Source organism: Artemia franciscana, chromosome 6, assembly GCF_032884065.1.
Source record: "Artemia franciscana chromosome 6, ASM3288406v1, whole genome shotgun sequence".
Classification (NCBI taxonomy): domain Eukaryota; kingdom Metazoa; phylum Arthropoda; class Branchiopoda; order Anostraca; family Artemiidae; genus Artemia; species Artemia franciscana.
In genome coordinates, this window is record NC_088868.1 from 7,482,349 (window position 1) to 7,770,706 (window position 288,358).

Consider the following 288,358-nt stretch of genomic DNA (forward strand, 5'->3'; position numbering starts at 1 on the left):
CCGGTAGTCCGTTTCCTAGCCCTTCAGCCAGGAAGTAAAATAGGGGACTGGGGGCCATCCATCCTACGCTTTCGCACACCCTTCCTGTTTACCTTCCCTTGATTTCTCCAGGTACCCATTTAGAGCTAAGTCGACTCTGGTTGAGCTTACAGAGTCATGCCACTGACCCCCGTCCCAAACTAAATGATTGGGTATACGAGGATTCGAACCCTCGCTCTCTTGGATATAGGATATTGTAGCAATACCAATTTCGGGGGGAAGGGCACAGAACCCGAGATATAACTTTGATGATTTGGGTCAAACAGGAATGGAAACTGTACTTTGGATACGATACTTCATAACCGTTTACTATTAAATGGATTAAATACGGAATGAAATAATTTTATTATATTGCAATTTTCCTTGGAAAGTTTTCAACCGTCATACGTATATGCGCTTGAGCATACATTGAAATACAATCAGACACTAGATTGTGATTGCAACAACAGCCACAGCTGTGTACTAATATACGGTACTAGTAGTTTAGTAAGTACCAAGGGCCAATTTTGGAGGGATGGGTCCTCAACTCGAGATATAACTTGGAGGGTTTGGGTCAAACGGGAAAAGAGAGTACGCCGTACATACATTAATCCATATTTATTTCCTACTATAAGGATTAAACGCTGGATGAAATAAATTCCCTTGCTTGTAATTTGCCCTGATAAGATTCCCAACATGCATATTTGTCTTTGAATATACCTTAAAATGGAATAGAAGATTAGATTGTGATAAGAATAACAGCCGTATTTGTGTACTGATATGCGGTGCCACCGATTTAGTAGTAAATATTGGGGGGACTACCCAACACGAGGCAGTGCTTTGGATGGCCGAGCTTGCTACTCCAAAATCTTTGAACTTGTTTTATAAGATGTTATATAGACCACAGGTATTAACCAAGGCTATGTCAGGAGGATGGTACCCAGTTTGAAACCCCTACCCCCCTAAAGATTGCTCCCAACCCCTAAAAAGGAAACAAACATACATAAAACAAAAAATGTGGCGTTTAGTAAAGTTTCTCCGTAGCCCCTCCCCCGTCCCGACCAAAATCCTGGATACAGCCTTGGCGCCAACTATTTTCTGAGCAAAGGACCCACTCATTCACACGATGGTGTTTGAGGTAGCTCAGAATCCCTTCTAAGACAACATGAATGCCTTGTAGAGCCCTAATTTTTCTGGTAACCGGCGTTTACCCCGCTTTGGGAAATACCCCCTATCCCTACAAAAATACACTTTTTATAGTATATTAGGATCTAAAAGGACACGTTTTTAATAATTAAATGACCTAGCATACCAGAATCTGATTAAATTCTTAGCAATGTGCCGAGCCCAGAGGGTTCGATTTGGTGGGGGATACACATCGATATAGTCCTCCCAGTGTCTTGAAATGTATTTATATTTCAATTATCAATCAAAAATCCCATAGATCTGACAAACCGACCCATGTAATGCAAAAGGGGATTGTATACACCTTCGATAACAGGTTCTTTTGAGAATTTGCTTGCCCACTTAACTAAAGCATCTATTTACTGTTTTTATATTTTTATTTAAGCGGGGCGCAAATTGAAATGAGATATTAGGGGTAAGGGCAGTTGCCTTTCCATGCAAAGTTTCAAATATGATTTTTGTTTTCTACTCAGTTTGGCTTAATTCTGGTTTTATTGGATTTTTGATAGTTTACATCACTTTAGGTCAATGGTTAGAAATGAGTTCGTTGTTTTTTTGTTTTTTTTTTTTTTAACGCCAATACTTATGAAAAATATAGGAATTAACTTTTCAAAACAAACCGCTTTTTAAAACCGCTTTCTAGTCATAACTGACCATGAAAAGTCAGGTTTTGCAACAACGAGAAGTGATAGTAATGAACTAAGGGTATGAACTCCAAACTAATCTAGTGTCAGCTTCGATCATGGTTGGAACGATAGATGCAATCTAGTAAAGAGCAAACCATGGCCCATATTAAAGAGAAGTTAAATAAGACTTTTTGAAAAAAATACCTAGTGACGAAAAGTCGCCATTTAACTGAAATGGTAGCTTTTATTTTCATTATTCCTAGCATTAAAAATTAAATGTGAAAACAAATTTATGGGAATTTTGGAAAAGAGCCTGAAACTCCCCAAACGTGGTGTCAGATTGAAATGAAAATTGGAGACCTACCATTAGAATCATCATAGTCAAGAACCCTGTAATAAGAATTACAGTACTCGTCCTTAACAATAAGGCTAATCACTTTTTTGCATAGGAAACACTAATGTCTCCGTTATTTTCTCTTCTTTTTCCTCAGGCGTGATCGTATTGAAACGGTGGTCGTAGAATTTCAGAAGAGGGCTCGTTTGAATGAAAATTACTACCTCTAATGATCTTTTTAAGTAACGGAAGAGATTGTATCATTGTAAATCGGGTATTTACTGCCTATTTTTAGCCACATAACATCAGTTTTTGCGAAGATAAGATAAAATGATCAAAATAGAAATTTTAAGATATCCAACCAATTCGTCATGGATTGAGCCATCCTCTCCAAAGACCACAGCAAAGTGGTCTTTTCTTGGATTTTGTGCCACAAAACATAAATCTTTGCCAAATCTGTCGTGGCCTAAAACCCGCAATATGTGGTTTCGGTAAATGTCTACTTTCGTTCCAAGTGCTCTAAAGTGCGTATTACTGCATATAGCAGGATTCTGATGATCGCATATTGTTTCTTTGTCATTATTAGAGAAGCGCAACCATTTCTGGTTAACACTCCTCTTTCGTGGGACAAACTAAAATTGCTGAAAGTGGGCTTGCTTACAGGTAATATTACCTATAGAGCGAAGCGTATTAGTTCATGAGCCCCACGGGCAGCAGATGAGATCTGTATTCTATGTTTATTGAATGAACCTCGTTTGAGGTTTTTTTTTTTAATTTTATCACTCTTTGTTGAACGAATGCAGTAACACGAACTCAATGCATATGAATGCGAATGCAGTAATAGTTAGAGCACTTGAAACGAAAGTAAACATTTACCGTGGTTTCGAGCCCCACCTGGAGAGATGAGCCTGAAGTGGTGACCGGTGTTTAACCCCCCCTGAAAACACCCTCCAGAAAATACACACTCGGAAAATATCCCCCCCCCCCGTGGAAATAAAAGGTTTTCCAAATTTGAGAATTTTATTTGAGCTTCTTTTTTCTAATTTCAGTAAGGGGAACAAATTTTGATACTTGTATACTATGCACCACTCACTCAAGTTTACGCTGTGTAACACTCGAGGATAAAACGATTTCTTTGTTTGTTTCTTTCAGGTTAGCGCGAGACAAGACAAAGACAAGTGACAGTATATAGGAAATATATAATTTGGGTTATATATTTGTACATAAGTGGGAGTAGAGTATTTGGACAGTTTTAAGTAATAAAGCAATTTTTACTTCATAAAATGCAGAATAATTGTACCTAACACATTTTGCATGCAGACCCGCTATACTTTAAAACCCCTCCCCCCTAATGTGCAAATCTATAGCCCAAATTTGCTTATAAAGTAAAGAAAAAACTAACGAAATTCCTAGGGATGAGGGTTTGCATTCTTTCCTGACTATTTCCTAGTGGCAGCCATTATCTTAGTCAACCAAAGCTGGGCATAGAAGATAGAAATTATATAGATTTGTTTTCCGTCAATTTTCAATACAAAAGAGAACTCAAAAGAAGAATAAACCTTAGTTCAAATTGCTTGATCAAAGAGAAATGATTCATGATAAAAAAAAGACACTGTCAGCTAGCTGCTGCTCTTTATACCGCTGCTACTGCCAGAAAAAATTCACAGTTCAAAATTTAGTTACAGTTGTAGAAGTTGCAGCACTAGTTCTTCCCAGAGTCGTATTTGTAGTAGCAGTAGTAATTCCTAGGGCTGAAGTGTAAAAACTTTATTTCAGATTGCTTGATCAGAGAGAAAAGGTTGATGATCAAAAAAAGACACTGTCAGCTAGCTGCTGCTGGTTATGCCACTGCTACTGCTAGAAAAGTCCACAGTTCAAAATTTTTAGTTACAGTAGCAGATGTTGCTGCACTAGTTCTTCTCAGAGTCGCAGTAGTAATTCCTAGGGCTGAAGGGTAAAAACTTTATTTCAGATTGCTTGATCAAAGAGAAAAGGTTGATGATCAAAAAAAGACACTGTCAGCTAGCTGCTGCTGGTTATGCCACTGCTACTGCTAGAAAAGTCCACAGTTCAAAATTTTTAGTTACAGTAGCAGATGTTGCCGCACTAGTTCTTCTCAGAGTCGCAGTAGTAATTCCTAGGGCTGAAGTGTAAAAATGTTATTTCAGATTGCTTGATCAAAGAGAAAAGGTTGATGATCAAAAAAAGACACTGTCAGCTAGCTGCTGCTGGTTGTGCCACTGCTACTGCTAGAAAAGTCCACAGTTCAAAATTTTTAGTTACAGTAGCAGATGTTGCTGCACTAGTTCTTCTCAGAGTCGCAGTAGTAATTCCTAGGGCTGAAGGGTAAAAACTTTATTTCAGATTGCTTGATCAAAGAGAAAAGGTTGATGATCAAAAAAAGACACTGTCAGCTAGCTGCTGCTGGTTATGCCACTGCTACTGCTAGAAAAGTCCACAGTTCAAAATTTTTAGTTACAGTAGCAGATGTTGCTGCACTAGTTCTTCTCAGAGTCGCAGTAGTAATTCCTAGGGCTGAAGGGTAAAAACTTTATTTCAGATTGCTTGATCAAAGAGAAAAGGTTGATGATCAAAAAAAGACACTGTCAGCTAGCTGCTGCTGGTTATGCCACTGCTACTGCTAGAAAAGTCCACAGTTCAAAATTTTTAGTTACAGTAGCAGATGTTGCTGCACTAGTTCTTCTCAGAGTCGCAGTAGTAATTCCTAGGGCTGAAGGGTAAAAACTTTATTTCAGATTGCTTGATCAAAGAGAAAAGGTTGATGATCAAAAAAAGACACTGTCAGCTAGCTGCTGCTGGTTATGCCACTGCTACTGCTAGAAAAGTCCACAGTTCAAAATTTTTAGTTACAGTAGCAGATGTTGCTGCACTAGTTCTTCTCAGAGTCGCAGTAGTAATTCCTAGGGCTGAAGGGTAAAAACTTTATTTCAGATTGCTTGATCAAAGAGAAAAGGTTGATGATCAAAAAAAGACACTGTCAGCTAGCTGCTGCTGGTTGTGCCACTGCTACTGCTAGAAAAGTCCACAATTCAAAATTGTTAGTTACAGTAGCAGAAGTTGCTGCACTAGTTCTTCTCAGAGTCGCAGTAGTAATTCCTAGGGCTGAAGGGTAAAAACTTTATTTCAGATTGCTTGATCTAAGAGAAAAGGTTGATGATCAAAAGAAAAAAATACACTGCAGACAGCTGCTGCCAGTTATGCCTCTGCTAATACCAGAAAAGACACTGCCAGTCATTGATTTTGCCTAACTGGTAATGGTTACATAGCGCCAAAGCCACGGTACAATTGTGCTTGTTTTTAAAAAAGTCAAGATTAGTGAGTGAACCAGGTTCAGTGTCTGCTTTAACGACGCCCTTGTACTACGCAACAGGAACCTCCGTATACTGTACCTCTGTATGCTTTGTCAGATTCGTTACTTTGGGAAAACTACCATTCCAATCCTCCATCCAATCTAGAATAGAAGATGAAATGCTCAAGTTTCCACTTCTAATAGGTCAATCACGGAAGTTATGCTCGAAACTTGAACATTGGTCATCTCACCAAATTATTTTTGTAGTTATACACAGGTATATGAATGAAGAAACTATGGGGGACTGCTTCTTGACAACAAAGTGGCATTAGGGAAAAAACAAACGATGCATGGAAGTTACATGGCTCTTCCAAGTCACATATCATGATCACATTATATACAGTTTTATATTTCTTTGATTTTAAAGCAATTTGTAAGAATTGTTTCACCTTGAATGAGGTGACCTTAAATTCAAGTGATAGTTCAAAAATAGGAAAACTGAGACTAGCAAGATTAAAAAACAGCACCCCAAAAGCGTACACGACAATGTTTCTACTGAGGCGGAGTCTTTGGATTATTGGCCTTGCAAAGCTTCCTTACTAACTAAAAAATATAATTAAAAAAAATCTTTTCCATAATAAACTAAAAATTGGATAATTTTATTTTTGTCGAAAATTTATGAATTTAAGTGAAAACAAGGGACGCAAAACTGATAAACCTTTGCAGAACATAGATCTAAAATGGATCTAAGTTATATGTGCATGAATGAAAAAAGTATGTGAATTCAAGGAAACGAGTTAAAGAGATCAAGATATGTGAAGCCCAGCCCATTTTGTGCTCCTGGTTTTCATTTTCATAGATTCTAACAAAAAATTACTCTCTACTTTTTAGTCCATTTTGAAAACGAATTTATCTTTATTTTTTATATATTTATTTTCGAATTTTAGTCTTCTCTAAGACTAAAATAGTCTTAATTTTTCTCTAAGAAAAAGTCAAAACTAGTAGCCGCGACCAAAGGCAAATGATCTTACCGTTCCGCTATCAAATCATATATAACAACTTTCGTTTATATTTTTGCTGCGCCCTATGACATAGCTGTGCCCTATTCCCCATAGACAGGTCCTGTCTATTTAGTTTTGTTTACACATGGGAGTATACAAGAGAAGGGAATTGCTACGCCACCAGAGGTACATGTACTGATGGAACTTAGAAGTATCAATACATTCAGAAGTGATCGCAAAATGGTTCACAAGTTTCACAAATTTATTTGAATAAATAAATGACTAACTAATTGACTAATTTAATTGACTAGCTAATTAATAATTTAATTAGCTGTGGACCAGCTGTTCATGGCGTTCTAAAGCTGGTGGACTTTTTCCTCTCATTTAGATCCATCTTCGTTCATGAAAGTGCCAATATGACTTGCCAAAGTTGCCAATATGAAAGTGCCAAAAGTGCCAACTAAACAACAGGGTTGGATACTAGTTCCAAAGAGCCCCAAGATCCTTGAACAGCGACGTGTTCGCAGCTAACGTGACCTGATTTACTCTGCATTCGGATGAAAGATTTAAAATCAAGTATTCACGAATATTTTCATGTTATTCCAGAGGCTAGTTTCGAAAAAAAAAATGCTTTTTTGCAGTTGGAGTCGTTCGATTTATTCCGTTTTCAAAGCCTTTTCCTGCAGTTTTCTTTTTCATAAAATAGCTAAATGGACCTCCATAATAAATACGTTTCATATTATTATTGGCTATCTAGTATTATTGCATACTAGTTTTACAGGTTCAGACACATGAAAGCCCCTTAACAGCTACCTGTTTGTGAAATATAAATTAATTCAAAACTTTTTTCAAAAAACAGGTTTTTCAAAGAACTAATAAGGAAGAATATCATGGTTGCAGCGGTAGCTGCAACTTAATAAAGAGCGAATCACAACCCATAATAACCAAAAGCTAAAAAAAAAAACGTTTAGAAAAAAACTACCTAGTGGAAAAAATTGTCATATGACATTGATTCAGGAGTGGTAACTATTATTTCGGTGTGTCTTAAAAGTAAAACGTTAGTACGAAAAGAAATTTACGGTGATTAAAAAAAAACGTCTGAAACACATCAAAAATGGCGTCAGATCAGAATGAAAAGTCCACAATTGGAGTCATCATGATCAAAAACCTATAATGGGAAATTATAGCCCCCCTCCTTGACCAAGAAGGAAAATCACTTTTTTCATGTGTAACACTGATCTGTCTCCTGTTTTTCGTTCTCCTGTTCAGGAATAGTGGGTGACCAGAAAATCATAGAGAAATGTGTAATAGCTAATTCGAATGGAAATTAAATTTGCTAGTGCACTTTTTAAGTGTCTGAAAAGAATGGAGGGCAATTATCCCCCTCCTCCCTGAAGGCCCCCTCTCCCAAAGTCATCCAATCAAAAGTTTGATAGCCATTTTGCTTAGGATAGTTCAAAAGTTTAATATATTTGGTTTTGGTCATGATATGACCCTCTATAGTCCCTGGGGAAAGGGCTGCACACTGTACCAGTATCGGACGTATCAATATCAGACGTATCGGTATGGGCGTATCAATATCAGACGTATCGGCATGGGCGTATTGTTATTGCGCGTTATGGTACCGCAGGTATCTAAGACAAATTTTTAATAGCTCATATAAAAGATATTGCTCCTACCTACGTCCTTCCTATAAATTCCATCATCAGCAAGTTCCAAATGGCACTAAAAATGGCATTTTTAGTGCCATGTTTCAAGTGGAAAATATTGAGCTAGCGGGCTACCAGAAATTTTTACAGTGACGTTTAACGGCTGACGCTGAATGGCGTTAATGGCGTGATGTCCATCAATTCTACCATCCGTAACTGTGAAATAGCACTAAAAAGAACGCTTTTGATAACAATTTCTTAAGCAGAAGTATAAAACAAAAGTATAAAGCGATATCATCATTACGTCAAACATGGTCTAAAACCCTTAACTGGAGGTTTGTAAGAACACATCCCGTATGTTCCTCCTCTAAGCCCCCTTAATAAGCTACGAAACTAAAGTACAGACACCGATATATCAAATTAGATTATTAGAAGCATGGTTCTGTTAGTACAGCGTTCGAGTTCATTTTAGAGTATCTTGCGTTTGGTTCCTGCTTTTATTTCAATCATGGTTTTGTCTCTTCTATGCGATCGTTTTCAGATAATTTGCTTGTTTTTGTTAATGTGATGCACTCGTTTTTAAAGCATGTCCCAGGAAGGTATTTGGTCATGTATTTTGATTCAAAAGGGAATATAGGTCATCAGGTTCATGGTTTGCAACAACATCTTGAGTATATCACTAAATCCATACCCCAGCGAATGGCGTAGTTTTGTTAAAATCCTGCGTGGAGGGGAGTCAAAGTTGGGACCAGTTTTCCCAAATCAAGTGAAAATAACAGAGAAAACTGAAAAACGTAATAAAAAAAGATAAAGATGTGCTAAAGAAAACTGACCTGTTTCAATGGATGCTGGACATATGCAGGCATATTTTAGTTTTGACAATATTATTGGAGAAACTAAATTTCAGCTCCAGGGCAAAATAGAGTCTGGGGGATAACCGAGGTCTGGGAGGGGAATTTGCCCCCTCTGCCCCTTGGCAAATTACGCCCCTGATCCCAACACCTTGCCACTTGGCGGTTGGAGAAGTGTTGGCATTTGGCTCTGGGGCCACTCAAAGTTGTATCAAACAGGTGGTAACGAACTGTAGTAAGAAGCGACCCAGCTCAATAGTAAACGAAACTCTAAACAAGAGCTAAGAGCTCATATGGCACTTGTGACGAGGTCGGAAGAGCCGAGAGCTCATATGGTACGAGGTCGGAAGAGCCAAGAGCTCATTTGGACGAGGTCGGAAGAGCCAAGAGCTCATTTGGCACTTGTGAGAAGGTCAGAACCTAAAGTTAAACTTTATAGCACAAGATCCTTCTAAATATCAAATTTCATTAAGATCTGGTCACCCTTTCGTAAGTTACAAATACCTCAATTTTCAAAATTACCTCCCCCCTCCCAATTCCACCAAAGAGAGCAGATCCGGTCCAGTTATGTCAGTCACGTATCTTAGACAGGTTTCTATTCTTCCCATCCAGTTTCATCCTGATCTCACCGCTTTAAGTATTTTCTAAGATTTCCGGTCCCCCCAACTGTCCCCCCCCCAATTACGTTTGATCCGGTTGAGATTTAAAATAAGATATCAGAGTTACGAGGTCCTTCTAAATATGAAGTTTCATGAAGATCCGATCACTCCTTCGTAAGTTAAAAATACGTTATTTTTCTTATTTTTCAGAATTACCCCCCCCCCCCCCGCAATTGAGCGGATCCGTTCCAATTATGTAAATTACGTATGCAAGACTTTTGCTTATTTTTCCAACCAAGTTTCATCCCAATCCTTCCAATCTAAGGGTTTCCCATCATTTTAGGTCTCCCCACCCCAAACTTCCCCCAATGTCACCAGATCCGGTCAGGATTTAAAATAAGAGCTTTGAGCCACGATATCCTTCTAAAAATCAAATTTCATGGAGATCCAATCACCCATTCGTAAGTTAAAAATACCTCATTTTTTCTAATTTTTCAGAATTAACCCCCCCCCCCCAACTACCCAAAAGAGAGCGGATCCGTTCCGTTTATGTCAATCATCTATCTAGGACTTGTGTTTATTTTTCCCACCATGTTTCATCCCGATCCCTCCACTCTAAGTGTTTTCCAAGTTTTAGGTTTCCCCCTCCCAACTCCCCGCCCCCATCACCAGATCCGGTCGGGATTTAAAATAAGAGCTCTAAGACACGATATCCTTCTAAACATCAAATTTCATTGAGATCCGATCACCCGTTCGTAAGTTGAAAATACCTCATTTTTCTAATTTTTAAGACTTACTCCCCCCCCTCCCAACTACCCCAAAGAGAGCAAATAAGTTCCGATTATGTCAATCATGTATCTGGGACTTGCGCTTATTTTTCCCATCAAGTTTCATCCCGATCCCTCTACTCTAAGTGTTTTCCAAGATTTTAGGTTTCCCCCCTCCAACTCCCCCCAATGTCATCAGACCCAGTCGGGATTTAAAATAAGAGCTCTGAGACACAATATCATTCCAAACATCAAATTTCATTAAGATCCAATCACCCGCTCATAAGTTAAAAATACTTCATTTTTTCTATTTTTCCGAATTAACCGGCCCCTTCTCCCCCCCCCAGATGGTCAAATCGGGAAAACGACTATTTCTAATTTAATCTGGTCCGGTCCCTGATACGCTTGCCAAATTTCATCGTCCTAGCTTACCTGGAAGTGCCTAAAGTAGCAAAACCGGGACTTTAGGTTTTCCCCCTCCAACTCCCCCCAATGTCATCAGATCCGGTCGGGATTAAAAATAAGAGCTCTAAGACACAATATCATTCCAAACATCAAATTTCATTAAGATCCAAATACCCGCTGATAAGTTAAAAATACTTCATTTTTTCTATTTTTTGCGAATTAACCGGGCCCCCACTCCCCCCCAGATGGTCAAATCGGGAAAACGACTATTTCTAATTTAATCTGGTCCGGTCCCTGATACGCTTGCCAAATTTCATCGTCCTAGCTTACCTGGAAGTGCCTAAAGTAGCAAAACCGGGACCGACAGACAGACCGACAGACAGACCGACAGACAGACCGACAGACAGACCGACAGACCGACAGAATTGGCGACTGCTATATGTCACTTGGTTAATACCAAGTGCCATAAAAACGGAATTTTGATACTAATAGATACACAAGAAGAATCAATTTAGTCTTACTCATCAAAAGTTACGAGCCTGGGAAAATTTCCCTTGTTTTGGAAAATAGGGAATCCTACTGTAGAAGTTTCAAGCTCCTATCTACAAAAATGTGGAACTTATTATTTTTTGCCAGAAGACCGATCACGGGTGCGTGTTTATTTGTTTGTTTGTTTTTTCCCCAGGGGTGATCGTATCGACCAACGGGCCCTAGAATGTCGTGTGAGGGCTCATTCTAACTCAAATTGAAAGTTCTAGTGCCCTTTTCAAGTGACCAAAAAATTGGAGGGCACCCAGGCCCCCTCCCACGCTCATTTTTCCCCCAAAGTCAACGGATTAAAATTTTGAGATAGCCATTTTGTTCAGCATAGTCGAAAAACATAATAACTATGTCTTTGGGGCTGAACTACTCCCCCATAGTCCCCGGGGAAGGGGCTGCAAGTTGCAAACTGACCAGCGTTTACATACAGTAATGGTTATTTGGAAGTTTACAGACCTTTTCAGGGGGATTCTTTGGTTGGGAGGGGGGTTGAGGGGAGGGGGCTACGCAGGAGGATCTTCCCTTGGAGGAATTCGTCATGGGAGAAGAGAAATTCCATGAAAGGGGTACAGGATTTTCTAGCATTATTTAAAAAAACAATGACAAAATAAATATAAAAAAGTTTTTTCCAATGAAAGAAAAGCATTAAAACATGAAAAAAACATAGATTATTACGTATATGGGGGGCTCATCTCTTCCTAAATACCTCGCTCTTTACGCTAAAGTATTTTTAGTAATTTTAACTATTTATTCTACAGCCTTTGTGATTCAGGAGTCAATCTTAAAGAATTGGGACAAAATTAAAGATTTAGTGCAAAGAGCGAGATATTAACGAGGGGGCAAATCCCCTCATATACATAATAAAAATATACGAATATAGAAGTTCGTTACGTAAGTTAATTTGTAAGTTACGTATATTTTTTACTAATAAAAACGTTCGCTAAAAATTAAAAATTCTAGTTGTCTTTTTAAGTAACCGAAAAATTGGAGGACAACTAGGCATCCTCCCCCACCCTTTTTCTTAAAATCGTCTGATCAAAACTAAGAGAAAGTCATTTAGCAAAAAAAAAAAAAAATAATACGCAAATTTCGCTTTAATTATTCATTTGTGGAGAACCAAAATAAGCATCCATTAATTCAAAAACGTTCAGAAATTAAATAAAAAAAAACAAGTTTGTTAACTGAAAGTAAGGAGCGACATTAAAACTTAAAACGAACAGAAATTACTCCATGTATGAAAGGGGGTGTTCCCTCCTCAACGTCCCACTCTTTACGCTAAAGATATTTACTGTTTTATAAAGTAGAATTGAGAGAAAGAGTCAAACTTTAGCGTAAAGAGCGGCGCGTTGAGGAGGGAACAGCCCCTTTCATACACGGAGTAATTTCTGTTTGTTTTAAGTTTTAATGTTGCTCCTTACTTTCAGTTAAAAAACTTGTTTTTTTTTTAATTTAATACTAAAAGAAGGATTGCTTATTGTTATGCTTAATTATTCAAATTATTTACTTGATAATTCCGCCGTAATATATTCTCCCTACGTAAGATTGTGTATCCAAAGAGGAAGAAAGACAAATGAAAACAGTTCTGCAGGAGAATTCAGGTAATTCTTCCCAAAATTATTAAAATGAAAACAAACTTATTTTATAATACCATTTATCGTACCTACACAAGAAAAGATCTTATTTTGAAATTTCCATTCTTTTCTGAGTAACGAGTGGCTTTTTATTTAGAAACAGGTCAAAAATCCCTAAGCCTAAAGGTACATTTCTGTTGAGCTAGCAAAATTCCCGCAAGCATGTCCATGTACAAACCTGTCCGCTTTGTTACACTTTTGTGTCGAAGCTACTCACCTTGAGCTACTTTCTTAAGTGCTACTAAATTTAATTTTTTTAAACAAAGAATTGAAGATCTAGTTATTCTTATTATTTATTTTTATTACAAATAGAAACAACTTCTCGACTTCTTAATACGACTTCTAAAGTACGACTTATTAGCTCAACTCCATATTAAAGGTTGTGGTGTGTTATCTTACCTAGATTGGAGGTGATTAGAAACTACATATAAAAAAAAAAGTTTTCAACTGAAACTAAGGACCAACATTAAAACGTAAAACGAACAGAAATTATTTCGTATAAATAAAAAAGGACATGGCATAGGTTTTTCCTAATTTAAATTTTAATAAAAAACGAGTAAAGATCAATTAAAAAAGAAAAAAATTCAGAGGGAAGTAAAAACGAACAAAATTAGTAAAACAAACAAAAACTATTACTTCATAGCCTGTCTTATATATATATTAAATAAAAAAAACAAGTTTTTTTAAATGAAAGTAAGGAGCGACATTAAAACTTAAAACGAACAGAAATTACTCCGTATATGAAAGGGGCTTTTCCTCCTCGACACCCCGTTCCTTGCGCTAAAGTTTGATTCTTTCTCGCAACTCTACTTTTTAAAACAATAAAAAACTTCAGCGTAAGGAGCGGGGTGTCGAGGAGGAAAAGCCCCTTTCATATACGGAGTAATTTCTGTTCGTTTTAAGTTTTAATGTCGCTCCTTACTTTCATTTAAAAAACTTGTTTTTTTATTTAATTTCTGAAAGTTTTTGAATTAATGCATGTCTGATTTTGGCTCTCCGTTCATAAATTATAAAAATGAAATTTGCATATTAATTCTTTTTTTGGCTAAATGGCTTTCTCTTAGTTTTGATCAGACGATTTTGAGAAATAAGGGGTGGGGAAGGAGGTCTAGTTGCCCTCCAATTTTTCGGTTACTTAAAAAGGCAACTAGATCTTTTATTTTTAACGGACGTTTTTATTAGTAAAAAAAGATACGTAACTTAAGAATTAACTTACGTAACAAACTTTTATATTCTTATATTTTTGATTATATATATGAGGGGGTTGGTCCCCTCGTTAATACCTCGCTCTTCACACTAAATCTTGTTTTATCCCAATTCTTTAAGAATGACCCCTGAATCAGAAAGGCCGTAGAATAAATAGTTGAAATTATTAAAAAAAATTTTAGCATAAAGAGCGAAGTATTTATCTCCTCCTAAATACCTCTCTCTTTATGCTAAAGTATTTTTAGAACCCTTCATATGCGTAATAATCTCTGTTCGTTTTAAGTTTTAATACTTCTCCTTACTTTCAATTGAAAAAACTTTTTCATGTTTATATTTTCATTGTTTTTTTATAGTAATGCTAGAAAGTCCTGCGCCCTTTTCATTGCATTTCTCATCCCCCATGAAATACTCCTCCAAGGAAAGATCCTCCCATATAGCCCCCTCCCCTGAACCCCACACCCAATCGTAACTTTTGATGACAAAGACTAAATTTGATGAAACTTATGTATTTAAAATCAGCATAAAAATCCAATTCTTTTGATATATCTTTTAGTATCGAAATTCCGTTTTTTAGAGTTTCGTTTACTATTGAGCCGGGTCGCTCCTTACTACAGTTCGTTACCACGAACTGTTTGATATATATATATATATATATATATATATATATATATATATATATATATATATATATATATATATATATATATATATATATATATATATATATATGTACATATACATATATATATATATATATATATATATATATATATATATATATATATATATATATATATATATATATATATATGTACATATACATATATATATATATATATATATATATATATATATATATATATATATATATATATATATATATATATATATATATATATATATATATATATATATATATATATATATCAATAAAACTAGTGCAAATAAATAAACTGGTGATATTTCCCTATGTTTTTAGGATTACAGAAAACTAGCGATTTACTGAAAACACAAAAGCAAAGCATAAAAAACAAAAATATTGATTTAGGAGGCAAAAGTAGATACGTAGCCTCCTAAAAACAAACGGATCTATAGCACTTTTCATAGTCCTACAGGAGCTGTGATATCAGTAACTTTCAGTATACAATTATTTTTTTAAACGTAGACATAAATAATAAGTTTAAAAATAAGTTTAAAATGCCGTGAAATTTTTATACTTTGATCAACTTTAATTGTATAAATCTAGGCCAATTGAAATATTTTTAATGATAAACTAGCCAAAGAGCCAATCGGATAACAGGCTCAAAAAAGACCCCTCAAAAAGGTCAAGAAAACCTTTTAAAACTAGTGCTTCATGAAATTCTACAAAGCATATAATAATGTGGAACTTATTAATTACTAAGGACTAAGCTAGCTATTTAGCTATATTACAAAAAGAGCTCTGGAAACAGTCAGTTATTCATTATTAGTAATTTCTGTTCGTTTTAAGTTTGAATGGCTATATAATAATATTTCTGTGTGTCTTTGGAAAATACATCTTTTTAGGAAAAACTTTTTTTTAGTTAATTTTTCGTATTAATGGACATTTTTTATTGGTTAATAAAAGCAATATGTGTAGGGTTTTTTTTTTTACTTCGGAATTAAGATTTTGGCTTTCTATTTGTATTCAATGTGTGACAAATTCTAATAATAGTTTTACTTTTTTTTTTTTTTTTTTTTTTTTTTTTTTTTTTTTTTTTAACGGAGAACAGGTATATTATTCAATTGGATTGTAAACCTTAATGATTTTTGGCGTACCTGACAATCTGCATAATCCAAAAATATGAAATTTAAGTACAAAGTATTTGTCTTTTAGAGACAACACTGCGGCTTGGATTAAGTAAAGAGCCACACGGCTTCTCTGCATTATTTTTTTTCCTTGAAACCACTTCGTTTGGAAGAATTGGTTTTAGAAACTTAGTTTCTGGATCCTTCGACTTGAAAATGAAATCCCTACTGTCCTCATTGAAAATGAAATCCCTAGTGTCCTCATTATGTGTTGAGCGATTTTTAGCACTAACCGCCTCTGTGTCGTTTTTTATTAGACGGCCCCCTGATAGTCCCCCATGATATCGGATCAAAATTGTTAGAAATCTATTTTCTTCAAAAAGTCTAAAGGTATAATAACTGGTTGAAATGTGTGTTTTTCTTCCGTCTCTAGTTAGCTCAAAATTTTCAGGGATATTTCCCAGGGCGAAAAACATTTTGCTGTGGAAGTGAAGGGGGATAGGAATCATGAAAATCCACAACTTTTTGTGGAAACAGGTCCCCCAACAGTGGAACCGAAACGACAACTTTTTTTGATTGGCTGGACACTTATATCAGTAAGTCCTCAGGCTAAGAGAACCTAAGTGCAGAAGGAAATACAGAAGAAAATATTGGTTCCCTCTATGACGGGGCCAGATAAAAGGCCAAAACAGGCCGAAAAAATAATTTTTTTAAACGGCATGAAGATTACACTCGTAAATTTCTAGGTCAAGGGGACCGTTATGCACAATAAAAACCGGAAATAATAGTGGTTTGTCTAAAAACAGAGCCTGAGAACATGCTAAAAAAACCTCTTTCTCCAAATGATTTGAAACTTGCACCTTTAAGTTACTCGGCCAAGGGAACTTTCAATTCCACAAAAAGATTTAGGTTGGAGGCAGGCAACCCTGAAAATGAACATAATCTTGGTCGTCTTTGGCTTCGGGATTTTGTGAGGAATTCCCAATGCACAGTTGGATATAAAACTGGAGAGCTCAAAATTTGACAATGTAGAAAACGATTGGAATTACCTTGGAAAAGAGTGTGCAAAATAGCAGAAGGTGTCTTTCCAAGGAATACTAAAAACGTAGCTGGGAATAGCAGCGAAAGTGGTTTAAGCTTGGTGAAAGAGAGAAGGGGTTTAAAAAAGAAATTCCTCGAGTGAGAAGAAAGGAAGAAATATAGAGAAGGCATAAAGGTAGGAATTAAGGGAATGTGAACTGGAGGCTATGGATAAAATCATTGAGGATCTGGAATATGGAGCCAAAGGGGGCATTAGATCGATATTGTCTTAGCATGTTAAGGAATTGAGAGAAAGCAGTTAATCTGGACTCAACCCAGGTAAACGCAGCAAGGGGGTCTCACTTAGTGCTAAGGAAAACACTAAAGAGAGACAGGCAAATCACATTGAGAATGCGCTATAGCTGTGACAAAATTGTAGGAAGGGGTATAGTAGCGACTGAAAAGATTTTTGACAATTTGGAAATGTGCGAAGAATTATTTGGCAAGTAAGGCTTACCGACAGCACTAAAAGGTTTGAAAAATAATAAGACCTTAGGTGATAATAGCGCTGCATATGAGTATATGAGTGAAATGTATGAAGTTCCAAATGAGGATCCAAATTAAAGATAAGTTACTGAAGATCATAAATATAGGTCTCGAAAAAAAAATTAACTTAGAAAATTTTAAGACATCTTTAATCCGATCCCTATGCAAGAAGTATGATAAGACTGATTTTGATAATTATAGAAATTAATTAATTTGGTAATTAGTTTGGTATCTGCAAGAAGAAATTTTGCTAGCATGAAAGTAGTTATTAGACTAAGAGATGCTGTAGATAGAGTTTTAAAAGAAGAATAATAAAGTTTTAAAGAGGATAGGATTCCTCGATCACATTTTCCCTCTTAGGTCTGAGACATCAGACTTACTTTTTGAGTCATCAGATTTCTTTAGTCCTAAGAATTATAGATTTTGAACATGCGCTTGATTCAGCTGATAAAAATCTTTATTGAAGTTTCTGTCCTTGTATGCTATTTTTTGTTACTATGGGCCGCTGTTTGTTCTTCACTATGTCGCCCCTATTGGGGCAACAACGGTATTAAATAAGTCCATTTAAATAATTAGTGCTATGTATGAGGATAATATTGCTGCGTCTAACGTAGGAAATGAGATTATTGAATAGTATGGAAGCGGGGACTCGACATGGAACCAGGGGGTCAAGCAGAGCTGTGCCTTATCCAGGTTTATACGAATTATTTTGATTTAATTTATCCTGAGGAAGGCGCCAAAGGCTGTGTTAGAACACGGCACCGAATGGGAAGGTAAAACTCTCCCGGACTTTGATTATCTGATGATTTCAGTCCTGTAGATACAATTGTTTGCAAAATTAATAAATTTGGAAATTTCGAGAGCTCCAAGTGTAAAAATAAGTTCTCAACTAATGCTAAGAGGACTTAATCGCCTAGACTAGGCATACGCTAGGATGCAGAAGTAATGTTATGTAACAAAAAATCTTTACCTGGGTATTGTTATTAGCATAGATGGTGGTTGCAGTGCAGACTCAGAAAGTAGAATAGCCAAGGAGCAAATTGATTCTTTTTCAAACTGGAAGAAGAATCGGAAGATAAGCATGCGGACAAAGATTAGAATCTTGGAAGTAACGGCAATGACAGTGGTCAACAGTATTTTCATTCTAGGGAATTTCCCCCTTTAAGAGGGATTTGTGAGGTCTGTTAGGGACAAACTTTTTCATTGAGGGATTTTGGGATTTTTAGGGACTTTTGGAAGCCATAAGGATTTTTTTAAGAGATTTCTAGGCTTTTTTCTAAATCTAGTGATTTTTCACGATATAGTGCATAGATTTATTATTCAATCGAATAAATCATACAGGAAGCTAACAATTAAAAAAAAGAAAAAAATATTGGTTCAGTACACCAGCCAATATGCGACAATTAGCATTTATGCAAATATACCGCCTTAGAAACTTCTGATTTCGTACTATATCAGATATAGACCTCAGAGCATTATCACCAAGAGGAGAGGCGATCCTAGTTAATCGCAAAATTGTATTATGTTCTATACTTCCCATTTCACAACATTTGCTCAAGTCAATTTTTCTTGTCATTTAAGGTTTTTTACTCTCTATAAATCTATCAGTTCCAAATTAGATTTTCTTCTGTTACAACCTTTGAGAGAGGATTGAATATGAATACACCTTCTACAGCTGTAAATAGATTTAAATCGAATGTAGTTTGATGACTGAAGTCAGTATGGAGTAAAGAGGGTGGGGGTATCTCCTCTGGGAATTGTATGATGGTTTTAGTTTTTACTTCTAGTGTCTAATAGATACTCCAATAATTCTCCGAGTACTCTTTTGGTAACTGAAATGCATAATTAGCACGAAAAACGTCTTATTCTATAAAGATTTCAAGCTCTTATCTGCAAAAAAAATGCTGAATTATGTATTTTTTGCCAGAAAAAATCACAGATGTATGTTTTTCCCCAGGGATGATCGTATCGAATCAATAGTCATAGAACATCAAGAGAGGGCTCATTTGAACGAAAATTAAAATTCTAGTACCGTTTTTTATGTGACCAAGAGAATCTGAGGGCAACCAGCCCCCCTCAAACGTCCTTTTTTCTCAAAACTTGTTCGATCAAAATTTTAAGATAACCATTTGTTCAGCATAGTTGAAACGTTCCAAACCATACGCGCATAGAAGCAGTATTAACCTATACTTTTTTCTATGGTTACCAGTTTTAATAAGGAGTACTAGTATTAAAAGACCAACCTTTTTCTTGTGAGAGGAATTTAAGACAAAAAATGACATTCAGTGTACCCCGCTCCCTCCAGGATAAACTTTTCCAACCAAAAAATGGTGTAACAACCCTAAAGTACAATGTAAATACTGTGACAGCAGCAACAATTTTGAAAACGATCTTTTTTATGTTTTCATAGAAAAAAGAGAGGAATTTCTGACATAAAATGACATTCAGTGTACCCCGCTCCCTCCAGGATAAACTTTTCCAACCAAAAAATGGTGTAACAACCCTAAAGTACAATGTAAATACTGTGACAGCAGCAAAAATTTTGAAAATGATCTTTTTTATGTTTTCATAGAAAAAAGAGAGGAATTTCAGACATAAAATGACATTCAGTGTACCCCGCACCCTCCAGGATAAATTTTTCCAGGAGAAACTTTTCCAACCAAAAAAATGGTTTAACTACCCTAAAGTAGGCTACTATGTAATTACTGTGACAGCAGCAACAATTTTGAAAATAATCTTTTTTATGTTTTCATAGAAAAAATTTCTCCCAGCCTACACAATTGATAAGCATTGGTCTTTTTGTTTCTTTAATAAAAAAAGGATCCAAAGAAAATATTTTCTCCCAATTTATTTCCGTTTATTACTGACAATTATCTCAAAAACTATTTGCACAAAATAAGTCTTCCAAGGAAAAGTAATCAATCAATCCATCTATTCAACCAATAAATCCAAAACAAAAACGCTTCGACAAAGACTCCCCCGTAAGGCTCTATGGCCAGGAAAAAAAAAACAAAAAAAAAGAGTATTTTCAACATAATGTATTTAGACCATTCAAAGATTCAACAAAAAAAAGAGAGAAAAATCCCCTGAATTAGAGAAAACAAGTAGAAATGTTGAACTCAAGTCAAATAAAGCCTTTACAATAAACATTTCTAATCCAGGTTTGGGTCACGCATACCCCCCCCCCCCCCCCAAAAAAAAAAATATTGTAAACATAAAATATCAGGACATTAAAAAAAATAAATTCTTTTGAAACTACCAAAGGAGTGATAATTTTGAGCTGAATCAGGTAGGTTGTTCCAAACGATTTGATAAGCAGTTAATGGATTAAAGTCAGACCTCACCGACAGAGTAAGCAAAATATTAATGTTACTTAAATTGCGAAGGTAATGCGTAGACCTATCAGTGACGAAAGAAGGGTAGTTTGTAAGGGTATGGGAACATCACCATGAAGCTGATGAAAAGTGAATAACGCCCAAGAAAGAATGTAGAGCAAGGAAGAACTCCATTAAACCAAAAATGAGCAAAAATAGAATCAAATAATCTACCAAGCGTAGAACAACCAAAAATCTATATAAATAAATAACTGAAACCCGAACCGGACAGAAATTACAATAAATAACCGAGTCAAACTCAAAACGAGCAGAAAACAGCATGATTAGGGCTCATAATCCCTACGCCTACTCAAGGCCAGAACATAATTTGCGCTATACTTAAATAAAATTAAATTTTTCCACTTTAATAATTTTAATAAATAAAAATTATTAGGTTTTTAAGGAATAAATATGAGCATATTAAACTGACAATGCACATTCACTTGTATTTTTGCAGTTGAGTGCAAGTTATGTTTGAGAAGGCATAAGGGTTGTGAGTCCTAATCATGTTATTTTCTGCTCGTTTTGGATTTGACTCGGTCATTCATTGTAATTTCTGTTCGTTTTGGGTTTGATTTATTTATTGATACGGATTTGTGGTTGTTCTACGCTTGGTATATTATTTGATTTTATTTTTGCTCATTATTAATTTAATGGAGCTCTTTACTTTTCTCGAAAATCTTATTTGGTGGAAAAGTTTTTTTTAATTAATTGTCAGTAATAAACGGAAATATATTGGGAAAAAAACATTTTCTTTTGATATTTTTTATTAAAGAAACGATAAGACAGATACTTGTTAAAATTTGTGAAGGGCGGGACAACTTTTTTCCACAAAAATATAAAAAAGGTCATTTTCAAAATTGTTGCTGTTGTCCAGTAATTACACTCGCTCAACTAAAATAAAAAAAAACTTCCCATATTGGTTGGGGGAAAACTTGGGGTTTTGAATGGATAACGAAAAAAAAGGTAAGTGTTTCGATTCGATCACCGATAACCAATTTTCACCGATCAGTATTTTGTTCTATTCTCTGCATAAAGATGCGAATAGGCATTTTTCACAATTTCAAGGGTAATTTTCACTTGAGGAAAAGCAAAACACCAATGTAACGGTGTTTTTCCACATCTAGAAGGGTAATTTTACACTTTTCCCATTCGTGCGCCTGTATAAAACATGGTAAAGAAGTAAAATAGCTATTCATTACACTGATAAATAGTATTATAATTCTAGTGATTTTTTGGTTGATCTAGTAATTTTCTTCAATAATCTAGTGAATTATGTGTGGATTCAGTGAATTTTTCAAGAATCTAGTGATTTTTTTTACCGCATGGCAACCCCGAAAGAGCCTTCTAAGAGACGGTTCTATTCGTTTACCCCCACCCCCTAGAAAATAGGGTTTTGTAAATTTGAGAAAAAACTTTCAGACGTTCATATTAGCATAAACACAACTCAATATAAAAAAAGGTGAAAACAAAATCAAGACTTGAAAAAGCGACCGGTTGAATATTATTCATGCCAATCCTTCGTACCAATTCAAATAAAAAAGAGGGTGTTGCAAAAACAGTAATTGAGAAGGAAAAAATAATGGCAAAGAAAAAAATAAACAAAACATGTTCATATGGTCCGGAATCTGATATCTGTCACCTCAATCCATGAATCAAAAAAATTAAATACAAAAACAAGTTTTTTTTAACTGTAAGTAAGGAAAGACATTAAAACTTAAAAACGAACAGAAATTACTCCGTATATGAACGAGGTTGTCCCCTCCGCAATGCCTTGCTCTTTACGCTAAAGTTTGACTCTCTAACAACTCTACTTTTCTAAAACAATAAAAAAAATAGCGTAAAGAGCGAGGCGTCATGGAGGGGATTTTCTCAGGCTCGTAACTTTTGATGCGTAAAACTTGATGAAACTTATATATTCAAAATCAGTATTAAAATATGATTCTTTGATGTGACTATTGGTATCAAAATTCCGTTTTTAGAGTTTCGCTTACTATTGAGCCGGGTCGCTCCTTACTACAGTTCGTTACCACGAACTGTTTGATTAAGCTAGTCGATAAATACAAAGCCTTGTTTTAGAAGTCAAAAGAAGATATTTTGGTTAAAGTAAAAGGTCTTGACTTGCAAAATAAGTCGTCTTGAACAAATGCTATTAAAAGCAAGGGCACCGGTCAAAAATTTCCCAGAAGGAGGGCGAAACGCCAAAATATCAGTGGTGGTTGGGTGACAGGAAATATATTTTAGGAAATTTTCTGGTAGGAATAAGTTTTAAACGACAAGGATTCCTGGTAAAGAGATCAGTTTATTTCATCAATAATATATTTAATTATTATGCATTTAATCTTAAAAGAAAATCAAACTCAAACCAAAATTACAGAAAGATTTATTACTTTCGCAGATTATAAGAGACATAGACTTGTCCTTACGTAATTTTCTACGCCTCGGAATAGTTTACGGAAGGAGTAGAGATACTCGCTAATCATCCTGACGGCATAGATACCACGTTTTGATTTTATAACGGTCGTGTAAAACGTACCTCGAACTTAAATTCCTTATATATTCAGACATTAAAAAATAGAATGGCGAAAGAAAAACAAAATTTAAACTTACTACCCAGCCGTCAAATTAGCCCTCTTTGTGGTTATTGTCCTATTCAACTAAATACCATGAACAGGTTCAGAAAAAAAAATTGTCATAAGAGAATCTTATCAAATAGTTTGTGATAGAAAAGAAAACTGGAACTAAAAAGTGACCTTGACTAGTATTCATCAAAACTAAAAACGGAATTCTCATGACAATTGCTACATCGGCGGTATTAGCTTTTTATATGCTGATTCTAAATAGATACAATTCTTTCAGTTTATTGTTATTCACACAAAACCAAAAATCTGAGAAAATTTGCCTGATTCTTGAAAAAAGGACCCTCCCCCAAAAAAAAAAACGCAAGCGACCTCACTGTAAATCCTTTTATTAGATACTTCATATCATAGAATCCTAAAAATTCCAAGAGGTTTCAAGCTCCTATCTTCAAAGTGTGGAATTACGCATTTTCTTCAGAAGAAACATCGACGATGCAAGTTTATTTGTTTGTTTTTTTTTCTAGGAGTGATTGTATCAAATCAAACGTCCAATATAATTGGGAGGAAGCTCATTCAAACTTAAATTTAAAGCTCTTTTTTAAGTGACCATACAGATTAGGTCAGAGGATGAATTTACAATCAATTTAAAATTCTGAAAAGGAAATTGATTTAAAAGCATCAATAACTCTATTTTAGGCTAACCTGTTGCAAAAGAAGTAACGCCACACGGTGGCAGTATGGAATCAACCAAGTTGATTCGCTTTATTTGTAATTAAATTAGGCTATGTTTGGTAATCTGTAACTTCGTATTAGCTATAATGAGGGGGGGGGGGCGGTGAGTTATTGTTTAGGTAGGCTCGGGCATACTCCTAAAAAGAAATTTTTAATGGACAAACCACTTACTCTTCATGAGGTTTCAGATAAATGTTGAAAGAGGTAGGGCGGGAGTAGAAATGAATTAATTTGTTTCTTTATACCGCTAAAATGTTATATTCCCATATCTACCAGCAAAGAGGTGGAAAAGGTGAGGCAGGTCATCATCAGCCCCACCAGGAAATTTTCAGCAATTTTAAAAGGTGTCTTAAAATTTAAAAGGAAAGTTTTCAGCAATTTTAAAAGGTGTCATTTTCTTTTTCTATGTGTATGAAGTACTTTAATGTCCCTTGTAGAGGCTGTGATGGCTTCAGTTATGTAGAAGATCAAAAGTCTCACAGAATTTCCGTCCATACTAACAATATAATACCTTTTCATCCAACTGAAATTCTTTAGTAGTAATATTAATAAGGAATTTTTACCAAAATCACTATTCACGCCAATTTTTTAAGTATATTCAAATTTTATCCAAAATTGATATTGCAAATTTAAACTTAGGACGGTTCTAATCAACGTACAATTACTGATTTGCACATTTTAAAAGCAATTGATCAGGGATTTAAGGGATTGGTATCTCAAATTATATCTTGGTTAGGCCTGGGTATGATTTGGAAAACAATCAGAAATTAAATAAAAACAGCTTTTCAAATGAAAGTAAGGAACAGGTTTGAAACATTTGAACAGATTTTCCTTTACAGGAAGCGGGCTGGCTCCTCCTTAGCTCCTAACTCTTTACTCTGAAGTTTGGATTTTTTCAATTAAAAAAAAAAATTGCAATTGGAAAGATAAGATTTTTCAAAGCACTAAAAAACTTTTGTTTAATGAGGAATTTGTTGAGAAGGGGGTAGTCCCCCTTATATACAGGGTAATTTATATTTGTTCTAAGTTCTAACAACGAACTGTAAGGAGCGACCCGGCTCAATAGTAAACGAAACTTCAAAAAAATTTTATACCAATTATTATATAAAAAAAATGGCTTAATATGCTGATTCCAAATATATAAGTTTCATTAAGTTTAGTCGTACCCATCAAAAGCTACGAGCCTGAGAAAACTCGTCTAATCTTCGAAAATAGGGGGAGAGACCCCCTCGAAATCATAGAATTTCAATGAAAATCGCACCATCTTGTGTATTAATAACTGCACTAATTACTAATAAACAAATAGATATTTAGGATCATCATAAAAAGCTGATTCTTTGATTGAATGTTATCAATAGCTAAGCTCTTAAACTTTCGTTATTGAAAAGGATTGTTATTTACTTACCACTCATTACTATGAAAATTTGATTTTTTTTTGCTCCAACCAAATCACGTAGACAAAATGTTTGTGGAAAACTTGAAAGGAGTCACTCAGTCACAAATTAGAACTTAATTTCCAGGGGGACCATGGATTCCCTGCCGTAACCCATGATTAAAAGTCAGCATAATAAGGCTTTACTTGTGACTTGGAAAGAAGTCAGAAAATGGGGAAACTTCTGGGGATTTAGGTATTGAAAATAGGAATTTTCTAGGGATTTTCCACCAGCCTTTTAGGGGTTTGAAAAAAACTGAACTGGAAACACTGGTGGTCAAGAATGGCTCTGAATCTTGAGTGCTTTGAATTAAAAAGGATTTGTTGAATGTTTTAAAAAGTTTCCTAGTAACAGCGTTAATGATTCGTAGGGATAGTCTTATATGCTGATTTGACGGACTGTATATAAACAATAAGTTATAGGAAAAATAGGGCTATATCGGCCATAAACATTCTATGTCCAAAAAAGCCAGAAAAGTAGGAAGAAGTCATGGGAAAGGATTTGAAAAAATACAAACTTCATGGGAAGGGGATAAAAAGTGAAACCTTGAGTTAGATAACTTCGAAGACCACACTGCCTTTCCATGATGAGAATATAACGGTTCAAAATAGGGATGAAACCTTTTAATTGACAATAAAACAAATACAAATTTTGTCTTACAAAATACAATTTTGTTTACAACTAATTACATATAGTTTATTGCTCTAATTTTTTTCAATGCATCAGCGGAAGCAAATCTCCTTGACCCTTTCGGTTCCAGTTCATTGGATTTATCTGACATATCAGGTGGACTTAGATTAGGTGAAATATCTTCGATATATCAGACACATCTTAGGTGAAATGAGATTTACTTTATTTGACCTCAGTAATGTACCATTACCTGATATGTCAGATAAATCTAATGAACCGCAACTGAAAAGGTCAAGGAGATTTGCCTCAGATGTTGCATTGAAAAAAAAAGAGCGATAAACTATATGTAATTAGTTTATTGGGTATAAATTTTGTTTGTTTTTATTAGTGTTTTTAGTTTTACTGCTGATGATGGACACTGCATATGTGTTCGTAATATCCAGTTAAAAAAATTTATATTTGTTTCATTGTCAATTAAAAGATTTCATCCCTATTTTAAACTGTTATATTTTCAAAACCTTGAGTAAACAGGGATGGTATAGGTGATTGCCCCAGGTGACTCGCTTCAATGAGTTTTTAGCAATATCAAATTAGCATATCCTTAGCATCTTTTAAACGTTTTCGGGAATCACGTTATTCCTTTCAGGAAGTGTTTGGGACTTCAAAGATTGAAAGCAGAAAACGGATAGGAGCGAGAAAAATTTTCGTCACCTAAATATTGGTTTGTCCAGAAAGAAGTTGAATTTTTTTCTGAGAAGCCTGAAACTTATAACCTGCTAGCTTTTGCGTGAAAGGGTAACTTATATACAGAAAAAATCCCGTTTGTCCCAAAATGGGCTAAATAGTTCTTTCCGATCAGCTTGGACTCGTAATATTTTCGTTCGGCAAAATTACTTTGCTTTGAACGCTTTTGTTCATTCCAGACATTGGGACGCCCAAACACGAAACCTACATTTCGTCTTTACAGTCAGTTTGGAAGTGAAATTTCCAGAAGTTTTTTTGGCCAATTAGAATGGAGAAAAATCCTAGAGCAAGTTTAGGGTACATCGGCTTATGATGAACAAAAATGGGTCCAAAATTCCTTTCGTCTCGCATGGGTTTTCAACTTACAGTAGATCCTGGGCTAACTCCTCCCGGGGAACCCCCTCCCAGTTGGAGTGTTCCCACCCAAACTCTTGAAGAAAATATCCCTAAAAATTCCCAACTTCAAGCGATTATCCAATGGAAATTTCCCCTACTAGCAAAATTGAGCAGCTAAAATAAAAGTATGACAAATCAAACGAATGAAGAAAAGAAGGTATTCTGGAATATTCCAGGATATATGGTGTAGATTGCCCTGTAGTATTTATTTTTGTTTCTTTCAATTTCTCTTATGTGTTTTTTTTTTTTGGGGGGGGGGCTGAGTCATCAGAACAGTGTAAAATAAAGGTTAAAGAAAATAATTTTAAAATATCAAAATATTGGTAGCTTTAGAAGAATTGCTCTAAGATGGAAGCGCACAAAGATACAGACTGGGACTAGAATGAATGAATAACTAATTCTTATGGAATCAGTCTGGTACTGATATCTATAGTATACAGTACAAGTTCACCCCCTAGCGATAAAAATGTGTATATCAGATTATTTCCCCGTCTGAATTACCTCAAGGGACATTTTTTATATGTTCCAGGATCCCTTCTTTTCTTCATTCTTTTTATTTATCTTTTATTTCCCTTTTGGCTGCTTAATCTTACAAGTGGGGAGAATTTTCCAAGGGATTTTTTGGGATATTTTTTGTCAGGGGGGCGAGAATATTCCGTACAAAATTTTCCGCATAGAGATTGTTTTGGGTGAGGGGGAGTTTCCTGGTTGGAATAAGCTGGACACTCTTGCAGAACATGTAGACTGGGTCAGGTACACTTCAATGAAAATAAAATATCAAATATAGAACTATCAATACAATGTAACTTTTACCTTGCTTTTCCATATCTTTTGTCTTTATTATAGTCCCCTTTGTTAAATTTCCTTACGTTATCACGAACTGTTGGCTCAATCACTGTATTTTTGCTCGTCTTAAGTTTTAATATGGCTTTCTACTTCCCATTGAGAAACTTCCTTTTGGAAAACATAATAAAAACTGAAAGAAAACAAAAAAAAAGGTAATAATACATAGTGAAAGTAGAATTATAATAGAATAGACAATATAAGACTGGGAAGTGCAATTTATTTCATTTATAGTTGTTATAAAATTTTACTTAAACTAGAGATACAAATTGACGAGGCTATTCCATAAAAGTTTTGAAAAAGCACTTATGATCTTGAATGAAAGAAAAATTGTTTCAACAATACTTCATCCAATTTTTTAGGCCTGATCAAAAGAAATACAGAACTGCATTCGTATTTATAATATTGTATTATAATTTAGTATGTACTCGATTATAATCAGCTTAGTGCGAGAGAGTGTATATAAACTACAATGTAGGTATATCTTAATTGCAAATAATGTAAAAAATGTAGAGTAGGCCCACCATTTAGGGCTGGAATGAGAAAAAATTGCGGTCGTTACGCCAACTTTCACCCTTGGGGCCAAACAACAGCTGGGATGCCCTTAAATATGGTTGGAAAAGGTCACAAGAAAGAATAAAAGGAAACAAGTACTTCACGAGACGGGGGTAAATAGTGTAGTTCCGAGCAGATTGGTACCCTTAGACCCTTGTCACTTTGGTGCTACGATGAGTTGTCAGTAGTCGCAGCAATAGTAATTGTAGTAATGAGGAACGCCTAAGAGTTGTGTCTAATTTGGGATAGCATTGGGGGGATTGGACGTGCCAAATATGAAGAAGCTATTGCACCACATTGGATTCGTTAGGCGTCCATATTTTTGACATTTGAAAATAAAGTAGTTTTCATTTTTCATTAAATGATCGATGCATTGCTATTTTATGATCATCTGAATGTAACCTGGGAAAGCTTCTGGGGGATTGAAGGTGCTGAACATTAAAAAGCTACTGCACCAGATTGGATTCGTTAGGCGTCCATATTTTTGACATTTGAAAATAAAGTAGTTTTCATTTTTCATTAAATGATCGATGCATTGCTATTTTACGATCATCTGAGTCAAATCTGGGATAGCTTTTGGGGATCGAAGGAGCGGAACATAAGCTACTGCACCTGATTAGATTCGTTAGACGGCCATATTTTTGGCAGTTGGGGATAAAGTGGTTTTCATTTTTCACATTCAATGTATTGCGATCTTATGATCATAAGAACGATCTTATGATCATAAGAACGATCTTATGATCAATTTTATGCCAGTTGTGGATAGCATAGTTTTATATTCAGTTCGTTACTGCCTTCATAATGAAGTTCCTGAATTCAAAAGCATCATTCCCTTTCCCCCTTTTGACTAACCAATGAAGCTAGACCACGCTGTAAGATAAATTTCCGTCCAGCCACAACCACACAGAAAAGCCTTTCATTTTGCAAGGTTTTTTACTATACACGATAATTTGAAAGCTTGTTTTGTATTTGGAACTAGTAAGTAAGTAAGAATAATAATAGTAAGTAATAAATATAGTAAGTAATAGTAATAGTAAGTAATAAATATAGTAAGTAATAGTAATAGTAAGTAATAAATATAGTAAGTAATAAATATAGTAAGTAATGGTAATAGTAAGTAATAAATATAGTAAGTAGTAGTAATAGTAAGTAATAGTAATAGTAAGTAATAAATATAGTAAGTAGTAGTAATAGTAAGTAATAGTAATAGTAAGTAATAGTAATAGCAAGTAATAAATATAGTAAGTAGTAGTAATAGTAAGTAATAAATATAGTAAGTAATAGTAATAGTAAGTAATAAATATAGTAAGTAATAGTAATAGTACGCAATAAATATAGTAAGTAATAGTAATAGTAAGTAATAAATATAGTAAGTAATAGTAATAGTAAGTAATAAATATAGTAAGTAGTAGTAATAGTAAGTAATAAATATAGTAAGAAGTAGTAATAGTAAGTAATAAATATAGTAAGTAATAGTAATAGTAAGTAATAAATATAGTAAGTAACAGTAATAGTAAGTAATAAATATAGTAAGTAATAGTAATAGTAAGTAATAAATATACTAAGTAATAGTAATAGTAAGTAATAAATATAGTAAGTAGTAGTAATAGTAAGGAATAAATATAGTAAGTAACAGTAATAGTAAGTAATAAATATAGTAAGTAATAGTAATAGTAAGTAATAAATATACTAAGTAATAGTAATAGTAAGTAATAAATATAGTAAGTAGTAGTAATAGTAAGGAATAAATATAGTAATTAATAGTAATAGTAAGTAATAAATACAGTAAGTAATAGTAATAATAAAATAGTAAGTAATAGTTAATTGTAAGTAAGTAAGTAAGAATAGTAGTAAGAATGCCTTACTCTAACTTTGTACGGTACAAAGTAACAAATTACGGTATGTTTATAAAATGTAATCAAACTAGTCCTAAAACATACCGCTGTTGCGCAACAAGTTTTAAATTTAGCTTTTTTCTCAAAACCTGGATACCACACATAACAAAAAGAATGTAAAATAAACCTGGCTCCCTCCTTAACCCTTGCCTCACCAGACTGCCATTTTTTCTGCTTTTTCCTCTGTTTTCCGAATAAAAATATCTTTTATTTTTTCAAATCAGTTAGGAGGACTTAAATTTCTTCTAATCTAGCTTCTAAACAGATTTCTTCTAAAATAGATTTTACGCACAGGAAATTGATAAGCTGCTAAGAGAAGGAGAGTTCATTTACATGGTTTCGTGGGGTTACCAACTCTCCTCCACCTGGAATATGCCTAGGAACACCTGCAATGTATTGTTCTTAGTCACCAAACCGCAACTCTTAGCAAAACGAATGTTGAATTTTGCACCAAGCGTGGCACGCGGCACAGGGTGACAATCCACAAAATGTAGGAGGCAAGGCTTTTTTTTTCTTTATGAACCCACATATTAGTTAGTTGGTCTAAAATTTCTTCTAATCCAGCAAAACAGATTTCACGAACAGGAAATCGATAAGCTGCTAAGAGAAGGAGAGTTCATTTACGTGATATCGTGGGGTTGCCAACTCTCCTCCACCTGGAATACGCCTAGGAACACTTGCCACGCGCTGCTCTCAGTCACCAAACCGCACCTCTTAGCAACACGCGTGTTGAATTTCGCACTAAGCGTGGCACACGGCAAAAGGGTGACAATCGACAAAAATGTAGGGGGTAAAGCTTTTTTTAATTTTTCTTTATGAGCACACATACTCTTATGTATAATTCCTATTTCTAAAATCTAGGGGGAGGGGCTATTCTTGTCTTTTTGTTACTTTTTAACGTTAATACTCAGGTAAAGGTGTTTTCAATATATAGGGTTGGGGAAGTTCCACTACAATTGCAGCCCCTGATACTGCCACTAAATGTCTTGCACGCCATCTGTAGGACATGATTTTGAAAGTTGTCAGCCCCTTTCCAGTACTACTTGTTCACTAAAAGACAGTAAAATAAATGTCTGATAAAAGACCGGAAATGGAAATAGTTCTATATTTACCGGAGTTGTGAAGAAAATTTCGGAGTAAAGACGAAAATGGGTTTCGTTATTTTGCAAACTTAATTTTTCCACGAAATGTGCACTAAACTCTTATGGCGAACTTTAGAGAGTTTAATAAACATGACATGTACATTAATTACAATTTAACTTTTAATGCGGAGGACAGCAGAATTTTCTGCGGAGCGGAGGATGTTTGACGTTTCAAACAGTGTATTTTATTCATCGAAATTTCCATTTTTTTTTACGAGGTCTTTCAGGCAATTTTGATTAGAAGCGTGACTTTATTTGTATATCATTATTAATTAACAAGATCATTTGGTTGTTAAAGAGCGGGGAATACTCATTCGCTTTGGATTTTTTTTACCACTATTACAATAGCCTTAAACCCCTTTTCTTGTAAGGAGAGGAGGGGCTAAAACAAAAACAAAAATCTCATGATATATTTAACAATTTTTTCCTATAATTGTTGCTAATTTCTATATGACTTGAAAATTCACTTCGAATGAACAGGAATAAAAAAAGATCATATAGTCAGTTAAAAAAGAAAGAGAAAGTTTTCTGTTGTAGACAAGGGGTCACACTCTCTCAGAAACGATATACACTAGGTGGCGCGTGCCAAGCGTGGCAGAACTGTCCCAAACGTCTTGGGGACTTTGCAAAACTTAGCGGAGCTGTGCTAACTATAAAGAAACTGTGAAGTATACGTGGCCTTCGGATATGTACACCAGGGGGTGATAAGTTAGCACCTCCTTGGTCGTATATAGGTAGACCCATGTACGAAGGAAGTCGTCATCCATTCAACCTCAAACAGTAATTCATTGTCACCAAATGTTTATGGGTTTTCCAGAATTAAAATTTCACTCCCTGAAATATCCTCGAAAGTTAACTTTCGTAAATGCAAAAACTTCAACATAAAATACAATTGTAAATTTTCGGTAGCATTATTTCTCGAAAAACCCTTTTTTTCCGAGAATGTTCCCACTTTCCCCCATCTGGAGTACACTTCAGACCACCATATGTACCAAACTAGGCACAGTTTCGGCCATGGTTAGTATAGTTTCTGTCACAGTTTCACATCCCTGGCACATATCCATCACGTATGGAACGTATCACTTGGTGTACACGATTTCTGGAAAAGGGCACCCCCTTTTAATAATTGTTTGGGAAATTTGAAAACCCAACAAAATAATTAGGGGTAGTAAATGCACTAACCTTAGCTCTATATGATAAGGTTTAACTTTCGGTATGATAAAATATATTAGAACATAGTAGGCTAAGGTCACTTGGTGAATCCAAAAGTTTTTATTTACCTAAAAAAGACATTCGCCCGCTTGTTAATAACAGTGTTGCCAACGCTTCGGAAGAAAAAGTACCGCAAAACGCTCTAAAATTGTACCACTGATTAAAAAATTGTACCATATCTATTTTTTTGCGTGTTGTGCTACGGGCAAGACGAAAAAATCTTTTGCGCTACGCACAACATGTGAACAATCAGAAAATTACATTAGAATAAAGAGAACAAAGTATCAGATATCTTATTTCAAAGATATTTGGGGGACCTCCTTTCCCCTGCAGAGATCATTTTGGTGTCACTCCTCCAAATGCTGATCTATTTTATATTTACCATAGAGATGGCTGTGCTGGTTCACGCTATATTTATGACCGCAAGAGGCCAGCAACAGGCACTTAAATAAGTGTGTAAAGGAAAACTTAAAACTCTAGAAGAGAAAAATACAATTCCTTCCACTCGCTGCGTCCTGATGCCCAGTCAAATCTTATTGTACCATGTTGTACCACATTTTATAAAATGTACCAGGAAATTTATCATTGTACCAGAATGTTCCTTTAGAGGTTAAATGTACCAAAATGGTATAATCGAACCACTGTTGGCAACCCCGGTCAATAAGCAAAAGAAAAGAAGCAAACATACACCTATAAAAATTTGTATAACACTAAATAATTTGTAACTTTAATTTGTACTGTTTTTTAATTTCCTTGCTTGTTTGTTATTTATTTATATTTTTGTGTGTATATGTCCCTTGGACTTTTGAAATACACTTATCTATCTATCTATCTATTGTAACTTTGCTACTAGTTTTGATACTTTGATGAAAGTTTGATGTTGAAAAGAATTTGATTTTGGAGTAAGGAATGTTGTAGAAAATTGAAACTTTTTGCAATCAAAGACGAACAAACAAAAATTAAAAAAAAAACTTTCCGAAAAAGAATTTTTGCAAAGAAAAGTAGAGGTAATATTAACCTTAAAATCAGCAGATACAAATACCCGTTAAAATTCAAACTCAAAATGACCAGAAATTATTATTAAAGAACAAATGAAACCCAAAACGAACAGAGGTTAAATAAGCAATCATAGCAGGATAAAAACATACAAGTACTAATATAAATGAATAAATAAATATTAAAACGATTAATGCTTAAATTGAATATGCAAATAAAGCTTAAAATTATTGAATATGAAAAAAAATATTTCGCTATTGGAGCATAAATGAAACCCAAAACGAACAGAAATTAAATAAACAATCAATGCAAACGGACATACAATAGATACTAATAAAAACTAGATTTACGTTGCATGGGCAACGTAAGGTGTTGCGGCAACCTTTGCTCGGCTTCGCCGAGTAAAGTGTTGCGAGAGCAACACTTTGGTTTTGTTTCCTCGCTGCGACTAAACGCTGAAGTTGTTAATCTGTAAGGATGCTAAAATACATACTAGGTACACCAACTCGCAAAAGTTGCAAACTCCTCATTGCTAAAGATGATTGTAGCCTTACAGCCGATTATTACTTACAAGTCCCCTACATGTCTTACCACTGGAACCAAATTGGTCTTACCATCAAATACAACGAAAAAAAAATAGGTACACCAACTAGTAAGAGTTGCGAACCCCTCATTGCCGAGGATGATTATGAGCTAACAGCCGACTGTTGCTTACAACTCCCCTATATGTCTCACAATTGGTATCGGCCTATTTTTGGTTTCAGTGTGTACCTTTCTACTGAAGTTGTCAACCCCTTTAAACTTTCAAACTGGTATATCTCATGAAGGAATTTTTGTACAAAAAAATGGATGACATATACTTTGATCAGCTCATCAAAAGCTATCGACTGCCGTCGAAAAAAAAAAATCTATCTGTCTTAGTTCAAAAGTTGACTTTTTTGCCGTAGGTCAACTTTCTAACGTCATCACTTAGAAAGGAGCAAAGGATAAACTCTAATTTCTTTAGCAATGAGAGAACTTTTAAAGTTTAAGAGGCACATCTGATACCATTTCTCTACCGCAATCCCAAGTGCGAAAAACCGAATGATAAACTCAGCTGAAATCACGAACAGAAATGGGTAGAAACAATAGATGGCAGCACTTTCGGACCCGTGGGAAAATGCCGCTTTTTGCTTCTCTAAATTTTTCTATTTATCACTCAAAGAAGATATATTGGCTGTGGGGCAGGGTAACTGTCGCATATATTTAACACTTATAGATTTTAGTCCATCTTCAATTTGAAACTGGTGCCTGCCTGCTTGCCTGCTAGAACGGAGCTTTCCACTCGAAAGCAGAAACATGGTTTGATGAAACGAAAGCTTGGCTGCATAACTTCAGATAGTCCTCTCTGACATAGGCTATACAACTCCTCTTCACTTCACACACTATAGGCTCTGGCTCAAGGACAAGCAAAAACCATCCTTTTTTGCCCCAGGCAAGAGTTCTACGAAGCTTTCCAAAATGTAATGTCATATTCATCAATCCGGCCTAAGGTCCACACTTTCCGTAAAAACCGCAAAGGTTAGACCCTTACCACTTTCTAGGAATAAGCTGAAATCGGGGTGCTAGGAACAAAAAAAAAAAACCACGACAAAACCAAAGTGTTGCTCTCGCAACACAATTAATAAGTAAATCTTAAAAAGAGTGGAGCTTAAACTGAATATGCAAATCAAGATTGGAACGAACAAAAATCACTACAAACAAGAATTTCGATATTGCCTCCTGTTTTCACTGTAAAAGGCTAAAACCTACTGCTTTCGGAAAGTTTGTTTAATTGACTTCATAAAAACCTTATATGGTAACAATTTTCAACTTGTAAAACTTACAGACCTTGCCCCCGGGCTCTACAGTTCTTTTTTCAACCTTGGAGGCATAGTTATTTGAACTTTAGACTATATTGAACAAAATGAATGTCTCAAAATTTTGATTGGATACATTTTGGGAAAAGAGGGTAAAGGCAAAGGGGGGGGGGACTAGTTGTTTTACGGTCAAATTAGAATCTTAAAAAGGGCACTAGAACTCCGGCTTCCAATCGAATGAGCCCTCTCCAAAGTTTGTGCAAACACCCCTTCCATATTAAGTGACTCCGGGAAAAGAAAAAGAAACTTTGAGGCTTTTATGACTCTTAACGCTACGATGTTTCCACTGATAGGGTTTACACGATTGCGTAGAAGATATGATACATGTAAAAACGACCAAAAACATTTACATTAATTTTTGGTTTTTAACTTCCCTTTCTCTGGCTCTAGGTTTCAAAACAGAATTCTTGTGGCCTCAACATGGTCTTAAGCCACAACAGGGCTCTTTTTCAAACTCAAGAAACATTTTTACAAAGCTTTAAAACCTATTAAATCAGGATTGAGTAAAGGTATGAGGCTTGAAACACTTTTTGCCCTTTTTGACACAAAGATAACCAATGGTAATCAAAAATCGGTACCCTTTGAAAGGGTGTAGTTTAGAGGTAAGTACTCAAGCGGGGCATTTTTGAGGTTCTAGATTTTTTTTCTGAAAGTTTTATTCACCTAACTCAGTTATCTTCTAAGATGGCCAAAAGCCCCTCATCTAGAATTCCACCTTAATTTTTTTCCAAAATCCTTTTTGGAAATTTAAGTCGATTCCTTTCAAATTTACAGGAAAAATAGAAACAATAGTTAAATGCAACTATGAATTTAAGCTATATATTAACCTATCATCTGTCTCTCTTTGCATTTCCTGGATGAATGGCCTGAAGCTCAAGATCAGCTTCGCCGGTACGGACTGAAAAGTCCAGTTTCACATTCTTTACCTTTAAGGACCCTTCATATTGAAAACTGTAAAACTCCATGTTACATTTAATGCTAAGGCTCTTACATTTCATGTTACAGATCTTACGGTCCTTCAAATTCGAACTATATTTCGTCCTAACGTAAGCTCAACCTCACCATAGACAATGATCACAGTCGTCGTTCGTAAGAGCTTCGACTTTGCAAAACATGGCACCAATAAATAGTTCCACTGGAGGTGATATGATTCTCGACACTGCAGCTACCCTCAAAGAGAGGTATGCATTTAACCCCCCCCCCCCACAAAAATATCCCCGACAAAAAAATCCCCCAAAAACGCGTAAAATACCCCCTCCCCTCGTGGCTGGTTAGCCTCTAATCACTTTCGACTTATAAAAAAAGAACCTCAATTTTTGATCTGATGAGCATCTTCCTAAGTTTCTACGACCATGAGGCAGAGGAAGGGGTACTCCCATTCTTATACGGAATAAATTATGCTCAGTTCAGTTTGGGGTTAAATGTTATTCTTTACTTTCAAAATAACAGCACAGACCAGAAATTTCCCCAGAAATCGAAAGGGATTAAATATCAATTTCTCATATCTGATGCGTTTTTAAAAGTCCTGGAAACGGTCCTAGGAATCATACATTAATTTCCACCTCCATCCTCCCCTTGCCTCTCCCTTAGAACTAATTCTGCATTTTTCTGAAGGCTCAATGAGAACTAAGAGGCTTTGCCATTAAAATACACCCTTTGAGGTAGCTGCCTCCGTCCCTAACTAGCCGAAATATTTTTACGGTTTAAGCAAATTTCACTGTTTTAGGTAAATTCTGTATTGTTTTACAATTTGAAACATTTGCATATAAGGGCTTAAAACCCCTACAATGAGGTTCTCTGATTGTTTTATAGCAACGGAGGGAGGGAGATGTCTCCAAGGGTGTATTCAATGTCAAAACATCCCAACTGTCCTTGATCCTTCTGATCAATACAGAATTAGTTCTAAGGGAAAGACAAGTGGAGAGTGGAGGTAGAAATTGATAAATAGTCCCCAGGGCGGTATTCAGTACTTTTCTTTGGTGAGGGGATATTTTTCTCTTTTGGGGAGATACAAAAAAAATTTTTTAAAAACATATCAAAACTATGAAATTTAATACCTCTTGATTTCTTTGAAAATTTCTGGTTTTCGCCGCTATATAAAAGTAAAGAGTAGCATTTAACCCCAAACTGAACTGAGCATAATGTATACCGTATAGGAATGGGACCACCCCTTCCTTATCCCCCCTCTGCCTCATGGTCGTATTTTCCACGTTTTTTTCCAGGGGCATTTTCCGTGGGCGGGTATTTTCTAGGGGGTATTTTGTTCGGGGAGGGGGGGTATTTTTGGGGAGGGGAAAACACCGGCTCCCCCTTGAGAATTAAAGCAGCAAGGTAAGTATGTTGTCTAATTTCTTACATTTTTCATAACGGAAAAATTTTCTTCTGTTTTGATTTCTCTTTACATTTAAAGTTTTCTTTTACTCTTTTTCGGGTATTTTCAATTTTTTTTTTTTTGTTAAAAGCAGGGTTCTTTGAGCTCTTCATATATTATCTTGCTCCCTAAAGCCTCAATATTTTTTCATTGAAAATAAATCAAACATAAACACAAAAAGTGGACATTTGTTCAAATGTCTTATATAGCTAATTTTTGCTCTTTTTCATGTTTTAAATTCAATGGAAGAGGAAAGCCTTTTTGGTCAATGCAATGTGCAATAAGACTAAGGACATTGCCAGCAAAGTAAAAATCCAAACTCTAGCGAACAATATGTTTTTCTTTTCATTTAGTTCAATTTTTTCAAAAAATTAAATATTATTTTTACATTTTAATTGATAATATTTACGATATTAACTGCTGCGAAAATATTTGAAGCACCATTTATTTGTTAGGTCATGACCAAGAGCACATTGTCAGCAAGTGCGCACTTGCAAGTTGATTTGGGGGGAAGGAATCACGAATTAGATAGAAGGGGATATTTTGTCAATAAAATTTCCCCTAATGAGGCAAATACTTTGTAAAATGTAAAAAAGTACCGAAAAAACATACAAATACAAACATTTTGAGGAGGATAGGGTCTCATTGATCCTCTAGTCCTCTTGTGCATCTACCATAGGGTCAGGCATGTATCCCTTTTTTATTCTTTAATTTATTTTCTGAAATCACTTCCACCATTTTTTTCTCAATTAATTCAGTTTTGTCCAAATATTTCTTATTTATTTTAGCAATATATGGAAGAGACTTTTGTTTTTTAACTTTAAAGGATAAAACGAATAATGGGAGTTAGTATCAGTAATATTTAAAGTATCGTTTAAGTATTTAGTTTTGACCAAAAATACAAGGTCAGCGAATCCGAACACAGAAGTTTGTTTAGGAGAAGAGGTCAGATATTAGATTGAAGGTAGAAAATCCGTCAAAAACACCTTCCCTTAGAAGGCAAATTTTACAAGAAAATCCCGAAAAATTGCGGAAAAAATAGCAAATACACATATCTTAGGGGTATTAGGGTATATTAGGGGTATAGGGCCGAAGGATCCCAAGCCCAGTTGCACACGAAGGTGGACACAGAATTAATATTTAGGGGTATTCTAATAAAAATATGGTTCCTTTTTCAATTTTTTTACCCCTCCGACACCGTAAACAGTGTAATTTTTAACCTTTGAGGAGGGTTTACCCCTAATACCACCCTCTGGGTCCTCAACTCACTTTTGCATCTGCCATATGGTATTGAACCTTCCCCCGGGCTTAAAAAAAATCTGATGTCACTTCTACCACATATAAAATTAATCAGATATGAACAAATATATCATTTATCTGTCACAGAATTACAATCAATTCCTCTGAGAATTAATTCCGTGAAATGGCTTATCTTTTTTCCGAGAAGATGACGGAAATAAAGACCCGGGTTGGATTTTTAAGCACTGATGATTAAAAAAAATGCAATTGGCAACCAACTGATTTCTCTTTATTATTGTTAGGGATAATTTATTCAAAATGAATTTTTCGATTTACGCATGGGTTTTTGACAGAATTACTATTTGAAGTTCTTTTTAATTGTCTTACATTCTCTCTGCCAAATTTTTTATGTCGAGATGTTCCGGGGAAATCATCCAGGAGTTTGGATGGAGAAATTAAAGTCTTTTTCAAATGAAAGAATGCTAAGAAGGTTTTTTCAGGGTGAATCACCCGCAAGCAATTGCACAGGGAGGGAGATTCTTAGCAAGGATGGGACAGTCCAGAAAGAATTTGTCAGGGGGCACTTTACGTTGGATGAAATTTCTGTGAGGGGAGGGGTTGATTTCATAGAGAGTGAGCAGGATTATTTAAAAAAACGAACAGAAATTATTCCGTATATGAAGGGTTGTCCCCTCCTCAATACCTTATTCTTTGCGCTAAAGTTTGACTGTTTACTAAAATTGAAACACGGGGGCTGTTTTAACTTTCATATAAGGTGAACCAAATTAAAAAATTAAAAATAACGTTCAAAAATTAAATAAGAAAACAAGTTTTTTTTTAACTAAAAGGAAGGAGGAACATTAGAAATTACAATGAATAGAAATTATCCCGTAAATGAAAAGAGCTGTCCCCTCCTCAACACCTCGCTCTATGCGCTAAAGTTTATATATTTCTTAAAAGTAGAGTAGTGACAAAGAGTTAAATTTTTAGCATAAAGAGCGAGGTGTTGAGGAGGGGGCAACCTCTCTCATATGTGGACTAATTTCTGTTCGTTTTAAGTATTAATGTCACTCCTTACTTTCAGTTGAAAAAACTTGTTTTTTTTCTTGATTAAACTTAAGATCAACTGAAACAAAAATCTATAATAATTGAAAACAAAAATCTATAAAATCTGTAATTACTGAAAACAACCAGAAATCATGGTTGCAGTAGTAGCTACAACCTGATAAAGAGCGAACCACAATTCTTAGTAACCCAAAGTTGAAAAACAGGTTTTAAATAAAGCGCCTAGTTAAAAAAGACTGTCATCTGACACTAAATAAGGATTGGTGACTATATTTTCGGTTAATCTTAAAAGTAAAAGTTTATTGCGAAAAGTTATTTATGGTGATTTCGAAAAAGAGCCTGAAATCCCTTGAAAATGGCGTCAGATCAAAATCAAAATTGCACCATTGGAATTAGTATGGTCAAAAACTTCTAGTAGGACAATTACAGTCCTCCACCTTTAACACCAAGGAAAATGACTTTTTAACATGGGTAGCACTGATGCGTCTCCTTTTTTTTCTTTTTCTCACCAGGGGTAGCTAATGACCAGAACATGGTAGAAAGGCGTTTAATGGCTCATTTGAACAGACATTAAATTTTCTAGTGCCGTTTTTAAGTGACTTAAAAGATTGGATGGCAGCTAGCTCCCTCCTAAAAAGGTCATATAAAAGATATTGCTGATGTCCACGTCCTTCCTATAAATTCCACTATCAGCAATTTCTAAATGCCACTAAAAAAAGGCACTTTTGGTGCCATGTCTCGAGTGTAAAAGCTGGGGCTAGTGGCCAACAAGAACTTTTTAGAGTGGCGTTTAATGGCTCCTTTCAAAGCTATTTCTATTATCTACGTGACGTATCAATTTTACCATCCGTAAATGTGATATAGCACTAAAAACAGCACTTTTTGTGTCGCTTCTGAAGTAAAAAAGCTTGAAATTACAAAATGATATCATCATTGTAATAATTATGGTCCGAAACCCTTAACTAGAGGTTTGCAAGAACATCTCCCGTATGTTCCTCCTCCAAGCCCTCTTAATAAGCTATGCAATTAAGGTACAAACACTAAGACATCAAATTAGACTATTAGAGGCGTGGTTCTGGTAGTATAGCGTTGGACTTCAAATTAGAGTGTCTTGCATTCGATTCCTGCTTGTTTTTTTTTCAATCACGTTTTGTCCCTTCTATATGATCATTTTCAGAAATTTTCACTGTTTTTGCAAATCTGACGCACTCATTTTTTAAAGCATGTCCGGGGAAGATATTCTCCCGGTATATTTGTATATTAAAATTTGTATATTAAAGAATAATTACTTATCATATACTTACTTATTCAAATTATTTACTTGACATATCCACCGTAATATTTCCTCCATACGCGAGATTGTGCATACAAATAGGAAGAAAGACAAATGAAAAGAGCTCTGTAAGGAAATTCAGGTAAATCTTAGCAAAAGTTTTACTTGAATAAACAAAACATGGTCACCAATTCCCAGGCCCATCATCCATGACTAAACCTCACAGGTTAATAAAACAAATTTAGGAATTATAAGTTAAGTTTATCTTTTGTTTGCTAGTTTGGCTACAGTCCATTGATTTTTTCCCCCTTTGAACTCATTCTGACTTTTGTTCGTATGGCTACCACTTGTTCCAGGGTAATTATGTAAATCACTTCTGGCTGATAATTTTACCTGCTCCTTAATTAAACTATTATGAACTGAGTTTTTCCTAAAATCCCCATATCTCTATCTCTATTAATAGTAATACCCCATAGATAATCTTTTTCATTTCTATAATTTCTCTGAAACTTTGCATAAGTCCAATAGACGTATCTACAATTTTGTTTGATCAAATAAAATAATATGATGACGAAAGTCAAAAACATGTTCTGCTACAGCTGATTCAAACGTTTCCAGTTTTTGATTATGTTTTAGCGAGCAATCTATGGCATTTTTGTGTTGTTGTAGCCTATTTTATAAATTCTGCTGTGTTCTTCCTACATAAAAATTACTACAAAAGCGGAATTTTGTATACTCCCATTTGTATCTTTTTTGGAACCTTGTCTTTTCCATTATTTAGCAAAGAGCTTATAATTTGTCCTGATTCAAATGCTGTTTTTATTACATTTTTTTAGTTCTCTTATGAATTTGTGTGACAATATTGGGATATAAAGCAAAGCTGTGTAATTTGTTTGTTGATTTGACCCATTTTCTTGTTATATTACAGGTTCCACTAACTTATTTTTCCTTTTTTCATTTATTTGAGAAATCATATTTTTGGGATATTCATTACCTATTAGAATATCCTTAATAAAAAGTAGTTCACTACTCATGTATTCTGATGCTGCTATTTTAATACTCTATCAACTAAAGAAAAACCTAGACCCCATTTTACTTGGACCGGGTAATTTGATGCTAAAGTCAAATAAAGGTTGTTGTCTGTTTACGGTAAATTGAAAAAGCTAGGTCATTATTATTTCTGTTGATCCAAATATCCAGAAACGGTAACATATTCTCTGTTTCTTTTTCAATTGAGAAACTAATTCCCCCCCCCCCCCCAAAAATAGAAAAATAATTAAATGTTCAGTAAACCTTCAATTTGTAATTCCCCATAATCCAAAATAGCTAAAACGTTATCCATATATCTGCCCAAAGATTAACATTTAACAAAATATGTTTCTATAGCTGAATGTTCTAGAAATTCTACAAAAAAATTGCTAACAGCAGACTTAAGGGCCCTCCCATTGCTAACCCCCTAATTTAACCCCCTAATAGGCACTAATAATATGAATACAGAAACATAATAATTTTTTAAAAATCCTTAATTTAAAAAAAAGTTCAAAATAGCCCTCTTTCCACGCTCCACAAACGAAACCAAATCAACCATCATTTGCTCTATACTCTTGTTTGAGTATCATCCTCAGTAATTCGAAATCGTCAATTAAAAAAAAACTTTTAAAATAGCCCTTTTCCTGCACTCTACAAACAGAATCAAATCACCCATCATTTGCTATATATTCTTATTAGAGTACCACCTTCAGTGATTTGAAATCCACAATTAAAAAAAAGACAACTTTTAAAATAGCCCTCTTCCCACGATCAGCAAACAAAATCAAATCCCCCATCACTTGCTCTATACTCTTATTTGAGTATCACCCTCAGTGATTCGAAATCCTCAATTAAAAAAAAATAGCCCTCTTCCCGCACTCTACAAACAAAATCAAATCACCCATCATTTGCTCTATACTCTTATTTGAGTATCACCCTCAGTGATTCGAAATCCTCAATAAAAAAAATAGCCCTCTTCCCGCACACTACAAACAAAATCAAATCACCCATCATTTGCTATATACTCTTATTAGAGTATCACCCTCAGTGATTCGAAATCCGAAATTAAAAAAAAAACTTTAAAATAGCCCTTTTCCCGCGATCAGCAAACAAAATCAAATCACCCATCACTTGCTCTATACTCTTATTTGAGTATCACCCTCAGTGATTCGAAATCCTCAATAAAAAAAAATAGTCCTGGTCCCGTACTCTACAAACAAAATCAAATCACCCATCATTTGCTCTATACTCTTATTTGAGTATCACCCTCAGTGATTCGAAATCCTCAATTAAAAAAAACAACTTTGAAATAGCCCTCTTCCCGCCCTCTACAAACAAAATCAAATCACCCATCATTTGCTATATACTCTTATTAGAGTATCACCCTCAGTGATTCGAAATCCTCAATTAAAAAACAACTTTAAAATAGCTCTCTTCCCGCACTCTCCAAAAAAAAATCAAATCACCCATCATTTGCTATATACTCTTATTAGAGTATCACCCTCAGTGATTCGAAATCCTCAATTAAAAAAAAACAACTTTAAAATAGCCGTCTTCGCACACTCTAAAACAAAATCAAATCACCCATCATTTTCTCTATACTCTTATTTGAGTGTCACCCTCAGTGATTCGAAATCCTCAATTAAAAACAAAACTTTAAAATAGCCCTCTTCTCGCACCCTACAAACAAAATCAAATCACCCATCATTTGCTCTACGCTCTTATTTGAGCATCACCCTCAGTGATTCGAAATCCTCAATTAAAAAAAAAAAAAACACTTTAAAATAGCCCTCTTCCCACACTCTACAAACAAAATCAAATCACCCATCATTTGCTATATTCTCTTATAAGAGTATCACCCTCAGTGATTCGAAATGTTCAATTAAAAAAAAACTTTAAAATAGTCCTCTTCCCGCACACTACAAACAAAATCAAATCACCCATCATTTGCTATATACTCTTATTAGAGTATCACCCTCAGTGATTCGAAATGCTCAATTAAAAACAAAAAAAATTTAAAATAGCCCTCTTCCCACGCTCTACAAACAAAATCAAATCACCCATCATTTGCTATATCTCTTATCAGAGTATCACCCTCAGTGATTCGAAATTATCAATTAAAAAAAAAACTTTAAAATAGTCCTCTTCCCGCATTCTATAAAACAAAATCAAATCACCCATCAATTGCTATATTCTCTTATCAGAGTATCACCCTCAGTGATTCGAAATTCTCAGTTAAAAAAAAAAATTTAAATAGCCCTCTTCCCGCACTGTACAAACAAAATCAAATCACCCATAATTTCTTATATACTCTTATTAGAGTATCACCCTCAGTGATTTAAAATCCTCAATTAAAAAAAACTTTAAAACGGCCCTCTTCCCACACTCTACAAACAAAATCAAATCACCCATCATTTGCTATATTCTCTTATCAGAGTATCACCCTCAGTGATTCGAAATCTTCAATTAAAAAAAAACTTTAAAATAGTTCTCTTCCCGCATTCTACAAACAAAATCAAATCACCCATCATTTGCTATATTCTCTTATCAGAGTATCACCCTCAGTGATTCGAAATTCTCAATTAAAAAAAAAAAAATTTAAATAGCCCTCTTCCCGCACTGTACAAACAAAATCAAATCACCCATCATTTCTTATATACTCTTATTAGAGTATCACCCTCAGTGATTTAAAATCCTCAATTAAAAAAAACTTTAAAACGGCCCTCTTCCCGCGCTCTACAAAAAAAAATCAAATCACCCATCATTCGCTATATACTCTTATCAGAGTATCGCCCTCAGTAATTCTTAATTCTCAATAAAAAAATTTAAAATAGCCCTCTTCCCGCACTCTACACACAAAATCAAATCACCCATCATTAGCTATATACTCTTATCAGAGTATCACCCTCAGTGATTCGAAATTCTCAATTAAAAAAACTTTAGAATAGCCCTCTTCCCGCACTCTACAAACAAAATCAAATCACCCGTCATTTTCTCTATACTCTTATTTGAATATCACCCTCAGTGATTCAAAATCCTCAATTATAAAAAAGAAAAAAACTTTAAAATAGCCCTCTTCCCACACTCTACAAACAAAATCAAATCACCCATCATTTTCTCTATACTCTTATTTGAGTATCACCCTCAGTGATTTGAAATCCTCAATTAAAAAAAAAAAACTTTAAAATAGCCCTCTTCCCGCACCCTACTAACAAAATAAATCACCCATCATTGCTATATGGTCTTATCAGAGTATCACCCTCAGCGATTCGAAATCCTCAATAAAAAAAAAAACTTTCAAATAAACCTCTTCCCGCACTCTACCAACAAAATCAAATCACCCATCATTTGATATATACTCTTATTAGAGTATTACCCTCAGTGATTCGAAATCCTCAATTAAAAAAAAACAACTTTAAAATAGCCCTCTTCCCGCCCTCTACAAGCAAAATCAAATCACCCATCATTTGCTATATACTCTTATTAGAGTATCACCCTCAGTGATTTGAAATCCTCAATTTATAAAAAAAAAAAACTTTAAAATAGCCCTCTTCCCGCACTCTACTAACAAAATAAATCACCCATCATTGCTATATAGTCTTATCAGAGTATCACCCTCAGTGATTCGAAATCCTCAATAAAAAAAAAACTTTAAAATAGCTCTCTTCCCGCACTCTCCAAAAAAAAAAATCAAATCACCCATCATTTGCTATATACTCTTATTAGAGTATCACCCTCAGTGATTCGAAATCCTCAATTAAAAAAAAAAAAACTTTAAAATAGCCGTCTTCGCACACTCTAAAAACAAAATCAAATCACCCATCATTTTCTCTATACTCTTATTTGAGTGTCACCCTCAGTGATTCGAAATCCTCAATTAAAAACAAAACTTTAAAATAGCCCTCTTCCCGCACCCTACAAACAAAATCAAATCACCCATCATTTGCTCTACACTCTTATTTGAGCATCACCCTCAGTGATTCGAAATCCTCAATTTAAAAAAAACACTTTAAAATAGCCCTCTTCCCACACTCTACAAACAAAATCAAATCACCCATCATTTGCTATATTCTCTTATCAGAGTATCACCCTCAGTGATTCGAAATATTCAATTAAAAAAAACTTTAAAATAGTCCTCTTCCCGCACTCTACAAACAAAATCAAATCACCCATCATTTGCTATATACTCTTATTAGAGTATCACCCTCAGTGATTCGAAATGCTCAATTAAAAACAAAAAAACTTTAAAATAGCCCTCTTCCCACACTCTACAAACAAAATCAAATCACCCATCATTTGCTATATTCTCTTATCAGAGTATCACCCTCAGTGATTCGAAATTATCAATTAAAAAAAAAAAAACTTTAAAATAGTCCTCTTCCCGCATTCTACAAACAAAATCAAATCACCCATCATTTGCTATATTCTCTTATCAGAGTATCACCCTCAGTGATTCGAAATCTTCAATTAAAAAAAAAACTTTAAAATAGTTCTCTTCCCGCACTCTACAAACAAAATCAAATCACCCATCATTTCTTATATACTCTTATTAGAGTATCACCCTCAGTGATTTAAAATCTTCAATTAAAAAAAACTTTAAAACGGCCCTCTTCCCGCGCTCTACAAAAAAAAATCAAATCACCCATCATTCGCTATATAGTCTTATTAGAGTATCACCCTCAGTAATTCTTAATTCTCAAAAAAAAAAATTTAAAATAGCCCTCTTCCCGCACTCTACATACAAAATCAAATCACCCATCATTAGCTATATACTCTTATCAGAGTATCACCCTCAGTGATTCGAAATTCTCAATTAAAAAAACTTTAAAATAGCCCTCTTCCCGCACTCTACAAACAAAATCAAATCACCCGTCATTTTCTCTATACTCTTATTTGAATATCACCCTCAGTGATTCAAAATCCTCAATTATAAAAAAGAAAAAACTTTAAAGTAGCCCTCTTCCCTCACTCTACAAACAAAATCAAATCACCCATCATTTGCTCTATACTCTTATTTGAGTATCACCCTCAGTGATTTGAAATCCTCAATTAAAAAAAAAAAACCTTTAAAATAGCCATCTTCCCGCACCCTACTAACAAAATAAATCACCCATCATTGCTATATGGTCTTATCAGAGTATCACCCTCAGCGATTCGAAATCCTCAATAAAAAAACCTTTCAAATAAACCTCTTCCCGCACTCTACCAACAAAATCAAATCACCCATCATTTGCTATATACTCTTATTAGAGTATCACCCTCAGTGATTCGAAATCCTCAATTAAAAAAAAAAAAAACTTTAAAATAGCCCTCTTCCCGCCCTCTACAAACAAAATCAAATCACCCATCATTTGCTATATACTCTTATTAGAGTATCACCCTCAGTGATTTGAAATCCTCAATTTATAAAAAAAAAAACTTTAAAATAGCCCTCTTCCCGCACTCTACTAACAAAATAAATCACCCATCATTGCTATATAGTCTTATCAGAGTATCAACCTCAGTGATTCGAAATCCTCAATAAAAAAAAAACTTTAAAATAAACCTCTTCCCGCACTCTACCAACAAAATCAAATCACCCATCATTTGCTATATACTCTTATTAGAGTATCACCCTCAGTGATTCGAAATCCTCAATTAAAAAAAAAAACAACTTTAAAATAGCCCTCTTCCCGCCCTCTACAAGCAAAATCAAATCACCCATCATTTACTATAAACTCTTATTAGAGTATCACCCTCAGTGATTCGAAATCCTCAATTAAAAAAAAACAACTTCAAAATAGCCCTCTTCCCGCACTCTACAAACAAAATCAAATCATCCATCATTCGCTATATACTCTTATCAGAGTATCACCTTCAGTGATTCGAAATCCTCAATAAGAAAAAACAACTTTAAATAGCCCTCTTCCCGCACCCTACAAACAAAATCAAATCACCCATCATTTGCTCTACACTCTTATTGGAGCATCACCCTCAGTGATTCGAAATCCTCAATTAAAAAAAAAAAAACCTTTAAAATAGCCCTCTTCCCGCACTCTACAAACAAAACCAAATCATCCATCATTCGCTATATACTCTTATCAGAGTATCACCTTCAGTGATTCGAAATCCTCAATAAAAAAAAAAAAAAAACTTTAAATAGCCCTCTTCCCGCACTCTACAAACAAAATCAAATCACCCATCATTTTCTCTATACTCTTATCAGAGTATCACCTTCAGTGATTCGAAATCCTCAATAAAAAAAAAAAAAACTTTAAATAGCCCTCTTCCCGCACTCTACAAACAAAATCAAATCACCCATCATTTGCTCTATACTCTTATTGGAGTATCGCCCTAAGTGATTCGAAATAATCAATTAAAAAAAAACTTTAAAATAAAAAAAGTTAACTGAAATAGATCAGTTCGCATCTAGCATTCATCCAATGCAGTCGCATTTCGCTAGCTCTGATAATTAGTGACGTGTGGTTATTGGCACGAGTATTTTGGATGCTCGGATATTTGGATATTTTTTAACAGTACTGTGAAGAAATCAATTAGCAGGTCTGTAAACTACTTTTGATAAATTTGAGCTACAGATAATGGCTAAATTTAGTATTCATGATCTGGCTCTAGCAAAGTTTCGAGAATTCCCCGATTGGCCAGTTCGTATTATTGAGGTTTTGGATCCAAAGACTGCGAACTCAAAGTCAAAAGTCTTTAAGTATCTGTTTTTTTTGCTACGGGTCACATGACACCCAGTTTGTTCTCGAGTCACAGCTTATTCAGTTTGAAGCAAATAAGGCTGAAGCTATGAAATCTACTAGCAAGGGTGTAAAGGGAGCATTTGATGATTTTATTCATCAACCAAATATTTATATAGAACTTTGCTGGATGAAAAACTAGTGGCCACTGCTGCTGGTAGGCAGTCTCTATCCAGTGACACTTTGCGTGCCATAAAAGCTCAGAGTTCAACTATCGTTGGTGAGGTTTATTCAGCATTGATTGTTGAGTTTGAACCTAAAATTCCTAGCCCTAAGTAACGAGTTGAAATTTCTAAGAAATCAAATAATATTTCTTGAGGAGAGAGTTAAGATTGCAGAGCAGAAACTAAATATGTATGATCAGGACTTAAGGCTAGATAGTCTTCTTTTCATCGGTATCAAACAGCCTCCAAGTAGTGACTTAAAGTCTGTAATCGGGGGTGTGATTCGCAATAAAATGGAAATATCTGAAGTGTCTGATGATGATATTGTGGAAGTGAGAAGATTTAAAATCAACAGTTCTACAACTCGTCAAGATGCCATAGCTCCGGTCCTAGTCAAATTCAGGTCGAAAGAAATTGCCCAAAAAGTTTTTAAGCTTAAGTCGAAACTAATGCGCACTGGTATATTTATATCAGAAAATTTAACAAAGCAGAGACGGGACATTCTGAACCTTGCACGTGAAAAATAAGGTAATAAACAAGTGTGGTCTGATCAAGGTCGAATTTATATACGCCTTGCGAGTGATGCTTTCCCCCGTCGCCTATGGTCGTTGCAAGATGTCGCTTAGATTGTTTTTTTTTCCAAAAAGAATCAGTACAGTTTATATTGTTCTTAATTCTTGATAATTAGTTTTGTCGTTACACCAGAAGGATCGGTTAGATGAATTAGAAAATAATGCTTTAGTTGTTAATGAGATTTTAGAGGGTAAAATTGCTCAAGATAGTGTTGTAAAACGCCCTGAGCCAGTAAGAAAAAGTCAGTATGTACCATTTGAATTTCCAATACAGAAAGAAAACAAGAGTTTTCGTGTATCTGAATGGAATTGCCATGTTACGTCATAGTCTGAGGATATTGAAAATTTTTTGTCTGCTGTGAATAGTAGTATTGATGTATTAGGTATTTGTGAAACGTTTTTATCTATGGACAGCTGTGTCTCGTCTTACATTTTTGCAGGTTACCAAATGATTTCGAAGGTTAGAAATCGGATGAGACAAGGAGGTTTGTCTTTTTTGTTGAAAAATGGAATAAATTTTGAAGAAAGGGATGATTTATACCTTTGGATTGAAGGGAAGGTGGAAATTTTTTCTGTGGAAATTGTATTTGTTGAGAATAAAAAGATAGTAATTTGTTTGGTTTATAAACCACCTAGCATTCCCTCGGTTGAGTTCCTTTATTTATTTGATGATTATTTATGTAAACTTCTGTCTGTAAAAAATGAATGCATAATCATGGGTGATTTTAATTTTGATTTGTTATGTTTGAATAGCTATAATTTTGAGTCTTTTAACTTGATGTTATCGCATGGTTATTTTCCAATGAATCACCTTCCTTCTAGAATAACTGAACATTCTGCTACTCTTATTGATAATGTGTTTCTCTCTTCAAATTTAGTTCCTGATTCTTATTGTGATATCATGATCCATCTGGGATCTGATCATCTTCCCGTTTCATGTACGATAAAGCAACGGAGCCCGACTTACGGAAAGTCTAGGCGTAAACTTATAAGAGATCTTCGGCCGGCAAATTTACATGAGTTCCGTGAACAAATAAGTGTAATACCGTGGGAGAAAGTATATGAAGAACCGGATCCCTCACGTGCCCTCGACAACTTTCTTGGGATAATTACTCCAATATTTGAGTCTGCTTTTCCCTTGAAACTTACTAGGAAAAAAGAACGAGATATCCCCCGAAAACCCTGGATTGATGATGAAGTTGTTGAAGCTATAAATGCTCGTAACGCTTGCTTCTTTAAAAGTTTAAATGACTCATCTGAAGAAAGTAAAAATGAATATATTCGTCAACGTAATTTAGTGAATAAGTTAAGACGTTCTAAAAAAAAGAAATATTACATCGAAAAATTTAATGAACAAAAAGGTGATACGCGGGGCACTTGGCAGACCATTAACGGCGTGATTAAAGGCACAGGTAAACATTATGGCCTCATAAATGCTATCACTGTCGAGGGTGTTATAGTCACTGATAAGCAGCAGATTGCTGACGAGTTTGGTAAATTCTTCTCTGGTATTGGAAGTAGAATCAGGGAAGACACTTCTCACGGAGACCCAGCGAAAAGTGACACGCTCTTTGAAGATAATCGAGGTGAACATCATAAATTTTAATTTGAAAAAGCGTCAATTGAAGAATTAACAAACATTGTTAAGAATTTAAATACAAATGCTGCTGGTATTGACGGTTTGAGTCCGAAAGCATTCAAAGTAGTTTCAGTGTATCTACTACCATGTCTTCTCTACCTCGTTAACCTGTCACTTGAAGTCGGCCAATTCCCTGAAGCGCTTAAGCAAGCAAAGGTCCTACCACTGTTCAAATCAGGCAATAAGCAAGATATGACGAACTATCGACCTATAAGCTTGTTACCACTATTCTCAAAGATATACGAGAAAATAGTACATCGACAGCTGTATGAATATTTAGACAAGCTCGGAATATTAAGTGAGTCACAGTTCGGTTTCAGAACTAAACATTCAACTGTTCATGCGGCATACCATCTAATAGAGTGCGTTAATAGTGCCCTAGAAAGGAATCTTATCCCTCTTACTGTGTTCACAGATTTAAAAAAAAGCATTTGATACCGTTGATTTTAATCTTTTATTAAGTAGGCTAGCTTTTTTGGGAGTCCGTGAAAAGTGTTTGGATTGGTTTAGGTCTTACTTGCATGGTAGGTCCATCAAAGTTATGATAGATGATGTGGTAGAGAAACCCTTCAATGTGAATTGTGGAGTGCTCCAAGGTTCGGTATTAGGACCTTTACTGTTTTTTATATACGTGGATACAATGCGTTTTTACCCTCCTGGTGCCGTAGTTACATCATTCGCAGATGGCACAGCGCTTACAGTGATTGGGGAATCTGTCGAAGATCTTATAGAGATGACTAATGTAGCTTTGGAGAATTAATCTCAGTTCATAAAGCATAGTTTTCTTGAAGTGAATATTGAGAAGACTAATTATATGATATTTAGTCGTATTGGTAAAGTTGTAAATAATTGTCATAGTATTCCTTTACAAGGTGTTTCCATTAGTCAGATTTTTCAATGTAGATATCTAGGATTTTATTTTGATGTAAATTTTAGTTGGATTCATCATTGCAAAGTTTTGTCTTCAAAATTGGCTCGCGGAATTGGTATTTTAAGAAGATTTCATAATTTTTTTCCTCTACATGTCCTGAAAGCAATTTATTATTCAATTGTCCATCCTTATTTAGTGTATGGTTGTTCATTGTAAGCAAGCAATTTTTCTAGTCATGTAAATAGGGTCCAGATTATGCAGAATAAGCCAATTAGAAGTTTGGGTGAGTATCTTACGTATGGTAATACTTGAGATTGTTTTAGAGATTTAGATATTTTGAATATTGATTGTATTAAATCTCAACACATTTTAATTTTTGTGTACCAGGTTTTAAATGGATTGTCTCCTCAATATTTTAGAAGTTTTTATCGATATAATTCAAATTATCACGATTATTCTACTAGGAGCTCTGATCAGCTGACTAGTGAAATCAGGCATACAACGCGATCTGGGTTTATGATTAAACATGTAGGTGTTGTTATTTGGAACTCAATTCCAGAGAGTGTTAGGTGTTCTGAAAACCTTATGTTATTTAAAGTAAGAATAAAAAATTATTTTTTGAATAAATTATAAATTATATTGGTTAAAATTTTATCCCTTTTCTTTCTTTTTTTTTATGATGAGAAATGGCTGTTTAGAGATTGTATAGTGTTTCGTCTGTTGTTTTTTTTGCGTATTTCTTTGATTTTGAATGAATAGTTATCATTTATTTGTTGTAGTTTTGCTGCTGAACAGGGACATTTTAGGTCCCTAAATTGAGCAGCATATTATTCATTGTAAGTGCAATTTTATTAATTTTTATTTGATGAAATAAACGCATACCTACCTACCTACCCTCTTCCCGCACTGTACAAACAAAATGAAATCACACATCATTTGCTCTATACTCTTATTTGAGTATCACCTTCAGTGATTCGAAATCCTCAATTAAAAACAAAAAACTTTAAAATAGCCCTCTCCCCGCACTCTACAAACAAAATCAAATCACCCATCATTTGCTATATACTGTTATCAGAGTATCACCCTCAGTGATTCGAAATCCACAATGAAATTTTTTTTTTAAATAGCCCTCTTCCCGCACTCTACAAACAAAACCAAATCACCCATCATTTGCTATATACTCTTATTAGAGTATCACCCTCAGTGATTCGAAATCCTCATTAAAAAAAAAACAACTTTGAAATAGCCCTCTTCCCGCCCTCTAAAAACAAAATCAAATCACCCATCATCTACTATAAACTCTTATTAGAGTACCACCCTCAGTGATTCGAAATCCTCAATTAAAAAAAAAAAAAAAACAACTTTAAAATAGCCGTCTTCGCGCACTCTAAAAACAAAATCAAATCACCCATCATTTTCTCTATACTCTTATTTGAGTGTCACCCTCAGTGATTCGAAATCCTCAATTAAAAAAAAAAACTTTAAAATAGCCCTTTTCCCGCACCCTACAAACAAAATCAAATCACCCATCATTTGCTCTACACTCTTTTTTGAGTATCACCCTCATCGAAACCCTCAATTAAAAAAAAAACACTTTAAAATAGCCCTCTTCCCACACTCTACAAACAAAATCAAATCACCCATCATTTGCTATATTCTCTTATCTAAGTATCACCCTCAGTGATTCGAAATGCTCAATTAAATTTTTTTTTAAATAGCCCTCTTCCCGCACTCTACAAACAAGATCAAATCACCCATCATTCGCTATATACTGTTATCAGAGTATCACCCTCAGTGATTCGAAATCCACAATGAAATTTTTTTTTTAAATAGCCCTCTTCCCGCACTCTACAAACAAAATCAAATCACCCATCATTTTCTCTATACTCTTATTAGAGTATCACCCTCAGTGATTCGAAATCCTCATTAAAAAAAAAACAACTTTGAAATAGCCCTCTTCCCGCCCTCTACAAACAAAATCAAATCACCCATCATCTACTATAAACTCTTATTAGAGTACCACCCTCAGTGATTCGAAATCCTCAATTAAAAAAAAAAAAAAAAAAACTTTAAAATAGCCGTCTTCGCGCACTCTAAAAACAAAATCAAATCACCCATCATTTTCTCTATACTCTTATTTGAGTGTCACCCTCAGTGATTCGAAATCCTCAATTAAAAAAAACAACTCTAAAATAGCCCTTTTCCCGCACCCTACAAACAAAATCAAATCACCCATCATTTGCTCTACACTCTTTTTTGAGTATCACCCTCATCGAAACCCTCAATTAAAAAAAAAACACTTTAAAATAGCCCTCTTCCCACACTCTACAAACAAAATCAAATCACCCATCATTTGCTATATTCTCTTATCTAAGTATCACCCTCAGTGATTCGAAATGCTCAATTAAATTTTTTTTTAAATAGCCCTCTTCCCGCACTCTACAAACAAGATCAAATTACCCATCATTCGCTTTATACTCTTATCAGAGTATCACCCTCAGTGATTCGAAATTATCAATTAAAAAAAACTTTAAAATAGCCCTCTTCCCGCACTCTACAAACAAAATCAAATCACCCATCATTTCTTATATTCTCTTATCAGAGTATCACTCTCAGTGATTCGAAATCTTCAATTAAAAAAAAACAAAAAAACTTTAAAATAGTCCTCTTCCCGCACTCTACAAACAAAATCAAATCACCCATCATTCGCTATATACTCTTATCAGAGTATCACCCTCAGTGATTCGAAATTCTCAATTAAAAAAATTTAAAATAGCCCTCTTCCCGCACTCTACAAACAAAATCAAATCACCCATCATTCGCTATATACTCTTATCAGAGTATCACCCTCAGTGATTCGAAATTCTCAATTAAAAAAAAAACTTTAAAATAGCCCTCTTCCCGCACTCTACAAACAAAATCAAATCACCCATCATTCGCTATATACTCTTATCAGAGTATCACCCTCAGTGATTCGAAATCCTCATTAAAAAAAAACTTCATAATAGCCCCCTTCCTGCACTCTACCAACAAAAACAAATCACCCATCATTTTATATACTCATGTATAACCTCAGTGATTCAAAATCCTCAATTTTTTTCAAAAATGGCCTTAAAACTACGATGCCTCACGTTAATCATATGGATAGGACTAGGTTATGTTCTAACAAGTTCATAAGTTCAGTATTTCACTGGCCATCTAATACAACACATTATTGATACTTTCGCAGATTTCTCACTTAAATATTTTTGCAAACCTCAAAAGCCATCCTATCAGATGATTTAGATTCATAAAAGCTGACGGTATTCAATGGCGTTGCCCAGGTGGAGCATTATTGAATCCAATCCAAGCACGGACGGAGCGTCATCCAATCCAATGACATCGTGTGGCATTGCACGGGGGGGTAAGTTTTGTTAGATAGCCAATGTAATTGAGGAGCACTTCGGCTTATGTATTTTGTAGGAGTGACATATCTGGAGAAACCTAATAGATAATGTTCGCTAATACTCCACTCGCTTGGTTATAAGCAAAACACTTATATCACTAGTCCAAATATCATTTTCCAAATGTCAGTACTGCAAATTCAGTTTTGCATGAAGAAAATAAGTAGGTAGGTCTCTTAAACTAGCGCGTCATGGTTTCTAATAATATCATCAAATACTATAATCATTGTCATAAAACAGTCAAATTTGGTCATAAAATAATCAATAATACAGTCAAAATAGTAAAAAACCAAATAGTCAACCAATAAAAGTAAAAAATGGCTGACATATAGTTCTTTAACTTACTTCTATGTTTTTCTTTTGATTTTCGTCTCCATTTTTGTATTTTAATGTTAGATCTCAATTTATGAATTTATTATTATTGAACCAATTGAATAAATGTATTATTTCACACGTTTTTTTTTTAGCTTCAGAGGTTCAAGAAATACTTTTTAAATAGCCCAAAAGGAAAAACTGAAATTACCCATAAATACAATAATCCAGATTTTGGTGAAATTCCGTTAAAAACACAATACGTTTTTCAGTTTTTTCACTTACACTTTTTTTTGTTTTGTGTTTCTTTTTTTGCGTTTTACTGTCAGACTTGAACTTATAAAAGCATTATTACTGGAAGAATTGTATGAATTTATTATTTCCAATTTATTTTTGAGATTCACAAGTAACTCTGATATAACTCAAAAGGAAAAATTGGAATTATCTTTGTAAAACTTTCCATACAATTAATTGGTACTTGTCGGCTATTGGAAACACATTTAAGAATTGCGCTTAGATTACATCTCAGAAAACCGGTTTTATAGCTACAAAAACAATTGATGGATGATACAATGCAATGGACTTAGACACCATGCATTGGACTTGTATAATTTGAGCTATCTATTTGCAAATCAAGGCTGGGGTGGGTGAGGTTGTGTTAGGTTGGGTAAAGGTGGGTTAGGTTTCCATAATCTCGTCTCTAAAGTATTATTTTATCATCACGTTTTGTTATTTTTCATTAGGATTAACCTAACTTCACTTCTTGGGTGTGTTTTCAATATCCAAAAAATATCAAACGATACTCAAATTTTGGTGAAATTCTGTTAGAGTATAAACAATTTTGATTATTTTACAATATATCTTAGATTTCCCAGTTCTTTCACTCAACTTCAAGATGCAAGCCGTGCATCTTAGGAATAGGGAAAATAATCACTCCACGAATCATATATTCTTAATATTTGAATATTCCTCTGTAGTATAACATCTAGTGAAGGACAGATACATCCTACTGACGACCTGGCAAAAAGTTGGTATGACAAATTGAATGGTCAGAAGTTCAGAACCTCCCCCAACTTCTCGACTTAGCACCAGATAGAGCCAAACACCATTACATTATCTATCGCCCAGTGAGAAGAGAGCCACTTAGACCAGATTAAATTCAAGTCAAGTAAGCCAACACTATAGACTCTAGAATCTACAATAATGTTGTATAATTTAGTAAAATACGAAAATATTATTTGGTAAAACCAGGTATTTGGGTAAACAAAGCCTATTAAGCTTTTATAACTTGCTATTTTTGTGAGAAAAGGGATAAAAACTTTTAAAATCATGGTAATTTTACAAATTTAAAGGAAGTAAATATCTTTAGTGAATTTCTTCAGCGCATTAATTAGCTACACTCTGTCTCGAATACCCTATGCCATAACATACTGGAAAAAAAATACCTTTTCTATTGTTCTCTTCTAGCCTTATTCTTACAAACTCGAGATATCACCATTTTTATTCAATAATTTCATATATGTTTCAAGGAGGGGTAAATAACCTCTTCTGGAACAATATTTTTTTAAATATTTAATCACTGAGGAAAGACTTAAAAATTCGACAATATAAATTTAAACAAACATTCCCATTACGCTTCTTCTTACAAAAAACCCTAATAAACCTATAAACTAAAATTGACTGTATAAAGTTAAACAAAAACTCCCAAAGCGTTTCTTACGGCAGAAAAAAACTGATTTAATTCTAAAAATCAGAACCCCGGGTGGTGACACTTGTTCTGGAATGTAGTTGCGTCTCAGATGCAATTATGTAAGATATAACTATGACCGAGATATAACTAGATATTTTTATTAATATTTTTGTGATATTTAGCGATTGTTTTTAGTTGGAATTTTCTAAAATTCATAACATTTAGGTTAATAATTTGGAAGTTTCAAAATTTTTATCTGAATTTACTCGAAAAGAAAGATTTAAAATTCTTCATCATACTCTTTACAGAAGCTGAAAATCAAATTCTTATTCAATCCTTAAAAAAAATTTTAAGTTCGTATGAAAACAAGAATTAAGTTTATTTACAGTTTTGTGATTCCTTCTCTGAGCTAGTGATTGGTAATTTGCCAGGAGATTTTCCTTGTGTAGTTGCTATCCTGAAGCTAAAATGTCAGCTCTTCTAGGTTTTTCGGCTAGATATACCCTGTATAAAGAGAAAACAGCAGGGGACGGTAAATTAGGCTTCTAAAAACAAAATGGGTTCTATGCAGAACCCATTTCAACATAAATTTAACTTCAGACTTAATGAATCTTAGCAAGCTTCACATTTATATACTTCGAAACTTTATTTCGGGAACACAGACCCTTCACATTTCAAGAATCTTAATATCATCCGTCATACCAAATCTTTTTATTCAATCAGCAAGGTCAAATGTCTCCTTTTTTATTATTCTTGTTTGACAACAATTAACTACCATTCTCCATTCAAAGTCACAAGTTCCTATTATGATTTCTCAAAACTTCTTTGCGGCAATGAATACGTTACGATTACAGACTAAGCGCATATCTAGGATTTTTCGGGGGGGGGGGGGAGGTACAAAAAGAACTAAAAAAGCATCAAAATTTTTTACATGCATTATTGTTGCTTTTTTACGAGCCGGACAAAAATTGCACAATCCCCCCATGGACGTGGCCTTGTTTAGGACAGCCATGGATTTCCAATTTAAAGACCCTTCTTAATTAATTTTTCCAACTTTTTCACAGTGGAAGAGTCGATGGAAGTTTTAGAAGCTGTGATCAGTCGATTCAACATATCACTTCCAGCGCTGGTGCTCACTTCAACTTCAGCATCACTTGGTGTCTCTGCGTCTGTTGTCTTTTTATATATATCTAAGTAGGGTCCTTGCTCATTCTTCCGAATACCCTAAAATATAAATTAGGTCAAATGGCAACCAAAAAATCCAGTAGCTCAAATAAAAGCAAGTATGCGAGTCACAAGTGAAAATAAGTCATATAATAAGTCAAACTTAAAAAAACATAAATCACTATCATGAATAAATGAAACCTAAAAACAAAACAGAAACTAAAATGAGTAATAAAGACAAACTGGAAGCGAACTTGACGTCAACTCTTTATTTAAATTTTAAAGAGTATAATTTCAGGATAAATTCTGAGCCCAAACAAAAATTTCTTGAAAAAAATTATCTTTACCATAAACGAATAATGTCGTCCTTTTTGAATATGCTGAAAATTTGCTTACATTGTACAATAATGGAGATTGTCTTAAAATTTATTTTTACTGGCCTAGTAAGGAGATGGTTTAGTAATATTACGAGGTAATATGAAATGAATGAGGGTTAAAAGAAACATTTTTTCCTTTTAAAGTAGATATGCACACACTGGGCCTTCAAGTCACTACCTCTTCCTCAATCCTGTCCACAAAATCGGTATTTTTGCAATTTGTCCCTTAGTTTCCATGGGGTTTGTTAATATTTGGCTATGTTTTTTTTTCAAAATATCCTCCCCTTCTCCCGGAGATATAAAATAATACATACATACCTGTAGGAACACACTTCCGTCACGCTTTTTAGGTCAATATCATTCTTTCTTGAATGGTTGAAGAAATAATATTTTCTTTTCTAAAGTCTTTCTGTTTTCTTAGAGCAAAAAGGAATTCATTTAGAACGCTCAAAAACCCATAAAATAGTATTTTGTACTTAGATATAGTATTTAGATATATACATCTGATTGAGATCCAATAGAATGTAACCATAGGGTTTATTTGTTGCCTGACTGTATGCTTAAAGTAGAAATTTCGGAACACCTGGATATATTTGTTTATTGAAAGTTATTAGAAAACTTGAATCAGGAACAACCCTGTTATTAATATGGTAGGAACAATTCAAAGCAAGTGTTCTCATACATTTGCTCTGATGAAAGAGACTGTGTACAACTAGGGTTACGGAAATATATTACTACTACTACTATTAACTCACTGCAGCACCAAGTCGCCTAATGCCAACACAGCTAAGCACGCTCCTCCTCCAACCTGTTTACCTAACATACTGTTTGAAATACGGTCAGTCAGCCGGGTACCCAGAACAATCCGTAGGCAATTTCTCTGGAAAACATCTCGTGAATTTTCATCTGCTTTTCGGAGCGCCCATGCTTCAGAGCCATATTTGGCCACTGTCATCACTGTATCTTCCAATATTCTAATCTTGGTTTGCAGACTTATCTTTCTATTCTTCCAAACTTTTTTTTTTAACTGTGAGAAAACACCCTGAGCCTTAGCTATTCTACTTTTAACATCTTCACTGCTCCCACCGTCTTTACTAATGATACTACCAAGGTTACGGAAATATGATCAGATCGAAGAGTAAACAATCGAGGCATTTCTTGACACCATTGATCAATGGATTCGGCTGAATCATCAACCAAGAGTTTGGTTCAATAATGTTGACCATATCCAGCCCCAGCATGAATATTGTGTCTGGTGTAATAGCCTTTATTTTATGATAGGACTCTTGCCACACACTATAGCAATAGTATATTTTTTCAGGTTTTCCAAAAACATTTGATTACGATTTTTAATTACTTTTGTTAACAGCCCTTGTGTTTTATGAGCTGTTCTTGAAGAACTAGGACAAAATCAAACTTTAGCGTACGACGATTTTTATAATGCACCAAATGCAAAAATAACCTATAAATTAAAATGAATAAAATAAATGGAAACGTTCCCCTTGTAAATGATAAGAAAAAAACTTTAGAACTTTAGAAACTTTAGGCCTCCTTCCGAACCTGCCACTGCTATATTCTTTCCTCGTTTAACCTTCATTTTACCTTATCAACCACAGTATCCGAATTTGACCCTTTACCTTCATTCCAAAATTACGAATATCCTACCTCATCTAAAATTTTTTTAATTTCCTGCGGTCACCCTACATCTACCTTATCCTCCAACAAACTAAAATACGCTTCATTCGCTAGTCTATTTTCACTTCTTAAAAACTTATAGAACTAGAAATAGTTTTTGGTCTACGGAAACAGTTTCGATAAAATTTTAAACGCCACATCGAAGCCACGCCATTCAATTTCAAGTCGGTGTTTTATTTTTACCTCATCGCATAGCCTCACAAGTGGCCAGCAGTGAGTCGAGAGTCTTCTATTACTAACAAGATTACTAACAGGCGGCCTAAATTTGTTGTACCAGGTTCTCATGGAAGCTTAAAATAGGTTAGACATAGTTTAATAAAAAGTACCAGTAGCAGCACATCCACACATGGCTGCATCCCTTCATTTTACATTTCCGGCTTGTGGAGGGAGGGGGCAGCTTCATTCCTCATATCATGCCCTCAAACTGACTCCAGGCTCTAGGACTGATGAAAAGCTCTGGCTTTATATATAGGGAACGTGTCTATGCTAGTGATCCCATATACCTGTCAAAACTAAGAATAGCTATCAACTTACCTTCATTTCAAGCACCTTTTGAAGCTCACTTGGATCAGAATCAGGCAAAAAATTTTGATAGCAATTCATAAAGGAGTCTGGTTTATCACTGGGTGAGAGCAACAGCTTGAGAATCATTTCAATACGAGTCATTCCCTTCACAACCAGCTTAGTGTAGCTTAAAAAAAAAATATATTTACTGCAAGAGTCAAGACTATGTTCTAAGAATACAAAAATACATTTTAAATACACAAATTAAAAGCCATATTTTACTAAAAATCTATTCAAAACTATGGTAAATTTTTGTTTTAACCGTGGAAAATAGGAAATTTTGAATGAAGCATAATATAGTAAAAAAAATGTATTATAAAAAAGCGAGTCTTCAGCATGTGAATTTACAGCATGTTTTCCCCTCAAAGTGCCTTCCTCCCAATTTTACTAAAATCTATATCTTGCTCTTTAAAAAAATCCGTTAAAAACTACCGTTTTAAGGCGGTGCGAAACCTTAAAGTATCACCCTAACGCGTCGATTCTAAGCTTTTTTAGTTAACGTCGCCAAACTATTTAGAACTGATTGAACAATCTTAACATACAGGAATAAAAAAGACAGGGGTAACATACAGGGGTAAAAGAAAGGAATAAAAAAGCTGTAAACTAAAAGCCGACACCTGATTTCCTGGAAATCTTAAGCAAACCACTTGACTTCTTGCATGTTGTGCCAGAGATAGATATACTTTAACTGTGTCATCAGATTATGTCATGAGCGAATGAAACTTACGTCATCAGAAACTGTGAATCTTGTTTTTTCGGACAGAAAGAGAGCAACATTTTATTTTTAAAGTTCGGGAGAGCACAGTCCTTAATATATTTTAGCATACCTACCAGTAAGACGCTACAAATCATTTCAAAGGAAATATCATTTGATCAATTTGATCAATTGATCATTTGATCAATTTGATTTGATCAATTCTGCAGCTTCGAAAGATCCCTGTGGTGCTACTTACTTTGACTGAAAAGGTTGCCAACGAAAGACACGCGGAGTTTCAATCAAATTTCAAGGTCAAACGACAGTATCTCAATAGCTCTTGAGGATGGCTAGTGCCATGGGAAGATGCGCTAATGGATCCTTTGTCTTTGTGACGATCAGTTGACGTTAAGGCTGACAAAATATTCTCTAAGATACTGTATTCTCTTAAAGATTCATTCCAATTCGAGTGATTCTCTTTATAGCTTTGGAAATGGAGCCATCTCCATTTGGAAATGACGTTAAGGCTGACAAAATATTCTCTAAGGTACCGTATCCTCTTGAAGAGTCATTCTAATTCGAGTGATTCTCTTTACAGCTTCGGGAATGGAGCCATCTCCATTTGGAAATGACGTTAAGGCTGACAAAATATTCTCTAAGGTACCGTATCCTCTTAAAGAGCCATTCTAATTCGAGTGATTCTCTTTACAGCTTCGGGAATGGAGCCATCTCCATTTGGAAATGACGTTAAGGCTGACAAAATATTCTCTAAGGTACCGTATCCTCTTAAAGAGTCATTCTAATTCGAGTGATTCTATTTACAGCTTTGGAAATGGAGCCATCTCTATTTGGAAATGACGTTAAGGCTGACAAAATATTCTCTAAGGTACTGTAGCCTTTTAAAGAGTCATTCCAATTCGAGTGATTCTCTTTATAGCTATGGAAATGGAGGCATCTCCATTTGGAAATGACGTTAAGGCTGACAAAATATTCTCTACGGTACTGTATCCTCTTAAAGAGTCATTCCAATTCGAGTGATTCTCTTTATAGCTTTGGAAATGGAGCCATAATCCTATTCAAAATATACAAAAAAAGTAAAAATCACAGAGCCCTTCATCAGCAATCTCTGCTCTATTTCAATATGAATATTCAGTTTGTGTCGAAATTACACTTTCCTAATTTTAACTTTTGTTATTAATCGAAAGCAAGTAGATATAAGAATTAGCTTACATTTGCACCCTTAAACATCGCCCTATGATGTTGCAGTGTCCCACTAGCGACGAAGAAAAGAAAGAGACACAGATTACTGTTTCTCATGCAATTTAATGCAAAGAAAAAATTTGTCATGTTGCTGAAGACGTGGGACTGTAACTCTTCTATACGGGGTTTTCAACTATGGTAATTTCGACGTTGCTATTTCATTTTGACGGGACATCCGATTGGGATAATTTTTTTGAAATTTTAATAAAAAGTATTCAATCCATAATCATCTTCAAAAGGCGATTCTTCCTTGCTTGACAGTTTTTTCTTTTTTTTTTTTTCAAAGCGCGCTTTTAAATTTTGCATGACTACAGGTAAGAGTTTTATAGTAAAGAACGATGTAGCAAAGTAATATTTTTTATCTGACAACTTTCGCATTCTCCGACAACTAGGTTCCCCCCTAGGGACAAGCTAGTTACAGATCGTAACAAACTTAAAATTGATTACCACACAATGTTTGAAAAGTTTATTGCAAAAAAAATTTAAGGGTCTGAAAATAGTCTAAAAACCCCACAAAGTTGTGTAAGATGAAAATGGAAAAATACACCATTATAATCTCTAAGGCCGACAATCCAATTTAGGAGACTAGCTGTTCCCTATTATGAGTAAAAAGGAAAATCACTTTTTCGTATGGAAATCACCGATATGTCTCCTTTTTCTTTATTAACTTGCCCCCTCTTTGTTATTTTTTCAGTCCCCACTATTGGAACGCTGGGACACTACAGAGAGATGTTTAAAGGCTCATTGAAAAGGAATTTGCTATACCCACGTGCTTTTTCTAAGCTACAAAAAATGATGATAAAAAAACACAGTTTTTGATAAAAAAAAACTGAGCTTACTTTGAAAAGTGGATAAGCGGTAGTAAATGTGGTTCGTTCTTTACCAGTACTTGTGAAGAGAAATCATATATGATATACATATAAACAAGCTTTTTTGATCATTCCTTTGTGAGATTAAATAAAAAAACAAGTTTTTTTAAATGAAAGTAAGGAGCGGCATTAAAACTTAAAACGAACAGAAATTACTCCGTATATGAAAGGGGCTTTTCCTCCTCGACACCCCGCTCCTTGCGCTAAAGTTTTTTATTGTTTTAAAAAGTAGAGTTGCGAGAAAGAATCAAACTTGAAAGAATCATTGTTTTAAAAAGTAGAGTTGCGAGAAAGAATCAAACTTTAGCGCAAGGAGCGGGGTGTAGAGGAGGAAAAGCCCCTTTCATATACGGAGTAATTTCTGTTCGTTTTAAGTTTTAATGCCGCTCCTTACTTTCATTTAAAAAAACTTGTTTTTTTTATTTAATTTCTGAAAGTTTTTGAATTAATGCATGTCTGATTTTGGCTCTCCGTACATAAATTACTAAAATGAAATTTGCATATTAATTCTTTTTTTGGCTAAATGGCTTTCTCTTAGTTTTGATCAGACGATTTTGAGAAATAAGGGGTGGGGAAGGAGGTCTAGTTGCCTTCCAATTTTTCGGTTACTCAAAAAGGCAACTAGATCTTTTAATTTTTAACGAACGTTTTTATTAGTAAAAAAAAACGTAACTTAAGAATTAACTTACGTAACAAACGTACATAACTTACGTAACTTACGTTACGTTTTATCCCAATTCTTTAAGAATGACCCCTGAATCAGAAAGGCCGTAGAATAAATAGTTGAAATTATTTAAAACATTTTTAGCATAAAGAGCGAAGTATTTATCTCCTCCTAAATACCTCGCTCTTTATGCTAAAGCATTTTTAGAACCCTTCATATGCGTAATAATCTCTGTTCGTTTTAAGTTTTGATGCTTCTCCTTACTTTCAATTGAAAAAACTTTTTCATATTTATATTTTCATTGTTTTTTTTTTATAGTAATGCTAGAAAGTCCTGCGCCCTTTTCATTGAATTTCTCTTCCCCCATGAAATATTTCTCCTCCAAGGAAAGATCCTCCCATATAGCCCCCTCCCCTGAACCCCACACCCAAACCCAAAAAATCCCCCTGATAACATCAGTACACTTTCCAGTAACCATTACTGTATGTAAACATTGGTCAAAGTTTGTAACTTGCAGCCCCTCCCCCAGGTACTGTGGGGGGTAAGTCATCCCCAAAGACATAGTTATTATGGTTTTCGACTATGCGGAACAAAATGGCTATCTCAAAATTTTGATCCGTTGACTTTGGGAAAAAAATGAGCGTGGGAGGGGGCCTAGGTGCCCTCCAATTTTTTTGGTCATATAAAAACGGCACTAGAACTTTTTATTTCCGTTAGAATGAGCCCTCTTGCAAAACTCTAGGACCACTTGGTCGATACGATGACCCCTGATTGTCTTCTGGCAAAAAATACGAAATTCCACATTTTTGTAGATTGGACCTTGGAATTTTTTCTATAGGGTTCTCTGATACGCTGAATGCGATGGTGTAATTTTCGTTAAGATCCTATGACTTTTAGGGGGTGTTACCCCCTATTTTCCAAAATAAGGCAAATTTTCTCCGGCTCGTAACTTTTGATGACAAAGACTAAATTTGATGAAACTTATATATTTAAAATCAGCATAAAAATCCGATTCTTTTGATATATCTTTTAGTAGCGAAATTCCGTTTTTTATAGTTTCGTTTACTATTGAGCCGGGTCGCTCCTTACTACAGTTCGTTACCACGAACTGTTTGATGAAAATCTTGATCAGAAAATTAAGCAGCGCAAAGTTCTAGGGTTCTTCTAGGTTTAGGTTCTTCAGCATGTCAATTTAAAGATGATGATGATGGAGGCAATTATGACTGGAGACTACTACTCCTTCCTTCAGCCCCCATTTAAATTCATTGGTGGTATAACGAAGCTTCGAGAACAATAATCCAGTGTTAAGCTCCAGCATTTTGACCCATAAAACAACAATTTTGGCACCAACAGGGCCAAAGAACTATCGAGCGAAACTTTCCTCCAACGGGAAAGTCTCCTCGTGAGAACCACCCTCTCCAAAAGAAAAATAAATTCCGTATATTTCCGATTAACAAATACTAGGCAATGTGTGAAAAACGGGAAAATTGCGTAGCTTACAACCCTTTCTCCACGAAGTATGGGGGGAGGGGTCAAGTTACCTCTGAAGGCGCAGTTATTGGATCTTTCAACTATACCTAATCAAACAGCTATATTAAAATTTCAATCAGAAGTCTTAAGGGAAAAAATGGCAGAAGAGGAGGCCTAATTGGCCTCCTGTCTTTTTGGTCACATACAAAGGCACTAGAGCTTTAGAATTCCGTTCAAATGAGCCATCCTCCAATATTCTAGAACCATTGGTTCTATACAATCACAGCTGAAACAAAACGCATCCGCGGCCTTTCTTCAGGCAAAAAAAAACAAACAACAAAATTCCACATTTTTGTATATAGGAGCTTGAAAACTCTACAATAAGGTTCTCTAATATGTTCAGGGCTTGGAATGATTTCTTCTCATCAGAAAAGGGATTTGACAGCCTGTCAAGGGTCTTTTAGGAGTGAGAAAAGAGACCAAAGTGGGAAGAGATTTTGATTACGATTCACGGTCAAAGCAATCCCATGCTCATGAATCAGAAACCTGAGGACAAGTCACCCTAAGAATCATCATATTCATGAGCTTTGGAATAAACTCATTTTCCCTGGAAATGGGCATTTGTCTTTGTTTTTCCATTTACTTTTTGTTCAACCTTTCATTTATGTCTACTTAAAATAAAAATAGAAAAGCAATTTCATGACTAGTGACCAGTAAAAACAATCCATAAAACTTCAGCTTGCAAGCTAACTCTTTCATTTCTTCGGCTTCTTCGGGTCCTTGCTCGTCAACTTGTTCATCAGCTTCAACTTCCTCTTTTGTATGTCCTTTTCCACCCGCTCTTTTTCATCTGATTCGTTTTTTTTTGTTTCGAGTTTTCATGCCAGTCTCTAGTAGAGAATCATTTGAACCCACCACTCTGTAAGCGATCGGTGGCCTCTTTCAAGAAGGCATCAACAATTGCTCATTTTTATTTTTCAGAGCCCCACTTTTCCTGCAATGATTCCTCAAGTCTACCAAGCTCTTTTTCTTTCTAGAGATGTCAACTAGGTTCAGCTCCCTTTCTTTTTTCTTAGTTTTGAGTGCTTCGTTCAGTAGCTTCTTCTTTTGCCTTGCTCTTCAGATTGTCTTGGTATTTTTACCAGGCTGACTTAGCAAAAGTCAACAATTCTTTGGAAAAGAAAACCTTTCGGGTTTGTCACCATATATGTTCAATTCGTCACTCACACACAGCTCCACATTCACGACTCTTTCTGACATGGAAGCTCTGTACGATGCAACAATTCTTCTTGAGAGCAAAAAAACCTCTTTATGTCAACCCCTGTGCTATAATGCCAACACAGCTTTTACAAACTTCAAAAAAGCATAAACTTTAGCCCACCAACAGCATCCCTCATTGAGAAGACTTGATCCCAATAATGGTCAACGTGTGATGGTGTTGATTCTACTGAATTCTTGGCTTATACACACTCACTTCTAACAGCGTCAACACTTACTCCTGCAGGGATTTCTCAAGAAGCACAGCCATATCTGATAGACTTCTAGGTCTTTTCCTTTCCGTGGACTCCAGGCACCTAAGCACTTCGAATAGGCTATTAGAAGAGATGGTGCAGTTCTTCATCAAGTGTTCGGTAGCTTCCTTGAAATGCCTTGACGCTCTTCGATAACACCCTTGTCTTTCTGCTAAGATTAATTTCTGAGCATCTAACGCAAGCTAAACCTGCTCACCTACAGTGTCCCGTAAACAATTGTCCAAGTTCTCAGGCAAACTGGTAGAAACGTCATCAGCATACATGATAATGTTGTGTTTTAGAAGTCTCGTAAAATCAGTGAGTAGTAGATTTTTCAGCTGGGCATGTAGAGCATGTGCAAGCAATCTGTTCTTCCAAAACACTGCTGTGAATTTTGTAAAAAGCTCAGACGATGAATACACGAATTCAAGTTCTGCAAGTATATCTTTCCTTTTTTGGTAGCTTGCGATCTTGAGGTACTTCGCTGATGACGCAACATTTTTCCAATGCTTTTCCGATGGCATGTAAAGCAGAAAATACTCCAAGTTTGCCGACCACCGATCAACCAATCGGCGAACAGCAGGACCGAACGTCAGCCACCTCTGTAGACCAGCTAAATGATACTATTGCATGGAACGCCTTTCTTTTTTTGGTATACTAAGAATCTACACATCATGCAGGCCAGCTAAAGAAAAATATACATGAAGATGACAACAAAGTCGAATGACTCCTCACCATATCCCTCGAGTCCTTTCATGAATGAATAGTGCACAACAGGCATTTTGACTAGTGACTCTACCGCAGATGGTCTATAGATATGACAGGGCTGAAAACGTGAATTCTGGTATTAATTTCTCTATTCTTCATTTAAACATTTAAGGTCTCTGTTCTTCTCTAAATAATTTGAAGTCTTTCATAGCTAATTCTTCTCCTAAGATTATTGGAATCTGTGAAACATTTCCTCACAAGGGCAGTGATATGCTTTTAGATATTTCCGGATATAACTTGGAGTTTGTAAATACATTGGAAAAATTGGCTTATCATTTTGAATTGCTGATTATCTGGATTATGCTTGGCGTAGTGATCTGTGTAAGCCTTTGGATGGAGTTTTTGAGTCTGTTTTCATTGAAATTTTGATTAACAACAAGAAACCTTTCATTGAGAAAACATACCACCAGCCAATTAGGTCTATTCCTGTTTTCCTAGAAATTTTTGACAAGGTTATGCATAAAATAAGCAGAAGTAATTATGAAATTATCCTTTTAGAAGACTTCAATATTGACCTGTAAAAAACATATACAAATTCTTGTGGCTTTATATCCTCCACTTTATCATTTAAGACCTTTATTTGTATAACTGTTCCTACTAGAGTTACTGACACATCTGCCACATTAATTGACAATAATTTTTCTAATTTAATGCCTAAAACGAGCTGTGTTATCATGTCTGATCCCTCTGACCAGAAATTCCTATTGTCTGATACCTCCTGGGAGTGCCTCACTGCTTCAAGTCGGTCTGTTGATGTGCTACCTCAGCTTCTAAAAGCTCCAAGCGTTCAGTTCCTTGTGTCCCTTGGATGACTGAGGCTCTTCTTAAGAGTGCAAAAAGAAAGACTTATTTGTGAAAGGCATTCAAGTCCTCTAGCTCTCATCATTATCTTGAAAAGTAAAAAAATACAGACATTTATTCAACTCCAGAATTCGTAACCCAAGTGGACTTATTACTTCCAGATGTTCTCCAAATTTGGCATAGTGACTTCAAAACTGTCTTGGTCCTTCTCGTCAAAAATCGATGGCTTTGGATCATGTTTTCGAGTTAGAAGTCCAGAGAATCGTCTCTGAGCTAATAGGATCTTCTTCTTGTTGAGCTGACCAAATTCCTGCTAAGGTTTTAAAGTTTATATTACCCTCTATTCTATCTCCTCTCATCATTCTCGTGGACTTACCATTTTTGAATGGAACTTTTCTTAGTTCCCTAAAAAGCGCAAGATTAATTTTTCTTCCCAAGGGTGGATCTAGAGATGATCCTTCCAATTATCGACCAATTTCTCTTTTGTCAGTCTGCAGTAATATTTAAAAAAATGTATTTATTCTAGACTTCTGTCGTTTCTGCAGATCAATAAATAAATTTTTCATTATAATCAGTTTGACTTTCGCCCTAAACACTCAACAGAATATACTTGCAGGGCCTTGTCATAAATCCATTCACAAGGCCCTTGATGAGGGTAGAATTCCAGCTGCAATTTCCTTGATGTTGGAAAAGCGTTTGACAGCATATCACATGCTATCCTACTCTCCAAGATGGAACACATAGAGATACTTTTACTCATTTATCATTGGTATGAAACTTATTTATCTGAAAGGTCTATCAGTATTGACCCTCAGCTTCAAGACCAATGCCGTGTTGATTTTGGTGTCCCTCAAGATCTATCCTAGGACCCGTTTTATTCCTTATATTCATCCATGATCTTTTCATTGCTATATCTGAGTAAAATCTACGAAGTTGTTGTAGTATTTGTAATCAAAATCTCGTTCCACCTAAAGAGGCAGCTCAAGACTCTATGCTATTTGCATTTGCTGATGAGAGTACTCATGGAAAATCAGAAATTCCTTCCCTTACTCTGAAAATGTATTCTGTCCTAGAAAAACCTTTTGCTTGGTTTGACGCAAATCGCCTTGCCCTAAATCTAACCTACATAATTTTTTTTCCAGATCAGGTACTTCTTGTCAGGTACTTCCAACTATTTCTACCACTCTTGATGATATAATTCATCCCTCTGATAGACATGTTGAATTCCCACGTATTTTATTGGAAAAAAAAAATCTTTCTTTCAAACATCACTGTGCTCTTGTGAAACTTAAGCTCTCCAGAAACTAGGAATTCTTTGGAAGCTTCGTGATTGTTTACCTAGTTCAATAACAAAGATCCTCTTTCACTCTCTCATTCAACCTTATATGTACTACGGTCCAACAGTATGGCTATCAACATTCACTTCTTTTATCCTTCCTGTTTTCAAAGTATATAACAAATCGATTAAATTAGTATCTGAGGTGACAGGCCAGTTCAGCATGAGTTTATCGGATGGTCAATCCACATCCATCTTTCTTTCCTTTTCTTTCACTTTAAGCACTTTCATGGGCTCCTCCGTAACTTTTTCAAACAGTTATATCTTTCAGATACTTGAACATTTTGGTCACTTAAAAAGGACACTAGAACTTTTTATTTCCGTAAGAATGAGCCCTCTTAAGACATTCTAGGACCACTTGGTCGATACGATGACCCCTGGGAAAAAGACAAAAACAAATAAACACGCGCCAGTGACCTGTCTTCTGCCAAAAAATACGAAATTCCACATTTTTGTAGTATTTGTAGCCTCATTTTTGTAGTATTTGTAGTATTCCACATTTTGTTTTGTAGCCTCGGGGAAAGAGTATATAATTTGTACCATTGGAAATCAAGTCAATTTGAACAAGTTCATACTGGTATGGTTCATCTTATGAAGCTACAGGGAATTATCTATGTTTCAACGTTAACACAATATGACCAATCCATCCCACCTACCCTACAGCCTAAGTCAATCTTCTTCTTTATCCTTGAACAGTACTACAACGTCACCCATCTATCCCACTCGGTATATAGGCAAAGTCTGTGCTGTTATAAACTTTCTATGTTGCTGTTCTTTGTATGCTGTTATGTTTTGATACTGCTGTTTATAACAGCAGTTGGTGCTGTTATAAACTTTCTATGTTTACAAGAGTTAATAAATCCATTGACCACAGACAAAATTCCCACTGTTTTGATGCTGTTATGCTGTTATGTTTTGATACTGCTGTTTATAACAGCAGTTGGTGCTGTTATAAACTTTCTATGTTTACAAGAGTTAATAAATCCATTGACCACAGACAAAATTCCCACTGTTTTGATGCTGTTATGCTGTTATGTTTTGATACTGCTGTTTATAACAGCAGTTGGTGCTGTTATAAACTTTCTATGTTTACAAGAGTTAATAAATCCATTGACCACTGACAAAATTCCCACTGTTTTGATGCTGTTATGCTGTTATGTTTTGATACTGCTGTTTATAACAGCAGTTGGTGCTGTTATAAACTTTCTATGTTTACAAGAGTTAATAAATCCATTGACCACTGACAAAATTCCCACTGTTTTGATGCTGTTATGCTGTTATGTTTTGATACTGCTGTTTATAACAGCAGTTGGTGCTGTTATAAACTTTCTATGTTTACAAGAGTTAATAAATCCATTGACCACTGACAAAATTCCCACTGTTTTGATGCTGTTATGCTGTTATGTTTTGATACTGCTGTTTATAACAGCAGTTGGTGCTGTTATAAACTTTCTATGTTTACAAGAGTTAATAAATCCATTGACCACTGACAAAATTCCCACTGTTTTGATGCTGTTATGCTGTTATGTTTTGATACTGCTGTTTATAACAGCAGTTGGTGCTGTTATAAACTTTCTATGTTTACAAGAGTTAATAAATCCATTGACCACTGACAAAATTCCCACTGTTTTGATGCTGTTATGCTGTTATGTTTTGATACTGCTGTTTATAGCAGCAGTTGGTGCTGTTATAAACTTTCTATGTTTACAAGAGTTAATAAATCCATTGACCACTGACAAAATTCCCACTGTTTTGATGCTGTTATGCTGTTATGTTTTGATACTGCTGTTTATAACAGCAGTTGGTGCTGTTATAAACTTTCTATGTTTACAAGAGTTAATAAATCCATTGACCACTGACAAAATTCCCACTGTTTTGATGCTGTTATGCTGTTATGTTTTGATACTGCTGTTTATAACAGCAGTTGGTGCTGTTATAAACTTTCTATGTTTACAAGAGTTAATAAATCCATTGACCACTGACAAAATTCCCACTGTTTTGATGCTGTTATGCTGTTATGTTTTGATACTGCTGTTTATAACAGCAGTTGGTGCTGTTATAAACTTTCTATGTTTACAAGAGTTAATAAATCCATTGACCACTGACAAAATTCCCACTGTTTTGATGCTGTTATGTTTTGATACTGCTGTTTATAGCAGCAGTTGGTGCTGTTATAAACTTTCTATGTTTACAAGAGTTAATAAATCCATTGACCACTGACAAAATTCCCACTGTTTTGATGCTGTTATGCTGTTATGTTTTGATACTGCTGTTTATAACAGCAGTTGGTGCTGTTATAAACTTTCTATGTTTACAAGAGTTAATAAATCCATTGACCACTGACAAAATTCCCACTGTTTTGATGCTGTTATGCTGTTATGTTTTGATACTGCTGTTTATAACAGCAGTTGGTGCTGTTATAAACTTTCTATGTTTACAAGAGTTAATAAATCCATTGACCACTGACAAAATTCCCACTGTTTTGATGCTGTTATGCTGTTATGTTTTGATACTGCTGTTTATAACAGCAGTTGGTGCTGTTATAAACTTTCTATGTTTACAAGAGTTAATAAATCCATTGACCACTGACAAAATTCCCACTGTTTTGATGCTGTTATGCTGTTATGTTTTGATGCTGCTGTTTATAACAGCAGTTGGTGCTGTTATAAACTTTCTATGTTTACAAGAGTTAATAAATCCATTGACCACTGACAAAATTCCCACTGTTTTGATGCTGTTATGCTGTTATGTTTTGATACTGCTGTTTATAACAGCAGTTGGTGCTGTTATAAACTTTCTATGTTTACAAGAGTTAATAAATCCATTGACCACTGACAAAATTCCCACTGTTTTGATGCTGTTATGCTGTTATGTTTTGATACTGCTGTTTATAACAGCAGTTGGTGCTGTTATAAACTTTCTATGTTTACAAGAGTTAATAAATCCATTGACCACTGACAAAATTCCCACTGTTTTGATGCTGTTATGCTGTTATGTTTTGATACTGCTGTTTATAACAGCAGTTGGTGCTGTTATAAACTTTCTATGTTTACAAGAGTTAATAAATCCATTGACCACTGACAAAATTCCCACTGTTTTGATGCTGTTATGTTTTGATACTGCTGTTTATAACAGCAGTTGGTGCTGTTATAAACTTTCTATGTTTACAAGAGTTAATAAATCCATTGACCACTGACAAAATTCCCACTGTTTTGATGCTGTTATGCTGTTATGTTTTGATACTGCTGTTTATAACAGCAGTTGGTGCTGTTATAAACTTTCCATGTTTACAAGAGTTAATAAATCCATTGACCACTGACAAAATTCCCACTGTTTTGATGCTGTTATGCTGTTATGTTTTGATACTGCTGTTTATAACAGCAGTTGGTGCTGTTATAAACTTTCTATGTTTACAAGAGTTAATAAATCCATTGACCACTGACAAAATTCCCACTGTTTTGATGCTGTTATGCTGTTATGTTTTGATACTGCTGTTTATAACAGCAGTTGGTGCTGTTATAAACTTTCTATGTTTACAAGAGTTAATAAATCCATTGACCACTGACAAAATTCCCACTGTTTTGATGCTGTTATGTTTTGATACTGCTGTTTATAACAGCAGTTGGTGCTGTTATAAACTTTCTATGTTTACAAGAGTTAATAAATCCATTGACCACTGACAAAATTCCCACTGTTTTGATGCTGTTATGTTTTGATACTGCTGTTTATAACAGCAGTTGGTGCTGTTATAAACTTTCCATGTTTACAAGAGTTAATAAATCCATTGACCACTGACAAAATTCCCACTGTTTTGATGCTGTTATGCTGTTATGTTTTGATACTGCTGTTTATAACAGCAGTTGGTGCTGTTATAAACTTTCTATGTTTACAAGAGTTAATAAATCCATTGACCACTGACAAAATTCCCACTGTTTTGATGCTGTTATGCTGTTATGTTTTGATACTGCTGTTTATAACAGCAGTTGGTGCTGTTATAAACTTTCTATGTTTACAAGAGTTAATAAATCCATTGACCACTGACAAAATTCCCACTGTTTTGATGCTGTTATGCTGTTATGTTTTGATACTGCTGTTTATAACAGCAGTTGGTGCTGTTATAAACTTTCTATGTTTACAAGAGTTAATAAATCCATTGACCACTGACAAAATTCCCACTGTTTTGATGCTGTTATGCTGTTATGTTTTGATACTGCTGTTTATAACAGCAGTTGGTGCTGTTATAAACTTTCTATGTTTACAAGAGTTAATAAATCCATTGACCACTGACAAAATTCCCACTGTTTTGATGCTGTTATGCTGTTATGTTTTGATACTGCTGTTTATAACAGCAGTTTGTGCTGTTATAAACTTTCTATGTTTACAAGAGTTAATAAATCTATTGACCACTGACAAAATTCCCACTGTTTTGATGCTGTTATGCTGTTATGTTTTGATACTGCTGTTTATAACAGCAGTTTGTGCTGTTATAAACTTTCTATGTTTACAAGAGTTAATAAATCCATTGACCACTGACAAAATTCCCACTGTTTTGATGCTGTTATGCTGTTATGTTTTGATACTGCTGTTTATAACAGCAGTTTGTGCTGTTATAAACTTTCTATGTTTACAAGAGTTAATAAATCCATTGACCACTGACAAAATTCCCGCTGTTTTGATGATTTTTTTTCTAAAGTGCGACGGCTTAACCAAGACTTGTACAACCAGATTTGTGGAGAAGCTATGTTATCTAAAGAGGGTCTTTCATACATGGTCCCATACAGGGACTTTTAGGCATTTTTGAGGGAGTTAAGAGACTTTGAAGGTAGTTTAACCAAAACAGGGGCTTTAGAGACTAATTCCACGCCCAATGGCTCCGATGGCGTGACTTTGGGCGTCAATCCTCTGGCTTTTTGGGGGTGTTTCTCCTTTTTCTAAGATTAGACAAATTTTCCCAGGCTCTGAGCTTTTTATGGGTAACATTAAATTTGACAAATTTTATATATTTAAAATAAGTATAATAAGCCAGTTCTTCTGATGTGTCTATTGTTATCAAAATTCTATTTTTTAAAGCCTCGCTTACTTTTAGGCCGAGTCGCTTCATACTTATAGTCCGTTATCACAAACTGTTCGTTGCAACAACAGGACCAAAGAACTATCGAGCGAAAATTCTAATAACTATCTCTCCAGTCCGGTGGGATATTAATATACCTCTCCAGTCTGAGAGGCTATACTGGTGTGCATTATACCGTTTGTCTCTGAACACAATTGCATTTTACAAAATGAATTTACAATTAGTTATTACAAAAGTCAAAGAAAGTAATTATACGATGTTCATCCAATTGAGTTTCAACATAGATTTCAAAACATTTTTCCATTTTTTTTTTGCCAAATGTCCTTACAATCTTTAACTCAGTTCCGATTTCAGAAGAAAGGCCATCGTTGTTTAGATATCTTTAATTTTACTCCAATGCCCAAAAGGAGACTCAGCTAATCATAGTAATTATTGCCCAATTTGATTAGTGTCTAGTCTTCAAAAAATATTCGAAATAATAATAGAAGAGATGATAAGAATACTAGAGGTTAATGAAACAATTATTCAAGGATCCTGTTTTTGAAACGTAAGTACTTCTGAAGGTTATGTACAGGAGCTTTTATCCTGTTAAAGTTTCATTTCTATCCAGGTTGGTGCATAAATGAACCTACTACTACTACTAATGACTCACTGCAGCACCAAGCCGCCTGAGGCCAACACAGCTACGCACGCTCCTCCTCCAACCTAATCTATTCAAGGTCTCCCTCTTTACACCTTCCCAGGAAGTTCCCATTTCCTTTAAACCTTTATTTATGACGTCCTCCCAACCCAGACGAGGACGACCTGCTTTCCGTGTAGCCACAGACGGTTGGCCAAAAAGGACAATCTTTGGCAATCTCTCATCCTTCATCCGCAGAACGTGGCCTAGCCATCTCAACATTTCTTTCATTATAGCCCTAGAAAGCGGGATTGAACAACATTTTTCGTACAACCTACTGTTTGAAATACGGTCAGTCAGCCGGGCACCCAGAACAATCTGTGGGCAATTTCTCTGGAAAAGATCTAGTAAATTTTAATCTGCTTTTCGCAGCGCCCATGCTTCAGGGTCATATTTGACCACTGTCATCATGGTAGTTTCCAATATTCTAATCTTGGTTTGCAGACTTATCTTTCTATTCTTCCAAGCTTTTTTTAATTGTGAAAAAAAACACCCTGAGCCTTAACTATTCTACTTTCAACATCTTCATTGCTCCCACCGTCTTTACTAATAATACTACCAAGGCAAGTGAAGCTGCCAACTTGATCAATCTTTTGTTACCCAACGTCACCTTTTCATCTTCACTTATTCCTAGCTTTAGTGACTTAGTCACTAAGTCACTAATTCATTATAAATGAACCGCTTCTGATAAATATTACTTTCAAACAGTTCACACTAATGAATTGTATAAACGAGGGACTTGAGCTAATAGGAACCAAAACTCTACAAAAACTACAAGAGCAAATTCGAATAATACATCTATGTATCGAAAGAATCAGATTTTTATGATGAACTGGATATAAACAACTTCATTAAGCTCAATATTTCCCACCAAAAATTACAATCCTGAGACAATTGTCTCCAGTTTCGCATAAGGAAGCCAGAAAACTGGCTTAACTCTTATTAGATTAGTTTTATTATTTTCACATACAGACGAAACATGCATCTTGTTGACTACATAAAGAATTAAAACTGAGACGAAGCTCTGTTTTCAATGACTCTTAAATCAGGATTGATTAATTTTTGATCGCTTTTTCTAATGCTGGGAAATGTGGCGCCCCCTCCATGAAAAATTCCCTTCCTCCATGAAAAATTCCTCAATAGAAAGATACTCCCGCGCATGGTTATCGCTTGAGCAACGGTCTAACTAGCCATGGCTTTTAGCATCCGTACTTTACGGCCTTAAGCACTCGTGCACGTGTGAAGCTGTACTCAGTTGACTAGTGTGCGTGTGTGTAAAACTGGAAACCTCTAACAAGGAAAGTTGACTAGCATGCCAGTGAGAGACCCAAGGTGAGAGAAAGAGAGAGGTTTGTTGGTTATAAGCCATTCAGTCTGCTTGACTTAGTGCATTCGTCCAAAAATGGACAATAGCTTTGTTTTCAATGACTCTTAATTCAGAAGAGGTCTCCCGAGTTTTTGCTTCTACTTAATTTTTCGCGATGATCATATAAGAGGAGAGCTTAACCTCAGATTTCTATTATCTTTGATATTGTAAAACGTATAAAACGTAACTGTATTTGAGACATAGTGACCTTTAATAAGTCATTGTCAGTGGTTAGACTAGATCCCATGAAGTTATTTATTTTCTTTCATGAAGTTATTTCTTTCATGAAGTTATTTATTTGAAAACCGGAAAGTTTCTCTGTCAGATCCACTCTGGGCCATGAACATTAAACAAAACATTGCGTCAGTAATCCAGCTTAATTCTTGTGAGAATTAAATAAAAAAAAACAAGTTTTTTTAAATGAAAGTAAGGAGCGACATAAAAACTTAAAACGAACAGAAATTACTCCGTATATCAACGCCCCGCTCTTTACGCTAAAGTTTGACTCTTTCTCTTAACTCTACATTTTAAAACAGTAAAGAACTTTAACGTAAAGAGCGGGGCGTTGAGAAGGAAAAGCCCCTTTCATATACGGAGTAATTTCTGTTCGTTTTAAGTTTTAATGTCGCTCCTTACTTTCATTTAAAAAAAACTTGTTTTTTTTATTTAATTTCTGAACGTTTTTGAATCAATGCATGTTTTGATTTTGGCTCTCCGCAGAGGAATAATTAAAACGAAATTTGTATTTTTTTTTTGGCTAAATGGCTTTCTCATAATTTTGATCGAATGATTTTGAGAAAAGAAGAGCGGGTGAGGAAGCCTAGTTGCCCTCCGATTCTCGGTTAATTAAAAAGGCAACTAGAACTTTTAATTTTTTACGAATCTTTTTATAAGTAAAAGATATGCGTAACTTATAAATTAGCTTACGTAAAGAACTTTTGAATTCTCATGTTTTTATTACATATATGAGGGGGTTCGCCCCCTCGTCAGTACCTCGCTCTTTACACTAAAGCTTAAATTTTGTCCCAATTTATTAAGACTGATCCCTGAATCACAAAAGCCGCAGAATAAATAGTTGAAATTACTAAAAATACTTTAGCGTAAAGAGCAAGGTATTAGGAGGAGGTGAGCCCCTCATATGGGTAATAATTTCTGTTCGTTTTAAGTTTTAATGCTGCTTACTTCCAGCTGAAAAATTTTTTTTCAAATTTATTTTTTCATTGTTTTTTTTAAGTAATGCTAGTAAGTCCTGCGCTCCCTTCATGGAAATTTTCTTCCCCGATGATCAATTCCTCGATGGAAAGTTCCCCCATCATATCCCCCTCTTCTCAACCCCTGCCTCCAACCAAAAAATCCTCCTGAAATGGCCTGTACACTTCCCAATAACCATTACTATATGTAAGCACTGGTCAAAGTTTTGAACTTGTAACCCCTCCCACGGGGACTGTGGGGGAGTAAGTCGTCCCCAAAGACAGAGTTATAAGGTTTTTCGACTACACTGAATAAAATGGCTATCTCAGAATTTTGATCCGTTGACTTTGGGAAAATAATTAGCGTGAGAGGGGGCCTAGGTGCCCTCCAATTTTTTGGTCACTTAAAAAGGGCACTAGAACTTTTTATTTTCGTTAGAATGAGCCCTCTCGCAACATTCTAGGACAACTGGGTCGATACGATCACCCCTGGGGAAAAAAAACAAACAAACAAATAAACACGCATCCGTGATCTGCCTTCTGGCAAAAAATATAAAATTCCACATTTTTGCAGATAGGAACTTGAAACTTCTACAGTAGGGTTCTCTGATACGCTGAATTTGATGGTGTGATTTTCGTTAAGATTCCTTTTAGGGGGTGTTTCCCCCTATTTCCTAAAATAACGCAAATTTTCTCGGGCTCGTAACTTTTGATGGGTAAGACTAAACTTGATGAAAATTATATATTTAAAATCAGCATTAAAATGCGATTCTTTTGATGTAGCTATTGGTACGAAAATTCCATTTTTTAGAGTTTTGGTTACTATTGAGCCGGGTCGATCCTTACTACAGTTCGTTACCACGGACTGTTTGATCGTACCAGAAAACTAAAATGCTGCGTATTGAAGCTCCATCTATTACAACGTGGAATATTACATTTTGTCCAAGAAGAAAGAGAATGAATGCGTTTTTTTGTTAATTATTTTGTCCCACTAGAGGGGGTTTTATCCTACCAATTGTCCCAATAAATCGGAATAAGGCTTACTCGAGCGGAAATTAAAAGTTTTAGTGCCCTTTTTGAAGCATAAACAAGATTGTGCCACAGCAAACCGGCGTTTTCTGCCATATTTTAACGAAAACCAACAAAAGCTGCCAAAAAATGTGATATTCTGAGATGGCCAATCGATTTAAAATCACTAAAACAATATTAAAAGCCTCGCAATTGATCGTAGAAACTTTGGAGGGTGGTTCATTTCTTATAAATTGAAAGCTCTAGAGGCCTTTTTGATAGTCGCTAAAAAAAACTCAGCAACTCAGTTCTGAAAAATTCAAATATTCGTAGTTTTTAGTAAAACACTAGCTTTCAGAATTCTAGTTTTAGTATAGTTTTGATTTTTCTGATAATACGAGGAACACTCTGAAAATAAGTGTATGGTGACATATGGTGGCATATGGTCATATGGCATATGGTCATATGGCATATGGTCATATGGCATATGGTCATATGGCATATGGTGTCATATCAGCATATGACATATGGTGACAATTCAAGAAATTCATGTTATAAAACTTTCCAATGAAAATAAAGAAAACTGAAGAGCCATTTTAAAATTTTGGACGAGCAGAAATAAAGTCCTATAATTATTCAAACTTTAATGATCAGAAATTAATAACAAAGAATAAATTAAACCTAAGACAAACAGATATTAAAAAGAATAATCACATCAAACATAAGTAAAACACAAATAGATGAGTAAATAATTCTAAAACGAGTAAAAATTAAAATGAAAACTCAAGTCGAATAAATAAAAAAATGAAAAAAATAAAAATACAAACAATGAGTCCTAACCGTAAACCTTCTAAAGCCTATTGCTTCACCTGCGTTTTATAGAAAACTACATGTGTTTTGAACAGTCTATTTTACTTTTCAAAATATTGAAATCAAAAATCACTATAATGGTCAAGATGACTGGAAAAAAAAAACTAATGAAAATAAGCTTAACATTAATATACAATGCTGTTAGTTCCTGTGAATTTTTCCCCGGAGTGACACTATACGGAAGGAATGACCAGAATCATTATATGTGTCTGTGAAATTCAGCAATTAAAGGTTCAAGTTTTTTTAACCGTAATTTCTTCCTTTTTAAAAGCAGTAAATATAAAAAAAATGTTTAAAATATGATTGGTTTTCAGTAACGCGCAAGTGACGCAAAATAAGACGGTTTACGACTACGGAGGGGGGGATAGTCAAAACGTTTTTGTGGTGATTTTTGTTCGTATAAGTTTAACTCGGGTATTCTTTTTAATTTTTACTCGTTTTAGAATTTATTTATTCATTTGTATCAAAATCTGTTATCTTTAAGTTTCATGTGATATTTTTTTATTTCTGTCCGTCTTGGGTTTCATCAATTCTTCGATAGTAAAATCTGGTGGTTTTAAGTTTGAATTATTGTAGGTCATTATTTCTGTTCGTATTAAGTTTTAATTTCTCTTTTCTTTTGTTGGAGAAACTTATTTTCAAATTTTTTAATTATAACATATTCGTTTTTTATTGCCAAAGTTTTATAACTGATTAACAAAATGACAATTTCTTCAGTTTTTCGGCTTGAGAATTTAAATTCGAGGATTTTTTAAGAATTTGAATTCTTAAGTTGCACAAGGTAACCTGAGCGTTGTCTTTAACTGATGTTCAATGCAATTAATGTATAAATTTTTTTCAATTTTAAAATCAAGGTTCAGTCTCCCTGAAATCATCTTCATTCAATTTGACGTTATAACTATGGCAATAAAAGCGGGCAGTTTCACCAATGCTAAGATATCAGGCTGAGCCTTTTATAATCTATGAGCTAAGGACCTAGTGGCTTCCATTGATCGTATGACGACCCTTCTTTCATTGGCTGAGCCCCTTAAGTTCCGCTACATCACTTTTTACCTAGGGACACAAAGAATCCACAGACTGCTTTCTTTCTTCATCTGTGCTAACATTTACGACTTTCTCCAATTTTACAGAATATGAGGGTTTAACACTTTACACGGTTTATATGGAGGGTATGGCCCCAGTTAATGATTTCCAATAAGCTACGCTTTCTTTGTTTATTAGAAACAAAAAATCCGTGGACCCGGATGATCATTGGCCTTAGAGACGACAATTGTAGCCACACAATTTCCAATAACAGGAATTTCACGTAAGAAACGAATTTAGAAATTTTTCGGTTTGACTTTTTATTTTGACTTTTGGGTTGACTTTCACTTTATTGGTTTGACTAGGACTTTACTGCTCCTTAAGTGACCGATATTGTTTTTATTGGGCGATACCGCTTGACAGAATAGAAGTTTTGTTTGGGAGATGGTCTGATGTTCGATAGCCAAGAACAGCCTTGAAATTTCTTTGGCTTTTGGGTTTAACCTATTTTGACTTTTGGGTTTGAATTTGATTTTACTGAACTTTGTTGGCCGATACCACTTACAAGAGTGGACATTTCGCTTGGGAGATGATCAGACGATTGATAGCCAAGAACAGCCTTGACTGGCTTTTTTGGCTTTAACCTATTTTGACTTTTGGGTTTTAATATGACTTTATTGGCTCTTATTGGCCGATAACCTTTACAAGAATGTATGTGTCAAGGTTCTTTATTATAAATACCAATATATTATAATTTTTTTTATTTTCCGTTGGCAGGGAGCAGAGCTCATATACCAACAAGAAATACCAACAGAAATAACGTTGATATGCCTCTCCATCAAACCGTCAACACACATCCATTCGAGGCAGTACTACCATAGCAATGGCAATTATCGGGGAACAGTGGATAGGAAGTGCAGAAGGATCTGATCAAATCAATAAAAATGACGCAAAGAGTAAATACAAAACACCTTCCTTCACCAAAAAGAAATCCTTAATTTTTAAAGCATTGTATGAGCAACGTTTGGAAGCGAGATCTAATGGCAGCAAGTGACATAGTTATATCGATTATATCGTTATATCGATGTAACAAACCACGACTAAATAAAAGCTATAACATACCTTATTGTAAAACTCGATTTCTCGCATTTTGGCAAGGGAATTCATAGACTAGATCCAGATCGAGTAAAAACGAGCGTTTTGAGATACAAAGAACATGGAACTGATAAATTTATCTTGGAAGAGCTCCAAGGTTGAATTTAACTTGAAACAAAATACAGAAAATTGGACAATAATACTAACGGGGAGAATACTGTGCATAACGTCCATAATTGTACATAACGTACAGGATTGTACATAAAGATTCTGACGTTGATCTATTTGGCGAAAAGGAAGGAGGCTGTAGAAATGAATTAAAGGATACGATCAACCTCAATCTGTATCTTTGAAAGCGGAATATGATTAGACTGAAAAGTATTAAGGTGAACCTATCCTGCATAATCAAATAGAAATTGTATAAAATAAAATAACAGTACGGTAAAATTCTAGTTAATTGACTTCTTGCTATCTCAGAAAGGATTTGGGTTAGGAAAATGAAACTTTCAGGGATGGGTCCACAGGCCAGAGTATGTTCCGGGAAGGTATTTTAAAGTACCCACCTCCACTCCTCCTCCCTCTAGAGGGCCCTGAAATTTGCCTGCATGACAGGTCTATACCTATTGAAATTTTGACAAAACAACATTTTACCTTAGTTTTCATTTACTAGTTGCTTTTTCTCTGCCTTTAGTTCTGAAAATGCAATTCCTGTTATTTAAGTAGAATTTTGAGCCATATCAATGTTTTTTTTCAAAATTTAGGAAATGTATTTGCATAGCTTTAAAACCTCACAAAATGGAATTGAGCAAAGTTATGAAGCTGAAAACAATTTTGTTGTACTTCAATTAAGCAGAAGATCTATTTTGCAAGGATTCACTTTTATAACACACATATTTTTAAAGGTCATCAAAGGTCAGGGCCCTCTAGAGGAAGAAGGAGTGGAGGAAGTTGCTTCAAAATACCTTCCCGGAACATTCTTTAGTCTGTAGATTCATCCCTGAAAGTTTCATTTTCCTAACCCAAACCCTTTCTGAGATAGCAAGAAGTCAATTAACTAGAATTTTACCAGTAACAGTACTAAATTGTAGTGTAATAACCTTCAAATTTGCTTTGAATAATAAACTTTTCACTTCAGGATTTTTAAAAGGTAGTCGATAAATAAAACACTTTCAGTTGCTGAGACTATTTTTTTGGAAGGTCACTGAGGGAAACCACAGAAGGCACTTTGCAAAACGGAAAGGAACTAAGTAAAATAATGACTTACGTTGTACAGTTTTTAATAAAGTATTTAGGTGAATCAATCTTGCGTAATCAAAATAAGATTGTAATAAAGTATTATGAAGTAACTTAAGTAAAGAGTAAGGAATCCAATTTTTCAACTGATTCATAATACCAACATTACGTGATGTTTCTCACAAACAACATTGATGTGATCCTTCCATGAAAGACTCTCATCGATAACCCCACCAAGATAACGAATGCTTCTCACTCTTTCAATAGACAATAAACTGTCTTCTAGGATAACACAAATGTTAGTTAATTTGGAAAGCTGTACTGTTAATTAGTTTTGGAAACTGTAAAATAAATAATAAGCTTAGTTTTTTTCTTATTAAGCAGACGTTAATTGTTAGCAATCTATTTTGAACTACGACGGTATGTGTGAGAAATGTTTGTGTGAAGCTCCTATTTAAATTAAAGATTTACTTGCCATAGTTATAACGTGAATTTGGGCGAAGTCTATTTCACGGAGGCTGAACCTTGATTTTAAAATTGAACAATTTTTATGCAATAATTCCATTGAACACGGTCAAAGACGACGCTCGGGTCACCTTTAAAACTTAAGAATTTAAATTGTCATGCCAAAAAACTGAAGAAATTGTCATTGTATTAATCAGTTATAAAACTTTGGCAATAAAAAACGAATACGAATTAATTAAATACGATAATTAATCGAATACGATAATTATCGAATACGATAATTAAAGATTTACTACATACAGAAGCAGCTGCGTCATCAGCAAACTGTGGATACAGAGAAGACAAAGGCGTGGCAGAGAAAGAGATTATTAATAAGAAGAAGGAAGTAAAATGCATAATTGAATAAAGGAAGTAAAATGCATAATTGAGGGACACCAACCGATGAGGATAGTGGAAGGAAAGCAGAGGCAGAATTATTAACTAAAGTCAATTGTGTTCTATCAGAAAGATATGCTTTTACTAAATCCAATGCTTTCCCTCGAACCCCCTAATTATTAAGCTTAGAAACAAAATCCAATGAAAAACTGAGTCGAACACTTTTTGAATGTTCAGGACGCACTTGCAGGAATTTCTCCTTTGTCAAGAGAATCACTCATGTAAACTAGTTAATAATGATTATAGATAATTGAAGGTTGGAAAAAAAAATCTGATTTTTTGAAACAATCATACATCCGATTATACGCTCAAAACGAGAGTGGAAGTGTGCTTGAAGAAACACCCCTATTAAACCCCCTATTAAAGCAACGATTTCAAAGACCTTTTTTAACTTAGTAGAAATTAACTTAACTTAGTAGAAATGTCCCGAAGTTCCATGAATCGATTTTCTTTGAAAAACATATTTCAAAAATAGTTCTTTGCCTGGATGTCGGGATTGATTAATAATAGATTTTAGTATGGTTTTTGTTGTGGTGTTCTCGCGCTGGGGTGACCTTCTCTGTTATCTCCTACCTTGTATGTTTTTTTTTGTTTTTTTTGGGGGGGGATTATTAGTATGACGAGACGTTGTGTTTTCTTTATGCATTTGTACTTCCCCAGCCTTACGAGCTCAGCTCTCTGTTGGGGCATAATATAGTTTTTGTATATTTTTTAATTTGATTTAACAAATATTGATTGATTGATTGAACTCACGGTAGTACCAAGCCACCTGAGGTCAACACACTCCTTGTTCATCCAATCTATTCAAAGCTCTTTACCCCTTTACACAAGCATCCGATTTCCTTTAAATCCTTCCTTGAGATCTTTTCCAGCCCCACTCGGGGACAAACCACTTTTGGTTTGGCCGCGACGGTTGGCCAACAAAAGGCCCTATTTAGCAATCTGCCACCCTTCCTCTAGAAAATATGTTCTAGCCATCTCAACCTTTCTCTCATTATAGCCCTAGACAGCAGGATAGAGCCAAATTCTTGTGCAGATTATTGTTTGATATACTGTCAATCAAACAGGTTGGCTACCCAAAAAAATCCGTATACAACTCCTCTAGAAAACATCAAACAAACCTTCCTCTATTTTCTGAAGATTTATAGTCTTAGAAATAGGATAGTTTAAGCTGAAGAGTTTAGAGGCACTTGAACAATTTTTTTTTAAAAGAAAAAAAAAACTATTTTCAAATCTTCATATCCTGCCATCCCAGTAGAGTGCAGTGACATCTGTAATTTGCGATGACGTTTACGGGGATGGCTACTTGTTCTCCCGCAATCTATTTCAGATGACACTCCAACTTCATCTGTTTGTATTTTTTTTTATTTGTCTTGATTTTTGCCATTCTGTCTATTTCTCCTTTTTTTAACCTGGTTTGTATGATTTAATTATTACATGCTATTTGGTTTGTAAGTATCTTCTTAAGTTTCTAATTCTTCTCCACTTTGTCTTCATTTCTAATTTTATTTGTTTTCCCTACTCTTTCTCTCTATCTACCCATCTCCCTCTCTTTATTACTGCACTTTGCTTCTTCTTCATCATTTTAGATTGTGCAGCATACATGAAACTAATTCTTGAAGGGGTCAAAAATTTCCGATGAGGTCTGAAATTTTGAAAAGAAGCGAAAAAGCTGATATAATAATAAAACTTAACGTTCGTACGACCCGTTAAGTGCCATACGAACAGATTTGTAAACTCCTTCCTGACATATTCTGTAAGCGTATTTAACAAGTGAACTTTTTATTCTCATTTTTTATTTCTTTTGTGATTTTAACAGTAGCACAATTTAGCGTTCAGTTTTGAGTGCTACGATACCTATTTAAATAAACTTCAAGTTTTTTTTTTTTAGATCAGGCCAGAAAGTTCTTGCTCTACGCACTTGCCTGAACCTAGCTTTCAAGATCTTTTTTAAATAGAATATCTTTCTAAGAATATACTAAATCTTTCTAGAATATTCTATATATTTCCAGAATATTCTATATCTTTCTAGAATATACTATATCTTTCTAAGAATATACTAAATCTTTCTAGAATATTCTATATATTTCCAGAATATTCTATATCTTTCTAGAATATACTATATCTTTCTAAAATATTCTATATCTTTCTAAAATATACTAACTACTACTATTAGAATATACTAGAATTTACTCTAACTAACCACTACTAATAAACTGACTGAAAAAGGGAAAGAGATAGCATTTGACAAATTAAGAGAAAATAATATACTACAAAGAAAATATACATAAAAAATATATTATATAATAAAAAAAAAAAAAAATGAAAATTATATGATAAGAAATATATAATAAAAATTATACATAATAAGACATATATATATATATATATATATATATATATATATATATATATATATATATATATATATATATATATATATATATATATATATATATATATATATATATATATATATATATATATATATATATATATATATATATATATATATATATATATATGGTTGATTGTGTATGGCTATGCTGTTTGACCTATGTGATTGTATGGATGAGTAGGGTTAAGGCCTCATTCAAGTGCTAGTCTATATTAATCACTAATTTAGGAAAACAGTCTTCCTTTTCTCCTTCTGTCTCTTTTTTTTTTTTAAATGTGTTTGTGCTGTTGCATTGGTGATTTCTCTTTTCATAATATATATATATATATATAATAACATAGAAATAACCAAGGCAACTAGGGTGATATACAGCCACTTGAAAAAACGAGTCGAAACGACTAAGTAGATAAATCGACAAGGACCTCTGCCTAGCCGTCCTCGGTGCTCAGGACAAACAATAACAACAACAATTGAAGTGAACATTAACAAAGCAGAAGAAACACTAAAATAAATATACAGATTTACGAAAGAGATAACAAACCTTGCAGGGGGTTTCCTACTAACTTCCGAACCAATAGATGGTAGATCGAGAAGAACTGTTTTCATTGAATGTGTGTCAAGCAGTAGCTGTTCAGCACCAGCCGTGCTCGTAGATTTACACTTAAATATACTGCTCATATACTTGGATATAAATGCCCTGAAAGAGAGGCTCAATTCAACGAGAATGCATAAAGAAAAGAAAACCTTAAATAGAAGAAGAAACTTCAAAGCAATGAAGTTGTCAAGGCTGGTAATTTCACCAAATCGGAAAATGAACTTACCGTCTTTTGATTTGATCAGCCATCGGATGTATCAACATAACCCCTTAAACGATCCCTGAAATCCTAGTTATAAAACTCCAAGCACATAAGTAGGATGTTTCCGAAGGAAAAGTGGGGGTAATGAAAAAAAAATAATTTGATAATTCGAACATTCGAATTCAGAGTCGAATCGAACTTGAAAATTCAAGTTCTGAGCATATGCTTGGACATAAATGCCTTGAAAGAGAGAGCCCAAGCCAATGAGCACAGTAAACGTGTGAAAGAGACCTAAAGGAGAAAAAGAAACCCAAAAGACAGAAAGTTGATAAACATTAAAATATCAGATTATCAAAATATTTGATATTTCTTTACGCTAAAGTTTGACTCTTTCTCTCAACTCTACTTTTTGAAACAGTAAAAAAAATTTTAAACAGTAAACAAAATTTCTAAACTACTTTTAAAACAGTAATCAAACAGTTGGTTACCACGAACTGCTTGATCATGCACTTTTTTACTTCAAAGAATATCTTTATTTTTCTTTTATGCTAGAAACAAAAAAGAAGAAAGAGGAAAAGAGAGAGAGAGGTGGAGAAAGAGAGAGAGAGAGAGAGAGAGAGAGAGAGAGAGAGAGAGAGAGGAGAGAGAGAGAGAGAGAGAGAGAGAGAGAGAGAGAGAGAGAGAGAGAGAGAGAGAGAGAGAGAGAGAGAGAGAGGAGAGAGAGAGAGAGAGAGAGAGAGAGAGAGAGAGAGAGAGAGAGAGAGAGAGAGAGAGAGAGGAGAGGAGAGAGAGAGAGAGAGAGAGAGAGAGAGAGAGAGAGAGAGAGAGAGAGAGAGAGAGAGAGAGAGAGAGAGAGAGAGAGAGAGAGAGGAGAGAGAGAGGAGAGAGAGAGAGAGAGAGAGGAGAGAGAGAGAGAGAGAGAGAGAGAGAGAAGAGGAGAGAAAGAGAGAGAGAGAGAGAGAGAGAGAGAGAGAGAGAGAGAGAGAGAGAGAAAACAGAGAGAGAGAGAAAAACAGAGAGCCTCACAATTCATTATTGATAATGCTTGTAAAACTCATTGGAGAAAAATAGTGGAAAAACCCACTTTCAAAGAATATTAATAGATTAATATATTTAAAACTATACAAAACATGTAACCACATATGCATCCACGCTTTGTAAGATGATTTGTTGCTGCTGTGTTTAGTCTTTAGTAGTATTATGTTAACAACAATTTTTCTTCGAAGATATCTTTCACAAGATAGCAATTTGTAATTTGGCTCATTACCTGCTACAAGCTCTAATGAAATTATACTCTAAATAACTCTTAAAATCCTTCCAATGACAATAGTGCTCTTAACTTACGTGGCAAACTTTGAACAGAATTGCGCAAAATATTTCCTCGAAGTTGCCAGTCCATCTCTGATTGGCGGGATTTTGGATCGAATATGACCAACAATTGCAGAGACATAAGCGCTTGTGTCACCAACTGCTTCAACCCCTGACCAGTTGGTTTTTACCATAGCTTGCAATGCTGGATCCACGGAGCTTTCTACATCTTGTATAAGGATTCGAATGCAGTTCCCAATTATACTGCAACAAATAAATACTGAAACATGAGAGAGGCAGAAAGAGGGTAGGAGGGAACTAAATTCTTAGAAGGTTTCTGAGAATAAACATTTCTTCTGTCCCTCATTAATAGCACCATCAATTACTTCCTGATATGCCATTAGTCTTAGCCTGTGCCAATCTGCACCATCTAGCATTACCAAGCAAAAACATAAAGTTAATTCCAAAATATGACAGGGCATATTTTTTGTGTATTATAAAAAGTTTTTTTAATTAATTTCTGTTCGTTTTTATTGACGAAGTCTTTTTCATGGCAAAAAATAATATTTTATATCTTTTCATTTTTTTGAATAAGAATCCATAGTTTGGGTTGTAATTTGTGCGTTAGAGAAACTTTTTAAACAATTTTTAATCCTGACACAAACAGTATCTTTTAATTTAATTATATAACACCTGAAGAATAAAACAATATCATTCCCAAAATTTTCTATCTATATTATTTGACAACCTGGATACACTTACACTATTTTTATTTACTTTGATAAGACCAGAAGTAGCATTAGTGTCAGCCCCAAAAGTTTTGACTTAATACTCCCAGCCGTTCTCGATGTGTTGCTGAGGTAACCACAGCAAAATGCCTTTTGATTTAGTTTAAAGCAACATTTAGTCTTAAAGCATTATAGGCCAATTGCACGATTGTGGGAGGATGGCACACCCAATATCCCTAAAGACATAGTTGCTGGACCCTTCTACTATGCTGAACAAAATGGCTGTCTAAAAATTTTGACTGGATATGTTTGGAAAAGGAAAGGGGTTGAGAGAAGCACTACTTGCCCTCCAATCTCTTTTTACTTTTAAAAAGGGCACCAGAACTTTTAATTGCGGATCGAATTAGCTCCTTTAAAATTTTCAATAATATTTATAACTATTATAGAGTGATGGAGCCTATGATATTTCTTATATACCCTTTTGAAAACCTGCATAAACAGACTTTTTTGTTTAATTGGAACTCCCCCTAAACTTTCCCTAAAAGTTTCACCTTAATATCCTTACCGTCACTAGTTAAAGTAACTGTAGTGGTAGTGTTAAAAGTATACACATAGTGCCTTCTGGCTAGTTCAAAATCCCCCAATGGTCTAACTGAATAATATAATTTGTTATTCACATATTGATGTGTCAAATTTTTGAAAGTTCACATGCTCATAGTCTGTTTTGATTTAGTTCAACATCCGCCTAAATGTTCCTTAAAAACTTCCTCTTAATACCCTTAGATTGCACAGTAGCAATAGTCGTAGCAGCATTAGTGGAAGCATGCGCATATCATCTTTGGTTTCTTCAACATCCCCTTCAACACACGCTAAAAGTTTCAGCTTAATACAATCAACCGTTCTTAAAGCATTTCTGATGCGTCCACTTGACAACCTGTGTGGGTATAGTGCGTTTCGATTTAGTTCCGTTTAGTTACTATAATTCCCAAAATTTTTACATTAATATCCTTAGCTTTAATAGCAGTAGAAGTAGTTTTAGCAATACAATTAAATGCAGTAGCATAAGCTTTAGTGCCCTTAGTAGTAAAATAAGTAGTAATAATAGTAACAATAGTAGTAGTATGAGTAGAAGCAGTAGCACTATGTTGAAAATATTTTCTTTTGGTTAGTTCAACATCCCTCATAACAAGCCCTGTTAGTTCTAACTTCACACACCGAACTGTTCCTAAGATATTGTTGTTACATCCATCTGCAGAAAGACGTCGTGTTGTGATTCAGTTCACCCCCCCCAAAAAAAAACATTATTGAAAATTTCACCTTCACACCCCTAGACACAATTGTAATAGTAGTCACCGTAGTAGTATTGATATTGAATGAATGAATGAATGAACTTTATTACCCGTAAAAGTATAAAAAACATAAAGTACGGAGTATTATAAAATAAACAAAAACAAAAACGATAAAATGCGAAGAAAAAAAAAATTCAAACTAACAAAAGACAACATGGACTAGTTAACCAGTATCAATATGGAAAAAAGGCTGCAGGAGGTCATAAACGTGAATAAAGTTGATAGTCTTTTTACATAAATCATCACTGGAAGACCGAATCCGAGAAGGTACATCTATTAAACCAAATCGAGCAATTATTTTTTTTAAAATTATATTACTTTTATAGAATTAACATATTGCCTTTTGATCAACAGAACATTCCTCTCCTCAAGTCCTAGAGGTTTCATGTTAATATAATTAGCCGTTGCTATGACATTGCTGATAAGTCCTTTTGATAGCCTGAATGCTATCATATTTTTCTCTCAGTGCTCTTAGCCTTACAAGTAGTATCAATAGAAGTATTAGTAGTAGTAAAGGCAGCAGTAACAGTAGTACTAGCAATAGTTTACACATATTGCCTTTTGGTGAGAAGATATTCTCCTTTAAGCATTCTCCGAAAATTTCAACTTAATACCCAAATCAATTCTTGAGAAACGCTATTTTGACAATTGGTATTCACATAGGGTCTTTTGATTTAGCTCAATGTTTCCCTCAATTCTGTAAATAGATTAGTCTGGTAGTAGTAGTGGTGGTAGTTGTAGTAGTATTGGTAGCATGTAAATATTGCCTTTTAGCATCTCCTTTATCATATCCTGAATTTTCCAAACTAATATATTCAGTTATTCCAGTGTTAAACCCTTTTGACAATCTTTATCTACATAACGCATTTTGATTTATTAAGCAAATTCTCTGAAAGGCTTACATGAATGCCCTTCGTCTTTTTGGAAAGTAAAGTTCAAACACGCATACCTTTCTCAATAACATACACTGCGTGAAAACAATGAACAAAGTGCCTAACTTACAGCCCTTACCCTGAGGACTTTGGGCAGGTTGGCATCCCCAAAGACATAATTACTGGACTTTCAAGAAGGCTGAACAAAATAGATATCTTAAATTTTAATCGGATATATTTAGGGGAAAGATAGGCTTGGGTTGGTATTATTGCCCTCCATTCATTTTTGACTATTAAAAAGGATTCTAGAACTCCGGACATTCAATCAAATGAGCTCCACCCGATCCAAAACTTATACGACCACCCGTTCTCAAAAAACATTAAATGACCCGGGTCATAACTTACAACCCTTGCCCATGAGCTCTGGGGGATTGCGTCCAGCCTAAAGACATATCTTTATGACTTTTGGACTATTAGTAACAAAATGACTGTCTCATAATTTCAACTGAATGTGTTTTGAGAAAAAAGGATGTCCGAGAGTGGGGGTAGTTGCTCTCCGTCACGTTTGACTTTTAAAAGGGAATTAGAACAATACTATTCAAATTAAATGAGTCTCTTCTAAAGTTCACACGACCACACCTTCCACAAAAACCTAATATGCCCCTGGGTCATAACTTACAACCCTTACCCCCAGACTCTGGGGGATTTTGTCCACCCCAAAGGCCTGATTTATGACCAATGGACGATTTTTGAACAAATGGCTATCTCAAATTTTTATCGGATGCTTTTATGGAAAATAAGACGTATGGGGGGGGGGGCTCTCATTGGTCACTTTAACTCTTAAAAAAGGAAACCCTATCTGGAGTATAAACGACCAACCTTTCCATAAAAACCTTATATGGCTCCGGGGCATAGCTTACAACCGTTGGGTCCTCATTCTCAGAGACATTATTTAAAGACCTTTCAACTACGATAAACAAAATGGCTATCTAAAATTTTTGGTTAGAAGTATTTTGGGTAATCATGTGTGCGTGTGTGGGGGGGGGGGCTTGTTCCCCTCTAATCACTTTTGACTATTGAAAAACGAACCAGCCCTTTCAATTTAAAATTGAATGAGCCTTTTTTGAAGTTTCTACGACAACAAATGTACGAGGTGTAAAGTATACGACAACAAATATACGAGGTGTAAAGTGGAAAGTACGAGGTGTGGGGGGGGGGAGGTGTCCACTCTTTGATCACTCTCAATCTTAAAAAGGACACTAAAACTTCTGAATACCAATCTGATGAGCCTCCCCCTTCCGAACTTTATACGATAACCCTTTCTATATAAGCCTTATATGTCCTCAGGGTATAGCTTGCATCCCTAGCCCTGACGGCTGTGGGGGAGGGTTGTCATCCTTATAGACATAATTTCTGGACCTTTCAATTGCGTTGAATAAAAAACCTATCTCAAAATTTTGATTGGTTGTGTTTTGGGAAATTGTGGGCGTGGGAGGGGGGTTAGTTACCCTCCAAACACTTTCGACTATTAAAAAGAGAAGTAGCACTTTCAATTTCCAATCGAATGAGCTCTATTTGAAGTTTCTCCGACAACTAATGGCCTTCCCATAATTTCTATTAGATGCATTTCAGGAAAATACAAGGTGTGAAGTGGAGGTGGGTATACACCCTCCCATCACTCAAATTAAAAAGAGCTCTAGAACTTCTGATCACCAATCCAACGAGCTCCCTCCGATACTTATAAGATCACTCTTTCTTTATATATATACCTTATATGCCCCCAGGACATAACTTATAACCCTTGCCTTGAGAGCTGCAGGGGGTTGTCGTCCTCAAAGACATAATTTCCAGACTTCAATTACGTTGAACAAAATAGCTATCTCAAAATTTCAATTGGACGTGCTTGGGGAAATGATGGGCAAGGGAGGAAGATTTAGTTGCCTTCAAATCACTTTCAACTATTAAAAAGGGCACTAGCCCTTTCAATATCCAATCAAATGAGCTCTTTTCGAAGTTTCTACGAAAACAAATGACAATTTATAAAATTTCTATTAGAAGCATTTCAGGAAAATAAAAGGTGTGGAGGGGGGTATCCACCCTCCGATCACTCTGACTCTTAAAAAGGGCACTAGAACGTCTGATTACCAATCCAATGAGACCCCTCCAAAGTTTATACGATTACCCTATCTAAATACACCTTATATTTCCCCATGACATAACTTACAACCCTTGTCCTGTGGGTTCTGGGGGATTGTCATCCTCAAAGACATAATTTCCAGACCTTTCCATTATGTTGAACCAAGTAGCATCTTAAAATTTTGATTGGATATGTTTGGGGAAATTTTGTCTCTTTCAACTATTAAAATTTAGAATCACCCTTTCTATATAAACCTAATATGCCCCCGGCCATACTTACAATTCTTGGCCTGAGGGCTGTAGTGGGGTTGTCATCCTTAAATACATGATTCCGATACCTTTCAAATGCGTTGAACAAAATGGTTATCTAAAATTTTGATGAAATGGTGGGCATGGAAGGGGACTTAGTTGCCCTCCAATCACTTTCGACTATTAAAAAGGGCACTAGCCATTATAATTTCCAATCAAATGAGCTTTTTGAGAAGTTTCTATGACAACAGATGGCTATTTCAAAATTCCTATCAGATGCATTTCAGGAAAAATTCGAGGTGTGGAGGGGCGGGGAGGGTATTCACCCTCTGATCACTCCGAATCCTTAAAAGGGCACCATAACTTTTGATTACCGATCCAATGAGACCCTGCAAAGTTTATACGACCACCCTTTCTATATATACCTTACATACCCCAGGGCATAACTTACAACCCTTGCCCTGAGGGCTGTGGGGGGTTGTCATCCTCAAAGACATAATTTCTGGAACTTCTAATTACGTTGTGCAAAATGGCTATCTTAAAATTTTTATTGGGTGTAGAGAACTGGTAGGCGTGGAAGGGGATTAGTTGCCCTCCAATCACTTTTGACTCTTATAGAAGGAACTAACCCTTTCAATTTCCAATCGAATGAGCCTTAGGACAGCAAATGACCATCTCAAATAGTCTATCAGATACATTTCTGAAAAATACACGATGTTAGGGAGGGGGAGGGGTATCCACTCCACCATTACTCTGAATCTTAAAGAGGGCACTAAAACTTCTGATTGGAGATTCAATGAACCCGCTCCGAAGTTTAAATGATCTTTCTATATAAAGCTTAGATACACCCAGGGCATTGCTTAAAACACTTGCCATGAGGGCTGTGGGGGGTTGTCATCCTCAAAGACATAATTACGGATCTTTCAACTACTTTGAACAAAATGGCTATCTCAAAATTTCGATTAAATGTGTTTGGGGAAATGGTGGGCGTGGGAGGGGTGTTAGTTGCCCTCCAATCACTTTCGACTATTAAAAAGGGCACTGGCTCTTTCAATTTCCAATCGAATGAGCCCTTTTTGAAGTTTCTACAACTTCTTCGATACGAAACGCCATCTAGCGCCACCTCTTCACCTAGGCAGCGCTATTGTGCTGCCTATGAAATTAATCAGTATATCAATTAAATTTAATCAGCTCAAAGACAGGGTACCTAAACGTTTTATATAATAGTTTTATGCGAATATAATAATCATGCAAAACAGAAAAATAATTTACACTGATCAATTAATCAAATCTTAAAAACTTATCAGTATACAAAAAGCCTGTCAGGCATCATGCCATGATGCCTGTCACGCAATAAACACAGAAAAAATGGGGCTACCAATTTCCCGCCACCTCATGTACATCTCGAAACACCACACAGCTCCACCACAATTGGCAGAGTTCAAATCTTACCAAAATTTGCTAACATTCTTGTATTGGGACGGGTTTTGTTGACAATTAAATGAAAAAAAAAACAAGTAAACAAGTATTTTTGCAAGTAATGAGCGACATTAAAACTTAAAACGAACAGAAATTGTTCCGTATATGAAAGGGGTTGTCCCCTCTGCAACGCCTCACTCTTTACGCTAAAAATTGACTTTGTCACAACTCTACTATTTAAAACAATAAAGAAACTTTAGCGTAAAACTTCAGCGAGGCCATGGCACCTCGGGAATAAAAATTATGGGACTTACTCCTCCAACAGGTAGTACAATTGAAAGACCCAGATTGATTATAGCTGTGGTAAGCCCCCAGCATGAATCCATGGCACGTCAGAGTTGACCGTGGCACCGTAGGCCACTGTTACAAGCGTTGGTACCAAATAACTTACACTAGTGGCTTCAGGACTGACCCTAGAGGCCCATTTGATTAAAAATTTGTGGCAGAATACTCCACGAGATACCGATCGGCTGCGATATCATACACTAGTACCATCAGTAACGGTACTGGCAGTGCTGTATCACGTACAATGGCATTATTACATAATGGCATTACATAGATGGCATCATTAATTACATAGATGGCATTATTACATTTACACTGTAGTACACTGATAACTTTTATAAGTTTTCAGGGTTCAGGTTGTTGGAATAGGATATTCATTAATTCAAATTGTAATTCATTTAGTTAAATTCATTTAATTACATTGGTTTATTTCAACTTCCTATATTTATGGAGAATGGGTACTATGCTTAGCTGATTTTGTCCTACTTGCATTTGCTCATCAGTGTACCCTTGATAAGTAAATTCATCTAATTTCATTGGCTTATTTCAACTTCCTATATTTATGGAGAATGGGTACTATGCTTAGCTGATTTTGTCCTACTTGCATTTGCTCATCAGTGTACCCTTGATAAGTAAATTCATCTAATTTCATTGGCTTATTTCAACTTTCTATATGTATGGAGAATGGGTACTATGCTTAGCTGATTTTATCCTACTTGCATTTGCTGATCAGGTGACCCTTGATAAATAAATTCATCTGACTATATTGGTTTAATTCAGCTTCCTATATGTAAGGAGAATGGGTGCTATGCTTAACTGATTTTGTCCTACTTGCATTTACTGATCAGGTGACCCTTGATAAATAAATTCATCTAACTATATTGGTTGGAAATCAATGTCAAGAAGACTAAGTCGCTAAGAAATAAGTGAAGGTGAAGAAGTGATGTTGAGTAATGAGAAGATCGATCAAGTGGACGGTTTCACATACCTATTTAGTATTATTAATACTATTATTAATATTAATACGGCTACGCCCAAGCTCATGAGTAACATACCTTCCAAAAATATCAATCTCAGCACTAAAGCAAATCTTATCTGCAACATTCAAATCAATTTTCTCCTTCAATTTTTCTTCTAGTTGATGACTTGTTTCCAGACAATACTCTGATGTGGTAAGGATGCAGCAGGTTCGACTCACCTCTAATTTAGTAAGTTTAGAAACATCCCCCTCTTTCAGCATAATTTGGAAGTTTTGAATGATACCAGAGGTTGTTAGAGGAAGGGATGATAAACCAGCTCCAAACCTGAAATACAGCAAATAGGACTCACTTGTTGATTAAATAGCAAGGGCGGACTCAGGATTTTTGGACGGAGGGGGGGGGGGTGGCTCCTTGGAAAAAAATCCCTTTCTAAATTAATCTTAATGGATTACCATACCGATATTGAAAGTTGCATGCCTCTGCTTCTCTCCGTCATTTAGCTGTCAGTACTCAAAAGCTATCCACAAAACTACATTTATAGAAACATTGTTAATATTATATGATTTAATGTTGGAGGGTGGTCCTGTTAGGTGTGTTAAAGGGTATTTCATTCAACAGAAGAATGAAAATGTCATATTATGTTAATAAAATGTTGGAGGGAAGCATGGGTCTCATGGCATATTTAAGCAATATAGAAATTAAAGCTAGAGATAAAAAGAAATCATAGGAGAAATCAAAGCGTTGGAATAATAAATCATAGGAATATTAAAAATAGAATCAGACATTCTCATGAGAAAAGTATAGGAAATGGGACTCAGATTACGCGTCAAGCTTACGGAAAGTTACCTAAACTGTTATTTAATTACAATAATCGTGGGAAAGTTACTTTGAAAAGGCCGGCAAAATGTGGGAAAAGCAATCTTAATTTTTTTTTTATTTACGATAATAACGGGGAAAATGCTTTTGAAACATCCAGTAAAGCGTGGAAAAAGTTATCTTAATTGTTATTTAATTACAATAACTTTTAGAAAATTACTTTTGAAAAGCTGTATCAATAGGCGAATCTATTAACTATACGCTGGTAGACCCAACTTGAGAAATGTAAACTCAAACAGTGAGAAATGCACAATTAACACTCAAGAATAGAAAAGCACTTTGTATTACACATTCGTCTGATAATTTTTTCATTTGAATTTTTTTGAGTACACGTCTTTAAATTTTCGATAACTATGGGCTAGAGTTCGCTAAGGGAGAGAGAGCGATGGGTTTATTAACATGAATAAACAAAATAAAACAAGCAAATGGCCCGAAACAAAGTTTGTCTGGGCTTACAACCCCAATACACATACAAATAAAAAACAATACGAAAAAGGAGAGAAAAATAAAAAAAAAGAAAAGAAAAAAGGAAAAGAAAAGTAAAAGGAAAAAAAATAATCAATTACTCTGTATTTCGATCGATACGGGATAACATTTCAAAAAAGACAAAACAAAAAGTAACTAAAACCACTTGACCAGTATCGCCTAAAAGAAAGCCAACATCTTGGCTCCACTTGAGGTCCACTAGCGCATGCCTGACGCCATAACCACTATGTTAAAATATGGACGTACAACGTTACCACAAAACTACGTCATAAACATTAAAAATCGCTAATTTTTCCCTTGAAAGCTTAGGTTAAAAATAAAGCTTACATCAATTCGAAAATCAATTAAATCCATGGGGTTTAAAAATCAATTAAACTTCAATTAAAATTTGGATTGTGTCTTTTAAAACAATTTAAATCGTATGACTTAATGCTTAAATCAATTAAATCGTGCTGAGATTATGATTAAGTCAATCATTTGCGATTAAACTAGATTGAGATTATAGAAATTAATCATTTAAATGAGATTAAACCCGCTACTTGAGATTGAATTAAAACTGTCACCTGAGGTTTAAAAACTCTTTAAAATAATTGAGATCACTTGATTTAGTGACTAAATTAGTAAATCATGCATTAAATCAAAAATCAAATCAAGGTTCTTACTTTGGTAGGCTACCTTGCAGAACTTTACCGGCATACTCTCTCAAATATTTCTGAAAAACAGTTGCCAACAGTAGGATAGACTCTTTCGTTGACAATGCTGAAATTTGGTCCAGTGCCTTCTTGTAAAACTGAAATAAATCCATTGAAGATTGCAACACTGGAATGTACTCAGTCATCTCATTTTGGGAAGAAAGGGCTTTTGACTCAGCTACAAATCTTTCCATGAGCTCTGATAGATGCCTTCAATTAAAAGAAACATCACTAACACGGTGTCTTGATTAGAAGGGCACACAAAATAGGAGAAAAATAGGCAAATCGATGTTGCCACATGGGCAACTCATACACGATAATCATTAGCCAAAACACATCGACCAAGCCGAATCGAAACAGCATAACCCCAAGTAACTTGTCAAATACTTTATTTTATTTATTGTCATACATTACCGTGAAAGACTTCAACCTTGTGTCACCTTCATTACAAGCCGGCTGTTTGTATTAACCTTACATTAATTAATTTATGATAATTTTCTCGACTTTTGTTCATTTTTTTACTCTTTAGTAAAAGCTAAAAAATCCTAAAAGTCTTCCTCGATATTTTGCAATATATGCCAGCGACAACCACAAAAAGCACAGGGACTTTGATGGACTCCAATTTTGACAAACTACATCAGAGAGCGCAAAACCAAGAGAAGATAATGTTTACATAGATAAATTGATCAATACACAGATTGATACTCGAAAAACTTGCCAACCAGCCTCTGGTAAATGACACTATTAGAGCTCGGAGGTGGAGATATTTGGACCATATTCTCCGAATACAAGACACTCAGATACCTTACATTGGCACCCAAACGGAAGTTGAAGACCGGGAAGACGTCGGAACACTTTCCGACGAATGTACCAGTCTGATCTGCGCAGTATCCATGCTTCTCTTCAACCCGATTGGGAAGACGTATACGCAGCTTCCCAATTCAGAAAAGATTGGCGAAGTCTCATGGATGTCCTGGGGGTGCCTCTGGCGGTACAGAGGGATCTTTTCCGTAAAACTTTTAAAACCAAGGAGTTCTTTCAAATTATAATCAAACTGTAATAAAAATCAAAATAGAGACAGAAAAGTCTTTACGACGTCCAGTTTTGAAGAAAAGCAAAAGCCAGACCTGAACGTTCCATTACAAATTAAATAAAAAAAAAACAAGTTTTTTTAAATGAAAGTAAGGAGCAACATTAAAACTTTAAACGAACAGAAATTACTTCGTAACGCCCCGCTCTTTACGCTTAAGTTTCTTACTGTTTTAAAAATAGAGTTAAGAGAAAGAGTCAAACTTTAGCGTAAAGAGCGGGGCGTTGAGGAGGAAAAGCCCCTTTCATATACAGAGTAATTTCTGTTCGTTTTAAGTTTTAACGCTGCTCCTTACTTTCATTTAAAAAAACCTGTTTTTTTTTATTTAATTTCTGGATGTTTTTGAATTAATGCATGTTTTGATCTTGGCTCTCCGTACATGAATAATTAAAACGAATTTTGCATATTAATTAATTGCATTTAATCGGAAGAGTTTGAGAAAATATGAGCGAGGGAGGAGGCTTAGTTGCCCTCCAATTTTTTGATTACTTAAAAAAGGAACTAGAACTTTTTAATTTTTTTACAAACGTTTTCATTGGTAAAAAATATACGTAACTTACGAATTAAGCTACGTAACGAACTTCTATATACGTATATTTTTATTGAGTATAAGAGGGGGTTCAACCCTCTTCGATACCTCGCTCTTTACACTAAAGCTTAAATTTTGTCCCAATGCCTTAAGAATGACCTCTGAATCACAAAGGCCGTAGAATAAATAGCTGAAATTACTAAAAAATACTTTAGCGTAAAGAGTGAGGTATAACGAGGAGGTAAACCCCTCATATATGTAATAATTTTTGTTCGTTTTAAGTTTTAATGCTTCTCCTTACTTTCAGTAGAAAAAACTTTTCATATTTATTTTTTTCATTGTTTTTTCAAATAATGCTAGAAAATTCTGCGCCCCCTTCATTGAAATTCTCTTCGCCCATGAGAAGTTTCTCCATGGAAATATCCTCCCACGTAACCCCCCCTTAACTCTCCTTCCTAAACCAGAAAAATTCCCCTGAAAACGTCTGTACACTTCCCAGTAACCATTACTGTATGTAAACACAGGTCAAAGTTTGTAACTTGCTGCCTCTCCCACGGGGACTATGGGGGAGTAAGTCTTCCCTAAAGACATAGTTATTAGGTTTATCGACTATGGTGAATAAAATGGCTATCTCAGAATTTTGATCCCATGACTTTGGGGAAAAAATGAGCGTGGGAGGGGGCCCAGGGGCACTCCTATTTTTTGGTCACTTAAAAAGGGCACTAGAACTTTTAATTTCCGTTAAAATGAGCCCTCTCGCGACATTTTAGGACCACTGAGTCGATACGATCACTCCTGGGGAAAAAAAAACAAACAAAAAAACAAATAAACACGCATCCGTGATCTGTCTTCTAGCAAAAAATGCGAAATTCCACATTTTTGTAGATAGGAGCTTGAAACTTCTACAATAAGGTTCTCTGATACGCTGAATCTGACGGTGTGATTTTTATTAAGATTCTATGACTTTTAGGGTGTGTTTCCCCCTATTTTCTAAAACAAGGCAAATTTTCTCAGGCTCGTAACTTTTGATGGGTAAGACTAAACTTGATGAAACTTATATATTTAAAATCAGCATTAAAATGCGATTCTTTCGATGTAACTATTTGTATCAAAATTCCATTTTCTAGAGTTTCGGTTACTATTGAGCCGGGTCGCTCCTTACAACAGTTCGTTACCACGAACTGTTTGATAATAGTAATAGTTTACTTATAACCCGGTATAAAGGAGAAGAAGGCAGGATAACACAAAGAAAAAAAACTTCCAGCGAGGAAAAAGAAGAACAAAGAAACAAAAACAAAAACGAACGAGTAAGAAAACAGTGGGTCGGCAGTTCTGTAACTGCCTTTCCATGACGAAAGTAAAACAGTTCAAAATAGGGATGATACCTTTTTATTGACAGTGAATAGATATAAAACTTATTTAACTGGATATTTCGAACACATATACAGCGTTCATCATCAGCAGTAAAACTGATGATGATGACTGATAAAAGTTTTACTGCTGATGATGAACACTGTATATGTGTTCGAAATATCCAGTTAAATAATTTTTATATCTATTCACTGTCAATAAAAAGGTATCATTCCTATTTTGAACTGTTTTACTTTGGAGCGGTCAAGAATCTAATGCAAGCACATGGAAAAATTTCACCAAATAAAAGTTGATTTATTCGAAAGGGTCCTTTTGTACCACAGTTTAAGTCTTCCAGTTATTCTCTTCCTCCCAGGTAATACCCATTTGTTCCGGAAGAAGCATTGGTGTACCCTACGAATTACCATTAACGTAAGTTAATGGTACCGTAACAGAAAGTTAGTGGTTATGTTTGATCTTGTTGAAAAAACCATCTTTTAAAATAATTTTTAAAATAAGTTTTTAAAATAATTAAATTTTCTTGCTTGTAGTATTTAAAGTTATATTAGTGTCGTTTTTTGCTTTCTTTCCTCTTCAATTATTTTTTGTGCTCCACACTATTGTTTTGCTTTTAGCTGGTAGTAAATATAAATTATTATCATATATGGTTATTCCGCTAAGATATTCTATTGATTGTTTGACAGCCATTTCTATACCCAGATCATTGCAGATACACAATTTACCTTCTAACGTTCGCCTGTAGACGTAATAATGACCTGAACTGAACCTAAAACCGGTGTGAACAACCATAGTACTCGCCTAGTCTTTTCTGTGGAGTGACGTTGATTTAACAGTCTTCAATGGATAGTCTTCATCGCGTCTGTTATTTCTTTGAAGTGATGCTAGCATGATAAGTCTCGTGTTGAATGAATAACTCTCAATGTTTCCATTCTTGTTTTTAACTCTAGCCGACGAAGGTTTGTCATTAGCTCGGAGCCAACAGTAGACACTCACCGAGGGCTGCCACCTTCTGCCACCTGTTTGTGTCTGTGCATCTGTGGTACATATTGAATTTGAAAATGTCCCTGTTTTTCTTCCAGTTTTTCTCCATTTTCTCATCGTGTCTTTTATTTGCTAGCTACTTCTTTTGCTCGACTTTTATATCTTTCTTTCTCTCAAAGTTTCCTTCTTCGATCTTGCGATACCTAAACGCGTAGGTCTGGTATATTCGTAGCCTAGGGGCTATTTTTACAAATATTGCCTAATAACCAAGAGATTCATTTAAAAAGGTTAGTAGATCCCAGAATTTTGCCACTTTCATAACTTTTTGTGGTCATTCCTTCCTTCAGAAAAAAAACCATTCCGTGACTCCTCCATTAATCCATCGCTGAAAAAGGTAAAGAAAAAAACAAAATGGAGTCAGGCAGTGGAATCGCTCAAATATGGCATCATACCCCAGAAAAGTAGTTCTGAAAAGACGCGTGTTTTGTACCAACTCTTGTCATTAGATTCGCGCGCTATATGATCGTGCATTCTTTTTTTTAGAAAAAAGGCATCATATTTTAAATAATATGTTTTGTCGCATAGGAAAGCAGGTAGATATTGCAACCCCATTTCAAATGAGCCCTTAAAGAGCTCTCTATATTTTAATTTTCAACGTTCTTTATCATTATCTTCTAATTTTTTTCATTTTTAATTACCATGATCTACGGTTCGCTCTTTGCTAGGTTAGAGAGCCATTTTTCAACTTTTTAATTTTTGGTTACTATGGTACGTGGTTTGTTCTTTACTAGGTTAGCGAGCTAGGTTAAAGAGCTCTCTATGTTGTTCCAAATCCCTGCTAGCGGTGACTAAAGAAAAAACAAACAAAAAACAGCGAGATAATAGTTACCAATCCTGAGTCCCCAACAAATATCAATAGTTTCTCAGAAATCAATTTTTTAAATGTTCTTTAATTTTTGGTTACTATGACAGTAGTTCGTTCTTTACTAGGTTACAGACACCACTGAAACTCTTTACTGCTATGACCTACCCTAAGTTCAATGATACTGGATCCAACTTTAAAATAGAAAAAATTCTTCAAAAACCTTTAAAGATCTAGCAACAGCTATTGCTCACAGAATACTTTGGGTAGAAAAGCTGTTAAGTATCGACTACTATTCCCAGATACCCAGATTTTCACAAGGATTAGATCTGGAAAAAGTATGGGTACCTGAGTAAATTAAAAGACGCTATCAGGACTGCCACGGGTTCAAGAAGACAAAAATAGGGACTTAAGGAACTCGTTTGGAAAAAATGGACCTTCCTGAAACTGAATAAGGACCAATAGGGGTTCGGTTCATATCTTGTTTACCGTATAGATAACATAATCAACATAATACTCGTTATTCAAACCGATCTCTCATAAATCTGAATCCAAGACGATTGGCAATGTAGCGTCATCATCTTCTGGAAAGGTAAAGGATATGGCATTAGACTTTACAGTCTGTACCGGCGGTGCTGATCTCCGTTTCTTGGCCCTTCAGCCAGGAAGTGCAATGGGGGATGTCTTCTGGAAAGACATGATTAACATCAAGATGACCTTTGCTTTCGACATGGATCTTCTCAGGGCTCTTTTTTTCCCTTTCTTAATTTTCAAATATCGAAGTTCAAAATGCAAAAAAATGCACAAGTAATTACTTTTATTAATGATCAGAGAATCATCACATGACCGCACAATTAAAAATCACGCATTTTTTTTGCTGTTTTTTTTTCTGCTTTTGGCTGAGGTAAATTTCGTAACTTGGAATGACATTCTCGCTTCATAATTGATGATGGAGAGTAATTTACTGCAGAAGAAAATAGCTTCCCCCTGTCCTACTTGCTTTGACACATTGTAAAAAAAAGTTCGAATATCAAAATTGGACTCGCATACTCGCACTTCGTAGTCTATGCTTAGAGCAATATGCCACGATGCATTACATATATATTTCAATCTAATTCTGATTAAGGGCATGGGGACAAAAAAAAGGAGACACAACGATACAGTGAGTTTTCTATTTTTTAGAGGAGGCTATAAACCTCTAAAGAAGGGTTTTAGAACCGTGGTAATTCCAGTAGCCCAGTTTACCATCTGAGGAAATTTTCAAGAGGTTCCCGACGGTTTTTTCTTCTTTAATGTTGAGTTAAAAATCCACAGCAGTTACCACTACTGGATTTCTTTAGTTGAGTATTTTTAGTATTGATTTTTTTTAAAATCACTTTTTAATTTTCGGTTACTATGGCCCGAGGATCGTTCATTACTAAGTTTCAACTAGCACCGCAACAATCATATAAGGATTAAGATAGCAAGGGTTTGACATCAATTGCTATTTTGATAATGTTATTAGGCCTTTAGGAGTAAACTGAGAAAAAATGCCGAACCTCTGTGAACACACATCTAATGAAAATGAATACAAAACTGTGCGACAGTTTAAGTGACTCCAGAGGCAAAGGGCATTAAATCTCTTCGTCCATCATTATAAAAAAAACTGGATGTTATAGCTTTGAAATTATTCTGCAGTCTTCAAGGTCACTAACACCAATAGACTTATTAGCTGAAGTACCGACATGGAATAACCTGCCATAAAGAGACTTTTAGGGATTAAAAAGCTGTTTTTGACCAGTTTTAGGGACTTTGGGGACCTTGTGGCAGCCATGAACTACGTTTATTCGAGTTTTAGGAACTTTTAGGGACTATAGAGACCTTGTGACATGTGACACACTTTAGGGACAGCGACATGGAATCATAGCCAATTGTGAGCTGTTTTGTCTTGTAAAAAAAAGAAAACAAAAAAAAAACAGGTAATTGTTCAGTTAGGGTGTTAGTTAGTATTTTTACTGACACAATTCCGAAACCTTAAAAAGAGTAAACCACAATTTTAAATAAGAGTAGATAGGCCACACAAACTAAAAAACTATAATGGACCCCATAGGGTGATGTTCAAGTACCAAATCCACTTAAGCTGATATATTGTAATCTGGTGAACCTTTGACTTTTGAAATGGTTATCGTATCTCAAAAATATCAAAATAAATTCTCTTTTAAAACTAAGGTCCAGACTACCAAATTTCATAAAAAGTGAAGGACTTAAAATTTTCATTTGATTTTAAAAAAATCGGTCGCTTTTTAAACATTTCCAATATGTGTTAATTCTCTTGCCAATAAAATGTGTTTTTATACTTCTAGAACACATGTTATGCCCCATTGTAATGATGTACATCATTACAGGCTGATCCTAGTGACAATAATTATGTTTATATTTTCTAACTTAAGCACAACTCAAGCTGTCCTCCATCCTGTTCTACGGCCTAAAGTAGAAGACGAAAAATTGTTTTTCCAAACACCATGCTCTGATTTCAACTATGATCCACCAGAATTCCCTGATCAGAATACAACAGATGTTATTCAAAACGAAGGTGACGACTTCGACGAACTGCCAGCAGACCTACCACGATGGCCAGCCAGATGCAAATGCTACATTGATCGACTATTAGAATATGACTTCGATGTCCTATTTCGACCTCAATCCGGGAATATAAGTCGAGTTAATTTCAGAGTCAAAGGTACTGAAAATGTTCACAGTCCAGTGATATTTGTATTACGAGACGTTTTCAATGGGATACTCTATAAAGATGACGTCAAAATCACTCTTTTTGATAATAATAACTATGAGGTCGCTATAAAGAAAAGGCTAAGAGAGAATGACGATTTTCGCTTTAAGACTGTTACTAAAGTATTTAAAAGAAAAGATAAAGTAATGCAGAATGATAGGTGGACAGAATATGTTGTCCACGCAGATGCAGGCACACATAAAGTAAAGCTGCTTGAAGTCGTTTATTTTTTTGGAATAAGATTTGAGATTCCTGTAAATATAGTTAAATTTAAAGAATACAATTTTATTGGAAATTCATGGAAACTAGAAGTAAGAAGGGGCAAAGAGGTTGAAATTCAACTATGCAGCGATGGCTGTAAATGCGAATAGCTAGTCCAACTAACAGGAAGTTCAAGAATCGTTGTCAATTCCAGTCACATTGAAGAAGAAAAAGTAAGAAAAAGTAACTTATTTCTTTTCTAAGAAAACGTAAATCAGTAATAAATTTATAGTAAGTTTCAGTCAAATTACTCAAAAGAGTAAATTTGACTTAAAAAAGCCCTCTTTAGAGTCATGCCAAATTTGCCCCTTTAGCTAATTATTACACAACATATTCACCAGTCCAGATCAAGGTTGTAACATCCGTCACAATTTAGCAAAGAAATAAGTCCAGGCAAAGCGAGCAGCCACAAATAAGCTGGTTATTCCGGAAACTAGCTGGAAACCCCTCCCCTGAAAATGGTATCTAATCGAAATAAACTGAATCAAAAAAGAAATGCGACACAATGACGTCAATTCACAGAAATGTAGGAGGGGGGGGGGGAAGAATTTTTTCAATTTTTTAATCAAGATAGAAAAACAGAACAAAATTGAGCAGACACAAGTACAAACAGGGGTAGCGGTGACTTCACTGCTGAAGGAAATCATCGACTAATCTATCGACATTCAGTTTCTTAACCTCCTCCTCTTCGACAGACATGATTATGAGGTCACTGAGATTGTCATTTGCATTGGCGATTGCAGATAACCCTTCACAAGTTCTAGTGCATAGAAGAGCCACTCACTGCTGGCAGTAGTCACAGGCAAAGCAGCAACAAGCTTTGTCTATTTTCGCACTAGAGACTAGGCAACTGGGAGGTCAGATATAATTTCGATAGCTGGGAGAAAATCCAGTTCTGAAGTGTCATATTTTCAAAGAAGCAACTTTGCAACAGAATAATAGGATTCTAAAGCATAGCCATCAACACCAAGAATCACTTAATAATGAACTCGGTACCCTTTTAACTTTCGAAAATTGAAGGCTGAAAAGCAAATAATGCGTCGAGCAGAGGCATGTTTGGCATCAAACATCAGGCCATCTAGCTCGTGAAACGGTATCACATCGAAGTCAGGAAATTTGTCGGAGTCAGACTAAACTAGCTGACTGATAATAGCAAATACGTTTCTATTGAGAAGCTGCTTCTCATCAGTGACGTCATTTGTGGGGGGGGGGCAGTTGCCCCCAATAATGTGGAGCACTTAAAAAGGGCACTACAACTCAAAATCTCTGATCGATTGAACCCTTTCTTAATTTCCTTTGAGCGGCACAGCCTTGATGCGATTCCCTAACCTTTATTTATTTTAAAACCTCCAGAAACAGTCAATAATCATTTTCAAATTTACAGTTTTAGTAAACCATTGTTTTTGTCAGATAGTTGGGGATCGAATTTTAGATAATCAAGAACAATTGTGTTGCTGGTAGGGCAGGGGAGGGGATTTCTTATGGCACATTTATGTTTCAAGTTCTACGTTTATCCTTTGGTGTGATCTCACAGTTTCAATCCATAACAAAAACTACTAAACTTAAGAATGTAAGAAAAATGTATTATCCCTACAAAAAATATATTATAGTCATGTAGTGATATATAGTCATGATGGTATATAGTATAAGAAATTTAAACGACTATAATGATATACTGTCAGATACAGATAAAATGTGATACATAGACATGTTTACAGTACTAGTTTTTATCATGATCGATATAACCAATGTTAAAAACATCCCAAGAGGAATAGTTTTCAAATTTATCAGAATTCTGAACATAACAGCCATCTCAAAATTTTTATCGGGTGTTTTTGAGGAAAAGTAGAGTGCTGGACGGCGTCTTATTGCCCTCCTACCACTTGTACTCTTAAAACGGTAATATAATTAAAAAATAAAGAAGGATGTGGGTTCTACTTATAAAACCAATTGCGGATCAAATTTCAGGGAAATAAGACTGAACTGAAATCATAGGCAGCCCAATAGCGTAAGTCATAGGCGCCTAAGTAAGGAACAATGTTGGTACAATGTATTATTTGTTTATTTTTGTTTTTTCTGACCAGGGGAAAATTTGAAATTTTTCAGTTTTTTACTTTCAGTTAAAATAGCTTGTTTTTTTTTTATTTAATCCCACCCATGTACGCTCTCAGTGACCTAGAAATTGCAATTTGAATTAGTGCAATACTCCATTTGAAATTAAAAGAACGCTTGGAGCACTATTTTACTTGTTTAGATTATCATTATATGAAAAATGTTTGCAAGACAGAGAATAAATATCCAGAACTAGAATAAAGCGTATGTGTGAATTTTGTTTCGAAAGAAAGAAAGATGAAAGGTATTACAAATTTGTCTCTGATTATCAAGCTACCCACATTCAAAATCATGTGAGGAACTGAAAAACAGTATTAAAGTGAACATTACGCCGAAGATTGTGCAAAAGACAACTCTATTTGATATTCCAAAATGTTTAAAGCCAGCAAGCTGAAACAGAACTGAAACAGAAGACCCTGTCACGAGAGAACTTTATCTCGAGATATGTGCCTTAAGTCGGTCCACATCTTCAGAGGTTCAAGAAAATATAGATCATGTGAAGTACATTTTATTACGCTATTTGCTTTCTTGGCTGCCAAGGTCTTGCTTTGAGTGATCATGACAAATCATAAACATCTCCAAACCGTGGTAATTTCGTTGAACTGATGAAGGAAATATCTAAAACTGCTGAAAAGCTGAAGGATACGTTATAGCACTGAATGCTCAGTCATCAGTACCAAAGCAACGCAGTTACGCGAATTGAAAGTTTTTTGCGGCAAGACATTATTTCAGAAGTAAAATCAGCTAATTACTGCGCTATTTTTGTCGACGAGAAAAAAGATGCTTCTAGAAAAGAACAGTTAGCGATCCTACTCAGGTACATTCTCAGAGATCTAGAAATTGCAGTTTTAATTAGAGCGATACTGCATTTGAACTTAAAAGGACGGTTGGAGCACTACTTTATCCTTCAAGTATATGAAAAAATGTTTGAAGGACAAAAAAAAAACACCCAGAACTATAATAAATCGTGTGTGCGAAAACCCTGTCAAGAGTGGACTTTATCTCGAAGAGCATGATAGCTTAGTGCAATTCAAGTCAACAGAAAGCTGTGTCTTAAGTGGTGCTTCTTGTTTTAGAGCTTTGCAGTCGCAGCCACCTCGCGTTTCACATTCTGAGACTGCTAAAAATGTTTCTCGCAAAAGTTCAGCAGATGTCTTAGTCGTAAGTTCGCGATTTGGTAGGATAGACCCCCAAAGTCTGGGCAGAACTCTACTTTTCAGGGAAAATTTGATCAAGGAGCGTCAGTTTGTTCAACTAAACCACATTGAAAAAAAAAAAAAATTGACTGAAACACTCAATAATTTGTAAGATAAGGAAATGATAATAAGATTAAGGATAAATTAGTTATATACGGCAAAACGATGAGCTATCCAGAATAGCGATGAATACGTCCTTTTAATAAGCAAACTTTTTGTATTTTTACCTAATTTAATTTTGTTTATGTAAGTTAGAGGACAGTCGTGGTAAGTGGTCTTTCCTACAAGATTGCAGTATTGGAGCTGCATGAGTGTTATACGGATTATACGTACTATATATATACAAAATAGCGGCATTACTATGCAGCAGATTTCTACACGTTTGAGGTTGCTCTCTATTTTTAGGGTTCTTACTCTCTTTTTTATTTCGAAGTACCCTTTAAAGTGGAACTGAACTGAAGTGAACAAAAGCGCACCAAATTGCCTACAAGAAACATAGAAGAATTTAGTTTTGAAATCACCTTGTAAGTTTAATAGGTTATGGCCAGGCTTCCTTATAAAAGTTTTGAAATTGTTTCGAGCTTTTCAATTTTTCCAAATGCATAAAAAAAAATATAGACCAACAACTGTGGTAAAATCGAAGTGATATTTCAGACATCCATTGATGAAATTTGTCCTAGTCCGTCCTTAACACATATCGGAGTCTAGATAGAAGACGATGCGGCTGAAAAAATTGAAGCTACTTATCCTTTCAAGTCTGACACTGTGGAATATGGTAAAACAAAACACGTTGGAAGAAGTTTGCTGTTCAGAAATTGATCTCAAAGTAACGATAGGAATCAACAATATATTCGCTGCTCTGTCTTGCCTTATTGACTGTACCGAGGCAGCAAAAAAAAAAATTGACACTTGAAGTTAAGTTGGATTCCGTCCCTACCGAATTAGACGCTGCAATACAAGCGCTAGACATAGGGCGATCCATCAGCGAATATTAAACTAGGCTTATTAGTCAGTCAGAAAATTAATTTCTTAGGAAGTGTCAAGAATGGAAGGAGTAGAATCTGAAGCCGAAAGTTCACATCAACCTGGAGTCGTAAGAGTCGAGCACAATCCGGGGCTCAAGAAAGAAAAACTTTCAAACTCCGAAAAGCAATCCCAGAGTTCCAATCAAAAGTTGCGGTTTCTTAGAAACCAGTACAACGACTATTCGGCCTCAGAGTAAATGATCGAGAAAGATTTAGGCCTCTGCTTTGCCTGTCCATTGTTTTCAAATGGACCCGGCCACGTGTACAGACACAAAGATTCTTCATTTATAACAGGAATTATCTGATTGTAATTATTGCTCCAACTACGATGCGTTCACCTGGACGCAGGAACAAACACCAAGACGGTAATTTAGCTGCCAGACTCAGGTGCACAGCTAAGGGGGGGGGGAGCTCCCTCCCAAAGTTCCAAGGTGTCGGCACGCAGTGCGGATGCCTAAAAATATCTAGGTAGATTTTTATCGATCTTTTTAAGAGTCATTGTAAGTTGTATTTCCTAATGTTTGATACCATTCATACAGAAATTCCCTCCTTATGTCTTCCACTTTGTGTGCAGTAATGTCTACAAAGCTTCAATATATAGACTTACTTTTTTTTAAAGATTCTCTGGCGGTACCTGGTCAAAAATCAGAAACCAAATATTTTAAATTAACAATCTTTCAGTTCATTGGACTCCATGTGGTTTGCTAGATGCCCTCTGTTCAAATCCCAGTTGTCCACCCCATCAACACAAGTTGTGAAAATTTCGTATTTGATTCTTTTTACACAGATGTATTTTGAAAGCGAGATATTTTAAATCCACCAGAATTTTAAGAAATTTTGTATTTCCTTCCATGGAAAATTATGTGGGTTCTCAGGTGTGCTTCAAGAGTATTATCCTGATTAAAAGCTCTGCCCCCCCCCCAAAAAAAATATGACGCCTTCAGTCCTTTTTTCTGTTTTCCATTCTTTTTTTAATAAACTTGTCAATTCGGTCAATAATTGGCGCCATTGTCACATTGCCACCCCCAAGATTTTGCTCTAGATACACCCCTGATTCTGCTTACGTATTTCGCCCATCTTCTCGCCAGAATGCATCTTCAGATGTGCAACAAAATCATACTTGTTTGGAAATTTCTTCTCACATACGTTGCACTTGAATAGCTTTGGTCTGGTTCCAGAACTGGTGCATGCGCCAGTGTGCATTTTCATGTGTACAATGAGGTCATACCTGTTTGGAAACCTCTTCTTACATGTGTTGCATTGGTATGACATTGATCTGGGGCCAGATTTATCAGAGGTGGTACCAGAGCTATCAACATCATAGATTCGACGTGATTTGTCATCAACAAGAAGCTCATAGGCTTTTAAAATCTCCTTAAAACGGATTGTGGCTTCTTCCTGATTGCCTCGGTTTTTATCAGGATGCCATCTCATAGCTAAACGACGGAATGATTTTTTTATTTCTGCCTTAATTTCATTTGTTTTCATTTTTTTTATGTTGTTTCTATTTAATTTTAGAACAGCATAATAGTCATTATTCTTAGCAACTTTTCCCCTCGACATGCAATGGACTTCTTAAAGTTTAGTATTTTCTGATAATTCTTTTAAACAAACATTGAATCCTATCTGCTTTCTAATCTTTTACATAGACTTTTCATAGAAAGTGAGGATGGTATGGGAAATCAATATAAATACTTATAAAAGAAACATAAATTTTAATGCATTTGACGCTAGATAATAAGATCCAGATTTTAGCAAAAAAGTTCAAAAAACAAAAATGATGCTTCGGTACACTAACTTTACCAACTATGACGCATTCATGCCTGGGCAGATCACTTTAATCTAAATTAAGTTTTAAATGGACTGTTGGGTAAGTAAATATTCAGGGGGGATGGCAGCACTCATTTTGCTGCGGACAATATTTGTCTGTTCAGCACGTAGCTAGGAATATCGTCTCTTGTCATGGATTTTGTTGAAAATTGCATTTAATTTTAATATCTCGGCTACTACGGGCTAGAATTCATTCTTTACTATAAAAAATCAAATTGAATTTATTTTGAAATTTTCGGGCATTTTTGTAGTTTTAATTTAAGTGGAATTGCTGATGAAACACTACGCATGTTTTCCCATTTTATACAATAATCTTAAAGGTTTTGAATTGAAGGGGTGAAACATCATTCCAGTTGAATCATTTTATGATCTGACTTAACTAACTTATATCTTACAGGAATAGAAAATTCTTTTAAGATGAACTAGCTTGCGGAATGGTTCTATAAGCCTTGTGAAAGTATTACTGAAATTTCCCTTGATTCTTTTTTCCTTCCTATTCGTTGTGAAAACATTGTCGAAATTTCCCTTCATTCTTTTTTCGTACTTTTCCTTGTGAAAACATTATTTATAATTCCATGGATTCTTTTTTCCTTACTTTTCCTTGTGAAACATTGTTGAAATTACCCTTGATCCTTTTTTCCTTACTTTTCTTTGTGAAAGCACCTTTTTCCTTACTTTTCCTTTTGAAAGCATTGTTGAAATTTCCCTTGATCCATTTTTCCTTACTTTTCCATGTGAAGCATTGCCGATATTTCCCTTGATCTTTTTTTCTTACTTTTCCTTGTGAAAACATTGCTGAAATTTCAATTCATTCTTTTTTTCTTACTTTTCCTTGAGAAAACATTGTTTAAATTTCCCTTTATACTTTTCCTTGTGAAAGCATTGTTTAAATTTCCCTTAATTCTTTCTTCCTTACTTTTCCTTGTGAAAGTATTGTTGAAATTTCCCTTGATCCTTTTTTCCTTACTTTTCCTCATGAAAGCATTGTTGAAATTTCCCTTGGATCCTTTTTTCCTTAGTTTTCCTTGTGAGAGCATTGTTGAAATTTCCCTTCATTCTTTTTTCTTATTTTTCCTTGTGAAAGCATTGTTAAAATTTTGTTTGATTCTACTTCCTTATGTTTTCTTGTGAAAGTGTAGTTTAACTAAGCCATAATGATGATTGATGAAAACAAAACCTATGTATACGATCAAGTGTTACAAAGAAGAACAACAGCTAAAAGCTCATATGGCACTTGTGACGAGGTCAGAAGAGCCGGAAAATATGAGCCAAGAGCTCATATTTTATGAGCTCTAGCAAAATTCTAAGAATCAATACAATGCTTTAAAAGGAAAATCAGAGGCTTAATGCCGGTCGGGATTTAGAATAAGAGCTCTCAGTCACGAGGTCCTTCTAAATATCAAAATTCATTAAGAGCCGATCACTAACTCGTAAGTTATAAAAATACCTCTATTTTTCTAATTTTTCCTCTCTCTACAGCCACCCAGATGGTCGAATCGGGGAAATTTGTGCAGCTCCTTGACACGCCTACCAATTTTCATCGTTCTAGCACGTCCAGAAGCACCAAACTCGCCAAAGCACTGAACCCCATCCCCTAACTCCCCCAGAGAGAGCGGATCCAGTCCGGTTATGTCAATCACGTATCTACGACATTTATAAGCGTTTTCCAAGATTTCTGGTTTTCCCCACAACTCCCCCCAGTGTCAACAGATCTGGTCGAGATTTGAAATAATAGCTCTGAGACATGAGTTCCTTCTAAATATCAAATTTCATTAAGATCCGGTCACCCGTTTTTAAGTTAAAAATACCTCAGTTTTTCTAATTTTTCCAAATTAACAAACCCCAGCTCCCCCAAAGAGAACAGATCCATTCCAAGTATGTCAATCTCGTATCTATAACCTGTGCTTATTCTTCCCATCAAGTTTCATCCCGATCTCTCCACTCTAAGCGTTTTCCAAGATTTCTGTTTCCCCCCTCCAGCCCTCTATATCCCCGGATACGATTTGAATTGAAAATGAAGCATCTGGGACATAAGATTCTTCTATATATCAAGTTTCATTAAAATCCGATCATCCACTCGTAAGATACTTCGATTTTCACGTTGAAGAATTCCGGTTTCCCCCTCCAACTCCTCCCAATGTTATCGGATCTTATCGGGATTTAAAATGAGAGTTATAAAGAACAAGATCCTTCTAAATATCAAATTTCACTAAGATCTAATCAAACCGTTCGTAAGTTACAAATACCTCATTTTTTCTAATTTTTCCGAATTACCCCACCCCCAACTCCACCAAAGAGAGCGGATCCAGTCCGGTTATGTCAGTCACATATCTTGGACTTGTGCTTGTTCTCCCACCAAGTGTCATCCTTATCTCTCCGCTATAAGCGTTTTCCAAGAATTCCGGTCCCCCCTCCCCCAATGACACTGGATCCGGTCGGGATTTCAAATAAAAGATCTGAGTTACGAGGCTCTTCTAAATATGAAATTTCATTAAGATCCGATCAATCCTTCGTAAGTTAAAAATACCTCATTTTTTCTAATCTTTTAGAATTAACCCCCCCCCCAACTCCCCCAAAGAGAGCGGATCCATTCCGGTTATGTCAATCACGTATCTAGGACTTGTGATTATTTTTCCCACAAAGTGTCATCCTAATCCCTCCACTCTAAGCGTTTCCAAGATTTTAGGTTCCCCCAAACTCCCCCCAATGTCACCGGATCCGGTCGGGATTTCAAATAAGAGCTCTGAGACATGATATCCTTCCAAACGTCAAATTTTATTAAGATCCAATCACTCCTTCGTAAGTTAAAAATACCTTATTTTCCCTAATTATTCAGGATTAACCCCCCCCCCCCCCGATACCTCCAAAGAGAACGCATCCGTTCCGGTTATGTCAATCACGTATTTAAGACTTGTGATTATTTTTCCCACCAAATTTCACCCCAATCCCTCCACTCTAAGTGTTTTCCAAAATTTTAGGTCCCCCCAAACTCCCCCTAATGTCGCCAGATCCGGTCGAGATTTAAAATAAGAGCTCTGAGACACGATATCCTTCCAAACATCAAACTTCATTAAGATCCAATCACCCGTTCGTAAGTTAAAAATACCTCATTTTTCTATTTTTCCGATTTAACCGTCCCCCACTCCTCCCCCCCCCAGATGGTCGAATCAGGGAAAAGACAATTTTTAACTTAATCTGATCTGGTTCCTGATACGCCTGCCAAATTTCATTGTCCTAACTTACCTGGAAGTGCCGAAAGTAGCAAAACTAGGACAGACAGACCGACAGAATTTGCGATCGCTATATGTCACTTGGTAGACACCAAGTGCCATAAAAAACCTTAATATGAACTAGAAACAGACGAACTACTTTGTCTTCACTATTACCCAAGATATCCAATAAAATTCATCATCATCTTATACACAAAAATGTAGTTATTGGTTAAAAATATATTTTATATTAAACTAGCTGGGGTCAAGCGGCTTCGCCGCCTGGCCCCATCTATCGGAAGGCTTCTATATACGGATTCTCATTGTCCCTTGAATTCTAACCACAGACAATTTTCTGTCTTTTCATAGTGCATTTTTCTTCAAAGATATTTGATTATTAAAGCAAATCCAATTCAATAATTTTTAATTTGCTTCAAACTTTTGGTTTTCATTTTTAAGGTTTAAGCCAGTTGAGGAAGCTTAACTTTTCCTGAGGCGCAACACATTTCAATTGTTTCGCCATTAAATTTCAATGCCTTGCAATATACGGGACCCAGAGATCGAATCACGCTGCAGGAATGCACTGCAGGGCCGACGCAGGTACCATAGTAGTCAAAAAGCGTCGTTAATTCTTAAAAAAAAGCCCTGCAATAGGGACAAATTTCAGACATAGTTCTGATTTGACCATCTCGACTCAAGCTATGATCATCGGAAGGGCATCTGAGTGAACGCTTCGTAATTGGGGCAATAGCTACAACCAAACAAACAGTAAACAACAGCAAATAGTAACGGAAAATTCTAAATTTTTCTCCACAGCTAGCCAGGTACATCATAGAGAGCTATTTAAGGGCTCATTTGAAAGGAAATTGAGTCTGAAATTCTTAAAAATGGTGTCGGGTCGAAACACAAAATACGTCATTGGAATTCCCTTGACCTTGATTATAAAGGTTAATCAATATAATGCGTAACATTCCCGAATAAGCTACAAATAGCAATTTTTTCTTACTTGCCAGTTTTTTAAATGTTTTTTAATTTTGGGTTACAATGGACCGAGTTTTGATTCCATTTTTCTCCGTCTAACTCCGTCATTTTTGTATCTCAATCTTCAAAATCTGTGTTTTTCTCTCTCATTTTTTCTTGAAAATTCGTTATTCGAGAAGATGGACCGAAAATAACTTAGTAACCATTCTTATATATGTTCGAATACTGTTCATTTCGGCGTCCTTTTAATCTCTTTTAAGTCTGTTATGTCACAGTTTCTATTGTACTATCTCTTTTTTTGCAGTAGGGTTGTTTAGCTTTCACACTTTCCTCGGTTTTCCCTCAATTTGCCTTGTTCTCTTGATATTATTATGTTTATAACCATTATTATTGATTTCATTTTTGGCACGATTTAAAAAATTCCTATTTTGAATTAACTCTATAATGTTCATATCTGGCATAGTAAACCAGGATGGGGCCTTCACTTAAGATTTTCTTTCAGCTGAATCAAATACCTGTTCATCATACAGTTCGTGGTAACGAACTGTAGTAAGGAGCGACCCGGCTCAATAGTAAACGAAACTCTAAAAAACAGAATTTTGATGCTAAAAGACATATCAAAAGAAATATCTAAATATATAAGTTTCATCAAATTTAGTCTTTGTCATCAAAAGTTACGAGCCTGAGAAAATTTACGAAAATCACAACATCGCATTCGGCGTATCAGAGAACCCTATAGCAAAAATTTCAAGAGCCTATCTACACAAATGTGGAATTTCGTACTTTTTGCCAGAAGACAAATCACGGGTGCGTGTTTATTTGTTGTTTTTTTTCCAGGGGTCATCGTATCGACCAAGTGGTCCTAGAATGTCGCAAGAGGGCTCATTCTAACGAAAATGAAAAGTTCTAGTGCCCTTGTTAAGTGACCAAAAAATTGGAGGGCACCTAGGCCCCCTCCCACGCTCATTTTTTTCCCAAAGTCAACGGATCGAAATTTTGAGATAGCCATTTTGGTCCGCATAGTCGAAAACCATAATAACTATGTCTTTAGGAATGACTTACTCCCCCATAATCCCTGGGGGAGGGGCTGCAAGTTACAAACTTTGACCAGTGTTTACATACAGTAATGGTTATTGGGAAGTGTACAGACGTTTTCAGGGGGATTTTTTTGGTTTGGGGGGTGGGGTTGAGGGGAAGGGGCTACGTGGGAGGATCTTTCCTTGGAGGAATATATTATGGGGGGAGAAAAATTCAATGAAAAGGGCGCAAGATTTTCTAACATTACTATAAAAAAAAACAATGAAAAAATAAACATGAAAACGTTTTTTCAATTGAAAGTAAGGAGTAGTATCGAAACTTAAAACAAACAGAGATTATTACGCATATGAGGGGTTCTAAAAATATTTTAGCATAAAGAGCGAGGTATTTAGGAGGACATAAATACCTCGCTCTTTATGCTAAAGTATTTTTAGTAATTTCAACTATTTATTCTACGGCCTTTCTAATTCAGGGATCATTCTTAAAGAATTGGGACAAAACTTACGATTTAGTGTAAAGAGCGAGGTATTAACGAGGGTACAAACCCCCTCGTATACAGAATAAAAATATAAGAATATAAAAGTGTGTTACGTGAGTTAATTCTTAAGTTACGTATATTTTTTACTAATAAAAACGTTCGTTAAAAATTAAAAGTTCTAGTTGCCTTTTTAAGTAACCGAAAAATTGGAGGGCAACTAGGCCTCCTTCCCCACCCCTTATTTCTCAAAATCGTCCGATCAAAACTAAGAGAAAGCCATTTAGCGAAAAAAAGAATTAATATACAAATTTTATTTTATTAACTTATGTGCGGAGAGCCAAAATCAAACATGCATTAATTCAAAAACGTTCAGAAATTAAATAAAAAAAACAACTATTTTTTTTAACTGAAAGTAAGGAACGACATTAAAACTTACTACTTTTTAAAACAATTAAAAGCTTTAGCATAAAGAGCTAGGGATTGCGGAGGGGACAATCCATTTCATATACGGAGTAATTTCTGTTCGTTTTAAGTTTTAATGTCGCTCCTTACTTTCAGTAAAAAAAACTAGTTTTTTTTTACATTTAATAATCTATAAGACTGAAGATATATGCTACTAACAGTCTATTCAGATACTTCCCAATCATAAATCTAAAATCAATTTTTGGTTTGTGTATTTTCACCTCTTCTATTCTTAGAAGCACACTATTCCTAGAAGCACAAAATATTTTTAATATTTCAGAAAAAAGGGGCTTTTAAAGAAAAGTAAAGAGAGGTATTAATGCAAAAGAAGCCAAGATATAGTCCTATAATAGTTAAAATTTCAAATAAGCAGAAATTTATATAAATGGATGAATAGAATTCAAGACATGTGGAAATTAAGATGTATAACCCCATCAAACAAAAATACAATAGATCTGGCTATTGATGAATATCCTAAGTTGAGAAAGTAAAGTTGAGAGAGATGAATGATCAAGTCAATCGTAAATGGTGGCAGCAGTCTTTTCTAGGTGATTCAAGAATAGTGACTAGAATTTCTACTATTAATCAACTAGGAGAAAGTAGAACTAGTAGAACTATTAAGTAACTTAATAGTAACTTCTGCTATTAAGTAACTTAGGTGACTAGTAATTTCCGCTATTAATTGTTACTATTAAAAATATTCTTAATAGTAAAGTATTATTTTCAAAGGGAATTTAGGAGAATTTCAAAAATAACCTGAAGGACATTGAGAACGACGTCAGACTGATACGAAGAGTACGCAATTGTCAAAAATCCCTATGCAAGCAACTTACAGCCCCCTTGAATAACAAAGAAAATTATTTTTTGCATGGGTTGAACTGAAGGCGTTTTTTTTTTCCTTCGCCATTAACAGGGAATAGAATCATCATAGAGTTTTGTTGAAGGGTCCATTTGAAAGTTATTTTTTATTACTGCGTTCCTTTTGTAAGAAATAAAACATAATTCGAAAATTAAATACAATTTTTGACAAAAAACTGCATCTTCATGTACAATCATGGTACAAGGAATATACAACAATTTCTGGGAAATAGGTATCATAATCATCAAATGCTGCATTACACCCCTGACAAGCAGGGGTGAATGTCCAGCATTTTTATTGGGTGGCAAAGGGGTCCATATCCGGATAGTCACGGGGCATGGGGTATACAATATTTTTGTTCACATTATTGAGGGACAACTGCCCCCCCCCCACAAATGACGTCCCTGATGAGATACAACTTCTCAAAAGAAACATATGTGTTATTATCTCGACAGAGATGCGCGTGTTATATCATCTTGTATTTTAAAACGCGGTTTTTGTCAAAGTCGTATTTACTTTGAAATTAAATTTTGCTATTTACAAAAAGCCCATCAACAAAACAGTCCCTTTCCACTGTTTTACTCACTGTCATGATATGGGGTTCAGTAAAACGCTTAGCTTCCTCTCGTCAGTTGGTATTTTTTTTCTTTTTTTTGTAAATCCATAATTTAACAATGAGTAAAAAAGGATAACAAACTTTGAACTATTTTGCGGTGAAAGTCCGGATAAAAATTAAGAAATTTCAATTCAGGAAGCTGGTAATAATGTTTGCGCCCAGGTTAGTGGACATGATTTCCCCTACCTATAAAATCTTTCAGCGAACAGTCGAACAATAAAAAACCCATGTCAGCACGGAAGTAGGGCCTACATCTCAAAACCTGCTGCTAGTTCCAGTTGTTGTAGAGAGAGAACCTCTCTAAGATATATATACTGGACGTCATGACCAACAAGATTACCTGTTCTTGAGAAATATCCGGCTTTTTTAGAACTTCTAACGGAAGGACATTCAGTGTGCATCTCTTTAGGACTAACGTATGGAATGAATACTAAAAAAAAAAAAAAAAAAAAAAAAAAAAAAAAAAAAAAAAAAAAAAAAAAAAAAAAAAAAAAAAAAAAAATAAAAAAGGATTCTGTGTTTTGTTTTCCGACATTTTTCTTGAGGGGTTCTAAGGGCTGCTGAAGATTAAAACTTGAAAAGAACAGAAAGTATTCCGTATATGAAAGAGGTTGTCCCCTCTTCAACACCTCGCTCTTTACGCTAAAGCTTTTATGGTTTTAAAAAGTTAAGTTGTGACAAAAAGTCAAACTTTAGCATAAAGAGCGAGGCGTTAAGGAGGGGAAAACCCCTTTCGCATACGGAGTAATTTCTGTTTGCTTTATGTTTATGTCACTCCTTACTTGCAGTTAAAAAAGCTTGTTTTTTATTATTTAATCCAACTCTAGTATGTTGTCAGTGATCTAGAAATTGCAATTTGAATTAGTGCGATACTGCATTTGAACTTAAAAGGACGCTTGGAGCACTATTTTATTTGTTTATATTATAAGTATAGGACGAATGTTTGCAGGACAAAGAAAAACATCCAGAACTAAAATAAAGGGTGTGTGTGAATTTTGTTTCGAAAAAAAGAAAGATGAAAGGTATTACGAATATGTCTCTGATTTTCAAGTTAACAACTATCCAAATCATGTGAGGAACTGATAAACAGTATGAAAGAGAATATTACGCCGAAGATTGGTTAATTGTAATGGTTAAAAAAATGGTTAAAGTCAGTAAGCTCAAAGAGAACTGTAAAAGGCCCTGTCATGAGCCAACTTTATCTCGAAGAGCAAGATAGCTTAGTCCAATCTAAGTCAACAGAAAGATACGAGTGTGTCTTAAGTGGTGACTCTTGTTTTAGTGCTTCGCAGTCGCAACCACCTCGCGTCTCGCATTCTCAGACTGCTAAAGATGTTTCTCAAAAAAGTTCAGCAGATGTCCTAATTGTAAGTTCACGATTTGGTAGGAGATAGATCCCTAAGTCTGGGCAGAATCTTACTTTTAAGGGGAAATTTGATCAAGGAGCGTCATTTTGTTCAACCACACTAAATTTAAAAATAGAATTGATTGAAACACTCAATAATTGGCGACCCCGTTGCAGCAAGGTTGGAAGACAAGCTTGCTACTTGTCCCTGTAAAAAACACTTAGCAACTGAAACATTGACTCGACACCCTCTGCGCCAGCAATGGCTCAGGAAGATCTTTATCCTATCGGATTAGTTAGTTCTTTACTAGGTTCTGGCCACTGTAGAGATATAATATAAACAATGACCTCAATAATTTGTAAGATAGAAAAATGACAATAAGATTAAGGATAATTTAGTTATATATGACAAAAAAAATGAGTTATCCAGAAGTGCGATGAGCATGTCCTTTTTTATAAGCAAACTTTTTGTATTTTTACCTAATTTAATTTTGTTCAGCTAAGTTAAAGGACAGTCGTGGTAGGTGGTCTTTTCTACATGATTGGACTATTCAAGCTGCATGAGTTTTATACGAACTATACGTAATATATATATAGATACTAGCTGTTGGGGTGGCGCTTCGCGCCACCCCAACACCTAGTTGGTGGGGGCGCTTCGCGCCCCCCCCCAAGCCCCCCCGCGCGCGTAAGTCGTTACGCGCCATATTAGTTACGCGCCATTGTAGTTGTGTCCCTATGTCCCACCTGTGAATATAGATAGATATATATATATATATATATATATATATATATATATATATATATATATATATATATATATGTATATGTTTTTAACGTAAAACTTGCGAATATACAACATTCTTTGCTGTCCCATTGTCTGTGCATATAAATAGATTTTCAGGTTTACCGACTCTTGAACATGCAACATATAATGGTCCATGGGAAAACAATCCGTATTCAGATCTATACCTCATGATTCTAATGATTGCCCTTGAGCTTTGTTGATGGTGATTGCTAATCGACCATTCCCTGAGTCGCCATCGTCATCATCGTATATATCCCCCTGTGCACCCCGGCGTCCCCTTTGTAGTTATGTCCCTGTGTCCCAGTCGTCATTTATATTCCCTGTGTCCCGGTCGTCATTTGTGTCCCGGTGTTCCAGTCTGTGATTTCTCTTTGAGTGTCCCGGGCGTCATTTATATTCCTTGTGTCCCGGTGTCCCGGTCGTCATTTATATCCCCCTGTGCCCCCCGGCGTCCCCATTGTAGTTGTGTCCCTGTGTCCCGGTCGTCATTTATATTCCCTGTGTCCCGGTCGTCATTTGTATCCCGGTGTCCCGGTCTGTATATACATTCGTTTTTTAGTTTTGTTTTTCTCCTTTATTTTTTTCCTTTTTTCTTTTTTTTCTTTTTTAGTTTATTTAGATTTTTAGATTTCTTAGTTTTTTTATTAGTTTTTAGTTTTTTTGTAGTTTTTACCATTTTTTTAGTTTTTTTAGTTTTTTTTTTTTTACTTATGTCCTGGTCGTCATTTATACTCCCTGTGTCCCGATCGTCATTTGTGTCTCGGTGCTTTGTTGATTGCTAATTTATATTATATTTATATTTATATTATATTTATATTTATATTTTTCATATTTATTAATATTTTTTTAGTTTTCTTTTTCTCTTATTTTTCAGTTTTTTCCTTTTTTTTAGTTTTTTCTTTTTTAGTTTTTAGTTTTTTTTTGTTTTTTACCTTTTTTTAGTTTTTTTAGTTTTTTTAGTTTTTTAGCTTTTTTAGTTTTTTTATTAGTTTTTAGTTTTTTTTTTTAGTTTTTTACCTTTTTTTAGTTTTTTTTAGTTTTTTAGCTTTTTTAGTTTTTTTTTTCTTTTTAGTTTTTTTTGTAGTTTTTACCTTTTTTAGTTTTTTTTCTTCTTTTGTATTAGTGTGAAATAATTCAGACGTCATATGCGGACAAACACGACGTCACTCGACAGACAGACAGACAGACATAACCCACAAACAACTTATTTTTATATATATTTATTCATATTTTTTTAGTTTTCTTTTTCTCTTTTATTTTTCAGTTTTTTCCTTTTTTTTAGTTTTTTTCTTTTTTAGTTTTTAGTTTTTTTTAGTTTTTTACCTTTTTTTAGTTTTTTTTAGTTTTTTTAGTTTTTTAGCTTTTTTAGTTTTTTTATTAGTTTTTATTTTTTTTGTAGTTTTTGCCTTTTTTTTATTTTTTTCAGTTTTTTTTTAGTTATTAGATTTTTACCTTTTTTTAGTTTTTTTTAGTTTTTTAGCTTTTTTAGTTTTTTTTTCTTTTTAGTTTTTTTTGTAGTTTTTACCTTTTTTAGTTTTTTTCTTCTTTTGTATTAGTGTGAAATAATTCAGACGTCATATGCGGACAAACATGACGTCACCTGATCCATCCACAGATCCACACACAGACAACTTATTTTTATATATATAGATATATATATATATATATATATATATATATATATATATATATATATATATATATATATATATATATATATATATATATATATATATATATATATATATATATATATATATATATATATATATATATATATATATATATATATATATATGGCCCTATACACTGGCCCTATATATTTTGTTCAGCTAAGTTAAAGGACAGTCGTGGTAGGTGGTCTTTTCTACATGATTGGACTATTCAAGCTGCATGAGTTTTATACGAACTATACGTAATATATATATAGATATATATATATATATATATATATATATATATATATATATATATATATATATATATATATATATATATATATATATATATATATATAGGGTGATCAATCAGCAAATATTGAAATAGGCTTATTAGTCAGTTGGAAAATTCATTTTTTAGAAAGTGACAAGAATGGAAGGAGTAGAATCTGAAGCCAAAAGGTCACAGCAAGTTGGAACCGTAAGAGTCGAGCACAATCCGGCGAAAGAAAAGAATAAGAGCTAAGAGCTCATATGGCACTTGTGACGAAGTCAGAAGAGCCAAGAGCGCATATGTTATGAGCTCAAGCAAAATTCTAAGAACCAATAGATTGCTTTAAAAGGAAAATCAGAGGCTTAATGCTGGGCAGGATTTGAAATAAGAGCTCTGAGTCACGAGGTCCTTCTAAATATCAAAATTTATTAAGATCTGATTACCCAATCGTAAGTTAAAAATACCTCAATTTTCCTTATTTTTCCTCTCCCTTCAGCCCCCCAGGTGGTCGAATTGGGAAAGACGACTTTATCAGTTCAATTTGTACAGGTCCCTGATACGCCTACCAATTTTCATCGTCCTAGCATGTCCAGAAGCACCAAACTCGCCAAAGCACTGAACCCCACCACCTACCTCCCCCAAAGAGAGCAGATCCAGTCCGGTTAAGTCAATCACATATCTACGACATTTAAAAGCGTTTTCCAAGATTTCCAGTTTCCCCCTCCAACTCCTTCAAATGTCAGTAGATTTGGTCAGGATTTGAAATAAGAGCTCTAAGACATGAGTTCCTTCTAAATATAAAATTTCATTAAGATCCGATAACCCTTTCTTAAGTTAAAAATACCTCAATTTTTCTAATTGTTCCAAATTAACAGCCCCCAGCTCCCCCAAAGAGAAAAGATCCGTACCAATTATGTCAATGTCGTATCTATAACTTGTGCTTATTCTTCCCATCAAGTTTCATCCCGAACTCTCCACTCTAGGCGTTTCCCAAGATTTTTTTTCCCCCCTTCCAACACTCTATGTTCCCGGATCTGATTCGAATTGAAAATGGAGCATCCGAGACATAATATTCTTCTATATATCAATTTTCATTAAGATCTGATAACCCATTCGTAAGATACCTCGATTTTCACGTTTTCCAAGAATTCCGGTTTCCCCCTCCAACTCCCTTCAATGTCATAGGATCTGGTCGGCATTTAAAATGAGAATTATAAATGAGAAAATTAAAATGAGAACCCTCCCCCTCCCAAAATCCCTAAAGACAGCGGATCCGCTGCAGTTATATCAATCACGTATCTAGGACTTGTGCTTATTTTCCCCACCAAGTTTCATCCCGATCCCTCCACTCTAAGCGTTTTCCAAGATTTAAGGCCCCCCCTCAATTCCTCCGAATGTCAACAGATCCAGTCATGATTTAAAAAAACAGCTGTGAGGCACGACATCCTTCCAAACTTCAAATTTCATTGAGATCCGATCACTCCTTCGTAAGTTAAAAATACCTAATTTTTTCTAATTTTTCAGAATTAAAAACTCCCCCAAACAGAGCAGATCCGTTCCAGTTATGTCAATAGCGTATCTAGGACTTGTGCTTATTTTTCCAAGAGAGTTTCATCCCGATACCTCCACTCTAAGCGTTTTCCAAGATTTTAGGTTCCCCCCTCCAACTCCCTCCAATGTCACCGGATCTGGTCGGGATTTAAAATAAGAGCTCTCAGACACAATATCCTTCTAAACATCAAATTTCATTAGGATCTTATCACCTGTTCGTAAGTTAAAAATACTTCATTTTTTCTATTTTTTCCGAATTAACCGGCCCCCACTCCCCCCCCCAGATGGTCAAATCGGGAAAACGACTATTTCTAATTTAATCTGGTCCGGTCCTGATACACCTGCCAAATTTTATCGTCCTAGCTTACCTGGAAGTGCCTAAAGTAGCAAAACCGGGACAGACCGACAGAATTTGCGATCGCTATATGTCACTTGGTTAATACCAAGTGCCATAAAAATCTGTCAGCCATGAAGTCTTTTGATGTAGGTGTAAGTAATATTGATAAAGAGGGAGCCGCTAAAGAGCGTTTACAACAACAAGGCGTTTACAAGGCAAAGAACAAGAGCAATAAGAAGAAAAAGAAAAAGTTTTTTGAAGTATCTTCGTAAAGAACGATCTAGCGTAGAGTAACCAAAATATCAAACTGAATTGCAAATTCCAGCAAAACTGAATCATTATATGCATGATAATGTATCAAGCGTACCTAAATGTGACACAAATATATTTTAAAAGTGCTTCTCTGGGTATGATGTCATATTTGAGTGACTGATTCCCTGCTTTTCCTTCTTTACTATTTCAAATACGAAAAAACCAAAGGCTTATTCCTATATATATAATCTATATCATTATACTAAGGAGCTACACGCCCACCAAACCACTCCCCAAAAGTATATCAGTTTTGTTGCTAAAAATATTAAATATCTAACTTTTTTCATGTTAAAATTTATTTCAGATACTTTCAATTAAGTTAAATTCAAATCTTCTCAAAAACTGAGGATTGTTCTTACTGTTCTTCGATCCTATTATAGCTGCTTCCTCTTCCCCTCTGAAAAATTTGCCGTCCTCTAGCTCTGCTGAAGTCTCCAGTACCTCTCCCCCTGACAAAGGAATCTCTTACGTCGCCGGTGTGGGAACCTCTTCTATTATAGCTGTCTCTCCCTCTCTGATTCTCCCTACCTACGTTCCTACTATAGCTATTTGCTCTTCCTCTATTGAATTCTCCATTTGTTCTGCCTCTATCTGCGAAGTTATTCACTTTGGTACTGTAGGAATTTCCCTTGAATTCAGCATGAATTTTAGCGTATTTTGCAATGCCTTCATATGGCTCATAGCTACTTCCTCTACCTGTGCCTCTGTTAAAATACGGCCTTCCACTGCCACTGTTGAATTCTTTTCTTTCGCTGCCTTCATATGGCTCATAGCTACCTCCTCTACCTCTGCCTCTGTTAAAATACAGACTCTCAGGAACAAAAATGAGCACACATTAAAGTTTTAATCCTCATTTATTTTCTCTTCAGTTGTTCCAAAGGAATAACGATTGGTTAATACCTTAAACGTATCTTGTGTATATCGTTCTCCCTTGTCCACCTTTCACCTTCTGTAATACTTCGACTGCATTCCAATCTTGTATCCATTACATAGCATGAATCTGCTGAAAAGTCGTACCTTATTTGAATGGCAAAATCGGAGGTATTCCTGACACCACATTTCGTGCAATACACCGTTTGGGATTTCACAACACCATTTTCAACAACGATAGTGGTTTTAACACCGTTTTCAACCACCTTATAGGTTGCAATTTCATTGTTTTCAACTATCCGAACTATTGTAGTTATCTTCAAAGAAGGGAAAAACGCTCTAATTTTGTGCTTGATAACTGTCTCGTTCCCAACTTTTATAGGTAGGGACATCGATTTAATAATGACTCTCAGGAAAGACTGTCTTTGGCCAAAAAATGGAATGTTTACTACGGACTGGGGTTCGCTCTTTACAAGGTTGGAGATATTCCTACAAGCACATTGTTCTTTTCTGGGTATGAACAATGGTTTGTGTTCCTTTTCTGTTTGTTTTCCTTTTTCTAAGAGAGGTTCCGTCACATATACCTCATCTTTGTAAGCCAGTGGCTGACGAATATCCAGTCTATCATCCTCAGCAGCGGGACTTCCACTGCCACTATTGAATTCTTTTCTTTCGCTGCTTCTGCTAAACTCGGACCTTCCTCGGACTTGGTTAAAATTATTCCTTCCTCTACCTCCGATAAGATGAGACGTCCCTCTACCTCTGCTAAAGCCGGGCCTTCCTCTATCTCTGTCAGAGTCAGATATTCCTCTACCTCTGTTAAAGTCCGAACCTCCTTCCACCCCAAACTCATCATACTTTCTGTCTCTATTTCTGTTAGGGGGAACGGCTAGAACTCTACCTCTGTTTATGCCGCGTATAAACACCCCCTCCCTTGTGACATATGTGGTGTCACTTAAATAGTGACAGCCCCTCCCTTGGCTGTCACTATTTGTACCACCTCTGCCTCTGTAAAGGTTACTTAACTTTTCAGGATAGTTGCGCTTTTTTTCCGAAAAGCTTTCTAAATCTTTACTAGGATTCGTCTTCACCAGAAGTTCTTGGTCATGTTGATCTTGATCGCTGAAGTTCTGATCTGGGATATTTTTCTGTTGGCCTTTCTCCAATGGATCGATTCTTTTAGCTGAAGTTTCATTTTTCTTTTTGTTACTACATCTACTTTTTTTTCTATCTTCAGTCTCTTGACCAACTACTGTGTTACTTTTACCTGTCTCATTGGGTACTTCATCTGTATTAGAGTCAACAGAAGTCGGCTTATTCGTCCTTCTCCTTCGCCGTCTACGCCTTTTGGTTCTTTCTGTGTTTTGACCATCTTTTGCTGCAGACTGGCTTACGTCGTTGCGTTGTTTGTCATCAATTTCAGAATTGTGTATGTTATTAACTACTATTTCTGAATTTTCACCATTTTTTGCTGCAGACTGGCTTCCGGTGTTGCGTTGTTTGTCATCATTCTCAGGAGTGTGCATGTTATTAACTGCTATTTCCGGGTTTTCACCATCTTTTGCTGCAGACTGGCTTACGTCGTTGCGTTGTTCATCATCATACTCGGAATTGTGTACGTTATTAACTGCTATTTCTTCCCTAAGAGTTTTTATATCCTGTTCAGTGACACTTTGTACTCCTGCCGTATCTACTGTTTCTCTACAAACATTAGTGGCATCACCTTTAGCTTCCTTCAAAATACTAGTTGCTTCAAATTCCATATTTAAACACTTTATAAGAGAAGAATTGAGTCTTATAAAGAGTAATTGTTAAGTGACGGACAAATGATGAATAATAACGACATACAACATAAATAAATTACCTCCAATCAAAAAATGGCCAAAGAGGGTCAAAAACACCGACCATTTGCCGAGTTTTAAAACATATATCTTTAGATAAATGTTTCAGTCGCGAGGGCGCATCAACGATGTCAAATTTAGAGACGACTGTATGATTCCGATACCACCGAGGCAGACGCAGCAAATACTTGCAATACTTAAAATATCCTGAGCGTATTTTCTTTGTATCCTTCTTGCGAAGGAGGAAAGCAAAACCAGAAAGATAAAGACAGCAGGGGCACAAAAACTAGAATAAAGACGGCATAGTCCATTTCGGTTATACCGACCACGATTTGGTGAAATTTTCGCGTATCCAACCCGCATACTTTTCAGCATGCTGGACGTAATAGCGGAGCAAGTAGACGAAAGTGACGTGGAAAAAGAGAGACCCAACCATTTAATACTTGCTGAACATGGTATAGTTGAAGAACCCAAGCAAAGAGGTGATGCTGGTGGAGGACTCCCAAAACACAAAAACTCACATTTGGAGGCATTAACTGAAAGGCCTACTGTGGATAGTGCGGCTGAAAGCCGGCAGAAGTTGGTAATTAGGCTATTTTTTGTCCGGCTAAGAAGCAGAACATCATCAGCATATGCAACGTGACTAATGCCTAAATTATCATTGTAAAAAATTGACGGTTGAAGACGTTGGAGACACGAAGCTAAAACACATTTAAAAATGCTCGGTGATAACACGGCACCTTGCCTAACGCCTTTTTTAACAGGAATATACTCCCCTACCGTACCATTCCACTTCACCCTAACTGAAGAATTAGCATACCAATACTTAAGCACGGAAACAATAGAAAGGTTAACACCCGAGGCTGCTAGAGAAAACAAAGCATTTGAATGAATTACATTATCAAAAGCACTAGATATGTCAACAGTCAAACAATACAGGGGACTTTTTTGAGCAACAGCTTGTTTCATTAGCCGACTCACAATATGGTGAGCTTGAAAACAGCCCATACCTTTTCTAAAACCAAGCTGGAAGGGTGTAAAATTGCACTTGGAGTTAATGGCCGGTAGCAGTACATATTCAAATAGCTTACTAACAAAACATGACACAGTGATAGGACGATAATTAGAGCAAGCACTGGGGTCCTTACCCCTCTTGACTATGGGAGATATACAACCGGACAAAAAACTATCTGGCACAACGGACTGTGCCAAACACATCTGAAACAATAATTGCAAATGCTTCAGCAGTTCAGGACAATCATAAGCAAAAAACTTGAAGCAAAGACCATCACTATCGAGAGACTCAGACTTATTCACTTGCATAAGAGCTCGGAGTATAACACCAGATTCCACCGACAACACTTGAGATTGGTTGATACGAATTGGGAGGATTGAGTTTACAAGCTTTGTAAAATGATTTTGGAGATTAATATTAAACGAAAGCAAAATATTTTTATAATGAGAAACGAAGTCACATAGCCGAAGAGACGAATTAATTGGAGGTGAACACTTAACACTGTTTATAACACGATCCCAGGATTTCTTGTCACAAGGACCATCCCAGGCATTCAGTCTCGCTCTACGCAGGGAATATTTGTACTCTCGTTTGGTTTTCTGTTTTATTTGATGTACTGAACCAGAAGAAGGACGATTACAGGCTATCCACATACGGAGCCAGAACTTAGCTTTTTGTTTAGCTATCTTCACTTTAGGATCAACTTTCCAAAAGGGATTGCGAGTACCCGTTCGCACGCACTCGGAGGGTACAGCTGTTTTAGCGGCAGACTTTAGACAGAACACTATTTGCTGATAATACGAGTTGATATCTATCCGCGTTGAAGTTGTAGATACAGATGTTTGCAATAAGTGGAAAGGCACTTTAATAGATGATAATAACTGGGACAATGTCAATACATAAAGTGGAACATTGGTATTTTCCCAATTTAACTTTGAGAACCACTTGGGAGAGTTACGTTGCACAGAGGTCGCCATGAAGCAAGATAGTTGGGACGTGATTGGTAAATGATCGTCGTCGATTTTAGAGTCTTCCACATGAACTATTGATGAAAGTAGAGTTGAATCTGACACAATTACATGATCAAGGTTGGAAGTAAGACCACCACGATTGTGAATATAAGTAAATAGAAGATCTTTATCAGCAAGATGGAATCCTCCAGGTAGTGAATCGAGAAAGATTTCAGATCGGTCGGAATTAGATAATAAGTCAGTGTTCATGTCACCGGCGAGAACCCATTTGGTATTTTGTTTTGAAAGGTCGCTAAGTAGTGTTCGTAGGCGATTACATGCTTGTGAAAAACTAGACAATGACTGCACAGTCTTTTTATTACAGGGGAAATAAATGTTTATAAATGCGGTATCATCACATTTTATCGCTAAGATGTTAGCGTCGCTTTGCAATAATATCGGCTGAGTCTTGTGTCTGAAATAGATGGCCAGACCTCCTGATGGTCTTCCACGGGTTTTTTGGGCGGCTCTCAAGAAGGTATAATGGGTCCGAGAACACTTTAGGCTATCAACATTCACTTTAGAGAGAAGGTGCTCCTGTAGAAACACAATATCATTTTCAAGTAGCTCACTTATCACTAGATCCTTGTCTTTTGTACCATTAATATTAAGGGAAACAAAGCTAAACGGAGTTTGAGCATTCATTTATTAGCGTTGTTGAGAGCCGATCGGAGAACTTTGCATTTCAGGCTAAAACTTACGTGTTCCATAGTGCAATTTGCACATTTTGGTGAGGCTTGGCAAGGGTTTTCCTTGGAATTCACATGAGGGCCAGAACATCTGGAACACTTGGGATGTGCTGGTGAGCTGGGACAAGCTCCAATCAGGTGATCAGTACTTTGACAGCGAAAGCATCGACGCGGAATGGGTTGAAAGAGCTTAGCGCGAAAAATTTCATATCCAATACGGATTCCCGACTCCAGAACCGCATTCAGAGCGGTTTTGTCGACGAACTCGAGGCGAAAAGTACGAGAGTCGCCGATTTGACTAGCACTAATAAGTCCTTCCACTGAGGCCTCCAAATCAGCTCTTGAATAATTATGGGGTATATCCCGGACCACAGCTAAAGGCTTTTTATCAATCACTCTGGCTCCAACGTTAGGGATGGAGCTAGTAACAGCTTCAGCAAGCGAGTCGGCTGAGCGCTTATCGCGTACCATCACAACCCAGCTTTTGCTATGTGGCTTAGATTTTAGACTTATGATTCCGTCGTGACCATCCAACGTTTCGAGCTTCTTCATGCGAAGGATAGGGTCGCTGAGCTCCGGGGGTGGGTTTCTTACAACGACAGCGTAGGATGGTTTTTTCGTATTTTGAGTAGGGGCTACAAGCTTAGACTGTCCCTCTGTAACCTTGGACGCAATATCACGCAGCTGTTCAAGGCAAGAATTCACCTTGGCACTGAGGGTACTGAAGGCATCGACAGGGATCATTGGCACTTCGCTGGGACATTTGATAACAAAGTCCGGAAGCTTTGTGTTCTGGGAATCGCACTTTACAAGCGAAGAAATAATGTCCGAAGCACAGTTTAATGCAGCATTGGCTCCTACGCGCTTCGATGGGACTTCATTCGGAAAAAGATTTAAAAAAAGCAATTTACGGGTCTCACCAAGAGAAGAAGACTCGAAGAAATCGGCCAAGTACTCTTTTATCGTATCGGGCGAAACTCCTTTTGCAAGATTTTTCTGTACAAAGCACAGGATAGGATTGTAGAAAAGTTCATTTTCGCACCAATTGCCAATTCCCATTTTCTCTAGATTGAAGGTTAATTTTTTTTTTAATTTTTTTGATTTTTTTCACTTTTATTGGAAACATATAAATATCACAATGGAAAAACTGAATTTGGCCTAAAACTGCTAAGTTCTATTTTTGACGCATTTCATCCCATCGTTTAAATTTTTTATCTGCTATCTGCAAGAGACATTGGAGATGGCGCGTAATATTTGCTGCTTCGACACTTTCTCGTTCAGCTTTTAACTTATCCTCAAAAGGTTTCAGCTTTTTCTTTTGAAAGTTGATTAATGATTCGAAAACGATAAGTATTTTTTCATCTCCACCAGGTTGCTGAGTTGCGAGTGTAGACCAGAAATGACGGAGGAGCTCACATACTGCCCGGTATAGTTCTCTTAACTCGTTTTGGATTTCTTCACTTATATTTGCTGCAATACTGTCTAAGGCAGAACAACTCATAAGCTTCCCTCCAATAGACAATTCCCTAAGTGCCAATGTAGATGCGGCTGACGTAACTGGAACTTCCTTCCTACCACCACTGTCTCCCATGCACCAGCTAAGGAGACTTTGCTCAAGAAAGTTCAAAGCTTCAAGGGGGTTGTCGATTTCCCTGTTTGTCTCAGTGGAAACAGTGGGACCATTGAGATACCGATCAACACGATTGATTTTAAGCTTCGATTTTGCAATAAGTGCCTCGTCAGGAAGGGGGCCACCCTCTAAATCATCTATTTCTGTTGCTTCGTGCAATCGAGCCTTTTTTGAAGATACTACATCTGTTTCAAGGCCAGATTGACCATTTACGGTACTTGCTGCTCCATTTTCACCATTAGTTCCCTCCTTTGCATGACTAGTTGTCTTAAGAACATTCACCGAATGCTGCGTGAATCTTCTGAGTAAAGGTTGGAAAAGTGAAGGCTGTGATTCTATACTCTCGTTATCAGTTGCGAATTCTGTTTCAACTAGCCGCGTTAAGTCTGACAAAGGATCTTTGACACCAGACCTTACATCGCGTATGAAATCCATATCCTCAGTTTTGGCACATTCATTAAATATATCATCCTTTTCTCGCTCTCTTTGAAAATAATAAGAATGAATGAATTTCTCCCAGAATGAAGTGGCAGTCATTTTTCTAGGAACTAACGCTTCGTACTTTTTTTGTACTGCTGGATAAGTTCTAAATATTGAATCAATCATATTCTTGGTTAAGTTAACTCGGAGATCATTGACACCATCTGCTTGAGGTTTTATTTCTGCCAAAAATCCACTGGAGACACCGACAACTTGCTTCTCTTCTGGTTCAGACACTTTGATCCAAGGAGGGGCAAATTCTGTCCAAAACACCTCGGAGGAGACGACTTCGGGAATAACCAACTCCTTATACAATTGCAGCACCAGAGGATTTTCCTTTAGGATCCTATTCTTCTCCTCTAATTCTTTTGATATCTTTATTTTGAACTTAGGCAGAAGTTGTATCAACCAATCTTTGACTTTTTCTCTGTCTTTCATTTGGGACTCCTTACCTTCGGGATTGCTGAAGAGGAAAGTTGTGGAATTGTCATCATTAAGAACAACTTGAAGCTGAATTCGAGGCTTATCCGCGGGAGAAACTTTCTGCATCTTAATATCACTATAATTATGGCTTATAGAAAACGTTTCTTTTCCTTCTGGTATCCATCCAATACGAGTCTCCATAACATAAAGTGATCCATCAATTTTTTTGTGCCGCACAAAGGGTACCATGAGTAGAATATCTTCAGATGCCATTTTTTAACTTTTAAACCCTCTTTTCAGCTTAATAAAAGTACCAAGAATTTCAAAAGTTTATTTCAAAAAGTTTCAAAAGGTCTGAAAACCAAAATCTGTAGCGACAAATAATCAAATCATTTTGCTTTTTTTAACTTTTACCATTACAAAAAATTTTATGACATAATCTTAGAAAAACCTGCACCAAGAAAATATAATGACGTAATTTGTCAATCGATCTTATCAATGACGTTTGACTAAGTATAATAACATCAAGTTTCAACAGGCAGGTGAAAAAAAAATATCGCCTAATTAAGAATGAAAATCACCCAATATGGTTTAATCCCTCCCTGTGGGTTTGTTTGGTTAAATTCTTCTATCTTGCTCCAAGAATAGAACAATACTCGGTATAATACTCGGAAAAATAGGATTCTGTGTTTTGTTTTGTTTCCCGCCATTTTTCTTGAGGGGTTCTAAAGGACTGCTGGCATTGAAACTTAAAATGAACAGAAATTATTCTGTATATGAAAGAGGTTGTCCCTTCCTCAACGCCTCGCTCTTTACGCTAAGGTTTTTTATGGTTTTAAAATGTAGAGTTGTGATAAAAAGTCAAACTTTAGCGTAAAGAGCGAAACGTTAAGGAAGGGACAACCCCTTTCATATACGGAATAATTCCTGTTTGTTTTAAGTTTATGTCGCTCCTTACTTGCAGTTAAAAAAGATTGTTTATTTATTTATTTAATCCCACTCATGTACGTTCTCAGTGACCTAGAAATTGCAATTTGAAGTAGTGAAATACTGCATTTGAACTTAAAAGGACGCTTGCAGTACTGTTTTATTTGTTTAGATTACAAGTATATGAAAAATATTTGCAGGACAAAGAAAAATATCCACAACTATAATAAAGGGTGTGTATGAATTTTGTTTCGAAAGAAATAAAGATGAAAGGTATCAAGAATTCATCTCAGATTATCAAGCTAACAACTATCAAAATCATGTGAGGAACTGAAAAACAGTATGAAAGAGAATATTACGCCGAAGATTGGTTAATGGTAATGGTTAAAAAAAATGGTTAAGTCAGCAAGCTCAAAGAGAACTGTAAAATGCCCTGTCACGAACGAACTTTATCTCGAAGAGCAAGATAGATTAGTGCAATCTAAATCAGCACAAAGGTAAGAGTGTGTCTTAAGTGGTGCCTCTTGTTTTAGTGCTTCACAGTCGCAGCCACCTCGCGTCTCGCATTCTGAGACTGCTAAAGATGTTTCTCACAAAAGTTAAGCAGATGTCCTAATTGTAAGTTCGCGATTTGGTAGGAGATAGATCCCTAAGTCTGGGCAGAATCTTACTTTTAAGGGGAAATTTGATCAAGGAGCGTATGTTTGTTAAACCACAATAAATTTAAACAAGAGCTAAGAGCTCATATGGCACTTGTGACGAGGCAAGAAGAGCTAAGAGCCAAGTGCTCATATGGTATGAGCTCTAACAAAATTTCTAAGAATCAATAGATTGATTTAAAAGGAAAGTCAGAGGCTTAATACCAGTCAGGATTTAAAATAAGAGCTCTGAGTCACGATGTCCTTCTAAATATCAAAATTCATTAAGATCCGATCACCCACTCGTAAGTTATAAATACCTATTTTTTTCTAACTTTTCCTCTCCCTTTAGCCCCCCAGATGGTCGAATCTCGGAAAACGACTTTATCAAGTCAATTTGTGCAGCTCTCTGACACGCCTACCAATTTTCATCGTCCTAGCACGTCCAGAAGGACCAAACTCGCCAAATCACTGAACCCCTCCCCCCAACTCCCCCAAAGAGAGCGAATCCAGTACGGTTACGTCAGTCGCGTATCAAGGACATTTGCTTGTTCTATCCACTAAGCTTAATCCCGATTCCTCCACTCTAAGTGTTTTCCAAGATTTCCCCCTCCAACTTCCCCCAATGTCAAAAGATCTGGTCGGGATTTGAAATAAGACCTCTGAGACATGAATTCCTTCTAAATATCAAATTTCATAAAGATTCAATCACTTATTCGTAAGATAAAAATACCCCATTTTCACGTTTTCAAAGAAAGTCAGTCACGTATCTCAGACAGGTTTTTATTCTTCCCATCCAGCTTCATCCTGATCTCTCTGCTTTAAGTATTTTCTAATATTTCCGCCCCCCCCCCCAATGACGCTGTATCCGGTTGAGATCTATATATATATAAATAAGTTGTTTGTTTGTCTGTTGACTGACGTCATGTTTGTGTGTCGACTGACGTCATGTTTGGCGACTGACGTCATTATAAAGATTAAGCATTATGCCATCATGAAGTTGTTTGTCGACTGATGTCATGTTTGTCGACTGACAAAATTACAGACCGGGACACCGGGACACAGGGAATATAAATGACGACCGGGACATTCAAAGAGAAATTACAGACTGGGACACCGGGACACAAATAACGACCGGGACACAGGGAAAATATATGACGACCGGGACACAGGGACACAACTACAACGGGGACGCCGGGGGGGCACAGGGGGGATATATAAATGACAACCAGGACACAGGGAATGTTCGATTAGCAATCATCATCAACAAAGCTCAAGGGCAATCATTAGAATAATTAGGTATAGATCTTAATACGGATTGTTTTTCCCATGGACAATTATATGTTGTATGTTCAAGAGTCGGTAAACCTGACAATGTATTTATATGCACAGACAATGGGACAGCGAAGAATGTTGTATATTCGCAAGTTTTACGTAGTTAAAAATATATATCTACTAGCTGTTGGGGTGGCGCGAAGCGCCACCCCAACACCTAGTTGGTGGGGCGCTTCGCGCCCCCCAAGCCCCCCGCGCGCGTAAGTCGTTACGCGCCACTGTAGTTGTGTCCCTGTGTCCCACCTGTGAATAGAGATAGATTTATTTATTTTTTTTTATTTTATTTTTTTTTTGTGTTTGTGCTGTTGCATTGGTGATTTCTCTTTTCATGATATGTTTTTAACTACGTAAAACATGCGAATATACAACATTCTTCGCTGTCCCATTGTCTGTGCATATAAATAGATTGTCAGGTTTACTGATTCTTGAACATGCAACATATAATTGTCCATGGGAAAAACAATCCGTATTCAGATCTATACCTCATCATTCTAATGGTGTGTCCCTGTGTCCTGGTCGTCATTTATATTCCCTGTGTCCCGGTGTCCCAGTTTGTAATTTCTCTTTGAGTGTCCCAGTCGTCATTTATATTCCCTGTGTCCCGGTCGTCATTTGTGTCCCGGTCTGTAATTTCTATTCGAAAAACCCCTGTGTCCCGGTCGTGCCCCCGGCGTCCCCGTTGTAGTTGTGTCCCTGTGTCCCGGTCGTCATTTATATTCCCTGTGTCCCGGTCATGATTTGGGTCCGGGTTTCCCAGTCTATAATTACTCTTTGAGGTTCCCGGTCGTCATTTATATTCCCTGTGTCCCGGTCGTCATTTGTGTCCCGATATGTAATTTCATCAGTTGACAAACATGACGTCAGTCGACAAACAACTTCATGACGCATACAGCTCAATCCTTATAATGACGTCAGTCGACAAAAATGACGTCAGTCGACACACAAACATGACGTCACTCGACACACACACACACACACAGACAACTTATTTTTATATATATAGATCTATCTATATTCATAGGTGGGACACAGGGACACAACTACAATGGCACGTAACTAATATGGCGCAAAAAAGCTAAAAAAGAAAAAACCTAAAAACAAAAAAACTTAAAAAAGAAAAAAATTAAAAATAAAAGAAACTAAAAAGAAAAAAACGCTAAAAAAACTAAAAAAGAAACTATATCTATATATAATAATAAGTTGTATGTATGCATGTTTGTTAGTTTGTTGGTTTGCATATGACGTCATTATAAGTATATAAGGCTTTGTATATGACGTCACTATAAGATGATACTACAGACCGGGACACCGGGACACAAATGACGACCGGGACACAGGGAATAAAAATGACGACCGGGACACTCAAAGAGAAATTACAGACTGGGACACCGGGACACAAATGACGACCGGGACACAGGGACAAAACTACAACGGGGACGCCGGGGGGCACAGGGGGATATATAAATGACGACGGGGACACAGGGAATGTTCGATTAGCAATCACCATCAACAAACCTCAAGGGCTATCATTAGAATAATGAGGTATAGATCTGAATACGGATTATTTTTCCCATGGACAATTATATGTTGCATGTTCAAGAGTCGGTAAACCTGACAATCTATTTATATGCACAGACAATGGGACAGCGAAGAATGTTGTATATTCGCAGGTTTTACGCAGCTAAATATATATGTATATATATATAATATATATGTATATATGTATATATATATGTATATATATATATATATATATATATATATATATATATATATATATATATATATATATATATATATATATATATATATATATATATATATATATATATATATATATATATATATATATATATATATATATATATATATATATATATATATATATATATATATATATATATATATATATATATATATATATATATATATATTCACAGGTGGGACACAGGGACACAACTACAATGGCTTGTAAGTAATATAGCGCCTAACGACTTACGCGCGGGGGGGGGGGGGGCTTGGGGGGGGGGCGCAAAGCGCCACCCCAAAAGCTAGTTTAAAATAAGAGATCTGAGTTACGAGGTCCTTCTAAATCTGAAGTTTCATGAAGATCCGATCACTCCTTCGTAAGTTAAAAATACGTCATTTTTTCTAATTTTTCAGAATTAACCCCCCCCCCCCCAAATAGAGCGGATCCCTTCCAATAATGTAAATCACGTATCAAAGACTTCTGCTTATTTTTCCCACCAAGTTTCATCCCGATCCCTCCAATCTAAGCGTTTTCCATGATTTTAGGTTCCCCCCCAAACTCCCCCCAATGTCACCAGATCCAGTCGGGATTTAAACAACAGCTCTGAGACACGATATACTTCCCAACATCAAATTTCATTAAGATCTGATCAACTGTTCGTAAGTTAAAAATACTTCATTTTTTCTATTTTTTTCAAATTAACGGGCCCCCCACTCCCCCCCAGATGGTCAAATTGGGAAAAAGACTATTTCTAATTTAATCTGGTTCGGTTCCTGATATGCCTGCCAAATGTCATCGTCCTAGCTTACCTGGAAGTGCCTAAAGTAGCAAAACCGGGACCGACAGACCGACAGAATTTGCGATTGCTCTATGTCGCTTGTTTAATACCAAGTGTCATAAAAATAGAATTGATTGAAACAGTCAATAGTTGGTGATCCCGCTGCAGCAAGGTTGGGAGACAAGCTTGCCGTTCCCGTTTTTTTTCTTTTTATGTGTCCGATCTCAGCTTATTCCTGGAAAATGGTAATCTAACCTGTGCGGTTTTTACGGACAGTGTGGACCTCAGGCCGGATTGATGAATATGACATTACATTTTGGAAAGCTCCACAGAACTCTTGCCTGGGGCCAAAAGGATGGTTTTTGCTTGTCCACGAGCCAGAGCCTATGGTGTGCGAATCGAAGTGGAGTTATATAGCCTATGTCAAAGAGGAGTATCTGAAGTTGTGCAGCCAAGCTTTCGTTTCATCAAAGCATGTTTCTGCTTTCGAGTGGAAAGCTCCGTTCTAGCAGGCAAGCAGGCAGGCACCACTTTCAAATTGAAGATAGACTAAAATCTATAAGTGTTAAATATGTGTGGCAGTTACCCAGCCCCACAGCCAATATATCTTCTTTGAGTGATAAATAGAAAAATTTACAGAAGCAAAAATGTGGCATTTTCCCACGGGTCCGAAAGTGCTGCCATCTATTGTTTCTATCCATTTCTGTTCGTGATTTCAGCTGAGTTTATCATTCAGTTTTTCGGACTTGGGATTGCAGTAGAGAAATGGTATCAGATGTGCCTAATAAACTTTAAAAGTTCTCTCATTGCTAAAGAAATTCGAGCTTATCCTTTGCTCCTTTCCAAATGGTGACGTTAGAAAGTTGGCCTACGGCAAAAAAAAAAATCAACTTTTGAACTAAGACAGATAAAAAAAATTTCCGACGCAATCGATAGCTCTTGATGAGCTGATCAAAGTATATGACATCCATTTTTTGGTACAAAAATTCCTTCATGGGGTATACCAGTTTGAAAGTTTCAAGGGGTTGACAACTTCAGTAGTAAGGTACACACTGAAACGAAATCTAGGCCGATACAAATTGTGAGACATGATCACCTAATGATCACCTTAAGCAATGAGGGGCTAACAACTTTTGCTAGTTGGTGTATCTGTTATTTGTTTCCAGTGTATTTGATGGTAAAACCAATTTGGTTCCAGTGGTATGACATGTAGGGGACTTGTAAGTAATAATCTGCTGTTAGGCTACAATCAACTTCAGCGATGAGGGGTTTGCAACTATGCTAGTTGGTGTACCCATTTATTTGTTTCCGGTGAACTTGATGCCTATCACGGAAGAGGGACTTGTAAGCAAGAATCGGTTCACTTTGGACGAGAAACGGCTGTTAGCTCACAATCATCTTCGGGAAATGAAGGGTTTGCCACTTTTGCTAGTTGGTGTACCTATTATTTGTTTCCGGTGTATTTGATGGTTAAACCAATTTGGTTCCAGTGTAATATATGTAAGTAATAATCGGCTGTTGGGCTACAATCATCTTCAGCGATGAGGGGTTTGCAACTTTTGCTAGTTGGTGTACCCATTTATTTATTTCCGGTGAACCTGATGACTATCAGGAGAGAGGGACTTGTAAGTAAGAATCTGTTAACTTTGGGCTAGAAATTTGTGTAAATTGGTGCACACTGTATTCGATCTCTTTAAATCTGACAGAATTAAGTGTTTACGCAACGGGTACAAACGATAACGTAAAACAATGAGGTAGTTCCGCAATAATTAGTGTCACCTATTATATTTTAATCATGAAAAGTTACGGATAGCTTTATAATACCAACTAGATTATATAAAATATTGTTCCAGGTTTTCATCCGTCACGATGTTTACGATTGAAAAGGATAAAGTTCAACTGGCTGCAAAGTCAATTTCGTCCATTCTTTCGATACTATTTTGTTGTTGTTTTTTCAACGCTGAGGAATAGCCTTTGATCATGTGATTACTGATCGATAGCGAAAAAACAAAACCAAAGTGTTGATCTCGCAAAACTTTAGCCAGTTAATCCGGACAAAGGTTGCCGAAACACTTCACGTTGCCCGGGCAACGTAGGTCTAGCTTAATTTTGTTTTGGTAAGTTAAAGGACAGTCGTGGTAAGTGGTCTTTCCTACAGGATTGGCCTATTGGAGCTGCATGAGTTTTATACGGACAATACGTAATATATATACAAAATATCGGCATTACTATGCAGCAGTACTCTACACGTTTGAGGTTGCTTTCTATTTTTAGGGTCCTTACTCTCTTTTCTTTCGAAGTACGCTTTAAGTGGAGCTGAAATAAGCAAAAGCGCACCAGATTGCCTGCAAGAAGCATAGAAGAATTTAGTGGTGAGATCACCTTTTAAGTTTGATTTTAAGTTTAAGTCACCTTTTAAGTTTGATAAGTTTTAAGGTTGATTAAGTATATATATATATCTATAAATATATACTAGCTGTTGGGGTGGCGCTTCGCGCCACCCCAACACCTAGTTGGTGGGGGCGCTTTACGCCCCCCCCCCTGCGCGCAAGTCGTTACGTTCCATGTTAGTTACGCGCCATTGTAGTTGTGTCCCTGTGTCGACCAAATGACGACCGGGACACAGGGAAACAACAGTTTCCCTGTGTCCCGGTCGTCATTTGTGTCCCGGTGTCCCAGTCTGTAATTTCTCTTTGAATGTCGCGGTCGTCGTTTATATTCCCTGTGTCCCGGTCATGATTTTTGTCCCGGTCGTCATTTGTGTTCCGTTGTCCCGGTCTGTAATTTCTCTTTGAGTGTCCTGGTCGTCATTTATATTCCCTGTGTCCCGGTCGTCATTTGTGTCCCGGTGCTTTGTCGATGGTGATTGCTAATCGAACATTCCTTGTGTCCCGGTCGCTTTCTCTTTGAGTGTCCCGGTCGTCATTTATATTCCCTATGTCCCGGTGTCCCGGTCGTCATTTGTGTCCCGATTTCCCGGTGCATAACTTCGTCAACCAACAAACATGACGTCAGTCGACACACAAACATGACGTCACTCGACACACACACACATACAACTTATTTTTATATATATAGATAGATAGATAGATATAAAAGTTGAATGTATGTTTGACGACTGACGTCATTATAAGGATTGAGCATTATGAAGCCATGTATGTATTTTGTATCTTTGTATATGACGTCATTATATGTATACAAGGTTTTGTATATGACGTCATTATAAGTATATAAGGCTTGCGATTCAAAGAGAATATTTAATATAAATCCTACAATGGCAGAAGAAACAGCCAAGTAATCAAATCGTGCGAGAAATTTTATTATAAATCCTACAATGGCAAAAGAAACAGCCAAGGAAGTGGCTCAATTTGGGATTTTGACTTGGATAAGGTCATCAATGCCTACCAGATTTTAGTTTAAAAAAAACAAAGGTTCGGCGATATGTATTTCATAGTGACGAAAGACAAGCCATGGTAAAACAAACCAAACAACTTGAAAGTGATACCGATGATAAAAAAAAACACATTGAAAGACTATCGTTTCCCAGTTGCAACTTCTTTTCCGCAAAAATAATACTTTAGTGCTTCTGTTCAAAACAGCAATCGAATTGATGCCTACTTATACGCATAAAATTGTTATTTCCGCTGACAAAGCGCCTACTGCTGAACATGTGCGTAGATACAATGCTCCAACTATCAACAAAGTGGCAATCGTTATGGTCGGTGATCAGTTCTTACCTCGAGGTATCATCCTTTTTAGGCGAAACAATCAGTTGACAAGAATTGCTGAAACTCATCGATGCTACGATGCCCTACAATATCCTATCATTTTTTGGGATGGAGCCGACGGCTATCACTTTAATATTAAATTGATAAATCCAGCCACTAACAAAGAAATGGATAAGAAATGCAGCGCAATGAAATATTATGTCTATAGATTAATGATTCGTCATTTATTACATTTATATATAATCCATCTTGGGATTAGATACAACAGCTTTTGCATCCTGGACAATCGCCGGTTCAAAGACATGACATTACGGCCCGTGTCTTCCGGCAAAAGTTGCTCTCCTTCCTCTCCTACTGAGTTATGGGAGAAATACAAATCACAAATGACCGAGGATATACTCCACCGAATACGGCTAGAGAGGTCAGATATGACCTTGGACTTTACAACAGAAATTTATAACTGCACTTTAGTTATGATTGAAGATTTGTGCTTATCTATTGCAAACACACTTCTCAAGCATTTGGGAATGCCTTCACCTAATCGTACTGCTTCTATTTCTACATGTGTAGAATGGGATCAAATATTTCTAAGTTAACGCCAAACAAAAAGGCATTTATGATCAGATAATGCATTGTGTCGTTAAAGGTAAAATGCATTGTGTCGTTAACTGGTAAAATGTTAAAGTTTTTGAATTTTTTTTCGAACTTTTCAGTTTTTTCGAATGCATAAAATAAATATCGAACAACAACTGAGGTAAAATCGAAGTAATATTTCAGACATCACTTGATGAAGTTTGTCCTGATCCGTCCATAACACATACTGGGGTCTGAATAGAAGACGATGCGGCAAAAAAAAATTGGAGTTACTTATCCTCTAAGTTCTGGAGTTCTTATCTATATCATTATACGAAGGAACTACACACCCAACAAACCACTCCCCGGACGTATATCAGTTTTGTTGCTAAAAATATTAAATATCTAACTTTTTTCATGTTAAAATTTATTTCAAATACTTTCAATTAAGTTAAATTCAAATCTTCTGGAAAACTGAGGATTGTTCTTACTCTTCCTCGATCCTATTATAGCTGCTTCCTCTTCCCCTTTGAAAATTTTGCCGTCCTCTACCTCTGCTGACGTCTCCAGTACCTCTCCCCCTGACAAAGGAATCTCTTACATCGGCGGTGTGGGAACCTCTTCTATTATAGCTCGGTCTCTCTCTCTCTCTCTCCCTACCTACGTTCCCACTATAACTATTTGCCCTTCCTCTATTGAATTCTCCATTTGTTCTGCCTCTATCTGCGAAGTTATTCACTTTGGTATCGTAGGAATCTCTCTTGAATTCAGCATGAATTTTAGCGTAACTTGCAATGCCTTCATATGACTCATAGCTACTTCCTCTACCTCTGCCTCTGTTAAAATACGGCCTTCCACTGCCACTGTTGAATTCTTTTCTTTTGCTGCCTTCATATGGCTCATAGCTACTTCCTCTACCTCTGCCTTTGTTAAAATACGGCCTTCCACTGCCACTGTTGAATTCTTTTCTTTCGCTGCTTCTGCTAAACTCTGACCTTCCTCGGACTTGGTTAAAATTATTCCTTCCTCTACCTCCATTAAAATGAGACGTCCCTCTACCTCTGCTAAGGCCGGGCCTTCCTCTATCTCTGTCAGAGTCAGATATTCCTCTACCTCTGTTAAAGTCCGAACCTCCTTCGCCTCTAACCTCATCATACTTTCTGTCTCTATTTCTGTTAGGGTGAAAGGCTTGATCTCTACCTCTGTTTGTGCCGCGTATGTACCCCCTCCCTTGGCTGTCACTATTTGTACCACCTCTGCCTCTGTAAGGGTTACTTAACTTTTCAGGATAGTTGCGCTTTTTTTCCTGAAAGCTTTCTAAATCTTTACGAGGATTCGTCTTCACCAGATGTTCTTGATCATGTTGATCTTGATCACTGATGTTCTGATCTGGGATATTTTTCTGTTCGCCTTTCTCCAATGGATCGATTCTTTTAGCTGAAGTTTCACTTTTCTTTTTGTTACTACATCTACTTTTTTTTCTATCTTCAGCCTCTTGACCAACTATTGTGTTACTTTTACCTGTCTCATTGGGTACTTCATCTGTATTAGAGTCAACATAAGTCGGCTTATTCGTCCTTCTCCTTCGACGTCTACGCCTTTTGGTTCTTTCTATGTTTTGACCATCTTTTGCTGCAGACTGGCTTACGTCGTTGCGTTGTTTGTCATCAATTTCAGAATTGTGTATGTTATTAACTGCTATTTCTGAGTTTTCACCATTTTTTGCTGCAGACTGGCGTACGTCGTTGCGTTGTTTGTCAACATTCTCAGAAATGTGTATGTTATTAACCGCTATTTCGGCGTTTTGACCATCTTTTGCTGCAGACTGGCTTACGTCGTTGCGTTCTTCATCATCATACTCGGAATCGTGTACGTTATTAACTGCTATTTCTTCCCTAAGAGTTTTTATATCCTGTTCAGTGACACTTTGTACTCCTGCCGTATCTACTGTTTCTCTACAAACATAAGTGGCATCACCTTTGGCTTCCTTCAAAATACTAGTTGCTTCAAATTCCATATTTAAACACTTTATAAGAGAAGAATTGAGTCTTATAAAGAGTAATTGTTAAGTGACGGACAAATGATGAATAACTGCAAGTGTATTTTCTTTATTATTCTACTAATCAAAGCTCTGGACACCAAAATCTGTAGCTACAAATAATCAAATTATTTTGCTCTTTTTAACTTTTGTATTATAGAAAAGGATAAAAGATAATCTTAGAAAAACTTGCACCGAAAAAACACAATGACGTAATTTGTGAATCGATCTTGTGAATGACGTTTGACTAAGTATAATAACATCAAGTTTCAACAGGCTGGTGAAAAAAATAATATCGCCTAATTAAAAATGAAACTCACCCAATATGAATTCATCCCTCCTTGTGGGTTTGTTTGGTTAAATTCTTCTACCTTGCTCCAAGAATTAAACAATACTTGGTATAAGAAAGATCTTAAATAATATATTACATTTTATGGCAAATGATGGAGAACCAAGTCAATTTTCTTTAAAAAAATCTTTATTTTTAACCTTTATTTTTAATCTTATATTTTAACACTTTATTTTTAAAAGTTTAATTTTTGTTGCACCAACTTAAGCATACTAGCTGTAAAGAAAACTTTGATGATGGTGAGGAGAAGGTGGGACCAGTGCTGTGACGACGAGCTGGAGTATAGTATATTAATGGCAACTAAATGAGACAATCGGCCAGTTTCCCCATCTTTATCTCACAGTTTCTCTATGCATACATTATAACCCGAAATATGCCAACATCTTCCAATATAAACCATTGAAATATAATAATTTTCGATGGCAATTCCACCCAATTTGAGCAAATTTTACAGATTAGAAACTAAAAAAGGCCAAAAACGGAAACACCGATGTCGTGATCTCTATTGTTAGTTAAAAAGGGCACTAGAACTCAAAATCTCCGATCGATTGAACCCTTTCTTAATTCCTTTGAGCGGCACAGGTTTGATGCGATTCCTTACCCTTTATTTATTTTAAAACCTCCAGAAACAGGCAATAAGCATTTTCAAATTTATTATTTTAGTAAACCATTTTCTTTTGTCAGATAGTTGGGGACTGAATTTTAGATAATCAGGAACAATTGTGTTGCTGGTAGGGCAGGGGTTTCTTATGGCAAATTTATTTTTTAAGTTACACGTTCATCGTTTGGAGTGATCTCACAGCTTAATTTCGAAATTTTTTTTTTACTGAACTTAAGAATGTAAGAAACACTTATTATCCATGTAAAAAATATGTTATAGTCAAATAGTGATATACAGTCATGATGGTACATAATATAAGAAAATTTAAGCGACTATAATGATACATAGTCACATAGAGATAAAAATGTGATACACAGACATGGTTACAGTGGTAGTTTTATCATGATCGATACAGCCAATGCTTAAAAACATCCCAAGAGGCATAGTTTTTAGACTTATCAGAATTCTGAACAAAATGGCCATCTCAAAATTTTGATTGGGTATCTTTGAGGAAAAATAGAGGTTTAGAGTGGGGCTTGTTGCCCTCCAGCCACTTCGACTCTTAAAAGGGTAATAGAAGTAAAAAATAAAGAAGGGTGAGGGTCCTACTTATATATAGATTGCAGATCAAAATTCTGAGAAATAAAACTGACTAAAATCATAAGCAGCCTAGTAGCGTTGCCTATGTAAAGAACGATGTTGGCACAATGTATTACTTATCTAATTTTTTTGTGGATTCTGCTTATAAAAATAATTGCAGATCAAAATTCAGAGAAATAAAACTGAACTGAAATCATAGACAGCCCAATAGCGTTGCCTATGTAAAGAAAAATGTTGGCACAATGTATTAGTTATTGTTTTTTTTTTCTGGCCAATGCACTTCGTATCAAAGGAGTTGTCGAAGAAACTTCGAAGGGGACTCATTCAATTTGAAATTGAAAGTTCTAGTTCTCTTTTTAAAAGTCAAAAGTTATTAGAGAGCATGCAACTCCACCACGCCCGCCATTTCCCAAAACATGACCGATTAAATATTTATATAGTAATTTTCTTCAGCATACTTGAGAGGTACAGTTATTATGTCTTTGGGGATGGCACCCCCCCAAGGCCCTCAGGGCAAGGTCTATAAGTTATATTAGTTGACCATTGTTAATATATAAAGTATTAATGGAAGGGTGGTCGTATAAACTTTGGAGGTGGCTTATTCAATTGGACATCTGAAGTCCTCGTGTCCATTTAAGAGTTAAACTAATCAGAGGGCAACTAGTCCCCCCACCCCATCCACGTCCTCTTTTTTCCAAATGCAACCGATGAATATTTCGAGACAGCTATTTTGTCCAAAACAGTCTAAAGATCGCACAGCAAGGTCTTTGGGGTTGAAACAACCCCTCAGAACCTGGTGGCAATGGTTGTAAGTTTCTCTTAAAAATGACAAGCTTACGGATTGGTTCTGCAAACCTTGTGAAAGCATTGTTGACCTTAACCTTGATTCAATTATGTATATGACATATAGGAAAACACCTATGCCTTTTCATTACTTGGAATAATAAAAGACGATTCACAGGAATCAAGCAGCAAAGCCAGTCAAATACGGCACCGCCTTTTTACTAGGGTTCATCTACCATTGTAGCTCGACTAAATAATTGTAACCTATGATTATGTTTTCACTCATCATCTTCTATAAGAAAATGGAGTTTTCCCTTAATTTTTTTTTTAATGTTACGTTTTGTTAATTATAAAAGTGAGTAGATGTAGCAAATTCTTTTAAAATGCGCCCTTAAACCGCTCTATTCTATGTTCCGGTGCCCTACCATCTGCGGAGAAAAAAAAGAAGAAAAGATGCTTCCTATGCAAAAAAGACATTATCCCTGTTTTTCAAGCCACTTTATTTATCTTGTTGTTCAAGCCAAGGAAGTGTAGGTTTCCTGTATAGGGTTTTCAGTCAAGGTAATAATGGTGTACTTTCTGTTTCCATCCCACAGAATTTTAAGGGATTTCATGCTATTTTTGTTTAGCCTTGGGCCGTGTCATCTTTTATGAGATCACGCGAAAAACCGGGGTTCTATTCCCCGTCAGTGAGAACTTTTAATTTATTGAACTTATAGCATATCTTTTATATTTAAAATTTAAAAAAGCCAAAGGGTTCAGTTCTCTTAGGCTTGAGTTCACTCTTTACTATAATCCGATTTTTTTGATGTACCTATTGGTATCAAAATTTGTTTTTGGCACTCAATTTGAGAACATCCATTCATCAAGTTTGTACATAAAAATACAGTTGGATCAAAAATGCAGGTTGATCATTAGTCTCCTTAAGCCAGCAAGAATTGTGTATATAATGAAAAAAGAAATCACCAATGCAACAGCACAAACACATAAAAAAAAAGACAGAAAGAGAAAAGGAAGACTGTTTTCCTGCATTAGTAATTAATATAGATCAGTACTTGAATGAGGCCTTAACCCTACTCATCCATACAATTACATAGGTCAAACAGCATAGCCATACACAATCAACCATAAAGAATAGTCCATGGACAGGGAGTCATGTCGTAAGTAAGTATAAGTCGTCATTTACCAAATATTAAAAACAGTAAAAAAAAAAAATGATAATTCTGAGGCAACAACCCAACACAAGGGCTCATCAGGAGAATACACACTTGCCTATAGGGTTTCGAAACTTTAATATATAGTTAAAATGTGTATATATGCTAGCATATATATATAGTACAATGTACAAATAGTAAATGTATATAAATATAACTGTAAATGTATAGTAAATGTAGAAAAATGTAGTAAATGTAGTAAAATGTAGTAAAAGTAGTATGCAAATGTAGTAAATGTATATGAAATGTATATATAGTAAAATGTAAATATATATAGTTAAAATGTATATATACAGTGAAAAGTTTATAGGCTATATAGATTTTTTTTTGTAAAACAGCTCTGTAATTTTTTTTTCTGAAAATTGACACACAAACGGTTTTCGGCCTGAAAAAAAAAGTTATAGATAAAAAAAAGTTTCTGAAAAAAATGTTTTAGGTCAAAACTTGGAAAAAAAATGCGTAAGTTTTTTCGTAAAATAACAAATTTAAATTAACGTCTATTATACTATCCACAAGAACAAGTACACGCGATCATTAATTTAGCAAGATCCCGATGCCAAGATCACGTGGAATGTTGGTGCAGTTTCGACTCATGGGTTGAATTTCCGAAGCAATTGGCAATTTCGCTCCAAGACTATTATTCCCAAGTTATTATATACTTGAAACATCAAAAGAATTTACAGAAAAATCTATGTAACTTGATTTCGAATAACAAAAACTTTTATGTTCGAAACTGAACGTTCTTTATGTCCTGTTGTTTATGCTTCTAGCCTATATAATTTAAAAATTGTAAAAATTGCAAAACTATTTTACATACTATAGTCGACGCGTTAGCGAAAACTTCACGGCCTCGTCATACATAGCACATGACTATGAACTGAGTGCACTCATCTCATCACAAGCAAGAAGTCTTAGTGCCTCTTTAAATGGATAAAACCTTTCAGAAGGCGAAATGCCGACCCCGTATAGAATCAAGACAAAATTTCAGGATAGTAATTTTAATGAGAACGACCGATAGTAGATATTGCAAAAAACTGTTATATATTTTAGACTCACGAGCTAACTCAGACCAATAGTATAGTAATTAATTTTCCATACGCCTCCTCCACTGTTGAGTTAAGATTTCTATATTTCCCCCCAACCAACCCACACAAACAGACAATTTGTCCATGTTTGCTACTTATTTTTAGGTTGTTTACCTGACATGAGGGGATAGGGGAATGACGACTTGCATTTCCCAGTTTCTTGTGTTAGCCTGAACCAAAAATATATTCTTAGGTACGTGCCTTTGACAACCGGTATAAACGGTATACGTGTAAAATTAGTTTAGACGATATTTGCTTACCTGTCTTGAGTTTCTACAACTATATACAGGTAACTTTCAAAGCAGCAGCTAATTGCTTGAAGAAACGGCGAGACGTCGTCTGGAAGTTTTCCTTCTTCTTCATCTTGAAAAGGATTTGTTGGCTCTTCTTCAAATGGATTTAAATTTTTGACCTATATTAAATTTTAATCAATCACATCTACCAGTTATTTTTAAAATAACATAATTTCATTCAGTATATTATCTCAGCTGCAATTTCTCAGAAGAAGGTATGTGAAGATCATTCATAAAACTGATTTTTATATTGTATTCTCCTGAACTAAAGCACCTTGAACTAACTGCACCTTTCCCCCAAGTACTAAAGTTTATAGTGCTTCAAAAAAGCTCCTGATTGTAATTAAACGACCCTTGTATTTCAGGAGTCGTTTTCGAAGAATTGGAACAAAAAGTCGAACTCTTAGTGTAAAGAGTAGGGTATCGAGGAGGAGGCAGCCGCCTTATACAGAATACTTTATATTCATTTTAAGTTTTAACATTGCTCCTTACTTTCAGTTAAAGAAAAAGTTGTTTTTAAAAAAATCAAATTTCTGATTGTTTCATTAACAACACGATGAAATTTGTCTCCCCCTCCATGGATCCCCCCATGAAAAATTCCTCCATTGAAAGTTACTCCTGCGTAAAATCCCCCACCCGATAAATTACAGCCAGGCAATTCCATTCTCGCTGCAAATGCCCCGAGAAAATTTCTTGCAGACTATTCGACTTAAAAAAATTTCATTAGCATACGTTCATTTGATTAAATTCTTGTTTTATTTAATTTCTTATCATTTTTCAACCGAAGCCGGAAATCCCTTCTAAGTGGAAAAAGTTTCCCAGAATCTCCGCCGTAAATTTTTCTATGGTCTGATCCTTCAAAATTATTAATCTAAGAGGGAAAATTTGGTGCCTCTATCCTTCCTAAAACAACACTGTGTTTCTTTTAAAATTTATCTGCAGCATCTATTCTGTGTCAAACAGTTCGTGATAATGAACTGAAAATGAAGAGCAACGCGGGCAAATATTAACCAAAACTCTAAGAAATATTAATATTAACCAAATATTAACAAAAAGTTATAAGAGAATATTAACCGAAATATTAATAACATATTAAAAATATAATTAATTAATATAAAAAATATTAAAAATTATATAAAAAATTAATCTAATAGAAATATAATTAATATAATATATTAAAAATATATTAATATATATTAAAAATATTAACCAAAAAATATTAACCAGAATATTAGCCAAAACTCTAAAAAAAGAAACTTTGGTAATATCAAAACAATTGATCTTTTCTGCGATTCCAAACATATGGTGCAATTCATAATATATATTATGTTATGTTATATCATGCGATTCATAAAAATACATAATTCATCAAGTTCAATGTTACTATCAGAAGCTACGACCTGGAAAAATTTGAACATCTGAAAAAAGGTGGAAACAGCACCAAAAAGACAAGTGAATGTATATAAAAATAACACCATTAGTTTTAGCATATTAGAGGAGTGGTTCTCGACCTTTTTCGATCCGCATACCCCTAATCAAGGCTCCAAAAGGTTGCGGACCCTTACTTTAGAATCGTTGCTTTACTGTCTTCTCAACTAAGATCGGATTGTCCGAAACAGGATATTTATTGTCATATATTACGGTACGTACCATAAGTACGTACAAAAATCAATGTAACACGTGAGGCTGCATTTTTGCTAAAATACCATCAAATCTTGGCTTGATGTCACTAATGGCAACTATAAGGTCACTTTGTACACTCAGTCTGTTTCCGTGTTTGGTTTTGACCAATGACATTGCCGAAAATAACACTTCACAAAGGTAAGTAGATCCGAATGGCAACAAAACAGACATGGCGATTTCACTTAGTTCTTTATATACTCCTTTAACCTCCAGCCAAAACTGGAAAACAGTTACGTTTTGGAACTTCAGTTCTAAGGCACGATCACTGGCAAGTTCAATCAAATTCTCTGTAAGCTTGTCACTAAGATCTGGGCTTGAGGTCGTATCTCCAACAAATAAATTTCAAATCCAATCCTGAGCTCTCTATCTTTGGCCATAATCGATGGGAAATATGACACAAGTTCATTGCGCAACTTCGTCAGATCCTCCCAAATACAATCACAGATTGCGTTGAGGTTGTCAATTTCACTATCGTCCGCAAACTTGTCAATGGCGGGGAAGACACTAACGCTATTTCTTTGAACCTTTTAAAGCCAAAACTTCAATTTTTCTGAAGAAAGCATGCATCTTCAAATGTAAAGACAGTTAGTCCTTCCGGAAACCTTGCATAGAGATATTCAGGTTATTCAGTTTGTCGAATATATCCGCAAGATAGGCCAGCCTGCGGACCCAGTCCTAGTTTTCAAAAAGTGAACGGAGTGCAGACTTTTGATCCAGAAAAAAACATATGAACTTCTTGTTGGAGCTAGAAAAGTCTGCTCAAAATCATCCCAAGAGACATTAAGCGAGCCTCTGTGTGCAGAAGCATATGTTGATGCCCTGAATCCATCTCTTCGCACAGCAACTTGAACAGTCTTGAGTTCAGTGGTCGGGCTTTGGTGAAGTTGATCACTTTTACAGCCTCGTTGGCGGTTGACTTTTGATCCAGAAAAAACATACGAACTTCTTGTTGGAGCTTGAAAAGTCTGCTCAAAATCATCCCAAGAGACATTAAGCGAGCCTCTGTGTGCAGAAGTAAATGTTGATGTCCTGAACCCATCTCTTCGCACAGCAACTTGAGCAGTCTTGAGTTCAGTGGTCGGGCTTTGATGAAGTTGATCACTTTTACAGCCTTGTTGGGGGTCTCGTGCAGATGTGCGTTCATACTTTTTGATGCAAGAGCTCACCTGTGAATGATGCAGTGCAACCACTTCACATTGGGATTTTCTTCCTTATCCAGGCTAGGAGCCCATTAATCTTCCCTGTTAGGACGGCAGCCCCATCACTCCAAACTGATAGACACCAGCCCCACAAGATGCCCCTTTCTGAGAAGAATTGGTCAATCATCTTGAATAGTTCTTCTCCTGCTGTTCTCGACTGTAGGTTTTGACCAAACCGAATATTTTCTCTTATGTCAGAATTATCTTGATATCGGACAAAACAATCGTCTCGGCTTCACCTGACACATCCGTGCTTTCATCAAGCTGCAACGCAAATATCTTCGTCACCTTTATTCGCTCAACAACCTGCATGACAATATCACCTGCAATGTCTTCTATCCTTCTTGAAACAGTATTGTTCGACAAGGGTAAATTTTTGAGGGCAGCAGCTGTTTTCGTATCAAACATTATTTCACTGACTTTCATTAGGCTTAGTAATATCAAATTTTCGGCAACGGTGTGCAGTTTTTTCTGTTTAGCAACTAAACAGAAAACAGCATATGAAGCCCAGAGAGCCTTGGAAGAAACTGATGCCGCTTTCACAATTTCCAAAGAGTTACTAGCGAATGCTTCTTGTTTACGTTTGCACAACTCTATGGGCTTCCCGACATGAGAAGAATACGCAGTGCTGAGATGCCTGTTCATAGGCGCAGGTTCCAAAGAACTGTTGGCTAAGACTTAGTTACAAAGAACACACTGACTATTCACTGGATCAGACTTTGTCGCACTAAATCCGAGTCCTAACTATTCTGACAGGTACCGACGCACTTTAACCATGTTGGAACCGGGTCAGAAGCAAGTTATAAAGCTACAGAATAAATTGATTTTTGGAACTTTCGCGTATCCCTTGCGAGGGGTTCGCATACTTCCTGGGGTACGAGTACCCACGGTTGAGAACCACTGTACAAAAGATCCCTACGGTGAAAGTTTCCAGCTCCTACCCATAAAAAAGTAGAATCATTGTGGAGGGGGGCGAGATGCATAAAGATCGCATTTCAATAAAAATCAATATAAGTTTGAATTATTCCGCTTTTCTTGAGTTTTAATTTGGCTCTTTATTTTTCTTTGAAAAACTTCTTTTTTGGAAAGTCTTTTTCAAAATTAAAACAAAAATATATTCAATTGAACAAGAAATAGTTGAGGAAATGTGGGACAAATAACCTGGGATGGAATAGGTTCTGCCGGAAGTAAAATTCCCTTTGGTAGGCAAATTTCACTTCGGCTCTTAAAATATAAGTACCGGGAGACCGAACTTCACCAGGATCCCAGCACGCGGCAGGCTTGAATATGTTTGACTCTCTAATTATGCATTAGCATACTCATAGCGTTATCCTTTAGTTTTGAGTCATGGAGCGTCAAATAAGCAATTCAATTGACAAGGTTTAAAGCAAATTTTCAGAGAAGCAATCGAAATAAAAAAAAATTATTCAAATATAATTACATAAACAGAGATACAGGTGAATTTGGATTGAACTCAATTTATGATAATTTACTGAGGTCAAATAAAATAAATCTCATTTCACCTAAGAGCTTTGACTTCTGTCCACCTAATATTTCAAATAAATCTAATAAACAGGAACCGAAAAGTCAGAAAAGGGAAAGAAAAGGTGATGATGGACACTGTATATGTGTCCGAAATATTCAGTTAGGATTTAATATTTGTTTCACTGTCAATCAAAAGGTTTCATCCCTATTTTGAACTATCATATTTTAATTCAACTGAATTAAAAAATTCTGGCATGAATTGAATTCCTGCTCTCTGTTAATACATCGAAGAATCAGCCATTTTATGGATTACAGGATTCCATCTTATGGATTCCTGGGACTCGTTGTGATTCTCAATGTTGCTTCTCTAATATAACGGCAGAATTCGGTTACGATTTTATGTGATCATCCCTGTCAATTTTCTTCTTGCCGCATATTTCTTGGTCGGTTATTTTTGTTTGGGATTCATTATGATGCTTCTTGTCACATATCTTTTATGCACATATCTTGTTGTGTTTCAATTTCGTGCACCATTACCTCAGCCATCTTTCCATCCCTTTTGTTTTGGCTGCGCAGATTCATTCAAAATCATGTGTAATTCGCGTGACAACATATATATCAAAAAATTCTTTCCCAGCTTTCCACAGGTGTTATAGTTTTTCTTTAATTACTTTGTATTATAATCCAATAGCAGCCAAGAATGTTCTAATGTCTATTATATGCCCTCCGTAACATTTAAAATCTGTATTGGCATAATTCTCATTTTGATTCTTTAGTTTCAAGTCGTGAGAGTCGGAAATGAGCAATTTCAATTGAATCAGCGAATTCTGACGTGAATCCAATCCTCTTTCCTGTTTATCTTTTAGAGACGCTAAAATAACACGTCCTTTATTCCATTGTAATTTCTGTAATATTTAAATTCTGCAAAAGCATAATTATTATGTCATTCTTTAAATTTAAGTCGCCGTTTCGATTGTAATTTAATGTTGTTTTTTGCTGTTTTTGTTTCATGCCATTTTCTTTAGCTGTTCAGAGCCATTTGTGCAATTTTGCACCTGTCATAGATACTAAAAAACAATTCCTTCTTCCTGTTTATTCTTCATAGATTCACACACGCTAAACTAACACATTCCTTCATAACGTTGTAATTTTGCTTTGTCTTCTAACCGTTCATTTTGTTGTGCAACATTTTCGTTTGCATTCAATGTGATTTTCGCTGTTTCTTGTACAATACTTTTTTCTTTAGTTGTTCAGAATCATTAGTCATCTTCTGTAATTTTGCATCCGTTATAGATACTAAAAACAATACGAACACCCCTTGGGAAAAATGATATAATTTTTGCTCTTTGAATGTATATAAATGTGAAGTCTTTCACTTAAGGTTTTCTAGCACGAACTCAATTCCTCTTTCCTGTTTATTCTTCACAGACGCAAAAATATCTCAATTCTATTCCTATAAAATGCAGGCGTAAATTATTTTCTCCTTAATGTGTATCTTTCCAGACACCCTTAAAGTCAAAGTAGAAGAAATGGCGGGGGAAAAATATAACTTATTGCTCATTTGATAAACTGGTTTAACACTTTTGGAGCTGAATTTTAGAAATTAAGAATTTTCAAGTTAAAGCCCCAAAAATTAATTAATTTATTGCTCATTTAATAAACTGGTTTAACACTTTTGGAGCTGCATTTTAGAAATTAAGAATTTTCAAGTTAAAGCCCCAAAAATTAATTAATTTATTGCTCATTTAATAAACTGGTTTAACACTTTTGGAGCTGCATTTTAGAAATTAAAAATTTTCAAGTTAAAGCCCCAAAAATTAATTAATTTATTGCTCATTCAACAAAAAGCCCCAAAAATTAATTTTTGTGCTGCAAAGCAATACATATCTTTTTTAGATGGCGGGCAAACACATAATTAAATTGCAGACCCTAAGTAAGTGCATGTCGCAAAACATTTGCTTTTTTCTGCAAGTCAATTCTAGAGGCAAAGTAGAGGGGTTGGCAGTAAAGTATGGTGGAGTTGCAATCAAAATGTGCTACCAAAAATTATTCTGCATATTATGAAATAAGAATTGTTGTTTTAACATGTTTCGTCATCAATATATCCTTATCTAGGTTTATACCATTAAATCTTGGGATAATTCATAGCCTAGGTTGTTTGTTCAAACAAACTTCTATAGTCTTGACTAGGAAATTTAGTTTTGAAAGAAAGCTTTGCAACACAATAAACATTGTGTTTTATTAAGTAAAAAAACACAAAGAGGTAGCAAGTTTCCTTTAAAACAAACCCTTAAACAGTTCTCTACTCGCTGTTCTACCCGATGTTCTAGTACCCGCTTCCAAACATGAAACTGATATATTCAGACATTTTGAGTACATATTTCACTGTCCTAATTAAATCTTAATTAATATTAATGGGATAAATACATTTTAATTATTCCAAATTTAAGTACTTTATTAACGTGTTATAAAACGAAATGTATTTCTGGTGATTTGCTAAGCAAGTTTAACTCCTCTATTTTTAATATTAAATACCAAGAAAGAAAACCTGTGTTGCAAACTGGCACGTATGCAGAGGGGGGGGGCCTTCGGGAAAAATTTTTTGAAATGTTTAATTTCCCCATGGTTTCTTGGGATTTCTGGCAAAAGTAGGACATTTATTAAGAATCTAGATACATGTGTGAAGCCTTATTTTTGGGATTTTACAGCATGCAATTATCCGGTCAAATCACTGCCTAATTATTAACCCATTATCTGTCCAAATTGTTACACTCTTTGAAATAATTAGCGATTGTACTGTTTTTTTTTTTTGTAAAGAGAGTTTGCTTTCCACAGCAAAATAGAACTATCCTTAATATTAGGGCGTTTATCCCCCCTTTTCAGGATAAAGTACAGCTTTTAATGGATCAATTTTGGAAATTATCATTTTTCATTAAAATCGACGTTTTCGCAATAGAGGAACTACCCCCCCCCCCCAAAGCACCCATATTGCACTGTTAACCCTAAAATCTCCCTTTCAGTGGGATATAAAAGATTAATCACTAGTTCTAAATCGCTATGAACATAACCTGAGCTTAAAACGTGCTTTTGAGGCGTCAATCTTCTTCCCCCATCGGCTACAATACTACAGATTAAAGTTAATCTGTATTTTCCGATATACGTGCTTTTTGCATTTATTTAGTTACAAAATACGAAAAAAAAAATTGAAGAAAAAACGGGCTTAATTTCTTATAAAGCAGTGACAACAAAATAAAATAAAAAACTACACTTTAGCTAACCAAAAAATAAAAATACTCCGAATATTTCGGCCCCACGTCCGGGAGCCTTTCTCAACGGAAAAAAAACAACAAAAAAGGAGAAAATTACAACAATTTAAGACTATTTTTAAGACATTATAAAAATGCCACGACAACTAAACCAACATAAAAAATATAAACAATCAAATATATAAGAAACAAAAACTCACATTTTAAAAAACAAACACTCCCGCAACTGACTGTAACTTTAGAAAAAACTGAAGCAATTGTTTATATTGGCACTTTCCTCTGCCACAATCGACGTCTAATCGATCTAATTTGGTTAGCTAAAGTGTAGTTTTGTATTTATTTTGTTGTCACTGCTTTATAAGAAATTGAACCCGTTTTTTCTTCAATTTTTTTTTTCGTAAATGGAAAAGCAGTGTGGTCTAAGAAATTATTTAGTTACAAAATAAAAAAAACTGCTACTTTATTTTTGCTGTCTCGAAGGTTTGCCCCCCTCCGAAAAAAATTCCTGCGTACGTGCCTGGTTGCAAAGCTTCTTCTTGATTCAAGACTAGCACTGAGACAGATCTGAACTTTCATAATGCTTTCAGCTATGTATCCATACTAACTGGGAAAACAAGAACTAGCACTAGCACCAAAAAAACTAGCACTAGCACAAAAACAAGACTAGCACTGAGACAGATCTGAACTTTCATAATGCTTTCAAACAAGAACTAGCACTAGCACTAAAAGCACTAGCACCAAAAAAACTAGCACTAGCACAAAAACAAGACTAGCACTGAGACAGATCTCAACTTTCATAATGCTTTCAGCTATGTATCCATACTAACTGAGAAAACAAGAATAAAAAACGAAAATAATCCTTAAACTCTTTATAAATCGCTTCATTTTGTGATCCTTTTAGCTAGATAAAGACATCCACACTTACTAAAAAAAGGATTGAATAGAAGAATACCTGAGTCTTGAACTCTTTATTGAGTCGGCTAAGATCCTTGTTTGTAAAGCCATCAAATCGCTTCATAAGTAGGGACTCGAAACGAATAGTTTTCGCCACAGCATCGATCAAAAGCTGAGAATCTAAATCCTTGCTACGTCGTTTCATTAATATCGTGAGGTCCTCCCTTTAAAATAAATTAATCCTCAGTAGAAATGTTGAACAATGCTAGGATATCTTACAACTTTTCAGCAGATTCTGACGCCAAGACAAACTCATTTCTTTAGACGTTAAATGTGGCTGCTTTTGCCACCCTAACCACAACGACAATTTTAATATTAAAATTTTAATAGTTTTTAGACTAGAAAAGGAGTATTTGCCATGGCCAAGGAATTCAGTGATTTGATTGAACCAATTATTTTTAGGTGTTTGTACTCGAAACTTTTTTGTTTAAAGCAAAAATATAAAATCTTTCTCTTTATTTGATATGATATACTCCAACATTTGAGCCACTCGGACCATGGTTTAATTCGATGGAAAAAAATGAAAAAAAAAATGCACAAAGAGATATAGTCCTGGGATTACTTAAGCCTAAGCTTAAAAAGGGTTATCTTCTCAGGCCTCATTTTTTTAAACTTGCTGTGAGAAGGGTAGGGGAGGGGTCAATTTACCCCCCCGGCTTTATTCTAATGAATATATTTAGATTTGGCGATACAAATTCATGTCGAGAGGCGTTAGAATTCCAAAAAATTCTTCTTTTTCTGGCACTCCCATTGAACCAAACGATAAGCAGAACATCCTTTAATAAAATAGGAAGCGGTCACGAGAAATACATAGAGATCAGAATTTTATGGGAGGTAGTAAAGTGTGAAGCTCGCCATGTCTCTTCATTAGATTCGTAAAATTATAGCTTTAAAGAAACTACTGATCAGCTCACATGTTAAATACTGTTAGGGTATCAAACAACTTTCCAGCAGCTTTTGCCACAAAAACAAACGATTTTCTTTAGATTCTAGACGCAGCAGTCTAGACGCAGCAATTATACATATATATATATATATATATATATATATATATATATATATATATATATATATATATATATATATATATATATATATATATATATATATATATATATATATATATATATATATATATATATATATATATATATATATATATATATATAAAAATAAGTTGTCTGTCTGTCTGTGGATCTGTGGATCTGTGGATCAGGTGACGTCATGTTTCGGCTGACGTCATGAAATTAGTTGCCGTCATTTTTGTTATGACGATGCTTAGTATATTGTAAAACACATTAATTTGGTTAATAATATACCATTTAAAACACCAAAATGAACATGCTGGAGTAGTCACTCGGTGAGAGAGGGTGTCAGAACGGAGAATGAAGGTCCCAGGTTCAAATCCTGGTTAGGCTAAAAAAGGTAAAAAACTAAAAACTAAAAGAAAAACTGAAAAAACTAAAAAAAGGCAAAAACTACAAAAAAACTAAAAACTAATAAAAAAATAAAAAAGCTGAAAAACTAAAAAAACTAAAGAAACTAAAAAAAGGAAAAAACTTAAAAAACTAAAAACTAAAAAAAACTAAAAAAAAGGAAAAATGAAAAATAGAAGAGAAAAAGAATACTAATAAAATTAAAAATCTATATATATAAAAATAAGTTGTCTGTCTGTCTGTGGGTCTGTGGATCAGGTGACGTCATGTTTCGGCTGACGTCATGAAATTAGTTGCCGTCATTTTTGTTATGACGATGCTTAGTATATTGTAAAACACATTAATTTGGTTAATAATATACCATTTAAAACACCAAAATGAACATGCTGGAGTAGTCACTCGGTGAGAGAGGGTGTCAGAACGGAGAATGAAGGTCCCAGGTTCAAATCTTGGTTAGGCTAAAAAAGGTAAAAAACTAAAAACTAAAAAAAAACTGAAAAAACTAAAAAAAGGCAAAAACTACAAAAAAAACTAAAAACTAATAAAAAAATAAAAAAGCCGAAAAACTAAAAAAACTAAAGAAACTAAAAAAAGGAAAAAACTTAAAAAACTAAAAACTAAAAAAAACTAAAAAAAAGGAAAAATGAAAAATAGAAGAGAAAAAGAATACTAATAAAATTAAAAATAAAAATAAAAAAAAATAAAAAAGATAAAAAGCTAAAAAAAGGTAAAAACCAATAAAAACTAAAAAGAAAAAAAGGTAAAAAACTTAAAAAAAAAAATTCATCTAAAAACTAAAAAAAACTAAAAAACGACGTAAAAACTAAAAGAACTAAAAAAGTAAAAAAAAACTAAAAAAAGGAAAAAACTGAAAAATAAGCGGGATATAAAACAGGGGGATATAAATGATACAACTCATGTTTCCAAATGACGTCGTTTGGAGCCCAAATTGAAAATCCAGATCAATTTATGTCTACTTTCAAAGTAAAAGGGCAAATTTATCATAGAGCAGGGTCTCTTCTACCATTCTCAGGCGAGAATCATAAATTTTTACAATTGTACTTCATCAGTGATAGAAATTCTGAATTGAATGCACGTTGCGAAATTTCTCCCAACATTGAAAGGACAATCGTTTCCCAATTACAAAATCTTTTCCACGAAAATAATAATTTAGTGCGTCTGTTCAAAACAGCCATCGATTTGATGCCTACTTATACGCATAAAATTGTTATTTCCGCTGACAAAACGCCTCCTGGCCAACATGTGCGTAGATACAATGCTCCAACTATCGACGAAGTGGCCATCGTTATGGTCGGTGATCAGTTTTTACCTCGAGATATTATTCTCAGGGTTTCCACCACACGTGCTACAACTAAAAATAGGCCTACCAATAATGCTTTTAAGAAATATAAACCCACCAAAGCTTTGCTATGGCACTCGACCTGCCGTAAAAAAAACAATGGAAAACCTAATAGAGGCCACAATCTTGACAGGGCCTTTTGAGGGTGAGGCTGTTCTTATTCCTCGCATTCCCAAGATTCCAACGGATCTGCCTTTTCAATTTAAAAGATTGCAATTCCCAATTCGATTAGCATTTGCAATCACCATTAACAAAGCTAAAGGTCAATCATTAGAAAAATGTGGTATAGATCTTAATACTGATTGTTTTTCCCATTGATAATTGTACGTTGCATGTTCGAGGGTCGGTAAACCTGACAATCTATTTATATGCAGCGACAATTGGACAGCGAAGAATGTTGTATATTCGCAAGTTTTACGCAGTTAATTTGTATTTTATCTATCTATCTATCTATCTATCTATATAAAAATGAGTTGTATGTATGCATGTTTGTTTGTTTGTAAAAAGAGCGTTTGCATATGATGTCATTACTAGTACATACGGCTTTGTATATGCAGAGACAATGGGAAAGCCAAGAATGTTGTATATTCGCAATTTTTACGTAGTTTAACTCCTGCAGACGAAATGAATGCTTGCCTAAAAAATTCTAATTTATAGGCACACGTAAAAATATTAAAATTAACCACAAATATGCGTGTCCGATTGCAAAACGATGACTCTGGTCAAACAGTAGACTCAATTTCAGGACGTATACAACTACCTGCTGATTTCTGTAATTTAGTGACGTCCAAAAATGAATTGATTGTAAAAGTATTTCCGAATATTCTAAAAAATTATAAAAATAATAAATGGCTAAGTGAAAGAGCGATTCTCGCACCCAAAAATATAGAGGTCCACGAAATCAACAATATTATTTTGAACAAGATTCGAGACCAGGCAGTCCTTTACAAGTCAGTCGACACAGTTTTGGAACCAAATGAAGCGGTTAATTATCCATCTGAATTTTTAAATTCCATAGATCCTTCAGGGTTTCCACCACACGTGCTACAACTAAAAATAGGCGTACCAATAATACTTTTAAGAAATATCAACCCACCAAAGCTTTGCAATGGCACGCGACTTGCCGTAAAAAAAAACAATGGAAAACCTAATAGAGGCCACAATCTTGACAGGGCCTTATGAGGGTGAGGCTGTTCTTATTCCTCGCATTCCCATGATTCCAACGGATCTGCTTTTTCAATTTAAAAGATTGCAATTCCCAATTCGATTAGTATTTGCAATCACCATTAACAAAGCTCAAGGTCAATCATTAGAAAAATGTGGTATAGATCTTAATCCTGATTGTTTTTCCCATGGACAATTGTACGTTGCATGTTCGAGGGTCGGTAAACCTGACAATGTACTTATATGCAGCGACAATTGGACAGCGAAGAATGTTGTTTATTCGCAAGTTTTACGCAGTTAATTTGTATTGTATCTATCTATATAAAAACGAGTTATGTGGATGCATGTTTGTTTGTTTGTAAAAAGAGCGTTTGTATATGACGTCATTATTAGTACATACGGCTTTGCATATGCACAGACAATGGGAAAGCCAAGAATGTTGTTTATTCGCAATTTTTGCGTAGTTTGAAACACATATATAAATCTATCTATATTCACAGGTGGGACACAGGGACACAACTACAATGGCGCATAACTAATATGGCGCGTAACGACTTACGCGCGCGGGGGGGCTTGGGGGGGCGCGAAGAGCCCCACCAACTAGGTGTTGGGGTGGCGCGAAGCGCCACCCCAACAGCTAGTATATATATATATATATATATTTATATATGTACTCTAATAATATTGTCAATAATATATAACGGAATTTTTTTCTCAATTTCTAACCAACCCTTAAAAACGGCTTAATAGTGCTTTGCTATGCACTGATATCGGAAATGGACCCCTTTTTTTTTTTTTTTTTTTTTTTTTTTTTTTTTTTTTTTTTTTTTTTTTTTTTTTTTTGAAAACATAGCTATAAGGATAATTCTAGTCACTAAGCATAGTTGTTGATACAGTTAATGAAAGCTATAGTTACTTGTACAATATAGTAATGTAATATGTGTTACCGAGGATTAAAATGCATCAAGCCCCTTTTCTGCAACTTGTGCCACACAAACAAAGCTGAGAATCTCAATCCCAGCTCCGTTATTTAATTTGAACCATAAGGTCCTCAAGTTAAAGTATTTACTAATAAGAAAATATGCTGGATACTGTTAGTGTATTATCCCACTTTCCAGCAGCTTTTGCCACCGAAACAAACAAATGCTAGCCACAGGTGTTTTTGCCACACACAAAAGTGGAGATGCCAAATCCCAGCTAAGTAGTCTTATTAGTATTGTAAGATCTTTTATTTAAATAAAAAGAAATGACACACAATAAAAAGCCTCGGTTTTTTCGTAGCAGGTAAAGAACAAACCTTAGTTGGAACTAACATCATCATATAGCTTTTACTATAAAGTTATTTATTGTTATAAGCAATAATTGTGACGTCATTAACCATCTTGTATACAAATCACCTTGTAGATTTTGGCTTCACATCCGTAGTCTTTATTGACGGAGAAACAAAAAAACAAGAACCTAGCTCAAGCAACCATATAACAAAAGCTAAAAGCTTATTTGGCACTTGTGACGAGGCCGGAAGAGCCAACAGCTCATATGGTATGAGCTCTAGCAAAATTCTAAGAATCAATAGATTGATTTAAAAGGAAAATCAGAGGCTTAATGCCCGTCAGGATTTAAAATAAGAGCTCTGAGTCACGAGGTCCTTCAAAATATCAAAATTCATTAAGATCCGGTCACCCACTCGTAAGTTATAAATACCTCATTTTTTCTAATTTTTTCCTCTCCCTTTAGCCCCACAGATGGTCGAATCGGGAAAAACGACTTTATCAAGTCAATTTGTGCAGCTCCCTGACACGCCTACCAATTTTCATCGTCCTAGCACTTCCAGAAGCACCAAACTAGCCAAAGCACTGAACCCCACCCCTTAACTCCCCCAAAGAGAGCGGATCCAGTACGGTTACGTCAATCACGTATCTACGACATTTGCTTATTCTACCCACCAAATTTAATCCCGATTTCTCCACTCTAAGCGTTTTCCAAGATTTCCGGTTTCCCCCTCCAACTCCTCCCAATGTCAACAGATCTGGTCGGGATTTGATATAAGAGCTCTTGAGACATTAGTTCCTTCTAAATATCAAATTTCATTAAGATCAAGTCACCCGTTCTTAAGTTAAAAACACCTCAATTTTTCTAATTTTTCCAAATTAACACCCCCCAGCTCCCCCAAAGAGAACGGATCCGTTCCAATTATGTCAATTACGTATCTATAACTTGTGCTTATTCTTCCTATCAAGTTTCATCCGGATCTCTTCACTCTAAGCGTTTTCCAAGATTTTCGGTTTTCAAGATTTCTGTTTCCCCCCTCCGACCCCCTATGTTCCTGGATCCGATTCGAATTGAAAATTTGAGCATCTAAGACATAAGATCCTTCTATATATCAAGTTTCATTAAGATCCGATCACCCATTCGTAAGATAAAGATACCTCAATTTTCACGTTTTCCAAGAATTTCGGTTTCCCCCTCCAACTCCCCCCCAATGTCAACGGATCTGTTCGGGATTTGGAATGAGAGCTCTAAAGCACAAGATCCTTCTAAATATCAAATTTCATTAAGATCTGATCACCCGTTCCTAAGTTGCAAATACCTCATTTTTGCTAATTTTTCCGAATTACCCCCCTCCCCCAACTCCACCAAAGAGAGCGGATCCGGCCTGGTTATGTCAATCACGTATCCTGGAGTTTTTTTTATTCTTTTCACCAAGTTTCATACTGATATCTCCGCTTTAAGTGTTTTCCAAGATTTCCGCCCCTCCCCAAATGACGCTGGATCCGGTCGGGATTTAAAATATGAGATCCGAGTTACGAAGTCCTTCTAAATATGAGATTTCATTAAGATCTGATCACTCCTCCGTAAGTTAAAAATACCTCATTTTTTCTAATTTTTCAGAATTAACCCTCCCCCCAAGTCCGCCAAATAGAGTAGATCCGTTCCAGTTATGTCAGTCACGTATCTAGGGCTTCTGCTTATTTTTCCCACCAAGTTTCATTCCGATCCCTCCACTCTAAGCGTTTTCCAAGATTTTAGGTTCCCCCCAACTCCCCGTCCCCCAATGTCACCGGATCCGGTCGGGATTTAAAATAAGAGCTCTGAGACACGATATACTTCTAAATATCAAACTTCATTAAGATCCAATCACCCGTTCGTAAGCTAAAAATACCTAATTTTTTTCTAATTTTTCTGATTTAACCGTCCCCCACTCCCCCCCCCCCCGCCAGATGGTCGAATCGGGGAAATGACAATTTCTAATTTAATCTGGTCTGGTTCCTGATACGCCTGCCAAATTTCATCGTCCTAGCTTACCTGGAAGTGCCTAAACTAGCAAAACCGGGACCAACAGACCAACTGACAGAACTTGCGATTGCTATATGTCACTTGGCAGATACGAAGTGCCATAAAAAATGGGTGAAAAGAACATTATAATAAAAAAAACACACAAAATTCTGCACAAAACCAAAAATATACAATTGAAATACTATACTGGACTTCGTCAAATGCGCTTTTCTTTCGTTTTTTTTCATTTTAATTAATTTAATCACAGACTTTAAAAATACCTTTTCTTGGTATTTTCATTTAAAAATCCTCCCTCTAGATCTTGGAACACGCCTTCTTTTTCTATCTTTGTTAAAAAAAATCGAAAAGCAATCCCCCCATCCTTTCATTTTTGTGAACTGGCGCCTCTGAGAGCAAGATGATTTAGAGACAGTCCCAAAAAAGACATCATTGACATGAAAGACATCATTGTTAGATGAGATATTTTCAAAACAGAATATACAGTGTAGCCTATCCTGTTAATTTATCAATGTCAAAGAATTACCTAGAAATGTCGAAAAATTCCAGACTGATTCTTTCAGACAGGACACACTACGGTAGGGAAATACTCCGAAGCTTCTTCTCAAAATCAATGGACCACTAAATTATGCAAGCATATCTTAGTTGCATTCTGTCTAGCCACGCTGAGATGGATTTTGGTAATTATCTCAGAAGTGTGAAAATGTCCGATACGACTGTTAATCGCAACAGTAACAAGTTTATCTTCAAAGGTTTTTGGTAATTATCTCAGAGAGGAAATGTCAGATACGACTTTTAGACGTGAAAGTGACGATTTTATCTTGAAAATTTTTTGGTAAATATTTCAAAAGTATGAAATATTAGATACGACTTTTAGTCATGAAAATGACAAATTTGTTTTCAACAGTTTTTGTAATTACCTAAAAAGTGTGAAAATTTCATTCAGATTTTTATTTGAAATGGTTTTTGGTTTTAATCTAAAAAGTGCGAAAATATCAGATACGACATTTAGTCATGGCAAAAAAATTTAATAGTTTTAGGTAATTATCTCAGAAGTGTGAAAATATCTGATCAGACTTTTAGTCGTGGCAGTTACGATTTTATTTTCAACAGTTTTTGGTTTTTATCTCAAAAGTGCGAAATACCAGATACGACAATTAGTCGTCACGATGACAAATTTATTTTCAACAGTTTTTAGTAATTATCTCAGAAGTGTGGAAATATCAGAAACAACTTTTATTCGTGAAAGTGACGATTTTTATCTTCAACAGTTGTTGGCAATAATCTCAGAAGAAACGACAAAGACTTTTAGTCGTGACTGTGACAAATTTATCTTTTTTATCTGAAAAGTCTTCATTTATCTCAAAAGTGTGAAAATATCAGATACGACTTTTAGTCATGATAATGACAAATCTATTTTCAACAGCTTTTGGCAATTATTTCAGAAGTGTGAAAATGTTACATCAGAGGTTTAGTCGTGGCTGTGACAAACCCATCTTCGACAATTTTTGGTATTTTTCTCAAAAGTATGAAATGTCAGATGCGAGATTTAGTCATCAGAACGACAAATTTGTTTTCAAAACTTTTTGGTAATTATCGCAGGAGTGTGGAAATGTCAGAAACGAATTGTATTCGTGAAAGTGACGATTTTATCTTCGACAGTTTTCGCAATTATCTCAGAAGTATGAAAGGACTACGACTTTTAGTCATGACTGGAACAAATTTATGTTTTATATCTCAAAAGTCTGTATTCATGTTGAAAGTGTGAAAATATCAGATGCAACCTTCAGTCATCACAACGACAAATTTGTTTTCGGTAGTTTTTCTTAATTATCGCAGGAGTGTGGAAATGTCAGAGACAAATTGTATTCGTGAAAGTGACGATTTTATCTTCGACAGTTTTTGCAATTATCTCAGAAGTATGAAAGGACTACGACTTTTAGTCGTTACTGAAACAAATTTATCTTTTTTATCTGAAAAGTTTGTATTTATTTTGAAAGTTTGAAAATATCAGATACGACTTTTAGTTATAATTTTGACAAAACTATGTTCAACAATTTATGGTAATTATATCAGAAGTGTGAAAATGTCAGATCAGACTTTTGGTCGTGGCAGCGACAAATTCATCTTCAGCAGTTCTTGGTAATTATCTTGAAAGTGTGAAATATCAGATACGACATTTAGTCATCACAATGACAAATCTGTCTTCAACAGTTTTTGGTAAATATCTTCGAAGTATGAAAAATACCATGTTCAACTTTCAGTAGTGACCGTGATGAATTTATCTTAAACGGTTTTGATAATTAGCTCAAGAAGTGTAAAAATGTTAGATCAAACCATGACTAGCCGTGACTGTGACAAATTCACCTTCAATAGTTTTTGGTAATTATCTCAAAGTGTGAAGGTGTTAGATGCGACTTTTGATAGTCACAATGAAGAATTTACCTTCAACTATTTTTGGCAATTAACATTGTAGATATGTCGTTTATTATCTCAAAGTGTGAAGGTGTTAGATGCGACTTTTGATAGTCACAATGAAGAATTTACCTTCAACTATTTTTGGCAATTAACATTGTAGATATGTCGTTTATTATCTCAAAGTGTGAAGGTGTTAGATGCGACTTTTGATAGTCACAATGAAGAATTTACCTTCAACTATTTTTGGCAATTAACATTGTAGATATGTCGTTTATTATCTCAAAGTGTGAAGGTGTTAGATGCGACTTTTGATAGTCACAATGAAGAATTTACCTTCAACTATTTTTGGCAATTAACATTGTAGATATGTCGTTTATTATCTCAAAGTGTGAAGGTGTTAGATGCGACTTTTGATAGTCACAATGAAGAATTTACCTTCAACTATTTTTGGCAATTAACATTGTAGATATGTCGTTTATTATCTCAAAGTGTGAAGGTGTTAGATGCGACTTTTGATAGTCACAATGAAGAATTTACCTTCAACTATTTTTGGCAATTAACATTGTAGATATGTCGTTTATTATCTCAAAGTGTGAAGGTGTTAGATGCGACTTTTGATAGTCACAATGAAGAATTTACCTTCAACTATTTTTGGCAATTAACATTGTAGATATGTCGTTTATTATCTCAAAGTGTGAAGGTGTTAGATGCGACTTTTGATAGTCACAATGAAGAATTTACCTTCAACTATTTTTGGCAATTAACATTGTAGATATGTCGTATTTAATACAATCAGAACACAGGTAATGTCAAAGAATAAAAAAAAACATCTGCCCTAAGAAATAAAAAACAGGACAAAAATAAGAATAGACCTTCTATGTGTGAGCCGTACTAGCCGAGTGGTTGGCAAGGTAGGCATGAAATTATGTGTCCGTAGGGACAGGGGTTCGAGTCGTGGCGTCGCTGATTATTTGGTCTAGAACTGGATTAGCGGTTTGGCTCTGTAACATCAGCTAGGGGCAACCCAGCTCTAGATGGGTACCTGGATATTAACGGGTGAAAAAATGGGAAGCACCGAAAGATTTACCCCAACCACAAATTTTATTCCTGACCGAAGGCAGAGAATCAGGAGATCCGAGTTACGCAGACCGTAAAAGTTTTTTTTCAACTGAGACGAGCCAGTGTCCCCTATATTTCCCCACCTACCCCTACATTTTCGGTTCTTTCCCCCTATATTTTGAAAAAATACATTCCATAGGGTTTCATTACAAGAATCAAAAAAGACAAACTCCTCCCACCTAGCTACTAGAAAATGCATGTTGCCCCCCCCTCTGCCACGTTTTCAGGAATTGAGGCCACTGGACTTGCCCATGTAAACTTCTTTGCAGTTTTACCTTGTACATTAGATTGTTAATATCAATTCTTGATTAACTAGGATACACCATTTCAAGTTATGAAATTTCAAGACACAGGCAGGTACACAGAATTTTCTTGGGAGTGAGGAAGGGGCAAAACTATAGGAGGCACCAAAAACAGATGAATTTATGGAAAATAGACAACTTACAAAAAATCTCAAAATTTCGGGAGGATACGAGGTAGCAATTAATCAATATCAAAATATTACCTTGTAATATCGCAAAATTCTAGGCTGATTCTTTCAGAGAGGGCCCACTCCGGTGGGAAAATTGACCCAAGCTTCTTTTCAAAATCAATCAGATGCTTAATTAGCCAAGTATATCTATTTTGTATTTTGTCCAACCACGCTGTGACTTCACTTGGCTGGTAAAGGTGCCTGTATTCTGCCAGCTGAAGCTGAACAATATATTTGATCAAATCATTCCTACGAACAAACAACTGCATTAGTCATCCTATATCTTACGGGGGCAGCGCAGTATGAAATATTGGGGGAATATATTTTTCAATTTTATGCATATATTGTGTGTTTAAATATGTTTAGGGGGCAATTTGTTGATGTTCAACAATCTATTTGATCAAATCATTCCTACGAAAAAACAATAGCATTAGTCATCCTATATCTAACGGGGGCAGCCTAGTGGCGTTAATTCATGAAATATTGGGGGAATGTATTTTTCAATTTTATGCATATATTGTGTGTTTAAATATGTTTAGGGGGTATTTTTTTCCTTTTTTTTGTAATGAAAACACCGAAAAATAAATTTTTTCAACGAAAAGTTCTGCTTTGATTAAATTCTGCTTTGTACTACCAAACTAAACCTTAAAATACCGTACTTTCATATTGGTAAATTAGCAAAGTTGTTACTAGAGATTCAATTTCAATAAAATCTAATCTAAATCTCAGGGAGGATAAACCTATGTCTAAATAATTTGTTAGACTTGGGACAAACCTAAACCTAAATAATTTATTAGTCTTAGGTAAACCTAAGTCTAAATAATTTATTAATAATAATAATTTATTCCTCACGATTCTCAATACAAAATTTCCATATAACTGACACCTTATTAAAAGGAAAATGTTATGGTAGGGCCAAGAGCGGATCGACTGCGGCACGATTGCCATTTAAAGTCGTCCTACGTTGAAAGTCTTGAGATATGGTATGTTTATGTTTAGACTATTGGAGAAGGCTTCCAGTGATTTCATCTTTTCGACTGGGAATGGCAGTTTTTTCCAGATCCTGATGACCCGGAGTATGAACGAATGATGGTAAGAATTAGATCTTGCAATCTTCGTCTTCACAGGCTCCAAGTGCAAACTGTGCGATCTTGTGTTGCTTTGGGGAGTTATTTGAACAAGCTTGTCTTTTACGTTCCCAAAATTCTCGTGAACTATTTTGAAGAGAGTTTTAACTCTAAGATCGTTCTTCTTGTCTCAAGTTTATGGAGAGTGAGCCTTCTTAGAGCTTCGTCATACGGAAGGTTTCTGAATCCTTGAAGTTCTTTTACAAAGCGTTTCTGGACTCTTTCTATTCTGTTAATATCCTTTTTGAGATATGGCGACCAGATGACAGTGGAGTATTCAAGCTGTGGCCTGACGTAGCTTATGTATATCACAAGCTAACTTGAGTGAATGTCAAGGTATCGTAGGGAGTGAGTGAGTAGCCAGAGAGTATTTGATGCTTTACGCACAAACAGGCCGATATACTTTTCTGGTTTGAGGTCCAAGCTCAGAATTACACCTAGGTCCTTTTCGCAGGTAGATTCTGTCAGGTCGATACCTTTCATTTTATATGAATACTTCGGATTTTGGCGGCCAAGATCGACGATACAGCATCTTGCTACATTTGGAGAAAGTTGCCATTCTTCGAACTTCTCTGTCAGGGCGTCCAAGTCTCTTTGGATTTGTGATGCACTAGCTTCTCCCAGAAGCTTCGTATTGTCTACAAACAGGCCGAAGTCGGTTTGGGAAATGGCATTTATGCAAATGTCTATGTACATGACGAACAAGACTGGGCCGAGAACACTACCTTATGGGACGCCACTGGTTGCATCTATCCATGTGGATACTGTGTCTGCAACCTTGACTGCTATTTTTCTATCATTCAAGTATGCTGAGAGCCAATTTTTTAGCTGTCCCTTGATTCCATAGACTTCTAGACAGTGGATAAGTTTTCACAAGGATTTCGGTCGAAGGCCTTAAGTAGATCGATTAGGATAATATCTATTGGAATCCCACGGTCCAGGGCAGACTGGATGTAGTCGTGTTTCACTACTAGTTGGGAAACAGTAGAACGATTTTTATGGGAGCCATGCTGATGATCTGAGATGAGGTTGTTCAATTCAAGGTGCGAGTTTAACTTTTCCACTATGACCCTTTCCGTGATTTTCAGGAATGGTCAAGTAAGGCTGATCGGGCCATAATTCTCCGGGTCACTCCGTTTCTCTTTTCCTTTGAAAATAGGTGTTACATGGGATAGCTTCCAGGAGGTAGAAAACTTACATTGCTCGAATGAGATTTAGAATGAGGTTGGACTAAGGATAAACCTAAGTCTAATAAATCTAAGAGATCTAGGGAGCAATAGCCCTCTGACCCCACTGCACCCTGAGTCTGTCTATGCTTTAAATGGAAAAAAAACTAGCATAGATTACATTTGTTAAAGATATTGTGTAAATACAGAAAAAAGGAAATATCTGCTAAGCTATCGAGCAACATTTTACCAGATTTGTTTTTGTACAGAGCTAAGTGTTTTTGTACAAGCTAAGTTTGGTTTGATGGACTTTATTATAGTTGAAATGCCCAAGGATAGTTTAGGCAGTCGGCTGAGCGATTGAATATCAAACAATTGGCAATACCAAAAGTGTGGGTCGATCCCATCTTCTGGGACTGTAATGAAAGGTGGATATGTCATGTTTCACGAATGAAGGAACACACTACCAATTTCTTTTTTTTGTAGTGCTAGGATAAACCAATCAGTATAAACCAATCCACCAATCATCTGCACTCTTTCTCTTTAAGGAATAAGCACTAGGTAAAATAATATAATATTTTTTAATTTGCATAGTTTTATTCAATTTACTATACATAATATTCATGGTATAATATATAATAAATATATATATACTTCGAAATATATAAGTTTTTTTAAATGTATAAAAATTCATAAATATAGCCTATAATATTTATGGTATAATATAAAATAAATATATATACTTCGAAATATACAAGTTTATCTAAATGTATAAAAAATTATAAATATAGCCTTTTTCTATTTTTTCTCTGCTTTTCATAAAAAAAAAAGAAAAAAAAATTTGTTTTCTTTACTTTTTTATTAGTCCAAGTAAAATTCGATTTGCATTCTAGTGCAATTTGAAGCATTCTAGAAACCTGTTAACGGATTGGTGCTTCACCATCGATTAAGCATGTAGCAAACGATAATTTATTATAATTAAAATTAAATTCATAATTAAATTTTTGTAATTAAATATAATTAAAATAAAAATAGAAAATATAACTATAAAACATAAAATATAATATGTAAAAAATTAAATAAAAAAATAATTAAAGTTAAATTATAATTAAATTTATTATAATTAAAGTAATTAAAGATAATTCATTATAAAGATAAATAATGTAGCTAAAACTAAAGCTAAAGATAACTAAGCATGTAGCTAAAGGTAGCTAAAGACAGTCTAAAAATATGCTGTGTCCTTAAGGTTAACATTATTTTCCATTTCCTGATTCACATAATTTTTTAACATTTGATACATAAGTTTTGAAAGCATCATGTATGTAAGCTAATTACTTTGGTCCAGAACATAAAACCTAACACCGATCTATGTTGTCAAAATCCCTAAAAAAAAAGGTGAAATTAGATTACAAGAACGTCGTCAAAACATCGTATAACGTCACGGTGGTGTCATAGCGGGCAACAAACTATAAAAATCATTAAATTTTTGAAAAAACCAGGATAAATGGTGGAAGTGGAACCCGCTAAACAGTCCCAAAGGGTGGGACAAATGATTGAATAACTAGAACGTATCAAATCGACGCTTAACGGTATCAAATCAAACAACGGTAACAAATCAAAACGACGCTCAGCGTTGTGAATAGGGGGAAAAATTGAAACAGGGTTTTAGCAGGGTAAAAAGGCATTGAAACTGATAAGAAAAAATACTGTTTGCTTCTATCTTCAGATCATATGAGCGTCGTCTAAACATACCATAAGATTGCGCTAAAAAGCGAAAACCAACCCATTGTGTTTCTGCATAAAAGTCAGTAAAATAAAGCCGAAAATGAGCCCTGGACAATGGTGAATATTCCTAGAAATTGAGACAAAATTAAATCACAAGAACGTTGTCAAAATTTTTTATTATTTAAGAATTAACGACGCTTCTTGACTACTAAGGTCCCTGCGTCGGCCCTGCAGTGCATTTCTGTAGCGTGATTCGATCTCTGGGTCCCGTATTACCAAGCTAAGGTCAAATCCACTGCGCCACCACAGGACCTTGGTCAAAACGTTCTGTAGTGTTGTTAATCTTCAAAAAGCATACATAATTCAATGTATGCATGCATAAGTCAACAAAAGCATATGTAAATCAAAACCATACATAAGTCAATGTATGCATACATATGTCACAAAAGCATACACAACTCAAAAGCATTCATAAGTCAATATATGTATACTTAAGTTAACAAAATCATACAGAAGTCAATGTATCCATACATAAGTTAACAAAAACACACACAAGTCAATGAGTAAAAATGAGCTTCTGGCAGCAATGATCATCTCAATTATTTAATTAGGTAATTTTGACATCACACTAGAAGTAATGAAATCGAATGTTGTAAAACTGTAAATTAATAATTGTTAGTAATTAATAATTGTAAATTGTTGTAAAATTGTAAATTAAATAATTGCCAATTTTTATTAAAAATTGCAATTAGCAGTCACAGTTCGCTGCTTTCCTCTGCAGTGGTGGTTGTTGTTGGTTTTTATACCCAAAACTCTCGAGTTTAAGTTTTGTCGTGGAGTTGTATTAACTATTTGAAGTGAGCACAATTACAATATTTACCCCATCCCCCACCAGTAGAAGCATTTACTGCTTACCAGCGGGAAACTTTATGTTTTACGACAGGTGGAGCCTCCCTGGCCCAATGAATTAAAAGTTTAATTTTCAAGCCAATTGAGAAAAAACAATTTTTTACCCATTTATGAGCTACATTTTGGAAGGTCTCTCCCCCCACATTAAACGTGTTGTGCATTTGGGTACCTTTCAACTAGGAATTTGCAGTACGAAGTTTCAAAAACAACTAAGAAGCCAAAAATATGGCCTTTTTGGTCCCATTTTTTTAGGGAACCATGCCCCAAGACTAGTGTTGTAAAATTACCGTAAAATAAAAACTCGGTAAGTAAAATTGGTCAAATACGGTAAAATTGGTAAAATAAGGTACTCCCTAGGAAATACAGGGTAAAATTGGTGTTTTAGAGTTGTCCTGTAGCTACAAGACCAGTTGAGTATTTCTTTTAAGTATAACTTACAGCTTTTAATGAAATTTTTGGTAAGTATCTGTTATAGCGCCGACATCAAATTCTTCATCTAAGTAGAACCTGGGAAACCCCATTATCGCGATACAGATCACATTCTCAATACAGATCCCAAACTAAATGAACTTCGCACATGGTCAGAAAACCGGTTCTAACTTTCCTGGGCTTAAAAGAGGTAATGCCTTCATCTAGAGTTTCATCAATTTAATTAACTATCTAGATCCTTTTGGTAATATTGTGTCTAGGGTAATACCTCTTGGACAGTGCCTGATTCCGGACATCCATTTATAAAAAAAAAAAAAAAAAAAAAAAAAAAAAAAAAAAAAAAAAAAAAAAAAAAAAAAAAAAAAAAAAAATATTTACCGTTGTTTGGGAGTAAAGTCAAATTAGTCATTTTTTCTACATTTAAACCTAAGAAATGCTACCCAAACAGCCTTGCATATTTAAATAGCCGTATTCAGCCACATTCATCATACCGTATACATACTTATTTATTTTTTATAAAAGTACCGGATACAAGAAAAAAAAGAGGTTTGTAACACTTTGATGACTTTGATTTTCTGAGCACTAGATCATAACAGCGGAACGTTCAGTCACAGTCGTTAAGACTTCAGGATTTGCTTCAGCAGGATCTTCAACAGGATTTGCTTGCAAATCTAGCTCCTCTCCTTGAGGCTTAGATCCGGATTCACTGGGTCGCCCCTGGCAGTGACCGTGCCTGTTCCATCCCCCCCCCCAAAAGAAAGTCCTGGATACGGCACCTGAAGATTATATATCAATTTCACCCTCCATTCTCCCTTAGCGCTAATTCTATATTTATCTGAAGATTCTTTCAAAACAACGGCTGAAACACAAAGGCCGTTAAACTAGAATAAGAATTTCTTTTAGGCGCTGTAATCAGTAACAAATCATTCGGTAGCAAGTGGTGGAAACTGAGCTAAATATTAGTTAAGTGGACTGTAACTTTTGATTTCCAATTGATGAGCCTCCTTCAAAATTTATTCGGCCACCCCTTTCATGTAAAGTGCCTATGGGAAAACAAAAAAAATACTATAGGAAATACAATACGATTGCCCCTGACTTAAACAAGAGAGTAGAAATTCCAATTTCCCTTCTAATAAAATCCGGAATTATCCAAGGGGAAAGTAGCGGGGAATTTTTCGCGGGGGAGGGGAAATATTCCTTGGGGGAAGGGGGCGAACACGGTTACCGGGGAAAAGACGGTATAATCACAGAATTTCTCTAAGATGTGAAATTTAAAGTAAAAATGAGAATATTGATTTTGCTTTGGCCCTCCAAATTGCTGAAGATCCAGATCATGTAGTTCTTTTTGATTAGGCAGCTTTAATATTTGAAGCAAATGGCTTCCCACATTCTTTTAGGATGGTAATGAAAATTAAATCATAAATAGGGACCTTGCTTCTAATACAGATACTGGAGATATTCCTATAAACCAAATTTACAGTAACTTAAAATTATAGGATTCAATCCACATTTTTCTTCAGTTTAAATTAAGATCATCTGACCTCACTTTTAATGAGAATTAGGTCAGTAGACAAGGTAAGCAAATCAATAGGCAGAGAATTCTTGCCCGGTTTAATTGGTGAGCAGTCTTTCATTTATTCTGGCTTGTTTTTTTGGTAAGTTTGACTCAGTGTTTATTCTGCTCAGTTAGAGTTAATCCAAAAGGTTAGTTTTCCTTCTTTTTTTTTTGAGGATTGAAAACGGCTTGGTGGAAGTCCCGAACGAAATATCCGCCCTTCTCATTTTCGGTTCTTTTTTGTCTGCTGGCTGACATTACCCTCATTTTTCTTAGCTATTTAATTTAATTCTCTTGTTTGTCATATGTCAATCCTGCTCGTAGCCCTTTCTCGTAGCCCTTTCATTTTTGGTTCTTTTTTGTCCGCTGGCTGACATTACCCTCATTTTTCTTAGCTATTTAATTTCATTTTATTTTCTTGTTTGTCATATGTCAAACCTGCTCGTAGCCCTTTCATTTTCGGTTCTTTTTTGTCCGCTGGCTGACATTACCCTCATTTTTCTTAGCTATTTAATTTCATTTTATTTTCTTGTTTGTCATACGTCAAACCTGCTCGTAGCCCTTTCATTTTTGGTTCTTTTTTGTCCGCTGGCTGACATTACCCTCATTTTTCTTAGCTATTTAATTTTATTTTATTTTCTTGTTTGTAATATGTCAATCCTGCTCGTAGCCCTTTCATTTTCGGTTCTTTTTTGTCCGCTGGCTGACATTACCCTCATTTTTCTTAGCTATTTAATTTTATTTTCTTGTTTGTCATATGTCAAACCTGCTCGTAGCCCTTTCATTTTTGGTTCTTTTTTGTCCGCTGGCTGACATTACCCTCATTTTTCTTAGCTATTTAATGTCATTTTATTTTCTTGTTTGTCATATGTCAAACCTGCTCGTAGCCCTTTCATTTTTGGTTCTTTTTTGTCTGCTGGCTGACATTACCCTCATTTTTCTTAGCTATTTAATTTCATTTTATTTTCTTGTTTGTCATATGTCAAACCTGCTCGTAGCCCTTTCATTTTTGGTTCTTTTTTGTCCGCTGGCTGACATTACCCTCATTTTTCTTAGCTATTTAATTTAATTTCATTTTATTTTCTTGTTCGTCATGTGTCAAACATGTTCGTAGCCCTTTCATTTTCGGTTCTTTTTTGTCCGCTGGCTGACATTACCCTCATTTTTCTTAGCTATTTAATTTCATTTTATTTTCTTGTTTGTCATATGTCAAACCTGTTCGTAGCCCTTTCTCGTAGCCCTTTCATTTTTGGTTCTTTTTTGTCCGCTGGCTGACATTACCCTCATTTTTCTTAGCTATTTAATTTCATTTTATTTTCTTGTTCATCATATGTTAAACCTGCTCGTAGCCCTTTCTCGCAGCCCTTTCATTTTCGGTTCTTTTTTGTCCGCTGGCTGACATTACCCTCATTTTTCTTAGCTATTTAATTTCATTTTATTTTCTTGTTCGTCATATGTCAAACCTGCTCGTAGCCCTTTCTCGTAGCCCTTTCATTTTCGGTTCTTTTTTTTCCGCTGGCTGACATTACCCTCATTTGTCTTAGCTATTTAATTTTATTTTCTTGTTTGTCATATGTCAGTCCTGCTCGTAGTCCTTTCTGTCTTTAACAGTTCACAGAACTAAAGTAATTTTATTTCAGCCAATACTTCACCATTTAAAAATTTTAATTACCTGTATTATAATACACTTTACCGTTCTGATAATAAGAGGCCTAAGTCAAACAGAGGGCTTTTTAAATCAGGGGACACAGCAATACACAAAACAAAATCATATTCGATTCTTTTTCAGTCAGGATCTTCGCGCTTTTGTGCTCTGAGAATTGCAATTCTTCAGTTTAAATTACTGGAAAATTGTAAGATGCCGGTAAAATAGGTAAATCACGTAAATTACGTAAAATAAATAAATTATGTAAAAGTAAAATACCAATTTTACAGGCTCCGTAAATAACAGTGCAATACGTAAAATACCGAATTTATTGCGACCAATATTACCAGTTACCACACTACCCAAGACTAACCCAGGTTCTACATTACGGCTCCTTTGTCCTAAGAACTAACCTAAGAACTAGCACTTTTTCTTTACATTTTGACTTACATTTTTTACATTGACATTACATTTTTACATTTTTCTTTACATTTTTACATTGATATTTTTTTCATTTTTACATTACATTACATTACATTTTTCTTTACATTTTGACTATCGGACATTTTTTTTCTGATATAATCACGTTCTCTTATTTGATATAAAAAAACACGTTCTCTTATTTTTTTTAAATTAAGAGGAGGTTTTTTCGAACAAGTAAATGGTTTACCCATGGGGGCCCCTTTAAGTCCTTTATTAGCAAATTGTTTTGTAGAAAATATTGGAACAATAGCTTTAAATTCATACTTTTTAAAACATAAATTTTGGGGGAGATATATGGATGACATAATTTCAGTATGGAATTATCGGGAGGAGGAATTAAAAGGTTTTTTAGAACATCTTAATTTTTGGGGAGGTGATTTAAAATTTATAATAGAATTAGAAGAAGATAATAAACTTCCTTTTCTGGATGTTCTTCTTTGAAAAAATGAAAATAGTCTGGATTTTAAGATTTACAGAAAACCTACTAACAATAACAGATTTTTGTCGTTTTTCTCCGGTCATGCTCGCCAAGTAAAAATTGGTTTAATCATATCCTTAACTGACCGCATTTTTAGAATTTGCTCTCCAAAATTCATTGAGGAGGAATTATTTTTGTTAAGAGATTTTAATAAGTAACCATTTTCCGGGTTGGTTAATTGACCAGACTTTTTCGAAAAGAAGGAAAAAATTTCTAGAATTTTCTGACGATATTCTGGAAACAACAGAAAAGAAAGATATTTTTTGTTCTTTACCATATGTTCCAGGTTTGAGTGAAAAGCTTAAAAGAATTTTACAAAATAATGGCTTAAAGGTACCTTTAAGAGGTAGTATTACTTTGGCTAGTTTTTTAAATTCTGGAAAATAATCGAACTTCCGTAGAGCAACAAAGTGGGGTTTATAAAATCCCATGTACTTGTGGAAGCTCTTATGTAAGACGGACTAACCAGAATTTAAAGATGAGATTGCTACAACATCATGATTCTATTTCATCGTCTTTAAAGCAAAATACCAAACCTGAAAATTTCACGTCGGCCCTCTCGGAACATATCTTTAATTTTCCAAATCATTTTACTTCGTTTGAAAATGTTTCTTTGATTTCTAGGGACCAAGGTTTAAAGCAAGTTTTTAGGGAAACAATCGAAATTTAAAAAAACTTTATTCAAGAATAATTCCATAAAACAGAGATACATGTGAATTTGGATTGAATTCAATTTATGATAATTTACTAAGTTCAAATAAAGTAAATATCATCTCACCTAAAAGCTATGACCTCTGTCCACGTAATATGTCAGATAAATCTAATGAACTGGAACCGAAAAGGTCAAAGAGATTGGCTTCAGCTGTAGCATTGAAAAAAATAAGAACAATAAACTATATGTAATTAGTTTATTAGGTATAAATTTTTTTTGGCTTTATTCATGTCTTTTAGTTTTACTGCTGATGATGAACACTGTATATGTGTTCGAAATATCCAGTTAAATTTTGTATCTGTTCACTGTCAATAAAAAGGTTTCATCCCTATTTTGAACTTTTTTACTTTCGTAATGGAGCTTCAGAAACCTGAGGAGCCAGGGGAATGTCTAAGGGTCATTCTAGGTACTCATTTGACTGATTGTATGCAAAATGTGAGGTAAATGTGGTTTTACCACAGATTTTAGGGCTATAATGAAGAAAGGCATAGATGGCTAGGCCAAAATCTTCGAGAAGATTTGAGTCTAAGAGAGGCGTGTAATGATGTATTGACATCAGGATAGATGGTGCTGCAGTTAAATGCTAATGTTTGTTGTGACCAAGACTATTAGGGTGTTTATATAATACATTAGTTGGTCTTTTCGTGGAGCTACTTTTTTTTAGAGGTATTTGAAGATGAGGTTTCCACACAATTTCTGTATGTGTCAATAAATCATTCGTTTCGTTTTTCATATGGTAAATGCAATTATGTTAAGGAATCTGTGCTTTTTTGCACCTCCTGCAGGAGGTGCTTCCTGTACCTCCTGCTCCTAAAAACTAACCTTGCACAAACTGATAACAGACAGATTTATTTAGCCATTTTAAGACATTTTAAGAATCCCCTCCCTCATAAAAAAAATTGTGGAAAAGCGATCCCTGGATATCCGACACCCAAGGGCAAACATACCTGCCTAGTTTCTGCAACAATATGTGTATTTAACAGTATGTCTTTGTCTTCATTAGAGTGGGATTGAAGCTTGAGACACTCGGTAGTAATGAACAGTATCCCAAGTTGTGTGTCTGCTTATAAGTATAAAAACAATAAATCTTGTCCTAGCAAGGAGCAATAACTCCCAAGTGTGGTTCGCTGTTTTACCAAAGTAAAAATAAAGTGTCCTTTGCAGCTATTAGTATAAACATGGCAAAAAGAGGTATAAAATTAAAGTAAAAGATATAAAACAAAAGTAAAAAATATAAATTAAAAATATAAAACTAAAAGTAAATATATTCATTAAAAATATCGAGAAAAATATGAAAAAGAAAAACGATGAAAAAGATAAAGGAGGCGTCAGTAGCAACCCACGCAAAAACGCAAAAATTAACATGAGTAGGGTTGATAACCCCTGTGCCTTCTCAAGACCAGAACTCAATTTGCGCTTTACTGAAAACAAAATACGTTTGAAATGTTTTCACCTTTGTCACTTTAATAAATGAAAAATTATCAAAACCTCAAGGAAGAAATTTCAGTATATGTCAATTAAATTGACAATCCTCGATCATTTGCTTGTTTTTTTTTTAGTAAAGGGCAAAATTACAAAAATTGTAATTTTTGTACGTTTTGAGTTTGAATCGGTTATTTTATTTTAATATGTGTTTGTTTTGAGTTTAATTCATTTATTGATTGTGATTTGTGATAGTTTTACGCTTGGAAGATTATTTAACTTTATTTTTGCTCATTCTTGGTTTAATGGAGATCTACTTTTCTTTGAAAAACTTGTCTAGTGGAAAAGGTTTCTTAAATTAATTTAAAAAATACAATACCATAAGGAAGGCAAAAATGAACAAGAGTAGGGCTGAGAACCCCTATGCCTTCTCAAGACCAGAACACAGCTTGCGCTTTACTGAAAACAAAATACGTTTGAAATGTTTTCACCTTTGTTACTTTAATAAATGAAAAATTATCAAAACCTCAAGGAAGAAATATCAGTATATGTCAATTAAATTGACAATCCTCGATCATTTGCTTGTTTCTTTTTTTCAGAAAGCGCAAATTGTGTTCTGGTCTTGAGAAGGCATAGGGGTAATCAGCCCTACTCATGTTAATTTTTGCTCGTTTTGAGTTTGAATCGGCTATTTATTTTAATTTGTGTTCGTTTTGAGTTTAATTCATTTATTGATAGTGATTTGTGATAGTTTTATGTTTGGAAGGTTATTTGACTTTATTTTTGCTCATTCTTGGTTTAATGGAGCTTTACTTTTCTTTGAAAAACTTGTCTTGTGGAAAAAGTTTTTTAAATTAATGTAAGTAAGAAGTTTTTTAAATTAATGTAAGTAAGAGAATGTTACTTTTAACGTTAGGGAAACGGGCAGTAGCCATACTCTTGTTTGTAGTGAAGACACCATTCATTAGAAGTGAACAACCCCTCTCTGAAGTTTATCCAAGCACGCCTTCCGTAAGAACCATATATGCCCCGGCAGCATGCCGGGGCATAAAAGTGCCTGTCCCCCGGTCCTGAGGGGATTTACTGACACCGGAGTTTTTCTCATCTTACCTTTGAACTATTTTTAACAAAGTAGTTATCTCAAAGTTTGTATTTGACGGCTTTGGAGAAAAAGGGCATAGTGGGTGGGGGGCTGGTTGCCATCAGATCTCTTTTTACTCTTAATGTGGCGTGAGGTGGAGGAAGGCTAGTTGCCCTCTGATCTTTTTTAACTCTTAAAAAGTGAACTAGAACTTTCAGTTTCTAATCAAATGAGCCCTCTCTGAAGCTTATACGAGCATCCCTTTCACAATAACCATAAATGCCCCCAGAGCATAATTTACAACGCCTGTCCCCTGGCCCTGAGGGGTTACGTCGACACCGGAGTTTTGTTATCACACCTTTGGGGGAAAAGAGGCGTGAGCGGGGGCTAGTTGCCCTCGAATCTCTTTTGACTCTAAAAAGTGAACAAGAACTTTTTCAATTTCCAATCAAATGAGCCCTCTCTGAAGTTTATACGACATCCCATCCATAAGAACCATACATGACCCCAGGGCATAACTTACAACGCCTGCCCACAGGCCTTAGGGGGTAATATCGACTGAGTATTTCTTATCTGAACTATTTAGTCAGGTCCAGATGCCTTGGGCTAAATCTATCTTTGTCCCCCTTTTTAAAAAGAGAGAAAAAGGTGACTGCAATAACTATAAACCAATAAGCCTGACAAGTCAACCTACGAATAACTATAAACCAATAAGCCTGACAAGTCAACCTACGAATACTCCTACAAAAATACTCCTTGACCGACTGAAATTTCAAACAAATCGTATCATAGAGGAATATCAGTCCGGCTTTCAAAAGGATCGCTCCACCATAGACCAGATTTTCTCAACTCAGCAACTAACCAAAAAATACATTAAATATGCAAAAGACCTGATAATACGTTTCATCAATTTCAAGCATGCTTTTGACTTGATACGGTGTGGTGGACTCTGACGCATCCCGCTATGCTATGTAGTCCCTAGAAATAATTTTGAATAAGGACATGTATTCAAAGTTAAATAGCCAGGTCCAGATGCCTTGGGCTAAATCTATCTTTGCCTCTCCTTTTTTTTTTTAAAGTGACTGCAGTAAACACAGACCTTTAAGCCTGACAAGTCAACCTACGAAGAATCCTACAAAAATACTCCTTGACCGACCGAAATCTCAAACAAATCATATCATAGAGGAATATCAGGCTTTTCAAAAAGATCGTTCCACCGTAGACCAGATTTTTGCAACTCAGCAAAACCAAGAAATACATCAAATATGCAAAAGAGCTGATAATACATCAACTTCAAGCAGGCTTTTGACTTGATACAGCGTGAAAGACTCTGGCGTATTCCGCTATACTATGGAGTCCCAAGAAATATGATATTTTCATTAAGGACATGTATTAAAGTTCAATAGCCAGGACCAGATGCCTTAGTGACTAAAATATAAATTTCTTACAGTGATTCTACACTGTCGTCTCTTGTTTCACCAATTAGAAGACAAACTGGCACGCGAAGATGATATTGCGCAAATGAATAGCATAGAAAGACACTGATCACTCTTCAAGCAGACACTGATAGTCTCGTATCAGCAACTGAAGCCTTTGAAATGACCAATAATGTCGCCAAAATCTATGTCATGTGGGTTTTTGGAGATCCTGCGCCATGAACTGTGCAGATAACAGTTAAAGGGGAGCTAGTTGAAAACGTCGATTCCTTCGTCTACTTTGCTGCCTCATTGCTCTTTACAATGATCACTCAAAATCGATCGGGCGAAAAATTGGCTTGACTAGTTGGAGATTCAAAGGCTTATTTCTAATCAGAAAAAGACAAGCAATAGTCAAGCGGAACCTGGTCAATAAAGGCTTACGATGAACAAAAAATCTGCTCATTTGTAACTAAATTCTTCCACCACATGCCGGGGATTACCTAAGTTTGCCGGGTATTGAACAAATATCTCCGTGAACTCCTCCGTTGCTCCCGTGCCATCATGGACAAGATCCAAATTCAAAAGTTCTGCTGGCTTGGTCGTATTAAACGAATATCAGCCAACCAGCAACCAGAAACCCCCTTCGACGGAAAGTACATGGAACACACCCCCAAGGCCTTCTCCGGAAGAGATTGGTTGATAGTGCTCAGGACTATAACCTTCGCCAGCAGCTTCGTCTACCACCAGACTGATCAGAATATCGTCACAATATTCATAGAATTCCCAGAAGAGAAACCGCCCAATTACAGTCACAAAGACCGGATGGACTTAAGTCAAAGTAAGTCAAGTGTAGATAGGTTTTATCTAGCTAATTAAACCCATGGTTTCAACTAGGTTTTACTAAAATTTAAGAGTATGTGTATGAAAAATATAATTAACGAGCTACCTCTTTAGATTAACAAGTTCAACTTACCTATAAGTATGACCGATAACGTCAAGTACTTTACAGGATTGTCCTAGTTCATTCATGGACGGCCCGGTGCGGCTAGGATTTTCAAGGGACTCCTTAAAATCCTGTAAAATCTGCTTCCCAAGACTCTCTTGAACAGACTGGAACTGTGTGACAAAGCCTTGGATGTGTGGAACTTCTTTAAAAGTTTGGAGGTGCAATACGACATTTGAAATACCTTCAATCAGGTTGGCAGTTTCACTATATTGACGTTTCTTGGCAAAATGCCTACAAAAAAGAATCAAACATTAGGGCGAAAAAATAAACTGTTACGGTTGAAAGAGAATTACTACTGTTCCCGTGGTGTATGTCACAATAACAAATGAAGTAAACAAAACATTTTAAATTAATTAATTCAAATAAAGTATAAAATAATACAGCCATGATACGAAATTAGAATAATAATATTACACAATATTTACATAATAATCTATAATAAATGCATATGAAAAAAATAAGAAACATTAAAAATACAGTATTACAAAAGATAGTGGAAAAGATTTAAATAGAGTCTATAGAAAAAAAATAGAGTATCTAAAGAATATTGCTACAAAATACTAGAAAATTACAACATTATGCAGCAAAAATAAATTAAAACACATTAATTAAAAATATAAATTAATATAATCAAATTATAAAGACAAACAGTACTCGTGATTAATGCTAATATTTAAATAAAAAAAAAAGAGGGACTGCTTGAAAAAAAAAACTGCGATTCAAAACTTTTTCGTTTTTAAATAGCTCCAATTTTCTAAAAGGAGAGTCAGTAAGGTGGAATTTAACTCTTTCATCCTTATTGTTGGCTTAAAATTTCACAGAGGAACAAAGAAGAACAGATCAGATTTGAAATAGGCAAAGTTATTTGACTAGCATTTCACACGTCTGCTTAAGGAAAGATCAATAGAGGAGCCCCGACTAAATCATTCGAAATAAACTATCTAAAACTTTTCTCAATTCATTTTCTTTTTTACTGGAATTTTAAGATCATACAGTAAGCTTTGCAAACAAACCCTAAGAAAAATTAGCTGGAAGTTACAATGTAAAAAAAAGAAATTTTAAATAAGAGAAAAAATTGAAAAAGAAAGAAAGAACTTAATAGTAACATTGATAAAAAAAACTTCTAGTAAAAGGAAAAAAAAAAAGAACTGCTTCATTTAATAATACAAGTATTTACTGAGGCAAATCAAACAGTTCGTGGTAACGAAATGTGGTAAGGAGCGACCCAGCTCAATATTAACTGAAACTCTAAAAAACGGAATTTTTATACCAATAGTTACATCAAAAGAATTGCATTTTAATGCTGATTTTAAATAAATAAGTTTCATCAAGTTTAGTCTTACCCATCAAAAGTTATGAGCCTGAGAAAATTATCTTTATTTTAGAAAATAGGTGGAAACACCCCCTAAAAGTCATGGAATCTTAACGAAAATCCCACCATCAGATTCAGCGTATCAGAGAACCCTACTGCAGAAGTTTGAAGTTTCTATCTACAAAAATGGGGAATTTTATATTTTTTGCCAGAAAACAGATCATGGATGCGTGTTTATTCGTTTGTTAGTTTTTTTGTTGTTTTTTTTTTTCAGGGGTGATCGTATCGACCCAATGGCCCAAGAATGTGGCGAGAGGGCTCATTCTAGCGGAAATTAAAAGTTCTAGTGCCCTTTTTAAGTGACCAAAAAATTGAAGGGCACCTAGGCCCCCTCCCACGCTCATTTTTCCCAAAGTCACCGGATCAATATTCTGAGATAGCCAATTTATGCAGCATAGTCGAAAAACTATTAACTATGTCTTTGGGGACGACTAACTCCCCCCTCAGTCCCCGGTGGAGGGGCTGCAAGTTACAAACTTTGACCAGTGTTTACATATAGTAATGGTTATTGGAAAGTGTACAGACGTTTTCAGGGGGATTTTGTTTTGGTTGGGGGAAGGTGGTGTTCAGGGGAGAGGGTTGCGTGGGATGATCTTTCCATGGAGAATTTTGTCATGGGGGAAGACGATTTCCATGAAGGGGGCGCAGGATCTTCCAGCATTATTTAAAAAACAATAAAAAAAATACGAAAAAGTTTTTCAACTGAAAGTAGGGAGAAGCACTAAAACTAAAAACGAACAGCAATTATTACTCCCATAGGGCTCACCACCTCCTAATACCTTGCTCTTTACGCTAAGGTATTTTTAGTAATTTCAACTATTTATTGTACGGTCTTTGTGATTCATGGATCATTCTTAAGGAATTGGGACAAAATTTAAGCTTTAGTGTCAAGAGCGAGGTGTTGAAAAGGGGGCGAACCCCCTCATATACGTAATAAAAACATAGGAATATAGAAGTTCGTTACGTAAGTTAATTCGTAATTTATTTATATTTTTTTTACTAATAAGAACGTTCATAAAAAATTAAAAGTTCTAGTTGCCTTTTTAAGCAGCCAAAAATTGGAGGGCAGTTAGGCCTCCTCCCCTGCTCCTTTTTCTCAAAATCGTCTGATCAAAACTATGAGAAAGCAATTTAGCCAAAAAAAAAAATAATATGCAAATTTTGGTTTAATTATTCATGTGCAAAGAGCCGAAATCAAAACATGCATTAACTTAAAAAGTTCAGAAATTTAATTAAAAAAAAAACAAGTTTTCTTTAACTGAAAGTAAGGAGCAAAATTAAAAATAAAAACGAACAGAAATTACTCCGTATATGAAAATGGTTGTTCCCTCCTCAACACCCCGCTCTTTACGCTAAAGTTTTTTATTGTTTTAAAAAGTAGAGTTAAGAGAAAGAGTGAAACTTTAGCGTAAAGAGCAGAGCGTTGAGGAGGGAACAGCCCCTTTCATATACGTTGTAATTTCTGTTCGTTTTAAGTTTTAATTTCGCTCCTTACTGTCAGTTAAAAAACTTATTTTTTATTTAATCATATATTAAAATCATCCAACAAATCATCGCAAGCGGTGGAACTACGAAGTTTGTAAACTCAACTTGCAACTGGGCAAAATCATCAGCCTAAATCCACAATCTTCCTTTCGACAGTAGTTGTCAAATTCACAATCTGGATTACGAGCTTACATTCCTGATTGTCAGTGGAACAGAATTTTCACAATCTCAAAGGAAGGGCCAACAGGGTAATGTAGACCCAGAATCTCTGTTTGGGATGCAAGGTATACAGTTAAGCAGTTTATTCCTCGGGCAATAAAGTGCTCCACTTGCAACTGTTTTGGTCACATGTCTTCTAATTGCCACAATGTCTACTATGTAGTGGACAACATAACCATGAGGAATGTCACCAATCCAAGACAGTAAAGGAAGATCAGGTACTTAAGTGCCCTAACTTCAATGGTAACTCCAGGGACTGCCCAGTATTCTTTAATAAGAAAGCAAGTGTAACTTATTCTTTCACCAATAATGTCCCCATGAAGGCGGCAGCTGAGGTCTTGAAGAAGGGACTTCTCACACAAACAAAATATGTCCCCATGGTCCATACAGAATCTTTACCACAATATAGAATCCTTGTACATCACAATATTTTAATTAAGAATCCCTTACTGGTGAAATTGGTTGTCTTTTTCCTAATAAATAGATCACAGGTTGTCAAATACCAGAATCATTATTCAAATCCTCTTCCTGTCCACAATGGCATACCCTAAGATACTCTCCTAGGTCTCTTACCTTTTTCAGTCATGATTAACAGCCTAGCGACAGATTTTCCTGACTGATGGAAATTTTTTGATGATCTAACATATGTTGAAACTTGTTTCAGAAATTTAATAAGCGATTCTATGAGCATCCTCAATGAAATTTTTTGAGATTTGTTTCCTCATATTCTTAGCCAGTCTTCTTAATCCTATTCCTGAAATGTCTGTGTCCTCATTCAACTACTTGGCGTCACAACTTCTTCAAACTTAAAGTGGGATATCCACGTTAAAGACATCATCCATTTAGCTAATGTGTCTATCACCCTTCTTAAGCTTCTAAATAAAATTAAGCGTTCCCCCTTCCCACTCCTTAAGGATTTATACGTCTTTTGTCCACCCGCATCTCAAATATGTTTGCCCAATTTGGCATCCTGGTATCTCTCAGGAAAAATTGAAACAAATTGAATTAATCAAAAGATACATGGTCTGGTTCAGTTATTGACTGAAGTGAGACCCAAGCAAGCTAGTTATCCAGAAGGAACAGAATAATCGAGTGATACGAGCGTATATGACCTATTACTCAAACCCCTCATACCCCAAACAAAAACAACAAAAAACGTGGTAGAATTAACATCGAACTTTATAGAAGGAAGTTATAAGCTGTTGGGCACAACCATCTTTCTTGGACTGGAAAGTGAGTATGCAACATGTAGTAAAGCAATGGAGAGGCAACAACCAAAACAAGCCTTTTAAAAGACTAATCTCAAACTCATCCAGTGGTCAATTAACCTACACACGGTGATAAAACCCTAGACTTGATTTTTACCAATATTGAAGATTACTACTTTACCCCCTCCATTAGGGGTAGGTGATCATCTATGCATCTTTTGTACCCCTTTATCATCCTTTCCCACCAAAAACAGGGTCAGTTATTCATATAGACCAATTACTGACGAGATGGCCACCCATTTCAAAGTAAAACTTAGTCCCAAATATTTGGCCAATATCCTATGTCTTACCAATGGTAATGAAATGGCTTCTATGTTTTCAGCTGAAATTTTCCCGTTATATTGTGACACCTTTCGAGTGAAAAAAGTTACTCAGAAATTTAGCAGCAAATCCTGGATAAATAAAAAAAAATTGTGCCTAATAAATGAACGTGATTGACTCTTTAAGAAGGATTTTTCCAAGACTCTCGGAATCTTTGAAACATGTTAGTGAAATCCGTAAAGGAAGATAGGAGCATGGTGCTCACGTGCTCAATAAGTTGTTGTATTCTGACCCTAAAAAATTTCACAGAAGTGTTCAATTTCTCATGGGAAAGGTTTTTTTCTTACTGGATAGTAATAGTGACCCAGCGAGTTCGGATATCATAAATGATCATTTTCCTTCAGGTTTTAAAATCACCCCTTCCCCAATCCAACATATACATCAGACTCAACTTAAACTAGAAAATATTAACACAAATAAGTCAGTATGCTTAGGTGATATCCAAACCAAACTGATTGAGGATTGTGCCCAGTATTTAAGCGTACATACCATTTGTAGTATGTAGTGGGACATGTCCCAGTACCATGGGTGGTCATTCAAAAAAATCATAACAAAAAAACCCTTGGACATCCCACTTTGAAATTTTCACCAGTTGTTTAGAACAATGAGAGCTTTGTATAGAAGAAAGCAAATAAAATTCTGTTTGGGCAAACTGACCCAGGTGATGGTTACTAGATTACATTTGCTATTATTTTGCTGGTTAATTAAAAGATGCTTTACCCAGAAAGAGCTTTCAAATAGCTTTTATTTGGTATTTTACTTTTGTCTCTAGGTACAATAGGAGCTGAGATACAGCAATTTAATCATTAGCTGGTCGGCGTAAATCGGGCAGTTTGGGTCGATGTTCAATGACCCATATCTCGGTCACCGGTTCAGCAAAAAATCTACAATTATGTTTTTGGGAGTTTCTCATAGGAGTTTATCGCTGTGCCTCATCAAAATCAAAGACAATGATGCAGTATTTTATTCTAAAGCGTGTTGATTTAATACGGAATGCTCCTACTCCTTGGACTACTACTACTGCTACTAAACCTAAAACTATTACTATTAATTCTACTCCTGCTGCTAAAACTATAACTACTAGTGCTACTACTACTAATAATAAACCTAAGGATTTTAAGGTGAAAATTTTGGGCAATATTGTAACTGTATTGAAATAAATCGAAATACACTATGCCCACATTGATTGTCAAGGGGACGTATCAGCAATGCTTCAGGATCGGTTGATGGTATTAAGCTAAAAATTTCATCGTACGTTGAAAGGGATGTTGAAGGAAAAAAGGTGCTATGTGCATACTACTACTAATGCTACTACTGCTACTACAACTATTGCTACTATAACTATTGCTACTATACTAGCTAAGGGTATTAATGTGAAGCTTTCAAGTAATAATTAGGCAGATGCTGCACTTAATCAATACGAACTATGATCATGGAAGTTGTCAATAGACTGACAAAGCAACAAGACACTAACGGCTCACGTTATCAAGTTAGACTTTTCAGGGTGTGTTATGACAAACTTTGAACTAGCCAGAAGACACTATACGTATACCTTTGATACTACTTTTACGGTTACTTTAAGTGATGATACTAAGGGAATTAAGTTGAAACGCTTAGAGGGAGTTCCAATTAAACAAAAAAACTATACACAAGGAAGTATTAAGAGGACATATAAGGAACTTCATAGGCAGCGCTGCTCTATCATAGCAATTAATATCATTGACATTTTAAAGGAGCTAATTTGATTGGGAATTCAAACCAGCGAAATTTTCAATTGAAAGTTAAGATTGTTATTTTGTACACCATAGCTGAACGGTCTTGTAAGTGTATCTCTAGGACTATTGCGTATGTCAACCCCCCATAGTTACGCAATCTGCCCATTATGTTTGAAAACTAAAAGTTGCCTTAAGATTAAAAGAAAAAGCACTGTGTGTATGCTGACTGCAATAAGACATCCCAGCAGTTTCCCAAGATCGATTGAGGGCACTATGTTCAAAATTTCGGGGCTACGTCTATCACTACTTCTGCTCTTAAAATTTAATTAAATCAAAAGAGTGTAAGTGTATCCAAGCTGTCAAATATAGATTTTTTTGCGAGCGGTATCAACTTTTATTTTTCAAAGTCAACTAGAGGAGATATAAAACTTTATTAAATGGCACTATTTGTGTCAGATTTTTAAAAGGGTGTATGTTGTTAAAAATTATTGAAACATTTTCTCCAGCATACAAATAGCAAGTCAAACTATAAATTCTTAAAGAAAAACCAAAAAGATTGAAACTATTATTTTCTTTTTCCCTGAAAAGACTATGTCAATATAAAACGAACAGAGGTTAATTAAAAAAGGTTTTTCAACAAAATAAGTTTTTCAAAGAAAAGTAAAGAACTCCATTAAACCAAAAATGAGCAAAATGAAATCAAATTATCTGCCAAGCGAGAAACTATCACAAATCAGCATCGATAAATAAAAGACTAACAAAACGAACAGAAATTACAATAAGTAACCGAGTCAAACTCAAAATGAACAGTCATAAACATGAATAGGCCTCAAAACCCCTATACCTTTTCAAGGCCAAAACATAATTTGCACTTTGCTGATAAAAGAATTAAAATGTTTTCACTTCTATAAATTGAATAAATAAAATATTAGTAACATTTTAAGGAATAAATATCAGCATATGTATATTAAACCGACAATGCACATTCATCTGTATTCTTTTATCAGAAGCTGCTGATCAGAAAAGGTAAAGAAAATCAAACAATTCTTGTAAATGACCTAATTTTTTGAATCCATAGTGAGTTATTGAGGCTGTCCTTTGGTATGCAATGAACCAGGAAGAAATATGTGAGTATGAATATGGGCAATGAATGGGGGGGGGGTAAGTTCAGGTAAGTTTTTCGGGGGGAATTTATCCGAAAACTATATTGGTATCAGATTGGTACGGTACCGATCCATCGGCATCGACAATGGACCCCAAAAATCCATATCGGTCGGACACATAGAGTCTTTTGATTTAGTTCAACTTTCTCCTGAATATTTCCTCAAACTTTCACTTCAATATCCTCAACCGTGACAGTACTCGCTGCAGAAGCAGTAGTTGGAGTGGTAGTAGTAGTAGCGTGCGAATTTTGTCTTTTCGGTCAAGTTATCATTCCCCCCGTCAGTTCCTGTGGGCTCCAAATAAATACACTCCGTCATTCCTGAGTTACACCCTTTTGAAAATCCGTATGCACATGTTTTTTATTTAATTCAAGACTCCCCTCAGAATTCTCTGTAGGGTTTGCCTGAGTGCCCTTCGTCTTTTTGGACGCTAAAGGTCAAACATGCCCACCTTTCTCAATAACAAATACTGCACGTAAACAAAGGGCGACTTACAGCCCTTGTCCCAAGAGCTTGGAGGGGGGGTTGACATACCCATAGACATAGTTTTTGAACTGTTCGACTATGCAGAACAGAACGGCTATTTCAATATTATGATTAGATGTGTTGAGGGAATTGAAAGGAGTGGAAGGGGGTTGGTTGCCATCCAATCACTGAAGCCCTTACAAAAGGTATCAAGACCTTTAATTTTCAGTCAAATTTAATTAATGATTTAATTAAAGATTAATGATTAATTTAATTAATGAGCAGATTAATTTCCAGTCGTTCTGAAGTTTCTAAAACTCCTTCTATATGAAGTTCTTCGGTGAAAAAAAAAAATATAATAAAACATTGTGCTCACTTTGCTCTTTACTTGGGCAGCGCTATTGCGCTGCCTATGACAGTTAATAAGCTTATTGCAACTAATTTTTGTAATTTTTTGCATACAACAGGCAAAATTTTGTTCAATAGTTCTGATTAAAACTACTACTACAACAAACAACTATATGCAGCAACAAGCCGCCTGAGACCAACAAAGCTACGCACGCTCCTCTTCCATCCTAATCTATTTAAAGCCTCCTTCTTCACATACTCCCAGGAAGTTCCATTTCCCTTAAATCTTCCTTTACGATATCCTCCCACCCCGAACACGGACAACCTGCTTTCCCAAAACCAATTAAATCAATTATTTGCTTATTGTGCGCCACAGCTCAATAAACTACAATTAGTTCTTTTCTAGATAGAAAATTCTTGTTGATTTTTCTATCAGACCAAATTAAACATTCTTCTTAGAGCCTTTGTTAAAACTATTTCTTACAATTTTCAAAATTACTCCCGTGAATTAAATTTTGTTGCCCAAACAGCGTTGAAACTACTATTACTGCTAACAACTGCCCACAGTGAGTTGAGACCAACACAGCTGCGCACGGTCCTCCTCCAGCCCAATCTATTCAACCCCCCCCCCCTCTTTACACCCTCCCAGGAAGCTACCCTTTCCCTTGAATCTTTCTTTACAACATCCTCCTACCCTAATCGTGGAGAATCTGCTTTCCGTATAGCCCTAGGTTGTTGGCCGATTAGGACAATTTTTAGCAATGTGTCATCCTTCATCCGCAGGACGTGCCCTAGCTATCTCAGCCTTTCGCTCATTATAGCCCTAGAAAGCGTGAAAGTTTCCAAAGGAGCTTAATAATTGCGCTTGTTGAATAAATAACTGCAATTAGTCAATATAAGCTATATTGAACTCAGGGCAAGACTCTTCACCTTTCACAAGATACTATCTTAAAAATATAATTTGTTTATATTAGAAAATATAATTTATGGCAAAGTTGTGCTTGGATGCCTTTTTGAGTGTTATTTTTAAGCTCATTTACAGCTAAGGATTATCAGGCATCACTCACTCCAATGCGCACTAATCCAATACTGGAAATAAAAAGTTCCAGAGGAGCCACTAAAATAAAGCAAAAAACGAAGACCATTTGAAAAAAGCCCTAGGAAATTCCTGTATGTACTTTTATTTAATAGTCTATACTTTTTATCTCGCTCATAAAGGCATACAACTACACCCCCTCCTTGGTGGACAAATATATAGCCCACTATATATTTCCATTATAATTCTCAATAGATCTACTTTTTTCTTCGCTGTTTGATTACCATCCACCGTTAAATCAATAAGAAAAAAAGAATGACACTATCAAAAAAACATAATGGGAATATATAAAGTCGGCTGCATACTCATCCGTCAGGGAGAGGAGGGGTAAAGTTAGCAATGTACCCTTAGGAGTGAAAAATTTTATATACGATTGTTTTCAAGCAGTTTTGCGTAGGGTTTCTTTCGAACGGTCGCCTCATCTACATATTTACCAAAAACAAAACAAATTCCTGCCATTTTAACCTGTTTGAAGATAAGCGAACCCACCTTTTTCAGTTTTTGTATTTTTTCAGGGTTATTCTTCTTTTTTCGGTCATTATTTTCTCAATACAGGGTGATTTCATTTTGTTTCATGCTTCGGCATAGAATTTAAATTCAAACAACCCTACAAGCCTGATAATCCATAGCTGAAAAACCTTCTTCCAATAATGTGCAACAACCAGACTACAATAAGCAATCATAATGCAAACCATAATGCAATAAGAAACCATAATGCAATACTTACTGAAGACTTTCAATACCATCCACAAACATATGCAAGTGATTAAGAGTAGTAATGGCGCTAGTTAAATTCCTTTTAGCACAATCCAGTTGTTTTATATCCCTTGTAATTTCGCAGACATTCGACTCCGATTCTTCAGCCAGTGATTTTATAACTTTGATCTTGTTGAACAATTGCTGAATCGCACGCTGGGATTCAATTAGTGCTTCTTGACCTTCCTAGTATTTAAAAAGAAAAAAGAATTATAGTCAGATTTTTAAAAACGACCCTTAAACCCTCCGTACTAAAAAAAAGGTACCAAAACAATGAAGAAAATACTTTTTAGTGTTTTCTTCATTGTTTTATAACTTTATTTATTTATAACATTGTTTTATTTATTTTATAACTTTGATCTTGTTGAACAATTGCTGAATTGCATGCTGGGATTCAACTAGTGCTTCTTGACCTTCCTAGTATTTAAAAGAAAAAAGAATTATAGTCAGATTTTTAAAACTACTACTACTACTACTAATAACTCACTGCAGCACCAAGCCGCCTGAGGCCAACACAGCTACGCACGCTCCTCCTCCAACCTAATCTATTTAAAGCCTCCCTCTTTACACCCTCCCAGGAAGTTCTCATTTCCTTTAAATCCTTATTTATGACATCCTCCCAACCCAGACAAGGACGACCTGCTTTCCGTGTAGCCCCAGACGGTTGGCCAAAAAGGACAATCTTCGGTAATCTGTCATCCTTCATCCGTAGAAGGTGGCCTAGCCATCTCAACCTTTCTTTCATTATAGCCCCAGAAAGCGAGATTGAACCACACTTTTCGTACAACCTACTGTTTGAAATACGGTCAGTCAGCCGGGTACCCAGAACAATCCGTAGGCAATTTCTCTGGAAAACATCTAGTAAATTTTCATCTGCTTTTCGGAGTGTCCATGCTTCAGAGCCATATTTGACCACTGTCATCACTGTAGCTTCCAATATTCTAATCTTGGTTTGTAGGCTTATCTTTCTATTCTTCCAAACTTTTTTTAACTGTGAAAAAACACCCTGAGCTTTAGCTATTCTACTTTTAACATCTTCACTGCTCCCACCATCTTCACTAATAATACTACCAAGGTAACTGAAGCTCCCAACCTGATCAATCTTTTCGTTACCTAAGGTCACCTGTTCATCTTCACTTATTCCAAGCCTTAGTGACTTAGTCTTCTTAACATTAATTTTCAAGCCTATTTTAGCACCCTGAACTCGCAAAACCTCTAAAAATTCATTCATTTTGCTCACACTTTCATCTAATATGCTTAAATCATCAGCATAATCTAAGTCCAGGAGCGTTCTTCCTCCCCATTTGATTCCATGGTCTCCAATTGCCTTTCCTGTGCTCCTTAAGACGAAGTCCATCAAAATGATCCATATAAAGGGGGATAGAACACAACCCTGCTTAACTCCTGATTTAATACAAAACCAGTTGCTAACCTCATTTCCTACCTTAACCGCAGCAGTATTATTCTCGTACATAGCGCAAATCACTTTAATGTATTTTTCTGGTATACCATATAACGATAAGACCTTTGTTAACGCTGTTCTATCAACAGAATCGAAAGCTTGCTCATAATCGATAAAACTAAGGACCAAAGGTGTTTGACAACGAAGGGACTTCTCAATTATTAACCTAAGAGTGAAAACATGGTCGACACATCCTCTACCTTTTCTAAAACCGCATTGTTCTTCCCTTAAAACTTTGTCTACAGCATGTCTCAGTCTAAAAAGTATCATATTACTCAGTAATTTGCTACCTACAGAGACCAGACTAATGCCTCGATAATTACGACATTCACTCTTGTCACCTTTCTTATACAGTGGTTTAATTAAGGTTTTCCTAAAATCATTAGGTACTTCCCCTTTTTCAAAAATCATGTTCATAATCTTCAGTAGCTTATTCCTAACCTCAGAGCCACCATATTTAAGGAACTCATTAATCATACTATCAGCACCTGGGGCCTTATTATTTTTTAATCCTTTTGGTACTGTCGCTAATTCTTCCTCACTAAACAAATCTTCCTTCACATCCAAGGTATCACAAACTTTTTCATTTTCATCTATATCTTTTCCTGCAACTGTATCTCGGTTTAGCACATTCTCAAAATGTTCCACCCATCTTTCTTTAACTTTTTCCTTATCACTTGTGGCCCCATTTCTATCTTTAACTGGGACTAGTCCGGATCGGCTACTCCCTTTCAATTTATTAACATGCCAGTATAATATTTTACTATTATGCCGTCTAGCCGCATCTTCCAGATCCTCAGCAATTTTATCCATCGCCTCCATTTCACATCTCCTTAGTTCATATTTTAATGCTTTCTCCACTTTCTTTACATTCCTTTTGTTTTCATACGACCTATCGCTCAGATAATTCTTATACAAACCCCTTCTACTCTCTATTAAACCTAAAGCTTTTTCACTAATATTCCTAGTTGCTGTCTTAGCACTCTTCCCTAGGACACCGTCAGCAACTTCACAAATTGTTTTTCTGAAATTATTCCATCCATCTTCCACATTGTCAAATTTTAAACCCTCAAGTTTAGTACTCAACTGTTCCTGGAATTTTTTTCTCAAATTTTCATCCTGAAGTCTACCAACATCATAACTTTCCGGGAGGGAGTTACTTTACTTTTAACATCAATAACGGCACTCCTATACACCCTAGTATCTTGTATTGATCCTGCTAGTCTTCTGTTTACAATAACATAATCAATAAGGTTTGCTGTCTTACCATCACGTGTATACCATGTCAACTTATGGGCCATTTTGTGACCAAACACCGTATTGGTTATAACTAGGTTGTTATACCTACAAAATTGCAAAAGCCTATAGCCATTACTGTTTTCTTTTCCTACACCAAATTTACCTAGGCTAGGATACCATCTATCCCTATTTCTACCAACCTGGGCATTAAAATCTCCTAGCAAAAACACCATATTTCTACCTGGTACCCTGTCTATTTGCTCCTGTAACTGTAAGTAAAATTCATCTGAGTCACTAGTATCTCCATCAGTTGGTTCAATGGGGGCATATACTACTATAACTGATACCCTAAACTTTTTAGTCATAAAATGAGCAATTAGTATTCTATTATTAATACCTTCCCAGCCTAAACAAGACTTAGCAGCTTCCTTATTCATCATGAGCCCTACTCCCTGTCTATGTACCCCATCCTTCCTTCCTGAGTAAACAAATTCTATGTCACCTAATTTCATGCTTCCTACCCCTGGGATATGAGTTTCTGAAACTCCTAATAAATCCAGTTCAAACCGTCTGAATTCGTCAGTCAAAATGTCGATGCGATAGTCATTTTTTAACGTCGTAACATTCCAAGTTCCAATTTTCATGTTCTTTAAATCTTTGAAGTTATTTTGGCCTCAAGAAAAGCAGTGATCCCGGATACCAGTGCAGGATGGGGACCAACATATCTTCTCAAGTCAACACCGAAGCGCTTAAGCCGGCTTAGAACCGGACAGCAAGAAGTCCCTGGGACCTCCAGTAAGTTGGAGGCTTTGTGCAATCCTGGGCCCATCTTGGTCACAACATGGTTTTCAGCACTTGGCGATGCTCTTCTATCAACAAGAGTCGAAATCCTGCACAGACAGTCCCAAGCATATTACCTCCGACTCATTATATATTCATGCCTACAAATATTATGCTACTACGGGGCAATATTATGCTATTCATGCCTACAAATATTATGCTACTAAAACATTCTCCAATGTTTTATAACTTTGTTTATTTATAACATTGTTTTATTTATTTTATAACTTTGATCTTGTTGAACAGTTGTTGAATAGCACGCTGGGATTCAACTAGTGCTTCTTGACCTTCCTAGTATTTAAAAAGAAAAAAGAATTATAGTCAGATTTTTAAAAACGACCCTTAAACCCTCCGTACTAAAAAAAAAGGTACCAAAACAATGAAGAAAATACTTTTTAGTGTTTTCTCCAATGTTTTATAACTTTGTTTATTTATAACATTGTTTTATTTATTTTATAACTTTGATCATATTGAACAGTTGTTGAATAGCACGCTGGGATTCAACTAGTGCTTCTTCATTCTCCTAGTATTTAAAAAGAAAAAAAGAATTAAACTCAGATTTTTAAAAACGACCCTTAAACCCTCCGTGCAAAAAAAAAAGGTACCAAAACAATGAAGAAAAAAGCGTTTGTCTCTTGTTGAGCGCGTCAAAAGTCTGAAGTAAGGTTTTTCTACCGTATTTTGAGACTAATTTATGAAATGAAGAAATATTTCATGAAACGGGTGGGAGAGGTATGAAACGGTTACCCCTCCCCCATGTTACAGCCCTGATTTTGAGGTATGTGTTTTTTAATCAACTCTATATTCTAGGTATCTCGACTTTTTCAGCCTCTTGCCATATGATTAACATACCTCAACTGAACAACTCAGCCAAATTTAGAGCAGAAAGCCAAATTTAGAATTTGCCAAATCCAAACCTTCTTTGAATCCAAATCCTTCAACCTTGTCGGCAACGGAATTAAACAACTCCAGGGAATTAATTAGGGGGTATGCTAAATATCTCCTCAGCCTCCCACCTTGGCCAAGTAATCCTTGGGCCAATAGAAGATCTGGTATTACAGACCCTAATGACAGACCCTACCATCGACAGATGCATTGGAACTTATAATAAAGTATTCAATGGACAACCATGGGGTTCTCTTTTAAAACAGTAAATATGTCGCGTTTTTTGTGTGTGTAATTACTGTGCTTGTTATGCGTCTTTTATTTGTGTAATTATTTATATAATTATTGTGTTTGTGTGCCTATTTTATGAATTTAAATTTTGTTTTATTTGTCATTTTCCGTCTTTCTCTTTTTTTTTCTTCTCTTACACTCCGTTTATTATTATATTTACAACGGGTCATAAATAAATTCAATTCAACATATATGGTTCGAGAACAAAACTGGGCATATACATCCTCTATTCTCTCTCTCATCAGAGTTAAATTTTAGTAAAAAAGTATGCGCTTACAATCTCATTTGAACTGGAATGGTACAATGATTCTACATCAGTACGACTGGTGTCATATCAGTAAGTTAAACGGGATCGCCTCCAACAGTAATTAAGATTTAGTAAACAGTAAATAAGTAAAGAGTAATCAAGTAAACAGTAACAGTAATAAGTAAACAAGTAAACAGTAATAAGTAAACAGTAAAAAATAAGCAAACAGTAATCAACAGTAATTATGTAAGATTTCGCAAGCAATTTTGATCGCGTTGAAGAAGTACTGAATTGCTAACTGGGATTCGATGAAGGCGAGCTTCCTAGTATGGAAAGAAAATCTATAGGGTACAAAATAATAATAATACTTAAGAAATTAATACAAAATATGATATAATAAATATTAATACTAAAAACAAAAATATAGTAAATAAATATAAAAATATAAATATAATACATAAAAATAATACTTAAGAAATCAATACCAAATATAATATAATGAATATTAATAATAAATGTTAATGATAAAAATAAAAATATAGTAAATAAATATAAAACATAAAAATAATACTTAAGAAATTAGAATACAACGAAATTTTGCAGTCAAAATTTTTTGTATTCTAATTTATTGTTAATCATTGTTAATCCGGACTCACGCCAAATATTTGAATGAAAGGAAGGAATGAGTAGCAAGATTCTGGCATCCATCCTTTTTCTACCTGTATCCCCATAATATCTCAAACAAAAGGAATATATAAAAGAGATTAAACAGAAATGAAATCTATGAGTTTTATACCCAGTAATGATATTAAAGGAAAAATCATTGAAAAACGAGTAGAGAAACTGACGGTTTCATCAAACAGGTAATTTTTTTAAGGAAAATAATAGAATTCTCACGCCTTTTCCAGCTTCTTTTGACATTTCAGAATTCAAAAATTTCCAAATCGACGTTGAGTTTGTTTTTGCGCAACCAATCATTAATCCTCTTATTAAGAGTTATAACAATATAAGACAGTTTTTTGATGGGAAGAATTTCACATCAAAATTAATTTACTCTATTAAATGAATTAGTTAATAACCCGTAAAATTTGGCAAATTAAACAAAAAACAAGGATTGAAATTGAAGGAAAGTAGCACTCTTGTTAACTTCTTGCCTTTCCTTCAATAAAAAAAAAAGCTAGAATGGAAATAAAAAAAAAGAAACAAAGCCACAGAATTAAGGAGAAAGAAGACATTTTTGACAACCATAGAATTATGAAAAAAGAGAGGCAAATTTAACCTAGAGTCAAGGCCACTTTTGAGTGAAATAAATAGGGAAAACTAACGACAATCTGGTCTCCATTCTTATTCCCATCTTGTGGTAACAACATCACCACAACATTAATCCAAAAGATATATATCTACAAGGCATCTTCATTGGTATTTTACTTTAATCTAGCTATTTCGCAAGCTTTATTTGTCAAAACTAAATGATTTTCTTCTGTAATACATAATAAATACAAATTATGTGCTCCTATTTTTTGTTCATTGGCATGTTTTAATATATATTTTTATACTATAAGTATGTTTCTCAAAAAAATTACAACAAAAATATACACATTTTTCAACTCACCATTGCGGCTGAAATGTCGCAACCTTGTAGCGCTTGAAAAAACTATATAAAAAATAATCAGGTTCCAGAGAGGTATCTTGTCGAATTTATCAAGGTAAAATGGCATTACATTTTTTGCTGAACATCCACTCGGTTTTACCCACCTTATTACCTCCCCCTCCTTTCAATATAGACGATATTTTTTTTTAATTTACAAGAAAAATATAAAAGCAATTTTTTATTATCATAAGACGTATTATTCTTGGATAAAAAAAGAAGACTAAAAAGACGGACTAACCAAAAACAAATCATATCAAATAAGAAATAAATAACAATATAACATTTACAAGTTCATTTTGATAAGATTTATGTCCTTTCTTCACAAATAGCAAAACAAATACTGTTTCAAAAAAAGAACATGAAAAATCACACATTGAAAAAAAAATCACACATGAAATTTTTAATTTATCAACGAACAATGGCGTGACACAAACCTACAAGGGAAATGGTTCCCATATTTTCAAACAGTTCGTGGTAACGAACTGTAGTAGGGAGCGACCCGGCTCAATAGTAAACGAAACTCTAAAAAACGGAATTTCGATGCTAAAAGATATATCAAAAGAATCGGCTTTTTATGCTGATTTTAAATATATATGTTTCATCGAATTTAGTCTTTTTCATCAAAAGTTACGAGCCTGAGAAAATTTGCCTAATTTTGGAAAATAGGGGGTAACACCCCCTAAAAGTCATAGGATCGTAACGAAAATCACACCATCGCATTCAGCGTATCAGAGAACCCTGTAGCAAAAATTTCAAGCTCCTATGTACAAAAATGTGGAATTTCGCATTTTTTGCCATAAGACAGATCACGGGTGCGTGTTTATTTGGGTTTTTTTGCTTTTTTTTCCCAGGGGTCATCGTATCGACCAAGTGGTCCTAGAGTGTTGCAAGAGGGCTCATTCTAACGGAAATGAAAAGTTCTAGTGCCCTTTTTAATTGACCAAAAATTGGAGGGCACCTAGGCCCCCTCCCACGCTCATTTTTTCCCAAAGTCAAAGGATCAAAATTTTGAGATAGCCATTTTGTTCCACATAGTCAAAAACCATAATAACTATGTCTTTGGGGATGACTCACCCCCCATAGTCCCTGGGGGAGGGGCTGCAAGTTACAAACTTTGACCAATGTTTACATACAGTAATGGTTACTGGGAAGTGTACCGACGTTATCAGGGAGATTTTTTTGGTTTGGGTGTGGGGTTCAGGGGAGGGGACTATATGGGAGGATCTTTCCTTGGAACAATATTTCATGGGGGAAGAGAAATTCAATGAAAAGGGCGCAGGATTTTCTAGCATTACTATTAAAAAAAAACAATGAAAATATAAACATGAAAAAGTTTTTTTTCAATTGAAAGTAAGGAGAAGCATTAAAACGAACAGAGATTATTACGCATATGAGGGGTTCTAAAAATACTTTAGCATAAAGAGCGAGGTATTTAGGAGGAGATAAATACTTCGCTCTTTATGCTAAAAAATTTTTAAGTAATTTCAACTATTTATTCTACGGCCTTTCTGATTCAGGGGTCATTCTTAAAGAATTGGGACAAAACAAGATTTAGTGTGAAGAGCGAGGTATTAACGAGGGGACCAACCCCCTCATATATAATCAAAAATATAATTATATAAAATTTGTTACGTAAGTTAATTCTTAAGTTACGTATATTTTTTAATAATAAAAACGTTCGTTAAAAATTAAAAAGATCTAGTTGCCTTTTTAAGTAACCGAAAAATTGGAAGGCAACTAGGCCTCCTCCCCCGCCCCTAATTCTCAAAATCGTCTGATCAAAACTAAGAGAAAGCCATTTAGCCAAAAAAAGAATTAATATGCAAATTTCATTTTAATAATTTATGTACGGAGAGCCATAATCAGACATGCAATAATTCAAAAACTTTCAGAAATTAAATAAAAAAACAAGTTTTTTGAAATGAAAGTAAGGAGCGACATTAAAACTTAAAACGAACAGAAATTACTCCGTATATGAAAGGGGCTTTTCCTCCTCGACACCCCGCTCCTTGCGCTAAAGTTTTATTCTTTCTCGCAACTCTACTTTTTAAAACAATAAAAAACTTTAGCCTAAGGAGCGGGGTGTCGAGGAAGAAAAGCCCCTTTCATATACGGAGTAATTTCTGTTCGTTTTAAGTTTTAATGTCGCTCCTTACTTTCATTTCAAAAAACTTGTTTTTTTTATTTAATTAGCTCCCAGGATCCACCCTTCTCTTTTAAAATAAAGTTAGAGGCCAGTAGAAAACATGCAAAAATGGGAAATTGAAGCTCCCTAAGGGGACACCAGCCCAATTGAACGTCGGAGTATGTATAAGAAAAGCATACAAAAAATAACAGGATTGGGTAATTTAGAAAGAAAAACTGAGTTATTTTAGACCTGGTCCACTTTGGATAAAAATTTGGGTCATTGTCATTGTCAAATTGGTGAAAAAATTTGGCTAGTTGACCAATAGGTTAAAACTTAGACAATTTAGAAAGAAAAACTTGTCAAATATTTTTGGCTGATAACACACTTTTGATCAAATTGTGTTTATTTCGTTATATATAAAAAAAAATCAAGTAAAGGTGCTTTTCTGGCCAATTTGGTCAAAATAATTCAGTAGATTTCCTAGATAACAAACCTTTGCAGATGCGTTTTGTTGGTGTAAACTTGTCCTGATCTCATCATCCACATTTGAAATTCGACTTTTCACATTGTTGATAATATCGTCAATAGAGGTTAGAGATTGTTCATTTGGAAAAAGTTTGTTAATATAGTCCACTTCGTTGAAATCAGGATGATCAAGAGGATCGTCAGATGGACAAATCTGCAATTTAAAAAGACAATCATGATGTCAACCTATATATACGTGAAATCAACTATGCATTGCTTGTTCATTGGTATGAGCAATGGTATTGTCGGTCTGTATGACAATGGTAAAATTTAGGACCTCTGAGGTTGTTATTTTTCTGTTTAAAGAGATTGGGGCTTTAAAATCGAAGTGAAATCGAGTGTGTATTGCTTTTTCACTCGTAAAGCAGAGGTATTGTGTGCCTGTATGACAGTTAGAAGTTGTAGACCCTTTGAGGGTAACGTTTTTCAGCCTAAGGAGATTGGGGCCTTTATCATGGTGGCAGCAGTAGCTGCAAACTTCAAGGCATTAAACTACAGCCCATAAGGGCCTTATTAAAAAAAACAGGGTTTTTAAAGTTGTCCAGAGTAAAATACTTCCAATATAACACTTCTGAGGAAATGGAGATTTTCAATCAGATCCATCAGAGTAATAATTTGAAATTGCAACAAGTAATTATTAATCTCAACGAGACCCCCAAAATCCTCAAAAATGATGTCAAATCAAAATGAAAAGTTAATGCTTGAAATCAATTTTACCAATAACTGTAAACTGAAGACACCCCCCCCCCCTTTAAACAACAAGAAAAACCATATTCATATGAGCAATCAATAAGAACAATAAAATCTATAATTAACCAACTTGCACAATATTAGAAAAAAGCAGAGCACCAAATATGAAAAAAATTAAACTCAAATAATTAAATTATTTAATTAAAATTAAATATTTAATTAAAATTAAATCTAAAGATACAAACAAAAGGACATATTACAAAAAGGATACAAATACTGTCATTCAAGTCCCAAGGAGAAATGTCAACAGGATGTCAAAGGACATAAATCAGTACTTATCAATAGACCATCCCTTCAATTTAGGGAAGAAAGAGTCATCAACGGGATATTTATCTACAACAAATGTGTTTTGTAGATACAAAAAAAGGCCCAATAGAAACTTTAGGTAACTATATAAGCCTGAATAATTATTCGTTGTAGGCTAAAACCATAAGGGGGAAATGTAGAAGACACTCGGGGGTACGACTGCTGAGAGTAAGCTAGCCAAAAAATGTTAGTTAAAATTTCCCCCCTTCCCCAAAAGACTTCCCCACGGCCTAGTAGAAACTTTAGGTACCTACATAAGCCTGGACGAATATGAAGTTTACTTAGGTTTGTAAGATAATGCTACAATAGAAAAGTATAGTAGACTCTAGAGAGTACAACTGCTGAAAACAAAGAGGATAAGTATGTTTGTTGAAACTAAACTTAAGGGCTAGAAGCTTAGCAAAGATCAGTCGTAGACCAAAAAATAACTTGGTTAGCCACAAAAAGCTTTGAAGTTTTCAAATTGCCTCCATAGGTTATAACTATGTACTTGAGTTTCGGTCTACGAAAATCCTTTTCTTCCTAAACCTTAACGAATAAATACTCTAGAAGGCGTAAAGTTTTAGGTGAGAGAGATAAGCCCAATATATGGCTAAAATATAGCTGGTCAGTTTGTCAAGATATAAAACCTCTACAGGAGGTTTAAAGTTCCTTAATGTGAAAACTAAAAAAAAAACATATTCAACGTTTTAAGCACAGAAAGGGGTAAAATTATTATTATTCTTTTCCTTTTTTTCCAGGAGTTGATAGTGCCAGGCCAGAGACTGTTGATAATCACAAAGATAATGAGGAAAAACAAGAACACTAATTTATAAAGTCAAAGTTACTTGTCATAATATTGACAAGTTTTATTCACAGCAGACAGTAATAACAGACTGACTTATAAAGTCACTCATTAGTATCACCAGCCATAATGTCAATACCTAGTAGTAAAAAATTTTCAATAGTAGAGACCCACTCTAAAACAGCTCAAAATAATAAACTAATTAACCATAACATAAACTCGAGAAATCTACTCAAAACTGTCTATACAACAGATTGTAAAGTTATGATTTAAATTTTAAAGTTGTGTCTATAGTCCCAAGACCACAATATTTTGTGCAACAATACAGCTACACTGCAGAATAGTCAACAAAATGACAATGAAGTAACAATTCTAAACCAAATAGAAAGCCAATAATTGAAATAGTCTTAATTTGTTGAAGTCACCCCAGATTAAGTAAATTCAAGCCATAAACAACATCCCAAAATGAATTATTTTCTTACCGTAAAAGTATTCTAAGTTACTTCAAGTATCTGGTACCAGGGGACCAAGTTTTGCTTGGTAAAAAAAAGAGTGAATTCTATTCACTGTAGAAAGTAAAACATTCATCAACAGATATTTTTGAGTATGGTACTCATTTGATTGACCCTATTTTAAAGTTAGCTGCATGAAAAATGTGGTTCAATTTCTAGGGGCTGTACTGAGAGAAAGATTGAGATGGCTAGGACACGTTTTGCAAATGAAGGATGACAGATTGCCAGATATCATCCTTTCTGGCCAACCGTATACGGCCAAATGAATAGCGGGTTATCCCCCAAATGGGTTGGAAAAAGATCATGAAAAAAGATATAAGAAAATTAAAAGTTTTTGGGAGTTTGTAAAGAGGGAAGCTTTAAATATATTGCAAAGGAGGAGGAGGGTGTGCAGCTGTGTTGGCCTCAGGTGGATTGGTGCTATGGTGAGAGTTGCTAGTAGGAGTAGTTTTTACTAGCCTACTAGATTATTAACACTTCTTCAGTATGTATTTGCCTATCAAGGCATGTACATGTGCAGGAATTTTTTGCAAGGAGGTTCAATAGTGTATGTGTCTGTCTTAGCCCATTTTCCAAGTCATTAACGAAAATGAGTAATTAGGTCTTCTTCTTCTTGTGTTAGTTCATACGCCCCTCAGGTAGGTATTGCTGTGAATAAGAAGAACACTAGCCTTTATGGAATTATTACCATGTATTTATTGGATACTTAATTCACTATGAATTAATCTTATTTATGAATCGTATGTGCCCCAAAGAAAATAGAAAACCAAAACTTTTAACTGATTAAAGCAACTCCAAGTATGTTTTCTGTTTTGACTTTTGGATGTGCTTATCACAGTCCCAGTTCACCTAGTACAGATGACTCCTTGCTTGCCATTACACGATCAATAAACCAACTAGTCAACTTTTCAAAGTTTATGATAGTAACAGGAGACTTCAATTTAACAGATATCATGTGGCCGAATGGTGGAGATTTCCCTAAATCTGAAACAGATTATTTTTGAGATAATTCTCTCGTGACGTGTTAGCATGAAAATGATTAGTGTCAGATGGTTAATTTCAATACAACAGATTGCACAAACCAGGAACCATCTCTTCTAGACTTGCTTATAGTGGATAATATAGATGATATTTATCAGTAAAAACATAAATTTGTTAAGACATGTGTTTCTGAACTCCTTCAAAGTAACTAAATATTTAACAAACTCTGACTGGTACTTCATTGAAGAACCAGATATTGTAACTGCATGGAGTGAAATGAGATTTGTATTGCTAGAAACAGTTGAAAAACATAAAATAGGGAAATTTGTGAAAAACCCAAGAACACTTCCATTTATCTTCCAAGATGTACAGAAAACTATCAACAAAAAGAAGAGAACATGAAAAATTTACAAAAACTCTTTATCCCCAAATAAACTGGAAAATTTCCAACAAGCAAGAAATCATCTCCGAACTTTGACCAGAAAAATAACTTCAGAATACAAAGATTTTTTTTGGCAACAGAGATAAAAGATAATCCCAAAAAAATTTTGGAAACGGGCATCACAGAAAAAAATGAGGTGGACACTCAGTGACCCATTTAGCATTCCAAGGTCAGTTGATTACAAACTCTAAAAGCATAGCAAATTAACTAAGTGAACAATTAAAGTCAGTATTCACAATCCTAGATAATACAACTCTATCAAAAGAGCCTAATTGCCAAATTGAGAGCCCTACACCAACCTTCAGTCGAGATTCTAGGTTAGTCTACAAGCAGTTGATAAAGCCGGATCAAAATAAGTCAACAAATCCAGACCATATTTCCCCTAGACATTTGAAAGAGGCATGTTCAGTTTTAGCTGAGCCACTAACTAAGCTATTCCAAAGTTCATTAGACACCTCAGTAGCACAAATGAAAAGAAGTCAACAAATCTAGACCATATTTCCCCTAGACATTTGAAAGAGGCATTTTCAGTTTTAGCTGAGCCACTAACTAAGCTATTCCAAAGTTCATTAGACACCTCAGTAGCACAGATGACTGGAGACTGGCACATACTACATATATTCCAAAAGGGGGTAATAAGGATGTGGCTAAGAAATACACACCAATTAATAAGCTATAATTAAGCATCTTGGTTCTCAAGAGCTACTTACCCCAAATCAGCATAGCTTTTGACAAATAAAATCAACTGAAACTAACCTCCTAGATGCTTATGAATATGTAACTGAGCATATTGGTAAAAGAGTGAATGTAGATGCTATGCTTCTTGACTTTGCCAAGACCTTGAATGTGTGTAACAAAAGACTGAAAATAAAGCTGCATGCTATAGGTATTAGCTCACTTGCAACCAGCTCGAATATGGCGTTCTTCACAAACAGGAAGCAAGGGGTCAAGGTGCATGGTGATGGAGGCCAATCTTTTTTTTTCTGAAACTTCAACAGTCATTGGTGGAGTTTTCCGAAAGGTACTGTGCTTGAGCCAAAATTGTTCAATACCTATATTAATGATGCCTCCAACATTAGTCCTAAGGAAACTTAGCCTTTCTGCTGATGATTCCAAAAAAATTGAACTCTTTCTCTAGATGTGCAGAGAGTTGGCACCTTGAACTAAACATCCAAAAGTGCAGAACTATCCATTTAGGAAAAAATAATCCTGGTCATTTATAAAATATAGGTTCAAATAATGTACAGTCTCAACTTATTTAAGCTGCAACTGAAGATAGAGATCTTCAGCAGTACAAGGCCCTAGTTTGGCCTGTCACAGAATCTGGAATGATTGTTCCCTCCTTTGTCAATATAACTACTCTTGGGTCTATTCAATAAAAAGCCAAAAAATACATTAAGGGTGCAAAGTCTGAATTATGCTTCAAGATTGAGAAAAGCTAAGCTACCTTCAGTAGTTTACAGAAGATGAATGGGAGGTATAATCACGACGAAGAAGTAATTTACCAGCAACAACCATCTCCAAATAGACACTCAGCAAAAGACTAGAGGCCACTCATTGACACTGCTCCAGAAGACCATCCAGATACATACTACAAACCAATTCTTCTCCAATAAAATTGCATTATACTGAAAATTCTTTAAGTGATGAGATACTAATAGCCCCTACCACTAATGCATTCAAATCTGATGTTGATCATGACTGCCTGAAATAAGTGGAAAACAAAGTGGGATGCTGCCAATTTTCCTTGCCATTGCTCACTAGTGATATCACAGGATCTATCTTAGTTGCTAGACATTGTGATTTAGGGTAATTTAAGGGAGATGTACATTAGTTATTCCTTAATTTTGCCTCGAATTAGCTAGATTTTACTTTTGCAATTGAAGCAAAAGAAACACCCTGAAAAAGATAGACCTCAAGCATATCAGACAAACATGTCAAAACTCGAAACTTATTTCTGCCCATATTTACCAACAGTTGCATAGTTTCAACCTTCACTCATCCTTGTAACCAACTGTCAAATTTTAAGTTAAAACTTAAAATAAAAAAGAGAAAAAAATATACAACTGGAACCTGTTTGAGCAAATCTCCTGGTAGCACTTACCCCCCCCCCAAGAAATTTCCTGGAAGGGCTCATATACTCTTTGAGGCTTACTATTAGCAGTAAATTAACACCCTATTCTGACGACTTCAAGCTTCTAAGACAAGCCTTGTCATGTAGAGATCATGCCTTTCTACAAGATAATCTTAAACTGTTTGACCAATAGGCTGAGCTTTGGCTCTTGAATTCAATGTTACTAAGTGCCTTCTCAAATCTCCAAATCTAACTTTGTAAAATCCTTGTTGCTCTTATTTTCTCTCAAGCTACCCAATCTCCTCTATAAATGACAAGCAAGATCTTGGACTCATTAGACAATGAATTAAAATTCAGTACCCATCCTAAGAAGTGCATTGTCAGAAAAGCAATATTGACATTTGGGATAAGCAAAAACTAAGGATCCTGGTAATAACTTTTATTTTGTTCCCTTCACCAAAGCCTTCACTCTGTACTGTCACCATATTTCCCTTGTAGTTTTATATAGCATAAAGCTATATATTGCCCTTCTATGGGGTGTTTATACATGATAATAACCAATACATTCTGAAAGAGAATTGACATTGGAGCCAAATGGTGGTTCAATAACTGGAAATAACCCACTTATACTATTACTTCCTTCCTCCTATACTAGAATAGCACTTCCAAATTTGAACTGATCATTATTACAGCTCTATAAAATTTGAACAGATCATTATTATGATAAGTAATTAAATATGATATAATAAGTAATTATATTATAATAAGTAATTATTAAACATTAATTTAAATATAAATCAAACATTTAAGTTAAATAAATTAAACATTATTATAATAAGTAATTATTAAACATTAAATTAAATATAAATTAAACATTAAATTAAATAAAACATTTAAATTAAATAAATTAAACAATAAATTAAACACTATTGTAATAAGTAATTATTAAACATTAAATTAAATATAAATTAAACATTAAATTAAGAAAAACATTTAAATTAAATAAATTCAACATTATTATAATAAGTAATTATATGATAAGTAATCTATAGTTTTCAGACGACAGCTTTCACAACCAACTAAGGATGGGCAAGAAGAGCACTCTCTTCCCCATGTTCATAGGCTATACCAGCTAAAAACCGCCAGAATATAACAATCATTTATTATTGAATATTCATAAGTATCTTAGCCTGTTTCTAAAAGATCCAAATAAACTTATAGGATCCAATGCCATTAAGAAAATCCTCTTTTTTGGCAATCTAACAAGCAAAAGTTAATATATTATATGCAGCAAATTTCAATGAATTCCTGATTTTCCTATTTTTATCTATTTTGAGTCCATTTTCATCAGTAATTATGCTGTTTTTACATAGCCTAGGGCAATATGAAACCATTAGGAGGGGGGATGAACTATGAAACACACCATAAAATGAAACAAAACCATAAAAATGAACGTCAAATTAGCATTCTAAATTGTCTCTCTTTTTGTTCTAGCATGTCTACTTATGAAGAGCTGCCATTGAAAATTATTACCCAATGGATAAATTCAGCAATTATAGCCATTTCTGATTATTTCTGATTATAAGTTTTCTATGTATTTTCAATTTCGCGATTCTTTTTATCAGCAAAAAAATGGGTTACCCATGGGGGTACCTTTATCCGGGCTACTAGCAAATATTTATGTCGAGAATCTTGAGAATTGGGCATTGAATTCTTATTTTTTAAAACAAGTCTATTGGGGTCGTTATATGGATGGCGTAGTTTCACTTTGGAATTATGGGGAAGATGAACTTCGGGGCTTCTTAGATCATCTTAACACTTATGATCAAAATTTGCAGTTCACCCTAGAAGTTGAAATTGAAAATAAACTACCGTTTTTAGATGTATTAATTATTCGTAATGCTGATAAACTGGATTTTACTATATATCAAAAGCCAACACAAAATAATAGATATCTTCACTTTAATTCAAATCACCCCCCACAAGTTAAAAGAGCAGTGGTAACTTTCCTCATTGATCGTGCCCTGAATATTTGCTCCGATTCATATATAAATGCAGAAATAAACTTTATCAGAGATATTCTTTTTGGTAATGAATACCCCATTCCTTTTGTCAATAAAATAATTAACCGTAGAATAAAAAGACATTCTTGTAAAATTGAAGAAGATACTTCACAATGTGAGGCTACTGATAAGCCCTCAAATATTGTCTATCTTCCGTATATCCCAAAGATCACAACAAAATTAAAAAATATTTGCACAAAAAATAATCTGTATGTAGTTTTTACTAATAATTTTAAAATCATCAATTGCTTAAATTCGGGTAAAGATAAGACCCCAGTTACTCACCAAAGAGGGATCTATCAAATACCTTGTGATTGTGGAAATTACTATGTCAGCAGGACCCATCAGAATCTAGACAAACGGTTACAACAGCATAACAATGACATAGACAAGGCCTTAATTTCAAATAGTTCCAACAACTCCTTTGATTCTGCTTTAGGTTGGCATATATTTAATAATCTGTCCCACATGATACTTTTTGAAAATTCTTCACTCATCAGTAATGATTTGGGAATAAAACAGGTGGTTCGAGAATCAATCGAAATTAATCTCAAAATAAATAATAATATTTCTTTGAAAAGGGACTTAGGGGATACTCACTAAATTCTTTATACTCAAATTTAATTAAAAATGATCTAACAAAATATTTTACTAAACCGATTTATAATAGTACTGAACCAACTACAAAAAGGCCTTTGAGACAGGCTGCTAAACAAGCAAGATTAGCTTTAAGAAATTGTATCTAATCATTTTGTTCTCTTTAGTTTGAATGAGCTTACATTCTCATTTTATTCTTTTCGCCAGTCCTGGTTGAACTTCGTTGAAGTAAGGATGCTAGGACTATTTAAAAAAAAAAAAATTAAAAAAGTTTTAAAAGTGTTTTTAATTATTTAGTTTTAATTCTCACAATTTGATGTAAGTTCATTTACATATATATATATATATATATATATATATATATATATATATATATATATATATATATATATATATAAGATATAATGTGAGATATCAGTCCCTTAAATCCCTGATTAATTGCTTTTAAAATGTGTAAAAAAAAACACGTTTGTAAGTAATATTCACATTTTGACATAAATTTGTTAAAATGTGTATATTAGGATAGTCCTATGTTTAAATTTGGAATTTCAATTCTGGATAAAATTTGAATATACTTAAAAATTTGGGGATGAATAGTATTGTTGGTATAATGTTCTTATTAATATTACTACTAAAGGATTTTAGTTGGATCAAAAGGAGTATTATTGATTGCATGGATAGAAATTCTGTTAGACTTTTGATCTTCTACATAACTGAAGCAATCACAACCTCTAGAATAGGATTTCTTATTGATAAATACATTACATAAGTTAGACATAAATAGAATAACAAAAATACCCCCCCCCAAAAAAAAAAGAAATTTCCTGGCAGGGCTGATAATGAACTACCTTTCCTTTTCTACTTCTGTGCTGGTAGATATGGGAACATAATGTTTTAGCAGTATACACAAATATTTTGATTAATTCCCACTCCCCATACCTCTTACAACATTTATCCAAAGCCTCATGAAGAGCAAGCAGTTTGTCCATTAAAATGTACTATTTAGGAATCTACCTATCGCCCAAACAAACAATGACCCATCCCCCTTCTCATTATAGCTGATATGCAATTAAAAATCACCAAACACAGCCTAATTTCATTACAAATAAAGCAAATCAACTTGGTTGAATCCAGTACTACCACCATGTGGCATTAATTCTTTTGCAATTGATACTATTTAATCAATTAGCTTCCAAGAATTTTAAATTGATTGCCAATTCATCATCTTTGGAGTATAGTTGTAATTTGGTGCCCTAAATGGCAGAAAACAAGACTTTCCCTGGCCTAATCTGTATGGTCATTGGAAAAAAAGTTTTAAACTTACATTTGAATGTCATCTTTGGACCTTTGGTTTGATATAATCACCTCTGGGAAGAAAAAAAAAACAGATAAACATGCATGAAGATTGTTTCTTCTAAAAATAAAATGCAAATTCTATGTTTTGAAGATTAAAGCTTGAAACCTCTATAGTAGGGTTATCTAATATGATGCATCTAATAAAGGAATTTTCAATGAGATTGCTTGTTTGTTTTTTTTTGGTGTGGGGTGTTTCCCCATTTTCTCAAAAATTGGGCAAATTTTCTCAGATTTTTGGTTTTGGATGGGTAACAATAAACTGAAAGAATTTTGGTAGATGTATGACAGTTCATATTGTTGACTTACCAATAATGTGAACATACCACTCAATGCCTTTTTTATGCTCTTTACAAATATAATAATCACTTCTATTACAAATTCAAATCTAAGCACTTTTTGACCAAACCCAACCTAACCTTACTGTAAATAATTTTGACACTGAGAAAATGTAGGATTGTTCTGTCAAAAATGACCAAGAAAACAGCACTGAGAAAACATAGTATTATTTTCTTGGAAAACAAACAATAACTAATACTTTAATTGAAAAGTTGTCATTTTTAAGAGCTCAAAAAGTGCTTAAACTTGAGTTTGTAATAGAAGCAATTATTATATTTATAAAGAGTGTAAAAAAGGCATCAATTGGTTTGTTTACTTTATTAGTAAGTGAATAATGTGACCTGTCATACATTTACCAGAATTTTATATATTTAGACTCAGCATAAAAAGCCAATACTGCTTGTGTAGCCATTTTTGGGAGAAGTCCAATTTAGTTTTGGTAAATAATGGCCCAAGTCACTTTTACTTCCATTTTTTTTATCACAAACAGTTGATAAGACAATTAGACAGTTGATAAGATCCTTTTGGGATGGATATTTTTTTTTAATCTGTTCATTTTATTTAGTTGAATAGGACAATAAAAAGAAAGAGGGTCATTTTCACAGCTGGATAGTAAGTTTAAATTTTGTTTATCATCTGCTATTCTATTCTTTTTTAAATGTCTGAATATACAAGAGATTTAAGTTTTAGAGGGAGAATTATACCTGTTATGAAAGAGGTAGCCTACATTTTACATGACCATTATAAAATCAGTAAAATTCTAGTTAATTGACTTCTTGCTATCTTGGAAAGGGTTTAGGTTAGGAAAATGAAACTTTCAGGGGTGGGTCTACAGGCTTAAGTATGTCCCAAGAAGGTATTTAAAAGTACCCTAGTTGCTTTTTCTCTGCCTTTATTTCTGAAAATGCAATTCCTGTTATTTGAGTAGAATTTTGAGCCACATCAATTTTTTTTTCAAAATTTAGGAAATGTATTTGCATATCTTTAAAACCTTATAAAATGAAATTGAGCAAAGTTATGAAGCTGAAAACAATTTTGCAGTACTTCAATTAAGCAGAAGATCTAATTTGCCAGATTTCACTTTTATAACACACATATTTTGAAAGGTCATCAAAGGTTAGGGCCCTCTAGAGGGAGAAGGAGTGGAGGTAGTTGCTTCAAAATACCTTCCCAGGACATACTTTAGTCTGTAGATTCATCCCTGAAAGTTTCATTTTCCTAACCTAAACCCTTTCTGATATAGCAAGAAGTCAATTAATTAGAATTTGACCAAATCAAAACATAATATCAATGCACACAAGATGATTCTTGAGTATCACTATTCCTTCTGTAGACTATTTTATGGCATAAACAATTGCATAAAGACAAGTCTATATCTGTTAGCCTACAGGCCTAGTCTATGAAAGCAATTTATCTTTATGTAATTTAGGTGTGAGTTTGATTTTCTTTTAAGATTAAATGCATAGAAATTAAATATATTATTGATTAAATTAATTAATCCCTTTGCCAGAAATCCTGATCATCAAAGATTTATTTATTTTGTTTCATTTTGTAAGCAATTTAAATGCTCTTTTTATTTGAGTTTTTCCTAAAAGTATTCAAAAATAAACTTGTTCCTACAAAAAACATCCCAAAATATATTCCCTGTCACCCAGCCACCACTGCTGTTTTGGCATCTAGCCCACTCCAGAAAATTTTCTGCCAACACCCTTGCTAGGTTATTTAATGACCATAGAATATATTTATTTTAACAACACGTTTCATTTACAGGAGCCTAGCTCTCTGGTAATATCTTGATTAACAAAGTAGGCCTATTCAGATAGCTAAGAAACAAACACTAACCCTTGGGCTTGATGAATGTTACCCAAGATGCTAGTTTATAATTTTAAGGAAAATTTAATGATCCTCAAAAAATGTGTTACCTTAAACAGTGCTCTAGACAGGGATGTTGACGGAGCTACCCATTCAGTTTCTTTTTCCATCTTAAGAGACAACAGAAATATTTTTTAAAATTCTTGCCTATGCTAGATCACTGTTTCATCCAAGAATATCTCACCTCCTGACCACCGAAAATGTCATTTTTAGCCAAAATATGTCCATATTTCGTCTGAAATATGTAATTCTTGAAATATTAGTAACTAAAAGCTATTTTTCTTATCATTTTGGATATTGACCAAAAGTTACTTTGAAAACTTCTTTCAAAGTGGTCAGTTAAAATCAAATACAATGATAAAAAGAATCATTTAACAAAAACAAAAACTCATAAAATATGTTGACGCTAAAAAGTAAACTAATGGAGCTTAAGCTTAATTTTCCGAAAAGAAATCCTCTTAAAAAGTATTTTTAATGATTGCCTCATTAATTCAAATTTATAAAGATCAATTAAATATAAAAATTCACTTATAAATGATCCAAGAACTATTTTTTTATGATGTCAATGTTTCCGGCCCAGTCTTTTCAATCCGGAAACTTCATCCAAATTTCGTTTTTAGTGCAGATGTGGCACTTTATGATGGTTTTATCGAATCTAGGCATATTATTTATCTTGTATTAGTCATTTCTTAGTTGAATTTATCTTGTATTAGTCATTTATCTTTTATTAGTCCTTAAAAAGCGTTCCATGACGTTCCAGTCCCCCAATAATGACAAAGAAAAATAAAAGGACATATTGGTGCTATCCTTGTAAATAAAGGGATTTTTTTTTGTTCAATGAGAGGTTTACGATTTTCTGATATATAGTTTCAACAATGGTAACCTAAAGATTTTACTTTTTGATTTGTTATGGCGTCATTTTCAAATCACATACAGTTGAATGACGTGATCCATGTGACTGCTGGAAACCTGATATGGTGGGTATGGTGGCATGGTGGTTGAAAGAAGTAGAAGGGGATATACAATTTAATGACAACAGTAAAGCCATCCAAAAAATTTAGCTTGTTAGAATCACCATCACACGCACCAAAAAAAAACGTAAATTAAGTAGTAGACTGAGATTTTACAAAGACTGTCACGAATTAGTTGGTGAAAACAAAATAAGTTTTTGAAAGAAAAGTAAAGAACTCTATTAAACAAAAAATGAACGAAAATAGAATCAAATAATCTACCTAGCATAAAACAAACACAATTTAGCATCGTTAAATAAATGAAACCTAAAACGAACATGGATTACGATAAATAACCGACTGAAACTCAAAAACGAGTAGAAATGAATGTGAGAAGGTCTTAAAACGCCTTTGCCTTCCCAAAGACGGAACATAATTTGCACTTTAATGAAAGAACATAATTTGCACTGTTTTTGCAACATACCCTTCAACACACTATGAAACTTAATGCCATCAGCCAGTCAGCATTACTGAAACGCCCACTTGACAAGCTATGCGGGCATAGTGTGTTTCGATTTATTTCACTACAGGTACAATATTATCCAAATTTTTCGCCTTAGTACCCTTAGATTTATTAGCAGTAGCACTACAACCATTATAGAGGTAGACTTAGCAGTAGTAGTCTTAGCTTTGGTATCAGTAGTATTAGCAGCAGTAACAATAATAGTAGCAGTAGTAGTGGTTGCAGGAGTATAAACAGTAGTATTATGATGCAAATAGTGTCTTTTCGTTAGTTCAACCTCCCCCCCCTACAGCAACGTTTTAAGTTTTAATATCACACACAAAACTGTCCCGAGATATTGGTGATATTCCTTTATAACAACCTGCATATGGATGGTAGGTTGTCATCCGTGCAACACAAATTTTCTGAAATATTCTCTGAAAATTTCACTTTCAGGCCCTTAGGTGTAGAAGGAATAGTAGTCACAGCCAGGGACGTTCCGACCCTATTTTCATTTGGGGGGCGAACTTCGTTGATTCTTTTAAATAGCTGCCTGATTTTCACCAAATTCACAAAAAAGGAAACTGTTTTTTAAATATACTTTAATATGTAGAGATGACGTAATATATATAAGATCATAATTAGGTAGAAATTCGTCGAATTTTCTTTATAAGTAGATAGATTCCTTTCCACTTTTGAAATATTTGAAACAAGTCACACTGGTCCAAAAAATGAAAATCAAACTAAAAAGACCAAAAAACTGGTACAAAATCTGTAACCAGGATTTTTGTTCGGGGGGAAGGTTTCAGGGGAGGGGGAATGGAAAAGTAACTTTAAAAACCATTTTTCATAGGAGGATGTAGCTTCCATAGAGGGGTATTTTCACAGTGGAGTATTTACCGGGAGGGGGGGGGGATAAATGCCACCCAACGATGGATCGTTGGCGGTAGCTCTAACTTTCTGCGGTGCACTGAAGATCTAATAAGTTGTAATGTACTTGGGCAAGAGTATTCTCAGAATTGACTGCTAAAATCATAGCAACAAAAATATTTTTATCAGATGTTGACGGGCGTAATAATGCCAAGTAAATTGATATTAGAAAATATGAGAAGTGGTAAACAGATCGAACGAACGAAGAAAGGTAAAATATCGATGGAGAAGGCGGAATCATTGCTATATTACTGCTCTGTTATTATTATTTAAGAATTAACGACGACCCTGCAGTGCATTCCTGCATCGTGATTCGATCTCTGGGTCCCGTATTACCAAGCTGAGGTCAAATCCACTGCGCCACCACAGGACTTACTGCTATTTTACATGCAAATTAATTCCAAGGATTCAAGATGCAGCCCTTTCACCCCCGCCCAGAAGCAACAGGCTTGTTTAACCCCTTTAAAAACTTCCAGAACAAAATTCTGGCCAATATATATTACGATAAAAAGAGATTTCATGTCTGAAAATATTGATTGCAAGCTTGCATCTCCACTCACTATGGCGTCATTAGGTAGTGTCAGGACTTTAGGAATTGATGAGGCAGTTATCGCCATAGAAATACTTTTACTGACAAAAGTTGTCATAATATTGCCATAGTATTGTCATATTGCTTTTTCTTCTTTGACGCCGTAAAAGGGTCTCTAAATAGCGACAAAATCAGATATTCCGGTGCTTCTTCAAGACCATTATAAATACGACGACAATGAACTTTAAAATAGTCTATATTTATTTTAGCGTCAGATTTACTGTATTTGACGGTTGGATCTGGTAACAGAATTTTCAAAGCAAATGTCAGAACAATTACCATCATACTCATTACTCAGGTACTCGTACTCAATTCGATACTCATTACTCAACTGCCATATTACTCTTTACTCAGATACACATTACCCATAGTCCTTACTCAATTACTCACACTCAATTCGATATTCATTGCTCATTACTCAACTACCATCATACTCATTACTCAATTACTCAAATTCAATTCGATATTCGTTACTCATTACTGAACTACCATCATACTCATTACTCAGATAGTCATTGCTCAATTACTCATACTCAATTCGATACTCATTACTCAACTACCATCACACTCATTACTCATTACTCACACTCAAATCGATACTCATTACTCAACTACCATCATACTCATTCATTACTCAGAGGAAATCTAACTATGCATAAACTTCTACTTAGCCTCTCTTTCCAAACCCATTCCAAACTGGCCGATTGACTGAGCAAAATACAGTCTAATAATTTTTGTTGTTGTTTGAACACCTAGTTAAGGTAAGATAAAATGATGGTAACGCCAACTAATAGGAAGCTTCAATTGGGGAGAGGAAAAATTTACAGAAGCGATTAAATGGGATATGAAATAATCTATATATATAAAAATAAGTTGTCTGTGGATCTGTGGATCGTGGATCAGGTGACTTCATGTTTCGGCTGACGTCATGAAATCAGTTGCCATCATTTTTGCTTTGAAGGTGACGTCATTCAAGTTATATAAGACATATGTTCGCGTAGAATTCTATTAATGTTTAAGTTTACAATGACTGATGAAGATGCTCAAAGAGTCTATGCCAAAAAACTTGCTGCTGATAGAGAAAGTCAGAAAAGAAAGCGTGCCGAGGAATCAAAAGAACAGCAAGGAAACAGGCTTGAGGCTAAAGAACGCAAAACCGCGCAGTTAGATGAAGATCCACCTGGACAGCGAGAGTCAAAACATATTAAAACTGAAAATGATAGCGATGATGATTGGGTTTGGGATTTTGACTTGGATAAGGTCATCAATGACTACCAGATTTTAGTTAAAAAAAACAAAGGTTCGGCGATATGTATTTCATAGTGAAGCTGAAAAATAAAGAAGAAAAAGAAAACTGAAAAAAGAAAAAAGAGAAATTACAGACTGGGATACCGGGACACAAATGACGACCGGGACACAGGGAATATAAATGACGACCAGGACACAGGTATTTAAGAATATCGTTCAAAGACAAATTTTAATTGTAAGAAGACCGTTGAAAGAGAAATTTCTAATTGTAAAATGACTGAAAAACCTACAATGGCAACGGTACCACCATCGAAGTAGATAACCAGTGGGTTTACGGCCAACCTACCATCTTCAAAGATACCACGATAGGAAGACTCTACACCGTTCACCCCAATCAACATGAATGCTTCTTTCTACGCCTGCTTTTGGTGAATGTACCCGGTCCGACATCCTTTGAGTATTTGAGAACTGTAAACGGTACTATACATGACACTTACCGTAGTGCATGCCAAGCTCTGAATTTATTGGAGAATGACCAACACTGGGATAACTGCATCAATGACGCGTGCGAAACGTCAACCCGAAGTCAAATTCGTACACTTGCTCTCCATCAGCTCCTACAGAGTTATGGGAAAAATATAAGTCAAAAATGTCCGAAGATATACTCCATCGAAAACAGTTAGAGACGTCAGAAATGACTTTTGATTTTACATCAGAAATTTATAACGACACTTTAGTTATTATAGAAGATTTGTGCGTACGTATGGCAAACAAACCTCTTCAGGATTTGGGAATGCCTTCACCTAACCGTATCGCTGCTGTTTCGACATGTGTAGAATTGGATCGTGAACAAAGTTACAGTACGAGTGATCTATTGTCGTATGTACAAAATAACATTTACAAGTTAACGTCGGAACAAAAAGACATTTATGATACGATAGACTCAATTTCAGGACGTATACAACTACCTGCTGATTTCTGTAGTTTAGTGACGTCCAAAAATGAATTGATTGAAAAAGTATTTCCGAATATTCTAAAAAATTATAAAAATAATAAATGGCTTTTAGTTATTATAGAAGACTAGCTGTTGGGGTGGCGCTTCGCGCCACCCCAACACCTAATTGGTGGGGGCGCTTCGCGCCCCCCCAAGCCCCCCCGCGCGCGTAAGTCGTTACGCGCCATATTAGTTACGCGCCATTGTAGTTGTGTCCCTATGTCCCACCTGTGAATCGACCATTCCCTGAGTCGCCATCGTCATTTATATATCCCCCTGTGCACCCCGGCGTCCCCTTTGTAGTTATGTCCCTGTGTCCCGGTCGTCGTCATTTATACTTCCTGTGTCCCGGTGCTTTGTTGATTGCTAATCGAACATTCCTTTTGTCCCGGTCGCTTTCTCTTTGAGTGTCGTCATTTATTTAGATTGTTTCTCCTTTATTTTTCAGTTTTTTTCCTTTTTTTAGTTTTTTTTTCTTTTTTAGTTCTTTTAGTTTTTACCTTTTTTAGTTTTTTTTAGTTTTTTAGATGAAATTTTTTTTTAGTTTTTTTCCTTTTTTTCTTTTTAGTTTTTTATTGGTTTTTACCTTTTTTTTAGCTTTTTTAGTTTTTTTCGTTTTTTCTTTTTACTTTTTTTTTTAGTTTTTATCTTTTTTATTTTTTTTTGTTTTTATTCTTAACTTTATTAGTTTTCTTTTTCTCTTCTATTTTTCAGTTTTTTCCATTTTTTTAAGTTTTTTTTTTTAGTTTTTAGTTTTTTTTAGTTTTTTTTTCCTTTTTTTCTTTTTAGTTTTTTATTGGTTTTTACCTTTTTTTTAGCTTTTTTAGTTTTTTTCGTTTTTTCTTTTTACTTTTTTTTTTAGTTTTTATCTTTTTTATTTTTTTTATTTTATTCTTAATTTTATTCATTTATATATCCCCCTGTGCACCCCGGCGTCCCCTTTGTAGTTATGTCCCTGTGTCCCGGTCGTCGTCACTTATACTCCCTGTGTCCCGGTGCTTTGTTGATTGCTAATCGAACATTCCTTTTGTCTCGGTCGCTTTCTCTTTGAGTGTCGTCATTTATTTAGATTGTTTCTCCTTTATTTTTCAGTTTTTTTCCTTTTTTTAGTTTTTTTTCTTTTTTAGTTCTTTTAGTTTTTACCTTTTTTAGTTTTTTTTAGTTTTTTAGATGAAAATTTTTTTTAGTTTTTTTCCTTTTTTTCTTTTTAGTTTTTTATTGGTTTTTACCTTTTTTTAGCTTTTTTAGTTTTTTTCGTTTTTTTCTTTTTACTTTTTTTTTAGTTTTTATCTTTTTTATTTTTTTTTATTTTTATTCTTAATTTTATTAGTTTTCTTTTTCTCTTCTATTTTTCAGTTTTTTCCTTTTTTTTAAGTTTTTTTTTAGTTTTTAGTTTTTTTAGTTTTTTTTTCCTTTTTTTCTTTTTAGTTTTTTATTGGTTTTTACCTTTTTTTTAGCTTTTTTAGTTTTTTTCGTTTTTTCTTTTTACTTTTTTTTTAGTTTTTATCTTTTTTATTTTTTTTTATTTTATTCTTAATTTTATTAGTTTTCTTTTTCTCTTCTATTTTTCAGTTTTTTCCTTTTTTTAAGTTTTTTTTTTAGTTTTTAGTTTTTTTAGTTTTTTAGTTTTTTTAGTTTTTTTAGTTTTTTAGCTTTTTTATTTTTTTTATTAGTTTTTAGTTTTTTTTGTAGTTTTTGCCTTTTTTTAGTTTTTTCAGTTTTTTTTTTAGTTTTCAGTTTTTTACCTTTTTTGTGGATCGTCACCTGATCCACAGATCCACAGATCCACAGACAACTTATTTTTATATATATAGATATTCATTTATATATCCCCCTGTGCACCCCGGCGTCCCCTTTGTAGTTATGTCCCTGTGTCCCGGTCGTCGTCATTTATACTCCCTGTGTCCCGGTACTTTGTTGATTGCTAATCGAACATTCCTTTTGTCTCGGTCGCTTTCTCTTTGAGTGTCGTCATTTATTTAGATTGTTTCTCCTTTATTTTTCAGTTTTTTTCCTTTTTTTAGTTTTTTTTTCTTTTTTAGTTCTTTTAGTTTTTACCTTTTTTAGTTTTTTTTAGTTTTTTAGATGAAAATTTTTTTTAGTTTTTTTCCTTTTTTTCTTTTTAGTTTTTTATTGGTTTTTACCTTTTTTTTAGCTTTTTTAGTTTTTTTCGTTTTTTCTTTTTACTTTTTTTTTAGTTTTTATCTTTTTTATTTTTTTTTATTTTTATTCTTAATTTTATTAGTTTTCTTTTTCTCTTCTATTTTTCAGTTTTTTCCTTTTTTTTAAGTTTTTTTTTTAGTTTTTAGTTTTTTTTAGTTTTTTTTTCCTTTTTTTCTTTTTAGTTTTTTATTGGTTTTTACCTTTTTTTTAGCTTTTTTAGTTTTGTTCGTTTTTTCTTTTTACTTTTTTTTTAGTTTTTATCTTTTTTATTTTTTTTTATTTTATTCTTAATTTTATTAGTTTTCTTTTTCTCTTCTATTTTTCAGTTTTTTCCTTTTTTTAAGTTTTTTTTTTAGTTTTTAGTTTTTTTAGTTTTTTAGTTTTTTTAGTTTTTTTAGTTTTTTAGCTTTTTTATTTTTTTTATTAGTTTTTAGTTTTTTTTGTAGTTTTTGCCTTTTTTTAGTTTTTTCAGTTTTTTTTTTTAGTTTTTAGTTTTTTACCTTTTTTGTGGATCGTCACCTGATCCACAGATCCACAGATCCACAGATCCACAGACAACTTATTTTTATATATATAGATTTGTGCGTACGTATGGCAAACAAACCTCTTCAGGATTTGGGAATGCCTTCACCTAACCGTATCGCTGCTGTTTCGACATGTGTAGAATTGGATCGTGAACAAAGTTACAGTACGAGTGATCTATTGTCGTATGTACAAAATAACATTTACAAGTTAACGTCGGAACAAAAAGACATTTATGATACGATAGACTCAATTTCAGGACGTATACAACTACCTGCTGATTTCTGTAGTTTAGTGACGTCCAAAAATGAATTGATTGAAAAAGTATTTCCGAATATTCTAAAAAATTATAAAAATAATAAATGGCTAAGTGAAAGAGCGATTCTCGCACCCAAAAATATAGACGTCCACGAAATCAACAATATTGTTTTGACCAAGATTCGAGACCAGGCAGTCCTTTGCAAGTCAGTCGACACAGTTTTGGAACCAAATGAAGCGGTTAATTATCCATCTGAATTTTTAAATTCCATATATCTTTCAGGGTTTCCACCACACGTGCTACAACTAAAAATAGGCGACCCACCAAAGCTTTGCAATGGCACGCGACTTGCCTTAAAAAAAACAATGGAAAGCCTAATAAAGGCGACAATCTTGACAGGGCATTTTGAGGGTAAGGCTGTTCTTATTCCTCGCATTCCCATGATTCCAACGGATCTGCCTTTTCAATTTAAAAGATTGCAATTCCCAATTCGATTAGCATTTGCAATCACCATTAACAAAGCTCAAGGTCAATCATTAGAAAAATGTGGTATAGATCTTAATACTGATTGTTTTTCCCATGGACAATTGTACGTTGCATGTTCGAGGGTCGGTAAACCTGACAATCTATTTATATGCAGCGACAATTGGACAGCGAAGAATGTTGTATATTCGCAAGTTTTACGCAGTTAATTTGTATTGTATCCATCTATCTATCTATCTATATAAAAACGAGTTGTGTGTATGCATGTTTGTTTGTTTGTAAAAAGAGCGTTTGCATATGACGTCATTATTAGTGCATACGGCTTTGTATATGCACAGACAATGGGAAAGCCAAGAATGTTGTATATTCGCAATTTTTACGTAGTTTAACTCCTGCAGACGAAATGAATGCTTGCCTGAAAAATTCTAATTTATGGGCACACGTAAAAATATTAAAATTAACTACAAATATGCGTGTCCGATTGCAAAACGATGATTCTGGTCAAACATTTTCAGATCAATTGCTGGCAATTGGAAACGGAAAGCTTCCAGTAGTGGGAAAGCCAAAAATGTTGTATATTCGCAATTTTTACGTAGTTTGAAACACATATATAAATCTATCTATATTCACAGGTGGGACACAGGGACACAACTACAATGGCGCGTAACGACTTACGCGCGCGGGGGGGCTTGGGGGGGCGCGAAGCGCCCCACCAACTAGGTGTTGGGGTGGCGCGAAGCGCCACCCCAACAGCTAGTAGTTATATAAAATGGTAAAAATTCCCATCAAGTAGCTTTCGAATTGTTTTTCTTTTAAATTAAATCAAAAAGGGCTCGATTTGACAAGCTGTTTGTCAGTCGAGTGAAAAATCATCGGCACCTGTCTGTTAAACAGAACACACCCAATAAGGGAAATTAGGTTAATCCTATTAAAATATACTAAAACATGATGGGGTCCCAATGCTTCAGAAACAAAATTATGGAAACTACGACAGAGAATTTTTGAAAGCAAGCCAGGCAGAGCACATTATTTTAAATACCTAGCCTAACCCCCTCTATAGTCAGACCGGGACGCAGGGAATATAAATGACGACCGGGACACTCAAAGAGAAGTTACAGACTGGGACACCGGGACACAAATGACGACTGGGACGTGTGTTTCGACTGACGTCATATTTGTGTGTCGACTGACGTCATGGTTGTCGACTATAAATGACGACTGGGACACAGGGACACAACTACAACGCGGACGCCGGGGGGCACAGGGGGATATATAAATGACGATGGGGACACAGGGAATGTTTGATTAGCAATCACCATCAACAAAGCTCAAGGGCAATCATTAGAATAATGAGGTATAGATCTGAATACGGATTGTTTTTCCCATGGGCAATTATATGCTGCATGTTCAAGAGTCGGTAAACCTGATAATCTATTTATATGTAAGTGGGACACAGGGACACAACTACAATGGCACGCAACTAATATGGTGCGTAACGACTTACGCGCGCGGGGGGGCTTGGGGGGGGGGCGAAGCGCCCCCACCCAAGATGAGATAGATCAAAACATTTACGTACACAAGGTAACAGAAAACGAAAAAAATTTACAACAAATGATCAAGTCAAACTTAAAATGTAGACATTGCCATATACAGAAGTATGTCTGACGCCCTTAAGCCTTCTAAAGGTCAGAGCGTCACTTTAGCTTTGGAATCGAAATATATTTAAAAGTTTTCTCTTACAGCAAAGCGCCACCCCAACAGCTAGTATTTAATAAAAACATACATACATCGTAGTTTTTCTCACTTAAAATAAACAAATCACCACCGACTCCAGAGAGGCAAACCGGTTTCTGTCAGATCTTAGACAGTGTAGTTCTTGGATTCTATCCCGTGTAACAGAGAAGTACCATCAAACATCTTTTGAATTTCTGTGAAAATTTACACTTCCGTTAACAGAGACTTTCCATCAGAAACCCCAAAATATCTGGTCATGCATGTTCAAAAAATTAAAATGTCTAAGAAAGGAGGCCATCTGGTTGGATAGTCTCAAGATCAGTGTGATTGACTTATTTGTTTCTTCTTAAAAACTATGGAGGAAAACAGACATAATTTAAAGGTCTTTTGTTCCATAGCCTAATGACTTCCATGAAAAATTGACTGCTTAATTGGCTGAGGTTTTTTTTTGTACAAAATACAAGATTTTGCTTTTTTCAAAATTTCTTTCTGTAATATTGTGTTTTTAATTCTCTGCAATTTTATCAATGCGTCTGCAATTCTCCGTTAACCTTTCCAGTTGGATTTCTGACTAACAACCAAACTATATATATTATATATGTAACTTACATTGTACTATGAGGGAACTTATGGTAATTCGTATCCCAGCTTCAAGGTACTCCAATGTCCTACCTCCCTCCAACTTTAACCCCCCTCATTTTTTGAACTTTAATTTTTTTAAAACTTAAAACACTTTTCAATTTTTTTCTGTGACTTAGAAATTTATTTTTATTTTTTTGGGGGGAGGGGGAGGGGCTAAGAAATTTTTTCAACTTTTTTTTTCATTTCTTAAAATGACATTAAATATATTTATAGCAAATTTTTGACATACGAAATGAAGATAATATACATATTTTAGTGGTGAATTTTCCCATTAGAAAAATAATGTTTGTAGTGACATTTTTTCGTTTTTATGGAATTTAAAAATTTCTCAATTTTACGTCTTAAAATGACATATAATTCAAATTTTAATTAAAAATCAACGGATTTTTGAATTAAAATCGAATAGTTGTGGGCATCAAGTCATGGCTAATTGTAGAAAAAGCCAAGACAGATAGTCCAATTGAGTGAGAGGTAATTCTGGCATTAATCCCCCCTTATTAGGATTGTATAAAAATGATGTTAGTTCATTTGTTAATAGATATGTCTGTCTATTATACGTCCATGCGTACATTCCTAGGGCAGTAGAGCCAATTTAGATAGTCATAGAGCTAAGATAGTGATAGAACCTATAGTTTTCCAAGTGTTTGGTTAAATGGCACGGGTAAATGGTGGGAGTAAGTGTGCCTCTCTTATTGGACCAATATCTGTTTGTTATCTTTTATCACTTTTAATTTTAATTTTGAATTAAAATGAACTAGTTGTGGGCATCAAGTCATGGCTAATTGTAGAAAAAGCCAAGACAGATAGTCCAATTGAGTGAGAGGTAATTCTGGCATTAATACCCTTTATTAGGATTGTATCTCCTGACAGAAGGGTCATTAAACGGGTATCAGCACCACCAGCAGAAACTGTGAAATCCAGTGCCGTATTCTTCCCCTTTACTTCGAGCTTACCATCATCGTCTAATACAGCAAAAGATATTTGTCCCTTTTTCTTCCATATATACTACAGACTTTTCCCTAGCATAACGGATGTAGCTAATCATTTAACACAAGCAAAAAACTCATAAAACATGTAACCGCTAAAAAGTAAATTAATGGAGCTTAAGCTTAATTTTCCAACGGGAATTCCTCTTGAAAGGTATCTTTATGATTGCTTCATTAATTCAAATTTATAAACAGCAATTAAATATAAAAAATTTGAGTCCTGTGGTGGCGCAGTGGATTTGACCTTAGCTTGGTAATACGGGACCCAGAGATCAAATCACGCTGCAGGAATGCACTGCAGGGCCGACGCAGGGACCTTAGTAGTCAAGAAGCGTCGTTAATTCTTAAATAAATAAAATATAAAAATTTTCATTCAACACCGTTTTCGAGTTTTTTTTTAATTTCCCAAAATTTGATTTCATAATAACATTTTACTATTAAAATTAATCGAAATAACAGTTACTCTCCTGAATCACATACGAATGGCGATTTTTCTTCCCTAGACAGTTTTTTTTTCAAACACACTTTTCAACTTTCAATTATTATGGACATTGGTTCGCTGTTTACTAAGTTGCAGCTATGGCTACAGCCATGAAACCCCATAAACCATAAAGAAGGGCAACTCAAAAGTTCTCGATATACACACACATTAAAAATGTAAAGTAAAAAAGCCATCGAACGTACCCATGAACCAGTCCATTTTCTCTGTACGTAACTTGTACAAATTTGCCAAATCGACTAGAATTGTTATTGTGGGCAGTCTATCCGTTTTCTTCCATATATACTACAGACTTTTCCTAGCATAACGGAAGTAGTTTTAAATATCTGGGTCATTTTAACAAACGTAAAATAACGTGTAAAAAAGCATTAAATAAATGAAAGTAAAAGCGAATGAACTGATTGCTCTTTAATTCAAACAAACCTATAAACGAATAACAGAACAAACGGAGAACAGAATCAAAACTACATTCTACGCATTGCTGAACACGAAACAGGGTAGACTAGATTAATGCCCACACAAAAAAATTCTTAAAAACACGTAAACATCTAAAACAAATTTCTAACATCTCAAAATATACAGCATAGGACTTTAATTTTCCTTTTTAATACAGTATTTAAAGCTTTGATTATAAGAAAAATAGATCAGCAATTGCATTTCATATTCCAAGCAGAGCTGGTATGACAGGGGAGCTTTGGGACCCCTCCCCCTTCAAAGTTTAAATTCTTGTTTTTTGTTTCTAAGCACTTCTTATTCAAAATATTACTTAATTTTTTCTTATTCCCCGCCCAAGCCCCCTCCTTGAATTTTTTATTGTTAATCACCCCCCGAGAGGGGTATTAAAAGGGATGAATTAAACCAGTTTTTACACTCACTGCATCGCCACCAAAGGAGATGAGACAAAATAAATATTTTCAAGTTCAGAATTTTGTCTCTAACGCGTTAGCATTTTAACCACATAAATCAAAGAGGACCAAATTTGAATTTTTCTTTCTAAAATAAGCCAATGGAATTGGCAATAAATACAAATTCCGTTTTCCTTTGCCAATTTTCAGGAAAACCAAAATCCTGTAAATCAAGTGTGAGCTCCTGTCCTCACGGACAAAGGATTTCAAGTCAAGCTTGCTAACCAATGAGCTAGGAAAATTAAGATGAGGGCAAAAATGTATTTTCGAGGCAAAGCATCTGTAATAAACATAGTTCTCTTTTTTGTCTAAAAAATATTAGCGTCGGGAATCAATGAAAGTCATTTGTATTCTTTCATAATCCTGTCTTAATTGAGGTTTTTGTCTTAATCTTGGTCTTGAACATTTTGTAGAGGTGTCTAGAGAGATAAAATATTTAAAGCAGGTTTTTTTGTTTATATTTTGACAGTTCGATATTTTGCCAAGTATGAACCCCACAGGCGGTTTTAGGGGGGTGACAGAAGGAGCAATTGCCCCAGGTGCAGAAATTCTAGGGGGACAAAATTTCAATAAATAACCTTAAACTTATAATCATTTTGCAATTTTTGAAATTATTAAAATAGAGAGTCAAGGTAATAAGTGAAAATAATAAATAAATTATTAATTAATTAATAAAATTAATTTAAAATGATTAACTAAAAATAATTAAAATGACTCAATAATTTAAATAATAAATAATCAAGATAAAATTAATCAAAAAACAGTTTGAAAACAATTTTGTTAATCAATAGAAATTTTGATAAAGCTTGGCCAGGAAATTTTGTGGGAGACAGGAGGGGGGAAGAGGACTAATCAAGATTTTGCCCCGGGCACAAGAGGGGTCAGAACCATCAATGGATAGACACTATGACGATGTAAGAGGATAAGCAAAACGTTCACAGATCCTCGTGCCCCTTTTGTGTGTGTGAAGAACGCGATTTATCTTATCCCCTCAAACTTTGGTAAAAATTTAAAAACGAATAATATTGATATAAAGTCAAAATATACCTCATAAACACCGTTTAAAAAGCACCTTTTTCAGAGCAAAACCTTTTGAATATAGAAAACCGTTGAATACAGAACAAAAATACAGATTAGATGATTAGAAAAGACTAAAAAATGGCAAAAAGAATTTGGGATTATCATTCGAAAGTAAAAACAAATATAATATTAGATAAACGAAATCAGTAACTGAGAAGACGAATATTTTTTTGGTAAATAAAATTTTGCTAAATTATACCTGAAAGTCTTGTAGGAGAAAGGCGGAGGGAGGAAAAGGGGGGGGGGGGAGCTAATCAAGATTTTGCCCCGGCTGCGAGGGAGGCTAAATCTACTACTGGGGAGGAGGGTGAGAAGGGTCAACATAAAGTCAGCTAAAACATTATTATTTTTTTTAATTAAAGATTTATTAAATAGCTCAGGTTTCTTAAACTATTTCCTTTAAGTATAAGAAAAATTTCCAAGACTAAAAAAACTATTTAATATAGCGTCTTTATTGTAATTTAACAAAAAATAGGCAAAACGATACCGCTGCTTTATTTCTTGGCCTTTGAATGCAAAAGTATTCAAGCCATTAAGAAGAAAACTGGAATAGAATCATTTATAAGATACTCGTAAAGACATTGATTTGATGGTTCATGTCACTAATAAAATAGAGGGGGGGGGGGGTTGAGCACAGATTTTAATTATTTTCATTACCATTTCTTACTTTTATCATATAATTCGCTTTCTTCCGTTATATTTGAATTATTCCCTTTTTGCTCCAGAATAGATTCTTATGTATGTACGTAAAAAATCCTTATTATATTATACTATAACAGGCATTTATTGTTTATTGGCCTCTCAAGACAGAAGTATTCAAGCAATTAACAGAAAAGTTGAATATAAGTATTTATAAGATACAGGTAAAGACGTTGATTTAATAGTTCATGCTGCTAAGCAGATAAAGAAGAGGGGGGAGGATTGACTCGAGATTTTAATTAGTTTCCTTGTAATTGCTTAATTTTGTCATTTGACCCACTTATTTTTTCTTGTCTATTATTTGTTCCTATTTTTCCTGACACATTTATATTTCCATTATCCCCCTTTACTCCAGAATCGGCTCTTATGTACGTGCGTAGTACAAATCTTGTTATATTACATGTTAGATTATAATAAATTGTAGTAGGCATTTATATTAAGGGCCTATAGGCCTAATAGGTCTATTATATTACAATAGGCATTGGAAATGCCAACGTAATTTATAATTTTTTGTCAAAAAAATATGGCAACAGTGATAAAACTTAAATTCAGGCAAATTATAATAAAAAAATTTAGGCGGTTAACCCTAATATAACCCTAATCTAGTAGTTTTAAACCACAATTTCCTTTCAATTTTATTTGCACCTCAGACAGTTTGATCTGGGAGGTCTGAGATTTGATCTGTTCTTAAAGTAAATATTTTGCTTCATTCTTTATTAAGCTAGGGTTATTCGCCATATTTTTTTTTTTAAAGATGGATAATTCCGATTGAAAGGGGCATAGAAGGGTTAATGCTATTTCAATTATTCAACAAATAAAAAAAATGACAATACCGTATAACGTATCAGTGGGTAGACTAGTGCTAATAAGTACGAGGTAAAATTCTCTAAAATAGTAATGTAGATAAGCCCTTTCGGCACTAAAAGATGTCTTAAATAGTCACTATCATGAACTAAACTCAAATAAAAAATAAGAAACTAATTCCACATTTCTAAAGTTAATTTTGAGGGGAAGGCTAAACCATTATTTTTTTAATTAGCAAAATAACTTTTTCAGGCTCCTTTTATATTTTCAAACTACTAAGCTACGAGCTGCTTTAATTAAACAGATATTGTTGGTTAATTCTTTTCTAAAGAATTCAGATTTACTAAGGTCAATAATCATGGGCGTTTATGACTTGTTTTGTGAAATTCTTGCCTTTATCTAACTATTGTCCAAATGACCCACTCCCCCAACACTCAGAAAAACTATGGACTACCAATGATTATTTTTTGTATGAACCACCACCCTTTGATTTTCAAATCCTTCTTTACAATTAACTTAAAAGACAAAAACTAAAAAAGTCTGGGGAACACAAAACTAAAAGAAAAAAAATTGTACTACTTTTGTCAGTTATGCCCAGTGGCGTCAATAGGAAAGAACGAATGAAGAGATGATAAGCCCCCAAAAATGTTGTTGCCCTCCCATCATCTAGATTTTAAAAGATCTATTCTCTTGTGATTCCATTGAAAAATGACTTTTTGAGAGTATTTTTGTTGAAAAGCACTGAGAAAAAGCAACAAAATTGTCCCACCCGAAGTTAAAAAAAAAAATGCCCCGCCTAGCTCCTAGAAACTGACGCCACACCACACGCAGAACATTTAAGTCAAATTTTCTCTGTTTTGAAAATCCTGCGGCTTTGTCTTATAATCAAAATATTAACTTATAAAAACAAAATAGAATGATCATAAAATTATTGAACTAAAAATTTAAATATAATTATGGCTATAAAATACGAAGCTAAAGTAACAGCGACTAATTTTGTGTTTAAAGGAATCTTATTATCGCTCCAATTTAAATTCCCAGCTCCCAAGAAGCACAAGAAATCTACAAAAATAGAAATTTTTTTACATAAATAGCAAGAAAAATCCTCCCGCAAGATATAAATAGGACAATGGTTGTTTTAAAGTTCGTGCCTTCGGAAAACTGCATACCTCTAGCCTTCATTATGTAGATAATAGCTTTTCAAAACGTCATAAAAAACCAAAAATAATGGTAGGATACAAAATAAAAAATAAGAAAATTATAAAATGAGTAGCTTAAAAACTTAGAGCATAGATATATTAGGGTCCCATACAAAGTGTATGGGTAAATTATAAAAGTGGAAACGGGCACTAATTAGAAACTGGTACTAGTTATAAGAGTGGAAACAATCACTGAAAACTGAATACTAAGTGTATGGGTAAATCATAAGGATGGGAACTGGCACTAGTTATAAGAGCGGAAACTGTCATTGAAAACTGAATACTAAGTGTATGGATAAATTATAAGAGTGGCAACTTGCACTGAAAACTGAAAAAAAAGTGTATGGGTAAATTATAAGAGTAGAAACTGGTACTAGTTATAAGAGTGGAAACTGTCATTGAAAACTGAATACTAAGTGTATGGGTAAATTATAAGAATGGCAACTGGCACTGAAAACTGAATAAAAGTGTATGGAAAGCTTTTAAGAGTGGAAACTGGCACTAGTACTGAAAATAATCACAATCAGCATCTAAAATGTGATGTTTCTAGGTATTTTATCAGTTTTGTAATGAGGAAAAATCGGTGCGGTAAAAGTTAACTGATCTCAGTTCTTTAAAAAACCACCATTACCAAGCTCGAAAAAAATGCCCAGAAACAGTAAACACCAGATGACCTAGGTGATTTTTTTTTTTATAAACATTTGTATAGTTGCACATTTTCCCCATTCTAATTAGCAAAGGCAAAGAATTTGACATTAAATTCTATAAAATCATGGACACTTTCATTGATTCATGAATATAGAACTAATATCACACAAACAGCAGAAAAGCCACCCATAAGAGATAAACATAAATTTTTTTCACAAGAATTCTGGTTTTTGGAAAACTAAACACTTCATTACATAGATAGTGACTATTTAAACATACTTTTTAAACATCAAACATAACATGAAAAAGCCCTAGGATAACAAATACAACAAAGACTACGAATTGAGAAATTTAAACCCTAGTTATATTACAGTCCACTAGACAACAGGTAACAGAGCGATCCCGTTGCATCTTTTTTTCTCATTCTTTTCACCAAAGACAAAGAGTTTGAAAACTAATTTCACAAAAAGATGAATTACTTCATTAAATATAGCCTTTTCACCGACTTTTTCATTTTTTTTTTAAACCTCCCATAAAGAGTTCAAAAACCTCCAACAAAAAAAAAACAGGTGATTATTTTAAGGACTCTTGTCTTCGGTAAACCATGCACCTCTGATCCTAATTATGGAAATAGTTACTTTTAAAACATTATAAACATTGAAAATAAAATGATAGGATAAAAAGTAAAGCAAAGATTATAAAAAAGAAGCTTAAAAGCTTAAACCATAGATAAATTGCTTAAACCAACCAGCCATCAAAGAAACATTAAAAAAGAAACCCTTAAATCCTCTAGAGATTCTTAGTCTCTTTAAGGACTAAAGAGACATTAAAGGAGCGTATTTGATCCAGAGGTTATTAATTTAATTATCAAAGAGGAATTAAAAAAGGAGACTAATATATTATATCTCGTCCATTCTTTACTATTTCCAAATTTTATTGCAAATTTTCCTATAGTAGTTGGCATCTATCCAAAATAACGTATCTATGATTTACACAAAGCAAAGGCCAAACAAATAGCATTTTATGTTTGCACATAGCTCTTCTTGTTACTTTCAATATTATTTTACTTTTGTTTTCGCTTTTAATCTCTTTTTTTACTCTTATTTTGTCTTTCGTATATTACTTGGCATCAATCTAAAGCAATGAATTTCTGGTTTAAACATAGCAAAGGCCACACAAATAGCATTTTACATTAAAACACAGTTCTTCTTGTCACTTTCACTAAACAATTCACTTTTCTTGTCCGGATCACCGGACGGAGTTGAGTTTGAAGAGCTAGCTGAGTCCTCACCACTGTCTACCCCATCTGGGTTCACATACTTAGAGCCATCTAATCCAATTCTTTCATATAAGAGCATGTAGATGTCATGAGGATCGATTTGCGTAGGCTCTACTTCCTGTAAAATGAAACGCAAGATTTAGCAACATAGAAATTGATGAACGTAAAATCTGGGATACACTCAGAAGAAGGAAGGAAGGCTAGAACCCCACCCTTCCTTAATAAACCAGGTGCTACGTATGCAGAGGTCTAACTCTTAGGGAAAGTAATGAGAGGATTAAACTACACGTCTAATTAGATTTAAATTAATTACAACTCAAACAAATATCTATTTGAAATCTATTAGGAGATTATACTGTGAATTATATTTTTTATTATATAAAAGTATTTAAAATAATTATTATTAAATTATTAATTAATTAGTTATTATTATAATTATGATTAATTATTAATTAATTATTTACGCACAAACTAAAAAGGAAAAATAATATTGCCATAACAGCCATAATGGTGAAAAGTTGACATGTTGATGCAACTGAGGTCAATAGTTGACGAAAAAGGAATTGTAAACATAAAGGTACTATATAAGTTTTATACATTATGGTTATTTCATTTTAAATTATTTCCATTTTCTTTCACTTTTAACAACCGATTAGACACAAAAGAAATGTCTATCTTGCTATTGTAATTCTGATTATTTACAAATACTACTTTCATTTTCCGCACTTCACATACTGCCACCTTCCAACAGAAAATAGTCTAACAGCCTGTTCATCTCTGTTAAACTTAATGTCACAAAAACCAATATTCGATTCCTTCAAATGAGGTCCTATTTGATTCTATGGGAGGTCAGAGTTGCAATATCTATTGAAATGCTTTAATACAAGGAGGTGTTGCAAGAGTTTAACCATAGAAAGATAACAAGACTTGCAACCCCAACTAATTCTTTGTATTGTATTGTATCAGATTAACGACGCTTCTTGACTACTAAGGTCCCTGCGTCACCCCTGCAGTGCATTGCTGCAGCAGGATTCGATCTCTGGGTCCCGTATTACCAAGCTAAGGTCAAACCCACTGCGCCACCACAGGACACTAATTCTTTTGAAAAAAAACTCCATCTAGGGTCTCAAAAATTTCCATCTAATGTTAGATAGGGAAACAAAAGTCGTACAACCCGGCCAAGGCCTTGTCCATTAAAGGGGTTAGGGGGTTTGATACCCCCCAAAATGTTTGTCTAACTCGCAGAAACGTAACAAAAATATACATAAACAAATATTTTTTTTGCATTTTTCAATTTTTTTGAACCCCCCCAAAAGTCATGGACACGTTCTTAAAGTACCAAGGAGAGTGACAATGAAACCTGATTGATTGAATTTGTTAAATGAAAACTGGTTGAAAGATTAGGAAAATCCACGAATTCAATATTAAAAAAAAATACTTTCCTTTGCAGTTGCATAGTTCTGGTAGTAGTGGGCGCCATATTCAAATGGAAGGTGGTAAAAAATCAGCCAAAAGAGTTAAAACATATGATACCAAATAGCTTACGAATGTCTAGCTTTCCTTTGAAGGCGTAGTTGTATTTAGGAATCAGTAAATTGGTAATATTTAAATTTTTACCGACCTAAAGAAAAGCCAAATTAAACTAATTAGTTGTGCTTGTGTATTTTTACGGTTCAACAAGACACCTGACAAAAATGTGATTTCACCATAAAAATTCATAATTTACAAGCGATCAAAAGAAAAATCTTGGGAAATCAATGTATTTCGGTATAAATAGACCTAAGGTAGGTTCAGGGGGGGGGGGCATAGAAAAACATGTGTGATGGCCTTGGTACTTAAAGTTCAAGGAACTAAAGCTTTAACGCTTTTCTTTTAGAAAAATATATTACCCATTATAGTATAAAAAGACTCCGTATTTTGGAGCATGTACGACCCCATGCAGCTCTTAATATAGATTATGCCCTATCGGGAGTATAAGGAGCTACACCTAATCCATTTACATTTCAGGGGATTGTCGAATCGTCTTCTCGCTACCAGCTATAATAAAAACAAAACTGTTAGAAAAAGAAAAAAGGCTGCCAAATCTATTCCAAAAAGTTGAATATGTGTGTTTTGATAAATATCAACTAAAGAAATTAAGAATATAAACTGAGAATTAGAGATAGTCCTTTGAATTGCTACTTAATTTAAAATACGAATGAATAAACACAGGAAAGGAAACAATAAAAGGTTTAGACAAAAAGGAAATAAACAACAAGTGGTACATGGTATACTGGTTTTTTATGAAACATCGTTCGGTTTGCGGCCTAAGCGATTTGAGCCCCATGTCTGGTGCCATCCAGCTAAACATAAAATTAGGCCATAAAGCCATAAATATTTCCGTATGCAGTCAATATCGTTAACATTTTTTTTAGATGTTTTTGACATAGGTATTTTCTAAGACCACACTGCCTTTCTATGAAGAACAATTAAAAGTTCAATAGGGATAAATTCTTTTCTTAGACAGCGAAAACAGTTAAAAAATAAAAGGACTTCACTGTCCAATAAAAGAATTTATCACTATAATACTTTTGTTTATTCATGTTTTTTACTTTGAATATATTCTTAGATTGTATTTTATATTTCCAAAACTATTTATAAAACTTTTAATCAGGCTAGGGAACAACTGATTGGGCTATGATTACCCAATTGCCCTACGATCAATCAGTGTCGTCAAGCACTGACACCTTAATTCGAAACGGCAATGAAAAACTAAAATTGATATATCACCATTATTCCCTTGTTACGTGAAGAATGACATAGGTGACATGTGTGTTAGGTGACATTCATTCCTACGGAAGAATGGCATAGATCCCAATACAAACATACATGGATAAACAGAACTACAAACAGAAAAAACAACAAAATTATTTTTTTAGATTTAATTAGATCTTTATTTCATTTTAATTGGATATAATTAGATTTTTAAATTTTAATTTAAATTAATAAAAATAATTTTTTAGATTAAATTAGACAATCTTTTTTAGATTAAAAAAAAACACATGCCCTCTTTTGTATTTTTGTGAATTAATGGCACTCCACCCCAACTCTCTCCCTGGTAAAAGTCTAGGAGAGAGGCTCTTCAGAAGGAAACACCTTAATGAAAACTAATTACCAAAAACAAATTGATTACCATTTATTCTCACTTTGATGCTCTTTCCAAACATCTTATTGCTCCTTATGCCATTAAACCGAAAGTTAGTCTTGAGTTTGAGTTGGTTGTTAATTTTAATTGCTGGTTGTTTTGAGTTTAAAGTGATTATTCAGTTAAATTTCTTTTAATTCGGCTTAATATATCTTTTCTTAAACTAGAAAAGTGTATCCTTTTGTTTTAGATCACACTTAAAACTTTTCTTTTTTTGGCCGACAAAAATTTATTTAAAATAAGTAAATATTTCCGTTTTGAGACTACTAAATGTAAAATACCGAAATATGTTAATCAGCACTTCATTTTAAAAAGGTGTTCAACAACGTCTTCTTTAAAAAAGAATTCTAGAACTGTTTTTTCTCTTAACTTAAATTTTTCAAACTTCTATTAGAATGCAAGACGAAACTTGAATAATATGATCTTTTCCGCCGACCGAAATTTGGCGCCTTTTTTCAGAACTTAGCCTAATGCACCATAATTGTTTTCAGCCGATATATTTTCATTTTTCACTAATATTAATTCGCTAGAATTTTGGCTGTTATTAATTTGGGTAATATCGCTTGACATCATACGCCATCTTTTCTCAAAGCCCAGCCTAATAAACTTGGGTTTTATTTTCAGCTAATCAATTTTAATGATTTGCTAATCTTAATAATTTTATGATTTTTCATAAAATATCAAATAGAAAATAATTAATTAGAAATATTGTTCTCAATTATTTTATACAGCTAGTTCATTTCCCAGCTTAGTCATTAGTCACTAGTATTTACAGATATGTTGAACCATCACTGGGAGAACATCTACATATATAAAAATAAGTTGTCTGTGTGTCTGTGTGTCGAGTGACGTCATGTTTGTGTGTTGACTGACGTCATGTTTGTCGACTGACGAAATTACAGACCGGGACATCGGGACGCAAATGACGACCGGGACACCGGGAATATAAATGACGACCGGGACACTCAAAGAGAAAGCGACCGGGACACAAGGAATGTTCGATTAGCAATCACCATCAACAAAGCACCGGGACACAAATGACGACCGGGACACAGGGAATATAAATGACGACCAGGACACTCAAAGAGAAATTACAGACCGGGACACCGGAACACAAATGACGACCGGGACACCGGGACACAGGGAATACAAATGACGACCGCGACACTCAAAGAGAAATTACATACTGGGACACCGGGACACAAATGACGACCGGAACACAGGGAAACAACAACAACGGGGACGCAGGGGGGCACAGGGGGATATATAAATGACGACGGGGACACAGGGAATGTTCGATTAGCAATCACCATCAACAAAGCTCAAGGCAATCATTAGAATAATGAGGTGTAGATCTGAATACAGATTGTTTTTCCCATGGACAATTATATGTTGCATGTTCAAGAGTCGGTAAACCTGACAATCTATTTATATGCACTGACAATGGGACAGCCAAGAATGCTGTATATTCGCAAGTTTTACGCAGTTAAAAAAATATATATATTTATCTATATTCACAGGTGGGACACAGGGACACAACTACAATGGCGCGTAACGACTTACGCGCGCGGAGGGGTTTGGGAGAGAGAGAGAGAGAGAGAGAGAGAGAGAGAGAGAGAGAGAGAGAGAGAGAGAGAGAAGAGAGAGAGGAGAGAGAGAGAGAGAGAGAGAGAGAGAGAGAGAGAGAGAGAGAGAGAGAGAGAGAGAGAGAGAGAGAGAGAGAGAGAGAGAGAGAGAGAGAGGAGAGAGAGAGAGAGAGAGAGAACCTACCTTACAGCTGCTGTCATTATAGCAATACCATTTACCGTCATCATGACAAGCGTAGGCAACATAGTGACCACCACCCATAATTCCACTATGACACTAAAAAAACAATCAAAATAGTTAGGAAGATGTACTGAAAAAAAGGGGCCGCAAATACAAATATTCAATCAGCACACTAAAACAGTTTTAGCAATTTTTCCGAAATCAGCAAGTTCACAACGTTAGTCCGATTCGGAACAATATTAAATTCCACCAAAAAAGCCATCATAACCTAAGTTCAGCATTGTTGAAGAAGTCAATATAAACTTATATTAGAGCCAAAAACTTACAAGCGGAAGACGTTTAGCACGCCAAGTAGGACCAGTATGCTAATAATCAAGAGATTCTATGACTACGAGTTGTCTACTATACGCACTAACAACATAATATTTGCCCTTAGAAGTAAATAACTATTTTCAGACACTTTTTTGACCTTTTTTAAGAGTCAGACACATTTGAATTTTTCAATTATTTTTTAAAAGTAATTAAACAATTGTTTTTAATTAATCATTCTTATTTACACATTGTAATGTTACACATGTAATTAATCATGTAATGAGTCCTTTAATAATTGATTATATTTTTTATCTTTATTTTTTAATAGTTCAAAGAAAGCGGCTGAGTTTGGTGGTCAGAATTTCCTGAGATTCCCAAGAATTGATGCTTGAGCTGATTCCAGAAAGTTTTCAGGATCTAATACTTTTTGTTTGAATTATATAAGAAATTTTGCCGGGAAAGCGCTTGTTTACATTATCATACACTTTTTTCTAAGAAAATACCAATAAAAGTTAATAATAAGAGCACCTACTAAGCTCAGCTTAGTGACAAACGGCTACAGTAACAGTAACCAAAAAGCCCATAATTCAACTAGAGAATCAAAATTGAAAACAAAATGAAGTTGCTATTGCTTTTTTTTCTTCCTTTTTTTTTTTTTTTTACTGATTTCATAGTTCGGCAGGAACAGCAAAATAACCAATTTACGAAAACCAATTAACTAATTAACAAATTTTTTAAATCAGCAAATAAACTAATTATTAATTAACAATTTTACATTATCAGTAACAACAACATTATTTCTATTCACAGAAATTATAAATGATATTAATCAATTAATGAATAATTAATTAATTAGAAAAACTTTTTATTTAATTAGTTAGTTAATTAGTTTAATTAATTAATTAATTAGAGCATAACAAAAAACTCAGCTACATGTATGCTCATAAATTACGAAATAAGGATAACACTGCAGTCCCTTCTGCACGTACTATACTGTAATTACAAAGGAGATAATAGGATAGAGATCCCCCCCCCTGAGAAATTGACGGCACATAGGGCATCGAATCGGAGTTTTAGCTATTGAGTCTTTTTCACAGGGACAAGCTGTAGTCCTAAAGCCCAACTATAGGGCAACTGGGATCGAACCCTGGGCCTCAGGTTGCCAAGCAGAGCATCAATCTACTCTGCTATCATAGGATAACAACACGGATAATGGATATTATATATTTTTTGAACAAAAAATCAGATGGCTCTCCATGTAGAAGGGGTCATCGCATAAACTTCAGAGGAGACTCATTAATTAGAAATCGCAAGTTTTAGTGCCCTTTTTAAGAGTCAAAGTCATTGGAGGACAACTAGCCCCCACGCCTTTTTTCCCCAAATACATCCAATAAAAATTTAGAAATAGCCATATTGTTAAAAATAGTTTAAAAATGATAAAACAAAACTCTAGGATCGACACAACCCCCCAGGCCTTGGGGGCAGGTATTTTAAGATATGGCCGGGAGCCTATATGGTTCTTACAGAATGGATGCTCGTCTAAACTCCAGAGGGCTTATTGGATTCGAAATTTATTCTAGTTCACTCTTTAAGAGTCAAAAGAGATCGGAGGGCAACTAGCCCCCCCCATGCCCCTTTTCACCAAATACATCCGATAAAAATTTGGGGATAATTATTTTGTTAAAAAAAAGTTAAAAAATCATATAACAAAAACTCCAGACTCGACACAACCCCCAAGAACCCAGGGGCAGGCGTTATAAGTTAGCCTATGCCCTGAAGACATATATGGTACTTATAGATGTGATGCTCTTATAAACTTCAGAGAGGGCTCATTTGATTGGATAATGACAGTTGTAGTTAATTTTTTAAGAGTCAAAAGCGATCGAAGGGCAACTAGTCACCCACGCCCTTTTTTCCCCAAATACATCCGACAAAAATTTTGAGATAGTCATTTCGTTAAAAACAGTTTAGAGATCATATAATGAAAACTTCAAGGTCGACAAAACCCCAGGACCCGGGGGCAGGCACTGTAAGAACCAATTAAGCCCTGGGGACATAATTGGTTCTTATATGAGGGATGATCGTATAACTTTCAAAGAGAGTTCATTTGATTGGAAATCGAAAGTTCTGGTTCACTTTCTAAAAGTCAAAAGAGATCGGAGGGCGGCTAGCCCCCCCCAACGCCCTTTTCCCCCAAACCCATCTAATAGAATTTTGAGATAGCAATTTTATTAAAAAACAGTTCAAAAATCAAATTGTAAAAACTTTGGGGATCGACAAAGCCCCAAGAATCTGGGGCAAACGTTTTAAATTATGCCCCGAGGCACTATGGGGTTAACATACCCCCCCCCCCCCCCGCCCCAGGACCCAGGGGCAAGTTTTGTAAATTATGCCATAGGAGTATATAAGGTTTTTATGGAAGGAATGATCGTATAATTTCCTCGGAGTCAAAAGGGGCCGGAGGATTGCTAGTCCTCCTGCCCTTTTATCCCAAATTCATTCAATCAAATTTTTGGGATAAACATTTTGTTAAAGTAAGTCGAAAGATCGGACAACAAAAACTTCAGTGTCAACACAACCCCCCCCCCAGAACCCTGGGGCAATTGTTGTATGTTATTTTCGGGACGGAGGGAATTTTAGTTCTTATACGAAGGTTTTGAAAATAGTTCAAAGATCAGATAAACCAAACTCCCAACCCCGCTCAAAAAATCATGAACAATATTTTATTCCAAAATTCAAGCAGGCTGATCCCTGGCCTTCTCTAAATGGCCCGAACCCCTCCCCCCTACCAAAAAAGCAAACAAACAATGAAAATAAAAAACTTTTTAACGGTTTTTATTCCGAAATTATGGCAACTCAACTATGTCCCTCCAAGCTCCCCCCAAAAAACAACAACTTATTATAACTATCTTATTCCATAGCTTATGGGAGTCAACCCAGGTACTCCATGGCCCAATACCCCTCCCCCCAAATAATTATCAATGATAAATCATGGGAACTGACCTCAGACCCTCCTTCCATGGTCAGACCCTTACCCCTAAAAAATATTATTGACGACACTTTATTCCAAAAGTCAAGGGAGCTGACCCTTGGCCCTCCATCCATGCCCCCAACCAAAAACACGTGTTAACGATATTTTACTCCAAAAATCATGGGAATTGAATTGAATTTTATTATCTCATTCCAAAATTCTTCACGACAAACAAGAGTATGGCTACTGCCCGTTTCCCTGACGGTAAAAGCATAAGGCCTACTGCGTTTTTAACGCTTTACTAAAACGAATTCAAAACCAAACAGTCGAAAAATCAACTAAAAGCAGTCAGGATCGGTAGCTCACGTTCTTACAAAGTTTAGTTCGATACCCACGCTGACTTCAACTCCTTCCTCAAAAACGGAGCCAAAATTGATTATGAACTACTTCCTGCTGATGAATACAAGTTTTTGCCAAGACGATGCTTGTATTGTCACGCCGAAGGCTATGTTGTGGCCAATTATAAATAATATCACCATATGTGGTCGCTGTGGAGCGATTGACCACGCGTCCAGTAAATCCAGACCATGCACTGGTATTATGTTTTGTGCAGTATGTAAGAAAAACGGTCACACATCCTACAGTACAAATTGTCCCGTCTCTCAACAGAAGCCGACCTCTGCTTGGTCACGATTAAGCAACCCTCAACATCACATAGTCTGATATCTTGGAATATTAATGGTGGTCTTGTTAACAAAAGACCTATTTTCGAAAATATGCTTCAGAATCATGATATTTTGTGTTTACAAGAACATTTCGTGACTAACGACAGCCTTGGTTTACTAGACATTAGTACCAATTTTTATAAATTTTTCAGTTCTCACAAATCGTAGTGCTTCTAAAGGCAGAGCTTCTATTGGTATTGCCACTTTTGTAGCATCAAATCTTATTTCCAGTGTTTTCTTTTCTATTGATAGTGTTTTAGCTGTACGAGTAGGTGAGTGCGAAGTAATAAATGTGTATTTACCCACAGATTACAAAGATGAAGATTCGGAGAGAGATTTCACATTAGCAGTTAGTAAACTTAGAACATACCTTCGTGATGTCCCTAAACTGAAAATTCCATGTTTTATTGTTGGTAATTTTAATTGTGATTTAAATTGAAGTTTGTCTTCAGCTTCTATCAGTACTTCTTTACTATATGAAATATTTGGTGATGATTTTGAAGTTCAACAGAAATCCGCTAGGTTTACTTACATTCATTCTTCCTCTTGCACTTCTAACCTTGACGTATAATCTTGATATACGTTACGTTGAGATACTTTCTAATTTTCAAGTTTCAGACTACCTTCCTATTGCTTTTAATTTTAAACAAGAAGCTTCTGAGATTTCAGTGTTACAAGCTCATATTGTTCACGCATAAGTGGTATACTTGTCACGATTGGAAAAAATCGACACATCTTAGTACATTGAAATTTCTGATTGTATCCTTAACAAGATCCGGGTTCCATTTTATTTTCTGCAAAAATCTTCCATTAAATACATTAACGAAGTTAGACTAACTCTTGATATCTATCCTGCAGAAATACGCTTTTATGCGCTGAAAAAAGGGCAGCTCTTCTTAAAAAAATCTGTATTGGCCCCCAAAATCCTGGGTGGTCAGGAAATTAAGAGCCCTCTAAAGCTTGTGACTGGGCTAAGTTTTGGTACAAATTATGGAGAAATTGCTTATGTCCCGGCCAAGGAATAGTCAATGAACTGAGAAAAGTATCAAAAAATGTTTTGCTAAGGAACTTGGCAATCTACTGTGGAAGCTCTAACCTCGTACTATCTCCTCTAATTTGTCGGACCCAAATGACATTTCTTTGTCTGATGGGGTATCCCATTTTTGAAATAAATTTTCTTAGCCTTACACAATTTTCTGACGAGCTTTACAACTTCGTTGATGAATCTCCTGAGCTTGATTTTGTTGATACTTGTGACGCTGTCATAAAAGCCATATCTCAACTCAAAAAGAAAGCGTCTTGTGCGATAGACAAAGTGAGCATTCTACATATCATTAACGGAAGGTAAATACTCGTGCGTCACCTCAGCCTTGTAATGTAAATGATATTTCTTACAGGTATTTTTCCTTCCTCGTTCTGCATCGACAATCTGACTCGCATTCCCGAAAAAGGAAAATCTGAGTAGCAATGTTCCTCCTTCCGTCCCATCCCCGTCTCTACTATGCTCTATAAGCTTTCCAAGCTCCTTTTTATTCATGAGCTAAGATTGAAACGTTACATTCCCCCGTATCAATTCGGTTTTCAGGCAAATCTTGGCTGTTTTCATACTCTTACACCAGTTTTTACCGCCCTCGCCGACGCTGAATCTTCGTGAGAAAGTATGATCCTCGCCAGAAATGACGTTAAACATGCATTGGATTCCTTAATTCGTTCGTCCATTATTCTTCATATGGCAAAGCGAGGCGTCAACCCATCAGTATACACTACACATTAATTCTCGTGTGAGACCAAACTCTCCTAACCCCTCTAAGAAAGGGATCTGACAGGGATTTATCACTTCCCCAGCCCTGTCCAATAATAGTGTCTTGGACTCTCAGGTAAAGTGTTTGTCTTCTTGAATTCTTAGAGGAATCGATGTGTCTCTTCTTTGTTATACTGATGACATCTTGAATCTCAGCCGTACGATCCAGCAAATTGAGCAGAATTCCAAAATCCTCAAAGATGAATATCCAGAAATTGGTCTGTCTTTTAATCCTGAAAGAACCGAAGTTGTTCTTTTGAATTGGCGAAACCCCTCTACTTCTCTCCTAAATATGGACGGTTCCCTCATCAAACTCGCAGACCATATTACATACTTGGGCCTTCCCATTGGCACATCTATCGACCACGCACGTCGTTTGCTGATATCTTACGTTGAATACAAAATTAGCATTTCTTACGATGGAATCGTAAAAAGCAAATTACCCTTTAATCGTTACCTTCTCCATCTACAACGCCACATCCCTCTACATCCATCTACAACGCCATATCCCTTCAATATCTGCTTTACATCTGCTACAGCATCTTTCTCCTTTTTGGAAGTTTTTTACAGTTACAGATAAAAAGCGCCTACGATCAATCTTCTTCGATCGAAGTAGTATTTTTGCAATGTTTACCTGTGATGTCATCTGCGGTGGCATTTTTTTTATTGCCGCATGCGACAGGGAATTTTTGTAATACCACGAGTGACGCGGCACTTAAAGCTTAATCAATAGCGTTTTGTAATATTTACCTTTGACGTGATCTCCGGTGGTATTTTAGAAATACCACGTGCGATGTGGCACTCAAGGCTTAATCAAGAGCATTTGGTAATATTTACCCGTAACGGAACAACAAGGTAGAAACTTGTTTACTAACGGCACTGAGGCATTCAGAAGAAATTGACAGAAAAAAAAAGAGAGACAAAATAAAAAAAATAAAAAGAGAGACAAAAATAAAAAGAACTTACGACAGCTGCATAAAGGCGATAAGACAAATCTAAAGGATCATGATCAGGAATAAGTTTGTGTTCATGAAAATCTTGGATTGTACCCCACTTGGAAGGAGGATGCGTACTCAGGGAGGTAGACACTACTCTTCTTCTCCCACCGTTGTTGGCGATATTCTCATGAGAACCACTGAAACCCGAATCTTGTCCATCCGAGAGAGGAAGAGTCAGGTATGCTTCAGAATCTGCAAAATATAATTGTTTATTACCAAAAACAGGACAAGGTGCAGGGTAGAACAATAGGCTGAAGACTCAACAAATATACAATAGGAAATGGTATTCACTGAATTATGTTGTGCAATCAGTGCTGGACAAATTAGCCTGCTTTGGGTTCCAGTTTTCCTTGAAGTGGACTTAGAACGCGTTTTTAATTGAAAAATCATGATAATTAATTTGCTCATTGATTAATACCATTACGAATATAAGATAAGTCCTGAGCTTAATTATAGCTCAATTCCTAGATTTAATTTCTAACTCAGAATTGATTTTTTTTTTTTATGGTACGGTTTCTCATGGAGTTGATGTCGCTGGGTTGAGTTTGGTTTGTGCACTGTTGTCACGGCGGAATTCTAATGAGAAATTACCAAGAAGCTTCTTCTAAAATGTGTATGGCGATTCTTCAAATTTGTAATTCGTTTAATTTTATTGAATAGACTACTGAAAATCTACTTACAAATTAAACAAATGGAAATATGGGAAAACAGGTATAATATTTGAAATAAGACAGTGGAAAAAACAGAAAAAACTCTTAATAGTAAAAGAGGTCTGAACATTTTACTTCACTTCTGGAATCCTTTATCAATGGAAAAAAATATACAGAATATACCGATAAAATAAAGGGAGAAAACAGAGAAAAAAGAACTTACATAAACATTCAGCATGTCAACTTTTTGTTAATTTAAATAGCAAATAAATCAAACAAAATCAGGATAAATATTCAGCAGACGCAAGGTTCCTTTTTGATTTGTTAATGAAATATATGGGTAATCCCCAATATGTCAACCACTACTCATTTCAAATATTAAAATATTTTACCCGTTTTTCTATATTCGTACTGGTTTAATTTGTAAATGGAAAGGTAGGTTGGTCCAAGAAATTATTTTAGATAATCTAGTTATTATACACTGACAGCGCTGTATCTAAATCATGGAAATAGATTAGAATTGAAAGAGGTAGTGCCCTTTTCAATAGTAAAAAGTGATTATTTATTTTATATTTATTTTATAATATATGTATATATATATATATATATATATATATATATATATATATATATATATATATATATATATATATATATATATATATACTAGCTGTTGGGGTGGCGCTTCGCGCCACCCCAACACCTAGTTGGTGGGGGCGCTTCGCGCCCCCCCAAGCCCCCCCGCGCGCGTAAGTCGTTACGCGCCATAATAGTTACGCGCCATTGTAGTTGTGTCCCTATGTCCCACCTGTGAATATAGATATATATATATATATATATATATATATATATATATATATATATATATATATATATATATATATATATATATATATATATATATATATATATATATATATATATATATATATATATATATATATATGGTTTTAACTACGTAAAACTTGCGAATATACAACATTCTTTGCTGTCCCATTGTCTTTGCATATAAATAGATTGTCAGGTTTACCGACTCTTGAACATGCAACATATAATGGTCCATGGGAAAACAATCTGTATTCAGATCTATACCTCATGATTCTAATGATTGCCCTTGAGCTTTGTTGATGGTGATTGCTAATCGACCATTCCCTGTCCCGGTGTCCCGGTCGTCATTTATATCCCCCTGTTTCCCCCGGTGTCCCCGTTGTAGTTGTGTCCCTGTGTCCCGGTCGTCATTTATATTCCCTCTGGTCGTCATTTGTATCCCGGTGTCCCGGTCTGTATATACATTCGTTTTTTAGTTTTGTTTTTCTCCTTTATTTTTTTCCTTTTTTTTTTCTTTTTTAGTTTATTTAGATTTTTAGATTTTTTAGTTTTTTTATTAGTTTTTAGTTTTTTTTTTTACTTATGTCCTGGTCGTCATTTATACTCCCTGTGTCCCGGTGCAGTTTTTACCTTCTTTTTAGTTTTGTTAGTTTTTTTTTTTTACTTATGTCCTGGTCGTCATTTATACTCCCTGTGTCCCGGTGCTTTGTTGATTGCTAATCGAACATTCCTTTTGTCCTGGTCGCTTTCTCTTTGAGTGTCGTCATTTATTTTTTTCTTTTTAGTTCTTTTAGTTTTTACCTTTTTTAGTTTTTTTTAGTTTTTTAGATGAAAATTTTTTTTAGTTTTTTCCTTTTTTTCTTTTTGGTTTTTTATTGGTTTTTACCTTTATTTTAGCTTATTTTTCAGTTTTTTCCTTTTTTTTAGTTTTTTTTTTTTTTTTATTTTTTTTAGTTTTTTACCTTTTTTTAGTTTTTTTAGTTTTTTTTAGTTTTTTAGCTTTTTTACTTTTTTTTATTAGTTTTTAGTTTTTTTTTGTAGTTTTTGCCTTTTTTTAGTTTTTTCAGTTTTTTTTAGTTTTTTATTGGTTTTTACCTTTATTTTAGCTTATTTTTCAGTTTTTTCCTTTTTTTTAGTTTTTTTTTAGTTTTTAGTTTTTTACCTTTTTTTAGTTTTTTTAGTTTTTTTAGTTTTTTAGCTTTTTTATTTTTTTTATTAGTTTTTAGTTTTTTTTGTAGTTTTTGCCTTTTTTTAGTTTTTTTAGTTTTTTAGCTTTTTTATTAGTTTTTAGTTTTTTTTGTAGTTTTTGCCTTTTTTTTAGTTTTTTTAGTTTTTTAGCTTTTTTATTTTTTTTATTAGTTTTTAGTTTTTTTTGTAGTTTTTGCCTTTTTTTAGTTTTTTCAGTTTTCAGTTTTGTCACCTGATCCAGTTTTTTCAGGTGACGTCACCTGATCCATCCACAGATCCACAGACAACTTATTTTTATATATATAGATATATATATATATATATATATATATATATATATATATATATATATATATATATATATATATATATATATATATATATATATATATATATATATATATATATATATATATATATATATATATATATATATAATAAAGAAAGAAAACGATCAATAATGGGATTTTTGAAGGCCAAATGAAAATAAAGATTTTTTTTTTTTTTTTTTTTTTTTTTACGTAAGACTAAGTGTTCATTTTTACTAAAATTTTTAAACTTTGATTATGGACAGAAGGCGAATCCAACAAAGTTTCAACAAAACGTGCTCTAACCTCAGCATTCTCTCCAAAAAAAGTACCAGGAGATACTTTTGGGTTCACAATTTCACTAATAAAATATTCTCTTTTAGTCATATTTTATTGTCACCAAACTTCACCTTTCGAGTGTGTTTTATATAATAGACAAGTAGCGTTCCATGCTTTCCATTTTTGATTTTAGAAAAGTTTTTCAATCCAACTCTCTTTTATTGTCAGATCCCTGAAAATTAAACAGAATAGCAAAAGAAAACAAAATTTAAACTTCACCTTTCGGGTGTGTTTCATATAATAGACAAGTAGCGTTCCATACTTTCCCTTTTTGATTTTAGAAAAGTTTTTCAATCCAACTCTCTTATATTGTCAGATCCTTGACAGTTAAACAGAATAGCATAAGAAAAAAAAAATTTAAACTTCACCCTTCGAGTGTGTTTTATATAATAGACAAGTAGTGTTCCATGCTTTCCCTTTTTGATTTGAGAAAAGTTTTTCAATCCAATTCTCTTATATAGTCAGATCCTTGAAAATTAAACAGAATAACAAAAGAAAACAAAATTCAAACTTCACCCTTCGAGTGTGTTTTACATAATAGACAAGTAGTGTTCCATGCTTTCCCTTTTTGATTTTAGAAAAGTTTTTCAATCCAACTCTCTTATATTGTCAGATGCTTGAAAATTAAACAGAATAGCAAAAGAAAACAAAATTTAAACTTCACCTTTCGAGTATGTTTTATATAATAGACAAGTAGCGTTCAATGCTTTCCCTTTTCGATTTTAGAAAAGTTTTTCAATCCAACTCTCTTATATTGTCAGATCCTTGAAAATTAAACAGAATAGTAAAAGATAACAAAATTTAAACTTCACCTTTCGAGTGTGTTTTATATAATAGACAATTAGCATTCCATACTTTCCCTTTTTGATTTTAGAAAAGTTTTTCAATCCAACTCTCTTATATTGTCAGATCCTTGAAAATTAAACAGAATAGCAAAAGAAAACAAAATTTAAACTTCACCTTTCGAGTGTGTTTTATATAATAGACAAGTAGCGTTCCATGCTTTCCCTTTTTGATTTTAGAATAATTTTTCAATCCAACTCTCTTATGTTGTCAGATCCTTGAAAATTAAACAGAATAGCAAAAGAAAACAAAATTTAAACTTCACCTTTCGAGTGTGTTATATATAATAGACAAGTAGTGTTCCGTGCTTTCCCTTTTTGATTTTAGAATAATTTTTCAATCCAACTCTCTTATGTTGTCAGATCCTTGAAAATTAAACAGAATAGCAAAAGAAAACAAAATTTAAACTTCACCTTTCGAGTGTGTTTTATATAATAGACAAGTAGTGTTCCGTGCTTTCCCTTTTTGATTTTAGAATAATTTTTCAATCCAACTTTCTTATGTTGTCAGATCCTTGAAAATTAAACAGAATAGCAAAAGAAAACAAAATTTAAACTTCAACTTTCGAGTGTGTTTTATATAATAGACAAGTAGTGTTCCATGCTTTCCCTTTTTGATTTTAGAATAATTTTTCAATCCAACTCTCTTATGTTGCCAGATCCTTGAAAATTAAACACAATAGCAAAAGGAAACAAAATTTAAACTCCCGATCCAGCTGTTTAAAACAACCCTCTTTGCAAAGATGCTCAGAATTACACTGAATCAGATTTACACGTGTTCAAATGAAATTCTTTACCACGAGTCACAAGAGAATTTTTGATGAAATAGTGTAGTCTTATAAACATGCTTTTGCTAGCATAGGAAGAAAGGTCAGTAATTCAATGATCTATGTCTGGTTTTTGATGTGTAGTAATAATTGAGACAAAATTTTGGAAAGTAGATATACAATTGTGACAAGTTAAGTGAAATTGATAGTTACTAGGGGGTGGATTGTCACTAGTGATAAACAACTAGTGATGGCAACCCTGAAAAGAAAGAAATTTTTGGTAAACCGATTTTTTTTTTGCTAAGACAAATTTTTGGAGAAATCCCCAATAATTCAGGGATAGTGGAAGCACTGGTATTTTCAGAAAAAATCTGCCACCAAATTTTATAAGGGCACAAAAACTGCCAAGTAGCATTGCTACTATGCTACCCCAATTTTCGCAAGGTGGAGCACAACTTGTGTTTTCAAAGCTTTTATTTGAGCAAAAATTATTTTTATATATAGAAATAATATTTTCAGACAAATCTGCCAAAAAATTTGAAAACTACCAAGTAGCATTGCCCAGTTCTTTGCTACCCCACTTTTTGCACAGCGGGAGACATCTTAGAGCAATGTCAATTAGACCATTTGAAAGGGATTTTTTTTTCATAAAATAGCGTTTGTAACTCAGTTATGACAAAAACGTCAAAACTACTTTCAGGCGACCATTTCTTAAAGAATATATATAGCAAGGAATATTTTTCGTATAGGAAGGAGATAGGTTTCCACTTATTTCCCCACCCTCACCTACTACCCTATTTAGTGTCGCATACTCTCAATAAATTTACAGCTAGTTGATTCTTGAAGGCACTTGCAGTCAGATTTTGAAAAAGGATTGCTAGGCATGATCGCAGGTAGAATTTGCAGTAACTCAAAAAATTCTTTTTAACTAAAAATTATTATAGCTGCATACAAAAACCGTGCTGCGAATCGTAAATTTTGTATTTAAACAAGAACCCGAATCTATAAACAAAACAGAGGAAACATGAAGCATAATCATAAAAAAGTTAAACAAACCAAAAATAATAGAGCAAGAACCAAAACAAAAAAGCAAAACAACAAATGTAATAAAGCAAGATAAAAAAGGAAAAAAGAGTAGACGAAACCACACATAAAAGAAATGCTCACCGGTATGACATGTTTGAGTATTGTCATTATGGTCTATTTTTCTAAGGCTGGCAGTGCGATTGAGAACTGCCTCACGAGGAACAGCAGCTAAATATTCACTAGGATCTAACGGGTCGAGGGTGAAATGCACAGCTTTTGGAGATTTCATCCAACGTCCTCCAATAAGCTGAAATCTCTTCAAGTGGACTATCTAGAGAAAAAGAAGGGCGCAAAAATTAATTAAGTTTCTTAAATTTAATTTATATTTAATTGATTATTAATCAATTAATTCATTAGTTAGTTTATTGATTAATTTTATTGAATTTAAAAAATTAAAAAATTTAAAAATTAATTTATTGTAAAATTAATTATTGTAAAAACATTTCCAATAAGCTGAAATCTCTTCAAGTGAACTATCTAGAGAAAAATAAGGGCACAATTATAAAAAGAAGCCGTTACTGCTTTTAAGCAATATTCTTAGGCGTAAGGCTATCTATATTAATTGCATTAAAAGCGTTTGAGGTCCATTGTAACAAAATTTCTCAAGATTTCTAGGTATATGATAATTTTTAGGCGTTTATTTAAGCATAGAAAAATTACAATTATTTTTTTTTAAATCTAAATAGATGATGTTCTACACCCTTTTAGGCGTAGTGTAATTAGGGCCCTGTTTATATTCACGTGTCTTTCACATGAGTCAATTGGAGGAATTTTTCAACATCCAATTGGTTGTCAAATACGGAAAACTAATCAACATACAACAACAATTAAATGCTCCCTATATCTACATTACTATAGATAATACATTAATATATATTATCTATATTAATGGCATCAAAAGCGTTTGAGGTCTATTGTAACAACATTTCTCAAATATTTCTAGGTAAACAATAATTTTTAGGTTTCATGTCCTTAAGGTGTCATTTTTCTCTTGTTTTAGTCGATTCGCAGGAAGAGCTTGATTTTTGCTGTCGTGTATATTGTGTTACAAGTAATGATGCTTCTCTTTTCTTTTTACTCTTTCTTCTTCATTTATTTTCATGCATTCTCATTATTATTATCTTCAATATCTTTCTTTTTCACCCATTTCATTATGTTTCTCTTTTCTTTTTCATCTTTCTTTAGGTTTTTATTTCATGATTTTTAGGTTTTACTTCCTTAAGGTGTCATTTTTCTCTTGTTTTAGTTGATTCGGCTGGAAGAACACATTTTGTGTTGCGGTGTATATTGTATTGCATTTCGTTATGTGTCTCTGTTCTTTTTCCTCTTTCTTCGTGATTTATTTTCATGTATTACGCATCTCATTATTATTGTCTTCTATATCTTCTCCTATCTTTCTTCTTTATGCATTTCATTATGTTTCTCTTTTCTTTTTCATCTTTATGTGTTATTATGCATTATGTATCTCATTAATCTTTCTTCTTTATGTATTTCATTATATTTCTCTTTTCTTTTCCCTCTTTACGTACTATTACTCCGTTTTTAACTATTGTTCAAAAATGGAACAAGATTTATTCATTTTTTTTCTATTTCAATCAGTCATTCATTCATAATTTTTTCATACTTTTCTTCTTCACTTGCTTTTTTTTCTCAATACAATAATCAAAGAACTGAATCGTGATTTCTTCTAGGGACGGCAGGCTGGATCAGATGACAAAAAGAATGTTCAGTTAGATGGTTAATCTAAAAAGTAGTTTTCCAATCATTTATTATTCCTACGCTTGTAATCTTGTTAAACACGGGGGATAGATTTCATTCATTCACAAAATATAAAAAGGTATCAGCATTTATTGACCATATTTCAAACAATAAGCTGTACAAAAATTAGTTTTTTTATTAGTTAAAGAAATTAGTTAAAAAAATTAGTTAAGAAATATTGAGATGGCTAGGACACAAACTCTGCGAAGGGTGACAGAATGCAATAGATCATCGTTTTTGGCAAGCCATCAGCAGCTAAAGAAAAAGTAGGAAAATCATTTTTAGCAAGCCATTTGGGGCTAAAGGATAAGTATGAAAGAAAGATCGTCATTTTCGGCAAGCCTTCTAGGGCTAAAGGAATAGTAGGAAAGGAAGATCATTGTTTCTAGAAAGCCATTCGAGGCTAAAGGAAAAGTAGGAAAGAACGATGGTAGTTTTCGGCAGGCCATTTGGAGCTAAAGGAAAATTAGGAAAGGAAGATTGCCATTTTCGGCAAGCCATCTAGGGCTAAAGGAAAAGTATGAAAGGAAGATCCTCAATTTGGGTCAGCCGTCTAGGGCTAAAGGAAAAGTAGGAAAGGAAGATCGTCCTTTTCGCCAAGCCATTTGAGGCTAAAGGAAAAGTATGAAAGGAAGATCGTCACTTTTGGCAAGCCATCAAGGGCTAAAGGAATAGTAGGAAAGAAAAGAGAAAGGCAGGGCTAAAGGTCCCAAAAATTGACGGGAAAAGGAGAGTTTTTGACAGGGTTTAATTAGGTTGAGCGGAAAAGGAGCCCACGTAGCTACATAGACATAGAAGGATTGTTGCTAAAATGAATTTCAATAGTAATAGTAGTAGGCATATATTACTGGAAAAGCCTGAATGAGTTAAGAAGAAATAATAGTTCAATTTAAAAATAAGCAAGGTTGGCAATTTTTGTATCGTTTCATAAGTTATATAATATAAATTATGTATCATTACATAAGTCATGTACACGCTATTTTTTTAGAAACTATATCAGAGTCTATGTCAAATAAACTGACTCGTGACACTATCTCATACTTGTAGAATTGAAAAAAAACAAGGCGTTTTATTGAAAACACAATGAAGGAGTAAAAAAGTGATTTCAGGCCTATCCACTTAAAGTTCCTTTTCTTCAGTAAGTTTATACAAAATAAAACTCAATGATCTTTAAAAAGCTCTATCTAGGTAACTAAGTGGACAACAATTACTATAAGAGAAGAAAAGAAGAGCTAAGAGCCAAGAGCGCATGTGGTATGAGCTCTAACAAAAATTCTAAGAATCAATAGATTGATTTAAAAGGAAAATCAGAGGCTTAATGCCGGTCGGGATTTAAAATAAGAGCTCTGAATCACGATGTCCTTCTAAATATTAAAATTTATTAAGATCTGATCACCCACTCGTAAGTTATAAATACCTCATTTTTTCTAATTTTTCCTCTCCCTCTAGCCCCCCCGATGGTCGAATCTGGGAAAAAGACTTTATCCAGTCAATTTGTGCAGCTCCCTGACACGCCTACCAATTTTCATCGTCCTAGCACGTCCAGAAGCACCAAACTCGCCAAAGCACTGAACCCCTCCCCCCAACTCCCCAAAGAGAGCGAATCCAGAACGGTTACATCAATCACGTATCTATGACATTTACACTCTAAGCGTTTTCCAAGATTTCCAATTTCCCCCTCCAACTCCCCCCAATGTCAACAGATCTGGTTGGGATTTGAAATAAGAGCTCTGAGACATGAATTCCTTTTAATACCAAATTTCATTCAGATCCGGTCACCCGTTCTTAAGTTAAAAATACCTCAATTTTTCTATTTTTCCAAATTAACACCCCCCCCCAGCTCCTTCAAAGAGAACGGATCCGTTCTAATTATTTTAATCACGTATCAAGAACTTGTGCTTATTCTTCCCATCAAGTTTCAGCCCGATCTCTCCACTCTAAGCGTTTTTCAAGATTTCTGTTTCCCTCCTCCAACCCCCTATGTCCCCGGATCCAAATCGAGTCGAAAATGGAGCAACTGAGACATAAGATCCTTTTATATATCAAGTTTCATTAAGATCCGATCCCCTATTCGTAGGATAAAAATACCCCAATTTTCACGTTTTTCAAGAATTCCGGTTTTCCCCTCCAACCCCCCAATGTCAAAGGATCTGGTCGGAATTTAAAATAAGAGCTTTAAAGCAAACAAGATTCTTCTAAATATCAAATTTCATTAAGATCTGATCACCCGTTCGTAAGTTACAAATACCTTATTTTTCCGAATTACCCCCCCCCCCCCCTAACTCCAACAAAGAGAGCGTATCCGGTCCGGTAATGTCAGCCACGTATCTTAGACTTGTTTTTATTCTTCCCATCCAGTTTCATCTTGATATTTCCGCTTTAAGTATTTTCTAAGATTCCCGGTCTCCTCCCCCAACTGCCCCCCCCACAATGACGCCGGATCCGGTTGAGATTTAAAATGAGAGATCTGAGTTACGAGGTCCTTCTAAACATGAAGTTTCATGAAGATCCGATCACTCCTTCGTAAGTTAAAAATACGTCATTTTTTCTAATTTTTCAGAATTAACCCCCCCCCTCCAAATTCCCCCAAATAGAGCGGATCCGTTCCAATTATGTCAATCACTTATCCAAGACTTCTGCTTATTTTTCCCACCAAGTTTCATGTCGATCCCTCCACTCTAAGCGTTTTCCATGATTTTAGGCCCCCCCAAACTCCCCTCAATGTCACCAGATCCGGTCGGGGTTTAAAATAAGAGCTTTAAGACACAATATCCTTCTAAATATCAAATTTCACTGAGATCCGATCACCCTTCGTAAGTTAAAAATACCTCATCTTTTCTAATTTTTTAGAATTAACCCCCCCCCCCCCAAATCCCCCAAAGAGAGCGGAACTATTCCGGCTAGGTCAATCATGGTATCTAGGACTTTTTTCCCACCAATTTTCATCCCGATCCCTCCACTCTAAGTGTTTTCCAAGACTTTAGGTGTTCCCCTCCCAACTCCCCCCAATGTCACCAGATCCGGTCGGAATTTAAAATAAGAGCTCTGAGACACGATATCCTTCCAAACATCAAATTTCATTAAGATCTGATCAACCGTTTGTAAGTTAAAAATACTTCATTTTTTCTATTTTTTCGAATTAACCGGCCTCCTACTCCCCCCCGCCAGATAGTCAAATCGGAAAAACGACTATTTCTAATTTAATCTGGTCCGGTCCCTGATACGCCTGCCAAATTTCATCGTCCTAGCTTACCTGGAAGTGCCTAAAGTAGCAAAACCGGGACCAACAGACAGACAGACCGACAGAATTTGCGATTGCTATATATCACTTGGTCAATACCAAGTGCCATAAAAACAGACTATTAAAAAGCTGGAAGGTACATTAATCTTATCTTACGCTAAGTCTGCCGTTTAGAAAGAGAATTAACTTATTAAGGAATAAACTACTAATAAGATATTTATACTAATACTAATAATTTTTTTTTAGTTTACCAGGTTCTTTGGCTAACGCTGATTTTCAAATTCTTTTTTTTTATTATTCTTACATGATCTTACCAAGGTTGCCAATCAGTGGAAAAAAAAAAATCACTAGATTTTGCTGATTTTTGGTTGATTTGGTGATTTTCTTTAGCGATCTAGTGATTTCTGTGCTGATTTAGTGTATTTTAATGCAATATACAAGATCACTAGAAATAATGATAAATCACTAAGGGAGGCCAACCGGGTATCATACTAGGTAAGAATTAAGTTCTTACGTTAAGCTGTCATCATTACGCAATGACAGTGTGAAACTGCCTATATTCTGTGAAGCCAAAGAGAAAACACTCAAATTTAGCTAATTAGTTTTGTTTATCGTTTTTCACGATTCAAAGTGGCAACACTGACAAAAATATGGCGGTGTCCTTAAACTTAATAATAAAAGAACAGCTAGGAGAATCGCGGCTTTCATGATAAAATAGACCTAAGATTAGTCCAAGAGGGCCAAACAAGCGTTTATTTTAATGGTCTTGGAGGGCCCGCAATAATGCAAACTTTATTCTAATACTCAAATTTAACAAATTAGCTTATTTTATCAATTTTCACAATTCAAAGTGGCAACACCGACAAAAACATGGCGGTGTCCTTAAACTTAATAGTAAAAGAACAGCTAGGAGAATCGTGGCTTTCATGATAAAATAGACCTAAGATTAGTCCAAGAGGGCCAAACAAGCGTTTATTTTAATGGTCTTGGAGGGCCCGCAATAATGCAAACTTTATTCTAATACTCAAATTTAACAAATTAGCTTATTTTATCAATTTTCACAATTCAAAGTGGCAACACCGACAAAAACATGGCGGTGTCCTTAAACTTAATAGTAAAAGAACAGCTAGGAGAATCGTGGCTTTCATGATAATGTAGACCTAAGATTAGTCCAAGAGGGCCAAACAAGCGTTTATTTTAATGGTATTGGAGGGTCGGCAATAATGCAAGCTTTATTCTAGTACTCAAATTTAACAAATTAGCTTATTTTATCAATTTTCACGATTCAAAGTGGCAACACTGACAAAAACATACTGCTACCCTTAAACTTCATAAGAAAAGATGTTGGAGAATCACGACTTTCAGGGAAAAATAGACCTAAGATAGATCTAAGACCGAGGCGGGGAGGAGGGGGGAACAAGCGTTTATTTTACTGGCCTTAGTAATCTATCGACTGTAATAAAGAAACTTTATTTAACTAGTAGACTAATTTTACCTAGATAATCATGGACCATTTTAAATTTTTGCGTTATGCCTTTCAAAATCTAAGGGTAGAGTGGGTTTGAATATTCCAAGATCTTTAAGTTTGTTTTTTTCATTTTTACAAAATTCCATCGCCTTTCCATTTCTAAAACGTTATTAAAAGGAAGATTGCTTTCAAACTTGTAAAAATAATTGAAATAGCTATTGTAGCACAATAAAATCCTCACCAAAATAGGCAGTAATATCCAAATCTGGAAGATTAAAAAAAAAACAATATTAAAAGGAATTCCTGGAATAATAACAAAAGGAATAATAATTTATCCTGACGTTATTAAAAGGAAGATTGCTTTCAAACTTGGAAAAATAATTGTGATAGCTATTGTAGCACAATAAAATCCTTACCAAAATAGGCGGTAATCTCCAAATCTGAAGCTTTTTACAGCAAATTTGATGAGAGTGACAATTAGGACAAAAAACTCTTTCCTCATCCCTCAAACGCTCCTCCAAGGTGAAAGCTTCCAAACAACGCTTCAAATTTACTGGCTCATTCATCTGACGACTTGTTTCGGATACACTGGAATGTTCAATATAATCCTGAAAATAGACAAAATTTGTATCTGGCCTGCGCAAGTATGAACGCACTAAACCATCAAGGCACAAACCGGCAGTGCTGATCTCCGTTTCGTGGCCCTTCAGCCAGAAAGCACAATGGGGGGTTGAAGGCCAGCCATCATATGCTTTCTTAGACTCTTCCTGCTCATCTTCCCCAGATTTCTCCGGGTACCCAAATAGAGCAGGGTCAACTCTAGATGAGCTCACAGAGTCACGCCACTGATCCCCGTCTCTAACTAAAAAACTGACTACTTCAGGAATCGAACCCGTGCCCCTCGGACACAGAATTCCCAATGCAGAGCGCAAACCACTTAGCCGGGGAGGCTATCTAGCCTGCGTGGTGAATATCTAAGAGGCAGAATTGTGCCTCTTAAGAAAGGCAGTAGTAATCATTTTTCGTACATGTTTGGTTTTAGGGAATAGAAAGAAACAAGAAATGATAACTTAAGCACTGAAATGCTCAACAAATGCCAAAGAATATAAATAATTTTGTCGTTTAGCCATTATGTTCAGTATGAAGAAGGCACACTCGCGCCTCTCAAGAGAGGCAGCAGCACTCATATCTTCGTATATATTTGGCCCCAGGGAATAAAAAGAGATAAGAAATGATAGAATAGAATTCACTTTAAATATTTCTTTCACAGTAGGGTAGCCGAATTTGAATTTTAAGCAAAAAATAGCATTAGTATATATATATATATATATATATATATATATATATATATATATATATATATATATATATATATATATATATATATATATATATATATATTAACTGTTAGGGTGGCGCTTCGCGCCACCCCAACACCTAGTTGGTGGGGCCGCTTCGCGCCCCCACCAATATACAACATTCTTCGCTGTCCCATTGTCTGTGCGTATAAATAGATTGTCAGGTTTACCGACTCTTGAACATACAACATATAATTGTCCATGGGAATAACAATCCGAATTCAGATCTATACCTCATTATTCTAATGATTGCCCTTGAGCTTTGTTGATGGTGATTGCTAATCGAACATTCCCTGTATCCCCGTCGTCATTTATATATCCCCCTGTGCCCCCCGGCGTCCCCGTTGTAGTTGTGTCCCTGTGTCCCGGTCGTCATTTATATTCCATGTGTCCCGGTCGTCATTTGTGTCCCGGTGTCCCAGTCTGTAATTTCTCTTTGAGTGTCCCGGTCGTCATTTATATTCCCTGTGTCCCGGTCGTCATTTGTGTCCCGGTGTACCGGTCTATAATTTCTCTTCAAACATTCCCTGTGACCCGGTCGTCATTTATATATCCCCCCTGTGCCCCCGGCGTCCCCGTTGTAGTTTTTCTCTTTGAGTGTCCCGGTCGTCATTTATATTCCCTGTGTCCCGGTCGTCATTTGTGTCCCGGTGTGTAATATCATCAGTTGACAAACATGACGTCAGTCGACAAATAACTTCATGACGACATACAGATCAATCCTTATAATGACGTCAGTCGACAAACATGACATCAGTCGACACACAAACATGACGTCAGTCAACAAACACACACAAACAACTTATTTTTATATATATAGATAGAAGATATATATATATATATATATATATATATATATATATATATATATATATAAAGATAACAATAAAATTAGTGACTTTATCCTGGCTATTATACAACTCAACAAAACTCTTGCGATATCTTTCATGATTAGCGGGGACGGGAGTCAGTTTGGGGACTTTTAGGGATTTTATACGGGACGGTCCGTTGCAGGCGGGAAGGTAGGGTTCAGAGATGATGGAACTTAATCGGGGAACAGACAGGGTCTTGGAACCGAAACAAAGGCACAAGAGGTTCCTTCTCTCGGCCAAAGTGAGGAGCTTGAACCTACCCAGTAGATAATGATATGGAACCTTTCCTTCACCATTTATGATCCAAAGGGCTCGTTTTTGAGTATTTTCAATCTTAGACCGAAATGCCATACTGGACAAGCAAACTTCAGTATTGGCCAAATAAAAGAACAATAAAGTTTGAGAAGATCCTTAGTGAGGCAAGAAAATTTAATCAAAAGTTTTAGAAGGGAAACCTAAGAGGAAGCTTGTATGAGGATGTTTTGAACATGGGCCTCCCACTTCAAGTCAGCAATAATTGGAAAGAAGGATGATTAAATAAAACTAACTGTCATAACTGACAATTTAATAGCGTTAACTTTCATCTTCAACAAAGAAGCCTCCTATGTGACATCATCAAGTAATGTCATATTGAGCTCTTAATATTTCACTATCGCTCTCTATGGTCAGTCATTAGGCTATTAACCATTATAAGAAATGAAATGGGACCCATTAGGGATCCTGGGAGACCCCATAAAAGATAGGAAGGGGATCGGAATAAACATTTGTAATATTTAAGAACTAGAAAACAATTTGTTCAAAAGGAGGATACGACTTTGACAAGAAAGGGGCTCACTTGAAACTCCGTCAGCAGTTTATTTACAAGGAAATTGTGGTCAATTGAGTCGAATGCTTTTTGGAGATCAATTAATAAAACATTCAACCAAGTATCAGGGGTTTCAAGATCTTTAAGAATGGTGTCAAGAAGACTAAAAAAGTAGTGTGAAGGAGATGCCTCCTTCAGGTTTCCAAATTGTTGTAATTCAAGAATCTCTGCCTTTAACCAATTAAATAAAAAAAGTTTTTTTTAACTGAAATTAAGGAGCGATATTAAAACTTAAAACGAACAGAAATTACTCCGTATATGAAAGGGACTGTTCCCTCCTCAACGCCCCGCTCTTTACGCTAAAGCTTGACTCTTTCTCTCAACTCTACTTTTTAAAACAGTAAAAAACTTGAATTTTTTGAAAAAACTTAAAGAGCTTGAAATTTCTATAGTAGGGTTTTCTAATACGCTGAATCTGATGGTGTGATTTCTGTTAAGATTCTATGACTTTTAAGGAGTGTTTCCCCCTATTTTCTAAAATAAGGCAAATTTTCTCAGGCTCGTAACTTTTGATGGGTAAGTCTAAACTTGATGAAACTTACATATTTAAAATCATCATTAAAATAAGATTCTTTTGATGTAGCTATTGTTATAAAAAATCCGTTTTTTAGAGTTTCGGTTACTATTGAGCCGGGTCGCTCCTTACTACAGTTCGTTACCACGAACTGTTTGATTTGCTAAGAGACCCTCGTACATTTTTGAGAAAACTGGGGTCAAGGTGATTGGTCGTACTCTCAATCACCCAGTCTTGGCACATGGATAAGGGTGAGAAATAGACAATCCTTTTCGAAAATCATTGTTCCAACCCCCCTTTTCCCCCAGTGAGTGGTCAACCGGGCATAGCTTCGTAAACTCCTGAAAACCATTCATTTAAGATCCAAATTTTTGCGCCTGGACTTCAGTAACTGCAATTATATCAATATGGTTTAAATTTGCTGTTGCTTCTAACTCAGTTAACTTTTCGAAATTTGAACTTTCGGCGTTCGTAAGGAGGAAAAACGGGGAAATGATAACGTTTTTTTTAATCAAACTTTCTAATAACAGATTTTTTCAGAAAAGCTGTATTCTGAGGCAACTTTGACGGGGTGTAAGCATTAAAGTTAATGCTAGGAGTGGGAAGAACATCACCTAAAAGTAAAATATAATCATTCGGGGTATTGGTGGAAGGTTTGTCGTAAGACTCAAACTCACCACCCTAGACCGAGTTGGGGTCTAGGGTGTAATTTTACGGTGTAATTACCTTCAACTTCAAAAGTTGGGGGTATTTCAGAGAGCTGCGGGTAAAAGTTTCCTGGTGTTCCAACGATTCTCCAAGATCAGTTTCTTCTAATGTCAAAACATGTAATGTCAAAACATGTCTAATGTCAAAACATGTTCTTCTAATGTCAAAACATTGTGTCAAAACAGTGGGACGGCGTGACTCATAGTAGAAACGCAGGATGCTGATATCTTAGGAAATATAGATCTAGGGATTGGGAGGAAGATTGGCGAAGAAGGAAGGAGGGGGAAAGCTCCAAGGGAAACAGGAGAGATGTACTGAGCCTGTCTGACCCACGGTGACCCGTGGTTGAAAAAGGTTGTCGTGGGCGTGATTGGGGGGGGGGGCCGGAAAGGCGGGTTTCTTTGATTCAGCTATTGACCCTTTCGTCTCGACAAGTCTTTCGGCATCGGCTCGGGTCAAGGATTATTGCTTGAAGAATAGATCTTCTAAACAATCTGCCTATGGCTTGGCATATCATAATAGAATACTGGATCACGGTTGAAACGATTAAATCGAGACAAACGGTCAAAATACTTAAAAGGCATAGGACGATTAATAAGAGATTTTAAATTACTAGCACTATGAGTAAAACTGCACAACTTGTTGACGCAAGCCATCATAGCAAACATAGCATCATAGCATCACATAGCATCACATAGCATAACATCATATAGCATCACATAGCATCATAGCATCATAGCAAACAGCCATCATAGGGCAAACAGGCATGATCAAAATTGCAAGTTGTTGCTTTGCACTTTTTCAGTTTGTATTTTCGGCATATGTGTGGAAATTCACAGTTCTCTTTTTTGTTGCGGGAGCCTCCTTCGAAATACTTGCACGCTTTATTTACACGGGAATTTCCTCGTTGATTTGGTTGTTTCTTCTGATCAGTAACATTTTCGCTTTCATGAATAGACGGACATTGTTTACCAAGTTGGCATGCACCAGTTGACATAAAAAAGAAACGCTTTTTTCATAATATTTTTATAACAGAACAAAAAACGGCAAAGAAGAGGGAAAATCAGGAAAATAAAAGCCAGTGGAAAATAGAAGAAAAAATTATGCAAACATTTCGGTCGAGACCTCCACTCAACCCTCCTCACTGCAAAAAAAAACAACAATGAATCTAAAGTAAGGACCCTGTCAAAGTAAGAATGAAAGGGTAACTGAATAAAAACTACAACACTGAATGACATTTTACAATCTTATTTTATGTATAGCATTCTTAATAAGTATATCATAAATGGGGCTTATAAGAGTTTCTCCAGTGTCTCTATTGAGGGCAACCTTTAGGTGAATGTGCTTTATCTCCGCTGCCTCCCGGGAAACATGCATGAGACCTTCAACAAGGGCAATAATGCAGGTATTATCAAACAAAATGAAATGAATTGGGTTAATTAACCTAATTAGCCAGCAAGAATTTTTATAGTGTTTTAGGGTAAAGAGAATTTTTCCGAATCTTCTCCGTTTTGCCTAAATCTAGGTACACAATCGGAGAAGTAATTTTGTGATAAGATTGGCTTTCAGTCATTAATCCACATTTTAAAAGACCAAAAAACAACTTTTTTTCTAAGTAATACAATTTAAAAAACTCGACATTTTTTACAGCAAAACCTTCCACCGGCAGATTTTCAGCAGATATCTAAAATAGCTGAAAATTCTTTCCACCCTGACTTTTTTATGGCTAAGACTAGCTAATCCAAAAAAAAATTAATTAGAATACGAAAAATTTAAAAATTCCAGATGTTTTCTTCCTAGATTCTGTCCTGGTCCGGCCATTTGGAACCTATTTTCTAAAGTTTTGACACCAGATGAAACCCATGCCTTGTGTAAGGGGTCTAAATTTCGCTTGCCTCAAACACGAGTAAATTTCACAGAGATAATTTCCAGTGTTGAAGCGGGTATATTTGGTTCACGATGTGTTGTGGAAAATCCAGATTCACTTCGAGAAGAGGTGGTTAAGAATATTCTCGATTTTACTCCGTATTCCTCAAGCTAAAAAACAATCAGGAGACAAATTCTCAAAATTTAACAAAAGACCCAGACATCATTATTACCAGGGCTGATAAACGGAATGAAATTGTTATCCCCGATAAAAATTCATACAGTAAAAAGTTACGGCTATTTTATCCAACACTCACACTTATAAGCCTACATATTCAGACCCCATCAATAGGTTCACCCGTGAAGTACGAAAGGAGCTAGGGATTTTGCAAACTGAAAGACTTATTACTCCACAAATATATATATATATATATATATATATATATATATATATATATTACAAATATATATATATATATATATATATATATATATATTACAAATATATATATATATATATATATATATATATATATATATATATATATATATATATATATATATATATATATATATGTATATGTATATATATATTATATTATTTTATCCTAAAGGTTACTCGGCTCCTAAATTTAACGGTCTCCCAAAAATACACAAAGATGGAGTTCCTCTTCACTCAATTGTGACTTCTTATAGCTCCCCGGCTACCAGACTGGAAAAATGGTTGTCCACAATTTTTCGTCCCCTTGTGCCTACGCTAACTTCATAAACTAAAAATTCAGTTCACCTTGTCGAAAAATTAAAAGATACAGATACAAAAAAGATACGATCTTGGTAAGTTCCGATGTCATTTCTATGTATACATCTTGTGATATTAAAAAATGTAAACTTGCTCTTCAAAGGAAACTAGAAGATAATATTGACCAAATGGACTGCAAAACACTAGATCTTGAAACTATTATGCGTCTCGTCCGTCTTGGCAATAGTTCTTCCTTATATTTCCGAAACAATAACCAGTACTTCACCCAAATTATGGGTCTACCAATGGGTACGAGCCTTTTACCGTTTTTCACCATTTTTTATACGGAATTCATTGAAACCTCTGCTTTGAAAACATCGGTTCTGGGGTCGGTTTGTGGATGATGTTATTTCTGTGACAGATCATGGAAGGGAGTCGCTTAACTCCTTCTTGACTCATCTAAACCCTTTGGACTGTAATCTTCAGTTCACCTTAGAACTAGAAGATAACCACAAATAGCCTTTTCTAGACATCTTAATTTTCAATAAGTATCTTAGCCTAGCATTTTCTATTTACAGAAACCCTAGATATAACGATAGGTATTTCTATTTTTTCTTCCAACCACTCTCCTTTAATAAAAAGAGGAGTAGTTATTTCTTTGCTTGATCATGTAATAAGAATATTCTCAAGAGGTCACATAGTCCCTGGATTGAACTATCTTAAGAACATTTAATTTTGCATTAGGTATCCCATAAAATTACTTGAATCCATCATAGAAAAAAGACAAAACAAGGCAGAAAAGAATGCATAAATTCCACAAAACCCAACAAATGTCATCCCCTTAGTGGATGAGAAGAAACTTTTCACTGTTCTACCCTATTTTTCGAAAAACACCGCCTTAATGTCACTTAATGTTTCAACAGCGGCAAAGATAAGACCACCCCTATTCTGGGTAGTGGCGCTTGTAGAATTTTCTGTTTTTGTGACTGTTTTTATGTCGGTAGAACCAAACAGAAATTAGGGGAGAGGTTATCAAAACACAGTTCCTCAATCGGAAAAGCCATGGGGCTACGCCGAAGGCCTCAGACTTTTGATTCTGCATTGGCTCAACATGTCTATGACAGCCCACATCATTTCATTTTGTTTGATAATACCTCCATTATTGCCCTTGTTGAAGGTCTCATGCAAGTTTTCAGGGAGGCAGTTGAAATAAAAAAGCACATTCACCTAAAGGTCGCCCTTAATAGACACACTGGAGAAACTGGAGAAGTCCCATTTATGATGAACTTATTAATTTCGATTATTTTTATATCCGTCCACAAAATTATATTTCAGAACCAAATAAAGTCCTTGATAATACCCTACCTGGCAAGCAACTAACTTTTAAGAATATTTTACATAAAAAGAGATTGTGAAATGCCATTTAGTATTGGATTTCTTATTCAGTTACCCTTTCATCGTTACTTGGAAAGGGTCCTTATTGTGTTGCGAGAGCAACACTTTGGTTTTGTCGTGTTTTTTTTTTTTTTTTGTTCCTAGCACCCCGATTTCAGCTTATTCCTAGAAAGTGGTAAGGGTCTAACCTCTGCGGTTTTTACGGAAAGTGTGGACCTTAGGCCGGATTGATGAATATGACTTTACATTTTGGAAAGCTTCGTAGAACTCTTGCCTGGGGCCAAAAAGGATGGTTTTTGCTTGTCCTTGAGCCAGAGCCTATAGTGTGTGAAGTGAAGAGGAGTTGTATAGCCTATGTCAGAGAGGACTATCTGAAGTTATGCAGCCAAGCTTTCGTTTCATCAAACCATGTTTCTGCTTTCGAGTGGAAAGCTCCGTTCTAGCAGGCAAGCAGGCAGGCACCAGTTTCAAATTGAAGATGGACTAAAATCTATAAGTATTAAATATATTCGACAGTTACCCTGCCCCACAGCCAATATATCTTCTTTGAGTGATAAATAGAAAAATTTAGAGAAGCAAAAAAGCGGCATTTTCCCACGGGTCCGAAAGTGCTGCCATCTATTGTTTCTACCCATTTCTGTTCGTGATTTCAGCTGAGTTTATCATTCGGTTTTTCGCACTTGGGATTGCGGTAGAGAAATGGTATCAGATGTGCCTCTTAAACTTTAAAAGTTCTCTCATTGCTAAAGAAATTAGAGTTTATCCTTTGCTCCTTTCTAAGTGATGACGTTAGAAAGTTGGCCTACGGCAAAAAAGTCAACTTTTGAACTAAGACAGATAGATTTTTTTTTTCGACGGCAGTCGATAGCTTTTGATAAGCTGATCAAAGTATATGTCATCCATTTTTTTGTACAAAAATTCCTTCATGAGATATACCAGTTTGAAAGTTTAAAGGGGTTGACAACTTCAGTAGTAAGGTACACACTGAAACCAAAAATAGGCCGATACCAATTGCGAGACATATAGGGGAGTTGTAAGCAACAGTCGGCTGTTAGCTCATAATCATCCTCGGCAATGAGGGGTTCGCAACTCTTACTAGTTGGTGTACCTATTTTTTGTTTCCGTTGTATTTGATGGTAAGACCAATTTGGTTCCAGTGGTAAGACATGTAGGGGACTTGTAAGTAATAATCGGCTGTAAGGCTACAATCATCTTTAGCAATGAGGAGTTTGCAATTTTTGCGAGTTGGTGTACCTAGTATGTATTTTAGCATCCTTACAGATTAACAACTTCAGCGTTTAGTCGCAGCGAGGAAACAAAACCAAAGTGTTGCTCTCGCAACACTTTACTCGGCGAAGCCGAGCAGAGGTTGCCGCAACACCTCACGTTGCCCATGCAACGTAGATCTAGTTTTAGTTTCAGTGTGTATTTCGAGGTCTTTTTTTTTCTGTATTTTTATTATTCTGCACTGAGGACGTTTGAGCGGAGTTCTCAACCGAAATATTTGCATAATTTTTTCTTCTGTTTTACACTGGTTGTTATTGTCCTCGTTTTCTCTCTTCTTCGCGATGTTTTGTTTTGTCGTGATTAGCCAGTGTGGTCTTAGAAATTATTTAATATTTTTATTTACTCTTTATAATCTACAGTAAATCCTTTTTTACAGAAAAGTAGATCGTTTCAAACTTCATTCTAATGATACACACTATGATGATGATGATGATTTTATTAAGTGATTAAACCTTTACAAGTATTTCACTGCTAAATGTCTAAAAACTAACACTATAAAGGAAGAAAAAAAAAAAACAATAGAATAAATGAGACTAATAAGTGCTACAATCAAAGACAACAATCAGGTATAAATATCAAATATTAACATCAAACCAGTCTTCTAGTCGAATACAAAAATCTGTTCAAGCATTTCCTCAATACTTTATCAGAAATTACTGAGCCAGGACAAAATGGGAAATTAATTCCTAAAGAATGGAGTTCTAGTTCCATACCAAAACGTTGTAAGAAATAAACAGGACAAGTAAACAGGAAGTGGCTACAAGTTTCACTTTCACCACAAATGCACTCTCCGCTTCTAGCTTTTCCAATTTTACTTAAGAAATAATTTAACCGACAATGTCCTGTTATAATTTGCGTAAGCTGGTGTGTAATATTCATTTTAGAAGCAGCTATTAAATGGTCTTTTGATGGAAAGAATTGTATTGGCCATGAACTCACTCTATTAGTGAAACCTTGATACCAATTTTCATAAAGAGCAATTTTCAGTTTACGTCTATCTAAGGGAAAGGAAGGTGAGCTATCATCGGATTGAACATCCAAAAAATTTTTTATAATCTCATCTGTGTATACACTGTGTGATTTTGTTCTGCTGGATATTGGGATACCCGGTTTAGAAAATTCTGGCCAGTATTCTGGTCTACCCTTTTTTGCGTAGCGCATAATTGTTAATTCTTTAGCTCTCAAATCTATTGGTAAAACTCCTGCTAACGCTGTAAGTACGTCAGTTTGAGCGGTGCGAAAAGATTTTGTGATCAAAATTAGAGAAAGCCTTTGAACTGAGCTTAGCATTCGGACAATATATTTTTTATTTAAAGCTGCAATCCATACCGGGACTGCATATAGAATCGTGCTTTCTATAACCGACAGGTACATATTCTTAAGAGCACGAGGTTTTAGCCCCCAAGTAAATTTAGCTGCACACATCAATTTTGTAGAATATTGTTTTGCAGAATTTATCCGGTTTCTAATATGTTCTGTCCATAATAACTTCCTGTCTAAGGTAACTCCCAAATATTTAGCTTTTTCTTTTATTTCAATTACATTACCATTAAAAACAAGGGCAGGCTTAGGAAAAATTCGTTTACTAGTGAAAATAGCTGCTACTGTTTTCTTTGAATCAAAAACTAATTTATTATTACTCGCCCAACGATCAAAGATTCGAAAAACCTCAGAGGTTGTAAACTCTAAATCACTTTTAGTCTTGCCCGCAATGATAACACATACATCATCAGCATAAGCTTGTATGTGAGAATTATTGGGCAAATTTAAATCTAACAAATCATTAATATTAATATTCCATAAAAATGGTGATAATATTCCACCTTGTGGACAGGATTTCTCAATATTTAAAGAAAACTCATTATTATATGATACAATTCTGTCTGATAGATAGCTATGCAACAACTTAACCATCCAAATTGGGCATCCGGAATCTTTTAATTTATTCACAATGCCAGGGTGCCAAGCGTTGTTAAATGCACCTCGTATATCAAAAAACAGGCACAGCGTGAGAAGTTTATGTTGCTTGTTTTTTTCAATATTTTGTAACAAGATTATCTATAGCATCTAAAGTACTACGGCCTTTCATGAACCCAAACTGGTTTCTCGAGATCCAATTCTTGAATCCCAAGTCATCAAGTTTATACATGATCAAACGTTCAAAGACTTTCCCTACATTTGATAACAAACTAATTGGGCGGTAAGACTGGGGATTACCATCATTCTTTTTACCGCTCTTTAGAATTAATATGACATTCGCCCTTTTCCAGGCTGATGGGAAATACCGAAGTGTTATACATGCGTTTAAAATTTTTAATAGTGATGGTGTTATAACATTTATATTCTTTTTTAAAATTAGGCTTACAATACAATCTGGACCGGGGGCTTTTAACGGGCGCATGCTATTAATTGCTTCGCTTAATTCTTCTTTCGTGATGGTAATTTCATCATTGTCCTCCATTGTCAAGATTTCTGTAGCTACGCTTCTTAGTTTTGTGTGATATTGGGTATCACTGCTTACATCATCTTTTCCAAACCATTTCTGGAAAAGTACTTTGCCTGCCTCTTTAGTTGACGTTGTTATTGAGCCATCATCTTTAGTCACATGTATAGGCCTAATCGGAGGTTTATTTGATTTTATTATTTTATGGATAGTATTCCAAGGGTCCAATGTTCCTCTATTCTCACAAAATTTCCTCCAGTCATCCTGTTTTGCTTTTAAAATTGATTTTTTATAACTATTCCTTAAATACTTCATGTTTTGGTCACTTTCCCATGTTCTCAATATTTTATGAATTCGTAAGGCATGTCTATAGGCTTTCCTTTTTGCAGATAAATCTGGATTCCACCATCTTACATATTTTTTGGAATTAGGACCATATTTTCGTGTTGGTATTGATTCTAACATTGCTTGTGTTATTAAATCGACAAAATTATCTAAAGCTAAATCAATTTCATTTTTAGTAAAAAGCGGCATAGTATATACACTATCTATTCTATTCAGGAGAACTGAACTAAATTTATCCCAATTTGCCTTCCTGAAGTCAAATTTACAATCATTGTGGTTATAACAAGTTTCACAACCTATTTCAAACTTTAGTCTAAACAAAATATATAAGTGATCAGACATTGATACATGATCAGAAAGGACGTCCCAATCTTCAACGAATGATAATAAAGAAGCACTGACTGCGGTAATGTCGGGGCTAGTGTTGCCACTTATGCCGTATGTACCTTTATTGGGGTCATTTAACACTACTAGGTTTTTACTAGCTAAAAAATCCTCTAATTCTTTACCACGCATGTCTGTAACACATCTTTGGGACCATAGTGGGCTTTTAGCATTAAAATCACCACCTATGACTAAGCGAGGTATATTTTTCACATTGTCTAGGATATTCAACTGGTAAGCTAAGGAACTCACTGATGGAGGGCAATATAAAGAGGACACCGTAATTGTTCTACTCTTGAGGTACAAAGATACAATAACCAACTCATTTCTAGAATCTTCATGATGAATATCGGCTTTAATTCCACTCTTAACTAATATTGCTGCACTATAAAACCTCTTATCAGGATCAAATTTAGAAAAGCTATTGTAATTTGATGGTATGCACGAAATATTTCCGGATTTATTCACATAGGGTTCTTGTAGCAGTACTACATCAGGTTTATAATCATCTAGGGTCTTTTCTAATGTTACCATTGCACTATAAGAATGTTGCAAGTTGACTTGAAGGAACTTTAAATCACTCTTTGAATCGAAATTATTCATAAGAATATTCAATACGATTTTGCATTAAATCCTTTATTTTTCTTGCGGTAGGGCATTTATTTATGTCGTACGAGGTATGTCCGGTTCCTGTAAGTCCTTTTGACTGACATGGTCGGCAGGAGGGTCGAGAAGATGTGCATGACATATATTCATGTTCTCCAGAGCAATACGGACAAAGGATAACTCCTTTGCAATCACTGCTTTTGTGACCGTACAAACAACATTTGTTGCATCTTAATAAGTAGATATAATCTTCACACTCGTGCAACATGAACCCTAATTTCAGACCACGGTGGTCTTTAATACATTTACGCATCTTTGGGGAGACTTCAACAACAACATGGGTTTTATTTTCTCCTTTGTGAATAATTGTCACTATTTTGAATACTTCTCCTTTAACTGCTAGTTCTGACACATCTAAATTCTGATTCAATAGGGATTCTCGTAGGTGTTCTTTTTCATTTGTCCTAGGGATGTTTTTAACAATCATTCTAGGATTTTTTTTGGTAGAGTGTTTAGGGGTATAATTTGTCAAATCTGATTTTTCACTAAAAACTGTGACTGCATTTTGTGCATCTTCTTGAGATGGCAGTTCCAAAATTATTTTTCCATTTCTTCCAGAAGTAACATTTTTGACAGAGAATTTTTTAACGTGATCAATTGTCTTGCTGCCCAAATCTTGGACTATTTTTTTTAACTCGTTCTGGGCGATCTTCTTATTAACAGTACTCTGACTTTGGGGGAATTCGATAGGTTCGAGTATCACAGTATGTTTTCCTGGGCCTTTCACTTTGCTGGCATAGGTGTGAGTAGAATGACTGGGAGCGGAAGAGAACGAAAAAGGAGACGGCTTGGATTTTAGAGCAATTATTTCTTGTTGTAAATTCAAGATCTCTGTAAGTCTATCATTTTCTTTTCTGAGCAATGTGGAATTTTCTTCCAGTAAACTGGAGTAAATAGAACCTATCCTGTCGCACATTTGTGAGGCAGTTCTTTTACCACCAGATATTCTTTGATCTTTAATTGCATCTTTTAGATAATTAATTAATTTAAAAATACTTTCTTCTTCAGCATATGCAATCTCGCTCGTATCCACTTCCGACATTTGTAATCAGATATATTAAGGGTTATAGGTCCGCCTACTTTGGATAGAGCCAAAGGCTACATACAAATTTTTGTGTCTATGCAATAGCGAAACGGCGTATAAAAAGTCCTTCAGAATCAGAACATTATTTGAAAAAGAAAGACAAAGAAAATAATAGTTTTTCTTTTATCTTGTTCCTTTAACTTTCTAGAATTAAAGGATATTTTAATTGTTCATCTTCAAAATAGATCAAGGAGCATAAATTGCAATCAAATTTACACAGCAATGCAAGCTATAACACTTAGTATCCAATGAAGAAAAACACAACAGGTTTATCCTGTGGCTTTTAGGTGTTTACACTTTCACGCATCAAATGAGACTCATACACACTATATAAAAATGAATATAATTCTCAAGATTTACTAAAAACGTTATGCAAGACCACGTCTACCTCTCTTTTTAAACAACCAATGCATATGACTAATGCCGAAGTATTACCTACAATGGGATATTTAACTAACTTTTAAGAATTTATCTGTGAACATTTGGTTCCATAATAAAGAAGTAAAATAAAAGCATTAATAGAAGTAAAGAAAAACTTTTTCTAAAGATGGATGGTACCGTAGATGCAACAACAACATTCTCTTCTTCCAGTTTACGACAAAACAACGACTGGTTATCACGAAGGATAACAAAGTTCACTGCTCTAGGCAGTGAACATGGCCCTGATGGAGTCTGACATGAAAAAGGAAATATATTGTTGGTATATGTGTAGCGGAGGGTTACCGCTAGAGCAACGCTCTAACTCTAGCCGCGATGAACATGGGCGTGAAAAAGGAACTATATTGTTGGTCTATGTTTAGAGATTGATTACCGCCAGAGAACTGAATATGGATGGAAGAGTCCAATCCAAAGCCTACAAGGGCCTCCCATCTGCCTCAACTCTTATGCAAGTGAACTTGCAATCATAAACCCAGACTTTGGGCAGAAAAAAAATTTACTGTTTGTGCTTGAAAACAAAAAGTGCACTTTAATTAATTAAAATTATAAATGAATTTTAAAATTTTGAAGCTTTGTCATTTAGACATAAAGTATTTTAAAGACTTGTTCCATAATATTTTTATTCACCTTTACAGTCGATGGAAAATCCTTTTGGACAGAAAAATAAATCATTTCAAACTTCATTCTAATAATAAACACTTTATACAAATGAATCTAAATGCAAACACTCCCTAAAAACATTACACCGAGACCATGTCCACCCCTCCTTCAAACAAACAATATTTATGTATATGAGAAAATACATAAGTATTACCTACAAAGAGGTATTACCTACAAGTCTTCACCAATTAAAAGCATTTAATTAAATGAAAAAAAAAACCTTTTCTAAAGATGGTTGATATGGACCCAGCATTCTCAAAATGCGATTCTTTTGATGTAGGTAATGGTATCTTAAAAAAATTCCATTTTTTAGAGTTTTGATTACTATTGAGCCGAGTCGCTCCTTACTACAGTTCGTTGCCACGAACTGTTTGATTTGTATTCGATTGTCGGGGAATCATGTTGTAGGTGTTAATAAACACAGTAGACTATGTTGCTAAAAAAATACCTAAGTATTACCTACAAAGAGGAGTTGATTGATTTTCAACATTTGATCTGTGAAGACTTGGTCTTCACCAAGTCTTTACCAATTAAAAGCATTTAATTAAATAAAAAAAACCTTTTCTAAAGATGGTTGATATCGCAGATGCAATGCTGTAGGATCCCATTCTACGGCTATATGAAGACCTCTTAGCTTTACAGAATCAAACACGACAACATTCTCTTCTTCTAATTTATGACAAAACAATGGCTGACCATCGCAAAGGATACCACATCCACGGCAGTACTTCCACCAAGGACACCAGGCACAAGAGACACCATCCTCGGCAACCGCTTTTAACACGAATGGATATTCATAACCAAGGCTATCATCACTAAAAATTAAATTAATTTATAAACTGATTTAATAGATTTATAAACATTTGCAATTTTTTGTAAAAACACCCCCCCCCTCCGCACACACACACACACAACCCGAAAAACCGCCCCCAAGCAAAATTTTGGATACGCCCTCAATTGCAAGAATACAAATAAATATTAACAGCCCAAAAATAACACCAAACTATTCCTCTACATAAACGGGTACCAGGTTTCAAATTTGTATTTTTTTTGTGTCTCCTACCCCCCCTCGCATCCCCATAAAATCCTATCCTGTAAGCGAAAATTATAGATACACCCAGAGTTAGAAGGATAGAAAAATAACACCAAACTATTCCTTTACATGAACATAGGTGGGAAAGTACAGGAACTATAAATTGTATACATAGGCCCGGCCCATATTTTCATTTTTTCCATTTTTATGTTGTTTTGTTTTAGCCGAATTTTTCAAAAACGCAAACTTTAACACAAATGGATATTCATAGCCATCACTAAAATTTAAATCAATTTATAAAGAGATATGGCGAAAAAGGAGCAATATGACTGAAGACACTGTCTGTGAAGTCCAGAATTATACAAAACTCATTGACTCACATAGATATTAAAATATATCTTGTTGATTAATTAATAAAAAATATACAAGAGTATATTATTTCTTATCATATTTATTCATTTTATGAAATATACTTCATGAAATATGAAATATAATTCATTTATGAAATATACAAGGTCTACTTATTAAAATTGTTTTTACAATTTTTACCTCAAAGCAAAGCTAAAAAAAGGAGTAAGATTGTTGGTTGCATATGCAGGCAAAAAAAACTTTATTCACTGACCCTTCGGGCTTAACACTGTTGGTTCTAATAATAGAAATTTTAAGTACATAAACATATATCTCATTAAATCCAACTGGGAGTATAGATTCATTAAGTAAAATTGAATAAAGATAAACTTCACTTTTAAAATTAAAAGAAAATATTTTAAACGAAATTCTTTTTTAATTTTTAACAAATTTGAAAAAATATCAATATGAAAAATATTGATCCACTGGCTGGTTAAAATATATTTTTTATTTTATTTTTCCTTTTGAAAATATTTCATATGTTCAAAATTTGACTCAATTTCCCCTCTCCCAATTGACGCCAATACTAGCTTATCGCACGTTACTATATATACACACAAGAAAATAAGTGGTTAAAAAGTTTCTTAATCCGTGTTTTAAAAGATTTTACTGTCGGTTGAAAACAGTGGCGCTCTGATAAGGCCCGACAAGGGAACAGAACGTGAAGAGATATTAAATTAAAATTATTACTCAAATTAAATTAAAATTTAACACTTCCAAGAAATTAAATTAAAATTTAATACTGCATAAGAACAGTCTGATGATCATTAATGAGAATAGTAATCTAGAATAACCAAATACTTCTTGACGTTTACACTGACGCAAAATAATCGTTGATGGAAGTTGCATTATATAATTGGAGAAAAATTTGTCTAAAATAAAAAATAAGTCTTTGAGGATATTTTAATCCTGCCTTTTTTATATTGATCGATTAATTACCAAAAGTAAAATTTGTTTGTAATAGTCAACATTCATCTATAATCTTGGTCATTTTAATCGTTAGAAAATCAGTATTTAATTAGAGCTAAGGCAGCATTAAGATATTCTCAATTTTTTTTTTTTATTTCGAGCAACGCTTCCAAAAGTATAAAACATTTCACTAAACTAATAGTCTATCACTTTAAAATTTTTAAAATAATTACTTTAAAGAGTAATTAATGACAAAAAATAGTAATTATAAGAAGTTTTACCAATCTAACGCGTGATTTGCAGTGCCCGATCCATCGGTGGCAGGCAAGGGGGAAACATGGCGGGAGACAAGGGTCCAAACAGCTTTAAACAGGTCCTGTCCCGATGATCTACCAGGATAAAACGGAACAAGAAGAGGCAGTCCAAACAGACTTGGGTTTATATTGTTAGGTGAAACAAAATAGACGTCTTGCCGAATCTAAAAAAAAGAAAAAAAATTGATAGGTTTTGCTTAACTCTGCCTAGGCTGGCCAATTACAGAGCTTAATAATTTAACAGTATCCCAAATACAGACAAAGCAATGCAGATGAGGGAAGGGCTCATATATTAACACCCTCCTCTAAACTGTGAATAATACATAAAAATTGGTAACCTTCCAATATCTAATAGCTAAAACGACCTTTAGCATGGGCAAGTGCATTCCCTCGGGTGAAGTCCCTTGGCAAAGTTCCACGTCCTCCTGACATTTCTCATTGCAGAACTAAATTAACAAACGCAAAGCAAAATCAGCAACAGAATAAAAAGAGGAAATACCCTTTTTCTTTGCTGAGTGAAAACGGAAAATATGAAAGCGACCAATTTGATCAAAATGTGCTATTAGAAGCAAGACTGTATCCAGGGGAGGGGGAGGGACCAGATTTGAATATGCAATTTTTTGTAAAAACTCTTCTCCCTCCACACACACAAACCGCCCCCAAGTAAAATTCTAGATACGCCCTCAATTGCAAGAATACAAATATATGTCAAAAGCCCAAAAATGACACCAAACTATTCCTTTACAAAAACGGGGTACCAGGTTTCAAATTTATAATTTTTTTGTGTCCCCTAAACCCCCCGCCCCCCCCCCCCGAAAAAAAATCCTACCCTGCAAGCGAAAATTAGATACATCTGAAGTTGGGAGAATACAAAAATAACACCAAACTATTTCTTTACATTTTAAAACTAGATGTTGTATACATAGGCCCGTATTTTCATTTTTCCCATTTTTTCTTTTTAGCCGAACTTTTGAAAAATATGGTTCTATCCCCTTTTCTAGAGCTATAGAAAAGGAAGAGTGAGATGTTTGGGACGCATTATGTGGATGAAGGATGTCAGATTACCAAAGATCGTCCTTTTCAGCCAACCATATAGGGCCAAAATAAAAGCAGTTTTTCCGTGAATGGGGCGGGAGATGGTCATGAGAAAGGTATTCAGAGTAATTGGAACTTCTTCAGAGGGTGTAAAAAGGGGGGCTTTAAATGAATTGGGAAGGATGAGAAGCGTGCATAGCTGCGTTGGCCTTGGTGCTGCAGTGAGCTGTTAGTAGTAGTAGGTAGCAATTTACTGACCTACTGATATGACGACAATATGCGTAGAAGAGTTCCAAGAGGGCAAAATAGAGATAAAACTAAAACCTAAAAAAGTTACGCGACTAGTTAGTGCAAAGATATGAGCCCAAAATGACATGAAATTGGGATCTTGTTTTCAAAATGTTCCAATAGATGCATTACAGTTTTACAGTAAGTAATACAGCAAAAAAATTGCATAAAGGTCCTTTATCAAGCCCTATCATAAAATTAGGCTACTCTTGACCTAGTTAGCTTGTTCAAGAGACAAAATGTTAAGGGTCTTCCAAATAAAAAGAAAAAGCAACCAACGGGTATCAAAACAAGCCAGGTAAATACCATCTGACAAATTAAAATTTATCACTTTGACCAGAATTTATCGGATTGGCAGGGCCCATCAAGGTCTTAAGGAAAAAAGATTTGACATATTTTATTTTAAATTGTATCCGTAGATATACTATACTGAATTACATAACAAAAAGACAAAGTTCTTCCAGATCCATTGACGGCGCACAGGGGGTCGAACCAACGTATTCAGTTACAGGGTCTTCTTCACAGGGACGGGTAATAACTCTGTCGTCCAATACTGCGGCAGTAGGAATCGAATCTCAGGCTTCGTATTGGCAAGAAGACTCAATCTACTGTGCTACTTCAAAGTAACAAAAACATTCATTTTAATATTGGATAGTAAGTTAGATAGATGTAGGTACGTATTTAGCACAGAATGGGCTACAGAAAAACACAAAGAAACCTACACACTATATATAAATATCTCTCCCTATATTCCAGGCTATTCAAACGAAGCGGCTCACCCACTTAGGAGCGATTACAAGTACTACTTCCATACGAGCTAATTTTAATCTCAATAATGAAATCAATTCAATGAATACCAGAAACTGCAAAACAAAATCAGGGACTCATTTATAGCCATCCAAATAAAATTACGATTACCGTTAGGACATCCGAAGGTGAGTCGAAACAAATATGCTACAAATGCTGACCGTACCTACAATAATCCTTAGGTGCATATAATGTTACCATTAATTCTGGACATCCATTAGGGCATTGCGGTTACCATTAGGATATCCGAAATTTATAAAGGTGAGTCGAAACAAATCTGCTACAAACGCTGACCGCACCTACAATAATCCTTAGGTACATATAATGTTACCATTAATTCCGAAAATGCATTAGGACATTGCGGTTAACATTCATTCCGGTTACCATTAGGACATTCGAAATTTAAAGAGGTAAGTCGAAACAAATCTCCTACAAACGCTGACCGCACCAGCAATAATCCTTAGGTACATATAATGTTACCATTCATTCTGGACATCCATTAAAGTATTGCGGTTACCATTAATTCCGGTTACCATTAGGACATCTGAAATTTAAAGAGGTTAGTCGAAACAAATCTCCTACAAACTCCGACCGCACCAGCAATAATCCTTAGGTATATATAATGTTATCATTCATTCCAGACATCCATTAGGACATTGTAGTTACCATTCATTCTGGTTACCGTTAGGATATCCGAAATTTAAAGAGGTGAGTCAAAACGAATATGCTACAAACGCTGACCGCACCTACAATAATCCTTAGGTACACAGAATGTTACCATTCATTCTGGACATCCATTAAAGCATTGCGGTTACCATTAATTCCGGTTACCATTAGGACATCTGAAATTTAAAGAGGTTAGTCGAAACAAATCTCCTACAAACGCCGACCGCACCAGCAATAATCCTTAGGTATATATAATGTTATCATTCATTCCAGACATCCATTAGGACATTGTAGTTACCATTCATTCCGGTTACCGTTAGGATATCCGAAATTTAAAGAGGTGAGTCAAAACGAATATGCTACAAACGCTGACCGCACCTACAATAATCCTTAGGTACACAGAATGTTACCATTCATTCTGGACATCCATTAAAGCATTGCGGTTACCATTAATTCCGATTACCATTAGGATATCCGAAATTTAAAGAGGTTAGTCGAAACAAATCTCCTACTAACGCCGACCGCACCAGCAATAATCCTTAGGTACATATAATGTTATCATTCATTCCAGACATCCATTAGGACATTGTATTTACCATTCATTCCGGTTACCGTTAGGATATCCGAAATTTAAAGAGGTGAGTCAAAACGAATATGCTACAAACGCTGACCACACCTACAATAATCCTTAGGTACATATAATGTTACCATTCATTCCACCCAACAGTGCGAAGACATGGTGGAAATCCCCTTTTATGGGGAAGTACATCCTCTTTTTTATGTTTTGATTTGGAGCACTGACCGAGCCTTCTCAATTTTCTTTCCAAAGCTGAGACCCCGTTCCCCCTTTTCAGAAGAGAGGAATGGACTTCGAAATGCTACTACTACTACTACTACTACTACTACTACTACTACCAACAACTCACCGCATCACCAAGCTGCCTGAGGCCAACAGAGTTACGCACGCTCCTCCTCAATCCCAATCAATTCGAAGCCTCCCTCTTTACACCCTCCCAGGAAATTCCCGTTATCTTTCTTCATGACATCCTCCCACCCCAACCGTGGAATGTAAAAAAAAATTCTACAAAAATAACACCATCCTTTGTTATAGTGCATTTGTGCATATAGCAAAAACACCACAAAGGCTAAACGGTGGGAGGGGAACTAGGGGAGGGATTACTGACTAAAGAGAGCAAAATGACAATTAATTCTCATCCAGTAAAGGCCTTGAACACAAAGAATACCAAGCCAAAAAAAGCAAGCAGAAGCCCTTGTTAAATGGAACATGAACTAATAAATCGCATATAAATCAAAAACTTCTTCTTTCGGAAAAAACTCGGTTCTCGGCTTCCCTCTGTAGAGGATCAGAGAATATCGTTTTTTTTTGGGGGGGGGGGATGGTAAGAAAAGGGCAAATTCTGTAGTTTTCTCTTTATGTCTCGACTTAGATGTTTCTTTGAAAATTACGAGATAAGGGTAATTAAAGAATGGGATAGTGTTGGTTGGCACAAAAAACCTGACAACTTACAAGTTCAAAAAAATTAAGTTAGAAGACATAATTAGAAAAATAAAAAAGATTAAATTAGATAAGAAACGAATTTTAATAAATTTATTTCTTAAATTTCTAATAGATTAATTTCTCAAATTAAATTAGACAAAAAAATTGAAAACGTACCAATCTTCGGTGATATGCAGTGAGATATCCTTTCCATTCAACACAGGCAGAATATGAGGCTCTATTAACGGCAGTTCTCTGGTTTTCTCGCGAAGCCTCTCGTGGGAGGTTCAAAGTACTTCCAAGTTGATTCATCGTGCTCAATTCAACATCGCTACAAATAACGTCAGGAATTTCTCTGCTCTCTCGTTTAGACAGATTGACTCCATCGTTCAGCTTTACAGACGAAGATGACTAAAATACAGAATATATTATAGCAATTAGTAGATAATATATTATAGTAATATATTATAATTACTATAATATATTAAATTGCTATATACTACTATAACTATCTATTATATAGTATATAATTTGTTTTATTTTGTAGTATTTTTATTTTTGTGTTTATAGTATTTTATATGTTTTTATATTATTTTGTATTTTATATTTTTATTTTATAGTATTATAATTTCTTATTATATATTTTTTTTATTACTATAATATATATTACTATAATATATTATAGTGATATATAATAAGTCGGTGGTAACAGGCTTGGGACTGTCGGTGCAGAATTTCAACTCTTGTTTATAGAAGAGCATCGCAAAGTGCTGAAAACCATGTTGTGACCAAGATGGGCCTAGGATTAAACAAAGCATCCAATCATACTGGAGGTCCCAGGGATTTCTTGCTGTCCGGTTCTAAGCCGGCTTAAGCGCTTCGGTGTAGACTTGAGAAGATATGTCGGCCCTCGTCCTGCACTGGTATCCGGGATCATGGCTTTTCCTGAGGCCAAAATAATTTCAATTATTTAAAGAGCATGAACACGGGAACTTGGAATGTTACGATGTTGAAAAATGACTATCATATCGACATTTTGACTGACGAATTCAGACGGTTTGAAATGGACTTATTAGGAACTTCAGAAAGTCTTATTCCAGAGGTAAGCAGCATGAAATTAGGTGACATAGAATTTGTTTACTCAGGCAGGAAGGATGGGGTACATAGGCAGGGAGTAGGGCTCATGACAAATAAGAAAGCTGCTAAGTCTTGTTTAGGCTGAGAAGACATTAATAATAGAATAATAATTGCTCATTTTATGACTAAAAAGTTTAGGGATATCAGTTACAGTAGTATATGCACATGTTGAACTGATTGAGAGAGATACTAGTGACTCAGATGAATTTTACTTACAGTGAAAGGAGTAAATAAACAGGGTACCAGGTAGAAATATGGTGTTTTAACTAGGGGATTTTAACGCCCAAGTTGGTAGAGATAGAGACAGATGATATCTTGGCCTTGGTAAATTTGGTGTAGGAAAAGAAAACAGTAATGGCAACAGACTTTCGCAATTTGTAGGTATAACAAACTAGTTATAACCAATACAGTATTGGGTCATAAAATGGCTCATAAGCTCACATGGTATTCACGTGATGGTAAGACAGCAAACCTTATTGATTATGTTATTGTAAACCGAAGACTAGCAGGATCAATACAAGATACTAGGGTATATAGGAGTGCTTTTATTGATGTTAAAAGTAAAGGTCATAATCTAGTAGTGTCTAGGGTTAATTTTAAGCTGAAATTTCGGAAGAGTAACTACCTCCCGGTAAGTTATGATGTTGGTAGACTCCAGGATGAAAATTTGCGAGAACCATTCCAGGAACAGTTGAATACTAAACTTAAGAGTTTAAAATTTGACTATGTGGAAGATGGATGGAATAATTTTAGAAAAATATTTTGTGAAGATGCTGATGGTGTCTTAAGGAAGAAAGTTAAGACTGCTAGGAATATTAGTGAAAAAGCTTTATGTTTAATAGAGACTAGAAGGGGTTTGTGGGTTTGTATAAGAATTATCTGAGCGATAGATCATATGAAAACAAAAGGAATGTAAAGAAAGTGGAGAAAGCTTTAAAATATGAACTAAGGAGGTATGAAGTGGAGACCATGGATAAAATTGCCGAGGATTCGGAAGATGCAGCTAGACGGCAAAATAGTAAAATGTTATACTGATATGTTAATAAATTGCGAGGGAGTAATCAATCTGGAGTTGTCCCAGTGAAAGATAGTAATGGGGCAAAAATTAGTGATAAAGAAAGAGTTAAAGGAGATGGGCGGAACATTTTGAGACTGTGCTAAACCGAGATAGAGTTGCAGGAAAGATATAGAGGAAAATGAAAAAGTTTGTGATACTTTGGATGTGAAGGAAGATTTGTTTTGTGATAAGAATTAGCGCCAGTACTAAAAGGATTAAAAGATAAGAAGGCTTCAGGTGCTGATAGTGTAGTAAATGAGTTTCTTAAATATGGTGGCTCTGAGGTTAGAAATAAGGTACTGAAGACTATGAATATCATTTTTGAAAAAGGGGAAGAACCTAATGATTTCAGAAAAACTTTAATTGAACCACTGTATAAGAAAGGTGATAAGAATGAATGTCGTAATTATCGATGCATTAGTCTGGTATGTAGCAAATTACTTAGTAATATGATACTTTTTAGACTAAGAGATGCTGTAGACAAAGTTTTAAGAGAAGTTTTTAAGAACAGCGCAGTTTGGAAAAGGTAGAGGATGCGTGGACCAGAC

General features: G+C 35.0%; 2 protein-coding genes across 2 annotated transcripts in view; both read right to left on the reverse strand.

Moving 5' to 3' along the window:
* Positions 1–58,988: 58,988 nt before the first annotated feature.
* LOC136027986 (vacuolar protein sorting-associated protein 53 homolog) lies at positions 58,989–219,870 on the reverse strand. Its single transcript, XM_065705496.1, has 13 exons — positions 219,737–219,870; positions 207,582–207,767; positions 198,317–198,531; positions 188,105–188,368; positions 173,015–173,230; positions 161,720–161,885; positions 153,102–153,253; positions 100,506–100,745; positions 98,557–98,805; positions 90,440–90,667; positions 88,840–88,995; positions 62,063–62,219; positions 58,989–59,516 (listed from the first exon to the last, which is right to left on the reverse strand). The coding sequence occupies exons 1-13, from the start codon at positions 219,794–219,796 to the stop codon at positions 59,316–59,318; spliced, it is 2,490 nt and encodes an 829-aa protein (XP_065561568.1). The 5' UTR covers positions 219,797–219,870; the 3' UTR covers positions 58,989–59,315.
* Positions 219,871–232,580: 12,710 nt separating this feature from the next.
* LOC136028474 (ubiquitin carboxyl-terminal hydrolase 32-like) overlaps positions 232,581–288,358 on the reverse strand; it is a gene marked incomplete in the record, with an annotated part of 242,323 nt that continues 186,545 nt past the window's right edge. Inside the window, 8 exon segments of the mRNA XM_065706316.1 lie at positions 232,581–238,919; positions 243,756–243,848; positions 250,528–250,751; positions 256,649–256,838; positions 263,451–263,642; positions 279,218–279,473; positions 281,290–281,486; positions 285,794–286,027. Of these exon segments, the coding sequence (XP_065562388.1) occupies positions 238,710–238,919; positions 243,756–243,848; positions 250,528–250,751; positions 256,649–256,838; positions 263,451–263,642; positions 279,218–279,473; positions 281,290–281,486; positions 285,794–286,027 (1,596 nt within the window).

What these genes read in the sequence shown, in the direction of transcription:
- LOC136027986 (XM_065705496.1), bottom strand. Translation starts at nt 219,796, where the DNA reads ATGGAAAAAGAAACTGAATGGGTAGCTCCGTCAACATCCCTGTCTAGA. An exon ending in TGTCTAGAGCACTGTTTAAG is followed by an intron (nt 207,768 to 219,736) that starts GTAACACATTTT and finishes TTTAAATTGCAG; the next exon opens with ATTTGTCCATCTGACGATCC. An exon ending in CTGCAAGGTAGCCTACCAAA is followed by an intron (nt 98,806 to 100,505) that starts GTAAGAACCTTG and finishes GCTGTATTTCAG; the next exon opens with GTTTGGAGCTGGTTTATCAT.